This window comes from Sebastes fasciatus, chromosome 16 (genome assembly GCF_043250625.1).
Source record: "Sebastes fasciatus isolate fSebFas1 chromosome 16, fSebFas1.pri, whole genome shotgun sequence".
NCBI classification, from domain to species: Eukaryota; Metazoa; Chordata; class Actinopteri; order Perciformes; family Sebastidae; genus Sebastes; species Sebastes fasciatus.
Window position 1 is genome coordinate 17,812,894 of NC_133810.1, and position 282,633 is coordinate 18,095,526.

At 39.6% G+C, this 282,633-nt stretch overlaps 22 protein-coding genes, 3 long non-coding RNA genes and 1 other non-coding gene across 37 annotated transcripts in view; 13 read left to right on the forward strand and 13 right to left on the reverse strand.

Annotated features, from left to right (window-relative positions):
- Positions 1–3,385, forward strand: part of pitpnab (phosphatidylinositol transfer protein, alpha b) — a 26,445-nt gene extending 23,060 nt beyond the window's left edge. The window contains exon 11 of one of the 2 annotated variants that reach the window (XM_074610680.1): positions 1–3,385. This exon is cut by the window's left edge and continues 547 nt beyond it. The gene's annotated coding sequence lies outside the window, so the exon portion shown is untranslated. The other variant, XM_074610681.1, reaches the window with a different exon arrangement.
- A 6,021-nt stretch (positions 3,386–9,406) lies between these two features.
- Positions 9,407–11,299, forward strand: LOC141752924 (uncharacterized). Its single transcript, XM_074611195.1, has 4 exons — positions 9,407–9,547; positions 10,228–10,285; positions 10,418–10,744; positions 10,859–11,299. Exons 2-4 carry the CDS (start codon positions 10,228–10,230, stop codon positions 10,954–10,956), a joined length of 483 nt encoding a protein of 160 aa, XP_074467296.1. The 5' UTR covers positions 9,407–9,547; the 3' UTR covers positions 10,957–11,299.
- A 6,494-nt stretch (positions 11,300–17,793) lies between these two features.
- bud13 (BUD13 homolog) lies at positions 17,794–23,346 on the forward strand. Of its 2 annotated transcripts, none has more exons than XM_074611876.1 (10): positions 17,794–17,983; positions 18,160–18,247; positions 19,141–19,225; positions 19,312–19,584; positions 20,582–20,886; positions 21,000–21,108; positions 21,270–21,408; positions 21,862–22,043; positions 22,140–22,221; positions 22,905–23,346. In XM_074611876.1, the coding sequence occupies exons 1-10, from the start codon at positions 17,844–17,846 to the stop codon at positions 22,996–22,998; spliced, it is 1,497 nt and encodes a 498-aa protein (XP_074467977.1). In that variant the 5' UTR covers positions 17,794–17,843; the 3' UTR covers positions 22,999–23,346. The 2 variants fall into 2 exon arrangements, with proteins under 2 accessions (XP_074467977.1, XP_074467978.1); XM_074611877.1 differs by having other exon boundaries at positions 17,797–17,983; positions 19,312–19,575.
- A 1,018-nt stretch (positions 23,347–24,364) lies between these two features.
- snrnp35 (small nuclear ribonucleoprotein 35 (U11/U12)) lies at positions 24,365–25,758 on the forward strand. Its single transcript, XM_074611878.1, has one exon. It carries the CDS (start codon positions 24,896–24,898, stop codon positions 25,610–25,612), a length of 717 nt encoding a protein of 238 aa, XP_074467979.1. The 5' UTR covers positions 24,365–24,895; the 3' UTR covers positions 25,613–25,758.
- Positions 25,759–26,448: 690 nt separating this feature from the next.
- On the reverse strand, positions 26,449–32,350 carry LOC141753327 (uncharacterized). Of its 3 annotated transcripts, none has more exons than XM_074611879.1 (5): positions 31,440–32,350; positions 31,104–31,287; positions 28,943–29,038; positions 27,485–27,746; positions 26,450–27,404 (listed from the first exon to the last, which is right to left on the reverse strand). In XM_074611879.1, the coding sequence occupies exons 2-5, from the start codon at positions 31,204–31,206 to the stop codon at positions 27,290–27,292; spliced, it is 576 nt and encodes a 191-aa protein (XP_074467980.1). In that variant the 5' UTR covers positions 31,207–31,287; positions 31,440–32,350; the 3' UTR covers positions 26,450–27,289. The 3 variants fall into 3 exon arrangements, with proteins under 3 accessions (XP_074467983.1, XP_074467980.1, XP_074467981.1); XM_074611880.1 differs by having other exon boundaries at positions 26,453–27,404; positions 31,110–31,287; positions 31,440–32,341; XM_074611882.1 differs by lacking the exon at positions 31,104–31,287 and having other exon boundaries at positions 26,449–27,404; positions 31,440–32,349.
- Positions 32,351–33,944: 1,594 nt separating this feature from the next.
- Positions 33,945–56,299, forward strand: arhgap42a (Rho GTPase activating protein 42a). The gene is made up of 24 exons (XM_074611874.1): positions 33,945–34,535; positions 37,284–37,379; positions 37,484–37,545; positions 41,930–42,001; positions 44,268–44,369; positions 44,468–44,578; positions 45,851–45,955; positions 46,170–46,299; positions 46,433–46,533; positions 47,515–47,624; positions 47,751–47,829; positions 47,930–47,969; positions 48,093–48,155; positions 48,269–48,343; positions 48,469–48,553; positions 48,628–48,686; positions 48,837–48,942; positions 50,103–50,262; positions 50,345–50,495; positions 51,671–52,387; positions 52,483–52,645; positions 53,413–53,481; positions 53,632–53,711; positions 54,934–56,299. The coding sequence occupies exons 1-24, from the start codon at positions 34,382–34,384 to the stop codon at positions 55,020–55,022; spliced, it is 2,979 nt and encodes a 992-aa protein (XP_074467975.1). The 5' UTR covers positions 33,945–34,381; the 3' UTR covers positions 55,023–56,299.
- trpc6a (transient receptor potential cation channel, subfamily C, member 6a) lies at positions 56,291–69,809 on the reverse strand. Its single transcript, XM_074611875.1, has 14 exons — positions 69,411–69,809; positions 66,884–67,203; positions 64,662–64,794; positions 63,698–63,998; positions 62,914–63,099; positions 61,643–61,807; positions 61,322–61,559; positions 61,017–61,244; positions 59,468–59,732; positions 58,477–58,672; positions 57,783–57,983; positions 57,479–57,535; positions 57,115–57,190; positions 56,291–56,964 (listed from the first exon to the last, which is right to left on the reverse strand). The coding sequence occupies exons 1-14, from the start codon at positions 69,548–69,550 to the stop codon at positions 56,825–56,827; spliced, it is 2,646 nt and encodes an 881-aa protein (XP_074467976.1). The 5' UTR covers positions 69,551–69,809; the 3' UTR covers positions 56,291–56,824.
- A 3,866-nt stretch (positions 69,810–73,675) lies between these two features.
- On the reverse strand, positions 73,676–79,928 carry angptl5 (angiopoietin-like 5). Its single transcript, XM_074611280.1, has 8 exons — positions 79,619–79,928; positions 77,595–77,766; positions 77,372–77,475; positions 77,187–77,280; positions 75,728–75,831; positions 75,540–75,660; positions 74,232–74,417; positions 73,676–74,084 (listed from the first exon to the last, which is right to left on the reverse strand). The coding sequence occupies exons 1-8, from the start codon at positions 79,673–79,675 to the stop codon at positions 73,765–73,767; spliced, it is 1,158 nt and encodes a 385-aa protein (XP_074467381.1). The 5' UTR covers positions 79,676–79,928; the 3' UTR covers positions 73,676–73,764.
- A 3,685-nt stretch (positions 79,929–83,613) lies between these two features.
- LOC141752340 (transcriptional coactivator YAP1-like) lies at positions 83,614–97,144 on the forward strand. 4 transcript variants are annotated; one of them, XM_074610197.1, is made up of 10 exons: positions 83,614–83,736; positions 83,896–83,969; positions 84,275–84,514; positions 87,851–88,050; positions 88,844–88,998; positions 89,701–89,802; positions 90,033–90,133; positions 90,361–90,479; positions 90,943–91,043; positions 93,297–97,144. In XM_074610197.1, exons 1-10 carry the CDS (start codon positions 83,694–83,696, stop codon positions 93,473–93,475), a joined length of 1,314 nt encoding a protein of 437 aa, XP_074466298.1. In that variant the 5' UTR covers positions 83,614–83,693; the 3' UTR covers positions 93,476–97,144. The 4 variants fall into 4 exon arrangements, with proteins under 4 accessions (XP_074466298.1, XP_074466299.1, XP_074466301.1 ...); XM_074610199.1 differs by having other exon boundaries at positions 83,699–83,813; XM_074610198.1 differs by lacking the exon at positions 89,701–89,802 and having other exon boundaries at positions 83,617–83,736.
- Positions 97,145–98,611: 1,467 nt separating this feature from the next.
- On the forward strand, positions 98,612–110,101 carry birc2 (baculoviral IAP repeat containing 2). Its single transcript, XM_074610164.1, has 13 exons — positions 98,612–98,691; positions 100,202–101,189; positions 101,302–101,582; positions 101,818–102,120; positions 102,731–103,013; positions 103,965–104,064; positions 104,182–104,260; positions 104,359–104,407; positions 104,554–104,796; positions 104,945–105,043; positions 105,278–105,433; positions 105,991–106,032; positions 108,621–110,101. Exons 2-13 carry the CDS (start codon positions 101,096–101,098, stop codon positions 108,812–108,814), a joined length of 1,923 nt encoding a protein of 640 aa, XP_074466265.1. The 5' UTR covers positions 98,612–98,691; positions 100,202–101,095; the 3' UTR covers positions 108,815–110,101.
- A 4,040-nt stretch (positions 110,102–114,141) lies between these two features.
- rpl23a (ribosomal protein L23a) lies at positions 114,142–117,775 on the reverse strand. Its single transcript, XM_074611692.1, has 5 exons — positions 117,630–117,775; positions 115,819–115,999; positions 115,364–115,540; positions 114,431–114,500; positions 114,142–114,204 (listed from the first exon to the last, which is right to left on the reverse strand). The coding sequence occupies exons 1-5, from the start codon at positions 117,697–117,699 to the stop codon at positions 114,190–114,192; spliced, it is 513 nt and encodes a 170-aa protein (XP_074467793.1). The 5' UTR covers positions 117,700–117,775; the 3' UTR covers positions 114,142–114,189.
- LOC141753537 (small nucleolar RNA Z17) lies at positions 115,699–115,770 on the reverse strand. The gene has a single exon (XR_012590498.1). It is a non-coding gene; the product is annotated as a small nucleolar RNA Z17 (small nucleolar RNA).
- A 988-nt stretch (positions 117,776–118,763) lies between the features above and the next one.
- ddx52 (DEAD (Asp-Glu-Ala-Asp) box polypeptide 52) lies at positions 118,764–125,914 on the reverse strand. Its single transcript, XM_074610927.1, has 15 exons — positions 125,729–125,914; positions 125,205–125,463; positions 124,312–124,430; positions 123,979–124,164; positions 123,745–123,888; positions 123,392–123,503; positions 123,233–123,305; positions 121,951–122,154; positions 121,774–121,864; positions 121,527–121,649; positions 121,278–121,428; positions 120,177–120,252; positions 119,924–119,995; positions 119,187–119,492; positions 118,764–118,957 (listed from the first exon to the last, which is right to left on the reverse strand). The coding sequence occupies exons 1-15, from the start codon at positions 125,813–125,815 to the stop codon at positions 118,921–118,923; spliced, it is 2,040 nt and encodes a 679-aa protein (XP_074467028.1). The 5' UTR covers positions 125,816–125,914; the 3' UTR covers positions 118,764–118,920.
- A 396-nt stretch (positions 125,915–126,310) lies between these two features.
- LOC141753173 (uncharacterized) lies at positions 126,311–127,105 on the reverse strand. The gene is made up of 3 exons (XR_012590406.1): positions 127,002–127,105; positions 126,872–126,947; positions 126,311–126,570 (listed from the first exon to the last, which is right to left on the reverse strand). It is a non-coding gene; the product is annotated as an uncharacterized LOC141753173 (long non-coding RNA).
- LOC141753172 (uncharacterized) lies at positions 126,873–128,226 on the forward strand. Its single transcript, XR_012590405.1, has 3 exons — positions 126,873–126,955; positions 127,010–127,513; positions 127,622–128,226. It is a non-coding gene; the product is annotated as an uncharacterized LOC141753172 (long non-coding RNA).
- A 3,660-nt stretch (positions 128,227–131,886) lies between these two features.
- On the reverse strand, positions 131,887–143,355 carry heatr6 (HEAT repeat containing 6). Its single transcript, XM_074610911.1, has 20 exons — positions 142,981–143,355; positions 141,418–141,525; positions 141,145–141,285; positions 140,937–141,052; positions 140,055–140,169; positions 139,860–139,958; positions 139,588–139,752; positions 138,698–138,945; positions 137,719–137,893; positions 137,428–137,634; positions 136,922–137,021; positions 136,426–136,820; positions 136,220–136,342; positions 135,943–136,029; positions 135,269–135,403; positions 135,063–135,185; positions 134,848–134,972; positions 134,451–134,547; positions 134,005–134,209; positions 131,887–132,897 (listed from the first exon to the last, which is right to left on the reverse strand). Exons 1-20 carry the CDS (start codon positions 143,266–143,268, stop codon positions 132,323–132,325), a joined length of 3,627 nt encoding a protein of 1,208 aa, XP_074467012.1. The 5' UTR covers positions 143,269–143,355; the 3' UTR covers positions 131,887–132,322.
- A 1,978-nt stretch (positions 143,356–145,333) lies between these two features.
- On the reverse strand, positions 145,334–148,674 carry LOC141753234 (dynein light chain 2, cytoplasmic-like). Its single transcript, XM_074611693.1, has 3 exons — positions 148,517–148,674; positions 146,193–146,337; positions 145,334–146,117 (listed from the first exon to the last, which is right to left on the reverse strand). The coding sequence occupies exons 2-3, from the start codon at positions 146,322–146,324 to the stop codon at positions 145,980–145,982; spliced, it is 270 nt and encodes an 89-aa protein (XP_074467794.1). The 5' UTR covers positions 146,325–146,337; positions 148,517–148,674; the 3' UTR covers positions 145,334–145,979.
- A 4,585-nt stretch (positions 148,675–153,259) lies between these two features.
- On the reverse strand, positions 153,260–157,607 carry LOC141753379 (serine/arginine-rich splicing factor 1A-like). 2 transcript variants are annotated; one of them, XR_012590440.1, is made up of 5 exons: positions 157,097–157,597; positions 155,809–156,005; positions 155,536–155,708; positions 154,215–154,835; positions 153,260–153,855 (listed from the first exon to the last, which is right to left on the reverse strand). XR_012590440.1 is itself a non-coding variant. In XM_074611967.1 (4 exons), the coding sequence occupies exons 1-4, from the start codon at positions 157,312–157,314 to the stop codon at positions 154,668–154,670; spliced, it is 756 nt and encodes a 251-aa protein (XP_074468068.1). In that variant the 5' UTR covers positions 157,315–157,607; the 3' UTR covers positions 153,260–154,667. The 2 variants fall into 2 exon arrangements, 1 of the variants encoding a protein (XP_074468068.1); XM_074611967.1 differs by having other exon boundaries at positions 153,260–154,835; positions 157,097–157,607.
- Positions 157,608–158,906: 1,299 nt separating this feature from the next.
- Positions 158,907–167,460, reverse strand: pigs (phosphatidylinositol glycan anchor biosynthesis, class S). Its single transcript, XM_074610922.1, has 12 exons — positions 167,301–167,460; positions 165,706–165,845; positions 165,317–165,428; positions 165,143–165,232; positions 164,926–165,017; positions 163,170–163,410; positions 162,922–163,064; positions 162,126–162,240; positions 161,871–162,016; positions 161,581–161,681; positions 161,291–161,501; positions 158,907–159,485 (listed from the first exon to the last, which is right to left on the reverse strand). Exons 1-12 carry the CDS (start codon positions 167,317–167,319, stop codon positions 159,207–159,209), a joined length of 1,689 nt encoding a protein of 562 aa, XP_074467023.1. The 5' UTR covers positions 167,320–167,460; the 3' UTR covers positions 158,907–159,206.
- A 3,240-nt stretch (positions 167,461–170,700) lies between these two features.
- wdr44 (WD repeat domain 44) lies at positions 170,701–180,615 on the forward strand. Its single transcript, XM_074612274.1, has 20 exons — positions 170,701–171,264; positions 172,412–172,445; positions 173,297–173,380; positions 173,763–174,378; positions 174,753–174,892; positions 175,009–175,101; positions 175,230–175,366; positions 175,777–175,860; positions 175,975–176,081; positions 176,698–176,849; positions 176,957–177,095; positions 177,207–177,268; positions 177,427–177,543; positions 177,659–177,781; positions 177,886–178,077; positions 178,200–178,301; positions 178,397–178,512; positions 178,620–178,747; positions 179,429–179,566; positions 179,651–180,615. The coding sequence occupies exons 1-20, from the start codon at positions 171,188–171,190 to the stop codon at positions 179,737–179,739; spliced, it is 2,730 nt and encodes a 909-aa protein (XP_074468375.1). The 5' UTR covers positions 170,701–171,187; the 3' UTR covers positions 179,740–180,615.
- A 117-nt stretch (positions 180,616–180,732) lies between these two features.
- Positions 180,733–194,474, reverse strand: LOC141753526 (U2 snRNP-associated SURP motif-containing protein). The gene is made up of 24 exons (XM_074612275.1): positions 194,321–194,474; positions 192,345–192,429; positions 191,112–191,223; positions 190,477–190,586; positions 190,274–190,341; positions 190,064–190,170; positions 189,909–189,973; positions 189,661–189,826; positions 189,368–189,567; positions 188,608–188,651; positions 187,230–187,334; positions 187,072–187,138; positions 186,697–186,866; positions 185,498–185,660; positions 185,315–185,394; positions 185,127–185,214; positions 184,918–185,046; positions 184,552–184,741; positions 182,983–183,063; positions 182,836–182,899; positions 182,572–182,722; positions 182,225–182,335; positions 181,209–181,387; positions 180,733–181,119 (listed from the first exon to the last, which is right to left on the reverse strand). The coding sequence occupies exons 1-24, from the start codon at positions 194,332–194,334 to the stop codon at positions 180,999–181,001; spliced, it is 2,670 nt and encodes an 889-aa protein (XP_074468376.1). The 5' UTR covers positions 194,335–194,474; the 3' UTR covers positions 180,733–180,998.
- Positions 194,475–201,824: 7,350 nt separating this feature from the next.
- lrch2 (leucine-rich repeats and calponin homology (CH) domain containing 2) lies at positions 201,825–234,168 on the forward strand. The gene is made up of 21 exons (XM_074611703.1): positions 201,825–202,249; positions 215,709–215,853; positions 216,108–216,234; positions 216,323–216,428; positions 218,168–218,304; positions 218,504–218,634; positions 218,862–218,949; positions 219,787–219,883; positions 220,008–220,105; positions 221,374–221,441; positions 222,394–222,498; positions 222,776–222,844; positions 223,280–223,342; positions 224,748–224,796; positions 224,951–225,091; positions 225,337–225,387; positions 225,488–225,551; positions 226,987–227,099; positions 231,012–231,149; positions 231,334–231,411; positions 232,541–234,168. The coding sequence occupies exons 1-21, from the start codon at positions 202,009–202,011 to the stop codon at positions 232,658–232,660; spliced, it is 2,229 nt and encodes a 742-aa protein (XP_074467804.1). The 5' UTR covers positions 201,825–202,008; the 3' UTR covers positions 232,661–234,168.
- Positions 234,169–239,402: 5,234 nt separating this feature from the next.
- On the forward strand, positions 239,403–250,597 carry il13ra2 (interleukin 13 receptor, alpha 2). 4 transcript variants are annotated; one of them, XM_074611300.1, is made up of 10 exons: positions 239,403–239,564; positions 239,871–239,976; positions 240,897–241,054; positions 243,168–243,324; positions 243,423–243,543; positions 243,818–244,002; positions 244,120–244,274; positions 246,035–246,182; positions 248,999–249,116; positions 249,200–250,597. In XM_074611300.1, exons 2-10 carry the CDS (start codon positions 239,898–239,900, stop codon positions 249,285–249,287), a joined length of 1,209 nt encoding a protein of 402 aa, XP_074467401.1. In that variant the 5' UTR covers positions 239,403–239,564; positions 239,871–239,897; the 3' UTR covers positions 249,288–250,597. The 4 variants fall into 4 exon arrangements, with proteins under 4 accessions (XP_074467401.1, XP_074467402.1, XP_074467405.1 ...); XM_074611301.1 differs by having other exon boundaries at positions 240,903–241,054; XM_074611304.1 differs by lacking the exons at positions 248,999–249,116; positions 249,200–250,597 and adding an exon at positions 246,381–246,929.
- Positions 250,598–252,657: 2,060 nt separating this feature from the next.
- Positions 252,658–253,904, forward strand: LOC141752768 (uncharacterized). The gene is made up of 2 exons (XR_012590334.1): positions 252,658–252,719; positions 252,807–253,904. It is a non-coding gene; the product is annotated as an uncharacterized LOC141752768 (long non-coding RNA).
- A 1,039-nt stretch (positions 253,905–254,943) lies between these two features.
- On the reverse strand, positions 254,944–264,346 carry LOC141752767 (transmembrane protein 47-like). Its single transcript, XM_074610928.1, has 3 exons — positions 263,962–264,346; positions 258,845–258,985; positions 254,944–255,878 (listed from the first exon to the last, which is right to left on the reverse strand). The coding sequence occupies exons 1-3, from the start codon at positions 264,176–264,178 to the stop codon at positions 255,697–255,699; spliced, it is 540 nt and encodes a 179-aa protein (XP_074467029.1). The 5' UTR covers positions 264,179–264,346; the 3' UTR covers positions 254,944–255,696.
- Positions 264,347–277,517: 13,171 nt separating this feature from the next.
- LOC141752448 (neuronal migration protein doublecortin-like) lies at positions 277,518–282,387 on the forward strand. The gene is made up of 2 exons (XM_074610418.1): positions 277,518–277,707; positions 281,934–282,387. Exon 2 carries the CDS (start codon positions 281,995–281,997, stop codon positions 282,370–282,372), a length of 378 nt encoding a protein of 125 aa, XP_074466519.1. The 5' UTR covers positions 277,518–277,707; positions 281,934–281,994; the 3' UTR covers positions 282,373–282,387.
- Positions 282,388–282,633: the final 246 nt, after the last annotated feature.

Below are 282,633 nucleotides of genomic sequence, written 5' to 3' on the forward strand. Positions count from 1 at the left end.
TTTTTTAATTTGTCACAATACCTCCTACTCTCCGTTTGTGTCAGGCTTTATGCAGTGTTTCCTTTTGTTGTTCGAATCAATCTGCAAGTCTACAAACCGCAGCTGCGAGGTTGGGATTGTGCTGAGAGTGTACTCCCGACCTACCAGATAGGATTTCTTCCCAGTATCTCCCGTAATATGTTGAGGCATCTGTTGGCTTTTCCGTTGCTTTGTGAGTTTGTGTGTGTGAATATGTGTATGTGTGTGTGTGTGTGTGTGAGTGTGTGTGTGTTTGTAGCGTTGTAAGGTCATCAAGGTTTCCAGCCATGTTTTTAATTTTTCTCTCTCCAGATCATTTTTAGCTCTTCAGTTTCATCAGGCAGAAAGTCATTTAAACACACACATACACACACACAGAGATAGTATACAAGGATAGAAGTGTTCAAAGGGAAATGCACAGTAGATGAGCCATAAATGGGTGTTTCTCTCCACAGACTTCACATCATTTTAACTGCAAAACTCTGTGATTCCAACATGAGCAGCCACGAATACACAGCTCCTCCCGCTCGCTGTAGATAGATAAATGGTTCTCTGAAACTTAATGTGATCTGCGTCAGCTCTTGCCCTGTCACCCATTCTGTCACCTTCAGTGGATAAATGGTCTTATCCAGCGATAGCAATAACTACCATGACACGTTGGTCTCTCCTTTTTATCATCGCTAATCTTACCGTTTGGTCCTTACCCTGAAAAGAGTTTTAGTAAAGCAGAGCCCGAGCTGAAAGTCAAGGACGGCTCAGTTGTTGATTCATTATTTATTTATTTAAATGCTGGTTTTATTGTGTTTGTCTTTGGATGAGGCGGATTTCTCTCCTGCTGGAATCTGGAGCCTGTTACTCGTAATAGTGTGGTTTTTCGGTGTATGCATGAGTGATGTACAGTAGCGTGTCTTTGAAGAGATCTGATGCTAGCTGGGTAAAGACGGAGGAAGTAATGGAGCTATAGAGGAGTGATAACAGCAGGCACTAACCCTCTTCCTCTTGTTGACGTCTGTTTGGCCTCCTTTGTTACTTTTATTATCCTCTCTTCCATCCTCTGTTTACCTTCACTAGACACATCTTATAGCAGTGAAACTTTAAAGAGCAAGCAACAGATGATGTCAAAACCAAAAGACTGATTTTGGTCAATTAATACATTTGGATCATAAAGAAGAATGTAAGGTCCAAAAAGCTGCCATCAGAACATGTATACAATCATACACACTTGTGTGGAATCCGATTAAATGTTAAAAATATATATATATATATATATATATATATATATATATATATATAAATAAAAGGTCTTTATTAGCCTAATATTTTATTTAGTTTTTTTAGCCTAATATTTTATTTTGTTAAATTCAGTCTAACTTATGACTATGAAGGGTGGAAGTAACAGATAAAAATGGAAGTAATGAATATGCATGTGAAATGAAAAATGGAGTGATACATTATCAAGGGATTTGATTCATTTAAAGCTGATTTGACTAAAACAGTCGTGATATGATGAAAACAGAGCCATGTTTCAGCATTTTCACCATCTTACATTCATCGATCACAACACAAAATTGACATTTATCATTTAAGGAAAGTGGCATCAATGGTGGACATAACAAAAAATAATTGAAGAAAAGGGAAGTGATGAAAATGCGTATGAGTTAATAATGGAAGTGATGAAAATGTGAATGTGAAAATAGAGTGATTGTCAAATGATTTGATAAACTTGATTGATATTTTATTTGAAACATTGACCATTCATCATTTAAGTTTATCAAATCAATTCACAATTTATCACTATTTTTCAATTCACATACATTTTCATCACTTCCATTATTAGTTCATTCACATTTTCATCACTTCCCTTTTCTTCAAATTATTTGTTGTTACTCCCACCCTTGAGGCCACTTTCCTTAAATGATAAATGACAATTTTGTGTCAAATGATGAATGTAAGATGGTGAAAATGATGAAACATGGCTCTGTTTTCATCATATCACGACAGTTTTAGTCAAATCGGCTTTAATTTAATCAAATGCCTTGATAATTTATCACTCCATTTTTCATTTCACATACATTTTCATCACCTCCATTTTTATCAATTAATTTTTGTAACCTCCACCTCTCTCGTGCATGACATGACAGAGCAGAGTAAATTATTATAGTTAAATAAATTGCTATTATATCTTTATATATTTGCTGTATAAACCCTGACGTGCTCATAGAATCGGGGTGTATTTTCTTTAGAGAGCAGCAGTCTTCCAGGGCCTCTTTGATTATTTTGTAATTATGATTACAAACAGAAATGGAGAATTTTAATGACTTCATGCATCATTTTCCAGGATAATATTGGAGTGGTGTTATTGTGCGACCATTAGCTTATATATTTATGTGATCTGTCTTGAGCCCAAGCACAATAATAGCCAATAAATCCAAATTTCTTTTATTTGCCATAAGGATAGAAAAGTTAAAAGGCCATTAAAAACTGCTCAGGGCGTTATTGGCAACCATTCGAGCGTATTAGTTTAGACTTGCTTCATTTTGTGACACTTATATGTCCCTTTGTGTGTCAGATTATTAACCCGTCCCTGCGTAACATTTTCTGTTGCCTCCCCTTTAAAAGAAAACACTGGACCTGGATGTCCAACCCTTCCACCTCTCTCTCTCTCTGTGTCCATCGAGCATCTCACTCGCTGTCTGTGACGGGGCTACCAACTGAGTCATGGAGATTTGTGGATGTACTGTATGTATTGACTTTGTAAATAGTAAATAAATTAATGTAGATGAACACATATATATAGATCAGACTGTCCTGCCAGACCTACAGCACACCCTCTTGACACTCCATCGCTGTCACACAGACAGAGGTATTAATGTGAGGGAATGTAGAGTCATAGTTGCTGAACTTTAGTGCTGATAAGACATTTTGAGATTAAAAAACGCCTTCTCACATATTATAGATGATTTTGCTGCAGATTTTAGGAAAGCAGTGCTGCAGTGTGGTTTGTAGTTGGAGGGGAAAAAAAAACCCTGTTCACTATTTCCTCTCCTCCTCACGTTGTTCTTCCCTCACAGGGACCACGTCTCATTGGCAGGACAGTGTATAGATATATATTTTTGTTCTGAGTGTTGTTGTACCTCTGTTGTCAGTCTCTGAACTACAATCGCTTCTCTCACTGAAAAAGGAACGTATAACGGCAGCTTGGGTCAGTTCATTGATCCACATAATTAGCTGATGGTGTCTGCCCTAAGTGGAGCCAAGTTAGATTTTCCCCTCCTGTGGTTTTTGATGGGGATCGAGGGGAAATTATTCTGCGTAGGAGCACTGCGAGCTGGAGGATTGGAGTTATAGCTACGTAGGAAAAAAAAGACGATTACATGTGGTTGTTTGAAAACAGATACTGACAGTAGGTCCATTTCAAGAGCCTGAAGACACCATACAAACTTGTGAGAGAACATGGTTCAACAGAGACAATCTCATAGATATCTGTTGTTAGATTCCTCGATTTATAATTAGAATATGAAACCAAATGAGTCCACAATCCCAATCTGTTTTTAAATCTCTCTCTCTTACTCTCTCTTTCTCTCTCTTAATCTCTCTCTCACTCCTGTTAACTTGTCTCCTGTTTTTCTTTCTTTTATTGTGAATTTGTGCCTTTTTGTCATCTTATCTTCCAATAACACTACTGTACATTGGAGACGTAAAGAAATGAATAAAAAGAAGCAAAGCAACTGTACACACGTTTTGATGTGAATGTTTTTTTACTGTAATATACTGTATGTATTGTTACACATTAAGCGCAATGATCTCCTCACTTAGACCTGCAGAAGGCAGAATGTTTTTGGCATCATTGGGCAAAAATTTCATAATAATCTTTCAGCATATTGTAATTCAAGTGTTCTGAGAGATCATTAGACTTCCGCACCTCCTCATGACTCTGTTTTCAGTCTTTAAAAAATCAAAAGCCTGTGACGGGAGACCTTGGCCAATCACAGGTCATTTCAGAGAGAGAGAGCGTTCCTGTTGGCTGTTCATTCAACAGAGGCAGCTGTCAATCACTCGCGAACTACGATCAAACGGTCAAACTAGGCAGCGCTGATCAAATATGAATTCATATTCTGTTACTGTAATGCCTACTTCTCGCCTCAAATGTTTTCAGAAACATCTTGTAGTGTACCGTTTAGCTGTAAAATGAGAAAGTTTGCTGACGGGCGGTGCTTGGTATTTCGTCAACTGATCTCAACATGGCTGAATGTCAGTAATGTCAAGAGGCCTTGACATACAGTATACTGGACATTAAATGTTACTATACTATTTTATTTTCTCTTTATGCTTTGGTTTTGGATGGATAAGCTTTACTGTAGACTAGAGCCTTGCAAATAATTAGAAAGCAATTCATTCATTGATTTGATGCTAAAAAGAGCGATTGAAAAAAGGTTTTACGATTAATCCATAGACATATAAATTGATTTATTATGTGATTTGACATAAATTGAATAGAGCAAAGATGTATTAACAAAATACATATACATTAAATGAATAAATCAGTTCATTGATTAATAGATCCAAATAAAAATGGGTTTAGAAACAAACTGAAATGAACAATGGTTAATTATAGCCACTTTGTGTAGAATATGGATAATCGTCTTTGGCGCCCCCAGTGTAAGTATGAAGAAATACACACTGGCAGGCAGCAGCCACACACACACACACACGTACAAACACTGTGGCAGGTTAAAATAAATCAGTTTTGGATGGCAAAGATTACTTTAAATCCTGATTATGAGGCAGAGTATGGGCCGGGACAGAGGGCTGCTACACATTTTGTGAGATGAGACTCTACACAGTGTGTGGGGCTGTCTGAGAGGACATCTTTTAAAACTGCAAACATTTAGGTTATATGAGTAATAACACTTTAAAGAAGTTCAAACTTTCTATCTCTTTCAAATCTTCAAAAACAGAGTAAATCCTGGTTTTAAGCTGTGATTTTCCTCCTCCTCTTTTTCATGTATTTGTTTCTTGACCGTCTACAATCTACTTTATGATAATTGATTTGTAACAAAAATGTCATTGAAAGCAGAGATTTTACATAACTATTTAAACTGTCCACACTGAAAAAAATCACACTAATAAACAAAAGATAAATATAAAAAAGAAAAACAGCACTGGCCACTAGGCCAATTAATCTTAGTCAAGCATCACACTCAATAATAGGCCAGTGTTGGCTTACAGACGTAGGCAAAGTTGTTGGTAACGTTCCGTTAAAGAGAGAAAAACCCACAATGGTCACTGAAATAACTTGAAACTGACAAAAGTAATAATAAATAAAAAATTAACTAATGAAAATCAGATATTGCTTTTGAATTGTGGTTCAACAGAATCATTTTAAAAAACAAACTAATGAAACTGGCCTGAACAAAAATGATGGTACCCCTAGAAACGATTGAAAATAATTTGACCATAGGGACATATTATTCTAAGGTGTGTCCTGTAAATAGCATCACAGGTGTCTTCAAACTTGTAATCAGTCAGTCTGCCTATTTAAAGGGTGAAAAGTAATCACTGTGCTGTTTGGTATCATGGTGTGTACCACACTGAACATGGACCACAGAAAGCTAAGGAGAGAGTTGTCTCAAGAGATTAGAAAGAAAATTATAGACAAGCATGTTAAAGGTAAAGGCTATAAAACCATCTCCAAGCAGCTTGATGTTCCTGTGACTACAGTTGCACATATTATTCAGAAGTTTAAGGTCTACGGGACTGTAGCCAACCTCCCTGGACGTGGCCGCAAGAGGAAAATTGATGACATATTGAAGAGACGGATAATACGAATGGTAACCAAAGAGCCCAGAACAACTTCCAAAGAGATTAGAGGTGAACTCCAAGGTCAAGGTACATCAGTGTCAGATCGCACCATCTGTCGCTGTTTGAGCCAAAGTGGACTTAATGGAAGACGACCGAGGAGGACACCAAATCATAAAAAAGCGAGACTGGAATTTGCCAAAATGCATATTGACAAGCCACAAAGCTTCTGGGAGAATGTCCTTTGGACAGATGAGACAAAACTGGAGCTTTTTGGCAAGTCAAATTAGCTCTATGTTCACAGACGCAAAAATGAAGCATACAAAGAAAAGAACACTGTAACTAATGTGAAACATGGAGGAGGCTAGGTTATGTTATGGGGCTGCTTTGCTGCATCTGGAACAGGGTGTCTTGAATCTGTGCAGGGTACAATGAAATCTCAAGACTATCAAGGCATTCTGGAGCGAAATGTGCTGCCCAGTGTCAGAAAGCTTGGTCTCAGTTGCAGGTCATGGGTCCTCCAACAGGATAATGACCCAAAACACAGCTAAAAACACCCAAGAATGGCTAAGAACAAAATAATGGACTATTCTGAAGTGGCCTTCTATGAACCCTGATCTAAATCCTATTGAACATCTGTGGAAGGAGCTGAAACATGCATTCGGAGAAGGCACCCTTCAAACCTGAGACAGCTGGAGCAGTTTGCTCACAAGGAGTGGGCCAAAATACCTGTCAACAGGTGCAGAAGTCTCATTGAGAGTTACAGAAATCGCTTGATTGCAGTGAGTGCCTCAAAAGGTTGTGCAACAAAATATTAAGTTAAGGGTACCATCATTTTTGTCCAGGCCAGTTACATTATTTATTTATTTTTTAAATGATTCTGTTGAACCACAATTCAAAAGCAATATCTGATTTTCATTAGTTAATTTTCAGTAAATTTTTATTTATTATTACTTTTGTCAGTTTCAAGTTATTTCATTGACCATTGTGGGTTTTTCTTTCTTTAACGGAAGGGTACCAACAATTTTGTCCAGGTGTATATGTTTGAATCTTACTAACTGATAAACAACCAACCACTATTTACCATTTGCAACATCTAGCGGTGTTTTTTTCTGTTTTTCTGTTTCTGCGCGCATGCCACAGCACTGTAGCTGTATATACAGTGTATATTATGCATTTTTGTTTTGTCCATCAACTCATAAGAGTTTGATGTGCACTAGTGAAAGGACATAATTGCAAACCAGTCAGGCCAAGCCAGCATGTCCAGCGGTTAGGTGATCTGATAAGGAGCTGACCACTGTAGGCAGGCAAGAAATGACAGAGACTGAAACTGGAAAATTGCAGAACACACTGGGAGAGTTTGGGGGAAGAGTCTGAGGCTGTCTGAATGTGCCTGAAGATGAAAGAGAGAAAGATGATGTAGGTGGCACCATGACACATCCGTCTGATAAGCTGAAGAGAAACGTGTTCCAGGCGGCATTCATTTTCCACACTAACATGTTGCTAATGCAAAATAGTTGCATGTATATGAAATAGCGCTGTCAAACGATTTAAATATTTAAACACAATTAATAGCATTATTGTCCATAGTTAATCGCATTAAATCGCACATTTTTTAATCTGTTCAAAATGCACTTTAAAGGGAGATTTTCAAGTATTTAATACTCTTTATTATTATTATTACTCTAAACAATGACAAATATTGTCCAGAAACCCTCGCAGGTATTGCATTTAGCATAAAGAAATATGCTCAAATCATAACATGACAAACTCAAGCCCAACAGGCAACAGCAGCAGTCAGTTTGCTGATTTGACTATGACTTGCCCCAAACTGCATGTGATTATCTTGAACTTAAAGGCAGATTTGTCAAGTATTTAATACTCTTATCAACATGGGAGTGGACAGATATACTTGCTTTATGCAAATGTACGTATATATTTATTATTGGACATCAAAACTAACATAAAACAATGACAAATATTGTCCAGAAACCCTCACAGGTACTGCATTTAACATAAAACAAATACGCTCAAATTGCAAACTGCATGTGATTATCATAAAGTGGGCATGTCTGTAAAAGAGAGACTCTTGGGTACCCATAGACCCCATCTTCATTCACATATCTTGAGGTCAGAGGTCAAGGGATCCCTTTGAAAATGGCCATGCCGTTTTTCATTTAGCGTAAGTTTGTAGCGTTATTTAACCTCCTTCCTGGATCTTCACTAGCTTTAAAACTGAGCCCACTACAACCTCCGAAAGATCAATTGCGTTAATGCATTAAAGAAATTAGTGGCGTAAAAAATAATTTGTGTCAATGCATTATTATCGTGTTAACTTTGACAGCCCTCATATGAACATAACTCATATGAAACATGGTTGTGATATCAGGATCAGGGGAAACAATGCCATTATAAGAAGCCACACAAAATCCCTTATATTAATCAATAATTGATAATAATAATAATTAAAAATGGAACAATTTAGCTGTATTTTGTTTGTCCTATATTTGTCAAAGGGAATTGATTACTTTTATTAGACCTTTTGACAATATTTAATAACACAAGCCAACTGTGCTGCAACTCCTTGTCCTTGTAGTTCTTTACATATGTCTCAGACAAAATGATAACTCTTCAAATGTACTATGTAATGTAGTACTTTCAGCTCATGCAGTACAAAATGGAGTTTACATGTTCTCCCTTTTTGTGTAGGTTCACCAGGTTACTCATTCAGTCCAAATACAGTCAGGCAGATTGGAGACTCTGATGGTATGAATGTGAGCAATCTACCTGAACAAGTAACCTGTCCAGATGTTTTCTGAGCATCTGGACATCAGAGCATGCAGTACTGTGTGACTATGAAGTGGGTGAATAACTATTCCTAAGTTTACCTAAGAAAATGTTCCACTTTATTTAGACAACTTATTACTTTTTTCCCACACATATTTTCATCTATGTTGCTGCAGCATTTAGCGCTCTCACTCCAAAAAAGTGGACTTTCACTGAATGATCCATCCACTGAACTTCCCATGGCCTACCACTTTGAGGCAGACTGTGAATCTGCATCCAACCTTACTTTGTGAAATTCCTTTTATTGGCCTTATGGTGGCGACACTGAGCCATTTTACATGAGTTGGTATGACAGTGCTAGAATTTTCCAGGGGGTCACAAATTCACCCGTTGGTGATAAATACCGTGCAAACAGGATGTCAATAACATGACATATCTCTTTATTTTCTATTCAAATATGATGTAAGTTTTTACCATAGTATGTGTACAGTGCTTGTTAGACAGAGTGCATAACCAGAAAACACTCTAATCTCTGTGTGAAAGTCATTTATAATGTATAAGAGCAGCTTTAAAAGTGGGGAGACTCTAGAGAAGGGAAAATCAGGACAGTGGAGTGGAGCGCCAGAAATTAGACAAAAGGCGAGGAGAGGACCAGAGAGGAAAGGGAACAAGGTCATAACATAGTTACTAGAGAAATTGATGATGCTGACAGGGTTTTGCCGCCCTCCTAGTGTCCTCCGTCAGGCACTGCAGAGGAGAAAGACGAATCAGCGCTCTCTGGTCCACCCTCATCCCTCCCACTCTCTTTCTCCTCTCTGTATCGCTCCCACCTCGTCTCAGACGTGTGATGCTCTGCAGTGCTACACATTGAAGCTGTTTATCTCTCCCAGCCGGACAAGAGCACGCAAGCAGGAGCTGCTACATCATCCAGCCCTGACAGGAGGTAAGATTCCTCACAGATGTTCAGCTACAGCTCGGGGGGAATAGATATGAGCGCTATAAAGTCATATCAGGGAGACAAGGAATGTGCTAGAACATGGAGGTACCCAGGGCATGATAACAGAAAATACTTACGTGCAGAGATGTGTAAACATTAGTCTATAACTTAACATTCAAAATTCATCATGTAATATTAGACTTTGGATACTGATAAATGCAAAACTGTGACAAAGGCATTGGAAAAATGTGAGGAATAGTATAACAAACAGGAAGGAGAAAACATCTTTCACTCTGAATCATGTCCAGTCATTGGGTTGGGCCACAGGTGGGCTTGGATCAAGTTCTGGAGGCAACTAGAGGACATTTACAGCCGTTTAGATCCGAGCATCTCAACCTTGTTGTGACCCAAAAGTCATGTTTGCTGTACCAACAGATTTTGTATTTCTTAATTAGTTTCCCTTGGTATGTTTTTGTTGTTTTTTGTTTCCGTATATGAGTTTACAATATCATGACCTCACCCAGAATGACCTCACAACCGCCTGGAGAGCGCAGCCTGCTGGTTGAGAAGCTCTGACTTAAATGGATCATAACTCAATTGGGTGTGTCACTGCAAAACAAGTGCGTGTTTACGTACGTTTATTTGCGCTCTTTCTAATTTGCTTTTCTCTTCTTTTTTTTCCAAAGATGGACGGGTGCTTTTCCATCATGCTCAACTCTCTGTTTGTTTTTGGAGTGCTGGGAGGTGAGAATACTAAATATTTCTTCTCTGGTATCTGGATATTCTGTAAAAAAGGCTTATAATAAGGTTTCAGATATATATATATATATATATGCTCTCATCCCCTCTGCGTTTCTCCTCTGTGTTTTGCTCCAGTGTTGCTGATCCCAGCAAAGTGCGATCGGATATTGGTGTGCCTTGAAGATGACAACGACCTGAGAGTGGACTGTCTGATCGAGCCCAAGCTCAACAAGATCAACAGCTATGAGTTCTCTTGGTCCAATGGGACCAGAGAGTCCGTCATTAACACTAATGTGTCTGGTTCAGTAGCAGAAGGCCAGTTCAAACACAAAAGCTATGTGGTGGAGCTGGAGCCTCACGGCTACAGGATGACCCTGGATGACTTCACAGACAAACTCCCACACAACACCACCTACATGTGCAAAATATCTAAGGACCTTGCCAGCGTCAATGTGGAGAAAGGTAGGTGGATTGACTGTGTGTATGTGGATCTGAGGGAGTGAGAATAAGTGAGTTGGAGACACATTCGAGAGGATTTTTTTCAACTGTTTGCATCCCACTTTTCTTCCTCTGCAGAACATCTGGTCCCGTGTTCAGCCGTGAGCATGTTCCTGAAGAGCTCCTGCTCCTGGATTGTTTGTCTGCTGCTCTTCTTCTATCAAACACGCAGCTAAAAAAAACATGCAAGCTTTGTGCTGGCACACCCACATGTAATCACGCCTGTATGCATCTGTCCACATCAATAACCACAATCCACATGCTGATAAGATGTTGTCAATAGCTTGCAACTATGTCTCTCTTTCTCTTGTTTCCCACCCAAGAGCACGGAAATAGCATTAAAATGTTTCCATAACCCTCTTTGACCAGAAAGAATGAAGATGACTCAACAGAAACGTTAAGAGCTTTTTGCTGGAGAGGCACAGACAGCCGTATGTGTACACTGAGTAGCTTGTCATGTAAATATTACTTTGGAAGCGGCAGCATTTGTTTTCAATAAAGGGACACTATTTAAAGTGAGACATTGGTTTGTTTTGAATTCAGTATTCTTAATAGTGGGACAGAACTGGTACACCGAAGGAAATAATTACGTCCGACAGGAGATTCCACTGCTTTTTAAAGCTGATTCGTGCAAACAAGCTCCATCATGTTGGAGAAAAGTGTTTCTAATGTTAATGATGACAGCATCATTAGAAGTACAACTAGGGCTGTCCATCAATTAAAATATTTAATCGAGATTAATCGCACATCTCACATTTTGTATCTGTTCAAAATGTACCTTAAAGTGAGATTTGTCAAGTATTTACACTCTTATCAACATGGGAGTGGGCATACGTTGATTTCGTCCCCTTGCATTTCCTCTGGCTCAGGGAAGCTTCAGATCTACACATGTTGCTGCTTCTCATTAACTGTGTGTTTTTGAAGCCCTGATCTTGATCATGTCTCTACTAGGGCTGTCAATTGATTAAAATATTTAATCGCAATTAATCGCATGATTGTCCATAGTTAATTTCGATTAATCACAAATTATTTGCACATGTTTTTATCTGTTCAAAATGTACCCTAAAGGAAGAATTTTGAAGTATTTAATACTCTTCTCAACATGGGAGTGGGCAAATATGCTTGCTTTATGCAAATGTATGTATATATTTATTATTGGAAATCAATTAACAACACAAAACAATGACAAATATTTTCCAGAAACCCTCACAGGTACTGCATTTAGCATAAATGTGTGCTGTCTTGACTAAGACTTGCCCCAAACTGCATGTGATTATCGTAAAGTAGGCATGTCTGTAAAGGGGAGACTTGTGGGTACCCATAGCATTTTTGAATTTCCCTTGGGATCAATAAAGTTACTATCTATCTATCTATCTAGAAACCATTTTCATTCACATATCTTGAGGTCAGAGGTCAAGGGACCCCTTTGAAAATGGCCATGACAGTTTTTCCTCACCAAAATTTAGCGTAAGTTTGGAGCGTTATTTAACCTCTTAAGCTAGTATGACATGGTTGACCAATGGATTCCTTAGGTTTTTCTACGTTCATATGATACCAGTATCTTCACTCTAGCTTTAAAACTGAGCCCGCTACAACCTAAAAATCGCAAGTTGCGTTAATGCGTTAAAGAAATTTGTGGCGTTAAAACTAATTTACTTTGACAGCTCTAATTGCAACATATGCATTTGAGGTTTTCTGGTAAGCGTACAGGTTACAGAGTTCTTAAGCTTTTCTACAGTGCATGTAAAAAGTATACACCACTTCACATGGTTTTGTTCAACAACTTTGAATCAAAGTAGATTCAATGTTGTTGTTTTTTACACTGATCAACTGAGAAAGACCCTTAAAATGTCAGAGTGAAAACAGATCTCTACAAAGTGATCTGAATTAATTCCATATATAAAATACAGAATACTTGTTTGCATAAGTATTCACCAACTTCAATAAGACACACCTAAATCATCACTGGTGTTGCCAATTGATTTTCACTAGTTAAGTTGAGATCACCTGTGTGTAGGCAGGGGAGGTTAATTGATTGCAGTAGAAACACAGTATTGTGGCAAAACCTCAACTGTGAAGACAAAGTATCACTTCAAGCAACTCTATGAAAAGGTGATTGAAAAGCACAAGTTTGGGGACTGATTTCAAGTCACTGAACTCATCAAATTACTGGAAAGAGTATGACACAGCCCCTTTTATCACATAAATCAGGCTAAAGTGTTCAATTTCAAAGGAGTGGTCTGGTCATGACATTTGCTGCTCACGGTTACGATCCAAAGAGGCAAAAACTATTCATTTGAGACCTTGTGATCTTGTACAAAATGTATTTTTTTTTTACTATAAACTCTTATATATAATATTTACACAAATTCCATCCCCACGGCCAACAATTTGTCTGTTAAAGTGACATTATTAGCCCTTAGCTGAGCTTCTCTCATCCACTCAAGCTATCAAGCGACATAAAGCGAGAGATTGGAGATGTCCGACATGTCAAATCTTTGGCAAACGGAATGCTAATGGTGATCTGTAAATCACCTGATCAGCAAAATAAAGCATGTAAGGTGAAGAGATTATGTGGCAAGAATGTAGAGGGTTTTATACCCGGAGCCTGTGGTGCTAAAGGAGTCATTTACAATGTGTCTTCAGAGATCTCGGAGGAAGAGTTGAAGGCAAATTTGAAGGGAGGGACAGTGATCAAGGCTACTCGCATGGGAAAGAACCATAGTGGAGAGAGAAGAGAAAGCTCAGCTGTGTTACTGACATTTGAAGGAGAGTAGCTCCCAGAGAAAGTTATTCTTGGATATATGTGTTTCCGCTTGAAGGAGTATCAAAGACCACCGTTAAAATGCTTTAAGTGCCAGAGATTTGGCCATATAGCAGCAGTATGTAACGGACAGCGGCAATGTGGGAAATGCGGGGAAGATCATGAGATTAAAGAGTGTAATGGAGGGGGAAATCATGTGGCGGCATTTCGAGGATACCCCTATCATGTCAAGGCTGAGCTCGTACAGAAGGTAAGGAATGAGAATAAGGTGTCATATGCAGAAGCACTGAAAAGAATTGAGGGAGGTAACAAGAATAATCACACAGCAGGGCCTGTGAGGTAGCAGCCCATGCACTTGACAGTACCGGATGACTCAATCTTGGTTAAAAAGAAGCCATTTCTTGCCTTTGTATCTGAGGCAATGTGGAGAATTAAGTTAGTGGCAAAAAATAAGTCAGATGTCGCAAGGTAGTTAGTTGCAGTGGCAGATAAATATTTTGGCATTAAAGACGTTCTCCCTGAAACATTATATAAGTATATCCAAGCAGGAGTAGCTGGGAGGCAGCAAGGAGCCAGGACAAGGATGAATCAGATGAGCAGTTCCAAGTTACTGATGAAGATAAAATGGATAGCTAAATTCCTAATTATGTTTTATGTCCTGCAGTGGAATGCTGGGAGTCTAGCCAATGGTCAGGAATTAAAGAGATTTGTGGGAGCATTTACTGAGAAACCAGATCTAATATGTGTACAGGAGACTTGGCTTAAACCACAATTAGATTTTGTAATTCCAGGATATGAATGCTTAAGGGCAGACAGAGCAAATAGAACTGGGGGAGGGTGTGCCACATTTCTTAAGAGAGGATTGCAATATAAACTGGGAAAAAAAAGTTTGGAAACTTGTATTTGGTCGATTATTTTTCTGTTGTTACAATGCTAATTGGCATTGTAGCCTGCAATGACTGCCCTTCACCGTCAGGCCTGTTTGCGCTGGTGTCGACAACACAGACAATGGAACCTGAACATGTCGGGGAAAGTCATGTTCAGTGATGAGTCCAGGTTCTGTCTGCAAAAGTTGGATGGCAGGGTCAAAGTATGGAGACGACGCGGAGAACGCTATGCTGATTGTTGCACCGATGGAGTAACAGCTTTTGGTGGGGGCAGTGTCATGGTGTGGGGAGGCATATCCCTCACTGGCAAAACAAGGCTTGTCATCATTGAAGGCCATCTCAATGCTGTGAGATATCGGGATGAGATTCTGCAGCCAGTGGCGATCCCATATCTCCACAATCTGGGAACTAACTTCATCCTCCAAGATGACAATGCTCGCCCCCACAGAGCCAGGGTTATCACAGACTACCTCCACAATGTGGGAGTAGAGAGAATTGAACGGCCTGCCAAGAGTCCAGACCTCAACCCAATTGAAGACTTGTGGGATCAGCTTGGGCGTGCTGTACGTGTTAGAGTGACCAACACAACCACGCTGGTTGACCTGCAACTAATCCTGGTTGAGGAATGGAACGCCATCCCACAGCAACGTGTGACCAGGTTGGTGACCAGTATGAGGAGGATGTGCCATGCTGTTGTGGCTGCGTATGGATCTTCCACCGCTACTGAGGCTCCTGACGGTGTATTAAATGAATAAAGTGTAAAATAGTCGATATGTCTTGTTTGTTCCTTGTTACTGATAGAGAGTTCAATCATCCAATCCACCAAACAACTCTAAACAAGAGTCAATAACAACAGGAGTATACACTGTTTACTATTGGCAGAGCATTTTGGCAATTTTTTCTTGGGCGCTACCCACATAATCAGTTGTGCTACTCATCCCACAAATGCATGATCCTTACAAGTTGGACATCATTGTGAAGGTAAATAAACAGGCTTTCGAACGATGTAAAATCCAATGCCAATTAGCATTGTAACAACAGAGAAATAATCCACCAAACATAAGTTTCCAAACTTTTTTTTACCAGTTTACCAGAGTTGAGATTAACACCGAGTTGGAGTGTGTGGTTGTAAAATGATGGTCTGCGCAGGGCAAGATATCTGTTGTTAACCTCTACAACCCTGGATTACAGCTGGAGGAAGAAAAACTGGAAAGTATAATGGATAAAGTCGAGCTACCTGTAATATGGGCTGGGGATTTGAATGCATATAGTGCAGTTTGGGGGAGTAAAACACAAGACAGAAATGGAATTGTGATGGAGGATTTTATAGATAGACATGGACTTGTAGTATTAAATGATGGTAGACCAACATGGTTCCAGGTTAATAGAGCAGCAACATCATGCATAGATTTAACAGTCATGTCAACAGAACTTGCGTCAGTGGAGTAATGGGATATAATGGACGGGTACACATTGGGAAGCAATCATGTTCCAATATTGAGCAGGTTTGGGAGGACGCTAGTAAGGGAACAGGATAGCAGACCAAAAACAAAAAGATTGAATTACTCAAGGGCAAAGTGGGAAGAATTTAAAGAGAAAACTCAGGCAGAGGTTGGAAACATAAGTAGCGAGGATGTAGATAGATGGAATAGTTCACTCTGTGAAATGCTAACAGTAGCTGCAGGCGAGTTCATACCAAAAGCACATGGTCCAAAAGAACGTCCTATCGTTCCATGGTGGAATGATGCATGCAATAATGCTGTACGTGATCGAGACAAAGCATACAGGCGACTGAGAAACAGCCCTCTGGAGAGACATGCAATTGAGTATAAAAAACTCAGGGCAAGGGCCAGGAGGATTATAAAGAAAGCAAAGAGGGAAAGCTGGGGCAAATTTTGCAGTACGTTAGGGCCACAAACGGAGGTTAGGAAGTTGTGGGCGTTGGTGCGTCGAATGGCAGGGGTATACAGGACAGCCGAAGTGCCAATACTACAATTTGAGGCGCAGGAAGCAGTTGACAGCAAAGCTACGGCAGACATGCTGGCTAAAGCATTTAAAACAGCACACAGTTCAGAGAATATAAATTCAGAAAGTAAAAAGAAGAGGGAGGAAAAGATGAAAAATTAAAAGTTAGGAGTAAGAGTTTAATACAGCAAGGAATAGCTAAACTGGCAAAAGGAAGGGAGGGAGGAAACAAAGGCAGGTTTTACTTCTCAATACAGCCAAAACTGAGGTAGGCTACACATTATTTACAAAGATGGGCAGAAGGGATAGCACAGCAATACCCAGGTTGAGGCTGGGTCACTGCGAACTAAATCATGGGCTGGCACTGGTTGGTAAGCACCCAGATGGAAAGTGCATCTAAGGAGAGGCAGAGACTGTGAGTCATGCTCTGATGGACTGTACCAGATATCCTGCAGAAAGAAGCCTCATGCAGACAGAACTGTCTAAAACTGGCGTCACAGACCACTCGTTAAAATCAATACTCAGCACGGAGAACAGCGAAACAACAAAGGCTGTAATCGACTATCTTAGTCGCACAGGACTCTACATGAGGATTTAATCCAACCGATGCCGATCTACAAATGACCTGTGGACGGCAACAATACGCCTCTGGTGCATCTAGTCTGCCGCAAATTCCAAAAGAAGAAGAAGAAGAGCTTCTCTCATATGGTATTTGACCCATGGATGTAGATTTGACCGACTTTACTGAATTGGCGTTCTTTTTTTCTTTTTTTTTATATTTTATTTTCCAATTTTTTAGTTAACCAAATATACAAAACATACAAAACAAAAACATGGCTCCAAATTCCCTCCCTATCCCACCCATATACAAACTGAAAAAGAACCATACTCAAAAGGAGTAGGTTAGTTAGCGATCAATTGAATTAAAAAGGATATAGAAAAAACTAATTAAATACACAAATGAAGAAGTAAATCATAAATAATGCAGTGTTCTGACTTATTCAATGACTATTAATGTATCAAGTCTAATAATTTTGTTATATCAAATCCGATATAGGTGTTGGTAAGGAGTCTATATAGGTTAAATAGGGTTGCCAAATCTTCAGAAAGGTGTTGTATTTACAGAAGCCATCTAGATATGAGGAGATGGGAATCAGACTTCCATGTAATTGCTGTACACTTCCTGGCGATGCATAGAGCTATTTCTAAAAACTTTTTTTGAAAGTTTCTTAAAGGTGTATTTAATGACTGTGAAATTCCCTAATAAGCAAATTTGAGGATCCAATGGGAAGGTAAATCCTGTATGTCTTGTCATAATGTCAGAGGAGTCCTGCCAAAAGATGTTAAGTTTTGTACATGACCAGGTGCAATGCAAAAACGAGCCCTCCTCTGAATTGGCGTTCTTGACCCTCGGTGCTCTCCGTAGTTTCCGACAACACAAGCAAAGATGGCCGCTTCAACTGGCAGCAGTAAAGGATCAGAGCTTTCTAAAGCTGAGTATCTAAAACGTTATTTATCCGCTGACGAAGACGCCAAGAAGTCAAAGGGGAAGCTTAAAAAGAAACGTCGTAAGGTTCCTGAGAAAGGGTGAGTCGGCGGGAACGTTTTAATCCAGCTGTTGTCGGGCAGGTAGTGTGTGTTTGTGTTAGCTGTGAAGCTACCTGAGGTCGCTGTTGCTTAGCACCGCGTTGCCGTAAAGTCTTTATTATTGAATGACAAGTGTCATCTATGTACTTAACTCACCTTTACTTCTCTTATCAAAGACTTACGATAGTAGACGATGACATAGACTGGAAACAGATGGCCGTAGAGGAAAACGAGGATGAAGAGGACGAAGAGGAAGCTCCAGTGGTAAGTGCAGTTTAACGTTAGCTAACGTTGGCTAGCCTGTGTCAAGGCCTGTAGAAGGAGGCTGGGACACGCGTCATCAACGCGTCATAACCTGGGGGTACCACACATGCGCAGTAGAATCTGGTCTGCACTCGCCGAAATTGAGCCAATCAAAACGCAGCTTCAGTTACACTGCGCATGCGTTATACCCCACTTCACAAGACCAGTGACCCAGCCTTCTTCTATAGGCCTTGGCCTGTGTCCATTCATTCACACGAAGTTATTAGCATCTTCATGTCACTTTAGCTGTACACCTTATGAAACATGCCGTGTACTCTCAGTGTAAACATGTATTTCTGTCATTTTCTTCGGGGAATTACGGGTTTATAATATGGTTTGTGATAAAAAATTCAAATAAAAGCAGTGTTTTGGTTAGTTTGGCTAAATGTAGAAAAATTCAAGATCACTTCAATAATGCATCACTTTGGTAAAAGACAAGTAACATTATCTTGAGATAGAAGTGGGCGATGTGAATAGAAACCCCTATCATGACATATGTACTTTTAAATGTTAATATAAATTGCGATCAAGACTGAAAACAACCATTATTTTCTCCATAAATCAATCAGTCTAAAATAAAATTGCTTATTTAGTCTGACCAACAGTCCAAAACACAAAGATATTTAATTCTGGAAAATCAAGATATGTCATCACATTGATGCAAAAATCATACAAATATTGCCTGAGGCAGTCCTAATCATTGATTTACAACACTGACTATAATGATCTAATACAAGCAGAGGTGTGAAAGAGATAGCTAGAAGACATGGCAAAATCTATGATGGTTATCAAATGTTTTGTCATATTGCCGAACCCTCCTCTTGAAACTTAATTTCTTGTGTTTGTCTACTGAGATTGCTGAGATGATTGATGATCGACCAGACGAAGTGAAACAGCTGGAAGCTTTCAGAACCAGCAATAGATGGAAAGTGATCGGAGGTAACTGGTATTTGTGAACGCAGCAAAGAGAATATTTGTCTGTACGCTGCACAAGCTTATTTACTTTGAGTCTCCTTTCCCAATAGCTGATGAAAATGAAGACGAAGAAGAAGGGGAAGGAGGAGAGTCTCAACATCCAGAGTCTGTGGCATCAAGCAGGAGTCGCCATGACTCTCCAGACACATCCCCCCAAAGAAGAGAACGTCATGACTCCCCAGACATATCCCCTCCCAGAAGAGGTCACCATGACTCCCAAGACATATCCCCTCCTCGAAGAGGTCGCCATGACTCTCCAGACTTGTCACCTTCTAGGCAACGGTCGGGGAAATCGGGGAAGGCACAAAGTAAAGGTGAGAAAGGTGATGAGAACACAACAACCAGAACACCCTCCAACATTTCTATACAGTATATTACCATATTAATTTATGGAAATATATTGGAAAGATACCTGTACTGTTGTGTAGAGTTTTCCAGGGATGACGTATCTTTGTAGGCCAACCAGGAAGTTAGCATCGCCCTGGTTCCCTCGGCAAAAAGCCAATGGGATTTTTCCATTGGGTTTTGGATTATTGCAGAAAATAAGCTCTGTGGCAAACACACATTCATGATACTTACATGTTTTCTTCATCAAGATAATCTTCACAAATGAACACCACCTTTAGGATTTTTGAAGTATAAATGCAATCGCCAGAAGTAAAAAGCTAACGTTAGGCTATAAACGAACTACTCCACAGTTGCATGAGCGCGATTATACACAACGAGGCTGTAAAGGCGGGCAAGTCAGTGTGATGACGTTTAGTAGTCTCATTTAGCCACTTGTTAGTAATCGGCTTTTTTAAGACACATTAAGGCTTCAAAATTCACGAGTAGGATATTAACTGACGTATTTTATATCGTAGAACAAAGCGTTAAAATGTCTTAAGCTGGTGTTAACCACAGACCTTATTTCAGGCATCTAACTAAAAACCCATTAAAAAAAACCATTGAATTCCAAACGAGGGAACCGGAAGTGCTAAAATGCTAACTCATTTCCGTGTTTTAGGACTCATGAAGCACTCTATTAAGTTGTCTATTTGATGTCCATCATATTTGATTGCTTGATATTGGAAGGTCTAAATGAAACATCTTTTATTTATTATCTTATAATATTGTATATCATGATTCATAGTGTAGAAAATTAAATTATATAGTTACAGTGAACTGTGATAAATCATAAATCATCCATATACTGGCCAGTGTTTTTACTGTCATCCCCTCACAGTCCCTAACAACTTCTTTCACAGGAGAAAAGTACTTTTGGTTTAAGTGTTTACTTATATCAACACTTCACTAAACAATTTATTATTTATTTGTCAGATTCTTCCCCCGTCAGAAGAAAGCCCGCCTCATCGTCATCAAGTAAAAAACGTTCACCTGATCCTCATCGGTCACCACTGGCAAAGAGGGCTCCGAACAGGCACGATTCAGATTCCAACCAGTCACCTCCCCGAAAAAAGCCACTAAAGGGAGAAGCTTCAGACTCTGACCAATCTCCTCCAAGGAGGCACTCAAAAACAAAACGAGGCTCTGATTCTGACCAGTCGCCACCCAGGAGGCGGCCGCGGAGTGGAAGGGTCTCAGATGAAGATCTGTCACCACCTCGTAGGCCTGGCCAGTCACAGGTGAGCAAAGAGAAGTTCAAAGAGTGATATGAAATCGTATTTGTCTGACATTGCTGCGTGTACGCAATGTCCAATTGATCAGGTCCGTGCCGTTCTTCCTGTTTTGTTCTCAGGATCCAAGGATGCTGTCTGGTGGGACGGCAGGTCTGGTTTCTGTAGATGTTTTAAGGAAGGAGCATGAGGAGAACCGACGCAGAGAAAGAAGGAACCAGCCACTGGAAGGTTGGCACAGCTTTTCTTTTTTAAGATGCTTTTCCTTTGTTTTTGCTATGATCCATGCATATTCCAAATGTCTTTGGTCATAGTTGATTAGTTCTTGTACAGTTCAATGATGCAGTCCTCATTCAGATGACATTTTATACCTATTTTCCTGCTATTACTAGATGAATCCCGCAATGCCCAGACGGTGTTCCGAGACAAAAGTGGTAAAAGAAGGGATTTGGATACGGAAAGAGAAGAAAAGAAGAGGAAAGCTGGAGAAAAAGCAGCAAAAGATGAGAAATACGCTCAGTGGGGGAAAGGGTAAGTGTGCATAACATTTTCACACATTAAAAAAGGCTACAGAGTGTGATTGGGACAACATAAAGACTTGAAATGCGTGCGCTGCCTGCAGCCAGCACACCGCGGAGAAATGTTGGTGTTTGTGGCCTGGGGGTATGTGTGTGCGCTGCCCACCGTCAGTGACGGCTACTCCGTCACATCGTTGTACCGTAGTTCTGCCCCTCTCAACTGCGACCAAAAAGTTTAACAAAGTCAATGTAATAAATAGTACTTGATAATATTTGTGTGATGGTAGTTATTACTAAAACCAATAATAATCGAATGCAGAGGCAATTATGTAATATGATAAAGAGTAGATATATTTATATAGTCTTACAGTTACAACCGGCCCTTTGAGGGCAACCATAATGCTGATGTGGCCAGGGATGAAATTGAGTTTGACATGCCTGATTTAAACCCAACGTGTGTTTATAGGTTGGCCCAGGGCCAGATGCATCAGCAGAAACTTGAGGATGCAGTGCATGAAGCCCAGAAGCCACTAGCACGTCAACGTGATGACGAGGATCTTGACCGCATGCTGAGAGAGCAGGAAAGGGAGGGAGATCCGATGGCTGCGATGCTCAGACGGAAAAAGGACCGCAATCCGAAGACACAAGGTAACACATGTTTACCTTGTTTCCCTGAGTTTATTGATGCAAAATGGTTGTTACCACTTATATTAAACTGAATGTCATCTTCTTTTTGTTTTGCAGACAAACCTCGATATAAAGGCCCACCACCACCTCCAAACCGCTTCAATCTTCTACCAGGTTATCGCTGGGATGGATGTGACAGGTACTGTGTGTGTGTGAGTCTGTGAAAGAGGGACTAAAAGGGATGCGTTTGTAATGTGATGTAAGAATTTGACCGTATGTAATTCTTTTTAACACTTATAGCACATTTGTAGTTTATACAATTCTCTTAAAACTCATGCGGTTGCATAAGTATGTGCACAATGATCATGAACCTGATAGGGAGCTTTACCGAAGGTTTGCTCTGATGCATCAAATCAAAGGAGTTGAAGCTGTGATTGCAGAATTAAAGATACTGTGAGGGACTTTTAACTGGTTATGAAACAGTATCAGTTTAATACTGATACCTGTATATGACCTACATAAGTAAACGTGACCATCAGCAAGAAGATTGGCTATTTCTATATAATTATTATTAATTCTTCTCGTCGGTGCCACCGGGTTGGATTCCACGCAAAATCTGACGAAATCATGCGGGTTCACCAGATACCCCTTCAGCTCAGACTCCAGCGGGGCCTTCGGCGGCGACTAGCCCACCGAGTATAGACCTAGATCCGGCTTCACTGCCGCCCTGTCAGACCCTGCTGCAGTAAAATGAGAGGTTTTCTAAAGGGACTTGGCAACACTACCGCTTTTGTCCACAGGGACCACCAGAATCAACAAAAAAAAGAATGTTCCCCGTAGTAGCTTTAACAGTGGAATTTGATGTGTGTGTGTGTCTCATAGGTCGAATGGTTTTGAACAGAAACGCTACACGCGAATTGCTGATAAAAAGGCCGGCCAAGAGGCAGCCTATAAATGGAGTGTGGAGGACATGTAATGGCAATCGGAAACTGATGAATCGGGAGCGGATTGAAAAGCAGGATGGCTAATCCATAGAATTAGACAGAAGACGGAATATCTAATCCATGCTGTTAAAACAACTGCAGAGAAGACACATCTACTCAACAGAACTGACTTTTTGAAATTACATTTTGAGAACGATTTTGTTCACTTTTCAAAGCTGTCTGATACTGTACAATGGATGTCAGATTTTAACAAAGTGATAGACCACAAAAATAAGTGTACATAGCAGTGAAGTGACAGCATCTGTATTATTTTGTAATAATTGAGTCAATGTGAAGCCAAAACAGATGTTTTTCACTGTTTTATTAAATAATGTTTTTGTAATGTGTTGTGCCCTGTGTCAAGTGTTCACATACAGCAATGAAATTTGGAATTTACATGAACCGAGTTCAGCCATTCCATATTATGGAGCTTTTGTGTACTGAACAAAATATAGAATAGTTTTGGAAGTATTTAGTTATTGGATAGGATTATTCAGTAGACATTGAGGGCATTTAAACAGGTTTATATAGTAAGTGGACCTTTTGGGTTTATTATTTTGTCTTTTTTTTCAAGGACAAGAATGAATTTCCATGCTTAACTTTTAAGCCAATATGGACATGTCCTTAACCCTCATCCTACCAATTTATTTAACTTACAAGGATTACAGACTGGGGTCCCAAGAATAAACTACTGTAAGAAACAACCATCACAGCAAAATGGTAACTTATTTCTTCTCAAAACGTATAAGTTATGTAATTACTGTCATCTGAAGAAAAAAAAAATCAAACTGAAATTGTTAATAACTGTACATCTGTCTTTATTTACGCACAATTATCAAGGACAAGTATCTTGAAACCGCGTGTCTCCATTGACTAGCCTATTTAAAAGGTATATCAAACTTAATTAAGTTCACACACTTTAATGTGCTTACTTTTTGATAGAGTAGCCTAACTACAAGCCAAGTATACCTTTCTGTAGGAATATAAGGCAAGAATACTTAATTATACTATTCTTAAGTACATCTCGATTAAAACATTAAGTACAAGTAGGCCTATAAGCCAAGTATACTTAGACTTTTCTTTATACTTGTCAGTATGAGCGAAGTATACTTAGACCTTTCTGTATACTTGTCAGTATAAGCCAAGTATACTTACACTTTTCTGTAGACTTGTTAGTATGAGCCAAGTATACTTACACTTTTCTGTAGACTTGTCAGTATGAGCCAAGTATACTTAGACCTTTCTGTATACTTGTCAGTATGAGCCAAGTATACTTTGACTTTTCTGTATACTTGTCAGTATGAGCCAAGTATACTTATACTTTAGTGTATACTTGTCAGTACTCATACTGAGCCAAGTATACTTAGACCTTTCTGTATACTTGTCAGTATGAGCCAAGTATACTTAGACTTTTCTGTATACTTGTCAGTACTCATACTGAGCCAAGTATACTTATTTATACTTTTGTTAAGTATATCTCTGATAAGTACATAAAAAGTAAACTGAAAGTATACTTTCTTATTTTAAGTTTAAAATAAGCATACTAATAGCACACATGAATACACTTTTGGTCTGAAAGTATACTTTCTTATTGTATGTTTAAAATAAGTATACTAATAGCACACTTGAATATTTTTTTTGGTGAAGGGTAAGTAGGAACCTTTTAAAACATGACAGACTAGTTTCACTACGGAATGTTTTTGTTGATGCACGCCTGACTACACGCTACTTCCCGTTTGGGTTCCTATCGAAGGAGTAAACATTCAACAGCATCTATATGTGGGTTTGTAGCTAATTATCGATTCATGTAGCGAAACAACCGCCCGGAAACTCACAGAAGAAGCTCCGGTGTTGCAGAAGGAGACATCTGTAACTGAATTTTGGGTAACGATGGCTGAGTGGAGCCCGATAGCGAAGGTGTATGACCCGCTGAAAGCTGGCAGCATCGACGGCACGGACCTGGAGCCCCATGACCGCGCGGTCTGGAGGGCTATGGGTGCCCGCTACAAGCCCAACAAAGGCGTCGTCGGAGACCCGCTGCTCACCCTGTTTGTGTACCGTCTGAACCCGCAGACAACAGAGGACAAACTGCACCAAGTGTTCTCCAAGTACGGAGACATCCAGCGGCTCCGGCTGGTCCGGGACATCGTCACGGGCTTCTCCAAAGGATACGCCTTCATCGAGTACAAGGAGGAGCGGTCTGTGGTCCGGGCCCGCCGGGACGCCAACAAGCTGGTGGTGGACCAGCACGAAGTGGTTGTGGACTTTGAACAAGAGAGGACCCTGAATGGATGGGTCCCCCGGCGGCTCGGCGGAGGACAGGGAGGGAAGAAAGAGTCTGGGCAGCTGCGGTTCGGCGGCAGGGACAGGCCTTTCCGTAAACCCATCAACCTCGGGGTCGGTCCGGTGCAGGACTGGGGAGGCAGTGGTGGTGGTGGAGGAGGGAGGGAGTGGGAAAGACAAGGGACGAGAGACAGAGAGGACCGAGACCGACACAGAGAGGCCGAGTGGGGCAGCAGAGGCCGGAGAGATGACCGGGACAGAGGAGGCAGAGAGAGGGAGGACCGCAGATACGGAGACAGGAGCAGGCACCGGGACAGGAGATGATGAAGAACCTTAAACTGGGGCGGCCCGGGTTCGAATCCGGCCTGTGGCCCTTTCCGCATCCACTCTCTCTCTCCCCCCTTTCCAAGACTCTATCCACTGTCCTGTCAATAAAAACGAAAAAATGCCCCCAAAAAAAGAACCTTAAACTGGGAAAAAGAAGTTGGGAAACGTGTGTTTTGGTGAATTATTTCTCTGTTGTTACAATGCTAAATTGGCATTGTATTTGACATCGTTGGAAAAGCCTGTTTATTTACCTTCACAATGATGTCCTTTACCTTTGCAATGTTGTTTTTACAATAGAGATGTTGTCCAGCTTAAGTAAATAACTCAAGCTTGAAAGGCAGGATCTGCAACTTAATTGACAAAATGCCATTGTTTTTATTCTACATCTAAGTGCCTGTAAATCAGATTGAATCTGTTACACATTTTTTTTCTTTTCATAAGTATGACGATTCAGTGTCTGTTTTGAAATCTGAGGTATGTGTATTACAGTGTTGAAACTGTGTAAGATTTCCTACGGTGTAGCCTCTCTATGACGTGCATGTTTTTACAGATGAAGGTTTTTGGAGCATCTTACTTGGTTAAACACCACCGATGAGGGTTTGTGCAACAATGACTTTAGGGAAAAAAACAAATAAACAAAAAATAATTCTTTAAAAAATTGCGTAACTCTCCTTGTTCCTAGTCTAATAATTGCTAAGATTTCTTCTATTGTTAATTTCAGTAGCATTTTGCTCTGTGAAAGAAGCCATTAAATACATATTTTTTTTCTATTCTATATATAACTTTGCTACTAGCAAGTTTGCTGTGTAACTGTAATGCAAGAAATATAGCTTCAACCAAAGGTAAACGTCACCAATTTGAATTCTAAACGCAACTCCGTTAGTTCCCATTAAAACTAGCCAATGGGGCGGCTTTTTCTGTTTTTTTCAGACATTTCAAAAGCACAAATTTGTGATTGAACTTTCATGCTGTGTTTGCAAGCAAAATATTACAAAAATGCATGAAATCATGCCCAGACAAGCATATCTTTGAGTCTCAGCTCAGATGTTTGACCCCTGCTCCTGCACATTGAAGCAGATCATGTTTCAGTTATGAGTCACTGGGTGGAGTGTTTTTCTCTCAAGCTGACCGCAAGTCGGTCTGAAGTCATCAATATGAGATATTGAATGTCTGGTGTTAGCATTAGTTCATTCATTCTTATCCAGTGACTCCATGCACCGGACACATCATCAGTCCATTAGCTCATCAGCTTGACTTGCTGCTGGGAAATTCATCACTTGTTGCCTGAGAGGAAGCTAAGTCTGAGAAGAGAGTTTGTCCTTAGTAACACTAATGGACAAAAGCAATTTAAGAATCTGATTAGAATTGAGTGCATTGCAATTCAGCTATCTGAGTCAGTATCAGCCCGAAATCTGATTCTGTATCGGTGCATCCCTAATTTCTAAACTGATGAGTAAGATTAAAAGTGATGCGTTATAATGTTATTTATAAGATAAGACTGTGGAATTGATGCAAAGACACTCACAAAACTGGCATATTTATCACTGGTTTAGAAAATCATGTTTATTACTGTGCACTATGATTATAACAAGACAGGATCGATAGCCATTCGATGGAATTAGACATTTGCTGCAGTTGGAAAAAACTGAGCATTATAATGACGTTGTTTGACATTTATTTATTCATGTTTGGTTGTCTGGACGAGGCCACTCTCAGCCTCCCAGCAGATCTGGGATCCATGACGGGCCAGCCAGGGTAATTCTCTCTTTGCACTGTGCTAAAGTCGATCCTGTGAACCACAAACAAACAGACACTGATGAGCTGCTCTCTACATTCAGCTGCGGTTGGCTGGGATGTTGACAAACTCACCTGAAGGCAGGGTTGATGCCGATGTTGTCCGGCTGTGGGAAGGCAGGTGTTCGCCTCCTGCGGCAGGAGGACGGAGGAGGGAAATCCTTCTGATACTGAGACTGCATCTCAGTCGTATCTTGTTCATTTGTCACTGCTGTTTGAACACGGTTGCCCTCCTGCTCGTCCTCCCCTGGTTTACAGCTTCCTCTTCCTGTTTGTCTCGAGGATGTGGGATGAGAACGTTGGAACTCCTGCTGTGTGTTTGAGGTGATGTGGTCTCCTGAAGGGTAATCATAACGTTGGTGAGGGTTTCATTTCATACACAGTAATGAAATATCCCATCTTTCTGTCTATGGAGGCAACATCTGGCATTGGTAAAACCCCTTTTAACTTTTTAACTCTTCTACTTTCTTAATCAAAGGCTTATAATTCAGGCTAAAAGTGTGTTCTTATAATATGGTATCTGCTGTCCTAAATATGTTATTATAAGTAAATTAAGCCTGGAGAGAACCATCTTCTCCCAGCGTCATTCAGTGGCACCATATACTAGTCTTCCTTCATTTCGATTCAGTTTTTGAATATTAAATTGCCATACCATTTTATGACCCTATAATGCAGGGGTGTCAAACATACAGGCCGCCAAAGGGTCCAATCCGGCCCACTGGTTGACTTTGCACAGTGTAAAAATTGCAGAGAAGTCATTAATTCCAATTTTTCGTTGGCACCACTATCAGACTCATTATGTCGGAAAATACAAGAGCATGGCAGGAAAACTGAGACAGCAGTCAGTTTTTAGTTGTAGCTGAGATATCAGCGAGACATCTCAGGTGGTTCATCATCTCTTTTGTAAATGGATTATTCGTTCATTGTTTTCAGAATGTACTTGTAATTCTTTACACTAACAGGAAGAGGGAATTTGGAGGTGTTATTTATAGGTTACTATGCAATGGTTTTACTGGTCCGGCCCACTTGAGATCAAATTTTGCTGTACATGGCCCATGAACTAAAATTAACGTGACACCCCTGCTATAATGTCACATCTTAATATCAATTTTAGACTCAGATTTACATTTACATTCAGAATGAAGGCTACACCCTCATTAAATCAGCCAGGACTTTGCTGGCAATGTTTAGCAGTTAATAAAAATGTATTTAGATCCGTAAAATCTAAATTTGTTTTCCTTCTTTTAACCTTATATGGATGTTTTTCTTTTATATTGGAGGTATTCATTATTGTATTATTATTGTTTCATTATAATGGCGGTGTTTAAATGAAAGAACTCAAAATCTCACTTTCCTAATCTTTGCCCTCATACACACAGCCAAAACCTTCTCCAAAACACACACATAATATATCCACTGAACACAACACTCTACCTGGCATGCCTATTTACAGCTCTGAAACTCTCATTATATCCACACGTACACAACTCACGGCTTATCTTAAAACAGATAAAATGAGTGTAGACTGCAGACCTTTGTCTCTGTCTTGCTGTGAGTCGGGTCTAAAGCAGAAAGCTTCTCGTGATGTGGTCTCCATCTTGGCGGGAGTGTCCGGGTAGAGGAGAAATCCTGGGGATTACCAGAGAGGGTTAAAAGTGTGCTTTAAAAGTGCCTGACTACAGGAAATAATGAGGCACTTTTAGAAGTTAAATTTAGTTCTTGTTTTCAAATTCCTTTCTTTTTAACAAACTACTTTGGAGTAATTCCCTTTAACACATCACAGCTGGATTAACATCACTTAACAATCAAGTATTTTTATTTTAGTGTGTGAGCTGGAAAAATCCCTCAGGCCAATAGACTATCCTCGTTAAATATGGTGATGTCAGTCGTGGCTCCTTTAGGCTCATTTAATTTGAATGCTGTAAAAATAACTGCAATGACAATGATGCTCTATCATCCACACTGAACCGATATCTGTGATGATAATTAGGGCTGTCAAAATTAACGCAATAATAACGTGTTAACGCAAATTCGTTTTAACGCCACTAATTTCTTTAACACATTAAAGGGACTATTTGTAACTTTCAGAAATGCTTCTTAACAGCGACACCTGTGGCCGTGAAATCAACGAAAGTCAGCGTCGGGCTCGCGCTTGCTCACTCTCAATATACCTGAACGAGCATCACTCAAAACAGTGAGGCGACACAAGTCAGCTAAAACCACAATATCACTCTATATTTCAGCTGCTTGGCAGTAATGGTAGCTGATCTGACGAAGGTCTCTCCATGAACATGATTTAGATCTGATCCTAGTGTTGGCTTTTCCTGCCTAAGTGCAGGCTGAAGCAGCGGCGCTCTGCAGCGTGTCTCCCTGCTCTCTCCTCCCGCAGCCGGAGAGAGCAGAGGAGACACTGGCACCCGGTCGGTAACGAGAGGGTAACGTTACTATCTAAGGAGCTCCGTCACTTCACAAGACACGGGAAACCTCTGTTGGTCTGGAGGAGCTGCAGCATTTTTTTTCTGAACAAACGTCCACTGTGCATTCACTAGATATTCTCAGAGCTAAACTAACTCTTCTGCAGTGAGGAGTGAGCACGCGTTCACGTCTAGAGGTGGAGCGAGCTGAGAACGCGCGCGCTCTCTGAGCGAAGGCAGGCAGGCAGAGTTGGAGAGGCAGCGGCCACACGCGAACGCGCATATGTGAGCGCGCATGTGGGACGACCCGCTACATTTATGCGCGTACAAAGTTACAAATAGTCCCTTTAATGCAACTTCTGGTTTTTAGGTTGTAGCGGGCTCAGTTTTAAATTTAGAGTGAAGATACTGGTATCATATGAAACTAGAAAACCTTATACTAGCTTACTAGTTCTGAAGGAGGCTAAATAAACTAAATTTATGCTAAATATTGGCAAGGAAAAACTGTCATGGCCATTTTGAAAGGGGCCCCTTAACCTCTGACCTCGGGATATGTGAATGAAAATGGGTTCTATGGGTACCCACGAGTCTCCCCTTTACAGACATGCCAACTTTATGATAATAACATGCAGTCTGGGGCAGGTCATAGTCAAGTCAGCATACTGACACACTGACAGCTGTTGTTGTCTGTTGGGCTGCAGTTTGCCATTGTTATGATCTGAGCATATTTCTTTATGTTAAATGCAGTACCTGTGTGGGTTTCTGGACAATATTTGTCATTGTTTTGTGTTGATAATTGACAAATCTCCCTTTAAGGTACATTTTGAACTGATAAAAAAATGTGATTAATTTGTGATTAAATTTTGATTAATTGCGATTAACTATGGACAATCATGCGATTAATTGCTTTTAAATATTTTAATCGATTGACAGACTTAATGATAATAATACAATGTTTTATTTTTGTCTATATGTCTTCAGAGAATTGCTCTGAGATTGAAGCAAAACTACATAAATAGTGATAAATTTGGATATTTATAATGGGAACCTACATACTACTGTATATCTACTTATAATCTATTTACTCAAACCTTTCATTGTTCCAGTTGTCTTTTATTTCTTGTCATTGAGGCCACATTTATTTGCAAAACACCATGAAGAGCACTTATCCTGTCTTGAACCACAATATATTTGAGCAACAAAATAATTAGGGTCCATTCAATTTGAGAATCTCAGAACATAACTCTCATGTCTGATGCTGGCACAGAGGAGCAGCAAACCTTTACCTGCCACTGCCGGCGGTTCCCCCCTGTAGGGTCGACTACGCAGAAAGAATTCATGGTGGCGACGGGGGTTGCGCAGGTTGGCATTTTTGATAAACATTTGGTCTTTTGGTTCCTGGCTGTGCTCTGCTCTTGGCACCACCAGCTGCTCTGAATCTTTTGCTGTCTGGTGCAACAAATGCTGTAAAAAATAACCACCGGTTTGGTGAAGTCAGTAGTAGAAAGTAGACACAATTATTGCAAGCCTTAAAAATATCACAATTTGTATGTATTTCAAATAACAACCAGTATAACACCTTAACACCGAGGAAAGTTATTTACCGTGTTGCTTACCTTTCATGTAGAAAAAACACAAGTTGTGGCACAATTCAGCAGTGTTTCCCTATTTACTGTCTACATTTCTCTGTACTGTGTGTATGTGTGTAAGGCTACATACAGAGCTACTTAAAGCTTGTTTACTGCAGTAGTCATGGTGTTCAATTCTTCTCCAGTGAGTGACAGATACAGTAGTTACCAACTGAGACAATAAAAGCAGCCTGGGCCACCAACAGAGAGCTGAAACATGCAGTATGAAAGGTTTCGACGCAGGGTTGATTTAACTTCTCAGCGAGCTACAAGTGGTGTCTAAAATGTCATGTCTTGCATCAGAGACTCACATAATGTACAGTAGAGAGTATAATAATGATTAAAGAGTTGTGTATAGTCACTCACACCACGCTGTCAAAAAGAGAAAACATGTTGTCTATTCAGTGGTTGCCCTGGAGCATTTGTCCAGCACTCAGCAATGCACTGAGCCTCCCAGTGTTCAGCTGGCATGAATCCCAACTGTTTTTCTTTCACATTAGAGGGCCTGTTTTAGCCTGTAACTTTTCACGATAGGGAACTTTATACTTGCATATAAATCATTTTAACCTAATGTATTCCAACATATTCTGTGATGAGAATATTCCTGCAGTCACTTTCATTCATAATATAATACTGAATAGATTACTAGTTTATGTGTGTTGATTGAAGGAGGCAAGCCATAGTTTATATTCTGCAACAGCTCATAATTAGGTAAAGGGTAAGATCTTATCTTTAAAAAAGCAAATCTCATTCATGATTGATGTATCCACTTAAATCACGTACAAAAGACCCTGCACAAAAACAATAGATACCAATTTAAAAACCTAAACTTGCAGTTAGATGTTTTCTTTGTCTACATTTTTATGAAACTTACTATTATCACTCAAGGGAATCACACCATCTCCTATTTACCGTATATCTTAATTTTTTTGTCTCCTGGACATTTTTTGATACACTGCAACAATAAGAAACACAATTTAAACTTCAAAATGTTCAGCTTCTTAAGGTGATGTATGCTTCCATTCAAAATGTTGGTATCTTTTATAGCTTTTAAAACTTTCCATTTGGTTCCCATTGAAATTAATTGGTTGAATGGTCAATTGGTCATAATTCAAACTCCTATAACAGTTACACTTCAAGAGATACAACAATTGTTTACAGTGGCTTACAAGTCAACACTTCAACTGACATCATCTTTCAGTTTCTACTCTGAACTGAGACTTGAACTGAATGACTTTAAGGACTTACCACTTGACTGACACACCCTGCGTCTTTTATCACTCAACATTCAGCTGACATTTCAGTTCTTGCACTACAGCTTCAACGACAACTCTTCAATTCCTTTCAGCACTTGCACTTTGCCTGACACTTAGCTCTTCTCAGGACTTTCATTTTAGCTGCTTTTAATATCTTCAACTTCAACTGTTACTGCCATATATAGACATTTCAAAAGCTCCAACATTTAATAAGTTAAAGACATTCAATAATAATAATAAGTATTATTATTACTGTCATTGTTATTGTTATATACATATCACAGATGCAGTCCAGATTATTATTATTGTTATTATTATTGTTGTTGTTATTGTTATTGTTATTGTTATTGTTATATACAGATCAAAGATACAGTCCAGATTATCATTAATATTATTGTTATTATTATTATTATTATTAATATTAATAATTTTTCGTAAACTGGACTACATTTGTGACTTGTATATAACTGCCTCTGTGATCTGTATAACAATAAGATAGATAGATAGATAGATAGATAGATAGATAGATAGATAGATAGATAGATAGATAGATAGATAGATAGATAGATAGATAGATAGATAGATAGGTAGATAGATAGATAGATAGATAGATAGATAGATAGATAGATAGATAGATAGATAGATAGATAGATAGTAACTTTATTGATCCCAAGGGAAATTCCAGTTTCCAGCATCACAGTTCCATAGTGCAAAACATGTTAGTAAAAAGGCAGTAAAAAAGTTAGTAGTGCAAAGTACAAAGTCCAAAAAAATATACCAGATATAAAAATACAAGGAGATGAAGAAAACTGTTAAAAGTGAATATAGTGCAGGGTAACAGCTGTGATACACGACTATTAAAAATGTGAATATAGTGCAGAAGAGACTGTTAAAAATTAGTATTGTGCAGGATAACTCCAGTAGCTTAGTCTATGAAAGTGCACTGTGTGCATTATTATCTGATAACAACATTATAATAACAAAATCAACATATATAATAACAACATTATAATAATAATTATTATTATTATTATAATTATGTAATAACAACAACAATAATCATAATTATTATTAGTAGTAGAAGTAGTAGTAGTATTGTTATTATTATTATATACAGAACACAGATGCAGTCCAGATGATGTTATTCTCATTCTTATTATTCTTATTATAAGCTTTACACTGATTTCAGCACGCGCCAGCAGGAGTCTCCCGTTCCCATAGTAACAGGACTTGGGTAGAGCCGTATGTAGAGGGAGTAGCAGCAACACAGTCTTTTTACCGACCGCTCTGATACGTCCAACATTAAGCCCTTTCTGCTTTCTTTCCGCGACTGGAGGGTGTTTTCTGCATAAACTAAAATGCCACTAAGAAGTTAAAGCGACGTTATATTTGAACATTGGCTGTTAAAAGGTGAGAGAAGCAGCGTTAGAGATCGTTTGTATACCCTAACTCAACTCTCTGTGTCAGACAGTCTGCTGTGTCTCAGTGTCCGGAAGTTCTGAGAAGAAAAAAACGTGAAGAAAGGCATGAAAAAAAGGAGCTGGAAGAAACTTCTGACCAATTTCCCCCGAGCCGATTGAACCATTGTTTTCCTCTCTTAAATCTCACCGAGGGGCCAGTTAACTTGCTTTGCTTTAGCTCTCTAATAACTAGCTGTGTTGCATTAATTGAGCGATGGGTCTACCGACGCTGGAGTTTAGTGATTCTTTCCTGGACAGTCCGGAGTTCAGAGAGAGACTGCAGTGCCATGAGATCGAGCTGGAGCGCACCAACAGGTTTATAAAAGACCTCATCAAAGATGGAAACATGCTCGTATCTTCCCTCAGAAGTAAGTGCACGATGATTCATAATTGTTTTCATGGTAAAAGTGTGTGTGTGTGTGTTACAGTAAGTTACTCAACCAGTTGTCTGCTGCCTGATAACAGGGCAACCAACCCAAGGCCATCAACTCCAACAGAGCCATAGCCTAATATTTAATATACCCACCCCTTTTACCCCCATTTCATGCTTGGAACACGTCATACATTTCTTAATATAGATTACTGACCATACCTGCTACAGTCACACATCATATGTTGCTGGATTCAGCACAGCCATACCATTCCAGCAAACCCTCATTGGTGTTTCTGGGACAATCCCAGCCAAAGCTACGTAAAAGTAAATTAATACATTCATCATAGACCTACCAAATTTGATATTTTTCGCTTATTGTACTTATGTGTTTGTAGTACTGTATTTTTACTCAATGCATCAATATATTCACATTCTGTTTCTTTACACATGTAGAGGAACCCCCCTGGTCATCATCACATCAAATTTGGGATCAATCAGAGCTAGTATTAGGAAATTACATGAGTTTTGTTGTACCATCTCCAATTCGGCCTGGCTTCATTTGGGGCTTTTTTTATTTATGGGGTTATGTCACAATATCTGTCAATTTAACCACTTTCGCAATAAAATATTTGTATACAAGAATCTATTTCATATATGGGAGACCTAAGAGAATATGAAAATCATTGTTGTGCTTTGTTCTATAGGGGTATCTCGAAAACTAAAGCACTTTTGGGGGTCTTCCCTCAGGCCTATAAAGTTACATTAGGCTTTTATAGCCTAATACTTTGTGTTTGGGTGGTATGAGCAGCACAATTTAGGAAGGTAATTACAGTGTTATGTATATGGCTATAGTGTCGAAATACAAGAATAACTTAGATGTTTACCATGATAGGTTAGACCGTACATGCTCTTGTCAGTCTTATATGCTATTTTGCAACCTAGAGATGAGTAAAATGAAAAATTTAAATTTCTATTTCCTTGGCCATCATCATATCTATAATGATTTTGTTATTCTTGTTCTCTGCCACTTGATTATTATTAATATTATTTCATCAAAACTGTTCTGCAACTATAACAATCATTTTCATTAACAATTCATCTGTAGGTTATTTTGAGAAAAATCATCTAAAATCAGATAATAGTGAACAAATGGCCATCACAATTTCTCAGAGGCCAAGGTGACATCTTTGCATCTCACTTAAAGTACAAAACTCTAATATAGTCGTCAATGCAATCATATAAAAAGGACAAAAGTGGCAAATCCTCACATTTTGAGAGGCAGGAAACAGCGAATGTTTAGTATTTTTCCTTTATAAATGACTTAAGACTGTCATTACCATGTTTGGTACCTTCTTTTGACAAAAAAGATCAAATAGACACACAACAAACCAGCATTTGGTTGACAGGAATTCTATTATAGTATGCACAAATGCAGTTTTGCTGGAAAGTTGTATGTATATTGGTTGCACAGTTTAATGGTGGCTGCCATATTCATATATCATCAGCTAATGAAGACTTTTAAAAAAGTAGGCACCTCCCATTGGATTGTAGTTTCTTTTGATCACCTCCAGTTTAAGCTCAGATACACCTATGCTTTGTAGCTGCCTGCGGTTTCTTTGGCTCACCTGCTGGTTGAGGTCATTGATGTGAACACGGCTGCTGCCAGCCGTACTCACACACACACACACGATGCTGGGTGTGTTTGACTGTTCTGTGACCACCCGGGGTGAAATAACCTGTTCACTGCATTGTTTATATTAAACCTGTGTATTTTTGGCATCATTGGGCAAAAATGTCATAATAACCTTTCAGCATATTGTAATTCAAGTGTTCTGAGAGATAACTAAACTTCTGCACCCCAGATCAAATCTATATAAATAACTTTTTAAATAATTTTTCCTCCAATGCTACCAGCTGCTTCTTTAACAGAAACATGCAATAGGTAGACTGCTATATGTAAGATATCTAAACACATTTTAGATATTGAGAATTAAGGGTCCATATTTTTGACCCTATAAATGACAGGTGTGTAAACATTAATAATTGAGTGTTGATGGCAAATAAACTTTTCTGTCTTCCAGCTGATGATAATCAAAATGACAGCCCTGCTTGTCCCCCATGTCTACAAACAGTGCTGATGTAAACAGAACTTTTAAAGCACCAGAAAACATTAATACTTGGGTCCATATCTTGTGCTTTTAAATTACAATATGGAAACAACTTAATGCATTGAACTTGACCACAGTTCTTTTTTTCAGTTCCCCAGACAGTAATCTGCTATAAACTGCTACTAAATGACATTTTAATGGTTTTATTATCAGTGTAAAATGCGGTGATGTGATTGAAATAGTGCCATAGAGCGGCTAGCGTGTAATGGGGTGTGTGAGTGAGAGAATGCAGCCCTGTGGTGCCAAGTGTTCATGCACCTCAGAGAATAAATTAAACTCAATTATTGGAGTGTTGTTTGGACACGTAAACAGTTTTCTGAGACTATTAAGGCTGTCAAGTGGAGTTTGTTGCGGGGTGTGGCTGTTTGTTTACGTCTGATACCTCATGTCTTGGCAATGGATGATGTGCAAGAGGTTCGTAGGAAAATATATTAATAGTTTATTACAGGAGGAACGCATGCCTAGAGCATTCTTGTACATAATGTGGAAATAATGAAACTATGTTAGTTATGGCCATAAAATTGTCGTACCTACTTTAAATGACCAAATGAATTCTTTCTGGGGGTTTTTCTCAGGTCTTTCTCTTGCTGTTCAGCGGTTCTCTCAGTCTCTGCAGGACTTTCAGTTTGAATGTATCGGAGACGCTGAGACTGATGATGAGATCAGTATAGGTAAGATGAAAATGTCCCCAATGATCTAGAAAACAAGAAGTTAAAACGGCAAATATATATCAAATATGATCCACATTTTTTGATGTGTAAAATTTCTTTTGCAGCTCAGTCCTTAAAGGAGTTCTCTCAGCTCTTGAGCACCATGGAAGAGGAGAGGAAACGCCTGGTAAGAAAACATGTTTGTCTGTGAAAGAGAGAGAGAGAATAGAAAGAGAAAACCATGAATGAAATGCAGGTTTGCACTGTACATTCTTTTAAAAATGAGTAACGTAAGGGATGTTTCAAAATTGAGGACATTCTGTTGGCTGTGACCTTGAAAAGAGGCCATTTTAAATTAAAGGCTGGTGGTGTAACATAAGTAGGTCAGCTAACTCTATGTATGTGTTGCATTGTATTTTTAACAATGTAAAGCTTTGTCCTTGTTAATTAATGAGATTTAGGAATGTAAACTATTTTTTCTGTAGAGATATTTATGTCTATTTAAAAAACAGTCCAACAAAACTTTGAATGGATATTACCTAGGGCTGTCAATCAATTAAAATAACTGATTAATCACATGATTGTCCATAGTTAATTGCGATTAATCGCACATTAGTCACACATTTTTTTTATAGGGAGATTTGTCAAGTATTTAATACTCTCATCAACATGGGAGTGGGCAAATATGCTTGCTTTATGCAAATGTATATATATATATTATTGGAAATCAATTAACAACACAAAAGAATGACAAATATTGTCCAGAAACCCTCACAGGTACTGCATTTAGCATAAAAAAATACACTCAAATCATAACATGGAAAACTCAAGCCCAACAGGCAACAACAGCTGTCAGTGTGTCAGTGTTATGGCGTCAACTTTGACAGCCCTAATATTACCAAAAGATTTTCTTTCTATTAATTGTTGACATTTTCAGACTTTTCTTTGCCTCTGTAAACCATCCATCTCTGCATAAATCAATAAAATTACTGTGATTCATATATATGTATTGTATCAGGAATAGAACCCAGAGACTTCTGAAGGGCTTAAAGAAATTATACAGAAAGGATTCGCCTTGTTCAAGACATGTTGCTCTGAATGACCGTGCTGATCTGAATATAGCATTAGACCAAAAGCCCCTCCTAAACCAAATTGTTATCACCAAAGTATGAATCAGTAGTTTCCACAATTTCAGTTTTACAGTCTCAGTCAGACACTTTTACTTGATGCACCGCTCTGCTTCTTCTTGTCCTAATCTGGTTTTCCCACAAGTCTGATTGACACATTTGTTGTGAACATTGTGCCGGTGGCAGTGTATGCTCCATGGCGATTCGTAAAAAAACGTCTTTGACTTTACAGACCCTCCATCAACCAGAGGGCTTTGTGTGGGAGTGTTTGGAGTCTGGCACAGTCTGTGTGCAGGCAAAACCTCTGCGTATGTGCAATATATGTGCATAGTACGCTACCTTATGCTGCATAGCGCTCTGTCTGTCTGTGTGTGTGTGTGTGTGTGTGTGTGTGTGTGTGTGTGTGTGTGTGTGTGTGTGTGTGTGTGTGTGTGTGTGTGTGTGTGTGTGTGTGTGTGTGTGTGTGTGTGTGTTGTGTGGCTTTGTGGCTGTGTGCATGGTCTGGTTACAGAAGAACCATGTGGAACCTATTCTGCCAATTCCCCCGTGAGACTGTGAGCAGAGGCCCGACTGCCTGGGAAAGTCCATAAAAGGGTTCTGTGTGTGTCTGTGTGTGTGTGTGTGTGTGTGTGTGTGTGTGTGTGTGTGTGTGTGTGTCTGCTCTCTCTCTCTTTCTTTCTCTGTGTGTATTTTAATTGTGTGCTTTTCCACTGCAACGCTGCAGATAAGTCTGAACCTCTACTAATACCATCATTATTGAGTTAAAGGGCAATTCCAGCGAATGGGTTCCTCTGAAATACCTACCTGTTCAACCAGAAAGGACTATTATTACGATTTGACAATGCCCTTCAGTCTCTTAGTGTTCAGTTTCATCCTGCATATTGTAATGTGGTGAAAAAAAGGAGCATACAAAGAAAGGAGACCTTTCTCTTTGGTACTGGCGTGGTACTAAACTGAAGTGAAACTAAAGTCATGATGCAGCCGGTCTGGAAAGCTATTTAGAGTCTAATGCTTAAATCAACTAGACAGATCAAAGCAAGACACGACAGAGAGTTGCATTATTTAGACTCATGACTAAAGAGGGCCGAGACCTTGTATAAACACCAGGGCTCTGATAACTGCTCATAACCTTCCTTATTGCTTGACTCAAGTCTCAACATCAACCACAAGTTTCTCATACATACTGTACGGCCAGTTGCAAAAATATTACCAAAATTGTGTCATAATTATTTTAGGTTTCTAAGGTAGTCTTAAAAATTCACGAGTGGGGTATTTATAGATGTATTTTATGTCGTGGAACAAAACGTAAAAATGTCTTAAGCTTGTTAACCACAGACCTTATTTCAGGCCTCTAACTAAAATCTCTTTAAAAAAAAACATTGACTTTGGGACAAGGGAACCAGAAGTGCTAAAATGCTAACTCATTTCCAGGTTTTAGGACTCATTCCTGTAGCACTCTATTAGCTAGCATGCTAAAGATGGTGAACATGGTAAACATCATACCTACTGCGCCACACTGTGCCTAAATGCAGCCTCACTGAGCTGTTAGTATTGGCTGTAAACTTGTAGCCTTGTTTTCTGTGACTTGGATAACAACCATGAGCAAAGTCCATAAAATGCTCAATGATCATGCACATAATGTTCGATAAGCAGTCATAACTTGCTCATAAACTGACTGTAACTGAGGTTTGTGCAGGGCGTTGCTGTGATATTTTAAACAGGAACTAAAGAAAGCACAGGTGCAATATATCCATTGAGAGATATTTGATTCCTGTTGTTTCAGTTTGACCCCCTATCCCCAGCACAAGTAAACTGGAAAAACAAAGTTCGGAAACTTGTGTTTGGTCGATTATTTCCCTGTTGTACCATTGCTAATTGGCATTGTATTTTACATCGTTGGAAAGCCTGTTTATTTACCTTCGCAATGATGTCCAACTTGTAAGGATCATGCATTTGTGGGATGAGCAGCACAGCTGATTATGTGGGTAGCGCCCAAGAAAAATTTGCCAAAATGCTCCGTCAATGGTAAACAGTGTATTCTCCTGTTGGTGTTGACTCTTGTTTTGAGTTGTTTGGTGGATTGGATGATTGAACTCTCTATCAGTAACAAGGAACAAACAAGACATATTGGCTATTTTACACTTTATTCATTTAATACAACGTCAGGAGCCTCAGTAGCGGTGGAAGATCCATACACAGCCACAACAGCCTGGCACCTCCTCCTCATGCTGGTCACTACCCTGGTCACACGTTGCTGTGGGATGGCATTCCATTCCTCAACCAGGATTCACTGCAGGTCAGCCAGCGTGGTTGTGTTGGTCACTCTAACACGTACAGCACGCCCAAGCTGATCCTACAAGTGTTGAATTGGGTTGAGGTCTGGACTCTTGGCCGATCCATTCTCTCTACTCCCACATTGTGGAGGTAGTCTGTGATAACCCTGGCTCTGTGGGGGCGAGCGTTGTCATCTTGGAGGATGAAGTTAGGTCCCAGATTGTGGAGATATGGGATCGCCACTGGCTGCAGAATCTCACCCGATATCTCCCTGCATTGAGATGGCCTTCAATGATGACAAGCCTTGTTTTGCCAGTGAGGGAGATGCCGCCCCACACCACTACACTGCCCCCACCAAAAGCTGTTACTCGATTGGTTCAACAATCAGCATAGCGTTCTCCACGTCGTCTCCAGACTTTGACCCTGCCATCCAACTTTCGCAGACAGAACCTGGACTCATCACTGAACATGATATTCCCCCACATGTTCAGGTTCCATTGTCTGTATTGTCGACACCAGCGCAAACGGGCCTGACAGTGAAGGGCAGTCATTGCAGGCTTCCTGGTAGCCTTATGAGAATACACTGTTTACCATTGGCAGAGCATTTTGGCAAATTGTTCTTGGGCGCTACCCACATAATCAGCTGTGCTGCTCATCCCACAAATGCATGATCCTTACAAGTTGGACATCATTGCGAAGGTAAATAAACCGGCTTTCCAACGATGTAGAATACAATGCCAATTAGCATTGTAACAACAGAGAAATAATCGACCAAACACAAGTTTCCGAACTTTGTTTTTCCAGTATATTTAGATACAACAAATTGGTGAAGTTGGCGATAGATTAACATCATATTTGCGTCTTGATTTGAAATATTTTGAAATCCTCTGAATGCAACACAGGGAGATTCTAGTTATAGGATTGAATTTGACCTTTTTGTTTTTGTTTAATGTCAACATCTACTATCAAATCAAGTAAAAATGTCAAGAATTGTGCCTCTTGTGGGCACAAAATTGTCACAAAAATAAAAGACAAGCATCTATTTAGCAATCAGATTCAACAAAATCACTGAATTCACCACTTACAGCCCGCATGGAACAGTTATTAGTTGTTGCCGATCCTATTTACTGGACACACTGAGCTGACTGTTCTGTGTTTTTCCTCTCTCAGATCCAGAACGCAGACGATGTGTTGATCTCACCACTCGAGAGGTTTCGTAAGGAGCAGATTGGAGCTGTTAAGGTACAGCTGCAATTGTTAAAATCAAAGGGTAACGAAAGCTTAACACAAAATAACTGAACCAGTTAACTTTTGCTTTGACTCACAGGTTATATTCAAGACTTCACACAGTCTCTATTGAGGTTTTAACAAGGCCAATATGTGAAGTTCAGTTCAGTTCATTAAAGCTGGAGTAGGCAGATTGGAGCAAATATGATTTAAAAAAAGTTTTTTTTTTAATAAAATGGACACTATGTCCTGACAGTAGTGCATGAGACAGGTAATCTGAAAAAAATAATATGCCTCTGTGTCCTCCGGTGAAAACAACTAATCAGAGCCGAGCTGGAGCCTGTGGTCTCTGAGCAGCTGTCAATCACTTGCAAACTCCGAACAAACGGTCAAACTAGGCAGCGCTGATCAAATATGAATCAATATTCTGTTACTGTAATGCCTATTTCTCACATAAAATGTCTTCAGAAACATCTTGTAGTGTACTGTTTAGCTGTAAAATGAGAAAGTTTGTGTCCCGACAGCCATGTTGAGATCAGTTGAGGAAAATCAAGGAACGGAGCAAACTTTGAATGAACAGCGAATAGGAACGGTCTCTCTGAAATGACCTGTGATTGGCCAAAGTCCCCCGTCAGCCTGAAAACAGAGCCATGAGGAGGTGCAGAAGTCTAGTTTCCTCACAGAAAACTTACTATATATATATACATATATACTAATACTGAATTACACTTGAATTACAATATGCTGAAAGGTTATTATGGAATTTTTACCCAATGATACCAGAAATATTCGGCCTACTGCCGCTTTAAGCATGCTGTGTGCGTTAGTTATCTAACACTGTAGGTGGTGATCAGACAGATTGTCCTGCTCTGGTCTGGTCCCAGTCAGGGGTCAGAGAATCTAATTCGTTCAGATAAACGATGCATCACAATCCAGAGTCAGTAACGAGGTCATGGGAACGAACGCTGGGAGGGAAGACGGGGAGCGCGTCACAGACAGAGAGATAGTTGAACTCAGTTAGGCAGTATAAACACAAAGTGAGTCTGGTGTCTGGTTTCAGCAGCTGTCTCAAGTCTTATAATTCAGTTTATCTCGGTTTTTTTTCTCTTCGCTCACTCTCAGACCAAAATAAAAGATAGCAGTGGTATGCAGTAGCCAAAAAATAGAACTGGTCACTGCTCTGACTAACCCTGAAAGTAAAACCACAGCTCATTTCTCAATGTTGATCGAAGCGACTCTTCAGCCTGTAGAATGTAGCAGGAGTGTGTGAGTAGCACATACTCAAACTGATGTTGTTGAGCAACAAAGAGCGGTTGGACATGTGGAGTTCGGGGCTGCAGCTGTTTTTGGAAAATGGCTGTTGTCCTAAATATTTTGGCAGTGTCTCTTCATTTAGATTATTAACGGTCCCTCTGTAGCAACCTCACTGTGGCCTCACTGCTTTGTGGCATTTTCAGCCCTGCTAGCAGCAGGGCTCTGGGTAGGGCAATGCTGGTCTTAGGGTCAGTTAGTCGGACCATAAAATCTATTTTCATGTGATATTTCAAAATGAAGTCATTATTTATATGAGTAATTCAAATTTCTCATTCTTTTGTGGTTACACCACTTGACTTTTCTGGAGCATTCAGTCTTACCTTTTGTAAAAAGAAATGGTGCAAATGTCATTTCTAATTACATGAAACCAACATAAATTCAGAATGTACATTTTAACAAACATGATACATGTTTTTAAAACAGGTTTTTAAAAGATTTTTGAAATGCTCATCTAGTACCACTGTATGGCTATAGACTGTTAGTCTTGTTTTTATTAATTTATTTATGTTACTTACCTATTTTCTTGATCAGTTATTTACTAATTTAAATAATACATTTGCTAGTTTTACACCATTCTGTCTATTTGATTTAATTATTAAGTTCTTGTATGGCTGCTTGTGCAATAACAATATATACTAATGGATTTGAGAAGTTTTTGAACAAAAAATTGTTTTGTAGAAAAACATGTTTATATTCCTCAAAATAAAGTATCATAAAACATATCATTTTGACATTAGTATCTCAACTAAGGTATAGTATTTGCACTGGTATTGAAAAATGTCCCAGTGAAAGACATTTAAGGGACTGGGGAAAGGGACATATATTCAAGTGTGACATTCTCTCTGTTTTATGTTAAAAAAAAAAAAAAAAAAAAGTGAATTTAAAGACCTTTATTAGCAGATGTAAGAATTCACAGGTTTGCTTTTGTTTGTTGCTAATGTCCTCTCTACATCCCCGTCTTCCTAAGGAGGGAAAGAAGCAGTTTGACAAGGAGACGGAAAGGTACTACTCTGTTATGGAGAAACACCTCAGCCTGTCCTCCAAAAAGAAGGAGTCACAGCTACACGAGGTAAATCGTTGCACTCCTAAAAATGTACACCAAGTTCCTCCCACGTGTGTTAGGTAACAAAAAGCACTATATGGGTGTTGTGTCTGTTTTTGTTGCAGGCTGATTCGCAGATGAGTAAGGACAGGCAGGTTTTTTATGATGCATCGCTGCAGTATGTCTTCAAGATCCAAGAAGTGCAGGAGAGAAAGAAGTTTGAATTTGTGGAGCCGGTGAGTTCACATACATACATTATGATAATTTATATATAAGGGCTGTCAAAGTTAACGCTATAATAACACGTTAACGCGGATTTGTTTTAACGCCACTAATTTCTTTAATGCATTTATGTAATCAATCTTTTGGAGGTTGTAGTGGGCTTAATTTTAAAGTTAGAGTGAAGATACTGGCATCATATGAAACTACAAAACCTAAGAAATCCATTGGTACCATGTCATACTAGCAAAAGAAGGCTAAATAGCATTCCAAACTGCTGCTAAATTCTCGCAAGGAAACACTGCCATGGCGATTTCCAGTGGGGTCCCTTGACCTCTGACCTCAAGCTATGTGAATGAAAATGGGTTCTATGGGTACCCACGAGTCTCCCCTTTACAGACATGCCCACTTTATGATAATCATATGCAGTTTGGGGCAAGTCATAGTCAGCACACTGACACACTGACAGCTGTTGTTGCCTGTTGGGCTTGAGTTTGCCATGTTATGATTTGGGTATATTTTATGCTAAATGCAGTACCTGTGAGGGTTTCTGGACAATATTTGTCATTGTTTTGTGTTGTGTGTTGATGAGAGTATTAAATACTTGACAAATCTCCCTTTAAGGTACATTTTGAACAGATAAAAAATGTGTGATTAATTTGCGATTAATCACGATTAACTATGGACAATCATGCAATTTTAATCGATTGAGAGCTCTAGTTTATATGCATCTTTAGCACAATTTAACTGAGCTGCTGGGCCTTCACAGCTCAGTAGAAGGAAAACACAATCACCGATACACAACGTTTCATCACAGGAAAATATGACTAATGAGTCTATTTTGTGCTGCATGTAAACAATGAAGTAAACATTAAGTCATGATTGCAGCCAAGCCAGTAATGATCATGTGTGTGTGTGCATACAGACACGGTCATGGAGGGACAACTAAGCCAGGTTCTGAAAAACACACATTACACACACTGTTTGGTCGCTGATAAAAACCTTTCTAATGATAGATATCAGTAAAGCCCACTTCCTGTTGCTGTAGGAGCACTTCCTGCATGGAGATCTCTTCCGCCTGACAGGGAGGGAAACTCTTTGTTGTAGAGTAAATAAGGGCAGCAAACCAAACAACAGGCAGAGTTAGTTTTTTTTTTTCTCCTATAGAGGCCATTTCGATTGAATGAGCAGATGACAGACATCACTCTTTTGTAATCCTCTCATTATACTCTACACTCCCAAGCCCCCAGCTAACATGTTTCCTGCGGATTTTTCCCTCTGATCTCCAGCTATTAGCCTTCCTGCAGGGTTTGTTTACGTTCTACCATGAGGGCTACGAGCTGGCCAGTGAGTTTGAACCCTACAAGCAGCAGCTTCAGTTCAACCTGCAGAATGTAAGTGTGTACAGTATGTTTACTACAAACCTCTAGACCAAACATGGACCAGATATCACTTGTTTTATCTGGTCTACCTGTCTATCAAGCCATTAAGATGCATCTGGCATTACCTCTCCCAAAGTGGAAACCTCTGAAGATTGTTTATGTTTCATATACTGTAAATATGTATGCAAGCCTCCTGTCAGTTCAGTTTCTTATGTATGTTGATAAGGCTCGCAATAACTTTGAAAGTACGCGTGCTGAGGTTGAGAGGTTGATGAAGAGGATCCGGTCCGCAGAAGAAGACTTCAAAGCCCCCAGTTGCTTTACCATGGAGGGATATCTGTATATACAGGAGAAACGTGAGCTACACAAAAAAAACATATTTTCTCCTCTGTCAGTCTCTCTCTCACTTTTGCCTCTAGTCTTTCTTTTGTTAAAACACATACACTCATACACAAGTGCACCTGCGTGAATGTGTGTTGTGCATTATAGGTCCATTGGGCAGTGTGTGGACCAGATACTACTGTACTTATGAAAAAAGCTCCAAGATGTTCACCATGAGCAACACAGAGGCCAGACCAGCCAGCAGACAGGTGAGCTGCTAGCACAGATGAATAACCATAAATGTTTTAGCCCATTTACTAAAAATCATTAAGCATTAAAATATATACTACGGAAATCAACTTATACAACCCTAAGTTACATTTTTGTCATATGGTAATGTAGTTTTAAGCAGAAAACACAATTTTGTTTTGGAACTTCCCAAAGGACTTGAAGGCAACAGCAATAAAGCTTTCAAAACAGTCTCTACTAATGGCAATATCATGTTATTGATAACATTCGGCCACTAGGTGTTGCATTCTCCCTCCCCCATTCCATTGCATTCACTTCACAACAAATGGTTGCTAGTTTGTTGCACAGCCTGCATATTTATGGTAGAGTGGAGTGACTCAGACACACAAGTGATGTCTGTGTCAAGTGATGAATTTTTCGTGGGAGAGTAAAAGTCATTTTGCAACATTTTGCTACAGGCCTACATTGTTTAATATTTCTCAGTCGGCCACCCACTTCTAAATCCCTTCTGATGCGCATCTTCGTTATACATTGTTTGAGGGAACTATAACGTTAGGTTACTGGACACAACCGTCACTAATACTAAGATGCTGACATAGCTCCTCAGGGATTGAAGCTGTTAATTTTTTCATTTTGACAATCTAACCGGTGACAACACGTTAGTTAAAGGACCAGTGTGTAACAATTAGGGGGATCTATTGTCAGAAAGGGAATATTATATTAATAATTATAGTTTCTTAAGTGTATAATCACCTGATAATAAGAATCATTATGTTTTCGTTACCTTAGGATGAGCCGTTCATATCTACATAGGGAGCAGGTCCCCTCTCCAAGGAGTCCGCCATGTTTCACTGCCATGTTTCTACAGTAGCCCAGAACGGACAAACCAAACTCTGTTAACTTTTCCTGCTTGGGCCGGAGTCTATATCGTTACTCGCTCCTTACGAGACCTTAATGCCACATGTCAAGTGCATATTGCAAACACATCTCTCTGTTAACAGAACGGCGTGGTGAATGGTACACCCGAGATGTTCAAGCTGCGCTCGTGCGTCAGAAGGAAGACGGATTCAATCGACAAACGTTTCTGCTTTGACATCGAGGTGGTGGAGAGGTGAGAGGGGAAAGATAACTGAGAGACTGTGTGTCCGTAAAACATCATGAAAACTTGTGGAATAAATAAATTGAGATATGGCTGCTGTTGGATTGTGCTCGGATGAAATAATCTCTTTCTCCGCAGACATGGCGTCATCACCCTGCAAGCGCTCTCTGAGGCAAACAGGCGGCTGTGGATGGAGGCAATGGATGGAAAAGAACCTGTATGAATAAATCCACCATTAAATAAGGCTAATATAGTTACATAATCGTTTGTAATGTCATACTAACACATACTTGCACATTTTTTCTCTCTTTGTTCAGATTTACACTCTGCCGTCTTTGCTCAGTAAAAAGGAGGAGAGTAAGTATCCTAATTTATGCTGTTCTTGATTTAATTCAGTAGATTCTATTTATTTATTATCTATTAATATGTCTTGCAACATATCAGATGTTTAGGTAAAAATGTGTTGTTGTTTTTTTACAGCATTTCTCAACGAGGCAGGCTCCAACTTTGTTAAGAAGTGTATTGAGCTGGTTGAAACAAGAGGTATTCCTCCTCCTTAAAATGTTAATATGAGAAAAACAATTCTAATGAGTGTTTATTTTGCACATTGTTGATTTATCACGTATGTTAAAACATGTCTGTATGTGTGTGTGTAGGCATCACAACCCTGGGACTGTACAGGACTGGAGGAGTCAACTCCAAAGTGCAACGATTGATGACGAGTGTATTTGGTAAGAAGCGCCCCGCTTTCTTCTGTACTATGTTATTTTCCTGTATGGGGGAGATTTATTTCAGCACTACTGTATTTAAATATCCATCACTACAGATAAATCATTTCTTATCTTCTTTCCTGTAGCATCCACAGCTCCCTCTGACATGCAGCTGGACGCAGACGCCTGGGACAACAAGACCATCACCAGCGGCCTAAAGAATTACTTCAGGTAACATACAGTACAAGGTTTTTGAATAACACTTCACGTGAAATATGAATTGATGATTTCTAATGTGCGTGCAGGTGTCTGGCAGAACCAGTACTGACCTACAGGCTGCATAAAGAATTCATCAAGGCTGCAAGTAAGGTCCCTTACTGCCTCTGTTAAGACACAATCTGTGGTTATTTCAAGTGTTTTGATTGATTTCACGACCTTACACATTGTATATCATGTAAACAGAAGCACATTATTGATCATATCCCTCCCTCTGTGCTCTTTCCTTGTTTCACAGAGTATGATGACCAGAAGTATAGAGTGAGAGCGATTCATGCTCTTGTACACAAACTACCAGAAAAAAACAGAGCAATGTTGGACATCTTAACCAACCACCTCCACAAGTACGTACATATTAACGTTACCGTGCTATTATTGTTCAATACCTTGAAAATGTCCCTTATCTTATCTTATTTTCCTAAAAACATATTTGAAAATGCTTTACTCAGTGATTTTTTTTCTAGATTTATGGAAATACTCTTAGGAAATGTTGGCCCAAAACTGTGATTTATTTTTACTTCAATTTCGTTTCCAGAGCAGAACTCGAAAAATATTTAACTTAGGAACTTCAAATTTGGTATGATGGTAGACAGTGTGGTTAGTTGTGGCTTTTGGGCGTTAGAAGTCCAGGGTGCCCAAAATTTCTGAAATTTTTCCAAAAGGGCAAAACCTTTAGCCCTACCTTAGCAGGGGTCAAGTAGTGCGTGGGAGTATGTGAGCCATGCTCACTTTTGCCTTGTTATGACTGTACTTTACTCTACTTAGCTTTTACTGACCCCTTATCGTCGTTGCAAAGGAACTCTGTACTTTCCTTCAATGACTCTGCGTGGTGTTATCTATTATGTAGTTGACGTAGTGTGTTGTGTCTATGTGTTTTTTTGTGCATGTCTTTGTTTATGGTGGCAAACCAGTTTTCCCTTTGGGGATTAATAAAGTTAATCCTATCCTATCCTATCGTATATTTCCAATATTCTGTCAAACAATTAGACAAAAACGTCAGCCTCACACCATAAATCCTTTTTTGGTTTCATTAGAGACGTCTGTCGATTGATTTGACTGGAAGGAAGGCAAAATGTATAACATTGATTGGTTACAACATTCTATGAAATGTTGAAGAGTAATATCCATATATGAAATTTATGGCTAGCAGGATAAGTCATTCCAAACTGCAAAGCTTACTAAGAATACCTTTACGGATCACAGTTAAAATTGATACCTTTTAAGGAATGTTTATTTGCTTTAGCTGCTTTAAGTAGAGGCACAGATCTCAAAGAAAAATATCACAAATAACTACGATGGGAAATATATTAACATTGACATATGCTGGTAGCCAAACTAGCAGGAGTACATGTACTGAAACTTGGGTTGCGATTGCTTTTTGAAATCTTTAGCTTATTTGTATTTCTGTTGCATTTTACAGTTTATTTAAGCTCCTGTTCACTTATTTCTTTGATATATGATAAAAATGCATTCTCATCATTTGCGTGTGTGTGTGTGTACGCAGGGTATCCTCTCACAGTGAACAGAACATGATGACTGTGTCCAACCTGGGAATGATCTTCGGTCCCACGTTGATGAGGTCGCAGGAGGAGACGGTGGCCGCCATGATGAACATCAAGTTTCAGAACATTGTGGTGGAGATCATCATTGAAAACCACCACAAGGTACGCTCAAAAACACACACACATACACACTCACACATACATAAACATACACACACCTAACAGACATTTATGTTCCTGACAGATCTTTGGTGAGGCCCCAGACCTGTCGGTGCCGTTACCTCAAGCTCCGTCCTCTCGGTCGACTCCTCGGAGGAACAAGGCCATCTGTCTTTCGTCTGGAAAGAGGAAGGCCCGTCTCATCCCTCCGGCTCTCTGCCTGGCAGACAACGACAGTGAGTCTCTCTGTAACCTACAGCTCCTTTATGTTGTCACTCATGAATACCTTTTCTTTCTTAACATTTATTTGATTGTTATTGCTGTTAGTATAGCTAATGAACAATCCATTATTATTATTATTATTAGGATCAAACCAGCAGTTCTTAAGCAAAAAAGTTGTGTTTAAAAAAAGATAAAAGTTTGTAGCCGTTTCTCCAAAGAGTGATGTCATTTAGATAACTGTTCAAGGCCCAAAGAGGTCAAATTAACCATTATAAAACGGATGACTCAAATCAAGCAATCTGATTGGTTCATAACCGTGATATAATAACCACATACCACGGCTATGACGTCTAATTCCTTTGCACTTTCAGTATTACTCTGCGTTTGAGAAAAAAACGTTAGACTATGTGTTGTCATGGTTGCATAGCGACAGGGTCTCGGGGGGATCAGTTCTGTCAACACAGAACAGGTTACAGATACAAATGAACAAATTTAGCTGTTAAAACCTGCTATAAAAATGGAAACATTTAAGGTTAACGTCTATGGAGGAATGGATCGAGCAGTGCCCATCTCCAGAAGAAACATCCACCGGCTAAACGACATGTAGCCCTACGTAAAGAGGTAGTTCCACAATGTTGCCCAGAATATGCAAGCAAGCAGTGAATGAATATAACACTAGCCTGTGATGAAACAAGAAATAGACTAGCCACTACTGTACATTCCATAGAAACCACTGTTTCATAGCAACTGCCTTAGTATGTGCAGGCGGCCCAGGAGGGACTATTTTATTGTGAACTTTATCATTTATTCCTAAAAAAAAAAACTATTTAAATTGGAATGTATCTACCGTTTTATAAAAGCAATAGCTCATTTCAGGCCATGATATATTGTGATTATATCACAGCTATTGGACGTTGTTTGGCCTGACGCAAAGTATGTGTCACAACATACCACGGCCTGTCATGAGCGATTGCTTAAATATTTCATAAAAAAGCAAAGATTAAAGAATAATCCAATACAATTTTGTGTAGAGTAATTCTGTTAATAATCTCAAATTTGATTGCTTGACTGTAACATATACACAAATAGGTTAATGGGCTAATAAAATAGCAGTGGGACAGACTAACCTTGATGTTATCATTCAGTCTCTTAATTTCTTAATGTGACTTGTTTCCATTCCTCTCTCCAGGTGACACCTTCAGTAGCAGCCCCAGCACAACTCCGATGGGCAGCCAGGAGTCTCTGTCCTCACACTCCTCTGAGAAGAACGCATTGTCTCAGACTTCTCCTCCGTCCTCTCCTGCTGCAGAGCCCGGCTCGTCCTCCACAGCGCCGGTGTCTCCTCCTGTGGCTTCCTCCTGCGCCCCGTCCCACAACTCCTCCAACGGGAAGGATCAGAAACACCCGACGGACAGCACCGCCTCCCCTCACCTTACGCCTTCCTCTTCCTGGACTTCCTCCCAGCTCAATGCGGCCCAGCAGACTTCCTCTGTGTCCTCCTCCATGTCCTCTTTGCTCTCCACAGAGAGGAGTCTGTCTGTCAAAGGAAACTCCACTGCCTCCTTGTCATCTGTAAAAGAGTCAAGATCTCCTTCCATAGCCTCCTCGTCCACTGCCTCCATCCAGCACTCTTCGGTGGAGCACGCCTCCTCTCTCGGGGAGGGTCGACCTGTTCAGAGAGTGTCGTCCGTCTCCTCTATTAAGAGCACTCATTCAGTCGATCAAAGAGATGCATCCAGCGCCTCCTCCGCTGTCACAGAAACCAGAGTGACAGACTCTACCTCTCCTTCTCGGCAGCACAGAAAACCTTACAGGACTGCGTCCTCCTCCTCTTCCTCCTCCTCTTCATTATTCCCCTACCGCCTTTCCACATCTTCCTCTCTCACCTCCCTACACATCTCTGAGGGTGCGTACGTCTCTGTAGGAGAAAGAGTGATGACAGTGAGATCTGCCACTTCCCTGTTTATGTTCGGTTCTGATTTCGTTGTGTTTCTATCGCAGATTATAAAAGCTGTCATGGATCGGTACAGAGTCTCATGTCGCTGGACCAACAGGAGGCAACAATCAAGCGTAAACCTGCACACGTCCGCTGTGGCTCCGATCTGACCCTGATACGCTCTGCAGCCGCCTCATCCAGCAACGGTTACCAGAAGCCTGCATCAGTGTAAGTGTCTGGAAAATCTATTTTATTTCTCAGACAGTATGGTGCTCTAGTCATATAACACTTAAAGGACCAGTGTGTAACATTTAGTGGGATCTATTGGCAGAAATGGAATATAATATTCACACACATAATATAATATAAGTATGTTTTCTTTAGTGTATAATCACCTGATAATGAGAATAGTTGAGTTAGTTTCAGCTTTTGATCCATGCTCTCAGAGAAGGAAAATACATACAGATCTTATTGGATAGTTTATCCCAGGAGAAAACAAGAGCACATGGCTGACTAAAGAAACAGCTCCATTGGTTCGGTTTTGCTGAAACCTAGTGTTATGACAAATGCTGGCAGTATAAATGGCTTTTAAAGAGAAAATATTTTGATGAAGAGTGGCAAAGTAAGGAAAGGTCACATTTTTAAACTTTAAAACGTCAAAACATTTTACAAAATAAGTTCAATTGACATGAAAATGGAAACACAAATCAGGCATTCCTGTGAATCAAGCTGGCTGGCTTAACATCAAAGGGATACAAATGTTTTTCCACGATTTTTAACTGTGATTTGTGATTTTCGACTTCATTGGTCTGATTCCAGGAATAATTACTTGTTTTTGATTGGCTCAAGATCTGCCTGCATTATTTAAGAAGAAAACTGTTCAGCTGTTTTGTTTTTAGATGCTGAGAGTGACACACTCACTCACTCTGTTGGTAACAACTGGAAATGATCTCAGGGAATGTATTCAGAGCTAATTTTGTGTTTGTGTGTTACAGATTATCAGTCAGACTGCCGCAGCGTGAGAGTTCAGTGTTCTCCTCAGCATTAGACATATGTTCCGGAAGGTATGTTGATGAGCTTGTTTGTGGAACAACTTTTTTAGTCTTGAAGCTATCAATTGTCAGTAGTAAGTCATTGAAACCTGCACAAGCAAAGTAATACATATTAATAAATTAAATCCTCCTTCACTCACTTCGTAAATCTCTTTTTCCTAGGGATGCAAAAGCTCTTTACTCCTGTGAGGCAGAGCACAGCCATGAGCTCAGTTTTCCACAGGGGGCGCTGTTCTCAAATGGTAAGAAAACCACTCAATCTGTATCTGGAGACATTATCTGGATAGTGACATCCGGTAAATGTGTCTCTACATTTACACCTGGTATTTAAATAGAATGTGGTATTCAGGAGCCACATTTGTGAAAGTGTGTTTTTGATTTATTCTTAAATGTAATCTGAAGATCATTCTCATTATTATGTATATGTTTTGCTGATTTATTCTTTTATAAATATGCTCTCTTGTTTCCTAACTGTCAGTGTTTCTCTCAAAATCTTAAAATACTTAAAAGTTAGAAAAATTTTACCCACTTTAATTTCCTGTAATTCATTGTGAAGTAACTTTTTTTCTTATTAGGGCTGTTCAAAATATACCTTAAAGGGAGATTTGTCAAGTATTTAATACTCTTATCAGCATGGGAATGAGCATGTATGTACTGTATATAGTTATGACTGGAAATCAATTATCAACACAAAACAATGACACAAATATTGTCCAGAAACCATCACAGGAACTGCATTTAGCATAAAAATATGCTCAAATCATAACATGGCAAACTCAAGCCCAACAGACAACAACAGCTGTCAGTGTGTCAGTGTGCTGACTTGACTATGATTTGCACCAAACTGCATGTGATTATCATAAAGTGGGCATGTCTGTAAAGGGGAGACTCGTGGGTACCCGTAGAACCCATTTACATTCACACATCTTGAGGTCAGAGGTCAAGGGACCCCTTTGAAAATGGCCATGCCAGTTTTTCCTCGCCAAAATTTAGCGTAAGTTTGGAGCGTTATTTAGCCTCCTTCACGAAAAACTAGTATGACATGGTTGGTACCAATGAATTCCTTAGGTTTTCTAAAAATCGCAAGTTGCATTAATGCGTTAAAGAAATTAGTGGCATTAAAACAAATTTGCGTTAACGCGTTATCTAACGTTGACAGCCCTAAATTTAATATGAAGTTTAAATATTGCTTGGCTTTGGCATTTATATCAATGATCCAGCATTGGGACAGTTGCAGTTTATTGTTAATGTCGCTTGTTCAGGGAGTTTTGAGGGATTGTACAGATCACTGTAAATCTGTGTTATCCTAACACAACCAGCAGGAAACTACATTAACTAGTCTAACATTTGCTTAGAAGTTGTGTATGGGTTTCAGATTTATGGGTGTCGGTGTGAGTCATTATAGAAGATGAAAATTGTTTTATTGTTTTATGACTTGCTGACGTGAGTTGTTTGTGTGTGCAGTGTACCCGTCTGTGGAACCAGGTTGGCTTCAGGCGACGTACAACGGCAGAACAGGCCTCATACCCGATAACTACATCACGTACATGTGACAGACCCGATGATGTCATCACCACATCACTGAATAACACAAAGATCTAACTTAGACTTTAGGGATCTAACAGTGCATGCAGTAAAACTCTGCTGATCAAAGATATAATATATTCATCATGTAACTGTGACTGATATTACTGAACTACTGGGCCTGGATATGAATGACGCGTGTACTGTATGTATATCTGACTACTATATGTGAACCATGTTAGGTGTTATTAACTAGCTTATAATACAGTAGATGTTACAATCTGACTTGTTGTCTGCCTTAATCAACGTTATCATGCAGCTCCTCTTTTATGTTTGTGTTCAACTTCATGAAATGTGTCTGTAAGGTACATGGAAACAGTATTTTTCTATCATTCCTTGTAATTTATGTGTTAATTATCATATTAATGTTATAGCTGTGTGTCCAGAGATAAAGTGTTCACACCTCTGTGCCTGAAACAGTATGAACTGGTGATCTAAGACTGAATCCTGCCGCTGCACCCCATTCGACTGTTATCAGGCCATTAAATAGGCGTCATCAGTCGCTATAAGCACCATAGATGTGGGTCATTAGGGGCCTACTATGCCTACGTTGTAAAAGTGAAACTTAAAAGAAACACGTTCTAACATGTTGTAAAACTGAATGAAACGTCATGTTTTAAACACAAACAAAAAGGGATCTTTAGGTTTAGGAAAAAAAACTACAACTTATTTAGGTTCAGGCCACAAAACTACAACTTATTTAGGTTTAGGCAACAAAACTACAACTCCTTTAGGTTTAGGCAATAAAACTACAACTCCTTTAGGTTTCGCAAAAAAAAAAAGTTAATTTTAGGGAAAAACATTGTGTTTTGAGTTTAAATAACTACGAACACAAAGACACACATTGTTGGTTTCACACAGGATACAAACTCCTGTCTCCTGGGGGAAAACCCTGTGTTTTGTGTCCCATCCACTGTCCCTGACCTCCAGCTCTTATGGCGTTTCACACTGTCTGTACTACAGCGCCTGACTCCCGCTTCTGCTCCTGTCATAATTACTACGGTCGCTAGAGGTTGCTGTCGTTTTCTTTTATACTTTCTTTCAGTGATCTACCATGTGAAGGTGTAGTAGGCCCCTATTGACCCAGATCTATGGGGCTTATAGCAACTGATAACGCCTATTTAATAGCCTGACAACAATCTAATCGGCTGGCCATAACGCCTTCCTTCTACTGTCTGTCAGTTTTCATGCTGTCTAAATAATGTAAATCTCTAAATACTGTAATTAAAAACACCAGTTTGTAGTAGATTCAGTTTGTTTATTAATATTTTGTGTCTATTATGCATTTTCCTAAACAATTTATGATTTTTCAGTTCACCACAGTTTTCACTACAGATATCCTTGTTATACCATACGCCACTTTGCAAAACAAATCATGCTATATATTCCAAATATGAGGGTAAGCACTGTATGTTAGTTTTGGCAAGGTACAGGCTTTTTTGTACTTTTAATTGCAGGAAAAAGAAATGTAATCTACAAATTACATGTCCTCCTATCACAACATTTTCTAACATCTGCATCCATGTGTTTGAATGATGACCAAATGGTCCCAAAATCATCTCTTTAAAAGATGTGCTCCCTACAACTGTACTTTGTGTGCATTATAAACATATAAATGACACATAATCCTGCAATCCACAGGCTGCATTTTTATTATATATTCACATACATACATTATTATTTTTATCATATCAATGTTTTGTCACTATCCTACTGTATCGACATTCAGTGATGGAGAACAGGCACTTAAAACTCTCTGAGCTGTGCAGTTTTATGGCAGCGCTGCTGAAGGTGTGCTGATCTCTCCCAGCCTCCTCAGCAATCCGTCCAGCGTCTCCAAGTTCTGTGATTTCTCCTCCAACAGCTCGTATCGCAGACTGGAGATGTCCTGCTTGATCTCTTTCAGCTCACCTGATGAAAAACACACAAAAGGGCATAAACGAAACGTTTGATTTCAAAATGGAAATTCTAACATTCAGAGGAAACATAATGCGACAAGAGTAGCTTTATTTCCAAGTTGGATATAACAACCAAGTTTCAGTATCATTGTGTAGATTTTACCTTCAGTGATCTCGTCACTCTCTTTGTCTGCTCGGGCTCTGATGATGTAACGCTTTATCAGACGCTTCATGATCTTCTGCAACCAGAGATGGAAATTAACAATACTATAATGGGAAAAAAGTTAGATGTCAAATAGTCAAATTAAAATGTTTATATAGATAAAAGCTTTAAGATCCTGAAGTACTAATTCTTTCAGAAAATTATTGTATTACTGTATAAACTTGAGAAATACTTGCAAAAGCAATAGTGTAGTGTACTCCTGGTTAGTTATAATGTAGCAATGTATCATATTTTTTTGAGCTTTTAATTTCTTTTGTATATCAAATTTGATTCTGTAGAGTAGAAACTACTCAGAAGTACATACCTGATATCTGGATGGGCTGGTAGAAGCACCAAATACTGAAGTTTTGCCTTCACCGAGCTGGAAAATTAAACTGAAATTAACTTCATTGAACATAAGTGTGACATTTCTCAGGTTAAACTCGTCTTCAGGTCTGAGTTGGAGCCTGTGGTGCAGCAGTAAACAGTAAAACCACTGGGAGGTGCTCAGGCTCTGCCTTTAAAGCTCCTCTAAGTATCATGGTTTAATGATTACTACTGTACAAGCTGAGAAAAACTAAATGCTGTGTACAGTTTTTTTTTTCTTACACGTCCATATTGTGTGGTACCTGGTTGAGCTGTGTTTCACTTTTCTCCTCACTGTGTCCTGTCACATAATGCAGGAGCAGGGACTTGATGGCCGTACCTAGTCCCAGCATAGATTTTGGACTGGGGACCAGGTTGAAGGGCACAGGGAGCGTCCTTCCCTCCTCAAAGTAGGAGAACCAGAGTTTGGCCCGGGCAAACTTCCACTCAACATCAGCATCATCCTAAAGAGAAGTGGGAAACAAAAAGAAGAAAGGAAAAACAAACATGTTGGAAGGAGAACACAGCGTCACCACCACTACATGAGTCTGAAAGGAATAGATTGACATTTTAAGAAATGAAAGTGAAAAAGCATATTTCCCAAAATGTCAAACTATTTCTTCAACAGAGGCTGTAAAAAGAAAGTCCACACCTCAACATTGTGCACATTTGATTTGCAACACTAACATTTTGTAAAATAAACCATCAAATGTGATTCATATTAGAGCACAGCAAACCTTAATCTGTCTTTAAATCAGTCTTAAATCTTAATGTACAGAATGGGCCTAAACTAGAGTATTGTGGTTTACCAAAATTTATATTCCTGGTCTAAATTACATTATTCCTCTCCTGCCAAAAACTGCAAAAATATTTGAATCGCATAAGGATATGTGCTACATGTGAAGGCAGGAAATGCTTTCTTGAAGCACATGATGATTTAGTATTTTGATGACCAACCTCAATCTCCTGGAAGGAACTGTTAATCATGGCGATGAGCATATTGAGCAGCACTATCACCATGGTGACATTGTAAACCCCGTACAGCACGTAACCAATGTTCTCGATGAATTTGTGGCCGTTATTGATCACGACAGACCTGACCTCAGACAGTCCAAATATAGCCCAGAACAACGTCTTGAAGCTTTCCTCCAAGCTGGATGCAAGCAAATATAGAGGGAAATGGGGGGAGATGAGAGAAAAGTTATTTTTGAATTCAAACAAACCATTAATCTTACGACTGGAGATGTTAAAGATGCTCTGTGAGAAAAGCAACGGAAGAAGAAAAATGGTTTTACTGTGTGTACAAGAATAAAAGTTTGTTTAAGATAGGCAATCCATCATATCATATTTAAATTCCTTTATTATAACTGTGTGAAAATGCAGTGGCAAGCATTTGTAAAGAAGTGGTTCCCAATCAGGGGGTCAGGACCCCCACAATAGGTCCCAAGATAAATCTGAGGGGTCACAATCTGATTAAAGGGACAAGAAAGATTCAAATCTGACAGACAATCTCTATTTGATTATCCTGTAATTTTGCTTTTATTTTGAAATACAGGATATATTTCTACCTCTTCCAGCCTCTAAAAATCCCTCAAATAAAATAATCATCAATAAAAAAAAAAATTGTTGGTTGCACTGCTGACAGCTTGTGTCCACACTAATGTTATAACCTGTGATACGAAGTCCCAAATAGATATTTTAAAGGGTGACAAGTCAAAAAGTGTTGGAAAGCTCTCTTATTAAAGATGCTCTTTTATCCATGATTTCAATACTGAAGAGCAACTTTGACTTCAACAAAATGTTCAAATAATAGATGTGTTTTCTGAATCTTTTAGTCTATGCAAGCTGATTTTAATAGTTGAAACAAAAACAAGATGTTAAATGCACAGCTGCTGGAAAGTAGGAAACTCTAAAAGAGCATGTGCGAATAGATGCAGGTGTCTCTCACGTGGTGAAGGCGTCGTTCTCCTTCGCCCCCAGGTAATACGAGTACAGGTTGAACATGCCGATCATGAACGCCAGAAAGACCAAGAGGAAGATGACCATGAACTTGAAGATGTCCTTGACAGTCCTCCCTAGAGAGATCTGCAGTGGGCCGAAGCTCTCATTGGCTGGGAGGATGTAAGCGATCCGAGAGAAGCTCAGCACCACCGCCACCGCGTACAGGCCCTCCGATACCAGCTGGGGATCTGACGGCAACCAGTAGATACGTGCTGCAAAAACACAGCGTGAATCAGTCAGTGAACTTCATTAATTCTACTCTGACTGACTTTTGTACAGTACTTTTTGAAAAGCAAGTTCATCAAATTGGTTACATTAGGACACCACATTAGCCATTTCACCACAAGGGTCATACGGAAGTGGACGTGGTTTCATCCAAAGTGGGCCAGGTGATAGCCAATCAGAGAGAGCTTGATACACCTTTAACATGAATTTGCATTGTTTTACCTTGTTTTACCAGCGCAAAGCCCAAAGTGCCACGGAAAGGCTAAATGGAGATGCTACAAGGAGAAGCGAAATGATTCAGCAAATGGAATAGCTAATAGGAAAAGGTAAAGCAGCAGGGAAATGTAAATGGAAAAGGAAATTGCCCTTTCAGATGCCTAATTAAAATTAAATCTGTATCTTAATTCAATTAGTGAATTCAGTTATTTATTTCTCTTTTTAAACTGTATTTTCAAATTCCATTATTTATTTATTAATGTATTAATGTAACACTTATTAAGTGTTTTAAGTCCTTTTTGTAAATCCCCTTTTAATTTGAACTGTTTATCAATAGATTTTAATTAATTTGTTCTTTTTATAATTCCTCTTTTTATTGCCCATTAAAATATAAAATAATGAATTACTTTGTAATTTAGTCTATATATTTATGGATTTATAAATTAGTTGGTAAACAAATTTATTAATGCCTATTTTTTATTGTTCGATAAATTAATGAAATGTTTGATTACTATTTCTGTGACACTTGTGGTCCTCCATATTTCACAAAGAATGTATGTAATAAAGCACCTGGATCTCAATTTATTATGATTATAGGGATAGAAAAACTTTTTTGGGGAACATTACTGTAATCTTTGCTTTTCTTGTGAAGTGTTGGAGAGTTTAACCTCTTCTGGCCTCCAACTATTAGCAAATACACATGTGCAAACTGTGACTGAGGGATTACAAGTAGACTGTGCGTATTTTAAGGGGTCACAAGCCAAAAATGCTGGGAACCACTGAACTAAGCAACTGTTACTCTGATTTGCCTTCAAGAAAGCTATTTCTGTAAATTTCATTAGTCTAAAATGGGTCTGTTTTATCCTTTTCCCAATAAAAAACAGGGAAATTAAGGCAGACTACTGGTGTTCAAAGTCCAAAGCCAACAGACGTCATCTCTGCTCCTATATGTACCGCCTCATGCAAACTCACTAGAACTTTTTATACATTAAGTAAATGATGGTATTTAAAGTGTGGCGGTCTGGTAGTCTGTGCGGGTGTGTGAGCATGCTCACCAAGTGTAAAGTAGTGTATCTCGGGGGGCAGTGTGACATTAATCAGTGTTGTGTAGTGTGTGTGTACATAGGTCTGGGCTAAGTCAGCGTGTCTCAGTGTGGAGAAGCGGCAGCTGAAGGAGGCGAGGAAGATAGCCAGCATCCCAAAGTCCAGGAAGTTCCACGGTTCGACCAGGTACTCCCCCGGCCCCTGACTCCAGATCTCCTTCACCTCAGCCCAGATCATACCTGCAGCGGCACAAGTCACATGATGTGATACACAGGAGGACACGTCTTTTCCTCCATCGTGATCGTCTAATGCTCACCCATGACCCATGAAATGATGAGGATCTCCATCCACGTGAAGGGCGTCGTGGTCATGCGGTAGAGCAGCAGCGGGTCAGAGTTAAGTCCTCCTGGGAGATGATGGTGGGTCATGTTTGGCAGCAGGGTGGTGCCTGCGAAACGATCAGCAGCATTCAGGATCAGAAGACCCAGGAAAATTGTGAAAGATGAGGCATGGGCCACAAACTTCATGAAGGGGCTCCGCATCACTTTCCCCACCTGAGCAAGAGAGAGATAAAATGATAGGAAGATGAGAGAAAACATCCTGCAAGGAATTAAATGTCTAGTATTTAGTTACATACTCTGCTGCACGGAGCGATCCAGTAAGCCACAGCCAGTCCAGGCAGTCCTATAGCCACCGCCAACACCACCAGCAGTTTGATAGCAGTGGTTTGTTGTCTCAGGCCGGGCAGATTCTCATACCAGATACTCAGCAGCTGCTGCTGGCAGTTAGGATGAGCCACAAACTGAAGGGCATAGACATTACAGAGTGGGAAAGGATTTCAAGTGTGAACATACAGTAAATAGTCTGCCGCCTGAACTCCAACTTGATTCAATAAGACAGTGATTCTCAAAGTGGGGTCCGGGGACCCTCAAGGGTCCGTGGCACTCTGTCAGGGGTCCACGAAATAAGTTGCTATAAAATCATCATTAAAAAGTACATATCTACAGATGGGCACATTTGCACCAATAAAACAGCATATTGTGTCCATTAATACCACCCACGTTACCAGGAGAGACGGAGGAGTAAAAGTTTGGAGCCTTCTAGAGAAATTTACCACATTTAGCTCTGTTTTATGGTGATACCTCAACTGAGTGAAGACAGCAGGGAAACCAGTGTTTACTGAGGAGCATAAAGATTGAGCAGCAAACCAAGCCAAGGCCAGATTATTTATTTTCCAACCAGGCATCCGGTGTGTTTGATTCCCTTTTTGAGGTTTTGTATTATGTTTTGGGGTCATTATTTTTTCGGGTTGTACGCCGTATGACGTCTGTGATTCGATTTTTGTGGTCAAAGTTCAAAGGTCACTGTGACCTCATAAAACACGTTTTTGGCCATAACTCAACAATTCATTATAATAATGACATTTTAGACAGACATGGATGGTAACTGTAACTTCACTGGTTGGCGAAGGCATACAACCGTGAAGAGGTATTTCTAGTTTTGCAATATTGCTTTTATATTTCTGTATTTTGAAGGGAGGACACTGAACCTTTTTGTTGTTGGATTATTTGGTTGCATTGAGAAAGACTGTTTTTGAGTTGGACAAATCCAGTGGACATTCCTCCAGTTAATTTTCTTGTGCTCTTATTTCGTCCGGGGATTTTTTATTAATAAATTGTGTTTAAGCTAACAATCAAGTTTCCTAATAAGTGTATTCTCTTGGTGGGGTCAAGTGATTAAATGTTCACTGTGATTCTTTAGAAGTTTGAATGAAAGGATGTGAAATAGGTGGCTGGCCAGAAGGTTGGAAATCAATCTTAAAACATGATGGTTAATATTTCTTATTATGACCAAAAACACTGGCTTTTTCTTGCCTCTGTGTCATTGCCTGGTTGTGAGCATACTAACCTTTTTGAGTTCGTATTTGATGGCTAATTTGAGCCGTGTGAGGGAGGGGCGACCTGGTAGGTCATAGATGTCCTCGGAGTCAGTTTCTCCGCTCAGTATGGCCTCCACCTCCTCCGTGCTGCGACACAGATCCAGGAGGCCCACCACGTAGTCCTTACACTGGCTCGACAGACAGCAGTAGTCATTCTACGAACAGAGTGAAAGTGCGTCAGAGAGTGAAACGTATGAGATGTACAGGAGATATGGACTGGTACTGGGGTTACTGATGTAGCCCAGTACAAAACAATACATAAGCCAAGATTTTATGGAAAATATGCTTCTAGATTTTAAGGGAAATATGGTCAAGAATAGAGGTTGCCATTTATTTTGGCTTTAGCCACATTTGTTTAAGGTAACTCTTGCCTATATACCAAGAAAAGTGGGCTGCATCATGATTCATTTGTGTGAGCAGTGGATTGGATTGGACTGTGACATTTATTTATTGTACACTACCTGTAGTATACTGTCCTGCTGTAAGGCCAATAATAATCATAGTTGTTATGTGTGTGTCAGACCAACGATGTCAACAGTGACTACAAGATGTAGACCCCCGTCTGTTTCTGCTTCCTCTCTTAGGGCTCATAAAATGTTCTTATGTTTACTGGCAGCTTTTACTGGCAGCGACATGGCAAATAGGGTTTTTGTGTACTTGACGATGAGCTGGTTTTCAGGGCATGTTTACAGCGGCACTAACAGGATGTGCAACAGTGATTACAGAAAGTCTTGTGGTGATTCGGATTTGTACCTTAAATTCTTTCTCAATATTAGCCAGCATGGCCAGTTCGTTGCTGAGCTCGAGAGCTGCCAGCACCGGGTCCTCATTGGACAGGGAGAGGTAAGCGGGACTGGCGAGTCCTCTGTAGGCATTGATCCTTGACCGCGAGTGGCTGAAGGAGTCAAACTGCTGCTGGTAGTTGCAGGAGTCACAGCCGCAGAAGTAATCGTGAGGAGGGTCAATGCGAGCCCCTTTACTCAGCAGGGTGTGAACGATCTCGTACTCCTGGCAGTGCGCTGCAAGGATCACTGGAGTAACGTCATGAGAGAACCTGTGGGGATGTACACACACAAGACCATATACATTTACATTGTTCATGTTGCATCAGCTAATTAGCTGTTTTTATTCATGCTTCACCATCACTGGGTCATTCGCCAGCTGTTTGGCTACCAGCTGACTAGTAATGTCCAATCATATTCATACAGGTGTACCTTATGACAATGCTGTTCCACTTCTAACCTCTTCCTTACGTGTTAAGTTTTTGGTATTGTCAACTTTCTAAGATAGAATATTCTTGTATGTGTTCGACATTTTGGAAAAATACAATAAATTGCATTCTTATCAAGAATTTAATACCACTCTCATGAAGCATCAGCTTGCAAACTTAGCTTAGCAGAGACTGGAAATAGGCCTTACAGGAGCTAATTGGTCCATGATATTGTTGGCTTAAAAGTGCGGCGCTGGCTGTGCCATTATTTTCCTATGTGGAGAGCCGTGCCACCCAACTAGACGAAAGCGCTCTCCTTGGCGTGGCACATCGCTTGAAATTGCCACAGAGCGCTGTGCATGCAGCAAGCAAAGCCCTCTAAACAGTCAGGGGCATCCAGGAGGCCCAACATGTCAGGACATTTAGATATTTATTACAACAGCGCTGCTGTTACACTGCTGTCAGAGGGCACAACATTTTTAGTGATGCTCCTCGTTACTGCCTTACCTCGTCCCGTCCTCATCGTAAGCGTAGAAGTCGTCCAACATGTCTGCTTGAGCAGGGCTCGCTGTCAGACGATGGGCATCTCTGAACGCCGGGTGACACAAGAGGGCCTCTGTGATACGAACATAACCTTTACCTACAACACACACAAACACAGAGCAAAGCTGTTGGTGTATGGTTGGCACCTTTGATAGCCTTAGTACTCAGTTCTGTTGTAGTTTTGAATTTTTAAGATATAGTAGTATTTTTTGTATTTTCCTTGAAGCTTTTATCCAAACTCACTCAATAGCAACCTCATGTTGCTCACCATCCCACTTACAGCCAATTAAAGGAGGTTTACGTTTCTGATGGTTAACCCTGGTGTTCATTTCTGTGCTGTTTCAACTAGCCTATAGGAACTATGTTTTACAACTGGCCAAGCTGACTGATTTTATCTGTACATGTTGTATAGGCTATGTGTTGTTAGCTAGCTAACCTGCATATGGTCAGCCCTATCTTTATGTACACAGTTAAAAGTAAGTTGTCATTTAAATTGTATTCATTTTAAAGACTTTCTTCTGAGGTACAAAGTTGTCAATGTTTGTACTCGTGTGATCTGACTTTTGCCTTGCTGGTCTGGGAGCAGATTTTGAAGTTGATCTTGTTTATAATGGATTTATTTAGCCTCATACAAATGGTATTAAAACTGACCGTCTCTCAAAGGAGTGTGGAGAAGGTTCGCTTGGATCACAAAAAACATCTAATGCTATAAGTCCATTTGAAATCTTTTGATAATTAGAAGCCTACAGGACTAGTGGTCTAGTATTTGGTAGTTTTGCTACATTAGCATGTTGGCTATTTAGTTAGCAAACAAAGCAAAAGTCCATCATTTTGTTCAGGGTACATAAACTGACTGTATTAAAATAAGGACTGTGTCACAGTACCCTACATTTTGAGTTAAAGCTCCTATTATCAGGCTAGTAGGAGAGTTGCTGCTTTGTACATGTTGTGGAAGTCCCTGATATGTCAGACAACCGCCGTTGTGTCTGGGTTCATAACGTCACCCGGCGGCGAACTGTATTTACATACTGTATATGTATCTAGCAAGCCACACGTCGCTACTGCGGTATGAACCCAAAATAAACAGACTGTGATTTAATTGCAATAAACGGATCAAAATGATGCCGAAATAACGACATTATGATGTCGATTTGTAAAAAAGACCGAAATCATGCTTTGTCAAGTCTGTCCGCAACACAACAAGCAAACAACCTTTAAAATGCTTGTTTTCTGAACGGAGTTTGGATCGATCAATGCCAGGCTATGCTAACATTGTAGCTACTCCATCAACACTCAACATAACGTCATCTGCATAAATACGGCAGTGACGTTGTTGTTATCTGATCAAAAGTGTGCCGAAATAACTACATAATGATGCTGATTAGTAAAAAAGTCTGAATTCATGCTTTGTCTGTTCTGTCTGCAAGACGACAAGCAAAAAACTTTTAAAATGCTTGTTTTCTGAATAGAGTTCAGATCGATCTGTGCCAGGATATGCTAACATTGTAGCTACTCCATTAACACTCCATCTAGGAATAAATACGGCAGCAACAGCGTCAGTGATGACATAAACTTTCGCGAAGTATGTTGTTACACACCACTTACAGTATATGATGAATGCTTTTGATACACATGCTTTAATAAAAAAAATTAAATACTTTTAACCTTGCAGACTGTATGTCATGCTAATACCTTTTCGCCTTGTATAAAATGTATAATACACTGACCTGATATACCATTTACAATTACTGAATGTCATTTGCTTCATTATAAGTTGTCTTTCAATCAAACATTAAGATATAAGTGGAAAAAAAACTGTTCACAAAGCATTAAAGACATGACCACTGACTATTTTTCTAACAATTTAGCCACAAATTCACATACTGACCATATACGGTCCAGCCATATGCTCGGTTTTGACCGAGTCTTGTTATTTTTGTCTTTTAGCCTACCACTAACTACCATGATTCTCTAGTTTGTCATCTGTAGGCTTTATGGGATTTGGTGGAAGCCGATGATCATCAAATGATAAATTGAACTGAAATTTTAAAGCATGATGCACAGTCAGCGATGACCTCTTTGACAGTTTTGACCCCTGGAGAGCACTGCAGTATCAGCTTCCTGCCATGTGTGATTAACCTTTTAAATGTACTTTCGGCCTTTGTATACACACAAATGCATCTTACTGATGGCTAACAGGAGGGCGTCACCCACTCTGGCCATATCCGCCCTCCCCAGCAGCAGCTCCGTCACCTCCAGATGTTCGTTGGATACAGCCAGCTGCAATGCGTTCTGGCCCATGTAGTCCACAGCATTGACGTTCAAGTTGGATAGTTGGAGCAGCATGCGCCGCACCTCTGGTATGTTGCCGTATTCAGCTGCCTCCAGGAAACGCTGCTCAACCTCTGACGGGCTGATTGAGGGAGCAGAGAACATGTAGGCTGGACCACGGAGAGCCTGGCGTCGTTTAACAACACTGACGGGAGCCATGAGCTGTCTCTCAGAGCTGCCGGGGCCGCCAAAGAGGAAACACAGTATATATCATCCACATTATCAGTTATATATACACACATAAAGCCTTTTGGAAACCACACTTCAGATTCTTGTTCCCAGTTCCATCTCAATTTAACATTCTACAACTAAAATATTAGCTTTTTAGTGGCTTAAAGGTGCAGTGTGAAGGATCTGGTGGCATCTAGCGGTGAGGTTGCAGATTGCAACCAACTGAAACTTCTATGTGCCAAACGTGTGTGAGAACTACGGTGGCTGACACAAAACGCGAATGGCTCTTTCCATAGGCGCAGTTTGACTTTAAGGTTGGGGGTTCTGTGTACAAAACAGAGAGGTCTTGTGTATTGGGATGCTGTGTGTTGCCTATATATTATGTGTATAACTGAATGTGCTGCGAGTGAGTGTCAGCGGAAAAAGAATGATGAAGTTGAAATGAGGGGTTAATATTTATACGATACCTCCTCATTTTACTACAAAAACCTAGAAGGAGGCAGCTGGCTCAAGGGCGATCACCTGAAAGTTTCCTACTTGCTGTTGGAAATATCGTATTGTATCGTAATTTCCAGTAAATAACACATTATAAAACATGTGTTTTCATTTTAAAAGGTACAAACATAGGAAGATATCAAGTCTTTTAAGTGGTGACATCTACAGTCTGAGTGTGGTTTGTTTACATGATGTAACAGAAAGTGCATATTTAATTGATTCAGTGCGGACAGAGATCATCTGATGTTATTATAAGTAAATAATAATCTTTTTTATCTTGTTGGTTTCTTATTTTGTCATTAAGAAGACACAACAAGGTTGATATTATTCATCATTACAATAAATTATTAGTTCTGTGTTAATATAAAAAATATAGATAATATTTAAATCCCTACATGCATTTTTGGCTACGGCCACTAGGGGGTTCAGTGAGCCCCCTGAACCACCACAAACTGCGCCTGTGGCCCTATCGGAGCCAGTGTTTGGTTTGTCTGTTCTGGGCTACTGTAGAAACATGGCGGTGGGCTCCGTAAAGAGGACCCGCTCCTTATGTAGATATAAAAGACTCATTCTAAGGTAACGAAAACACGATTCTTATTTTCAGGTGATTATATACTAAAGAAAACATACTTATTAATATTATATTCCGTTTCTGCCAATAGATCCCCCTAAATGTTATACACTGTTCCTTTAAAATACTGTTAATATGATTTAATCATTAATTCTACTTATGTGATGGTAATACCAAAACAAATACAGCATTCACCTTTCTTTAAAGCAATCCTAGTGATCTGCTGCAAGCTTTTATTTGGTATAGTTTGGGAATATTTAATACCTGACAAGGAAACCTTTTGAAAAGACATAAAAATAACATAAAGGTGAAATGTTGAATAGTCTGATTTCTGACAGAAAGAGAGTATAGTGCCTGTATTATTTTAGTTTTAAACATTACTCTATAAACTGCCATCTTCCCTATAATGAACCATGTTTGGATACAAATCTAAAAAAGAATACCAATAGAGATAAGTGTAAAATAAAAGTTGTAATGTTATTGCCTGATTTCACATTAATGCCCACATCAGATCTGACATTATGCTGATGGACCATTTATTGATTGACAGAAACTATTATCTCCTTTTTCCAGGTAACTACTTTGGAAAGTAAAGTATAGTAATGTAAAGTATTGCTCCATTTCAATTAAATATTTTTCATATAAATAATTATCTGGTAATGGCTCATTTTATTGTCCAGTTTCAGAGATCAAACTGTGAAAGCTGCTGCTGTCTCATACGGTGAATCATGCAGTGAATATGCTGTATAAGATCATCTTTGAAGAATTTGAGGGACTATTAAAGGACACTACCTAACATCACAAACATTAAAAATGGTATTGTATGTTGAAAAAAACTATCACTATCAAAATAGCTACAGACATGTTGAAGTTATTGTAGCTTTAACTGGATTAATTAAAGCAATTATTTTACTGCCTTATGTTATGTGTCTTTATCAGTATAACAACATCCTGTATAATTCTTAATTCATCCATTTATAATGTGCAACATGAAAATCACAACCATATACAGTTAAATAAAATCCCCAAAAGTCCAAATTGTTATCCATAGTTCTACTATTATTTTATGAAGATGAACACACAAACACACCTGCCCGCTACATGCACATCTGGCTGAATAGAGGGGACATAAATGAAAGGCTCACCCGAGGCATCGTCCAGAGCAACAGTTTTCCTCTCCAAAGTCATCGTACATCAGCAGGTTATCACGACTCCGAGTCCTGGGGCTGTCGCTGTAACCCGCAGGTCGGCTGTTGTGATGAACCGCTGGCGGTCTGTGGTTCATCCCGGAGGTGGTCAACAACAGAGGGTCCTAGTTCATGTGAAGGAGTAATAAAGTGTCTGTGGCATGACTCTCTCTCCCTCTCTGTGTCGCCCTCCCCCCTCTGTCTCTTTATCCTTGAGAAAGAATGCATCCTTCTGGGTCCCACTATACTTTTATTTACATGACTCGTTGAACTATACAGATGTGCAGAGCAGCTCAGTGTTATGACTGAACACACTGGTGATATATGGCTATATTTGTCTTAATTGTTTCAGCTGAATCTTCCTGGTTTTCCCTGAAATAACTCCCTGAATTAGTTTAGAGAATACAGGCTTAATTTACAAAGATTAAGTAGATAAACAAGAACAGAATATTCTCAAAATATTGTGCTTTGCCAGCAGTTTTAATGCTCAGGCTGTAAAATGCTATTTTAAACCGCAGTGTTTAGAGTACATGTTGAGTTGTGTGCGTGTGTGTGTGTGTGTGTGTGTGTGTGTTTGTCTGTGTGTGTACGTACATGCGTGCAGGAGTAACTGATGGCTGATGAACAGCAGATGAGATTCCTCAGGGTTTAAATTCCCAGTAGACTTTGCTTCCTGTGTGCTCCCACACTCCACTGATCCCCGTCCAGTGTGGGAAAACGACTTCCCACCCTGCACGCACACACACACACACAAACACACACACGCACACACACACACACACACACACACACACACACACACACACATACAGGTATACATACATATACAGTTTACGTGTGTGTGTTTATGTCTGATTTGAAGCATGCAAACCAGTATTTCCTCACAAGCAGGTCAAAGGTCACAGCATTCAGTGTTTGCATTACACACACACATGCACTTAAGTGCATTATTTCTGAATGGTACAGCGTGTTCCTCTTCATTGTCCTCTGTCTGTCTGATTTCGTTACCTCTCCTTCTCTGTTTTCAAGCTGACTTTCACACAACACACCCCGTTACATCACACCAACATGTCGACATTGAAAGATCTGATAAAGCCGAGTCTCTGATGTACGATTGTAGCGGCGAAAATCGCCTTTTAAGGCCCTGATTGCTGAAGATTAGTCACTTTGGACGGTTCATGACGTACATGTAACGGCGTCACATTTCGCGGGGAGGATGGAAGGATGAAAGGGGGTAAACTCTGACAAATGTCACCAGCGTGAGTTTTTGTTAAGACGTCCTCCTCAGGACAGAACAGATATGGATGTAAACAATGTCAACGCAAACATATACACTCTTATTTGGGGGGCAATGAGTGGGCAAACACCTGGATAGTCAGTTTCTGTGTGTTTGTGTTTCTGATTCTGGTGATAACACTGTAGGAGCTCTGGCTCTTTGTGTGGTCTGGTGTGTATATTTAGCGATAATGAACCCCCCGACCCCACACACACACACACACATACACACACACACAGTAATCTGTGTGTGCTACTGTGCAGAAATAAGGAGATGGAGGATTTAGGGGGATAATGTTGGTGCTACAGATGAGCATCCTGGTCTCTGGAGGAAACTTTGGCAGTAATGGGACTCATGTAATGTACTTCATCACTGTTTTAAGGTGCTTTTACTTTATTTGTGTATTTCCATGTTGTCTGACAGCCGTAGATGCTGGATAATTCGCAGAATAGAACAAACAACATAATGGTGATTTAGCTGTTCTTAGAGCCTTACCAGTAGTGGAGCTAGAGATTACATTTTTATGGCAAGTTTGATAACTGTAGTGTACAAAGAGGGCATTCTAGTATGACAGTGAAGTTAGTTTTAGTGATTTACAGGTAAAAATGAAATAGGGGTGGGCGAATCGATACCAAAACATCTACAGATATTGCATCTTGTTTTGAAGATCGGTTCTAGCATCAATAAGATCGATACAAAAAAGCTATCAGTTTCTCTCTTCTAAATTGTAACCATTTGTATTTCTTTAAAATTATAACTGTCACTTAGTTCATGTACTCTTTGCTTCTCCACTGCTGTGGTCATGTTGTGTGCATTCAAACAACATGCAGGTATAACATAGTCGGGGTGTGCGCCATAATTGCAGTGGTGGCTGAACAAAAGAGGAGCATAGTTAATAAATCATAAATCATGCCACACTGCTCTCCCCTAAATTGAAGTACATAAGCCACTTTTAACAATAAAAACTATCGGTATTGGTACAATTGGTTTGTTGGACACCTCTAGGGTGAACTGGAACATGACTTTCTAGTCTGAAGCTACAACTCTGTGGAACCGCATCAAATGGTTGTGTCTAGAAGGGAACCAGCAAATTGTAAAATCTGATCTGAGGTCTGCAAAAAAACTCTAGACTCGCTGCCCGACGACCTATCCTAACCTTAACAATTAAAGGTCAATGCCTAACCTTAACAATCTCGTGAGAGTTTCCCCAGTTTTCTGGTTCCCTTCTAGACAAAACCCAATCAAACCTGTGAACATATCATAAGTCAATTATGACTCCCAAGGTGCATTTCCGTAAGAAACCGCCAATCACAGAACTTCATATTCTGTTGTGTGCTGTGCTAATGGTGAGATGAAGTGGAATATTACACTTTGTAGAAACCTGTTAAAACATTAATCAGCTCCAATTAGTTCACTTTCGAAGGATAATTCCTGTTTAATACAACTTGGGTGTGATTTTTGTTGATTTGTCCACAGTTTCTAATGTGAAATTGCAATATCACAAATTTCTGCATGGATTATAATGCCTAGAACTGCTGCAGACAAAATATCACACACATATTTGTGAACAGTACAGTGAGCTATGTGTAGGTCTCAACTAACACACTATGTTGAGAGAGATTCACAGCACCACCTGCTGGAACGGGTCGATAATTCAGGAGCGTCAGCTTCACCTGCTGCTGTCAGTCACATTGTAACTTAGACTCAGTACAGATTTACTCAGCTTGAGATGCATTCAGAGTTATACTTCTATGATCTGTATTACAAGAACATGAGGAGGAGCAAGAGTTTGTTCCTTCTTATCTTGCATATTTCTGACACTCGTCCAAGGCAAAAGTCAGCACAGGCTTGGACCACCTGTCCTGATCTTTCTGACAGCAGCACAATATATTGCCAGAACATATTTAGTGTAATTGTTTCTAGGAATAGAAAACTAAAATAAAACTTTCAGCTGTGGGATTTCTCCTGCTTGGCTAAAAGCGATGCAGCCTTCCCACTCTACAGAGGTTCAGATGAGACCAGAGGATAAGGCCTTTAGCATAGGGGTGTGGTGGCATCAAAATAATCACTTCTTCAGGGTTTTCAGATGGGTAACAGCCACAGCCTTGTTTTAGCAAAATTTAATCTTAAACCTGCAGTAGGCAGTATCTTTTTGGCATCATTGGGCAAATATTATTATTATTATCATATGATTATATTCCATAATAACCTTTCAGCATATTGTAATTCAAGTGTTCTGAGAGAAAACTAGACTTCTGCACCTCCTCATGGCTGTTTTCAGGCTTTAACAAATCTAGCCCGTGATGGTAAACTTTGGCTAATCACAGGTCATTTCAGAGAGAGAGTGTTCTGTACTGTGATGCCTATTTCTCACCTCAGATGTTTTCAGAAACATCTTGTAGTGTACTGTTTAGCTGTAAAATGAGAAAGTTTGTGACCCGGCAGCCATGTTGAGATCAGTTGAGGAAATACCAAGCACCACCCACCAGCCGGAGCAAACTTTCTCATTTTACAGCTAAACAGTACACTACAAGATGTTTCTAAAACCATTTGATGTGAGAAATAGGCATTACAGTTACAGAATATTGATTCATATTTGATCAGCGCTGCCTAGTTTGACCGTTTGATTGGAGTTTACAATTGATTGACAGCTGCTCAGAGACGGTAGGCTCCAGCTCGGCTCTGATCAGTTGTTTTCTTCTGGTCTGTGAAATCTTGCAGATGGGAGCACTGGAGGATACATGCTCCAATTCTACCTACTGCAGCTTTAATTGACTGTTAATTTAATTGAATTTTTTGCTACTTTTCTGATGATGTTGGAGTTGTTGTGTTGATTGCATTATAATTTCAGGCATATTAGTCCTCAAAAGTCAAAGCAAAATCACCTGAAAGGAATATTTTCAGTACAGGTGATTGGTTACAATGAGGTGAAAGAATGAAAATGACACACATTCTATCCTGTTTTATTAACACTGCAGGTTGTACAAAGATGCAGTGCAACTTATGATTCCTCCCTTTTTATCCTCCTCCTCTCTGTCAGTTATTGGTTGCAATCCTCCTGATCTTCATCGTGACAGATTTGATGTTGTGAGGGACTCCGTTCTGTCTCCAGGTGTCCCACAGGATGTGCGTCCTCTGCGCCCGGTTCTGCTCTGCGTCTTCAGGAGAGCCGTTGAGGTTTGCCAGGCCGCACTGGTTGAACCACCATCCTGTCTGGTTGTGCTGAGTGCTGCAGCTCTCCACTGTTCGCTCTTCGATGGAGCAGGAAGGATTACAGCCGTCGTTGTCCACGTCTGAGGCGCTGAATGGAGCCGTGTCCTGGTTCTGATCCTGGTCGTAGCCGCGAAATGCATCACCTGTGCAGAAATACACACAGAAATGCAGATATGCACATGCAGAGTGTGAGTATATACACAGTACATTTATCATTATTTTTGCATGCGTGGAAAGAAAAAGCACAGCATTTGTCACTTAATTTTTTGTCTTGAATCATTAAGTCTTACCTGCGCTGCCTGCATATCTGCCCAGGTGTATAGTGAAGAACTGGGTTTCACTGTCCAGGTTGAAATCATCATATGACGCGTAAGAGGTGACGTCATTTTGGGACACTAGGGCGACATGAAGTTGGAACCGAGTATCTTTCTGGTTTACTATATGAAATACCTTCTTCAGACCCAACCAGTGTTCACCTACACACACACACAAACACACGTACACACACACACACACACATACATACACACACACACACACACACACACATTGAAAGAGAGATTGTGACTTTACTATTATCACTGGCAAGTGCAAAATTAATTTCCAACATTTGTAAGGTTTGTTCAAAGTGAGACCGCTGCAAAGTGCACCTATTAAAATGTTCACTTAAAGCAGCAGTGGGTAGAGTTGGAGCAAATATGATTAAAAAAAGTTATTTTTATAAAACGGTCATTATATATTGACAGTAGTGAATAAAACGGGTAATCTGAAAAAAGAAAAGAAATAAGCATAAAGGTAACAGAATATTGATTCATATTTAATCAGCGCTGCATAGTTTAACCATTTGATCGGAGTTCCCGAGTGATTGACAGCTGCTCAGAGACGGCAGGCTCCAGCTCGGCTCTGATTGGTCTGTGACCGTTTTATAAAAATAACTTTTTGCTCCAATCTGCCTACTCCAGCTTTAATTGATGTTCTTGAGCAGTCAGCTGGCACACCTGGTGTACATTAGCTGTTGTTCCTAACACGTCAACCTCTTCCTCATGTTGGTTTTAAAGCTTCAAACAGGAAGTCTAACAGATGGAAAAATATAGCTACATGGGTTAACACGGATGCACATACACATGCTTGGAGGTGACCTGACGTGAAGGAGGATGCATATGTGTGCCCATGTAAATGATATTACTATATATTTGCACTCCCCCCCCTTTTATTTTCTATTAACTTATTTGTTTATTTAATTTATTATTATTACTCTCTTATTTTTGTATTATTATTGTGTGTTTTCTTGTTTTGTGGTTTTTATTTATTTATTTATTTTTAATTATATTTCTTTTTATTATCATTATCATTATCATTATTATTATTATTATTATTTCTTTTCTTAATTTTATTTCAATTTTGAAGTTGTTTTCTCTAGTGTACTTAATGAGTTTGTCTATAAGCTCAACTACTTTAAAAAATTGGTATATAAACTATTGTAATTACGAACTGTAAATTGCATTTATGAAAACAACCTCGAAAAAAGGGAAAAAATAAAGTATAAAAAAAAAAAAAAAAAAAAACAGGAAACATGCTTCTGTCACTGTCTAAAGTACCTGCAAGGTTTCCAAAGCCATCAACATAATCAGCCCATGGTCGTTTGAAGTCAGTTAATCCATCGGTCCTCCGCTGCATCACCGTCCATCCGCCATCCATGTAGTCCATCTCACAGAAAACCTGCAGCACAAGTTGTGTTTTGAGCGTGACTGCCGATTGAGTGACAGACTGTGAATGATTAGCGTACCTCAAATGAAGAGTCTGTATTCTCCGGATGGACGATGTAAATACCACTGGGGATCTTGGGGACGACTGACAAAAGATTGTCCTTGATGTCGCTGCAGTCTCGCCCTAATCAAAGCAAACACACTGTCTGTTGCCATCAGGAGGAAAATTAACGTTCACTAAAGGATGCATACCTAAGAATGTATAAGGTTGAGAATTTTCTCCTATTCTTAGGCTAGTAAAACCCTTTAAAATCCAACCAGATTATCTCAAAAACACCTTGTCATGTTGTCATGAGAAGAGGCCACTTTGGAGATACAGATGGGTGAAAAATTAAAAGGGTGTTCCAGCAATTTAGTATTGCAGTTTACTCATCTTGAGGATGTGTTACAAAACTGGAGGTGTGGAATTTAACAAATCTAGCCCATGACGGGAAACTTTGGCCAATCACAGGTCATTTCAGAGAGAGAGCGTTCCTATTGGCTGTTCATTCAACAGAGGCAGCTGTCAATCACTCGTGAACTCCGATCAAACGATCAATGTAAGCGCTGATCAAATATGAATCAATATTATGTTACGTTAATGCCTATTTCTTGCCTCAAATGTTTTCAGAATCATCTTGTAGTGCACGGTTTACCTGTAAAATGAGTTTGTGACGCCGCCGCCATTGTGAAATCTGGTGAAGGAACACCAAGTTCTGGTCACATGACCGGAGCACAGCCAATAGGAACGCTCTCTCAATGAAATGACCTGTGATTGGTCAAAGTTTCCCATCACGGGCTACATTTTTTTAAAGTCGGAAAACAGAGCCATGATGAGGTGCAGAAGTCTAGTTAATTCTCAGAACACTTGAATTACAATATGCTGAAAGGTTATAATGGAATTTTGGCCCAATGATACCAAAAATATACTGCCTACTGCCACTTTAAAACAACCAAAAAGCTAATAGAACAATGGCCAAGTGTCAAGGAGAAGGAACCACTGAATATGTCCAAATAGAAGCCTATTAAGTGTGATAAAGAAAACAAACACAATACAGACAGAGATTTGTATTAAAAGTTCCTAAAAATAACAGGAAAACTCATCTCTGATGGTAATTGAACAGTTTATCAGTTGTTCTGTATCATCATTGTTATGCATTGAATATAATATGAAATATCCATAAAATAAGTCACTTAGTCAGGGGTCATCTGTTTACTCAATGATAGAAAAGGGGTCCCTTAAGGAAAAAGGTTGGGAACCACTGGGCTAGACTATGCAGAGAGGTCAAGACTTCTTTAATCCGTATTATGAGTGTCAGGGTCTTAAAGTCTGACTGCCAATCAGAGATAACCTGAATGACATCATCTGCATTATTTTGTCTGACATCAAAAAGCTCCTCCAGAGTCACTCCTCGTGACTAGTAGATGATATTCATGTGTAAAATTGGTGGAATTTGTATGTATGAATATTGTGTCATTGCATGTGTTTGTGTGAGTTACCGTGGGATTGCACGGGTTTGATGGAGTACATCTCAGTGTTGCTTCTCTGAACCTCGGAGCTGAGCATCTGCACTTTGGTCATCAGCTCTGTGACCTGGAAATGTGACACTACTGTACATACAGCCAGCCAATCAGACGCTTAGAAACTGTGTTAGTAAAGAGAGGAAAAGAATACTCCACTTTACCTGACTGCTGAGGATGTCCAGGGCTCTCTGCTGCTCCTCCATCACATCCCTCATCAGCTTCCGGGTGCTACGTCCAAACGCCAACAGAGACTGCTGTAACTGGCCTACACACACACACACACACACACACACACGCACACACACACACGCGCGCTCTTAACAACAGATGATGATGATAGACATAACAATACCAGAAAAGAGAAAATGTTTTTGTTTTTTTTACCACAGATTGAATGTTTCTCATCTCTAAGCAGCTTGACAGTGATGTCACACGGGATGGAGCACGTGTCCCGACCTTTGACCCCTCCGGGAAGTTTCTGGACTTTGACTGGAGCATCATAGAAGTCCTCAATGACTGTTTCTGATTGGTTCAAATTGGTGCTGTCTCCTGTGTCCTGACAATCAAGAGAGAACTAAAGTGAGAGTTTATCTCATCTGGGGATCAACAATATCAGACATCCTGGTTGGCTACACACACACAAACACACACACACACACAAACACACAGACACTAACTGCATTATCCTGTCTTAACATCCTGCAAAAAACATTTGTAAGTACTGTACTTAAGCACAGTTTTGAGGTACTTTACTCGGCCGGATTCCATTTGATGCTACTTTACACTTCTACTCCACTACTGTACATTTCAGAGGGAAATATTGTATATTTTACTTATTAGTTACTAATTGTTTTGTATATTTTACAGATTATATTTAATACAACACATATGATGAGCTTCTGAAATGTATACCTAGAAAAAAATTGCCATCTTATCAAATCTTTTTAGTCTGGAATTAAGTCTTCAACGATTTAGTTATCAAAGTTACCGCAATAATAATGCCTTAGCGCAAATTCATTTGAACTCCACTAATTTCTTTAACGCATTAACGCAATTAATCTTTGGAAGGTGGTAGTGGGCTCAGTTTGAAAGCTAGAGTGAAGATACTGGTATCATATGAAACTAAAAAACCTAAGGAATCCATTGTCATATGACCCATGTCATACTATCTTGACGCGAAGGAGGCTAAATAATGCTCCAAAGTTACACTAAATTTTAGCGAGGAAAAATTGGCGTGGCCATTTTTGACCTCTGACCTCACAATGTGTGGAGGTTCTATGGGTACCCACTAGTCTCCCCTTTACAGACATGCCCACTTTATGATAATACACATGCAGTTTGGGGCAAATCATAGTCAAGTCAGCACACTGACACACTGACAGCTGTTGTTGCCTGTTGGGCTTGAGTTTGCCATGTTATGATTTGAGCATATCTTTTATGCTAAATGCAGTACCTGTGAGGGTTTCTGGACAATATTTGTCCTTGTTTTGTGTTGTTAATTGATTTCCAATAATAAAAATATACATACATTTGCGAGCATTTGCCCATTCTCATGTTGATAAGAGTATTAAAGTCTTGAAAAATCTCCCTTTATGGTGCATTTTGAACAGATAAAAAATTTGCAATTAATTTGCAATTAATCACAATTAATCATGCAAATAATCACAATTACATATTTTAATCGATTGACAGCCCTATCATTTATGTATTAAACATTTTCATTATTCTAGTGCAGCAACTTTTCTTTTTTGTTTGAAGATACAGACACTCAGAACAAGGTTTTAGGACTCAGATATTATTATTCAGGTTCACATTTTATAAGCGTAGCGGTAGTGGTATGGTTACAATCACGTCCAGACCAGACGTGGCAACTGTGAATCTCGCTGTGTTTAATACGATCAACTTCTATTCTATTCTGTTCTATTCCACCTCAACCTGCCACAAGTAAAATGCTGCTCACACATTAATGCATCAGTCATAATAATCCATATAATAGGCTATATGTAACACTATTTGGCATAACAATTACTCTTACTTTTGTTACTTTAAGTACATTTTGGTGATTATACTTAATTGCTTTTACTTCAGTATGATTTTGAGTGCTGGACTTTTACTTATAATGGAATATTTTAACATTGAGGTATTGATCTGAATCTAACCCTTCTTCTAACCTTGTTTCTAATCCTTATTTACACACACACGCGCACACACATTATTTTGATGACTATTTTAACGTGAAATAACTAATAAAAGAAAAGAAAGATTCACGATTCATGATCCATCCATGTTGCCTAACTCTAAATCCTTGGATCTCCTTGATTGCATCAGCATTTCTTGAAGCAATTTATTGTACTCAGCAAAACAAATGATAATGACGAAAGTTGAAATGACATGCAGATCATACATACTGTAGAGGAAAGCAGATGAGGCACAAGCAGCAGGATGACAGTTGTTGTCCACATCATGTCAGTGCCGCCTGACTATGATTATTTCCTGAACTCCACTCCGTCACCAGCAGCCACTCCTTCATTTATGCTTTATTTTTCCACAGTCTGCTCTTTTCTCCTCACATGTCCACCCTTCTACCAAGTCTTGTCTGCATCTGCTCCTTCCTCGCAGTTGTCAAACTTCTCCTCCGACTACCTCCCTCTCTCCACCTCCATCAGTCACTCCCACTTTTTTCTGGTAATTCCCATGACAACATCGCCTGTTAGAGCAGGTCAAATTTGTAAACGGGTTGGTGATAAAAGTCTGGATATGTTTCTGACAAGTAGCTGAATGTGCTTACCTTCCCCCTCAGTGTGTCTTTTACCAGGCATTTACAGGTTATATCCTGCCACCAGCATGAGAAACAGATGTGGGGTAAGGGAAACGGGCAGCTTGTTTTAATGTAGGAACACTTTCTCTCTGCTCTTTGCGTGGGAGCTAAAGGTAGGGTGCAGTGAAGGCAGGGCTGCTCTTGTGCTCATATTTCCCCCCTCTTGTCTCTCTGACCACTGACTCATATATCTGAAAACAGCCTCCCAGAGGGTCAGACCAATTACTTCTGTTAACTGGGCAGTTAAGCAGTGAGGAAAGTGAAAAGAGCAGCAGCACATTCCTGTCAGGGTCCAGCTGGAGCCGGCCGGCCTGTCGCTTCCCTGGAAAACTTTGCAGTGAGAGCCAAAGAAAAGCTTCGCTGTTGTTCTGAACTGAACCTGTGTGCGTTTACAGCCATGGTCAGCGATAGGAATGTGAAAAGCCTGGTGCCCCAGCCTCGGGGGCCCCCACATCTGTCCTATGTTACATGCTCTTGTAAAGCGGCCTATGCATGTGAATGACACATTATATCTGCCAGGCCAGATAATGAGAACATTCAGACAAGACTGTGTGTTGTCTCTTTATCATCTTGCCAGCAGCTGCATTGTTTTTGTGAATCATTATTTAAGTAATGAAAAAATCTGTTACACAGGTGTTAAGGTATGACAGTGCCATCTGCTGCACTTTGGTTTGTATTACAATAATGCTTATGTTGACCTTTTTTCCTGCAGTGCATCAGAATTTTACACACACAGAAATAACTGATATTTTCGGTACAAATATTACATATTGTATTCTCAATGATAATTGGACCTCACACATAAAAGAACTGAGTCTGTCAATTGATTAAAATATTTAATCACGATTAATCCCAAATTAATCCCACATTTATTTTTCTGTTCAAAATGTACCTTAAAGGGAGATTTGTCAAGTATTTTCTTATCAACATGGCAGTGGGCAAATATGCTTGCTTTATGCAAATGTATGTATATATGTATTACTTGAAATCAATTAACAATGACAAATATTGTCCAGAAACCCTCACAGGTACTGCATTTAGCATAAAAAATATGCTCAAATCATAACATGGCAAACTCAAGCCCAACAGACAACAACAGCTGTCAGTGTGTCAGTGTGCTGACTTGACTATGACTCACCCCAAACTGCATGTGATTATCATAAAGTGGGCATGTCTGTAAAGGGGAGACTCGTGAGTACCCATAGAACCCTTTTTCATTCACATATCTTGAGGTCATAGGTCAAGGGACCCCTTTGAAAGTTTGGAGCATTATTTAGCCTCCGTCGCATCAAGCTAGTATGACATGGTTGGTAACAATGGATTCCTCAGGAATGATACCAGTATCTTACTGTAGCTTTAAAACTAACGTGTTATTATCGTATTAACTTTGGCAGCCCTAAAAAAAACATATCTTACTGTGTAAAATGTTTAATCATAATGTCCCCATCCATTTATTTAGCTATAGTCGATACTATATTGGTATATTAAAACAACCTGCAAATAGCACTCTTGTAGTGAGTGTAGTGCAATTGCTAATGCAGTTTTTTTATACAGAATAAAACAAATAGTTTTAATGAAAATGAGAGTTCAGACTCAAAATCACATTGTTTTCCTCTTATAAGTTAAATAAATTGGAATCCGAATGCACAAAAATACACAGATGCAGCTAATGAAAGGGCTCAAGTTACCACAGACACACGCATGCTGTATATTGTGTATTTATCACGAGGAAAAACAACAGATTAAGTCTGAAAATGGCACACACTTGAGGGCCTTAGAGGGGGTAAGTGCAGACCGAAAATGCAAAACTAAACAGTGAATTCAGACGGATAAGAAAAAATGTAGCTCTAGATGCCATGTGCATCTCTTTTTATACACATTTTTATTAATATTTAAGGTAGGATACGTACAAATTCACAATAATGGTAGACCCTCAGAAGGGAACGGATTCTTGTTTTTGAAAATCTTTTTATTTTATTTTTTATTTATTTTCTATATATTTATTTTCTTCATTTTGTTAGAGGTGCCATTTAACTGTTTAATTGTCGGATTGATACTGTGAAGATGTGTATTGATTTTCGCCCTGTAAGAAAGGGAAAAGTGAACAGAGAACGGGTGGGTGGGTGTGTGGGGGATGTGATGTTTGCTAAAGTAAATCCTGTATTGAATAAATTGCTTAACAATGCTGATGTTTGTATAACAAAAAGAACCATAAAGACATTGTTAAAAAAAAAAAAATTACAAATTCCAATTATTTAGAGGAATAAATTATGTAGAATTTATTTTTGAGTTAATCTCTTTATCCATTGAGTAAATTGTATTGTATATATGTATAACACGTGTATATAATATATTTTTACACTTATAAATCTACAGGGTCGGGATCCCATGTGCGCTCGCATATGCACGCTCACGTGTGGCCGGAGTCTCTGCTCCTCTGCCTGCTTGCCTTCACTCACACACCGCGCGCGTTCTCGCTGTCTCGCTCCACCTCTACACGTGCATACGCGCTCACTACACACTGCAGAAGAGTTAGTTTAGCTCTGAGAATATCTAGTGAATGTACAGAGAACGTTTGTGCAGAAATAAAAGTTGCAGCTCCTCCAGACCAACAGAGGTTTTCCGTGTCTTGTGAAGTGACGGGGCTCCGCAGCAAGAAACGTTATCGTCTACGACCGGGTGCCGGTGTCTCCCTGCGGGCGCAGTCGGGAGACGATAATGTTTCTCTTCCTGCTTCAGCCCCGGCACCGACCAGCTTTTAAAAGCCAACACTAGGATCAGCATTGATTTATGGAGAGACCTTCGTCTAGTCAGCTAACATTACTGCCAAGCAGGTGAAATATAGAGTGATATTGTGGTTTTAGCTGACGTGTGTCACCTCACTGTTTTGAGCGATGCTTGTTCATGTCTATGTAGAGCGAGCAAGTGCGAACCCGACGCTGACTTTCGTTGACTTAACGGCCACAGGTGTCGCTGTTAACAAGCATTTCTGAAAGTTACAAACAGTCCCTTTAAATATGCATTAATAATTTCTATAACCATTTCATTTAACCAGACTATCTATGTCCACTATATCTTATATTAACTTGGTGGATTATAAAGGCTCAATAATTGGATGACTTATTGGATGCAGAGTGGATAATAACAGAACAGCAGTTCAGTCCAGGCACACAGTTTTTTCTTGAATTCAATGTGTTGGCCAGCTGAGCTCCGGCTCACTGTGCGCATGTTTTCCACTAGAGGGCAGGACGCTGCGGCTTCATGGACAAACAGGCTCCGGCTGGGTTGGCCTCATCAGGGGCGGATGTTTTCTCAGTGCAACTTCCCAAACTCCCCTCCCCAACCAACCCCCCAAAACCAGACCAGACCCAGACCCGAAAAAAGTCTAATTTCTCCTCTTTTTGGTTGCCACCTCTGTCTCCACTTGGCCCTCTTTGCCTCTTTCCAAACCGCACAAAGTTGACTCTAATAGCACTGATTTCCATGCATTTTTCAGGACTTTAAGTATTTGATACAATTGGAACTGTAAATAAAACAATAACTTTGTGTTCCAAGTCTTGTGTTGATGTTTTATGTATGCTCAGACAGAGTGAAATATTTCCCCCTGCAACTGCCGCAACTTTAAACAACCAGGCTGCAACAACCCCGCCCCTCAGCACTATCACATGAATCTGGACTCAACAGTGGATGTGAAAAAAAGTTTTGGAGGTCTCAGCTGAAATCACTTTTCTCCAACTTAGTTTCTCATATATGTTTTTGTTTTTTTCACTTGAGGAAGCTTCTAGGTGAAAGTTTGCATCGGATAGAAGTGTCCGTCTGAGTGTTTTCCCGGCTGTGATTTCTCCAATTTATTGTTTTTCCCTGCAGGATCAGGAATACGGAGAGAGAGAGCGAGAGAGAGAGAGAGAGAGAGAGGGGGGAAACGGTCTGGCTGCTTGAAGGTATGTGGGAGGCATGTATGTAACGTGTTGCTCACATTGATTTTTTTTGTCGTTAAAACGCGCTCCTTCGACTTCTTTACGCGCTGGTTTGGTTTCTTTTCGCAGCTGATTAACTTTCGAGATGTTCCAGCTTGAGACAGCAAAGACAAGGACACTAAAGTTCATATGGGGGTGGGGGTGGGGGGGTTTAAAAGTGTAAACAAATCCGGATCAGAACTCCTCCAGCACTCTTCTGGTGTTTTTACGCGCCTTGGTGGCTAATTTCTCTGTTTTGTTTTGTTTGTGCGTCTGAAACTTTTCGACAGATTTTTAGTTTCGACACCAAAAACTTTGGCGACATGGACGCGCACCGCGGCGGCGCGCCTCCGGTCGGGCAGCAGATCGTGCACGTCCGCGGGGACTCGCAGACGGAGCTGGAGGCCCTCTTCAGCGCCGTCATGAACCCCAGCAAGACGGCCAGACAGCCGCCCTCAGTGCCCATGAGGATGAGGAAGCTGCCGGACTCCTTCTTCAGGCAGCCGGATTCCAGAGGACACTCCAGACAAGTAGGCTGCTAAGAACTGCTAATGACATCAGGCTTCACTTCATCATTGCATTGCTTATCCTAACTTAGTTTTTTCCTAACCTTGTTTTTTAATAAAATATTCATCCTTCCTGATAGCATCCCACAAAATGTCCATTATGAAGCTCAAATTTCATATTTTCAAATCAGTTACACAGACAACCTTAAAACCCCCTGGTGAATAGACTCAAAAACTTTCAAACAAATGCGTTATCAAATGTGTAGTACAACATTTGTCTGTAACACACTTGACAAAATAATGAATCAAATGTTTATTTTAATAAAATATTTAAAAAGTCATTAGAGCTTAAGCTTGGCAATTTATGAATTTAGCACATTTAGGGGGTATATTCTGGTAACAACTAAATTATTTATCAAAAAAGAAAACTGATTTCTTCACTTTTTGGTTGACATGAAATGTACCCCTAATTATAGAATAACTCTATTATATTTATTGTTTTTTTTGTTCATTTTGAAACAACAGAACAAACATTCACAAACGTCCCCAATAATAACATTCTCGGTACAGAGAAACTTAACAAACCTAATATTAATATAAAATAAGCCAGTATAGATGCAGGAAAAACATTATATACAAAAAATAGATATATAAGTAAAAACAATATACACAAGTAAAAAAATAAAAAATGGAAAACAATAAAATAAAATAAAATATATTTATATATATACATATATATATACTGTATACATATATACATACATACACATATACGCACACGCAGTATATACATATACAAAAACACATATACATATAATCGCTTTCCTAACCTTGTAATACCAAATATGACCAATAAATACATAGACATAAATGTATTTAATTGTTCTTTATTATTAAAATAATCAATCATAACAGCAGCTTCTTAAAAAATCTTCAAAATGAATTACAATTCAAGTGTAAACCTTTTTAATGCAGCAACAAATTGGTCAAAACTTAAAAATTTCAATTAAAATTCTAGTATATCATTTGTATAGTATATAAACATCAAATGTAATTCAATAGATCAGCCCCATTGTCATAGATGTCCAATCCAGCTATGTGAGTCAGTATAAGCCCAATAATCGGTACATCCTTAATTTTGTCCACCTCCTTTCTCATAGACAGACAACATATTAATAACCATCTAATAAACTCCTGAAGTTGATCAATTAATTAAAGTGGCAGTAAGCAGAATATTTTTTGCATCACTGGGCAAAAATTCCATAATAACCTTCCAGCATATTATAATTGAAGTACTCTGAGAGTAAACTAGACTTCTGCACATCCTCATGGCTTTGTTTACAGGCTTTAAAAAAATCGACTTTGGCCAATCACAGGTCATTTCAGAGAGAGAGCGTTCCCTATTGTCAGTTCATCCAACGGAGGCAGCTGTCAATCACTCGCAAACTCCAATCAAACGGTCAAAATAGGCAGCGCTGATCAAATATGAATCAATATTCTGTTACTGTAATGCTTTTTTCTCTCTTCAAATGTTTTCAGAAACATCTTGTAGTGTACTGTTTAGCTGTAAAATGAGAAAGTTTGGCTGCCGGGTCACAAACTTTCTCATTTTACAGCTAAACAGTACACTACAAGATGTTTCTGAAAATATTGCTCCAATCTGCCTACTGCTGCTTTAATCAAAATAATGAATAGATAACCGTTTAGATTAGGGCTGAAACTAACAATTCTTTTTATTGATTGATTAGATTTATTGCTAAAATCTACACATTATTTTCTTGATTACTATTTGATTGTTTGTTTGACTTATAAAATAGTTGAAAAATATAGTGCCCATTACAATTTCCTACCACAGCCCAAGGTGAGGTCTTCAAATGTCTTGTTTTTTTATTCGACCAACAAGTCCAAGTATTTTCAATTTACTATCATGTATGACAATGAAACGTATCAGATCCACACATTTGAGAAGCTGGAACCAGCACATTTTTACTATTGAAAATTTGCATTGAAAATACTAAAACGATAATCTGATTATGAAAATAGTTGCAGATGATCTTGATTTAGACAGTTTTGGTTCTAGCTCCTTAAATATTCCCTGCTTTACATCATAGTGGACTAAATGTCTTTGGGTTTTGACTGTTATGTCAGATAAAACAAGCACTTTGAAGACGTCACCTTGGGAAAATATATTGTGGCAGACTTTTCTTAAAATTAAAATGAACTGAAAATAATCAAGAGAATAACTGAGAATGTAAGTAATCAATAGTTGCATCCCTAATCTGTCTGTCCTCTGTGAACATTAAGCTACACAAAGGAAGCATTGACTGGATAGTTTTATATTTCTGTCAGTGTGTCAGTGTGCTGACTTGACTATGACTTGCCCCAAACTGCATGTGATTATCATAAAGTGGGCATGTCTGTAAAGGGGAGACTCGTGGGTACCCATAGAACCCATTTCCATTCACATATCTTGAGGTCAGAGGTCAAGGTACCCCTTTGAAAATGGCCATGCCAGTTTTTCATCGCCAAAATTTAGCGCAAGTTTGCAGCGTTATTTTTCCTCCTTCAAGACAAGCTAGTATCTTCACTCTAGCTTTAAAACTGAGCCCGCTACAAACTAAAAATCGTAAGTTGCGTTAATACATTTAAGAAATTAGTGGCGTTAAAATTAATTTACGTTAACGCGTTATTATCACGTTAATTTTGACAGCCCTAATCGATACATATCGATACTGAATATTTGATCCTGTTTCAATACTTATTTTCCGTAGTTTCAATACACAGCTACCAGCTTAGCTTTCTGCTCTCTTCTCTCCGAAAGCGAGTTGACACACACACTGCTGTTTATCTTTTATTACAATTTTATGCCCTCAATGATGTGTAAATTTTTCCCTGTGGTATCAAAAAACGTATTAAATATTCATGTTAAATGGCGTTATTTGTTTCAAGACCAGCAAACACACCTTGAGTCTGTCTCTAAGATTTGTAGATGTGGCTCAAACATTATAATTTCTTAAATTTGTTCAACTCAATCAGCATTTGTGGCTCAAACATTATCATTTCTTAAATTTGTTCAACTCAATCAGCATTTGTGACTGATCTGTTCACCACATTTCACAGAGAGCTACGTAAAGGACGTTCAGATAATCGTAGCCAAACAGTGCAAACTTCTTAGTACAAGTAATTAAACCATATTTTAAAGTGAAGCAGCCAGTTTCACTGTTCATCCTCTAAGCGTTTGTGTTTGCACCTTGGCTCTCTCCGGTTACCATCCAAACCTTTTCTTCCTGCTGGCTTATGTTTCCGAATGCTGTTTGTGGCTTGTCGTGGGAGTTGTTAACCCTGCTTGTTTCTCGTCAGGCCAGTTCGGATGGAGGTGTGTGCGGCTCCCTCACTCCGCATCACGTCCGCGCCCATTCCTCCCCTGCCTCCCTCCCAGTCAACTCCCTCTCCACTCAAGCAGCAGATGTAGCGGCGGCACCGATCATACCTGACGACGTGCCACTCCCCCACGGTTGGGAAATGGCCAAAACGCCTACTGGCCAACGTTACTTCCTCAAGTAAGGTTTATCAATGTGTTTGATCTGTCGCACTGCGGGGTTACTTGAAGGGTTTCCATTTAGGAAGACCCAAAGAGTCACCTTATTCTAACATCTGCATTTCTACATCTGCACTGTTTATGGCTGCAACTGATGATTATTTTAGGTCTGTAAATTGTCAGAAAATAGTGAAAATACCCCTCACAGTTTCCCAGAGCTCAAGATGATGTCTTCAAAATACTTGCTGAGTGTCCAGAAATCAAAGAGTTTCAATTAATAATCAAATAAAACTGAGAAAAGCTGCAACTCTTCACATTTGAGAAGCTGAGAGCAGCAGATTTTCTTAATTTTTGCTTGATAAATTACTGATTGAAATTATCAAAGTATTATCTAGATCATCAAATCAATCATTACTGCACTAATCCTATTTTAAATGCACCAGCGGGAGTTTCTTTAGATTTTTCCCTGGAATCCTGTCCTGTTACATAAAATATCATTCTTGAATATTTTCCTTAAGAAAGAATATAATTCAAAGTAAAGGGAAACGATGACAACAGCAGTGCAGATATGACCGGGACTCAAGCTAATCAGTAGCATGCTTCCAGAAAATGTTCCAACTAGTTCTGCAACCCGTGTGGTTTCAGCCAGTTTCATTCATGAGAGCGCATAACCTGACAGCTCACACTCCTGTCAAAGGCTACTGGTAGTACAGGTAAAGCAGGTCCGAGGTTAAAAGACTCCTGCTCCGTCTTATCCATCAGGCTGCAGTGGTTTAACAGATGCAGATACGTTTAGACTTGTTGTGTGTTTGCAGTCACCTGGATAAGACAACCACTTGGCACGACCCCCGACTTTCGCAGCTCCAGTCAGCTGTGGCTCAGCATCCCATCTCTGGCACTCCGATCCACGGCCACTCCCTCAGCAACCCAGCACCCACTACACAACCACAAAACATCAATCCAGAGACAGGTATCACTCTGCTTTTTACTCCTCCCCCCCCACCCCTCTCACCATCCAGTTTCTTATAAAAGCAAAGACCTGTTTTTCATAACTGCCTCAACAGCGGAACAGGTCTTTGCTGGGTGTGATTTCTTTGGGATTTCTCTTTTGGTCTGTACATCCATGGCTCTGGTGATTTTGGTGGGAATTATCACATTCATACTGTGTTGAAATCAATCCAAGCAGTTCATTCATACAGGTTTTATAGCATGTTGGACCATTGTTGTCTTTTGAATAAATTTCATTCATGTCAAAATTTTAAAGGGTTGAATAACAATAATCATTGGATTATCCAGAAGAATGGAAACAGTGGTTCTGTAAAAAGATGTTGCTGTTGAATTTGTGCATTGTAATTTGGCTGAGCAGACCCTTCATAAGTAAAACCCCTCTTTTTTCACCAAGAGCAGTATTGCATACTTTATACTGATTTACTGTAGTTTATTTACAATCTCCCACTCAGGGTACATAGGTTAGTACATTCTTACTCTACAGAACATACTATACTGTCACTATTTACCCACTAACCTTCACTTCTGTTCATAAAACCTCTGCAAACTAGAAGCTACACAGACATTAAAGGACATGGGAAGGGTTTTTACTTTCCTACTCTCAACACTCCATGCACTCCATCCACCGTTTGCCTTCTCACTGTGTACTTTCACTGCTGTTCAGGTCCACTGCCTGAATGCTGGGAGAAGGCTGTGACTGCAGATGGAGAGGTGTACTACATCGATCACATAAATAAGTCCACCGCATGGGTCGACCCGCGTCTAGGTAGCCCACTATCAAACTCCTGAATTGACAATTCTTGTTTGTCAATGAGAAGCATTTTTGTTCCAATGTCCACCATCACAAAGTTGCTGTTTGGCAACGGAAATAAGAAAGATCGCAAAGTTTTGACAAGTTTTTTTGTCATATACTTTATGTCATTGCTGAAATGTTAAAACTTGAAATATTTACTTTAATTGTCCAAATTTTCTTTTCCTATGAATTTTATGTTCCAGCCCAGAAGATGAACCCTGGCATCCTTGGCTTGGCACTGCAGCAAAGGCAGGAAAAGGAAAGGCTCAGATGCAAACAAGGCCTCCCTCCGCAAATCACACAGGTCAGAGGTTAAATAAAGCTCTACTTGGATGTGCCGCCCAAAAACTCTAGCATTTCATTTTAAATCACACTACACAAGCTGCCTTTACGATTGTAAAAAAGTTTATTTAAGTTATTACTGTTATCTGGTTGTATTAGGCTGTATATTCAGTTAACAGTAATTAAATTGTTTCATGTAAACACAGTTTGAGTTTTACATGACATTATACAAGCGTGTGTGTGTTGTAGGAGGCAGGAGGAAGGAACCAGATGCCCGGTGGGATGGACCATGACAGGAACGCACAGACACTTGTCCCTTCTCTGGATGTTAGGATCAGAGCCTCCAACCACGAACCCACACTTAATGGGTGAGTTCATGTTTATTATTACACAGCTTTGTTGAATACTCGATTCTGATTGGTCAATCACGATGTTCTACTGTCTGTTATTTATTTATAGCAGACTGTTGCTATGTATAATAGACCGTTGCTATGTATAACACAACGTTGTTATGGGCACAGTTCTGATGTCGGACTCTGGCGGAGCATTTTATGTCAAATGATTGATTTCTTAAGTAAGTAGCCGTGTAATAAGTGGGATAATGTACAGCGAGCCGGTCATTGTTGTGAAATAAACCCCTTCGGGGCGATGCAAGACCATCGCCCTGTCGGGGTTTATTTCACAACAATGATCGCTGTAGATTATCCCTTATATATTATTGTCATCTGCTGTAGATCTTTTTTTTTGAGCAGAGTTTCTACTGGTCATTCCAGTTTTTGAACAGATGATGATCAGATATAAAGGAATGTTTACGTGTGTTTGTTTGTGCAGTGCTCACTCTCGCAACGAGAGCACTGACAGCGGTCTGAGCGTCAGCAGCTTACCCCGCACGTCAGACCACATGTTGAGCTCTGTGGATCACATGGACACTGGTAATACACCCACACACACACACACACACACACATATACACACACACACGCACACACACACACACCAAAGTCAGAAAGATAGTACTGGGATTCCCACAATGGAAAAGTGGTAAATCAACCTTCCAAACCCCATTTATAAATATGTGTATTTTTACCTAAACCAAAGTAATGGTGAACACAGTGTCCAGATGTGACATCTGTTGATCTAAATCTATATTGCAACTAATGGGAAGAAGTTTATTTTATGATCGAGTAAATGCGTCCCAAATTTTGCCAGTGATAATGCCACAATATTGGCTTATTTAGCTGTAATTTCTTTTAATTATTTATATTAGAACTAAGAACTATGGCATGCTTAAGAAATTGGTTGTAAAATCTGACTTCTGTACTGGCCTACCAGTAGTCACTGCTATAACTCATAGTGAAAAAATGATCACCTATGACAGCAACCTTTCCAAAGAAAAAACGCACCCAAACGGGTCAGTAATAATACAAAGAAAAAAAAGTGGAGAGCCGCTGAATGTAGAGAAGTGAGAACATTTAATATGCCAATTACATGCACAAATGCACATATTTAATGTCATAAAGAACACAGAAAAAGACTTTAACTGGCAGCTACTTTGGATTGCAACACGTTTCGAGCTTTGCGCTCTTTCTCAAGTAGCATCCAAATGATGTCACGATGATTCCTGTTTATTTCCTATTTATTTATCTGTATTTGTTTCGTTTTTGCACATATTTAGCTTATTCATTTTTGTGCATTCAGTGGCTCCCTTTCTTATTTCTTTGTGTTTATTTTTTTGCATATTAAACAGAGTTGGGAGATGGAAAACATGAATTATGCATTTTTATTTATGTAGATACACACTTTCTATTTACACATACTGGTCCAGCTACATTAACCCCCTAGAGCAAAGATATCATATGAAACCAGAAAACCTAAGGAATCTATTGGTACCAACCATGTCATGCTAGCTTGTCTGGAAGAAAGCTAAATAACACTCCAAAGTTGGGCTAAATTTTAGCGAGGAAAAACTGGCATGGCCATTTTCAAAGGGGTCCCTTGACCTCTGACCTCAAGATATGTGACTGGAAATGGGTACCCACGAGTCTCCCCTTTACAGACACTTTATGATAATCGCATACTGTTTTTGGCAAAAAAAACATGCAGTTTGTTGAATGCAGTATAAATGTGTTATTTTTGCCAATTCTAAAATGGTGTATTTGAATATTTCTGCATACTGGGGTCCATAAACAGTCTTGGGATTGAATAAATTGGGTAGATAGATAGATAGAGAGATAGATAGATAGATAGATAGATAGTAACTTTATTGATCCCGAGGGAAATTCAAGTATCACCGGAAAGCTGAGACTCTTGTGGATCCAATGATCCCAATTGTATTCATGTGTGATGATGTTAGTCCCCATAGTAGCCATTTCATTGTAGTGAGAATATTTTGGAAACTTGACCTCACTGTATAAAATGACCTGTGGTGACCTCTAGGATAATCAAAGCCTCATGAAACTTTACAGCCACAAACTACAGACCCAGACCATTCAGAGGATGGATGGCTTTCCTAGGTAGATTGAAAATAAGTTTCTGAGCAATTTCCAGAACTGAAGTGCTTGCCATCTAATCACCAAATGTTTTTGCAGAAATCTCCAAATGTCAAAGGTTTTTGATACCAAATCACAGCATGGCTCCTCAAGGTCTTGGTTTCTTAATGTGGCATTTTGGAGGGATTGATCATTTTTTCTCAATTCTCGAGTGTTACATTTTTTTTAAATTTAACATCAAATCTTTATAACAAATGGTATCACCCCAAAAAGTGCTGCAACAACTTATGAGACATAATAGAGCATTGGAATGACCACCACATACTTTTATCATAATGTTCTAAGCCCTTATACAATTTTACAATTTATTTTAATCACTCAATTAATTAATTAATTTGTATTTCTTATTTATGACTAGAATAACTTGACACACAGTTCTGAGCTGCATTCCAAATTAATCTTCAGGTTCCCAGTTTTCAAATGATATACACCACTTCTATGTGACATCTACTGCTGACCTGCTATCTCCCCCTAAAGACCTGCTGTACCCCCCTAAAAAGACAAACACAGGTCTATTCTGGGTCTCAGAGGGTTAGAGACAGTCCCTGATGTCCCAAATTCCTCCCAGCTTTCTGTTGATAACGACATCCTCAGCACACTTCAATCATTTCTGTCTTCTTCTCTCAATACTTTCAGGTGACTCCGGCGACTCCTCGATGACCTTACAGGAGTCGATGCCTGTGCTCCCGATGTCTGAGAGCGAGGAGCTAATGCCTTGCATCCCCGAGGGTCTCAGTTCAGACCTTCTGATGGACATGGAGACCGTACTCTCTGGGTCGCACATGGACAGAGACAGCCTGCTCACCTGGCTATAGACACACCCAGCAACCGCCCCCAAAATATGGATTGACATCAAATCTTCGTGACACAACTGAGAAATCTGGAGAAACTTTGGCTTCAAAAGTGGTAGAGGGAAAATGCTACTGTTGTGTGATGGATCCTAACACTACTCGCCCCCCCCCCCCCCCCCCCCCCCGAGGAATGAAAAAAACTCACTCTCGCAGAAGGTGGTAAGCTGCTGGTGTTCTCCTCTTTTTGGGTCTGGTTTTACAGAGATGCATGACGGAGCATCCATATTTTTACAACGCTCCTTTCCTTTTAGTCATCGACCCCAGATGATGCTCCCCACGTCTCTGGTAAAGTGCGTCACAGCTAATTTTAGAGTACAGATTTGTTTTATTATCCCCACATGGGTAATAGTGTTTGCAACAAAACTTTTAAAAACACAGTGTCAAGTCAATGAAGTCTGCATGTAGCAGTTGCGTAAATGCAAAAAAAAAAGACATGTTCAACTAACATAAAAGTTGCTGAAAAAATCTCCACATTGCCCTCGGTTACCTCATATAGGCTTGTGGGATAAAAGGGCAACATCTAGTGCTACTACCTCTAAGCAGACTGTAATTTGTGATTTTAATGCTCCTAGTTGTCCAAAACGTGTTCTTAACAAGCGTCAGGACTGAGAGCAAGAGATGAATCAAAGAAATGATCTGCATTAACACTACATTGATTCAAGAAAATCAAAAATAATGCTCAAAATAATCAAATCAGGGGGAGAGGACGCCCTCTTGTGGTGAGCCAGTAGAAGATTAAGAACACTAATAAGAGGTTTTACTCTCAAACTTTCAGCTAAGATGCTCACAAGCCAAAAAAAAAGTATTAAAACCCTCATCAGAGTCACTTATAAGTCTGTGTGGTATATCTTTGAAGTTTTTCATAATTAATTTAAGGAGGATAAGCTTTATCTTTGGTCACAGTGGAGACTTCTTTCCGAACAAATCAAAGCCTTCACATTTAGATTAATAAAGGCTACAGGATATGGAATCAATAAAGTGTGTTTTAGGACTTCTCTTTACAGAAAGGAAAGCTGGGTTATAAAGAGGATGTCTACAGTAAATGGACACATGTTCAGTATAATGCAATACAACACAACACAGGGTTTCCCCCAGGAAACTGTAATCCTGACGCATCTGGTCTTCTGACAAATTTAGTCCCATTAGGTATTAGGGATGCACCAATCCGACTTTTTCAGTCCCGATACCGATAGCGATACCTGGGCTTCGGTCAATACCGAGTACTGATCAGATACCAGTGTTAATTAATAAGCTGTATGCCTCACTGTGTGGAAGTGAATGGATCATTCTGTTATGTGTAAGGCAACATCAGGCTTGACTTGAACATTACCTTCCTAACTTTATAAAACTAAATATGACAAATAAATACATAGATGTACATTTACTGAATTGTTTATTTTATTATTAAAATAATATATCGTATACCATCAACTTGGTAAAAATCTTCAAAACGATCAGGAATTACAATTCAAGTGTAAAAATGTTTAATGCAGCAACAAATTGATCAAACTCAGACAGGAATTAAAATGTCAGTATATAATGTATATAGTAAATAAACACAGTATTGAATTTATCCGATCCATCTATTTGAGTCAGTCGGTATCGGTGCATCCCTACAGAAAACCCTGCAACAGCCTTGCTATAAAATCCCCTTTTTTGAAGTTACTAATATTCAGGTTTCGTTAATACTGTTTTAGTTTTTGTTGTTGTATTGGATTGCATTTTATTGTAAAAATGTCCAGTTATTTTGTCCACTCCAGCATTGAATATAAGCTTCACAATGGTAGTATTTATTGGAGATTTGTTTTATGGGATGATGCATGATATTGTACAGTTGTGATATTATTATGTCCACCCCTTGTTTAAGAAATGATGCCACATAGTCGCCATCAGGGCCAGAGCAGCTTCTACACTGGCCCTGAAACATAAATTAAAGATATTCAATTAATCATTTTTCTCACATTTCCCACTATTGGCTTAATACATTCCTAATAATTTACTTTTTCACATCTTAAACATTTATTCATTCAGTGGCATCATAGGTTTGTTTTTAGTCTATGGTAATGAATTACACAACAGAAGCAAGTTTCAACATCTTATAATAAATGATCATATTTTATGGACGCTTATGGATTAGATGCCTGGACAGACGATTAGACTGTTGTCAGGCTATTAATTAGGCGTTATCAGTCGCTATAAGCCCCATAGATGTGGGTCAATAGGGGACTACTACACCCACTAGTAGGCTTTATCACATGGTAGATCATCAAAAGAAGGTATAAAGGAACACGTCAGCAACCTCTAGTGACTGTAGTGATTATGTCAGGAGCAGAAATGGAAGTTAGGCGCTGAACCCAAATCAGGATGTTTTTCGCTAAACTTCAGTGATTTTTGTTGCCTAAACCTAAAGAAGCCTTTTTGTTTGTGTTCAAAAAGTGACGTTTAATTCAGTTTTACAATATGTTAGAACGTGTTGCTTTTACCTTTCACTTTTACAACATAGTAGGCTTAGTAGGCCTCTAGTGACCCACATCTATGGTGCTTACAGCGACTGATAACACCTATTTAATGGCCTGATAATTGTCGAATCGCGTGCACCGGAACAGTAGAAAAAAAAACACATTCAATCTTCTAAAGCAGAGCAGCATGGTTTGCTAAATACTTGGCAGTGATGTAAAATGTATGTCATTTGTTGTAAATACACTAAAAATGCAAAATCACTGGTAGAGTCCTTTTTAAAATAATCCTGTAATAATCAGTGCCATTAAGATATTAGTTTGCTACCACTCTATAGGGTTATAATTATCTCTGTTTTCCACTATTAAAGAGCCATTTTGTAAGTGGGAATGAGGAAATATTGTGCTTTAAAAATGGACTTAATTTGGAGAGTCAAGGACCCTGTTGTGCCTCCTCAGAAAAGCAACATACTAATTGCGGATGCTGTGTTCTTGATATATTTTGTTCTAACTGCAAGTGCTATCTGGTGCTGTAATACAGAAGGCAATCGTCAATAAGGGGAGCTCTTTAATTCTCCCTTTTAGTTAAACTATATAATAAGTATATAATCTGTTTTTTATCTGCTGGGTTGTTTCTGCAGTGTGTTTTTATATTTTATCTGAATTTGAAGCTGTTAATTATTGGTGAGCGTTTCTTCTAACCAGCTTCCTTTATTTATATATATATATTTAGAGAGAGAGAGAGATCTATAGATATAGATCTATCCATAGATAGATCTATAGATATAGATCTATCTATACCTATAGATAGATCTATATTTATAGATAGATCTATCTATAGATATATACAGTATTTAGAGGCAAAGACTACATTCACAACATCCACAAATAAAGAGCCAAGTCACCTTATCTTTTCTAAATCAAAGTACCATGGGCCTGGAGCGACTTACTGTTCATACACGTAATGCAACACACTACCTAGCCTTTTATTTATCTCAGCATGCATGACACTTGCTATGTATGTTACATATAATTATCTTTACTATCCTATTTACAGAGAGTTTGGAGGCAATCAGACTTGTTTTGTACCTATGCATGTGCTTTATATAAATATATTTCTTCTTACTCTCACTGTAATCATTTTAAAGGAGTTTCTGTTTAATAAACTTTTAAATACACCTGGCAAGTAGTAGTTTCTAGTGTGGCTTGTCCAATGGTTGTAAAACTACACCTTGATGTCTTTATTTGATTACTGGCTTTTATTGTGTTTGTATTTCTATTTACACAATATGTTCATTTAACTTCATTGACGTCAGTTTGGTATGGTAGGAAGTGGCAGCTGGTGCAGATTGTGTTTTATTATTTATAGCTTGCCCCAGTATGAATTGAACACTTGATATGAAAAATGTTTTTGAATATGCAAATACTTTAATAATATAAACTTTATTGTAAACAGTACTTTTCACAACAAGCCTTTTGATCAATCAGTCAGTTACTTTATTTCATCATATGATCCACTCAGTGTCAGTATTGCTTCCCAGAGAGCCCTGGATTTATACATTTTTATATAATTTATTTATAATTATCCATTTGAAAGCTTGTAGATTCTGCTCTTGAACGCAACATAGGCTGTAGGGATTTCCAAGAGAAGTTGATATTATTTGAGCTTCCCCCTAGAGGGGACAGGGGTAGAACATTTTTTAATAAATTACAGGTACATCCCAAAACACACATTTTTGAAAAGTAAATCATGAAGTATGACTAAGGCCAGTAAAATGAACAGCACTGAGGCCTGTTAGGGGGAGTGGTTATGGTAGAGGAAGTTAGGGAAATACCAGACACAGAACTAACCCATTCAAATGATTTACGTGACTCGTAACATCTGACTCGTCTTCAACAAGGCTTCTATGTAAGTATCTTATGAGAATATTCTTTGTACCATTATTTTAACTTTAGATAACCTAGATAATAGATTTTTTTTAAACTTTCGACAGAATATCATTATTGTTGCTATAGTTAAGACAATTTCATATGCAGTTTTTATGAATATTATCATAGCTCCGTTTGTACTGTAATATATAGAAATATCTAAATTTGTTTATTGTACATTTTTCTTTTTCTTTTCATTTAATACATAGTAGGTATTAACATATGTACAGTGGTGGAAAGTAACTAAGTACATTTACTCAAGTACTGTATTGAAATACATTTTTGAGGTACTTTAATTAGCTTTATTTGAGTTGTTCAGTTTTATGCTATTTTATACTTCTACTCCACTACATGTCGGAGGTAAATATTGTACTTTTTACTCCACTTAATTGACAACTGGAGTTACTAGTAACTTCACAGATTAAGATATTACAAACAAAACATATGATCAGTATATAAAATATGATGATGTGCTATAAATTCAATTATCCAATGGTATGTAAAGTAGTTAAAATGTGCTCCAACTCCTCACTACATATATAGAGAGAGATTTATATCGATATATAAATCTATATACATATTTTTAAATACAGGATATATACAGTATATATGTGTGTGTATATATATACTGTATATATATAGATATATACAGTATATTATGTGTATATATATGTATACATATAAATACGTATACACGTATACACGTATATACGACCGGAAGTAGAAAGGCGGCGGTGTTATTTGTGACGCTTCTCGTCTGTCTGGGACTTTCCGTACCGACTGAATTACGAAAGGGTGAGTATGTCACACGACTGGAAAAGACTCGTTACCGAGCCGTCTTATGTCTTGTCTCCTGTGTCTGTGTCACTCAAACCAGACAGTTTTATTTTCCTTCCTCCGTGCTGCTTCACAGATGAACGAGCAGCTAGTTAACTGCTATCAGCAGACGAGGCTAGCTCCAGCAAGCTAACGTCCGTTGATCTGGTCTAACTGGTTTCTGTGGGCGTTGAATGTCAAAGCACTCGACAACTTCTAGCTAACTCTGTGTTTTAGCTAATTTGATCATGTTTTACAGCCGAAACCAATGTCAAATCAGGCCAATTAGCCCTCCTAAATATTAAACGCTAACGTTAGCTAAAGCAATTGAACCACAACATAACCAAAGCTAAAACAGGAAGTGGTGAATAAGCCTGTAACCTAGTTACCTAGTTAGCATCACATGTTGAGGAAAGTACCCAGCAAACCCTGTGGGGAAACAAAATACCAGTAAATTAAAACAAATATTAGTTTCCTTTCCCATGAAAGACTTAAGTTGAATGTTGCTGAATACTCATTTTGTCGTTCAACAGGAAATTGACACTAAAGGGGCACTCCACTGATTTTCTGACGACATAATAGTCCGTTTATTTGTCCTGGGGAGTAATACTTGGCCTGTGGAAATAACTGTACTAGTTTCATGACTCATCTGTGGCTCTGGAAAAGCTTTATAAAGTCTGAGAAAATAACCCCGACTGTCATTGGGGTTATCTCTGCTTGGGTTTAGAGACTAAACATTTATAACAAAGTCTGCATAACAAACAGGTGGCATGAAGTTTGAAAGACGTGGGTATTTACCAGGCACATGGACTCAAACAAAAATGATGCTATCTATTGCATTATGGGAAATGTAGGATCCAGTGATTAGGATCAAGATATCTCGGCCTCTGTCTCTTTGATTTTGACCATTATCTATCTAGTCTCTTTTGACTTCACCAGCTTTATGGAAATGCAATACTAAATCACCGAAGTACCCCTGTAATGTGTGATACATCATTTATTTGGGAAATTGTGATGCATATTTTTCATTATTTTCTGATATTTTACAGAGTAAATACACGATTGAAAATAATTGAAATAATTGCAAGATTTATTGGTAAAATAATTGTTGAAGCCTACCCACGTTGTAATTATTCAACAGTGAATGAATGCGCACAATCTTATGCATCTTCCTTACCAATATTTCATAGAATTGAATTTAATAGATCGGCCCCATTGTCACAGATATCCGATCCAGTATTGATATCGCTGAATCCCTAATATGAAAGTGGCCATCAATGGTCTTTACATATTGATCTTCCTTAGAAATCTTGGAATTTTGAGTAGAATTGAAAATAAAGTTATATTGATGTGAACTTTGCAAATTGTAATGATAAACCTGGCAAAGGGTTTATGAGTTTGTGAAGTATACAGACTGTGGCTTTAAGTGGTTAAAATCCTCTACATGAACACAACTCAATGTTTTTCTGATTTTTCTTTATTTCTACAGGTCCTGCTATCATTAAACTAAAGAGGAACGTTACCAAAGGAGGATTACATTTTTCTCATTGTTTTTTTATTACTCAATTATGGTGGCTTAAACACCTACAAAAGGGATGTCCGAGATGGGGGGAGGGGTTTGAGAGCACATATCCCTTGGTCTGTGTGTGTGTGTGTGTGTGTGTGTGTGTTTGTGTTTGTGTGTGGGCTTGAGACATGTATTTAATTTCTAATGTTCGTACACGTAATCACAAACCGCATGTTTAAGTTTGAATGGTTAGATAATTTATTAAACATGACTGTGCTAAATATACAAGATGACAAAGTGTATACTGATCCTGGGTGATCTGACCAGCATGTAATATTCTGATTATTGATTTGAGGATGTATTTTAATTAGGCTTTTTAAAATAGTTCATCCTTTTTTTACTGCACGGGATGTGTTTTGTTGGCCGTACATCACCTAGACCTGTAACCGCAGCAGAAATATTGAAGTTTCAGCAGTTAAATGTTCAGAGGTAGTATTCTCTACTAGGTACAGGTAAAATGGATCCAGGTGTTAAGTATAGGCTTAGGTGATTGGGATGTGGCACATGGCTCCTCATGGAGTTTGCATCCAATACTGTGTGGCGATGGTGATTGCTGGACTGGTAGTTTTGTTTCTTCTGCACTAAGTTTCACACTTAGCTTCACTTTCTTTTTCACTGTCTCTTCACTGTTTCTGTCTTTCGATTTGAGTTAACCACCTCCACCTCCTCTGCCCCCTGATCTATTTTTACTATTTTCCGTTGCAGTGTGAGTGAGTGTGTCGGTGTGAGAAAGCAAGACCTTGGGTTTTCTCAAACCCCTCTCCCTTTTGAAGGACATCTCTTTTTCCTTTTATATTTCTAAACTTAAATACAAAAATGGAAACTCTTGTTCAACTCAAAAACAACCCGTTCTTGATGGGTTTGTGTCGCAACGGGCCTCCACCTGACCTGCAATATGATAACTCCTCAGGTACCAGTCTCTTTTATTCTTTCACTTTATCAGATATCAGATATTTTTTGTTTCCAACCTTCTGATATGTTCTTAAGGACATGTGTCTTTATGATGTTGTTTTCATCCCCAGAGCTCTTCCGCATCTCTACCTTTGCTCGATTCCCAGCTTCGGGAGTCACAGAACGGAGTCTGGCGAGGGCAGGTTGGTTCTACACCGGTGTGGGCGACCAGGTGCAGTGTTTCAGGTGTAACGTGACGGCAGAGGGCTGGCAGGCTGGAGACTGTCCAACAGAGAAACACAGACAGCTCTCTCCTGCCTGCTCCTTCATCCAGAGCCTCCCGTCTACAGCCAACCTGCTCTCCTCCTCTCACTCAGCCTTCTCCCCACTCCGCATTGCCCCAGCCATACCAGTAAGATCACCAGAAGTTTCTTAAAAATAAGAGATATACTTTATAAAAGAATGTTGCCCCTATATCTTGGACAATCTTAGCTGAAGAATAGTTAATGACAGTTTTGTTTTTGAGGACAGAATCTGTTTGTGACATATCAGAGAGTATACTCCATATAGTGGTGCACCATATTGTTGAGTACTGTAGTTGCCCTTCCCAGAGTAAAATCTTAATATTTTGCATCTTTTTCTTCTAGCCTTCTGGTCCTGGCCCAGCTGCTCCTAACCCGACAGTAAGCCAAGGTGAAGAGGCAGTCGGCTACCTAAATATGGGCTTCTCTAATCCACTACCCTCCAGCCCACTCAGCTCTCGTGGTGTAGAGGACATGTCCCACCAGAGACCAACATGCCACAACCCCAGCATGCGCAGAGAGCAGGACCGCCTGGACTCCTTCCACCCCTGGGCGCTCTCCATCATAACTCCTGCTGAGCTCGCCAAGGCAGGCTTCTACTACCTGGGCCAGGGCGACCGAGTGGCCTGCTTCAGCTGTGGAGGACAGGTGTGTATCATCACAGTAGCATGAACCCAGCTTCAAATTAGCAAATAGACGACTAGTTTAGCTAAAGAGTTATTATATCAAAAGCACACATTTTAGATTTACTATCCATTTTGTTTGGATTATCTTCTTTTCAATCTGTACATGTTGTTTTTGTGGCCCTGCTCTTCTTGTATGTTGTATCACTTGTATTACTTAACTTTTTCCACTCAACCCCTCTTTACCCTAGAAGTATTTTTGTCTTTTTTAGGGGGGGACAGGGGTTCTTTAGGGGGAGCTAGCAGGTCACCAATATGTCACATGGAAGCGGTGTACATTGTCTTAAAGCTGGGAACCTGAAGATTAATTTGAGATGTAGCTCACCACTGTGTGTCAAGTCTTCTTGCAGACTAGGGGAAAGAAAACATCCAAAATAGTTTTTTCAAAAAGCAAGAAAGATAAATAGAAAATAGAGAGAAAGTAAACACAAAAAAGAAAATCAAGCGATAATCATAATAGGCCTTCGGACTTGAATGATAAAGAAAAATATTGGTTGGATCCAGCTTATATAGGAAGTCTATATGATAATTTCTTGAACAGTGTACATGACAGAAGTTTTTGTTTGTATTTTCAGTTGAGTAACTGGGAGCCAGGTGACAGAGCCGTATCCGAGCACCAGAGGCATTATCCAAACTGTCGTTTTGTGCGGGGGGACAGAGCTGACAACGTGTCGCTGGCCGGAGCTGTGTCTGGAGGAGGAGTACCATCTCAACTGTCTTCAGGAGCCCCAGCCCTCAGTAATGTGTCCAACCCTGCCATGCAGCAGAGCGACGAGAGGCTGCTCACTTTTGTCAACTGGCCATCTCGTATCCCTGTCAGGCCTGACCAGCTGGCTAAAGCTGGCTTCTACTATGTAGGTAAGGACAATATTAAAGAGACAAGCTTATCAGAGCTTCTCCTTATCAGACAGAAACTTGATAAGGAGAAGCATGTAGCAGCTAGATGGAGGGTGAATATTGGACTTGCATTCATCAGGTGGCTCCAAATGAAAGCTAATGTGGGTCCATGTCTGCAATATCACAGATCATATATGCTTTGTATGGTGATGATGTTAGTGTTGTGTTTATAGCTTGTTGCGATCTCCCCAAGTGGCCAAAAAAGTAAATTATTGCAGGTTTAAGGAGACTGAAAAAATATAAAATTAATTCAGCTTTGATTTTATTAAAAACTGAATGTTTTTCCACATATATTAATTCAGAAAAACTATAAACTAACTAAAAAAGCACAAATTGTACAAAGTTTGAATGAATTTTAGGACCAAAACATAAGCTGTAACCCCCCAAAAGTACAATTTTATTTATCTTATTTTATAGCAAATACTTTTAGAGGATAGAGGTGTTATTTTTATTTTTTCTAAGACAAAAAGATCCTAAAAGTCTTACACATAACTTACTGATGATGTGCAGATGAAACGTTGGAATGAAATTATCTATTTTCCCTTCCTTGCAACAGTTTTAATACCAGTAAGAGCTTTTTCCCCTGTTTGGGGGGTGTCCACTGCAGACAAGTACATATATTTGTCCAGTTTCTTTTTACTTGAACTGGAAAGTCCTGACAAATCTCTTTAGGGACATAGATGAACATAAATTATTATAAATGTGATCACATGTTAATACTAAATATAGAATTTAAATGTGATCAGTTTACTACTAAAGGTTTCAAGCAAAAGAGGAAATGAAAGATGAAAGAAACCCAACTCAAATTGGTTTCAAACAGTCGTCTTTATCAGAATCACCACGTTTTTTTTCTCTTTCTATGAAACCCCCCTAAAACCACGTCACACTGAAAGCACTTTGTTTGCCCCCAAGGTCGTAACGATGACGTCAAGTGTTTCTGCTGCGATGGAGGCCTGCGATGCTGGGAGTCCGGGGATGATCCTTGGGTGGAACATGCTAAATGGTTCCCTCGGTAAATGCTGTTTAATTTTTTTGTGTTAATTTGATGTTAAAATGTGTTGTCCAGAGCACTTAGTACTGTAGTAAAAGACAAATATTCTGATTATCTATTTCATTGTGTTAATTGCAGGTGTGAATATTTGCTCCAGGAGAAGGGACAAGAGTTTGTTCACCAGATCCAGGCTCGCTTCCCTCGGCTGTTTGAGCAGGTCAGTAGAGAGCAGCATAAAAATCTGTTATTGGTTCAAACATTTGGCATAGAACAAATCATTTAAAGAAGCTTATTTTTCTGTTTTTGCCCCAAAAGCTTTTAACAAATGGAGACAGCAGCTCCAGAGAGTTTGTGGATCCACCTGGTGAGTTTGAGACAATGTAAAATCAAGAGAAGTGAATTTTTTGGAAAGTGGATCTCTAGACTCGATACAGTCAGACCTTTTTCCTAATGGGATGAAAAATTAGGAAGTCCACCCATCCTGACGCGTCTACACTCTCCTCCTCTCAGTGGTTCACCTCGGTCCAGGAGAGGAGCGATCCGAGGACGCTGTCATGATGAACACCCCTGTGATCAAGTCTGCTTTAGAGATGGGCTTTGAGCGAAGTCTAGTCAAGCAAACAGTCCAGAGCAAGATCCTGACCAGCGGAGAGAACTACAGAACAGTCCAGGAGCTGGTTTTAGACCTGCTGAGTGCCGAGGACCAGAAAAGGGAGGAGGAGCGAGAGATGCTGGCGGAGGCGATGGCATCAGGTACAGTGAAAATATATAGATGTCTCTGCGATGTGTTGTCCATGAAAATGAACAACCATGAATTCCAGTGTTAGTCGTGCGATCAGCTGCTCTCAGGCCAGCAAAAACATTTGAATAAATTCCTTTTATTTTCTTCCTTTTGTTTCAGATGGCTTCACCTTTGTGAAGAGACACCAGGCAGCGTTGATCCAGCGTCTAAAGAGTGTGGAGCCAGTGCTGGAGCATTTAAGAGAGCAAAATGTGTTATGTAAGTTTCTCTTTTTTCCTGGGTTTTAATCTGAAATTTGAATTTATTTAATTTTTATTCAAAAGGTTCACTGTAGTTCAGTGGTTAAAAATCAGATAATACAGATGCTCATCAAAATTAATAATCACGACTGACAAGCGATTATTCAGCAAAATCATATTTTTTACAGAATAATTGGAGTGATGACACAGAAGCCTCTCGATTTATTAGTAACTCTCCCCTGTTAACCTGCAGCTACCGAGGAGTACAGCGGTCTTAAGGCTCAGACGTCGGCTCAGCAGCAAACTGCAAGGCTAATAGAGCTCGTCCTCACCAAGGGAAACGCTACGGCCGAGGTCTTCCGCAACTGGATCCAGAAAAACGACGTCCACTTGCTCAGAGATCTCATGGGTACGTCTTTCCCACAGCACCACAGATTTTCTGCACTTGTCAAGGAGAAAACATACAGTACGAGTTCAAATTGCATACACTGAAGTAAAAAAACATTTGATATAGTTGTTGAAGTTGTTCTGTCCTAAAAGCAAAGCTTAGGCTCGGTATGATTATCTTGTACCAAAACTTAAGTAATAAAGCATAAAATGGCTCTTAATAAGTACATAGTATAGTATGACATTTTTATGACTTTTTGTGACATTTTTGTCATATTATACTTTGACCTGAGGGAATTTGACCCACTTGGACTCAAGGATGAACCGATTACATTTTGGCGGTCAAGGTCACTGTAACCCTCACAAAAAACAAGTTTTGGCCATAACTCAAATGGATAAAACAGAAACAGAACAGGATAAAATGATGACAGTTACAGACATGAGGATGTAAACTTTAACTTGACTGATTGGCGGAGGTATACAACTGCGAGGTGGTAATCATAGTTTCTAGAGTATCTTGTTCCCATTTTGCATTAACCAAAGCCTGAGCTAACGACATGTTGTCTTTCACATTTTCAGCCCAATCAAACGAAGCTGCATCACCAAGCCAAGATCTTTCAGGTATTAAGACACACCTTACGGGTAGAAAGAAATATGTGTTACTAGTAACTGAATTTGAATTGTTTATATTTGAATTGTTTAACTTGAATAATGGCACTGAAAAACTGAATCTGAATAGCATAATTTGAAACTAAATTGGCTTACTATTTCTATTCTAACTATTCAGTTCCCAACTAATAGTTTGGAACTGAATTCCAATTAACTTGGATCTTAATGTTTCAGTTGTTCATTTTTCACAATTCAAATTCAGTTCTTGTAATTCATTTCAGTCAACCTAGACACACATCTGGTTGTTGAGGAAGAGAAGAGAAATCGAGTGCAGAATCATAGAACTCCCGGTTCGTGTAGCCTGCATTTTGATAGTTTGTTTATTGGATTAAATCCAAAGTGGCAGAAAGGAAGGTCCGTCTCCATGAAATAAGACATGTATAGTAGCTTGGAAAATAACGATATGAGGCTCTGAATTTTATGAATTTACTGTTTATCAGACCAGAAATGAGAGAAGAATTAGCGAGCTAGAGCACCACGCACTCCCTCTGTCTAACATTACCTCACTCCCCGCCTCTGGAGACCGGGCGGAGAGCAGGCTGCAGCTCTGGATACGGACCTTCAGTAAGCAGCTGTAGCAACTCTAATTAAGCCAGTTCAAAACCCAGCGACGGGTATCACAGTGGGCTGGTGGCTGGCTAACCTGTGGCAGCAACACAGAGTTTGCTGATCCGGCGGGTAGTCAGGGTGGTCTGGGATCCGATCCCTGGCGCTAGGTTTGGTGCTGGCTGAATTCGAGTTGCTACGTTAACTGAAGGTTTGTCTCCAGAGCTGTCCGCTCTCCTTACAGCAAAGTAGTCTCCGGGGAGTGATGTAGACAGAGAGTTGTGCTCTAGCTTTCTATTTCTTGTCTCATTTGTGGTCTGATAGACAGTAAATCATATCGCTATTTTCCAAGTTACTGTAGCTGTCATATTTCACAGAGACAAACCTTTCTTTCTGCCACTTTAGATTCAGGATTTAATCAATAAACAAACCATCAAAACATAGGCTACACGGACGAGAGGCCTGTACTACGAAGCGAGTTCAACATACCCAGGGTATCTTCTCGTTATCTGGCTTCACTAACCCTAACAAACGAGATCCCGCTAAACTGTACTACGAAGCTGGTTATCAACTCGGTAAATCAACCCATGGTTTTCCAATCTCATTATGAGCACGTTCACATAAATGGGGCGGTGTTTGCAGTATCTGAACAATTACAGACATGGACAAGTCTACTGACAGACAGGCAGAGAGGCACATTATACAAAGGAAGAGCAAACTATATTAGACAAATACGAAGAAGTTAAACACTTAATCCAGACTAAAAGTAACACAGTAGAAGCTGCTAGATGCAGGAAGGACAGCTGGAAAAAGAAAAAACTCCCGATGTGTGAATGCATAAATTAACAGACTTATTAATTTAAAGGAACACTCAAAGTCAGTTTTACTCGTCTAAATATAAATAGCATTTAAGAATGTAATAGATGAATGGATTACTCATGTTTTTACCCTGTGAGTATCATCTGGCGTCTATCATTATTTAAACCTTCTTTCAGCTGCGTCTCCCTCTCTGGCGGTGTGAAACGGACTCAAGAGGAAGTTAAAAAAATATAAATAGAAAAATATAAATAAAAAGCGGTAAACACCCACAGCATAAATCCAGCTGTCCTTCCTGCATTTGTCAGTTTAAAATGTGTTAATTTCAGCCTGGATTATGACTTAAACTTCTTTCATATATGTGTGATATTAACATACAATCACTGCACAGAGCTATGATTGGTCAGTAGGAGGTGCTTTCATACGAGTTGATCTCTTATCTGGAACATAACCTGCTCCGGAGCAGGTTAGCTGTTCAGCATAAGTTATCATGGTGATCTACCCCGGTAAGAAGTGAACCAGCTTCGTAGTACGGAAAACCCAGAGTTAACCCTGAAGTTACCTCGATAACGCCAAATCCTGCTTCGTAGTACAGGCCTCTGAAGTTGTGTGAATCTGCACTCGATTGCGTTTCCTCAACGACCGGATGTGTGTCTCAATAAACTGAAATTTATTTACAAGAAGAGTTGAGTATCACTTTCATAATATACATTCAGTTTTTAATACAATTATTCAAGTTGAGCAATTCAAATTCAAATACAAATGATTCAAATTCAGTTTCTAGTGACATATAACACTTGAACATCAGGCAGAATCTACTATCCTGCTATTTTAATGTTTTTTTGCTAAATTGTCTTAATTGTTTTAATTGTGAAATACTTTGTAACTTCTATTTTAGTCCTTGATCTTAACTTAAAATCAACCCCATGACGTGAAATTAGAAAAAAAATGTGTCAGGTGTGTAATCTAGTATTGTCTGTGTGACCTCCAGCTATAGCCATTAATACTAAGTGGAGCTATTTTATTTTATTTTTAATGTAGAGTTTAACAGTGATGTAACCTGTTTGAATACTGTGGGTCATTTGACACCATCTAAAGAGCGATAAACTATAAATAAGACGAACAGGAATGTACCACTATGTTGGATTTTAGGGACAAATGATTCTCTGTCTTTGCAGACCTCCCCATGGAGGAGCAGCTGCGGCGTCTACAGGAGGAGCGTACCTGCAAGGTGTGTATGGACAAAGAAGTCAACATCGTCTTCATCCCATGTGGACACCTGGTGGTGTGCAAAGAGTGTGCGCCATCACTGCGAAAGTGCCCTATCTGCAGAGGCCTGGTTAAAGGCACGGTCCGAACCTTCCTCTCATAACCGGGAGGCTGCAATTGAATGTAATATTATATAAATTTATATACAGCTGACAGATATAACCTTATCTGATAGCTATGTAAGAATACAGTCAGTTGAAATGTTCACATTAATACCTGATTTGATCTCAGATTATTCAACATTATTTAATCATTATTATATAACATTTTATTATTAGGACTGGGTGATGTTTGAAACCAGTATCATACTATTAATGGGTATATTTTCATGTTATCAGTAAATAGGACAATATGAATAATTTCATCAATATTCAATGCAATGAACTGTGTTCCACTTATTCATTACATTACAGGGTTTCCGCCAGAATAGTTGTTATGACCAGCCGGCAGCCGGGGGGGGGGGGGGCTGGTGAGCAAAACTTGTCACGGCTTGTCACTAATGACAATAGCACTGGTCCACCTTAACGGTCAGCCCACCTTAAGCGAGCCTGAGCCGAAGTTGTGGCTAAATTCGGGTTTAACCCCCTTCAGTATATAGACTGGCAAAAAGGACATGGGAACTTTGGTCTCAAGGAGTTGTAGCGTTTATTCACCGACAGCCTAGACTGTTCTGCCACATTCACAGCCAACGAATTAAAATGCTATTAACTATAAATATATAATTCCCCGATGCTTAGGCCTGGCGTGAAGTCAACTTAGGCCCGGCGAGCCGCTGGGCTGTCAATACACTGGCAGAAACCCTTGCATTATACTTATCTCTCAACCCATTTAACAAGAGCTTCAATTAAAATGACATAAGATTGTATTACAATAACATGATTTTTCAAAAGCATAATAGCAACCCTGCAGTAAATATCAGTTTTTATGAAGGTTTAAATCTTTTTTTAAATTGTCAGACGTATCAATGAGACGGTCATTAAGCCTTTAATGTGTCAAGTACAGGCAACACCTACATAACCTACAGATGTGATTCATGTTCGGTTATACTGTAGTCCTCAATCTCAAAGCAAGTGTAGATAAGAGTTCACAAGTAGACCCAGCGCTGACTGAATCCAAAAAAAATAAGCAGGTTACGTCAGGATTATCTATAAAAAACTAAACTTTATGAACTTTACAAACTTAAATTTACTGCAGGGCTTCTGTCTTGTTTACTTTTGAAATTCTAATCACACTTTAACTACCAAGTAATAAACTATAAACGTAAGGCATATTCTCATTTTCTGTATGAAAAACAAGATATGATACCACCTAACTATCAAATTAAACTGACTTTTGTGAATTACTGTATACCCTATTGTATTTATTTTAATTAAAAAATGGATATAAGCAATCTGTTCTTTAGTAAAAGTTAACATGTAATAGTTCCTTATCTTGGTCTCATCAGCAATATCTGGTGATACTAGTCATTGTAACATTCAGCTAAGTGGTCTGCAATTGCTGTTATGTAATTTTTTCGACATTCTTTATGACTTTTTAAAATGTTTTCGACATACTATACGATGACTTTTTTTCGAGATACTAAACTGATGACTATTTTTTCGATGTACTATACTATGGCTTTTTATTTTTTTTCGTCAAACTATACTAGGATTTTTTTTTCAACATACTATGCTATGAATTATTTTATTTTTTTGACATAATATACTATGACCGTTTTTCGAGATACCATACTATGACTTTTATCCAACATACAAAACCATGAATTTTTTTTTGACATACTATAATTCTTTTTTTGACATACTATGCTGACTCTTTCCGACATACTATACCATCACTTTTTCATGACTTTTTTCAACATACTATCAGAATCTTTTAGGAAATTGTTTCACCTGAGAAGATTCAGACAAATCTAACATCTGCTGCGGAGTGTCTTACAGAGGCTGTAGCTACTGGTATCAGTATCTGCCTCATTAAAAGAAGTATAAAGGACAAAGGATGGGTCACCTTTGCAACTGTAACTACAATACATTGGTTACCAGCTAAATGATGGACAAACTTGTACTGAAACACGTTTGTAAAGACAGTTGGAAATGCTGAGCGTTTGTTTCAGAGGACTGCTGCAAGAATGTCTTGAACTGAGCTGTAAGGCTCTGCAGGAGTGGCTTCACAACAAGGGAGCAGGATGACCAGAGCAGCATCACAGGAGACGTGAGGGAAAAGATGGGTTTTAATTCAACAGATCTTACATAACTAAGCTGCTGGTGGAGCATCTACACAGAAACATTTAGACTTGTAAGGTTATAGAACAAATTCCTCCTGACTCACAGTATGCATTTGCCTTCTAGCTAATCAACTTTACAGTGATAGTCTGACCTTTTTTTTTCTTCAATATTCTATGCTATGATTTGATTTTTTTCAACTTTTTTCGACGAACATACTATGACTTTTTACATAGTATACTATGACTTTTTATAACTTTTTCTAGCATAGTATACAATTCTTTCGACGTACCATACTATGACTTTTATGACTTTTTAATAACATACTATACTATGACTTTTTTGACATACTATACAATGACTTTTTAGACATGGTATACATGGTAACTTTTTTCGGCATAAGTCATGAAAAAGTCATAGTATTTCGAAAAAGTCATAGCATAGTGTGTTGAAAAAAAAGTCTTAGTATGTCGAAAAGTCGTAGTATAGTAGGTTGAAAAAAAGTCATAAAAAAGTCATTGTATAGTGAGTCGAAAAAAAGTCATAGTATAGTAGAAGGCTGAGATAATCTTATTCCCATTTTAACTCAATGGTCTAGGATCATTTTTTCCTGAAGATGATTCGGGGAAATGAATACCAGTCTAGTAGGAATTCATATGGCAAATCATTTTGTGTCACACACAAAGGGCATGTCTTGTAAGTAAACTTGTTTAATTCTGAACATTTGCTTACACCCAATATGCAGTAGTTGACCGTATGTTCAACAGCATATTCAAGTAATGAACAACTGCAACAGCTTGCAGTAAGGGTTATCATTCAACAGTGGACCAAGTGACAAGAAAGTTCAATAAAAAAAAGAGCTCAACATTTTCTGGGATTAGATTTCATTCAATTTCATAATAATAGAACAAAATCTTACAATAATCAAACAAATACATTTGTTGAAAGTGAATAAAAGTAATGTGAAACCAAAAAGAATTACCTCAAAGGCAAACTTGACACAAACTATACAAGACATTCAATTATAATTTGACTCTTTGCTTTCACTGTTCCAAGATCTAATTTTTTTCAGCTTCACTGCTGAATTTTTCAGTTCAGTGGTCTGGATGAGCAACAAGTGGATTCAGTAAAACTGAAAAATTCAGCAATAAAATTGAAAAAAAATGGGCAGCAGAAGATCAATCATGATCTGGTAAAGACAAATTGATTTGATCAAGTGTTGAATAGTTGTATCCTAAGTTTTGCCTTTGGGCTCATTATTTTGGTTTTAAGTTATTTTCATTCACTTTCAATCAAATGTATTTTTATTTGTTTTAATAAAACAAATCTAATCCCATAAAATTTTTCCTCAACCTCGTCTTCTCGAATAGTTGATTCAGCCCACTTAACTTTCAGACTCTCGTCAACACTGTTCCTCATCCATCATGAGGAGAGAAAAATGTCAATTTACTAAACATACACACAAATGTCTATAGCCACACTTATGAGCATGTTTTATAGTTAAAATGTTTAAATGCAAACCACCATATTTACATAGACACGGTCTTCCCCGTGAGTTGGCGCCTCTAACAAATGTGCGTTTAGAAGAAAAACCGATGAGACTCACCTGCAGCAGTGGCACCTGCGCGCGGCCATGACCGGATGTAATCGTTGAGGCGCGGCCAGCCAATCAGACATAAGTTGAGTCGGGCCGCCCTCTGCGGTAGCCCAACACCAATAGAAATAAAAAATATTTTCTAGTATATTATTATTATATGAAAATATTTATTAGAAAAAACACTCAAAATTCTTAATTATCCATGATCTGATGAACAAAAAAAAACAATTTATATTTTTCATTTTTTTAGATGGAAAATTGAACCCTTGAATTTTTAATACTAAGTTTTTTATGACATTTTTATAGCATAGTTATGCGAGTTTTTATATTTTTCACATTTATATGACAAACTATACTAGGAATTATTTTCATGGCATACAATACAATCACTTTACATCACACTTTATTTAATATTCATGACATTTTTATGTCATACGACTTTTTTATAATTTGACATTTTATGGCATACAGTATAGTATGCCATAAAATGTCAAATTATAAAAAAGTCTTTTATTTAGGAAAGAACTGTCTTGCCAATTTAATGTTTTTTGCTTAATTGTTTAACTTATATTTTCACCTTAACTTAACATCGACCCCATGATGTGAAATTCATGTAAATGTTACATGAAACAATTATTTTTCTCAAGTGTGTAAAGCAGTATTTTCTGCATGAATTGCAGGTTTAGCCAATAATACTGTGAGGAGCCATTTTAATTATTAATGTAGAGATTAACAATGATATAAATGTATATACAGCTGACTATTACTTTCCCCAATAGAGATGCAATACAGTCAGTTGTAGTGTTCAGTACAAGGCTCTCAGTTTATTATCCGATTTAATCATTATTCAACACTTCGGCTAGATATTATAACGACTGGGTGTTTGGAGAGTATCATACTATTAATGGGTATATTTTCATGTTATCAGTAAATATCACAATATGAATAATCTCATCAATATTTAAGGCAAGGAACTGTGTTCCACAATTCCAGCGTTGATTGAATCCAAAAAAATAACCAAATAACACCAGGATTATCTATAATAAAACTAAACTTTATGAACTCCTGCATTTCCTCCAGGCTTTCACACCAGATATTTGCAACATTCAGCTAAGTGGTCTGCACTTGCCATTATTCATCCTGTGAATGTAGGAATTAATAAACTTGGTATCGACATGTGTTCCATATCGATCAATCTAAGCATGCTTTTCTAGTAAGTCTAATGTACCAGTTAGTTACCTGTTAGCATTAGCAGTACTTGTACTATAGTTAAAGATTCCAGTTAAACAAACAAGCCCCAATAACGGTATTAAGGAAAAAAGGAAGGATGCTTTCAGACACTTCTGCCAAACATACACTCCTCTGAATTAACTGTGCTTTGTTAATGAAAAGGTTCTTAAAGAAAATGTCACACAATTCACTCGAGACCAAATAGGCTTCTCTACTCCTTTAAAAAATATCAAACTGAATTCCCAGCTGACAAATCTTACATGTCCTGAAAAACATAAACTGTAAATAACTCTGTGGTGGTGATAAAAGCAAAAGCATTTACAGTATGTATGTATGTATATCCATGTGCGAAGACAACTCAATAACACACCGACACTGAATCAGTTGTAGTTTATACAAATATTTATTCTTCCACAAGTCTCTTAAACCAGTTTAGATGATGCCAATCTGTAGAGAAGAAACAGACGTGAATTACACAATGTTCATCAACAGAGTTAATACATCTGTACCTGAGCAATCTGGCATCAGTGGTTCCTTTGAATGCATCATTGACATTCAGACATAAAAAAGTTTACATCACTTGCACAAGATTGACAACTTCTGAAAGCAGCTTTCAAATCTCAAAACACCCCTTTTACCATGTTGAATGATGACTTGATGATTGAAGACTTACCTTGTTTGCAACATCCAACGCATCGTAATCTGGTGCGAGACGAACGTACGCCTTCTTCTCACCGTCAGGCCTGAACAATGAAAGGAAGATTTAAGTAAAATCTATACTATCAAGTTTATATTTACAATGGGAAACCAGCTGTTTGAGAACCTATGTAGACCACATTTTGAACTAAAATGCTAACTAATATTATGTTCAATGTAATGTCACCACAAGACCACATGTAATGTCGTAGATATGATTACAGTGAGCCAATATAACACTTGGAAATTTTACTGTGGTTTATTGTGAAACTGGTAACCATTGCATCCATGACTGTTAGTATTACCATTTCAAATTTTAATTATCATTAAAACCGCGGTTGATTACCGCCTGTGTATTGCAAGCCCAGTGGAACGTTAGAGAGAGCGACTGTGTGTGTGACTGAGTATGAAGTTCTAAAATTAACAGCAATAACATTATAGCTGTGAACGTTGCAGTGTATGTACAGTTTAGGCTATTTGTCGGTGAATAAATGCTACAACTCCTCAAGACCCGAGCTCCCATGTCTTGCTTGCCAGCTGCTGATTAAAAGTGGTTCGCCCCGAAGTTAGCAACAACAACGCCCAGGCTCCCTCTGTATTTAAATGCAACACAGAATCTAGACTGTGTGCGAGAGAGAAATGTTAAATAATAAAACTGCATCAGTGTTTTTTGAACATTTCAGCACATTGTAACAATACCGCCATAACACTGATAACCGGGATCATTTTGGTCACTATAATTGCGATATGCAATTTTCATACCGTCTCATCTGTAATACCACTGTTCTGGCTTGAATTATGAACTTTATATTAAAAAGAAGTGCACAATTGTGTCATCAGTCCAGTAATGCAGTTTCCAGCCAGACAACATGAAACAGGCATGCATCTCGGCCTGGCTTATGACTCCTACCTGATGAGTGTGTTGACTTTGGCGACGTCGATGTCGTACAGCTTCTTGACCGCGTGTTTAATCTGGTGTTTATTTGCCTTGACATCCACAATGAACACAAGTGTGTTGTTGTCCTCAATCTTCTTCATGGCGGACTCTGTTGTCAAGGGGAACTTGATGATGGCATAGTGATCCAACCTGCAGGAGATACACACATTAGGCCATTAAACCCCAAAGCCATCACACTTTTCTGGTCCACAGTCTACAAAACAGAGCTGTTAATATCTACAAGTATATTACATAACATACACACATGTGCCTTTGCTTATTGATCTCATATAAAAATGTTTTAGTTGGGTGCATCAGTAGTTTATAAAGCTGGAATCATGTTTTTTCATACTTTGATCGCATTTACCATCATATGCACCAAGTTTAATTGCTCCATTTTTCAGCAGCAAGCAGTCACTGTAACTCACTTGTTCCTGCGAGGAGCACTCTTGCGGGGATACTTGGGCTGCCTGCGCAGACGGAGGGTTTTAGGGCGACGGAAGGTGGGAGAAGTCCTGATTTTCTTCTTCCTCTGGCTGTGGACGCCCTTGAGCACAGCCTTTTTGGCCTTCAAAGCCTTTGACTTGGCCTCAGTCTTGGCCGGGACAGCTTAAATAGGGAAATAACATTTTATTAGTCTTTTGGACAGCTGTTCATGCTCATTCAGTTTGTAATTTCATAAATAAACCACAAGACATGTGGTCAATTCGGGAGACCTCAAGTCTCATACCATTTCAACAGTCTATTCCATTAAAACGAGTCCTACGGTTTATAGCTGATCAGAGTTTGCTAATCCATTTCAGTGTCATCAGGTAAAGCTACATTTACAAGCCAAGAAATTAAAGATTATTTTTATATTTTTCAGTTCAGTGATTCAGTGTCCTGTTGTACTGCAGTACAGCCTGGCTCAGTAGTATATTTGTAAAACTTAAAACTAAACTTTATAGCCAAATCAAAATCTGCGCGAAGATCATTGGCCAACCTGTGACACCCTCCTTTCAAGCAGCTCACAACAAGAGTATGCTCAGGCTTGCCAACAGCATCTCTTCTGATCCCTTACACGTTTTAAATAGGGAATATCAACTTCTGCCCTCCAAGAGGCGATTTAGAGTCCCTCTATTTAACCGCATCAGGCTAAAGAACACTTTTGTCCATCGGTCCATCTTGTCGCTAAATAGTTAATGTGCTGCTAAAGATATGTAAATCCAGAAGACAGATGGTAATTTTTGTAATTGGGATGTTTTGTTTTTTGTCTGATGGGTCTTACTTGTCTGTCTGTCTATGGTAACAGTGTGTATTGTATGTGTACTTTTTCTCAAACTGAGCTGCCTATGGATGCAAAATGAATTTCAGTGCAAACTGACAAAGTATCATAAAACAATCTTCACTTCAGTATGAAGCTACAGATGACATCCTGTCTGCCTTAAATGGATGAGTGGTGTCATTAAACCACTAAAGCACACTTTCCAGGAGAAGTGGCATAGTTTTAAAATTAACTCCGTCACCAATTTATTACAGATTCGTTTCCATATATAGTGACAGTCTGATCTCACTGTTACCTGTTACCTCACCTGTTATCTACACATATGGCCATTTCAACCCTCCTTCAGCGCTTGAACATACCCAACCTGCATGTATTCTACCAAAGATCACATATTACACTCTTCCTCCACTGACATACATGATTAGGGAAACGTCAAACACCCTGCAGGATTTTACGTTACAAAACAACTATGATCTACAAAAGTTTAAGACATTATATATGAAGTTTTCTTGTAACACAACAGCTTCTTAAACTGCTAACTATCACGTGTAGCTAATGATCAACGTTACAGTCACCACTAAGGTGCAGCAAGTGCTAACATCACTAAACACACAAGCATATCCAGTAACAACTGTGGGTACTGAGCCATATTAACGTTAACTAGCTAACACGTGTCCATAATATAGACTGTAAAGAGTACCCAGGACAGAGTAATGGCTGTAAATAGACAACGTGTGTGAGCGGCGTCAGGGCTACCATGCTAATATTAGCTTAGCATCACGTTCTGGGATACATGCCGGGGAGATACAGTATCTACGTTATCTACATAGTTACACAGTTGACAGCAATATCCTGACATTATTTAAACCACTACCAGTTCATCCTTCCATTTCGGACACACCTGACGGACCAAATGTGCGATATAAAGTGTAAAATTGTACAAATTATTCACTGAAAATCATTAGATTGACGAACCTTCCTTCTTCACCTTCGGTGCCATGTTGAGAAAGGAAGAAAGATTGGGGTTTCCTGCAGTATAATGCATGGGCGAGATCTCACAGCAGAAGTATCGCGATAGTTTGGAAAGCTGAACTCCTATGTATCCACCCTAACCCAGAATGAGGCCCAGTTTTAGTTTATTGTCATATGTATTAAAGATAGATAAATATATTAACTATTTGTAGATCAATCAAATTTGGAGTGATAATCTTTTGTTTTCGGTGGTGGGGTGACCATTTTATAAATACATTTTCCTTTGTTTTAAAGGTAATGATAAAAAGGTACTTTCTTTGAACAAACAGTTTTTTTTGGAAACTGTTTTGGTTGGAAATTGCTTTGAATACTTTTTCCAAGAGCCAATTGAATATTTGTTATGGTACAACAAGAAGGCTGTGAAAGCTTATACTGTATTTGTTAGATATGGCACTGTAGTACATTATATGCACACAATGTATTGTTTTTACCCTTTTAAAAGAGTGAACCATCATGAGCTTTAAACAGGATTATATGGCTATACTATAATGATTAACATTAAATATAAGTAGTTTAAAATTGAGTCCTGCTTCTGCTGCTGAGTTAAAACTTGTTTTACTTTCCCCACACCCAAGTTAGACATAACAAGGTAACATTTTGCAATAAGAAAAAAGCTAAAAAAAACAAAACTAAAAAGAAATCATTACGGGCATTTTCTTAATCCATGACAGATATAATGTAGGTATGAATAAACTGTATCAGTTAGCTGCAAAATCATCCAAGTAACTTTCATTCCGCCAACATATGAAGTAGAATTGACCTTTCAATAGTCTGAATATTACTCTTATCAGGTCAATTGGGGTGTGGAAGGTGATATTGTGGTTAAGTAATTGAGTATTAAAAATCTTACGGGAAATTGTTTCTGCATCTCTCTTACAACTACATTTTTATTTAAATTACAAAAAAAATAAATTTGAAATGTATTGCCCTTGAACAAGAGTAGCTTTGTAGTTGAATGTAATCATTCAATCACTTATTTAAGCCTTTATTTCTCTTGACGAATGTTAAAATATTCAGTCAATGTCACAAGTAGCAGGTGAGCAAATGTAACCGAAATGGAAACAAAAAAAACACAAATATATATACAAGCTGTTTATTTTATACTCTGATAATACAAATCACAAATGTGAAAATTAGCAGAAATCAGAAAGCAAGATGTAAAAATATATATATATATATATATATATATATATATTCCACGTCCATCTTCATATCAGTCTTGTAACGCTCTCCTCTATTCCTCTTGTGGCTTATTTTTCTTCCCCTTTTTCCTGGTGGACAGAGTTGAAAAAAATAAAGAAAATTGTGTCATGTCATATCTCATAAAAAGTCAGCTGTTATGGCATAAAACTGATCTAGTTAGACAATGAGACCTTATGTATTAGCAACATTTGTTTGGTTTTGGTTTACAGACCGTTTATTGCATTATCATATATGAATACATGAGTTTTTGGATATTAACTGTACAGGAAAGTCTCCCCACAAACACACCGTCCTTACTTTTTTAACTTAGCTCCAGAGGAGTTTGATCCTGTCGTCTGAGACGTCTTCTTGGGCTTTTCTCTTCCCCCTTCTTTCCGTGTTTTATTTCTTTTCAGCTCCTGTCCTTTCGTCTTCTTTTCCCTTTTCTGCTGCTGCACTGCTGTTTGAGATCCGCTTTCTCCTTTCTGCTCTCCGCCCGTTGCCTGCTTCTCTCCTTCCTGTCCGTTATTTGGTGCTTTGCCTTTTTTCTTCATTAAGAAGCGAGGAGTTGTGCAAATGGTGCTTCTCTTAGGAGGTCTCTTCTCAAGTCTCCGCTTCACTTTGCTAAACACAGACAAATACAGATGAACTACTACAACCATATTACCAAAACTGATCCATTTAGCAGGAAATACAGTGAAAATTACTACATTTACATGCACACTAATATTCCACTATTATTCCTAATAAATATGACAATATTCTGAATTTGATATGATACAGAATATCCAAACGGAATATGCTGTATTAGGCTTTTTTCTGAAAGGAGAATTTTCCGATTAAGACGTGGGTTAATCGGAGTATGCACGGCTACATGCGAACAGGAATATTAGTGTAATATTCTTTTTCATTAACCATGTAAACAGCTTAGCAGCAATATTGTCTTTTTCGGAATAAGGGAAAAAAACAGAATATTTAGTTCATGTAATCGTAGTTACTGTCTTTAAATGTATTGGTTATTGTGGAACTTCATTATCATCATCCATCTCCTTTACCTGTGTATCTTCTTGAAGCCAATCATGTAGTCGGGTACAGGACAGCCAGCTTGTTTGATGACATTAGCGATGCTGTTAGAAATAGATGCAGAAGATAAATATATTGAGAGAAATGTGTAAATTGTAGAACACTTCAAATTGGGGAAGCTTGCAATACTGTCTGTTTTTCCTTTGTATGCTGCTATTGTCCTGCACCTGTTCCCTACTGGGGTTGGAAGCAAAGGAAGTCAGTTTACAATGCGTATCCACGTACCTGCGCAGCAGTGGCTTGTCATTTTCTGTGAAGAAGGTGATGGCCTTCCCTTGATGTCCAGCTCTACCAGTCCGACCTGAGGAGCAGCAAACAGAACGATATATGAGGGAACCGATGAGCAGGCAAGGAGACAAAGAGGAGAAATGCGTGAGAAGAGACAACACAGGTTTAAGGCTGCAAACCAACAAGTTGCAAGAGTCCGGCAAATTTAGTCAAAACCCAAAAGGTATTTAATTTACAATTATATAAAATGAACAAAACAAGCAAATCTTCAGGTTTGTGAAGCTGAGACAAGCAAATGTTTGGTCTTTTTACATAATAAATAATGATTAATCGACATCAAAATATTTTTTGTCCACTAACTAATCAGTTTCAGTCCAATATATGATGATCTTATTGTGAAATGATTGATTATTAGGACTGTCAAAGTTAATATGATAATAACGTGTTAACGCAACTTACTATTTTTTAGGTTGTAGCACACTCAGTTTTAAAGCTAGTGAAGATACTGGTATCATATGAAACTGGAAAACCTAAGGAATCAATTGGTACCAACCATGTCATACTAGCGTGTTGCTAAATAATGCTCCAAACTTAGACTAGATGTTGGCGAGGAAAAACTGCCATGGCCATTTTCAAAGGGGTCCCTTGACCTCTAACCTCAAGATATGTGAATGAAAATGGGTTCTATGAGTACCCACAAGTCTCCCCTTTACAGACATGCCCACTTATTGATAATCACATGCAGTTTTGGGGCAAGTCATAGTCAAGTCAGCACACTGACAGCTGTTGTTGCCTGTTGGGTTTGACTTTGCCATAATTTGAGCATATTTGTTATGCTAAATGCAGTACATGTGAGTTTCTGGACAGTATTGTCATTGTTTTGATTTTCAATAATAAACATATACATTTATTTGCATAAAGCAGCATATTTTTCCACTCCAATGTTGATAAGAGTATTAAATACTTGACAAATCTCACTTTATGGTACATATTGAACAATAAAAAAATAATCGTGATGAATTATGGACAATCATAAGATTAATCGCACTAAATATCTTAATCAATTGACGGCCCTATTGATTATACATAAAAGCTAACCAATTCGGTGGATGTACTCCACAGAGCTGGTGGGGAAGTCGTAGTTCAGCACGAGGTTGACTCCTTTGAAGTCCATTCCTCTGGCGAGCAGAGCTGTGCAGATCAACACCCAAATTTTACCAGACCGGAAACTGTTCACAACGTTGTCTCTCTGAAACAGAAAAGACACAGAGGAGGAGGGTCAATACAGTTGCACTATAGTGACAGAGAAAGGACCCATAACACAGTGTATCAAGTGTTTGTGTGTACCTGCTGCTGTGTGCGGTCTGCGTGGATCACGTCTACATTGATGCCTTCGTACACCAACTCATGGAAAAGCTCCCGTGCTCGGTCTATAGACTGCACAAACACCAGCATGGGAGGCAGGAAACCCTGAAAATGGCAAGGAGGACATCTTTTCATTTAATCCCAGATTGGACAGAAATACAACCTGTATAAATTAAACAAACTCAATTATTTACAAGCTTGAAAAGAAACCTCTCTGGAGTGTCCTTACCTTTTTGATGATGTCCCTCATGGCCACCAGTTTGCCGTTCTCCGTCCCAACAAACAGCAGCTGCTGTTCCACCGTCTCAACTGCCGTATTTCTGAGAAGATGATAAATGAATTTTTCTAATGTAAGAAAAAGATTATATAACTCCATTAAATGTAAGGCATTCAAGTAGATTATTACCTGTGTCCAATGTTGACAGACACCAGGTTGTCGAGGTTCAGACGGCACCACTGCTCTACATCTGGTGTGCAGGTGGCGCTGAAGAAAGCCCTGCGTACCTTTGAACCCGAGCAGGCCAGAAACACTGCGGCGAGCTGCTCCCTGAAGCCTGTCTTACCGCCCTCAAACAGCTTATCGGACTCGTCAACAACCAGCCACTCCACACTGAACACCAACAAAATACAACAATCAATCTCCCATTTTATTCAATATTTTTTTGACAGTTGACAGTGGAGACAGAGACAGGAAACAAGCCAGACTAAAGCATTGCTTCCTTCCATCACTGTAGCTAAGAGTAACATGAGGTAGCTTTGTGATGAATAAAAAGTATTGTTGTCTCTCTGTTGTTGTATGAGGAAAAAATAATCCACACAATCAATTAGAGAGACTTACTAAATTGAATTTGGCTTCAGGACTCTACCATTAAAGGAACAGTGTATTTACGAGTGGGTCCACCTGTATTATTTCTCTCGTGCACGGGCATGCAGGTGGCGATACGCATTCCTGCCAACAGTTTCACACTATTCCACTGATCTACAGGTACCAGCATTGCGCCAAAATATGCTGCAGTGCGCCACAAAAGGCAGTGAAGGAGAAGACTGCAAGCTCGTAACCATGAATTACAATGTAGGATTTCAAATGTAGGTTTTGCAATATCTTTGGTGAGCAAGGAAATGCATCCAACATGTTTGTTAGACATTAAAGTGGAAATGAAAGCCAAGTTAAGCTGGTTTACTTAATGGATTTCTACTCTAATGAACAATTATATAACAAACATGAAAAAATGTCAGCATTTAAATAAAAAAAAAGAAGATCCGTTTTATCTTTCGTGGCAAGAGTGCCACCATGTTGCAGTACTCTAGACTGTGACGTCACGAGATACAACGGTAGAGACCGTGAAAGACGGAGATTGAGGAGACACAAGACAGAAGAAAACAAAAGAGGGGACACTGTTGTATTGCTCCTGGAAGTAAAGATGAGTTTTACAATGTTAAAACCAAGGACAAAACAGTCCATTTCATAAACTACCGCAGTACTACTGGCTAGTGGCACTGAAGGAAATCCATGTCGTAAACCAGCTTAACTCGGTTGACCATTTCATTTCCATTTTAAGGATTCACAAAATTAGTTTTGGTGAGTAACACTGAATATAAGTGTGACTTTTGTTAGATTACAAGAAACCATCACGAGGCCCCTTTAAGAAAAAACAAACAATTTCAGAGAGAAACAAATTCAGTGTTACCTGCTGAGGTCGAGAGCTGGAGGATCCTGCTTGAGAAGGAAGACGAGTCTGTTTGGAGTACTGACGAGTATATCTACACAGAAATGTAGGAGGTAAACAGTGAGCTAAAGGGGCAATTCATATTCTACCTCTTCTGTGAACATTTTTTTTATTTCTTACCGTATTTTTTGCTTGACTGTGGTCCATATTTCTTGGCTGCCAGAGAGGCTTTGTCTATGATGTGAACTCTAAATCCTGCTCCCTCTGACAAGCGGAGCAGCTCTCTGTGGGTCTAAACAATACAGCAAAACTGTAAATGCGATCATTTAACAAAAAACAACGTCAGCAGTAGCTGAAACTCCAACTGTATTCAACAGGGATTAAAACCTGGAAGCTAATGTCTTCACATCTCCTTCCTTGATATCAATAAATATGCTGTATATCATGATATGAAAAACTGGACTGGACAGCTTGATAATGGGAAGTGAAACAACGAGCATAATAGCAAACAGGCCGGTGTGTGTGTTGTGTACCTGGCTGGCCAGTTCTCTGGTCGGAGCGATGACAACAGCTCTGAAGCCCAGGTTGGCCGGCTGCTGCAGGTGGGCGAGTAGCGGGAGACAGAACGCCAAAGTCTTTCCTGATCCTGTGGGAGCGCAGGCCAGGAGCTCCCGACCCTGACCGAGAAACCAGACACACGGAAATCCTCACACTCTGTACGCTATTCACCAACCACTGAATGTGTGTGTGTGTGTGTGTGCACTCACATGCATCATGAGCGGTATCGCCTGCATCTGTACTGGCGTCGGGGAGTTCAGCCCTGCGTCTTTGAGGTTCTGAAGGACATGTGGGTTGAGACGATACTCAGACTGGAGCTCCTCAAATGTGCACACAGGGTCGGGTATGTCGCAGCCGTGCACATTTATACGGTGTTGAGAGCGAATGCGATTCACCTAAAACCCAATAACGATTAAATTATTTTACAGAGGATAAAGTCAGAGTACAAATATAATTTTTACATTTGTTAGAATCACATAAAATCTCATCATCTTTTTCTTGTGCTGTGAGTTGTGCCGTGAGTTGTGCCTGTGGATGAGGACCTTTTCCTGATGAAGATGCTTCAGCCTCTTCAGCGAGGATTTCTCTTTCCCCTCACGCGGCAGGTTTTGGATCTTTCTGTCCGATGAGGAGGTCCAGGTGATGCCGCTTCCGCCACCAGCTTCAGACAGGCAGAAAACAGCAAACAGCAGTGAGTCTCTGACATGAACAGCAACATCAAGTTGGTTTTAAATGTCATCACATAGCACTGTTGATTTGCAAAATTGGACTAATAACAAACAGAGATGTTACAGCTACCTCTGTATAAACAAAATCTCTGAGAGTTGACAAATTTATATCATTTCATATTGTAAAAAAAATGTCATACGACATATCGTCATGTGATTCCAAACCTAGAATCGTAATATTACCAACACAAATATTGAAAAAGTGAAAGAAAAGTTTTTTCAGATACACATTCACACTGTAGTCATTTCAAATCATGTTTAGCAGCCAACTTTCTATTTCTCCAACACTTACTTTGTGGTTTAATATAGCACATCACAGGGCTGCAAGTAATTATCATTTTCATTATTGATTAATCAACCAATTATTTTTAGATTAATCAATTAATCGTTAATATTTTTTTTTAAGTGAAACCCATCATCCTCACAAGCTGGGCCCAGGGGGCATTTTCGCTAACTAAACGACATAACTGATTAATAGTCTATTTTTTTCAGTAGTACAATGCAGATACATTTATGTTTTTGAACTGCTTTACCGGGCTAACTCTCTGTCTCTCTACACCACACTATACAAACATTACACACAATTGGCATGACATTCTTGAACTGTTTTTGTATATCTATCACACAGGTCATGCATATAAAAAATATCTGGAAATTTCAAAATAACCACTAATGTGATCAGCAGCACACAAGCCTCATCCTTTTACCTTCCACCTCCATCTGGTTGCTTTTTTTCTTTTTCTTTTTTGTCCTCACATCTTTCTCTTCATCCATTTGCTTCCTTTTGCCTCCTGCACCAGAATCTCCACTTTCAGATCCCACCTCACATTCCTCTCCATCATCATCATCATCATCATCATCAAGTCTTATAGAACTGCTCTGGGATCCATTGGATGGTCCTGTTCCAAAGTAATCGATCGCGGAGAGAGCATCTGAGTGCGCTTCCCCTTCGTGAGATCTGGCAACCTGTAAAATACGAGTACAATCACTAACAGTGTATAATAATAATCACTTGTGTGACATATTGGCCCACCATTCATCCAATTAAATGCAACATTAAAGCACAAAACCTCCCGAAAATGTAAAAAAAAGACCTGAAAGACCAACACTGACGCACACGTTGACGTTAGAACAAACCGGGTTGAGCCCAAATATATTAAATCGTGGCTCCAGCTGTTACCAGTCACTATTTTTCGGACAGTATATCATCAGCTACACATGTTCAGTTTACCTTAAACCGAGCGGCGTCTTGACCAAACCTCTTCAGGTCAAATTTAGCTCCAGCTCCGAGTTTCCGAAACAAGTCGAAGGCGTCCATTCCTGCAGCAGCAGCGTGGTGTGTCCTAGTGAGGTGTCGGTCACGAACGAGCCGGCTCAAAGAGCCGACTCTTTTAAGTGAACGATAAGAGCCGGCAACGTCCGAGAGATGTTTTTTTTTCTTTTTCTTTTTTCTTTAATTAATTCAAGGCAGAATAATGGGACCATCTTTTCCGCGCCAAGGGCACTCCATGCACTGACTGTGATTGAATGTTGTGTTCATGACGTCTGTGCGACCAATCAGGTGATGACAGACAAGGATCATACCATCAAGCAAGGAGGGGCGGGCGTGCGTGCCGCGCTGGCGGTCTACAGGTACACAGCAGGAGGGAGAGGAGGAGAGAAAGTGTGATGAGAGTGGGTGCGCGAATAGCAGACAAGATGAGTGACAGTCGGAAACATAGCAGCATGTAAAATTACGGTATTCTGGAAATTATAAGGTTTAGTATAATTATATTGAATAATTTAAATGATATATGTCCACACATACTAATCATGGGTCAAAACAGCGCTAAATTTGGCTGAATTATAATAGGCAGAAGTGGTCAAATGAAGAGCCGTATGGGAGCCGAAAGAGCCGGCTCTTCTTGGTGAGCTGAACCAAATGATCTGGCTCACTAAAAAGAGCCATAATTCCCATCACTAGTCTGTCCTCATCCAGGCATCACTAGTCAACATCCGGTTCATCCACCAGCAGCTTCTCCCCTCCGCTCTGAATCCTGGCGCCCCCTGCTGGCTGCTGGCTGCGGGTAACACCTACAATATTGAGTGGGTGAAAAATGACATGCCAGTAATGTCTTGTATTTTCCAAATAAACAGTGTTAGTGGAGCGGATAGTGGGGAAATTATGCAAATAGTGATACAAGCACCAAATTTGGCATGATGATTCCAGAGGGGTCACTGAGCAAATGTGAATGAGTATTTAGATTAGATCCTGATGGCAAAAGTTGGCACCTTAGCAGCCTCTGCCATCAGTGTGTGAATGCTGACATGTAGTGTAAAGCGCTTTGAGTGTCAGACGACTAGAAAAGGGCTATATAAATGCAAGTCCATTTACCGTTTAGTGTCTGCTTCCTCATGAGAGCATGGGGTCACAGCATCCAGGGACTTCCTATTGTTGCTGATGGCTTTGTCTCCCTGTGTGTCACAATGACCGTGCACAATATTGTGCACGGTCATTGTGACACACAGGCAGGAAAATTAAACAGCTGGGTCTTGATGCTTGATTCCCTGGCCGCCATATTGCAGTTAAAAATGATTAAAACTATCAAAATTAGATCCAGCATGCTAGAAAACATAATTTGATACCAAGATCACTCAAATCGTCCAACTGGATGAATTTCTATGAGAGAAACCATTATCAGCAGGTCAATTTGGTGGCCATTGTGAGAGAAAATACCATGTCCCTTTGTATTAGCATTTGTGTACTCAGATTTATCTGAATGTTTTGGGAAAGCAGAGACTGTCCTAGTTTAGATACATTTCTTATCATATTCGCATCTGCACTCTTCCAAAACTTTCTTATCACCAGTAACTCTTTTAATGAATCTTCCACTCAGAAGCAGGGCGGAAGGTGGGGGTCACAAAGGGGAGGGAAGGCTAAATCAAGATTATAAAGAATGATGTAGTGAGGGAGCTCTCTGTCTTAGTACACTGACTTGTCTGCTGTATCGACCCAAATACATTTGCGTAATAAATTGTAATTGCTTCTCAATTGAATGACCAGAGACTGTTTATTAAATCATTTCTCCAACTTTCTGGGGGCTTGTCCGGGATCCTAAATACCCCTGTTTCTCCTCACCAACAGAGACTCATCTGATACCGTGCACGGGGGAGTCTGGGACTCCTGACTGAAAGACCTCTGCCCCGGTGAAGTAAATTCGACGGTTTGGAATATTGAGAGGCCAGTGAGAGTTGGTGGAGACACAGGGTGACAGGATCTCGACTCAATACGGTTATAGGAGAAGAATCCAAAATATTTCCTCCTAGACAACTGAATCAGGTTGGTCAATTTCAGTTCTGAAACAATACTCTGAAGTCCTGGGGGCTTATAATAACTGTTCTGGGGACAGTTTAACTTAACCAGGGGTTAAGTAAAATAGATCTGCGTGAAGTCCTGGGGGCTTGTGATAACTGTTCTGGGGACAGGGTAATTTTAACCAGGGGTTAAAAGTAAAACAGATCTTGTGAAGTCCTGGGGGCTTATAATAACTGTTCTGGGAATAGTTTAATTTTAACCAGGGGTTAAAATGGGAAAGAGTGGAAGCAAGATCCCCGCAAAGGGACCTGCTTCTCAGATGGAAAATGTTTATGGGCCCAGGGTCCTAAAACATTTAAAGCAATGGAAACAATGGGGATTTCCTGTTAATGGAAGTCTTAAGAAACAAGACTTAACTGATCTTAAAGAAAAAATTTAAGCTTATGGACCAGCAGCCGAAGCCTTGGACGTCCTCACCCAAGTCCACTACCCTCAGATTTCCCCTCCCAGGAAAACAACTTACCATTTTGCCACTGAACTGATCAACAGTCCTACTGTATTGAATCTGAAGGAAGCTATCCTCACTCCCGAAGTGGTGCACAAGTCAGTGCGCCTCCCTCCACCTGAACCTGTTCCCTCTAGCATGACCTGCCAGGTCATGCCCATGATTGAAGTGCCTAACCCAAATGTAGGGAAGATCAACCTGCTACCATGTATGTCTATAGGCCATGGACATTCAGGGACATTAAAGAAGTAATGGCCGGTGTAAAACATCCAAGAAACATTGGGGGACCCGAATTTGTCAGAGATGTGACATATTTGGTCCAACAGTACCGACCAAACGGCCCTGAGCTTCTTCGACTTCTCCAGTACAAACTGGGACTGGAAATGGGAGATGTCCAGGGTGACTGTAACCCCTTAACTGCCAAAGGGACACATCGTATGTTTGACTGGACTAATGGCAGTGAATACAGAGTGGCAGTGGAGGCCCTGTTGGGCCGTTTTTCAACACACTACACCCGGCGAATGGACTGGGCCGTCATTACAAACTGCACCCAAGGAAAAGACGAAACATGTGAGGTCATGCCATGACTGAAGTGCCTAACCCAAATGTAGGGGAAGGTCAACCTGCTACCATGTATGTCTATAGGCTTTGGACATTCAGGGACATTAAAGAAGTAATGGCCGGTATAAAACATCTAAGAGACATTGGGGGATCTGAATTTGTCAGAGATTTGACATCATTGGTCCAACAGTACCGACCAACCGGCCCCGAGCTTCTTCGACTTCTCCAGTACAAACTGGTCCAGGAAATGGGAGAGGTCCAGGGTAACTTTAACCCCTTAACTGCCGAAGGGACACATCGTATGTTTGACTGGACTAATGGCAGTGAATACAGAGTGGAAGCCGAGGCCCTGTTGGGCCGTGTTTCAACACACTACACCCGGCGAATGGACTGGGCCGCCATCACAGACTGCACCTAAGGAAAAGACGAAACATGTGAGCAATACCACCGCAGACTGTTCCCCATTTTTCAGCACAACTCAGGCATGAATTTGCCTGCAGGACAGGCCTTTGGTGGGGCCAGTGATACACCTTTTGAACAACAATATAAGCATGTGTACATCAAAGGACTGAGATCAAATGTGCACAGACTGCTGAAAACCATCTGCATCACATGGGACAACTGCAGGTTTTCTGTAGTAAAAGAACATATGGTGCACGCCGAAAGGACATTGAAAGACAGAGAAGAGGAGAGGGCCAGGAGGATGGACAAGGACAAAAAGAAGAACATCGGAAAACCCTTGATGTATCAGGGGGATGGTGGCAGAGGACGTGGCAGAGGCCGGGGAAGAGGAAGGGGAAGAGGCCGAGGTGGATATTACAACGACAGAGACATTTGCTATGTCTGTGGAAAGACAGGACATTGGGCAAGAAATTGCCCTGATCGAAAAGGCCGGAAAGACAGAGACCAGCAGGATCAAGCATGACTAGGGGAGGCCAGACATCCAAGGGAGGGTAATTGCACCACAGACACACACAAAACATTACATGACACTGAAATGGAGCCTGAAGTAAACTATGCGTTGTTAATGGCAGTAATGCATCCCAGCCAATTACCCACTGTTGAACTATCTATAGGACCCTTTAAAGTAAACATGGTTGTAGACTCTGGTGCCTCTAGGTCAGTAAAAAGTGTCCTCCAAACGACCGAAGGAGGGAAGCTACATTCCAGTGAACCAAGAGACTGGGTGCTGGTGAAAGACTTCCGGAGAAAATCCTAGAAAAAAAACCTTGTTTCCTGGGCCCATTCCAGGTTCTCCTGATGTCACCTACAGCAGTTCGGGTGGCCGAGAGAGAGACGTGGATACACGCCACACACTGCAAAAAGGCTCCATCCAACTGGCCTGGGGAAGAGGACACCACACAGTAAGCTGAGAACGAGAGTGGGAGAGCTAAGGACAAGGCTGAGACACAAACAACGACATTGTTGTGCAGAACCTGAGGAGAAGGCTGAGAGAATCACCGAGAGTGTCGTGACTAGCTTTGTATGATTAGCTCACAGCCAGCTCATGAGCGCCCAAAACTTTTAGATTAGGGGGCGTACGCAGGTACACTGCTCTCAATACTACACTACAATAGCAAGAAGACAGAAAGTGGCGTGCAGACGAGTCTCTGTGTCACCAACAAGGGATACATGCACATAAAATGGAGAGGGGACGACTATGGCACCCCTTTCAGACACACTGGTGTCTGTGGTCTGAGTGGCACCATGTTCTCCCTCCTCTTGCTCACTCTCCTTATAGTCCTCCCACTCTTATGGTTCTTGAGACCTCTACATCCAGACAAAAACGTGACTTGTCAAATGTAAATCATCACACATTCATATACACACATGAAACACACGCTTCGCTATATCTGTTGGGAGACTTTCCTCCACAAAAACAATGCATTACTGATCCTTAACCACTGTATCGCAATGACGTGTTAATTTAAACCCTTACAAGGTGTATTATCGCTGACGACCATGATACATGTGCTGTACAACCTATCTTAATGCAATTTCTCATTTATTTTTAATGTTTTCAGTTTCATTTCAGTTATTCATGATAAAAGGAGGGAATGTGAGAAAAAAATTAAAGCACAGACTATCCTAGTTTAGATACATTTCTTATCATCCTCGCACCTGCACTCTGCCAAAACATTCTAATTACAAGTAACTCTTTTTATGAATAGACAATGCTTTCACTCAGAAGCAGGGCGGAAGGTGTGGGGAAGGCTAAATCAAGATTATAAAGAATGATGTAGTGAGGGAGCTCTCTGTCTTTTACACTGACTTGTCTGCTGTATGCACCCAAATGCATTTGCTTAATAAATTGTAATTGCTTCTTAACTGAATGACCAGAGACTGTTTATTAAATAATTTCTCCAACAGGATCCATTGCTTCGAGACAAAAAACCTAACATATCGGGCCCTTATAATAATTTACCCACTAAAATGTTTAAAGAAATAACATGAAAATGTGACTAGAGCCCAAAGTGTTTACTTTGTTTAACAGCGAACACTCAAAGTACTAAGTGAATACAGTTAGACTTTATCATTATGTCTCTTTCACTTCATTGTCACCTTAAGTGACTTGCACTTAAAAGTCATATATTCAGTAACTGGTGGTGTGTAATTAGGGTTGCAACTAACAATTATTTTCATTGACAAATAATCTGTGGATTATTTTCTCAAATAATAAATTAGTTGTTTGGTCTATAAAATGTAAGAAAATGGTGAAAAATGTCCATCATTGTTTCCCAAAGCCCAAGATGACGTCCTCAAATGTTTTGTTTTGTCTACAACTCAAAGATATTCAGTTTACTGTCATAGCGGTGTAAAGAAACTAGAAAATATTTACATTTAAGAAGCTGTAATCAGAAAACTTTAATCAATAGAACTGTATTAAGAATATTTTTCATATATCAAAATATATTTTGATATGGTCGAATGACAAATAAAACAATCAAATTGATGTTCAATGGAATCCACCATGTTCCACTGTTATGCATTAAATCAGACAAAACTCTCCAAACATGAAAACAATAAATATTTTTTCTCATCTTTATTAAGTTGGACAACATAATTTTGTCAACAGGTTCATCACAATAGGATTCCCGACGAAAGTCGACAAAAAATAAATTTCCATAATTTCACTACAAGTCTTTGTATATCAGGTGTTAATTCATAAGAGTGCAAGTGCAATTAGATAAATATAAAGATCGAAAAGCCACTGTAAAATATCTTTAAATGTACATAATAAGAAAAAAAAAACATTCCTAAATGGCCTTGAGTTTTTCCAAACAGTCTTGTGGTTCCTTGACTATGACAAAGCTGGTTATATAATCTTTGCAATCACCAGTTAGTTTGTGGCTGTATGTTTCTCCTCCGACTGGCCTGCTCTGATCTGTCCAGCCTGAGAGAGCAGTCTTGGTGATCCTAGATAGTTTTCTTAAACCTGGCACTGAAGCTGGAAATGAGACTCTTTACAGCTCTTCACAGGTCTTTAGCAAATCCTCCAGGAAATCAACCACCACGTCTTTACCTCTCTCCTCCTCTCCCCGTCCCTCCCCTTCAGCCTCCAACTCCTTCAGTCGGTTCAACGTCTGCTGCAGACCTCCAATTCTCTGTTGAGGGGTAAAACTGTCCCCTCCCGCATCTTTCTCTCCCTCTGCCCCCTCTCCTGCTCCTTCCTCCGCTCTGAGATATTTGATCAAATGCTCTTTGATGCCTCTCCCCTCCTCCCCATCCAGCGATGCCCCGAGGGTGGGCATGTCCTGCGACTGGCTCACGCTGAGCAGGTGTAGGAGAGCTTGTGAGAGCGTGTGTCGCAGGCTGGCGCAGTAGCGATACTCTAAGAAGTTGTTTGTGTCTTCGCTGTTCTCGAGTGCTATGGCCAGAGAACGCCACACACGGCTGAACCGCTCCGAGTCCCCATAGCAGCTGCGTTTGGCGGGAACTGCCAGGGCAGCGGCAGACTTGATCCGCACTTTGAAGTTCTTACAGGAAGTAACAACATGGCAGAGGGAGGAGAACGCGTCACAAGACCACGAGGCTGAGTCTAAGAGGAAGAGAGAAACAGAAATCACATCATCAGATCAATCACTGTAGACAAACATGCTTATTTCCTGTCTTTCAAAGAGTTAGATGAGAAAATTAATACCATTCTAAAGTCTTTACACAACATATGACGCTAGCGCCAGCAGCCAGTTAGCTTAGCTTAGCATAAGGGCTGGAAACAGCTACCCTGGCTCTGTCCAAACGTGAACCTACCAGCACATCTAAAGCTCACTAATCAGGCTGTTCTTATACACCGTTTGTAGCTATACCTACAAAAAGTAAATGCATTGCAATTTGTATATATATTCCACAAAATCAATTGGTATGTAATCACGTAATTGCGAATGAGGACGTATAAAGAGCGATAAAAGCAGCTTAGGGAGGAGGTCGGGGTGGATTGGTGGGTCAAAAAACATTGGACTTTCACCCAGCAGACCGCTGTTCGTACACCGCGTGAAACCAGAAGTCAACGTTGATTTATTTGTCACGTAACTTCCGTACTTAAGTTATGCCACCTCCGGTGTGGCGTAACTTAACTACGATCTTTCTTAAACCTTACTAAGTCATTTTCTTGCCTAAACCTAACGAAATTGTATACTGCGAAGACGGAAGTTTATTTTGAAAAGACTGGAGCGGAAATTGATGCTGGACAGTCATAGGAAAACACGCGAAAAAGTAGGAATAACTTTTTTTGAAGATATCATACGTATCTCTCCAGTTTGGCGTTTAATCCGCACAAAAAACTAAATGTAAAAACAACAGTTTGTGGTTTTACGAGGGAGTTGCGTGCTGCTGGAACTATTTCTTGGCCGAGCGCAATGACTTATTGACTTAATGACATGTTGTCACTGTGAGGTTGCTAGGCAACTAGTAGAGATTCCAGGAAGTCATTGCTAGTTGTCTTCTGGCTTTAGCTTCATTATTATCATCATCTTCTCCAACTTTTGACAAGCAAGCAAGTAAATTAGCATTTTCTGTTGCCAAAATATGGAACTATTCCTTTAAATCCTGTTTGGAAGCATGGTCACAGAGCCAGGTTGATGACCCGAGTTGAACAATTCATACCAAGGTCAAACACAGGTGAACAAGCAAATGAATAAACACTTACCGAGCGGCAGGGCTGGGTTTCTGAATGCATTTCCCAAGGCGTAACATGCATTCCATCTGACCTTCATAGTGGCCTCTGATTGGACAGTTTTAACCAGAGCACAGACTGCGTCTTCCAGCGGGCGTTGGAACGCAGACCGGGTCAGCTGACTCTGACGCAGGAAATGAAGCAGATTCCCGAGTGCTCGCACAGCATTAGACTTCACCTGGGGGGTGGGGGGGGAATCAAGTTCAGTCATACTAATGAGGTTATACTGAGCAAGTTGGCATTAATTTACATGATTAGGTTGTTTCCTGTTTGACTGAACAGCATTCTTTGTGTCCCAAACATGGACCCCATTTTCAAACCACTTCATCATAACTATCTTCTTCATAGCAGAACAAAATATGGCAAGACTTGATAAATCTGAATGTTGCTCTTGTGTGTAAAAGAGTGAGTGCTCTCACCCGGTCTTTGTCGGCTGATGCTCGGGTGGCTGCCTGCAACATCTTGAGCAGCAGCATGTCTGATAACTCTTCTTGGAAGTCCACACCTACACTCTCCCTGATAGAGACAGGAGATAAACAGATCAAAACAATTCAATTGCTAAAGACAGACTATATGCACTGACTATACACTATATTATACTGATTTTATCCAAATCAGTTAGCTAAAAAATGTTTTTCTTATTCTTAAAGCCTATTCTTTGTTAATACATAACAAAAGTCTTATATTTCGTAAGTTCAATAAGTGATCCATGCTTAAACTTTTTTAAATATCAGATTTATTTACTTCAGTCATAAAGATGAATTCAGTGTGTTTTCTAAAGCATTCACTCAACACTTTGTGTCCACGTTTTCTTACATATTAACAATAAGTGTGTCTGTGAGGTTGCCTAGGGACCAGGCAGCTTTGGCGCGGACATTTGGAGATCGATCATCTAAGGCAGCGAGGATTGTGTTTGCTGTATCCGCCACGAACATCACATCCTGAAAAAAGAAATCACAACCTGTATAACAGATCCTTGTGGGTCAGACACATGTTGCAGGGTGCTCATAGTTGCTGGTCAGTGTACATACCTCTCTCAGACAGGGGAACATAATGTAGACTCCCAAAGCCCTGACGGCTGCGGTCTTCACCAGATAGCTTTCACTGTAGGTCAGCCCTAGCAGCACAGTGATGCACATCAGCTGGGTCTTGTCCTTAAAAACAACATCCCACGTCACACCTACAGCTCCGTGAAGCTCAGTATTAGCTGTGTAGAAACACTCAAAGGGGAACTCACAGGCAGCTGTGCGAAGGCCTGCGGCAGGATGGAGGCGAGCGTGTCGCAGGCGCTCGTCTGTAGTGTGGGATGTTGTTCGCTCTGCAGCGCTCCGTTCAGAGGACCACTCAAGACTTCTGACCAAAACAGCACCACCTATATCACACAATATATGTATGAAAAGAAAACACTATTTTACTATACATTACTATATCACAGTTAATTGAACTTAAAACTTTCTAGTCACAGTTGAAATATAGATATTAACCAACATTTTGAGGGATTTGGCTGTAAAAAGGGACATCAAATCAACGTTCTTCTCCTTTCTTTAGTTAATGTTTTCAGAAAACTGACACACTGACAGCTGTTGTTGCCTGTTGGGCTGCAGTTTGCCATGTTATGATTTGAGCATATTTTTTATGCTAAATGCAGTAACTGTGAGGGTTTCTGGACAATATTTGTCATTGTTTTGTGTTGTTAATTGATTTCCAACAATAAACATAAACATACATTTGCATAAAACAAGCATATTTGTCTTTCCCATGTTGATAAGAGTATGAAATGCGTGAAAAATCTCCCTTTAACGTACATTTTGAACAGATAAATAATGTTTGATTAATTTGTGATTAATCGCAGTCATGCGATTAATAGCGATTCAATATTTTAATCAATTGACAGCCCTAGTTTATACTTACTTGGCTTGTGGGGACCCTCAAACTCTCAGCCACGTTGTTCTCTGCTCTGTACTGCTGGATTATTCCTGTCCCCAACTCCTCTAGTAACTAAATAAAAGACAATGACGGATAGATATCAGAGCACAGATCTCATTCTGTCTCGATCTGTCATTTCATATCAATTTTCAAAATTCATATATACACGATCTGTATTGCTGGCACTTGAACATAGGTGCAGAGAAGAGAGAAAGTGTGGAAGTCATTTACAGACGGAGTAAAAGACACTAGGAGGTGTTACCTTTGTTCCGTGCAGTTGTATAGAGGGGTCTGTCTCCCCAAGGCACCGAGCGCTCACCTGCCCGATCTCACACAGACATGATTGGGCTAGAGAGAAGTAGCCACGCACCAGGTGGGACATGACCTGAAACATACAGGACACACTTCAGATTTTAGAAATGTCTGTCTGGGGCTTTTCTTTTGTCACTCTCACCCGTTATCTCTCACCTGTAGAGCTTCTAGTCGGACAGGGGAGGGCTCTAAAGCAGCACCTCCTCCTGTTCCCGCTCCCTCGCTGTCTGATTGGTCCTCTCTAGGCTGAGTCACTAGCGACACACACAGCTGCAACAGCCACGGTGGGGAGCTGTCCTTTTCCTCCGGTGTGCGAGGAACGTGAGGGGAGTGTGTGCGCGAGCTCCGCAGGAAGGGTTTGACTGGTGTGCGAGAGGGTGAGGACACTCCGTCTCTTTGTCTCCAGCTGAGAGCCGAGTCCTGCGGCGTGAGTGAGCCGGTGCTGCTGCTGCCCTCCGGCTGTCGGAGAAGGAGCTGGACCTCAGGGAGAGGAGCCTGAGTCGTCACCAGAGCCCCATAAAGGGTCAGGACTGACACACGAACATTCACGTCTAAAGACAGAGAGCAGGTGTATTAAAAGAAGCCTGTGTCACTGACCTGTTCTCTTAAATCCTTGTATGTGGCTATCTGAATGCACTGATGGAATACAGACCTCTGTGGCGCACATAGGTATGCATCTGCTTCCAGAGCGGACTGAGCAGACCAGGTCTGAGACGGTGGTAGGGAACGTTCGCCACCAGGTAGGCCAGACACTAACAGACAGGAAAGGTGGAGATGAGCTGTTAGAAGCAGTTCCATGTTGGTCCAATCACAGTGAAACCAGATATCTCTCCCCAACTACATGTGTGCACATTGTCAGAATATGACCCAGGGTGTACTTTACTTTTACACAAGCTGTACATGTAAGCTCAACATCTTTGGTTAAGCCCTTAAAACTCCAACGGCCTGCCGGCGGACATGGCCGCAATTCTGTCTTTCAGAGGTTGTTGCGGGCTGAGTTTTCAAGATAAAGCTGAAGATACTGGTATCATATGAAACTAAAAAGCCTAAGGAATCCATTGGTACCAACCATTTCATGCTGGCTTGACAGGAAGAATGCTAAACACGCTACGAAGTTCCGCTAAATTTTGGTGAGGAAAAACTGGCATGCTATCGTACCTTTATGACCTGTGTGAGCGTCTGAGGGGAGGTCTCGGCCAGCAGAGCCAGACTGAGAGTGCGGTGCAGTTCTCTGACGCCAGTGGCCAGTGAGAAGGAGAAAGGGGTGTAAGATGTACGAGGAGACGCCGTATCTTCAGCCACAGCCAGGAACTGACGTGAGCCATCCAGCATGGCCGACAACACCTGAAGCGCACACGCACGCACCTGTAATGGAGAGGAAAGATACGGATGCTACAGCCATACATGCCGAGGATAATTGTAACAAGAGTGAGGGTGTGTTGCACCTACCTTTGGCGAGGGGTCTTTCAGGATAATTGTGAGGAGATTGAGAGGTGGCGGCCCCCCAATAGGAGCGTCAGGGATGAAGGAGGACCAGTAACCGTACAGAGTCCTCTTCTCCACACCTTTCACAACCGTTACCAGACAGTGCAGTGCTCCCTGGCGCACACGACCGTGGTAGAGCCTTAAAAAGAAAAATACTGCAGGATGATTTCTCACTTGACGCATTAAAGCAACTTGTGATTTTTAGGTTGTAGCAGGCTCAGTTTTAAAGCTAGAGTGAAGATACTGACATCATATGAAACTAGAAAACCTAAATTCATGGGTACCAACCATGTCATACCAGCTTGTCCCGAAGGAGGCTAAATAAAGCTCCAAACTTACGCTATATTTTGGCGAGGAAAAACTGGCGTTGACATTTTCAAAGGGGTCCCTTGACCCCTGACCTCAAGATAAGTGAATGAAAATGTGTTCTATGGGTACCCACGAGTCTCCCCTTTACAGACATGCCCAGTTATTGATAATAACATGCAATTTTGGGCAAGTCATAGTCAAGTCAGCACACTGACACACTGACAGCTGTTGTTGCCATTAAGATTTGAGCATATTTATTATGCCAAATGCAGCACCTGTGAGAGTTTCGGGACAATATTTGTCATTGTTTTGTGACATACATTTGCATAAAGCAAGCAGATTTGCCCACTGCCATGTTGATTAGAGTATTAAATATGAAATATATCTCCCTTTAAGGTACATTTTGAACAGATAAAAAATATGTGATTCATTTGCAATTAACTATGGCCAATGATGCGATTAATTGCAATTAAATATTTCAATCGATTGACAGCCCTAAAAAACGAACCCTTCCTTCCACTTTATAAACATGTCAAACTTTTAGAAAGCATAAAGGTAATTTTGTTTCTCAAATATAACTTGTGAGTTGATAGTGGTGACATGGGTGGACATGGGCGTGGGTGTTTTTCTGTACCTCAATTTGCTCTGTGCACTGCCTTCTGGGTCGGAAAACTCTGAGTCAGAACTGGCTCTTTTCCAGGACGGGTAGAGAGAAGGGCCAGAGGGTTTAGATAAGGACTCTCCCTCGCTTCTGCCTCCCTCTCTGCCCCCTCCTTTCTGAAGTGCAGGCACTGCCTCTCGATCATCTTCCTCTCCATCATCCCCTCTGCTCTCTTCAGTGCTCGTCTTCTTCCCCTTTCCTCTGGGTTTCCTCTTTTTATTCTGAGGGGAGATATTAACAATATTTCAACCAACAATATGTGTTTCATCACTGATTTTGAAGTAGCCCTTACTAGAACTTATACAAACAAAAGTGAAGACTTGTCTACATGAAATTTCCATCTATGCAAACAGCATCTCTTGATGCACTGAGAGAGGCGTGGCAGGCCAATCTGAATTTACAATTTACAGGTGTTGAGTGGTGAAGATATATTTTCAAGAATACACTCCTATTCAATATGTGCAGGGCACGGCCTGATACAATTCAAGGTGGCACACATACTTCATCTGTCTAAAGTCAGAATCTCAAATATATATCCATCGGTTGATGGTTCATGTAAAATATGTAAAAATTCACCTGCAACACTAGCTCATGCATTCTGGTTTTGCCTCCCAGGTTACTCTAAACCGCCACACACACATACAAACACTCACACACACCTTGTCTATTATTGTTTTTTTAATTATTATTTTGTTTTATCGTTATCATTATTTTAATATGGGGATTATCGTATTATACTTTTTTCCTTGTTTCCTTAACAAAAAAAAAAGATGAAAAATATTTTCCTGTACTTTTACTGTGTTTGTTTTTTTGTTAAATGTGAAAACTAATAAACAAAGTGGGGGGGAAAAATGAAGTCTTACCCCTGAGGTTTTGCCTGGCACAGCGGCATCCTTTGGCGGCTCGGAAGGTTTTGGTGGTTCGGCGACTTTTGGTGCAGAGACACCCTCGTATTGAGGAAGAGGTGTTGGGTAAAGCACAGTCGGCCACTCGATACTCACACCTGGAGTTCCCTGGAACATGAGTCTCTTCAAAAACATCAAATTATTACTCAGTATAGACTGTCATATAGCGTTGTGTTCAGTAAAAAGGACCAAAAAATGATAAAGCAATAGATAAATCTGCAATTTGGTACCTTAAGTGCAGCCAGTACAGACCCAAGCTCCTCTCCACCATATTTCCACTTCCCACCTGAGAGACAACACTGAAGTCCCTTCAGTGCTGCCTGGATCTCCTGCACACAGGACACAAGGGCAGGCATGGGTCAACTGTGATTAAATGTAATATTCCCCCATTGAAATTTTCATTACAACAAACAAATTATCCGTACGGTGCAGTGGAAGAGCTCATCAGTGTCAGGAGGTTTGGGTGACTGCAGTGTTGTCAGGAAGACTCTGAAAGATACACTTCTGTATTGTTCATCCAAAAGTGGCTGACCGGGGATCCTGAAGAGAAAAAAATCCGACCACAGAAACAATTACAACCAAGAATTTACACCTGCAATTACTGATATTTTTTCTCCCACATTGGTGCAGCGGAAACAAGTTGTGCACGCCACATTGGAATTATCTTTTAAAGTTTATGTGGCAAACTTGTTTGCTCATTTACACATCCAGTAGTTACGGAACAACATTACTCTTTGTTAAAAAAACATATTTGCAACTTAAACATAGAATTACATTATGTAATCACAGAGAAGGATAAACAAACAAATAAACTAATAAATAAATAGATAAAAGAGGCGCGTGGCAGACAGGCAGCAAAACCCACGCTCAACGCAGGTAGGTAACAATATTCTTTTGGATTTGTGTTTCTGGTCTTGGACTTGATGAATGTATGTCAAATATTCACTCTCTTTTAGCTCTATCTTTGATCTCCATCATCTCTTAAGGGTAATATCTGGCTCTTTCACTGCTAAATGCTTCACTACGTTTACCGGCTAGTCTCAAACTGTGTCTGTCTGCAGTTTGATGCTGAGCAAACAGCTACCCATGAAAACAGCTGCCTGCTGCATCAAAAAAAAAAAGCTAAGAGAGCAGTGAGAGCAAAACAGCACGGTTGGGGACTGGACAGCGAGTATTTAGCTATAAAAACTACAATACTGATGCCAATTTGTGACCTAGAAGTATTCTACAAACTGGGCACACGGTACACACAGACAAAAATGCACAATATGGCTACTGGCTAAATGTATAAGCATGCTAGAGCCTACCTGAGACAGATGTTGGCCATACAGGTAAGAGCAACATGGCGTAACTCCATATTTGGCTGAGATGGAGAACTATACAGCAGGAGGACTCCCTCTTCACCCAGCAAGTCACTGAGGTGCTATGAATGAGAAGCATTATATTAAATATTCAGCAGTTAGCTATCATACACTGTCTACAATACACTTTCACAAAGCGGGTACAAATATCTACCTGGTGGCACTGTGGTCCATTCCTATATACTACTGTGGAGAGTGCCAGGAGAACATCTGAGTGCGTCCACGTACTGCACTCTTTCAGTGCACTGACGGTATAGTTCACCAATACATCCAATGTCCGCTCATCCATTATTACCTTACAAAACAGTGAGAAGATAAAGTAAGAAAATATGTATTTTTTCAGGCGATTACATACTGTTCATGGTCGGTACATGAGTAGATGTGCACAGTAGTATAAGATCTACTGTTACTAAAGGATAGTTTTTACCTTTAGCTGATTGAGTAGATGATGTATTAGCTGGCAGAGTTTGATGACTAAATGTTCTTGACTCAGCGGCACAAGACAGCTGACATGTTTCAGCAGACTGCACACCTCCTGAAATGGAAATTATGAGACTCAGCACGGCCAAAACATCTTTCACAGCAAAAAAAACAAATAATCCTGGATATCACATATGTTTATTTAGTTGATTAAGTAGACGCTTGATACAAACAGAAAAGGCAAACTTTTAAGTGCCAGAGCAGAACTCATTTTCACTTTGTTTTTGCTGGGGTGTTGTTAAATAGTTGGTAGGACACTACCACATGACTGCTAGGGTGTTGGATAGGTTGCTAACAAGGTGGCAGCTAGTTGCTAGAGCTGTATGATTTTGAAAAAATATCTAATTGCGATTATTGTGACTGATATTGCAATTGCGATATGATTTGCAATAGTAGAGGAATGATAATTATTAGATAATTCTCATTGAAAAACATATTTAAATGATTATGGTTTTAGCGAGGATCTGTACCAAACAAAGATGTTTTCATAAGTCTGTAGAATATGATGTGTAGGCTAGGACATCTCTGCAGCACGACAATATTTAATTTAAAATGCTATTTTGACACACATTTCATCTTTAACATATGTTATGATATGATTGATGATGATGTTGATTTCTTCCTCATCGTGCAATTTGAAAATCGCAGTAGGCCATATTGCGATTTCGATAAAATGTTGATTAATTGTGCAGCCCTACTAGTTTCTATGATGTAATAGGTGGTTGTTTCCAAGTGGTTGATATGATGTTCTCTGTGGTTGCTAGGGCGTTGGGTTGCTGCTAGGTGGTCGTATCTAGAGGGAAGCCCACAAACCGCGTAATTTGATCCGAGATCTGTAAAAACTCTCGCGAGACTCGCCGACCGACGACACATCCATCCATCATCTGCAACCGCTTATCCCGTTAGGAGTCACGTAGGGGCTGGAGCCAATCCCAGCTGACATCGGGCGAAGGCAGGGTACACCCTATCGCAGGTCTGACACATAGAGACAGACAACCATTCACACTCACAGTCATCAATTAACAGTCTTTGGACTGTGGGAGGAAGCCGGGGAACACAGAGAAAACCCACGCTAACACAGGGAGAATATGCAAACTCCACACAGAAGGGCCCCAAGACGGATTCGAACCTACGACCCTCTCTCTGTGAGGCGCCAGTGCTGACCACCGTGACCACCATGCAGCCCTCCAACACACATCCTAACCTTAACTATTCGAGGTCATTGCCTAACCGTAGCAATCTCGCGAGAGTTTCCCGGTTTGGGGGCTCCCTTGTAGCCACTCCGCTGCTAGGTGGTTGCTAGGGTGTATGACGTTGTTATGGTGATACTGGTCTGTTGCTAGGACTGCATGGTTGGCAGGATGCTTTCAGTAAAGACACAAAAAATGACTACCTGCATTTTGATCACACAGCCTGATTTAATAGGATTTCTTTAGTTTTTTGCTTTTTCAGTATCACAAGTTAAGTTGAACACAGTTGTCACTACAAGACCAGAGCGAGTGTGAGTTACCTCAGGTCGGATGTTGATGTCAGGCTCGAAGGCTTTGTTGTAGTTCTCTGACAGGAGCTGGTCTAGCAGCAGGTTGAGCTCCTCTCTCAGCTGGACTGAGTCAGCTCGTAGGGCTCGGAGCTTCGCGGCGCAGCGGGAAAACTGTTTCTCCACGTCCGACGGGGAGCCAAGCCGCCACCCGTCCGTCCCGAGAGGGGTGAACGGGGCGGCGTCCGCGGACAAAGCCACCGGAGGGAAAGCAGGGCCATCACTAACGGCCGCTGTTAACAACTCAGTTTGAGCCGCCATAGTTTTGAAGGCGGAAGTATTTCATTTGCTCGGTGGTTCCCACTCCTACTTTCAAGCTTGACATCCAAATGTGAGGCTCATTACTGCCCCCTACAGACAATGTAAACCAAACACACACCATCTCCCTCAGAAACAGCTGAAGAACTACCATCAACTACATTTAATGAAGCAATATCAGTATGTAAAAAATAACTAAATTTAAAGAAAAAAGTTCTGCATTCAACATTTTGTCTAAACAGGGTACAGAGATTTAAATGAAGTATCAACAGATTAAATCATTTTCACAACTGCCCCTTTGACATATTTATGAAATATTTGATTATTTTGTATACATTTTCTTATTGAGTTTTGTGTGATTGTATAAAGGCACATAGGACTGGGGATTGGTCCATGTTGTATATTTCTATATCTATAAAAATCCTCATAGAAACTTAAAATGATTTATGCATTCATGTGTACATAACATGTTTATGTTGCAGCTGGTCAAGGTGGAGCCAATTCTGATTCCTTAGTATAAAGTGGGGTCCAGGGACCCCCAGGGGTCCGTGGCACTCTGTCAGGGGATTCGCAAAACAATTTGCTATAAATTATAGAATTGTGCTGTATTATTAGAAAGTTTATATCTACAGATGGGGACCACATTGTATTTTTTTATTTGTATTCTGTATTTTTATTTAGTGAATTCAAATAATTTTTATCCAGATATTTGATAAGCTTAAATCAATTTCAACCAGATAATTAGTAAAAAAAATAAAAAATTTCATCCAGATATTCAGTAAAAATATATGAATCCCACCCAGATATCTAGTAAATATAAATCAATTTAACCCAGATAATTAGTAAATATAAATCAATTTCACTCATATTTATTTTGCTCAGTTTCTTAATAAATATAAATCAGTTTTCCTTGTAAAACTAATTTGGATTAACACATTTTTTTTTGTTTAAATTTAGTTAATTTATTCAATACTCTTTAATCAAAATTGCAGTACTTCAAATCTATTCAATTATATTACCTGTCACTTTGTTGCCATTTTTTAGGGTGCATTTACACCAATTAAACAAGCATATTGTTTCCATGTCTCCCACCCACGTTAGCTTTGGGCCAATAGAAACTATATGATTGTGACACACAGCAATATGTTCATTATTTTTTATTTATTTTTAAGTTGAAGTAAGTTTAAATATCTGGATTTATTAGGACAGTGTTGCTACTGATCATCTTTTGAAAACTTGAAATGTAGGCTATAAATGCTGTCAAGTTGAGTGCAAATGCAATTTGAATAAAATCCCCCTCTGTTTAGAGGTAAATAAATGGTATTAACATTCAATAACATTGCTAATTTCCCCACTGTGGGACTAACAATGGATGATCTCATCTTATTCAAATTGAAATGCATTTCTGTTTATCACTATGAAACAAGTCTATGGTAGTAAGCATTGTGCTTAATCAGTGTAACCATTATGAGGGGGTCCTTGGAAAATGTTCTGCCCTGTAAGGGGTCCCTGCCCCCAAACAGTTTGAGAACCACTACAACCTATAAAAGTTCAGTTTTTGGACTAAACTTCTGAGAGAAGTGATTTCCAACTGAGGATGTCAGGAAGACATAGGAGAAAGAGCACAATACTTGCTTTAAAATGTAGGGGAGTATAGTATACAGTATTTGGAAATTATACAGTTGCGTTATTATAATTCCTTCTGCTGGATGTCCCCACACTGTTTCCTTTAACACTTTCCCCAATGCTGGTTAATACAACAATTTTAGAGACTACACTTAATTTCCAAAGCCTTCCACCAGTGGTGAAAGTGTAAATTTTAAATTTTATTTTGTGGACACAAGCAGAGAGACAGACATCTGTATCCCCCGTCTGCCTGTTCAGATAGAGCAGAACGTCCCCTACATCTGGAAACTAACACTGGAGTATGTGAGAACCAATTCTGAAGAAAATCTGACTCGTTTGTTGCCTCAAAGAACAAAAGTGTATATCATGTATCATCATTCACAATATTGTGATCTTAGTACATGCAAAGTGAAACAAATTCAAGGCACGCATACACAAAATACACATTTTGGACCAATTTACTGTGTCAAAGTTGTTTTGTGCTCAACATGTTGAAAATATCACAATACCAAACAGCACACTTAATTACATTCCAGAGATATACAGCACTAACATTGTAAAGATTCACAACTGAAGTGGAAACAGGAATGTTCAAGCATGTACAAAAGCTTAAATCTCTGTAATTTTCTTTATTAAGTGTAAGCAACAGTCTTGGAATTTATATCCAAACTCAGTCAACATTGAAAATTAAAGGCGTTTCAACAAAAACACTGTTGCTCGTTTTAATTCCATGAAAAATAAGTTATCATACAACATATCCATATGAAACAATGTACAAAGTCCGTGCATCAATGCACAGCAAAAATAATATCCGGAAATTATGAGTCTGTCAGGTGTGAACATGCTGACTGAGTGCTGGAATGAGGAGTGGTTTCAAATTGGCATTATCTATGAACGGCACATCATCAGTCCAGGCATGATTAAAGCGCCATCCACCCATGGTGGTAATGTTGTAGATGGCAAACAATAACAGACTGAAGCAAGCAGGAAACCAGGAGGTAGGCATGTCCGCAAATGTACAGCGCAGCGTGGCACAGAAGTATTAAGGGCTGAATTAAAAGTAGTTTTCGATAGGGCGTGTTTGGATTTCAGCCCGACTTGAACAGTAGAATGGCCACTTGACCCAGGTAGAAGTAGATGAAATGCTTCGTCTCGTGCGTCACGTAGCTGCCAAAGTTCCTCCCAACAATGCAATGCCAGGTGGGATTGTACTTCTTGTCAAACTCCTGCAGGGGAGACAATGACGGGTATCAATAAATGTTACACCTTTGCACTACTCATTTGATATTGATCTAATGTACCTTTTTGACATAAGCAGCGATATCCTTCTCAATGTTGTACTTTTCCATAGCCTGCATGGCACAGTCTACCGCATCCTGCTGCATCTCATCAGACATGTCTGCATTCTTTATAACGGCCTTCTTGTCCGACATTTTGGCTTTTTGACTGCGAAGGAGGAAAAAAAGTAATAATCAGAGACATTTCTTACTAGTTCCAGTTCAAACAGTGAGCCTCGTCTTTCCATTTCCGCTGCGAACAGTTATTAGCTGCTGTAGTTAGGGGTCTACTTGTTTGCATGTTGAATTTACCATTGAGAGTTAAATAAGACTGGCACCCATCAAATCCAATTAACTGGATAGGAGGTCTTATGAAGCAGGATTACCAAGTCACCTGGATAACTTGCAGGAAAAACCTCACGTGGGCTTCACGGACAATTGTTCTGGGTCATACTTAGTGCAGTTATATAGACAACTCAGTAATGTGGGTTTGCGAGACATGTGTACAGCAGTAAGCCCTAAAAGAAGGCTGCTGCCATGATGTACATATTGGCTGGGGTGGATTAATGCACAGGCAGGCCTAGGCTGCAGCCTAGGGGCCCCATGTTTGCAAGGGTCCCAGATTGGACAATTATTCCTAATTATTTAAATGTACTTCAGAGAAAAAAAACAAAAACTTTACCCCTATTGGCCCATAAGAAACATTAAAAAATTAAGCAGCCGATTGGGTAGATGTGGGCTGACCTTATGAACCACGCCCCATGATGTGACAAGGTTCATAAGGTCAATTTGGTTTTCAAATAATACATCACTACTGGACAGAATAGCGGTAAAATGAAAATATGACCACGGCGCACAAAAACGAAAAGCAGAACGGCTGAAAGAACACCGTGATCTACTAAAGAAAATCCCTAAATTGACTAGATATTTCAAGGTTTAGATTAAAAGGCTGGCTCAATGTGTGTCTGTGGATATGCCAGTGATCCCCGAGTGTGTACTTGTGGGCTGTGTAATATTCCTAGCATGCTCGCTTTTATTTACCAAAATATAACCCATTTAGTTCATTTTGGCGTATCAGCGCCGTGTTATCAATACATAGCCAGACGACTGACGCTACAAGGAGTCTCAGCACAGAGTAGCAGGAGTCAGATTTCACACACACGGGACGAGTGTTGACAGACAAGACGATGGCGGGGGATTTGGTGTCGAAGCGAATAGCAAAAGCGCGGTGTAATCGGTGAAACCAGTGTTGTCACAAGTTTATCAACCGTGGGAAAATGTCCTCAACGTCACAACCCTAATTCCTAGCATGCTTTTACTAGTGATGTTACGTGCTGTGCCGAGGCTTCAGAGCGTGTGTCGAGTAATCCAGGTTTTCCGCGATGCACGTTTCGAGGCCTGTATCGTTTTAGACCAATGACGTCATTGATGACGTCCGAAGCCTCGCCATAGCGCGTGACTGGTTCAGGAAGTGGTTGAAATCTTCACTGGTTGAACCAATGCCACTTTCCAGAAGTGACACAGAACACTAATATTACCCCTCCTGCCATTATTATATTACATTACAATACAATTATTGACCAAAGGATCGGTTTACACACATAAGCTGCATTACTCACAAAACAATTACAGTTTATTATACATGAATATTATATACTCATAATATACTTACTTATTATATATTATATAGAAATAAATGGATTACATGGTAATAGATTTTTTTTCATTGTTTATAGTCATTCCCAACAGCCTTTACTGGGGCAAAATACAGTATATCACAGATCACATGGTTAAGATCATATCTGCCTGTTTGACACTCTTTGGACACCAGGTGGTTTCGTGTGCAACATATGAAGCCTCGAGAAATGAACCCTTTTCCGAACCAATTTAATGGAAAGCTTCAAAGCTTCATGAAGCTTCAGCTCGCCATCACTAGCTTTTACATTAAATAACTTTTTTTTCTGGCAATGTTAAAGCATGATGAGTGAGAGGGGGGGATACAAAGAGTAGCCTAGGGGCCCCTGACCACCTTCATCCGCCACTGCATATCTGCACCTGCAAGCTCGCAGCATCACAACTCGGATTTACTGCTGCTTGTGAAGCAACACTTTCACTAGTTCTGCCCTAATGCCACCACAAGTTCTATAATTCAACTGAATGTGTAAGGTTTACAAACAACAATGAACAGAAAGTGTTATTAATGCAGCTCCTCAGGACAAATACAACAGGCGAGATTAGCATAGCAGCAGCAGCAGCTTCAGTAATCCCGTTCACCTGCTGACAATGCACGGGTTGGATTAGCAAGAAACACGGCAAAACACGTTATCACACATGCAGTCAACTCTTACCGTCTCTCAGCGGAGTTAAATAGTTTACAGTTGTACGTTACGGGCAGCTGCACAGTTGTTCGTTCATTTATGAAAAGAAAGCGTGCGTCTCTGCCCCGCCCCTCCACATCACATCTGGTATGTGATTGGCTGGAGAGGAGCCTACACCCCGGTGACGGCGTTTTTCACTTGCGGACAGTGCCTGCATCTTATTTCCACCCAGAATGCACTGCTTTCAACCCCCTCCCCTCCTCTCAGAGGAAGTGATTGATCCAGCTGATTAGGCTGGTCAAGCCCATTCTCTGGCCCATTCTATTTAAGATTGTAGGTAGGTAGGTAGACAGAAATAAGAAAAATAACACAATTTGAAAAAAAAATAATAATAATAAAAATAATATATATATATAAATTTGTATATAAACACACGTGGACAAAATTGTTGGTACCCTTCCGTTAAAGAAAGAAAAACCCACAATGGTCACTGAAATAACTTGAAACTGACAAAAGTAATAATAAATAAAAATTTACTGAAAACGAACTAATGAAAATCAGATATTGCTTTTGAATTGTGGTTCAACAGAATCATTTTAAAAAAACAAACTAATGAAACTGGCCTGGACAAAAATGATGGTACCCTTGACTTAATATTTTGTTGCACAACCTTTTGAGGCAATGACTGCAATCAAGCGATTTCTGTAACTCTCAATGAGACTTCTGCACCTGTCGACAGGTATTTTGGCCCACTCCTTGTGAGCAAACTGCTCCAGCTGTCTCAGGCTTGAAGGGTGCCTTCTCCGAATGCATGTTTCAGCTCCTTCCACAGATGTTCAATAGGATTTAGATCAGGGCTCATAGAAGGCCACTTCAGAATAGTCCAATGTTTTGTTCTTAGCCATTCTTGGGTGTTTTTAGCTGTGTTTTGGGTCATTATCCTGTTTGAGGACCCATGACCTGCAACTGAGACCAAGCTTTCTGACACTGGGCAGCACATTTCGCTCCAGAATGCCTTGATAGTCTTGAGATTTCATTGTACCCTGCACAGATTCAAGTAACCCTGTGCCAGATGCAGCAAAGCAGCCCCATAACATAACTGAGCCTCCTCCATGTTTCACATTAGGTACAGTGTTCTTTTCTTTGTATGCTTCCTTTTTGCGTCTGTGAACATAGAGCTAATGTGACTTGCCAAAAAGCTCCAGTTTTGTCTCATCTGTCCAAAGGACATTCTCCCAGAAGCTTTGTGGCTTGTCAATATGCATTTTGGCAAATTCCAGTCTTGCTTTTTTATGATTTGCGTCCTCCTCGGTTGTCTTCCATTAAGTCCACTTTGGCTCAAACAGCGACGGATGGTGCGATCTGACACTGATGTACCTTGACCTTGGAGTTCACCTATAATCTCTTTGGAAGTTGTTCTGGGCTCTTTGGTTACCATTCGTATTATCCGTCTCTTCAATATGTCATCAATTTTCCTCTTGCGGCCACGTCCAGGGAGGTTGGCTACAGTCCCGTGGACCTTAAACTTCTGAATAATATGTGCAACTGTAGTCACAGGAACATCAAGCTGCTTGGAGATGGTCTTATAGCCTTTACCTTTAACATGCTTGTCTATAATTTTCTTTCTAATCTCCTGAGACAACTCTCTCCTTAGCTTTCTGTGGTCCATGTTCAGTGTGGTACACACCATGATACCAAACAGCACAGTAACTACTTTTCACCCTTTAAATAGGCAGACTGTCCCTATGGTCAAATTATTTTCAATCTTTTCTAGGGGTACCATCATTTTTGTTCAGGCCAGTTTCATTAGTTTGTTTTTTAAAATGATTCTGTTGAACCACAATTCAAAAGCAATGTCTGATTTTCATTAGTTAATTTTCAGTAAATTTTTATTTATTATTACTTTTGTCCGTTTCAAGTTATTTCAGTGACCATTGTGGGTTTTTCTTTCTTTAATGGAAGGGTACCAACAATTTTGTCCACGTGTGTATATATAAATATTTTTTATTTCAAAATGACAGTATACAAAGTAACAGCAGAAAACATTGAAATAATTTACATACAGTAGAAGCGTAGCGAAAAACATAAACAAAGAGCTTTGCCAAACACAAAAAGGACAACAGAAATGAAACAAAACCAACATAAAATTTAAAAAAAAAAGACCATGCGAGTATGACAATAATTCCATTAAAAAAGATATTGTATACATTTATTGTTTTCATTGCTTTTTGGTTTTGTGAGGAAGAAATTGTTGACAGATATAGATCCATTTCCTTCATAAATACAAAGAATTTTTTTCCCGTAAATTTACACTTGTGAATGTGGAACTTCGCGAGCATTAAAATGCATTACTGTCTTTGTCACTGTAACCATAGCAACAAAATATAATATTTCTATAGTACAGTGCAAAATTTGAGAAAATGTTAACAAGTATAAAATTGTTGACATCTTTACACAATTCATATGTAAATTTACAGGACCAAAATAAATGAGACCAATTTTCAGGATGTGATTCGCAGAAGGAACAATTTACATCTATGTCACTCTCACTAACTTTTGTAAGAAATGTTTCACTGGATAGAATCTATGGATCAATTTAAATGACACCTCTTTAACCTTATTTGCTAGAAGGAACTTTTGCGGTAAGGACCATAAACTTTCTTCCAGTCTACACTAACAAAATTGCTCCAATAAAATGTTGCTGCCGGAATAGAAACCATGCTGTCCTGAAACAAGGCCCTTATCCTGGAGTTCATACCTCTATTAACAGAAAAACTGAATTTACCTAACGGAGATGGAATGGGGTCAGGGGGTCGACACTGACAAGGGTGGAGAGTGGTCAGCATTCTTCAATAACATGTACATTCCAGATGGGATAGCGTCAAAAACTATAGAAAACTCTTTTGGGGTTATTGGTATATTGTACCTGGCGAGAAATTCTGAGTAATTGTAAAGTAGTCCTTCTCTATTAAACAACTGACTCACGAGTATAATACCATTGTTAAACCATTTATCATGAAATAGAGACATGTTTTTATATAAAATATTACAGTTGTTCCAAATATAACATCTCTGGGGAGAGAAATTGTGCTTGTAAATCAGCGCCTGAGCCAAAAGAACCTGTTGATGAAAATTGGAAAGCTTAAGCGGGATTTTCTGAATACTATAGTTACAAAGCAGAATGAATTTTAGACATGAGAGATGAAGTTCCAAATAGAGGTAGGATTTTTTAGATATTGTTTGATCCAATTTATTTTGAATGTATTGTTTAGAGAGCTGAAGTCTATAAAATTTAGCCCACCATTGTTTTTGCATATAGTGGGTTTTGTTTTTCCATAAGAAATTGCTTATTGTCCTATCAATAGATTTGCATATTGAATTATCAGCATATATTGACTGAGCAGCATAGGTTAGACGAGATATACCTTCTGCCTTAGTGAGCAGAACTCTGCCCTTCAGAGACAAGTCTCTGGTTGAGAACCTTTTGGGTCTTTTCTATAATGGGGTTAAAGTTTAAAGCACCTCTGGATTTCCTATCTTTAGTATTTGGATCACAAGATATGTGAAAGAGTTTCTCACAGGAATATTAGAGATTGAGGTCACTGTGCATTCTTTCACTGGCAATAGTTCACATTTATTAAGACTAAAGGAGAGCCCAGATGCCTTGGACATGTAGTCCATCCAATCATTTCATTTGGCTCGAGTCATATTGCAAGTTGATTTCTTCATTAGTAAAACTAGATCTATGAAGTGACGTCATGGCAAGACCAATGGTCACAAAAATAAAACAAGCTTCCCCAAAAATTTACATTTTTAAAGATACTGATTTTAAAACATATTTGACTGATTGAAAACTTAAAACTTAAAAAATCTAAATTGGCTAAAACTATTAAATTGTTTAGACATTTCAAATTATACCAATTGTTTAACAGACCCCAATTGTTTTTTTAAACAATTTTTTCCTTTCCTTACATTTTATTTTTAATAATCAAAAACCTGAACATGTATATGAATCTACTGTATACTATAATATCAGATCATATTATAGGTATATGCTGTGTCTTGGTTTAACTCCTGTTAAAGACATATAGTCTTATAATAGAAATCAGATCAGTTTTATCTTCATACTTTGAATAACACAAATCAAATACAATGATTGCACATACTGAATGCAAAGGTGTCAGCATGGACACTGTACGGAAATACTGTATGTACAGCAGATACAAAAATGATTTCATTGCCCATCCCTTTTCTAAAAAGGTGGTAGAAACCTTCAAAGGTCCAACACAAAATGTTATTGCCTCCTTAAACCTGCCGGATTGATTTTTGCCACATGGGGACAGCACATGAAGCTGTAAACACAACACTCACCTATCATCACAGCAACAGTTTATAGGAGATGATGAACATTTCAACCTTTTCGCTGCTATTTATGGCAGATAATTAATGTTTGTCTCATTTTTGCACACAACACAGAGTTGTCTTGGCATGTTTTAAATTCAGTTTGAATTCATATTTACATATTTTTATGTAAACGTATCTTCACATAAGTCACTCTCAAATTTGCTCTCCAAAAGCAGCTTGTAGGAGCATTGATGTCAAATTTATACAGTAAACATACTGTAACCAGTATTGTAATTACAAAATGATCGTTGTAATGTAATTGTTTTTACTTTTATAAAAGAAAACAAATGTAAATAGCTTAAAAGTGAACAAAAATAGAACAATGAAACCATTATCATTATATAAGTAATAAAAACACAAACACTTCACTTATGTTATTGAAAGTTTTATTAAAAGAGAATAAAGCTTTAGGGTACTGGAGATTATACTTAAGAAAATCAGAAATCATCCTCTGCAGCAAAAGACTGACCTAAGAAAAAGATACAAACCACATTAAGGTCACATTCCCTTGTCGCGTCCCAGTCCTCCCCTTTCCCCCTTCCTCCGCTGTTAATGGTCGCCCACTATTTACCACTCTCCTTAAGCGTGTGGATCCATCCTGCACCTCCCAGCCCTCCTCCTGGTTTTGAGCTGAGCTTTGCTCTTCTTTTTTAGAATTTTGAAAAACAAAAATCTGAAAAATAATCGCTTGTCACAGTGCCGTCAGTAATTGTGTCTCTGAGGTCCCACACAATATGGAAAAAAAAAATTAATTTGGATCATTTGAAAGCCAATTTAGTTTGAATATTTCCCTATTTCCAGTTTGATGGGGTTATGTGACAGGGCCGGGGGTCAGGATCCTCTCCTGGTAAAATGCTCCCATGCTCCTGATCCATGTATCCATCCTGAAGCCTAATCCTAATCCTGATCTGATCCTGAATCCTGATCCAGCTCCGGAATGGGGGGACAATGAGCCCAGTCCAAACCTTCAGAATACCAGCAGAACCAAAGAGAAGGAGGCAAGTTAGAATCACACCTTCAGAAAATACTAAAATAATGTCAATAAATGCATCTACGAGGGAGTTTACTTTGAGAAAAAACAGGGAACACCCTCTAGAATCAGTCCCAAACAACTAAACAACTAAGATTTACTTTGGAGATTAAAAGACAAGCAAATGCAAAAAAGAACAAAAACAAGCTTTGGGTCTCCAAATACAAAGTGGTATACAGAACTTGTTACAACTTAAAACATTCAACAACGGCACTCTATTGTCATGTGTATGGAAAACAAACTGAACAGCCTTATAATGCAGATTTCACAGTTGACAAGGCACAGCCATCATACCATTGGTGCCATATTTGACTCCTCCTCCTGTTTATCTTAATATGAACTGTTTCCTCTGTTCCCATCCTATCCTGTTCCTCTGAACTCTACAGAGAGACACACAAGAGGGTCAAAGCACAGTAGTATATGCTTAAAAAGAAGTTAAATCTTTCCAAACGAAACAAAGCGTACGAGGACAAGCAGAAGAAAAAGTATAGGAAGGGGTGAGAGATGGTTTGCAGAAATTGATGGCGAGAAGGGGAAAAGGAAGACAGAGTGAGACGGGGCTGTGTACAAAAATGAAAACTAAAAAAAGAAAACTGCAACAAAAAGTGGGGGAATAGGGAACACACAAGAAGACAGTGTAAACAGGTAACATGAGATGATCCGTGGTGAGTATACGAGATTTTGATGAGCGATGTGAAGATTCCCTCTCTGGCTCTGAGGCACACCATTGCTTTCGTTAGGGTGGATCTAGGTGCGGGAGTGGGAACGGCGGGGAGAGTAACGTGGAGAACCTCTGCTGCGACGTGACCCACTCTTGCTGCGGCTTCGGCTACGAGAACGAGAGCGAGAGCGAGAACGACCATAGCTGGGGCTGCGAGGACCGTCCACCTTCACACGAATGTAGGCCGTCTCTCCCTAAAACACACACACATACATGCACACATGTAACTAAGCATCCATTATCATGGGCAACTTTCTACATGACTCAGGTAGACAGAGGAAGGAAATGCCTGCAGTCACAATAATTGTTTTGAGGTTCATATAAGCGCTCAAAACTGCATTTGCACATTTAGTGTGCTTATAGATCCAGTTGCGGAAGTAACACATGGACCAGTGTCTCGATCCATACCCTTGAATTTCTAATTGGCCGTGCATAAATGCAAAAATGCTCATCAGCCACATCAATTCCCCAAATTGGACGTCATCTGAAAGCCCCCCTGCAGCCAGTTTTACTTCCTGTTTTTTGGTAAATGTTCTTTCTCAAACAGAGAATGGGGGTGTGGTTAATAGTCAGACGTAATTCATTACCATGGCAACCAGACTTCATCGTTTTTCAACCCAGATTAGATGAATTTGCTGTTTATCAGACCACAAAAGCTTATTCTTAACATACCACCATCACTGTCGTCATCATCACTCCACGAATGACATTATTACGAATAATGATGCAAAGCAACATCACATAACCATTCAAAGTTAACATGGCCTTTACTTACTACCCGCTCATTTTCACCTTCAATCCTGCTTTCTTCATTTGAGAAAACTTTCAATTCCAAAATGCAGTCCTACAGCCATTCCTCATTAAGTTAGCTTGAGGCTGTAACCCTTTACGTACCTCATGAGAGCGAAACTTGGTGTTGTCCAATTCACGGACAGCGTAGGACATGTCTTCTTTGCGTACAAACTCAACTACCCCGGTGCCATCACGGTACACATCAGCATAACATACATCACCTGCCTCCCGCATGTGATCCTTCAGGTCCTGCCAGCTTCCACTGGATGGAAGACCTGACAGGAAAAGATGTTATAAGACTCATTCAATCATCTGTACACGTAGGTCAAGAGATGAGCAAAACCTGCAGAGGGGGGGAGGGGAAACATCACCCACCTGACACAAGAACCCTGTACTCTGAGCGTCGGGAAGGGGGGCCATGCCTTCCCCTCTGTTGTCCCATTGGTCCACCACCTCCACCACCACCTCCTCCTCCTCCTCCTCCTCCCCGTCCACTTCTAGGAAACTCAACACGCAGGCGGTAGCCATCGTAGTCATAGCCATCACGGCCGGAGACAGCATCCTCAGAATCCCTGTGAAATTCAACAGATACCAAACATCAAACTTCCACCAGCTAGATAAACATACACAGCTTTACTAGTTTCTGTCCATCAACTAGCAGCTTTCAGTGCTAACATTACACTTGGGGTTTAACAAACAAACTGGTTAGCCAGGTTGCAGGTAGCACAGCAAACATCTATGAGAACAGGTTTGAGTGCAACCAACCCAACCTGCTACGACATGCCGGTTTATTTGACACATCGTACTAAAACTAATGCAGTCTACAACCGCTCTCGATTAGGGTAGATTAAATATTAGGGCTGGGACGATACACCTATAAATCACAATTTGATATTATCACGATACTTGGGTGCCGATTCGAGATGTATTGCAAATTTTAAATATTGCAATTCTACAAGTCTTGCGATTCAATATTATGATTTTGATTGTTGGAAAATAACTAAATAATTACAGTAAAAAATTTTGCGATTTGTTAACTTTTTTAACACTAGACCATTGGAAAAAAGTGGAATCATACACTTCTAGGGACTTTTACTTTGGAAAATATCTAAATTAATACAGTAAAATTTTTTGATTTTCAGCATGTATGTAGTCAGAGATGTCCTGAAGTCAAATATATCAGTCATTGTCGGACATTATTTATTATTTTTTTCCCCAGCAAACCAAAAAATAATAATCAAAGAATAAAGACATTTCCCTCACAAATTAGTGGTACTTTATTTTTAATTAAATTAAATAAAGAACATGTAATGTTTTATACTTCTGGTGAATATAATCCAATCAATCTTATTTCCACTTATGTAAGTTGTATTTCCAGTTCCCTTTGTTAACACCTTATTTTGAAAACCGGACGTAGTGATCCGATAAATCCCTCTCAATATAATGCAGTACTACTCCACACCACAAAATACTCCCTCCAAAAATATCTAGCACATGAATCAATAACGTTAACCTTCATATGAGGTATGCATTAATGCAGGTTATACCTAATAAACTGGCAAACTGAGTCGTTGTGCCTGTTTATGAGCGTGTAACAGTGAAAACACGTGTGCGCTAACTACGGGGACCTCGCGTTGAGACGTGGCGGGAGGATGAAGCTCACCTCGGGTCCTCGAACTGCACGAAGGCAAACGGCGGTCCACCTCTTCGGTTTTTCAGATCAATGTCGCGGATGGCTCCATATTTGTAAAATAAGTCTTCGACATCCTTTGAGCGAATATCAGGCGGGAGATTTCCCACGTATATCCGACAGTCGTTATTCCCTGCTGGTCCTCGAACAACACCTCCACCTCCACCTCCACCTCCGCAACTGCTAGACATGTTAGCACACAACTAGCTAACAATAAACAGTGAGCTAGCTAAGGAAGTTAGCACGCTGGCTAAACTGGTCTCCCACCGGCCGAAAAAACGATAAAAATGACGCTTAGGTGGTTCACTGAGTAAAAGATATCGTCGGTGAGTTACTCGTTAACTATTTGGCAAACGTTACAGCTGAAATCCGTCGGGCTGGATGTCGCCACAATTAAAATGAACGAGGACTAAAAGTAGTAAAGCCGCGACTCAAGAAGCCGTCCTCCAACAAAGCGCTCTTCTTCAGTGGTGCGACTTCTTCTACTTCTTCTGTTTCTGCTTCGTTGGAGTTTTATGGCGGTTTGCAAACAACAACTTTATAGTGCATTACCGCCACCACCTGGTTTGGAGTGTGGATCAGGATTCCAACTACTCACTAGTTTTACTACTAAGGAAAATTAAAATAATAATAATAATAATAATATATATATATATATATATTCATACTTGTGTTGAAAATGAGATTGACGACTTTCAACCTTGCACAGATTATTTATATCTTTATTGTGCAACATATAGCAGATTTAGTTTGATCTATCTGTTAATAATTTGGATTTTCATGGATAATTACATAAGACGTTGTGACACATTTCTGAATGTTAGTTGTACATGTTTTATAATGTGTATTATGTTTATTACCTTAATTTCCTTAATTTATGTACAATATAATTGTGGTTATGAGGTTTAAGAGCTCTGTCTCCCTCATGTCCTTGTGTGTCTCATACAAAGTGCCTTAAGAAATCTGTATTTATTTCATACATATACATATATATGTATATATATATATATATGGCCTGGCAGCTATGTTTAGATCCGTTGAGGAAATACCAAGCACCGCCCACCAGCCGGAGCAAACTTTCTCATTTTACAGCCAAACAGTACACTACAAGATCTTTCTGAAAACATTTGAAGCGAGAAATAGACATTACAGTAACAGAATATGAATTCTTATTCGACAGCGTTCCCTAGTTCGACCGTATGATTGGAGTTCGCGAGTTATTGAGAGCTGCCTCCGTTGAATGAGCAGCTAATAGGAACGCTCTCTCTTTAAAATGACCTGTGATTGGCCAAAGTCTCCCGTCATGGGCTAGATTTTTTTAAAGCCTGAAAACAGAGCCATGTGGTGGTGCAGAACTAGTTTTCTCTCACAACACTTTTAATTACAATATGCTGAAAGGTTATCATGGGATTTTTGCCCAATGATGACAAAAATGTTCTACCTACTGCCACTTAAAGCCACATTCAGGATCAGTCAGTGACCACGGTGTAGTTTAAACACAAATGCATCCTGACCGCATCAAAAGATAAGTCTGTGCTTTAGTTTGTCCAGTAAGACAAATTTAAAAAACACTGAATTACAAACGATGCTACTGATGAAGACAGTGAGATGAAATTGAACACTCCAGAAAAAAATTCTACATATATATATAATATTTAGCTTTAATGAACAAAATTTGTGTCAATTGCTTTAGGAGTGCCTGCCAAATTAATGTAATAATTATATAAAATCAGGTATTCTTATTGTCTTGCCAACCAGAGAGCGAAAACATGAGTTAAAAGAGTTGAGTTTATTTGTTTATTAATAACTTAGAATAGAAAGCGGAATCCAAATATAAAACTTGTACACATTTACAACAATTCAAGCTTTCCAGTATACAGTGTCAGACAGCCACAGCAGCCATTCATTAAAATCTTTCACAATCCCTCACATGAAACAATAAAAATCATATATGACTGTTTTGTAAATTCCCCATGCTGCGAATGATTCTTTCTTCATGCATACCTTTGTACCTAAATATCAAGATCATAACATGTTATTTGTTCAGACCACATGTTCATCGGGTCTTCTCTTCAAGTGTTTCTTAGTCCTTCTTTGCTTGCCTCTCTCTGCGTTTCTGTCTAGCGTCAGACACTATTTTGAGCATTGACAGCAGAATAGGCACACACATGGGCAGGAAGAGTGGTATGTAGATAGCAAACTTCTGGTCATCAGGAAAGTAGAGGAGATGGAGGAGTGAAGGGTCAAAGAATGCCCTCTCTGATGCCAGGATGGCCTCTTTGCTGTACTGCAGAGCAAAGCCGAGGTTCCCGGACTCCAACTCAGCAACAGCCAGCTGCAGAGACGTGACAGCACTAGACACCTGTGGGATAACAATCACAGGTTGGATACAACTGATGCAATTCTAGGAAGGAGAATAGTATAATTAACAACTTCTTTTAGAGTCTTAATACCAAATTAGGCACTATAATTTGTTTATTCATTCAGCCTGACATTGTGTTCGTATTAGCAGATTTTTTGTTGAGAAGGGGAGTAAGTTTTTTTGGTTTTCCCCCCATCAAACAGTATCATGTTTCATATCCGTCCCCTTGATGTCCTTTGCAATAAACATGGAAGCTGCTGAAGTAGTTTGTAGCAGCAGTTAAATTAATGTTTAACATTGATCAAAGAAATCTGTTGGGGATTAAAGATGCTGACCATGAACTGCAATGTCCCTCTAATAATCTCTGATAAAAAGGGATAAAGTGCTCAAAAGTAGTTTAAAAAAATGTTGAATTAAGCGTTACTACGATAAGGCAATTTACGTGTATCTCTACCATGCCTTTTGGTTGATATTTTTCATGGATGTAGCTAGGTTCGTAGCGAGCTAGCTATGTAAATCAATTATGTCCCTCCTCTTACTAACCACCTACTAAGCTCTGACTGGTCAATTGTTTCTCTAACTGGGGGAAACGGCTGTCAATGAGCACAACACCAAGCTGTTTGAATTGCTTAAAAAATCTGAGATGTGGACAGCGATTCAGAGGTCTGGAACCAGGCTAGACAAAAACTATTTTAGTGATCAGATGCCCCAGAACAGGGCCCGACATGGCCACATATGTACATCCAAACACATATGTGCACACTAGGACTGCATGATTATGGCCAAAATGATAATCACGATTATTTTGTATCAATATTGAGATCACGATATCATGATTATTAATAGATTTTAGGTACAAAATATTTTTATTGCAATTTCACATTTAAATAAACAGAGCGCTGCTTTCACTTCCATGTTGTGTTACATTCATGCTGTCCAAAACTCTAAATGTTGTCCTTTTACTTTGTTATTGTCATCTATAATGGCTATTTGCATAAAAAACACACATATTTAAATGATTAAGAAATAAAAAAACTGTATTTTTATTTAAGTATTTGTTTTGATTAAAAAAATCTTGGCATTAGTAGTTCTACTTTTATATTGAGAGCTGCTTAGAGGTAGTGATAGGAAGTTAAACAGGTCATATTTCTCTCTCTGTTATCTATTTTATGTCGCTGTTGCACCATAATGTATCTCAATGGAACCTCCGTTAACGGAGCCCTCTAGCTCCGTGCTGTCGGCAGACTAGCCGGTCATTGTGATTACTCTGAAGCAGCATCATGGGAATGAATTACAATATAATAAGAGTCTGATTAAGTTAGTTGTTCCAAATATGTTAATGTTGTTCCTCCACGGCTTATTTTGGACTTGCAGTTGTGACAAATTGCAGCTTTATGCCTTCTTCACTCACACTGAATTTCTTCCACACTGCTGACATGTTGTGCATGTGTGACGTTATTGACTGTGCCGACGTGTGCTGACGTAAAACCATCATGTGGCGGCTGCACACGTGTGTGTGTGGCCAGCAAAAACAATATATGGGACTGCTGAAAAGCGGCCGGCTTTTATCGGCTGCTGATTTACGGTGCATCTATAGCTGTTAGTTTAGGAAGTGCTTGATTTAAGCAGCAGAGTTTTCTATGAGCAGAGCATTTTAAACATCAATCACAGTCGATCATGTTCATTTAGTTGTGGGAAGCCAAAATCGTGATCCCGATTAATATTTGATTAATTGTGCAGCCCTAATGCACACAAATAGGCAACATAGAAACCTACTGATTAATACAGGTGTGTATGCATCTTACCTGTTCAGCAATGTTGTCATTGATAACAATGTTGCCTATCTGGTCCAGGAGCTGTGCCAGTGATGTGATGGTGGTGGTTGCTGTCGCAACATTTTCCACACTGCGACTCCACAGGAGACGGTCCAGCTCCCAATCAGCTAGTCCTGTACTGTCACACGGTGCCACCAGGAAGCCAGGGGGAGCAGTAGATGACTGTACACCCAGCAACAGTCTGACAGGACATGGTACAGGAAAGTTACCTTGTGTCTACAGGAAAAGCAATACCTGTTGTATTGTAGGTGTCCACTTACCGAAGCTGTGCAAGGAAGACTCCCATGACTTTGGCCATGTTGATGTTGATGTCAACAGGGAACACAGCCTCTGGTCCATAGAAACCATTAACATTATAGACCTACAAAAGCATGGATAAGACATTTTTTGTTGATCAGTACCCAAAACAACAAATTAAGAGTGCAAAATCAATGCATAGCTAACAAATTATGATTATTATATACCTACAAATATATTCACTTATAATAAGCTATAACCATTCATAATATTTAGACTACTGTCACCCAGTGTTGCTTTTAGATTATCTTACCATAATGCCACCCCAACGTGGAGAGTGAAACGCATTAGAAGGCACTTCCTGTTTCTTGCGGTCATTAATGTAAAGGGGTGAATGGTGGGCATCCGGGACATACAGAAGAAAATTCAACACCGGGTTGGAAGATGCAGCATTTGAGCCTTGAAATCAAATGCAAAAAGAAAAAGCTATACGTAAATACACCAGAACAAACTACACCACATCTTTTGGCAAACATTTGAAAAACATCCAGTGTGTGTTTTCTTTTACCCAGTCTAGCCTCCACAGGGTTGATGACATGTGCAAGGCTGTCAGAGTTGAGCATGTAGGCGCTGCGGCTGCTGTCAAAGCGTGGGTTGACACCGAGCATGGTATAGTATAAGGTCTGTGAGGAGAATATGTTCGTTAACACACAGTAGCTGAGCATACTGTCATTATGCACATTCTAGGGTTGTCAAAGTTAACACGATAATAACGCAAATTTCGTTTTAATGACACTAATTTCTTAAAGCTAGCAGGAAGATACAGACATCATATGAAACTATAAAACCTAAGGAATCCATTGGCATCAACCATGTCATACTTAATAAAGCTCCAAACTTAGGCTAAATTATGGCGAGGTTCTCTGGGTACCCAGGAGTCTGCCCACTTTATGATAATCACATGCAGTTTGGGGCAAGTCAAAGTCAAGTCAGCACACTGACACACTGACAGCTGTTGTTGCCTGTTGGGCTTGAGTTTGCCATGTTATGATTTGAGCATATTATTTAATGCTAAATGCAGTACCTGTGAGGGTTTCTGGACAATATCTGTCATTGTTTTGTGTTGTTAATTGATTTCCAATAATAAATATATACATACAATTGCATAAAGCAAGCATATTTGCCCACTCCCATGTTGATAAGAGTATTGAATACTTGACAAATCTCCCTTTAAGGTACATTTTGAACAGACACAAATGTCTGATTAATCGCGATTAACTATGAACCATCATAAGATTAATCGCGATTAAATAATTTAATCGATTGACAGCCCTAGCACATTCACAAACGCGCGCACGCAGTACCTGAGAATCAATGCTAAAGTTGGCCACAGGGGCCAGTTTTGTAAGCAAAGGTTGGATGTACGTCTGCACGGCGCCCTCTATGTCCCAGTTTAGCCGGTGTGCCTTTGGGTCTGGGTTCAACAAACTGAATGTTATCTCGTAACCTAAAGAGAAGTAAGAATAAGCAGAGAACAGTGTTCACATAGTTGAAATATATACTGCCTGGAACAGAAACTAAGTTAGTCCACTTTGATGAAACAAAGACTAACCTGGGCTGGATTTAAAGGCTCTCATACTGTCAGCGATGCTCTCTTTGCTGCCAGGGCTGAGACGGACTCTGTCGCTGAGGGCAGCGGTGATGTCGGTGTGGCTAAAAGACATCACCTGCAGCACATCTTTCAGCCGAGGCTCCAGATGAGCCAGCAACTGATCTAGTGTCCTGCCCACTCTCATCTGGGCACCAATACGCAGCAGGGCTGTCCGTCGTTGACCGATATACACGTCCACATCCTGAGAGGCATGAAGGTACACATTGGTATTTGGTATTACATTATCTTCTGTTTATCCAGAGTGACACAAAGTTCTCATAATACTATTTAAAATGCTGCAGAAAGGTACTGTATTTAGACAGTTAGGAGTTAGACTCTAAGCAGTAATGACAGAATATATTTGATAGATTATAGTGAAAATTGACTCAGTGTCACAGAGATGCAAGAGCTAAAAAAACAAACTAATTTTACCATTCATCAAAGCATAAAACTATACACAGACTTTAATTAACTCTTTTAACATATGAACTAGGGCTGGCCTGGGTCGATACACCTATCTCCCGATTTGATACTATCACGATACTTGGGGGCCGATTTGATATGTATTGCGATTCGATATTACAATTTATTGCGATTTTTGTTAACTATTTTAACACTAGACCATGGGAAAACGTTGAATCATACACTTCAAGGGACTTTTACTTTTGAAAATATCTAAATGAATACAGTAAAAATGTTTGATTTTCAGCATGTATGTAGTCAGAGATGTCCTGAAGTAAAAAATATCAGTCATTGTGAGGCATTATTTATTAATTTTTTCCAGCAATCCGAAAATCAAAGAATAAAGACATTTCCTTCACAAATTAGTGGTATTCTCTTTACTTTATAAAGGGGCATGTAATGTTTTACACTTCTGGTTAATATAATCCAATCAATCTTATTTCCATATATGTATGTTGTATTGTATATACAGTTCTCTTTGTTAACACCTTATTTTGAAAACACACGTAGTCACGCGTATATACTTCCACTAACTTCGCCAAGTCCGTCGCTAGCTCTCTCGTCAGCTCCGTTCTCTTTATACATCCATGGTCAGCTCCATCGGGGTCGTTTGAATGCATTTAATATAAATGTCAGTATATGGGTGCTCTACAGTTGTAGCGTTGGCCAATTTGACCACGGAAATGAGAGTGATGGCTGGCTTGACCGCACGTTACCGCAATACAATTACGTTTCCTGTCCGTGACAGAGTTAGCAAGCAGCTTTAGCCATCAGGTCCAGCTCTGCTTTTCCTGCCAATGTGGGAAACCCAAAGTGTTTCCATACTTTACTACTGTATGTGCAGTGTTTACCACTTTGGATTTAAAATGTGAGGGTTCAGGTCGTATCCACACCGACCCTCTGCCGTTTCTTACTTTCTCGTTTCGGCTCACTGCAGCCGGCTGCGGTTTGTTTTGGTTGACGGATACGGAACGGATATGATGTTACGTTATTCAGACTACAACAATAAAAGCGGTAACCGCCTTCTACCTCTGTATAGACTCAAATGAAGCAAATATATCGATCCTGGCATTAAAAAATCCATTTCAAAATCGTGAAAAAAAGGAAGAAAAAAAAGTGATACATAGATTTTTTTCCACCCCTAATATGAACACATATGTCATATGATGACAGGAAAAACTAACTTAATACAGAATAGGAAAGTGCCAACAGTAGCAAAACAACACTTTTAAAAGTAAATAAAAGAAGTTTTAACCTCAGGCAGCAGTGAAGATGATTCTGGGATCACATACACAACCAAAGAGCCACACGGACTCTCACTGAGCGTGTGCAGAGATAGATCTGCCTCTACAGCAGAAGAGAGAGAGAGAGAGAGAGAGAGATTACTTCCTGTGGTCTCACTGAGAGAACAAAATGTTAGCATCTGAAGAGCTGGAAACTAAACTGGATTTGACAGGCAGACAACATCTCACCTGCAGCAGTGGGCTGGTTTAGGGCGTCCTCCTCCATGATTGTAGCTGTGCGGTACTTTGTCTCATACCTATACCTCAAAGCTGTGTCCTCTGGAAACAAAAGAATTTGAGGTAAAAATTACCTTGCAGTCTTCATATTTTGTGAGATCACAGACAGCATTAATAAGTAATCACCATCTACTGTGTGTTCCTCATCCTGTGTCTGTGTCAGCGGGACCTTCTTTTGCTGTTCTGGCGTCACCGTTCCACGTGCAAACACAACCTCCACATCAGCACTCAACTGTAGCTACAAAAACAGAGAAAGAGAGGATGAGACATGCAAGATAAAATGGATCACAAGATGGGGACATGTAATTAAAGTGGTATCGGATCGGTACTCTGTATCGGCCGATACCCAAAGCCCGGGTATCGCTATTGATATTGGGACTGAAAAACTCGGATCGGTGCATCCCTGCCATTGTACCACTTGAATTACAACATGCTGAAAGATTATTATGGATTTGCCAAATAACGCCAAAATAAACGGCCTCCCCCAGCTTTAATAGCAAGAAGCATGAACAAACCTGCAGATTAGCCAACTCATTTATCTGACTGACAGGCAACCAGGCGCGGTACGTTTCAGTTGTTCGCCACCACAGAGGAACTCCCACGATGATGACCACTGCTGCTATGGACAGAGCAGCCAGCTGGCCACGTCTACGCTCTGAAAGACATGAGACAGATAATCAAGGCATTACTGTATATATCTATATATAGATATATAGATATACTGTACATACAGACATTCTGTCAGAGTTTGCCATGCCCTTTATACTGTAGTTTCTGTCCCTGTACTACTTTTGGTTGTGTTAGGGCCACTCTGAGCAATTAAGCAAATCAATGCACAGGACTGTCTTATAGCAATAATGGATTTTGATTATTGTTTTAATCAATGAGACAAATACCTTGATTTGTCAACAGATTAACCAAAAACAGAGATAGACAGAGACAGTCTGTAAATCGAGTTTACAGAAAAATTCCTGTATCATGATACAGTGAAAAAAAAGAAGAAACCGTGAGGGATAAATAAGAATGGTTGTGATTGTCAAAAAGAAATCCTACAAACTGACAATACAGTTGCCATCCAGGTGATAATTTTAGGCTGTTTTGGCTGTAGGCATCAAAGAAAACAGTGGAATGCACTTCCTATAGAGATACGATCATCTAATTCTGTATCCACTTTTAAAAAACTTTTGAAAACACATTTTTTTAGGATAGCATTCCTATAGGTAGAAGGGTATAAATATATGTATGTATACATCCGTTTCTGGATACACATTTATGTATATATATACTGTATATTTGTTTTATCAACGTGTCCTACCATTTTACCACTTCTATTATTATTGATATGTTCTGTGATGTTCTGTTTTAGCAGTTACCATATTTGTTTTACTCTATCTGCTTTTATTGTCTGATGTTCTGTTTTAACAGTAACCATATATTTTACTTTATTTATCTGCTTTTATTGTCTTGTGAAGCACTTTGTAACATCTGTTTTGAGAAGTGCTATATAAACACATTTATTATTATTATAGTATATTGATATCTCAAAAGTACAATTACAGTACTGTACACATACCATGGCAGAGGAATGACCATTGATTAAATGATGTTCACATATATGTTATTCCATAAGAGACTGAGCTACATGCTAGATGGCATACCTACCCTTAAGATGTTCTTAAAGTATGAAGATGCAAAGAGACAACATCAACTGGTCAACATACAGTCAAATGGCTGCTAGTCTAGTTTTAAAACTAGACAAAATACAATATAAGGGGAAATAAGGCGTTTTACTCGATTTGAGAGGAATGTAGGGACTCCAATGGTGTAGTAAATTATGAAATAAAACTTAAATAATGATTACTAAAGACACAAGGTGGCAAAAAGCAGTGATAGATTGGGGAGAGTATTATTGCTGCTGCTGCGGCTAGCTGGCTAGCTGTTAGCTTCAGAGGGTTTTCCCATGGAGGGAAACAGCGTCGTGCTGGGGCCGCTTAGACGACTGTACGTGTAAAATACGCTCTAACAAACAGTTGTAAACTGGTGTAAATGCTGCCTTTATGTAGGAATAATAATAATAATTTAAACAGAATGCAGTTCTGAAGCTACTCACCCACTTCCGTGGTAGCCATTTCTGTCAATGAACTGAATGGGTGCGTTTGTTATTCGGATACACGCAGTCAAACGTCACCTGACCGACAGAGCTTAAACGGGTGGTTCATGTGGCTGTTAACAACATATACGGTTAAAAAATAAATCGTGATCCAGATACACTGCTACAATTTGATTAAATTTAACCAAATATTGTATTACAGACAACTCTCTGTCGGTCCCAAAAAAATAAGTTGGTTTGAGACGCAGTGAGCAACAGAAACCGTCGGCCCAACCTGGTGACAATATGAAACGCACAAACACAAAGTGAGAAATTAACCAGCGCCCCCATGTGGTGGTTTAAATGTTGGCCGACAAAAATTAACCCAAAATGAGAGCCCAAATTAGCACTCCTTTAAATAAACACACATTTTGAGGCTTACTGATGATTATGATATGACATTGAGCAGTGTTTTCATTATTTTGTCCACTTTGTGTATACAAATGTGAAGGAGCAAAAATATTAGAAGCACCTTACAATACATTGCAAAATACAAAATATTATAGGCCTATTTGGTAACCTGTTCTGTTATTTGTAAGTCAATGTCGTTATTTACACGATTTTACTTTTGCTGTTGTTGTAGTGGATTGCATTGTATTGTAAGATGCTTCTAATATTTTTGCTCCTTCACATGTGTGTACACAAATTGGACAAAATAATGAAAACACTGCTCAATGTCATATCATCATCAGTAAGCCTCAAAATGTGTGTTTATTTGAACTAATTTGGGCTCTAAGACTGCATTTATTTAGTTCCAATGATGCAGTCACACCAAATGTCACCTTGAAGTATAGGCTACTGTGTAAATCAACATAAATTGAGTATAACTGAAAATGTATTATTTATTTCTTCCTTTATCTTCTGGTAAATCAACATTTTCCCCTAGCTTGCAATAATGACATAGCATGACAAGAAGAGTTTTCTCCTGAAGTCTTGGCTCATTAAACTGTCTGTTCATTGGAGCTAAATAAATGCAGTACTGCCTTTGGTACTGTATTCTTTCTCATTATCCAATTCAATCTGTAGGCCAACAGATATATGGTCAGTTGTTTATATATATATGCAATATCATATTTGTTCACAATTTGATTTGTATAAATGTCTACATAAACACGTTTTTATTAAACAAATATAGACTACATGTATATACAAACTGTGGAAATGTATGTTGTATGTAGCATAATTAAATGCATACAAAAATAAATTTGAAGTAGGATATATTACAAAGATGTGCCTATAGCCAAGATACGTGCTCAGATATTTACTTTTCATGCAATAGTTTTAAGTAATAATTTGCTATGTTTTCATATGAATCACTGCATTAACTTCTGATTGCTATGCAACACAAATGCTATTAAAGTTCCTCTTGTGCACAGATATTGAGGGTTTTTACAGCAACAGTCACTGCGTATTTCTTATTTGTAGCATGTATTTCCTTATTAGAAAAACTGTGAAGAGAGGGTAAAAAACAGAAATCTACAGAAACACAAACTTCATCAACAGAAGATCTCACAGGGCAGGTCACACTCAGGGTAAATAAGCTCATTGGTGTTGCGGGACAAGCAGCCAGACATAAATGTCCTGTTTGACAGGAGAAACGATGAGACAGAAGCGTTTTACTGTTGTTAGACAGGTCGCTCTCTCTTAATCCCTTAAATAAATAATAGTAAGTAAAAACATTAAAATGGTAGCACAAACTCACCGTTTTACTGGCCTTTTTTTTTTTTTTTTGCAAAAGCTATTGTCTTAATATATAGTTTATTTCTTATAAAACATTAAAGTGAGGTTTAACACTCGCAAATTTGCATTTATGAATGTAATACTCTCTTCTCAGCATCCCATTACATGTCACATGACCCATCCCTGGTTTCTCCACTCTGTCGCTTGCTGTTCTTCAATGAGTCCAGTAGAGGGCGGTAATGAGTCCAGTAGAGGGCGGTAATGAGTCCAGTTGGGGGCGGTAATGAGTCCAGTAGAGGGCAGTAATAAGTCCAGTAGAGGGCACTAATGAGTCCAGCAGAGGGCAGTAATGAGTCCAGTAGAGGGCACTAATGAGTCCAGTAGGGGGCGGTAATGAGTCCAGTAGGGGGCAGTAATGAGTCCAGTAGGGTGCAGTAATGAGTCCAGTAGAGGGCAGTAATGAGTCCAAATCACGGATGTATAAAAATAACTGGATGCAGCGTTGGAGGCGGGGCCCCGTTCATACCTATGAGAGTTGCTCTTTGGCGCATGAAGCCCATGGATGTAGATGAAGCCTAAATGGCTCGTTTTCCGTCTGTATAAGTGCTATTAGAGTGTTCGTACTGGGAAGTTGATTCACCTAAAAAATGATCCGCGGAGTTACAGACATTTACAGACATTTCTTTCCAAATGTAGGTCTATGGGGAAAAGTCTGTTGAATGGTCAAAACCTCATTAACTTAAAATTACCTAACATCACAATTCGGCAAACCTTTACTAAAGAATTATAACCGTTCTCTTCAAACAGAAATTCAATTCTAAAATGTTTCTCTAAAAAAGATGCGGAGAGTCTAAGATCAAAATTCTTCAAATTTCCTATTGCACCAAAAGCGAAGGACGTTCACTTTAAGGTTCTCAATGCAATATACCCCTCAGCTGAATTCTTAAGAAACTGTTTTGGTTTTGATCACAATAATTGCTCATTCTGTGATGAACACATTGAAACTACAGAACATATATTTTATGAATGTATTTTTGATAATGCTTTCTGTGATGATTTGCATTATTGGTTGTCCACTAAATTTGTAAATTTTTCTAATCTAACAAAGGAAAATGTTATATTTGGTATGATTGTGAAAGATCCCGTACATGACCTGGCAATCAATTCCATAATCATTCTTGGAAAGTTTTTTATACATAAAAATAGAACCCTGAAATCAAGGAGCTGTGTCTTTACTTTTCATCTCTGAAACATATGAAGAAAAAGAATGAAGCTATGAAGCTTTCAATGTTAGTTGAGGACCTTAACCTTGCAGAGAACCCCTAGCACTATTCCCACATTCCCTTACTTTTTTTTTTTTTTTCTCTCTCTTCATCCACACTCTTATGCACTGTACGCCAATTTCCAGGCTTGTCTGTTCCCTTGTAGTTGTGGACTGTTCTGTACGATGCCATATTGTAATGTAAATTTCTCAATAAAAAAAAAAGCTAACAAAAAATAAAAAAGTCTATGGGAAAAAGTATTTTTGGGCACAACGGCATCACGTGACTGACACGGAAGCTGCAGTACCGCCGTTTGACCACTACGAAAGTCCGGATCGTCGACTGGCGCACTTCCTGGAGGCTTGGTCCAAACCAGCCCGACTGTCATCACAGTGACGTAGCAGAAGAAGAGAGCGCCCATCCATGGCCCCGCCCTTTGACTCACCTCCTTCATGTCTTTTTTTGTGTGACTGTCTGGTTTGTTTATGAAGCGGATCACTGGCTCTCCGTTAGCTGGACAGCTGAACAAGTGAATGCTGTTGTCAAAAAACGCGCTTTTTGGTGTCTGACTTCATAGAAGACACTGTGCTGTGAACGAGACAGATATTTATAAAGGAGGGTAACTTAGAGAGCTAGTCAGCAGCAGTAGGCGTTGGTCAGCGGTACGAGCAGATTGCATTTGTTAGCTTAGCATTTGGCTCATTTGTAACTGTTATGGCGTGACGTTGGACAGGATTGACGACGCCTGGGCCAAGCCCTTTTAATGAAAACATCAATCTAGAGAAGGCAGTATATAGAGAGACAGGTGCATGTGTGTAACTCTTCCATTCTGCAGGTTAGCTCGGCTTTCAGACAGCTGCCTGGCTATTGAATGTGACTAGCTTAGTGAGCTACATTCATGTTAGCATGGCGTCAGACACTAGTGACACCGAGGAATTCTATGATGCTCCTGAGGACGTTAACTTTACTCCATCTCCCAAAGTGTAAGGAAACACATTTTGATAATGTTACTTCAGATAAGACTTTACTAATGCACACGTTTAAAGCTAACGTTGTAAGTAACTATCCAACTTAGCAATGACAGCTAACTAACAACGTTGCAAAATGCTAATTTTACAGTGTTAACTGAGCTGCTTCAGAGTCTCCAGTCTAATACTTATTACTATCCAGTCAATGTTGTATTGATCTATTAAACTGTGTTGTGTATAGTGTCATACAGTAACATGACCTCAGTTCACCAGCTGTTTGATGTTAAGTCAACTCCAACATTCAAGTCACATGATGTTATTCCTGAGATCAAATCCATTCATTGTTTATTGTAACACCACAGATATACTCCTGTCTGTTATTGTGGGAGCTTTGGGTTTAAGTCAAGATCAACCAGGAAACATGGCCATGTTTTTAAAATAGTGTAAGGAAATGCTATTGATTTTTGATGAATTGACAAAACTACACCATGATTAAATTGTTACTCTGCCTCTTGGACTTTATGTAAATTTTACATTATAGCAGGTGGCTAGTTTTTCATAGTAAATATAAGTTGTGGAGGCAGGGTCTGAAATTAAGCTTTTTCCTCTCCTGCCACAGTGTCAGGTCACTGAACATTTCTACAGGCCACTCAGGTGACCTGAATTTTTTACCTGCCACTGCCAACATTTACCCTGTATTTGGCAGGTGGCAGATGCTAATTTCATTCCCTGTGTGGAGGCCACCATGTCAATATCCATGCAGTATTATTAACCATGTTTGAACGTTTTTAGAAACCACAACCTTTTTTTTTTAGTACTGATAAAGGTTAGAAACCCAATTTTTGTTGGACATTTTGGCAGAATCTGTCTGCTTTAGTTGCACGTTATGTTTACCAAAGACCATTCTTGTCTGTCTTTCTTGCGGACTTTTCAAGACAACATTGATTTGTGAGCAAGCGTGTCCAGAAAGTTGTTTAAAGATAGAAGAGGTCTGAAAATCTGTACTTAATTTTGGGATAAAAGAGATATAATTCATACACATTAATTGAACTGCTCAAGGGGACAGGAAAATCAATAACACATTTTAGATTAGCTTAGGAAGTTGTATTTTAGATTAGACTTTCATTGCCTTTTTGAACTGTATCCCTTTGTGTTTTTTCAGGTCACCGGCAAAGTTTTTCATTCCTTCGCCTCAGGTATGTTTATCTAAGCCCAGCCACTGTTGAAACAAGGCAGTATCTGCATAGTCGCTATTGAAATGATTGTTGAGTTTCAGTGTTACCAAGGCTTTAAAATTAAGTGGAGGTAGCTAATACATAGAGTTGGAGTTCAATTCAATGTTATTATATTCCTTAATGAATCTGGGTATTTTTACCAGACACCTATGGCTGTTGGAAGTGAACCCTCATAAAACAGTACGCTGCTCTAACATGAAGTGTTTAACTATCTAGAGGTGACTGCAGTGTTTATAGTAGTTCTCCTTGAAATTGCACCTACCTTTTGGTACCCTGTGTGAAAACATTGACACAGCCTGTTTAGTAATGAATCATTGACTGCAAATACTCAACCCTTAGCCGGTGTCTCCTAACTGACAGTTAGGAAAATGTAAATGAAATGTAAATTAATCATCTGGCCTTGTTGCTTTGCCTGCCCTTCCCACACAGACAGTTACAACTGAAATTCAAATGACGTAAATTTAAATACATTGTGCTGTGTCTTTTACTCTTTTTGTGAAGTTAAAATTTGAATGCAGGACTTTTTCCGTGAGGTATTAATCGTTATTATTAATAGTTAATAGTTTTACTTCAGAAAAGTACTTCAGTTTTGAGTAGACCTACTTCTACCACTGCCAATACCAAACATTGGAACTTTTAAAGAAATGTGCTCATTAAACAGGCATTTCTTTAGTTAGGTACCCAATACTCTACAAATAGGTTTTTCTCTGGAAGTGCTTGATAAGCCTCGATAGAAATCAAAGCTGGCACGAGACTGTTGTTATTTCCAATGCGTATCTATTGTTGGTAATTTTTTATTGTTTTCTGAACAGCTGTCACAGAGATCAGTAAGCGCTGCACAAGACGTGAGCTGCGGAGTGGCTGCATCTGAGACTCAGCAAGATGATTCCCTACTGGTATGTTTTTTTCTATTGTTGCACAGGGTCCCACACGATGACTTTGATAAAATGGAAAGAGCTTTATCAAAATATCTCACCATGTTCTCATATTTTTATTTTGTATATGAAAAGTGTAAGTTAATGTGAATTTCATAGATATCTATGATGGTAAGTTTTAGAAATGGCACACCTGCAGTGCGTCCTTTGCTATACCTTCCAGGTTTTTATGTGGATATCACTCTAGCTGGGAGTTTTTGTTACTGTGAAAAGAAAGATCGAAAAGGCACATTTACAGCCAATAACATATTTCTGTTGTATTTGAGCTGGACATGGGAACTTGCATCATAAGTGCTGTAAAGTATTGTAAAATTAACTTACGGTTATTTTCTCTTCCTCATAGATCATTGATAGCATCATTGAGGAGAGTCAGAAGGGAAGTGTTGGTGATGGTGGTGAGGTGGCTCAGCTATTAGATCAGCTACATGTTGATGTAAGAGAAGAACCGGAGCCAAAGGTTGAGAATAATGCTCAGGAAGTTCCTGTGGAGCCAGCAGCGCCAGCTGTTGAACCTCATCTTTTCGAGCGGCCAGAGGAACAACAGGAAAATGCAGCAACAAACGGAGCATGCTCTATACCTGCCGCTGAACCCACAGATCTCCCAGGGCCATCAGTTGGGTCACAAGAAGGTTTTCAGCCCCCAGACATCACCAGAACCGTAGGACTGAGTCAGCCTGATGGGGCTGCTGTGGTTGCAGGAGGGGAGCAGGAGCAGAGACCTGCAGATATCTTGGACCAGGTCCCATACACAGACAGGTCGGCTGACTCGGACTCTGGGCCTACAAAACCTCCACGGCAATTCACAGCGGAACCGGACATTGTAGCAAGCACCAAGAAGCCTCCTCCCTCACGCCCACCCCCTCCCATCGGAGGTCCTCCACCAAGACCGCCTCCGCCGTCTTGGCAGACTCTACCTTCCAAGAAGTCTCAGGAGTGTCTGAGGCCAATTGGACTGGAAGGTAGAGAAACCAGTTCACAGTTAATATCACTAAAGTTGATAAATGTTACATTGATCCACAAAGTGTGTGAATTCAATCTTCGCCATCACTGGATTAGTAACTTTCTCAAAGACATAGCTGTAAAGTACAGCCTTTAGAGCAACAGTGTGTGTGTGTGTGTGTGTGAAGAACACTGAAAAACACCACTGATCTCATACTAGAAAGTCAAGTATTTTAGGGTTATGCTGTTATCTCACATCCCATGTAATAGCCTATATTTGATAGCGGTTCTAACAAAACTACAATGTCAAACCACTGCATACATATGCAAAGCAGACAGAATAGTTGACCTGTTTTTGTGATGAACTGTTGTGTTCTGTTGTATGATTGTCCAGTGTCTGCAGTCAGCGGCGATGCTCTGGAGCCCTCCGGCCTGGTGTCTCCTAGCAGCACAGTGAGGAGTCTAACCAAAGAGCTGCAGCATTCCTTGGATCTGGCCAGTGCCACCAGTGGGGACAAAGTGGTGACAGCACAGGTCAGTGAGGCTGTGCACCTGACCTCTTTTTCATCCAGAGATGCTCAAAAGTTAAACTATATATGGTTTAGCAGTTTGCTTATCTATTGGGCCATTGCATGTATTTTGTTTATCAGGAAAATGAGGATGAACAGGCGTCTCAGAGTGGAGGACAAACTCCAGGCCCTCAGCGTCCACGTTCCAACTCTGGTAGAGAACTGACAGATGAAGTAAGAGTCACTCTGTTTGTTATTATTGCCTTTAGTCAGCTTGAATCCAAGCCATAACCCAACCTCTTGCACATTCCGTCCACAAAACTTCTGTGCACAAAATGTGTACTCGTGTTATCTTAAAACAGGAAATCCTGGCCAGTGTGATGATCAAGAATTTGGACACTGGGGAAGAAATCCCTTTAATCCAGGCAGAAGAGAAACTTCCTGCAGGGATTAACCCCCTCACTCTGCACATCATGAGGAGGACCAAAGAGTACATTACGTAAGCAGAAAAGTATTTTCTGTATAAGCTGCAGTATTGTTAAATTTGATTGCCGTGGGGAGCCAGTATCATATATGTATCTTTCTCAATACTGTCCTATATATTAACTATTTTGATAGAAACCCAGTGAAGAATAAGTGGTGCTTTATCCAGTATTGCAATATATGTACAAACAAAAAGTGGAAAGATTATACTGAATCCAGACGCTTCGCTATCAAAACATGCTCCTAGTATAAAGCTTTTTTTTTTCTAACAAGGGAATAAGCTTATTGCTGTGTGAAGCATCAGCAGTGTTCTTTTTCCTTTTAACATTTTCCCACTGGGAAAAGTTTCTTTTAAAGGCTAATTGTGTAAAAACAAATGGTACATTTTCTAGAGGAAGTTGACCTGTTATATTTTTTCCCTCACAGTAATGATGCAGCGCAGTCAGATGACGATGACAAGGCTCAGGCTCCACTGGCAGACACAGATGGAGGAAAACTAAAACAGAAAACGTAAGGATTGGTGGCCTGTTAGTGGCCTGTTGCAGGGATTTATTTTCTTACCCTTCTCACCACATGATCAAATATAGAATATCATATTTTGTTGTCCCTTATTTTTCTAACCAGAACCCAGTTTAAAAAGTTCCTGGGCAAGTCTGTGAAGAAGGCCAAGCATCTTGCTGAGGAATATGGAGAGAAGGCAGTCAACAAAGTGAAAAGTGTGCGTGATGAAGGTAAAAGAACACAGCATTTTGAAGCATGTGTGGAGATGGTTTGATTTGAGGAAAACACTTCAAATGTAACCATGTATTTTTTTTTTTATGTGGGAAAAGTGCCTAAATTGTTCATATACTACTTTAAACTACATTTTACAGTACATTGTGGGTTTTTTTCATTACAACATTTTTTTTTTAAGAAATGAAAGCACAACAAGATGCATATCGAGATTGACATTTATGGATGTGGGCGCTGAGGATATTACAGGACAAATAACTAACTAACAAAGTCACTTCTCGCTGTCATAACCATAAATGGCAGCAGTTACATAAATGCACTACTGAATAATTAAAACCCACAAGTCAATAACATCAACAAACTGTTCCTTTGCTTCGTAAATTATCTGCATGTATTCACTGTGTGGGTATTTATCAAACTGTTTTCCAATAAGTTAACAAGATTTGACTTAGTTCTGTGACAAATGTTTTACTGTTAAAAGTGTGGCTTATTAGATCTGGAACAAGCTCTACAGGAATTGCCAATGCCAGCACATGCTTAGGAAATATTAATGCTCCAGCTGCTGCAAAAGGTTTTGTTAACCTCAGTTATGCTTTTTGTTTGGGCCGGGCTCAGTGTTCCATACAGATCCAGATGATCCATCATCAAGTGACGATGAGGGCATGCCTTACACCAGGCCTGCCAAGTTCAAGGCGGCACACAGCTTCAAGGGTCCCTTTGACTTTGATCAGATTAAGGTTGTGCAGGACCTGAGTGGAGAGCACATGGTAAGAGGATCTTAGTTTTTTTTTACATATTTTTTTGTTATGAATGTTAAAGAGAAGATGTGCACCAAATGAATGCTTGTCTTACAGCATCTTTGTCTTTCCCTCAGGGGGCTGTTTGGACGATGAAGTTCTCTCACTGTGGGAGGCTGCTGGCAAGCGCGGGCCAAGATAATGTGGTTCGCATCTGGGTCTTGAAGACCGCCTTTGACTACTTCAACAACATGAGATTAAAGTACAACACTGAAGGTAACCTCATCAGCATCTCGGGTTTTGTTTTTTGTTGTATGATGATTGATTATTTTAATTTAGATGCTCAGCTTTGGTTGCAATGCGATCCTTTTTGTTTGGCTTCTCCAGGTCGAGTTTCACCTTCTCCTTCTCAGGAAAGTTTATGCTCCTCTAAATCTGAAGATCACGGGGTGAGTGAAATCAATAATTGATTTGTGGGTCGTCTGGTTATTCCAGAAAATATTATAAGAACTGGATATTTTTAAGCTATTTTAGTCATGGTGCGAGTATTGCAATGCTGTATATTTTACAGTTTTGAGACTCCTAACAGATTGTACTCTCGTCATAGGCAAGTTGTGCTCCAGAGGACCCAGACACAGAAGATGGGAAAGCCCCTTTCCGTCCAGTCCCCTTCTGCAAGTATAAAGGTCATACAGCAGATCTATTGGACTTGTCCTGGTCAAAGGTGATGTCTTACTGCCCTCTCTTTATCCTTTTATCCCTCCTCATCACACATGTTAGACAGTCTCAGTACTGGTTTTATCTCTCCTCTTACTTTTTTCATTGTTGTGTCAATCTAGAACTTCTTCCTCCTCTCCTCTTCCATGGATAAAACCGTCAGATTGTGGCACATATCCAGGAGAGAGTGCCTCTGCTGCTTTCAGCACATTGATTTTGTCACAGCCATTGCTTTCCATCCCAGAGTAAGTCGAATCACCTCGCGTTACTTATCTCAGCACAAATCACACATCTATTCATTTTGGCTTCCAGACTGTATTTATAGTAACACCTGCTTCTTGTTTCCCAGGATGACAGATACTTTTTAAGCGGCTCTCTGGATGGAAAGCTACGGCTCTGGAACATTCCTGACAAGAAGGTGGCGCTGTGGAATGAGGTGGATGGCCAAACGCGCCTCATCACGGCAGCTAACTTCTGTCAAAATGGGAAGTATGCGGTCATCGGCACCTACGATGGTCGATGCATCTTCTATGACACAGAGGTACCCAGCCACAATCCTTTTTTTTTTTCTGCTAATGCACGCTTTCATTATGTCCTTATTATTCATTTTTGTCATGACAGTTCATTCATTCCAGGTTAAATGTATTTTTGTCCATTCCTTAGCGCCTGAAATACCACACTCAAATTCATGTGAGGTCCACAAGAGGCAGGAACAAAGTTGGACGCAAAATCACTGGCATTGAACCTCTACCTGGAGAGAATAAGGTAACATCTGATAACACATCTACAGTATGCTTGATGCCCCTATAATGAGACATGTCAGTCAGACTTGTTAAATTCCCTCTCCCTCCCCTCAATAGATTTTGGTGACCTCAAATGATTCCCGCATTCGCCTTTATGACCTGAGGGACTTGTCTTTATCCATGAAATACAAAGGTTATGTGAACAGCAGCAGCCAGATCAAGGCGAGCTTCAGGTGAGGATAGTTTTGACTTGACCATTTTTTAACTAGTAGCAGTAACAATTTGGTTGTTTATATGTTGCATTGCACCTTGACTTACCGTGGGATTATCTTCCCTACAGTCATGACTATTCCTTCATAGTCAGTGGCTCAGAGGATAAGTACGTGTACATCTGGAGCACATACCACGACCTGAGCAAATTCACATCCGTACGACGGGACCGCAATGACTTCTGGGAAGGAATTAAAGGTAACTGTGCTGTTACATGAGAAGCATGATTTTAATGCAACTACCTTCGTCAATTAGGCTTGTTGGTAGTTACACGGTAGTCGGGCACACACCAATTACATTACATATCCACCACCGTTTTGCTTTTTTTTACAGAAATAAAACCCATTTAGTTCATTTTGGTGAATTGGCACCGTGTTATCAATACAAAGTCGGACGACGGACGCCACAAACTGACAGTGAATGCATCTGCTCCATACAGAGTCTCAACTCAGAGAAGCAGGTGTCATATTTAACACTCACGGGACGAACGATGCGAAGCGAAAAGCAAAAGCTCCTATTTGGCAATATTTCAGATTTAAACCCGACGCTATAAGGGAACCATAACATTAATGAGGCCATCGCCGTGCGGAGGACGGAGCGGTCACAGCCGGTGTGCGCTGAGGAGCAGCACCGGGTGACAACCTGCGGCCCTGCAGCGAAAGCTGGACCGGAGAGGCCAGCCACACAGCCACCCGATGTTAAAGATCAAAGTAAGCGCGCTAACCGCCATCTTTTCTAGTAAAATGTCCGGTGTAATCAGTAACACCGGTGTTACGAGTTTATTATCCGGTGGGAAAATTTCCTCAACGTCACATCCCTTGTGTCAATTCAATTGTTCCCCTTGATTGAACTGACATTAAAGCTTTACTTATCTTTCAGCACACAATGCAGTGGTCACCTCGGCAATTTTTGCACCGCACCCAGGCCTTATTGTTCCACAAGAAGCTGGAGCAGCAGACAAACCAGAAGCAGAGTGTAAGAGCCTGGACTCCACAGACTCTGAAACGATACCCTCAGGTGTGTTGGCTCGAATTAATTCATTGACAGGTTTAATGACATCAAGACTGCCATTTGAGTGCTAAAAAACAGTGTCCTTTGCAGGAGCACTAAAGACGGATCACACAGAGGTTCTACTCTCTGCTGACTTCACTGGAGCCATCAAGGTTTTCATCAACGTAAAAAAGTACTGAGCACTTCAGAGGTTGTCAGCTCCCCCACACTCAGGCCTGTCTGACGGAGATCAGTCCTACTGACGAAGGACAGCCCGCCAGGGGCCACCTAACATCGCCCAACTACCTAATGGTTATTGCTCTGATACAAAGAGCCGTCTGTAGCGTTTTCGGGAGACCAGGGACCCTAAAATGGAACATGAGGGAATAGGTGGAAGAACTGGACTGTACGATACAGACATGGTGTGATTCCCTGTCACATTTCTATTTTTTATCTTTAATACCAAGCAACTGTGAATGGTTTGGCATTAAGAAAAAAAGAGCCGGAAATGCCAAGTGTGTGTGGTCTTTTCAGATATGTGTGTGTTAATTTACAGCTGTATGTTCAAGACTGAGTGTAGGTAGATGGCTATTTGTAACAGTATGGGCACCTTACTAATTTCTTTTGCTTCCACATTTCAGATAGATAAGTTAAGTGCAAGACACTGTCCTAATGTCAGTCACAAATTTTAATGTGTCTTATGTAAAGAGATGTAACCATTTGTTTTGAAAGCAAGGTGGTTTGAAATGATTTGTGCCTACGAAATCTAGTCAGCTTTTCTAAATTCAACTTCGAGCTTTCCTCTAAAATATATCAAACATTTCAGCGGATGACAGCAAATCTACGGTACAGGAAATCTGTATATGGTTACTAACGATTAGGGCTGGGTATCTTACATTTTTTCAGAAACAATACTGGCTCTTATGTACTTTTGATAAATTGTTTTGTTCAATGAAAGCACATTTCATTATAAAATAGTACTGTAAATTCAGTGTGTAACATTGCTGCTTTTGTAAACAGAACCAAATGATGCTCTATTAATTTCCTCAATAAAAGTCCACACAAAACTAGAAGAATGCTTGTAGATAAACTTTTTTTTAACCTTGAAAAATCAAATCAAAGCCAACAATTTAGTAACAGTAAAAATATTTGTGATACCTGGCCCTACCAAAAATGTCCTCCACACACACACATTCATCACCAACACAGTGATTTATTTAGTGTCGGAACTTTGCAGCAACATTTCTGGTTATCATTTTAGAAACAAACATTAAAACAAAAATATATATAATTAGTTACAGTGTTCAAACTTCATCATACAAAAAGAGTGCTTCATCTTGCATGGATAGTGTAAGTTGGGACCAAGAGAGCAGACGTGTCGGTCTGTTTAAAGAGCACTGCGTTGTGTAACCCGCGGCACACCAGCAGGCTAATGAATGACCAGGTCCAGAGTTGAGAGTCAATGTTTGCTCTTCTTTACCTTCTTGTGAGAGCGATGTGGTGACCGTGACCTGGACTTCCCTACCTTCCGGTCTGGAGATGGTGATCGGGAACGCTTGGACCATTTGGGAGACCTTGTCCTGTAAAACATGTAACGGAATGACTTCAAGAATAACAATCAGGATTAATACATTGACCCTCTACAAAAAAAAAATCTCATTGCACTTGCTTTAAAGGAGAGATGCTCCTCGATTTTCGGGTCTGGTCGTCGGGATCTCTACTCCATCCTCGTCTTCTGACCCCGTCTTCACTTCTTTTGCTCTTGTCTTTGTCCCTTCTGTCATCCTTTGACTTGTCTTTAGACTTTGATGTCAATCTCTCATTCTTTTCTTCATCTTTTTCAAACTCCTATAGTAGTAAAACATCCCAATGAAGTTAGATACAGGCTTCTATGTCTTTGTCTTTGTTAAGACGCAAAACACGATATGGAACTGGCATGCAACTCACAAACCCACTCATTTGCACATAATAGCCTGTGGGTTCAGCATAAGGGGGAGCTGCTTTGTCGATGTCAGACCAGTTCAACACATGCTAAACTGTTCCACGGACACATCATTCTTTCAGACCTGCAGATGTATACCAGTACATATCGACACTGACACCTACAGGCAGAGAGAGTTTTTTTACAGATGCTGTTTTCTTTGTGGCCAACAATATTACTGTGTCAAATATGCACAAAATACTTGGAGCAGTATAAACTCTTAAGTACTGTATTCAACAGAGACTCCAGTAAACAAACAATCAATTGTGCATTTTTAACTTGTAAAATAAAAAACGCAACTGTAGCTAGACTTTCCTTCCCTGTAGATGGTGCATATTGGACTAAATTTGCAGATCTGAAACTGCTCGCCCTGTGGCTCTGCAGTTTCACATTGACTGTCTGCTTTTGAGTGCTTAACATCAGTAACACTGTTTTTTTTTTTACTGTGTCAATTGACTAATTTCAGTCTAATTTTCATGTACTAATAGCAAGCACTTTTGTAAATTTTGCCCCATACTGTTCTTGATTAAAGAAATATTTCTATTCTATCAGCGATGGTTGCTTTTTTGCTTTGGAGACACTTTACTGCAGAATAAACACTGGGTGTAAACAATAACTGTGTATTTCACTGCTTTAATTATTCAGGACACCTATTTATCTAAGGGTAAAATCAAACATGAAATAAGAAATGTCCAGTAGCCTACCTTCTGTAACAGTTTGTTCCTGTAGTGCTCCACTTGTTGTTGTATGCTCATTCCAGACTTCCTCGGCCTCTTGCCAGATTCCAACTCATCTTGGATCTTCATAACCTTTACCTGTGCCAAGATACATCTAATCAGTTGTGCATATTTGTTAACTATAATTTGCCATATTTTCAAACGGATGGAAGATGCTACCCAAGGGAGTTAACTATGGAATAATTTGGTGTAAGGGAATTAGAATAAAGCTAATGGCTCCAACTGTTCTATCCAGCAAGTTATGATAAAATAAAAATCACAAGAAAAAACTACATTTCAATAGCATCATCTTTCCTAAATGAACGTGGACTTGCCTCCAGCTCTCTCAACCTTTTCCTTTTGCTCTCAGACATTTGAAAACTTCTGAGGGAGCTCTGGAAGTCGGCACTGTTGTATTTGGACGAACTGCCGGAGTCGTCGCTACTGTCACTCCCCGAGTCTTCATCTCTGTCCTGTGAGTTGACGCTGTCACCAGGAGGGAGAGGAGAACAATACATTTCCATACCATTTGACAGTTTATGTATACGGTGTATGATGTAGACAGATGATGCATTGATACCAACCCACAGAGGCCTTACCTTACATTCACTTCATCTTCATTGTTTGGCTCCAACACCATGTCCCACTTAGACTCAGTCTTGTCTTGGAGAGAAAGGAGAAAGATGAGCAGGATCATAGGGGGGGATGATTGATATGATACATGAGTGCATCTTGACCTGTGTTACCTTGAGAAAATGTCCCAGTATCGCCCGTCTTCTCCCACTTTGACAAAGGCACTCCGGAGAGAGGAACATTGCTCTCCTCCACTAAGAAAAAAAAAAAAGACAGCTGGGTCAGGACAAGGACAGGTATTTAACCCCCTGAGACCCGCGATCCCGACTGACTTTACTGTCTTTCAGAGGCTCTAGTATGTTCAGTTTTAGGGCTAGAGTGTAGATGCAGATATCATGTGAAACTAAAAAACCTAAGGAAACCATACATAATAATACCAACCATGACATGCTACCATATCGGGAAGGAGGCTAAATAACGCTTCAAAGTTCGGCTAAATTTTAGCGAGGAAAAACTGGCAAGGCCATTTTCACAGGGGTCCCTTGACCTCTGACCTCAAGATATGTGAATGAAAAGGGTTTCTATGGGTACCCATGAGTCTCCCCTTCACAGACATGCCCACTTTATGATAATCACGTGCAGATTGGGGCAAAAAACATGCAGTTTTTTTCATGCAGTATAAATGTGTTATTTTCACCTATTCTAAAAATGGTGTATTTGAATATTTCTGCTTACTGGGGTCCCTAAACAGTCTTGGAATAAATTGGGCATCACTATAAAACTGAGACTCTGTCTGTGGATCCAATGAGCCCAACTGTATTCATGTGTGATGATGTTATTCCCCATAGTAGCCATTTCATTGTAGTAAGGTCATTTTTTTTTACTTGACCTCACTCTATAAAATGACCTGTGGTGACCTCTAGGATAATCACAGCCTCATTAAACTTTACAACTACAAACTAGAGCATTCATAGGATGGATGGCTTTCCTAGGTAGATTGACAATAAAGTTTCCAGAACAGAATTCCTCGCCATCCAAATCGCCGAAAAAGCAATTCTTGCAGAAATCTTCAATGTTAAAAGTTTTTGATACCAAATCACAGCATGGCTTTTTCTGTGGTGTTCCTCAAGGTCTTGGTGTCTTAATGTGGTATTTTTAAGGGATTATTGATCATTTTTGATCAATTCTCATGTGGTAAAAAATTGTTAAATTTAGCACCAAATCTGTGTAACAAATGGTATCAACTCAAAAATTGCTGCAACAACTTCTGAGACATTAGTGAACATGGGAATGGACATCATATACTTCCATCATAATAATCTTAGCCCTTAATGTTTATTTCTGATTTATGACTATAACAACTTACACAATGCTGAGCTGCATCTCAAATTAATCTTCAGGTTCTCAACTTTCAGATGATGGACACCACTTTTATGTAACATCTACTGTTGCCCTGCTATCTCCCCCTAAACACCTCATGTATCCCCCTAAAAAAGACAAAAACAGGTCTATTGTGGATCTCAGAGGGTTAAAGAAGTTGATGACTTTATTAATCCCTGTACTTGCATGCCCTTTTCTCTTGGAGATCAGAGTGAACACTCAGCTACAGACCCATGAGAGGATGGATTGATTGGGTATTGATCTAAGACACTTGAGTTGGGCAGATACCGTAATTGACAACAGGAACGGGAAACGGTGGACTTCTGGTTGAAAGATGTGCTTTTGATATGTGGTGGACTCACAAGGCATTCCATCAATGTCATCAATGGCAACTCCTAAGGGAACACCGTCTATGTCATCAACAGGGACTCCATCCAGAGGGTCCCAGCCCAAGGGGCAGCCGTCAAGGTCATCCACAGGAGCTGCGTGCAGAGGTAACCCATCTATGGGTGCCCTGTCCATTGGCGCACCATCGAGATAGGAGGACACTTCCTGCAATGAGACAGACAAGTGCACATACGTTCGGATTACTCATGTCCAAATACGTTTTAACATCATCTTCTTCGCGTTCAAATATTTTACAACACAAATAGCTGGCTAATTTGTTGAAATGCCATTAGACAAGAAAGTAATAATGTCTGCAATGAGCACATAATTATTCAGCTCACCTCTGCCGCCTCTGTCAACTCCTCCACTGCTTTGGCGAAGCCCAGAAAGATGTTTTGAAGGTGGATTAGATAAGGCTCCGGGTATATGGCCCAGTCCTCCCATGCTCTAAAACAACTTGTGACCTTTTGCTGTGGAGATAGAAGAAATGTTTTTGTTGTTGTTGTTCTATTTTTGGTCCTTGTGCGATGCAAATGAAACACATGATTACCTTAAACTGTTCTGCCTGCAGCCTGGCTTGTATGTTTTTATGCGCTGCATTAAGATCTCCAAATATCTGTGCTAGCTTTGTTTCAAAACTGAAAAAGACAAGAGACAGAAACACTTTAAGACTGTCACACGGAGAAGAGATAAAAGATGATAAAAGTGTTAAAGCTGAATTGGGGGGAAATCTCTTACAATTTACGATAATATGATGCACCGGCTACTTTGGCACACGAGTTGTGCAAGATGTCTGACACGAGATACAATCTGGCAATCTGTGGGAATGAGGACAAAACATGGGGAGTGAAATCACCTATAGTTTACATAAACAATCTGTGTAACGTTGTTTATATAAATACTTAAAGGAAGCAAACTAACCTTCTTCTGAAGGGGCGTCTGAAGCAAGGAAAAAGATTCTGTGATGTGTCCCACTACTTCCTCTGCTGCATCTGCTCGCTCAAGACAGAACAGCATGGCATTGGCGATATCTTCTCGGCTTGGAGTGAGCTCTTTAAGCAATGCCTCCAGCCTCTGTCTGTGCCTGAATGGTATAGAACAACAGAGGTCTATATTTAGATTTGTTTTGTTTGAGTTGATATTACATAAACAACAACAAATGTGATAGAGAGGTGCAAAAAAAAAACTCTTGATCAGGGCACTCTCCAGTGCATACCTTAATCAATTTTAAAAAGAGAATAAATTATTAAAAAGGTGGTACAGGACAGTACAGAGAGAGAGAAGAAAAAAAAGAAAAAGATAAGATTACACACACTAGCAGACATCCATATATGTAAATAAAAAATATAGTTGTGAAATATAATTAACATTCACATTATTATATCATCAATAAAAAAATCATTATTAGTAAGCAATTTACAAAAACGTTGGGGAGATAAAAACAAACCTTTAACGGCTTTCTTAAATTGTTCTGGTGCCAATGGTAAAATATGAGATGGCAGAGCATTCCATATCACTGAACCTCGGTGAGTTTAACCAAACTGACGTTCGACACATAGGAGGTCAACGTTTGGAGTTATTTTAAGTCAAATAATTTTGGAATTGTTGATTATAGGAATACAGTTCATGGAAATATGAGGAAAGGGTCCTGTTCAAAGAGCTGTACAAAAATAAAGTGATCTGAAGTTGGTTAACTTGATCAACACTGAGGATGCCGGACTGGAAAAACAAAGGTTCAGATGAATGAACATAGTTAAAAATTGTTAATGCTCGTTTCTGAGGATGAAAAATAGGGACGAGTTTAGTGGGATGAGTACTTGCCCAGACTGAGTTACAGTAATATATATATGTATAAACCAAAGAATAGTATAAGAGAGTGGCAACCTCAGTGTTCATCATATGACGGATTTTTCCAAAGATACCAACACTTTTTGCAATTTTAGTAGTAACTGTGCGGATCTGTTTTTTTCCAAGATAGAGACTCATTGAGCTGTTAATAATAGTATCATTCATTTTTATATTTAAAGACTGACTTATTTAATTCAACTATTCAACTATTTACCATTTAACTAAAGTTACAAGCATACATAAATGTCATTATGCCTGCTAGACATACTTACTCAGCTCTGAGCTGCCCTTTCTTCACCTCTTCGTCAGGGGGAGCATCCTCCTCCACCTCTGCCCTATCTTCACCTCTCTGAGAGTAATTGTTTAGGATAGGGGGTCTCCACATGGAGCCTCCCCGGAACATCCGAAAATCTGTCGTCCTCCACTCTGTCGGGGACTGTCCCTGTGGTAAGGATGGAGGTCAGCTCACATACAGATACACCACAGTTTCATTTCCATGGAGTAAAAGCTAGAAAGAATTGACTCCAACAGCTATTCCCCATGAAATGAGATTAACAAGTAAATGATTAGTATAGAACAATTTTAGTTCTTCCAGATTAAAATCCTATACAGGTTTTTAGAAACAAGGCTTTGCAGTAAAAACATACCTGTAGGATGGAGAACAGTTTCCAGCGATAGTACACATGATCTTGGCTTTTATTGTCAAAAAGGAACCTGAGACAATAAAGAATGAGCTAATTAAATATGTACCCTTCAACAAGGTCACTTATGAGGCCCACACAGGACCAAGTGCAGCAATACTTACCTGTAATCTGGATTGCTTTTCTCCTTGTTCATAATTACGGCTTCGAACACGGGGCCTTCACGCACCACAAACTCTATCATCCTGTGAATGAGGAATAATAGATTCCTGTTGGGAAAGAAGAGGGTATCAGACCAGGGTTTGCACTATGTCCGTCAGTTACAGTACGAGATCTCTAATACCTCTTAACACCGAAACTAGTGGCCCATGCAAACTGCAGGCTGACTGTAAGCTTGAACGCTGTTGACCGCTAACAGTGTCGTTCCATGTCATAGCTTTCGCCTTTATTAAAAATGTTGACCATAATTAGGTGTCAACCTGTGGGACATTCGACTGTGCAAAACTGCATAGTCACTGCCCTCTGGACAGACACTGTGTCAGCATACTTTAATATTCCTGGGTCACTCTGTCTATGAAAGGGGTAAAAGAAATCACAATATCTATTCATGAACACTGACTTGTCATTTCTAAGATATGAATGCCCCAATCCAAAATTTAAGTTTAGCCATTTTATCTTGATTGTTTAGAGGACTCCAACAAAAATCATGTGAGAATTTAGAGGCCAGTTTTTTATTGTATGTAAGAAAAAGGATGCAATAGATGGTCTCAAAATGTATACTTTCAATCAATAACTGGAACAAAACATATTCCACACATGATAAGTCAACATCAGGGTGACAACATTTCCGCAGGCAGCTACATAGAGAAGTTAGTGTAGATTGGGGCTTCAAGCCTGAAACCTCTCTGAACTGGATTATCAATGTACAGTATGTTCATGCAGTATTACCTGTCAGTTCTACCACTGCAGTTAGACCTTCATATTACTCACTACTCTAACCTTAATTTATGGCACTAGCAAGAATCCACATCGTCTGACTTGGGTTAATATTAAATCTATCTGCCTTCTAGCTGTATCGGTCTGCAGTGTCTCAGCCTAACCATGGGAAAACCCACGGCTGAAAGATGTTGGTATAAATCAATCGCTCTAACAGTCATTTAACAAGTCTACTGCTTTTCACTTTTCACAATAACACACATTAATATCATGATGGGAACAACATCAGTTACCTGAGGTATTTGAGCAAACTAAGAAAAGAAAATACTACAAAAAATACTAATTGCATTCACTGTATGTAAATCTGAGGCCTTGGGGACCTTTGACAACTACAATAAGAGCCATCAGTCTGGTTGTAGATGTCAAAATGTCCACTAATGTGTTGCAAGCAACACTCCAAAGAGTAGGGGTTGTTTACCATGTCCTATATGTCAGATGCATTAACAGCTCTTAGGACCGGAACCTCCTGCCTGAAAGAATCTGTATGAGTCCTATAACACTTGTGTTACAACAGCTGGTCAGTCGTAGCAAGAAGAGTGTGTGTACCTTTCGGTTGGGATAACCACTTTGACTACGGCTTCGGACAGAGTCTGTTTGTGAAGTCAAATCAAATAGTGAAAATATTAAAAAGTGAGTACGTGTACAGATGAAACACTGCAGGATACATACAGCATAGAAAACGACGATAGCATTCATAGTCAGTGAAATGAAGGGAGGGTGACACAGCTTTAGGAAATTATTCTAAAATGTTAAGCCATATACTGTATACTAGCCATGCTAATTTATCTAAAATTGTATATTAACATTTTGTATACACATGTTATGTTACTTGTGCATTTCTATACCCCTGCATCCTGTGATATGGCACTGCACGGACAGGTGATCAATTAAATGAATGAAACATGCAACATAAGAATATGATTCCAAACTTTTTTACAAAGATTGATTAATTACAGTTTTGTTTCTCAGACAATGATTTATTCTGAAACAGTTGCAGAACGCACTGCAGTTTAAAATGCTTGTATTTTAAATTTTTTATTAAGGCCAAATGATACATATTCAGGGTGTGCACTTTTCTAAAAAAGTGGCAGAAAGAGTGGAGCGCTACTTCATATACAGGAAACCCTTCTCTAAAAAGGTTCATCTTCCCTTAATTTTCACATTTTTGTAAAGACTGTAATTCCTGTTCTAGTACACCCATTACTTGTCACTTAAATATGAGAGTGCCTAGTGAAACCCACATTACTCCACATTACAGAGAAAAAAATGGTCATGTAGACACCCGAGAGAACAGAGACAATTTTACCTTGTCAAGCTCTCCTTTGGACATGCCCAGCGGCTTGGTGAAGTCATTGCGGAAGCGATCCCTTGGCTGAGCATTGAAAGGCAGACCAGATGGGGGTGGTGGTGTGACCCTCACCCCCACCGGTGTGTAGAGAGGCTGTGGTGGAATGCGAGCTGGTTTACCCCATCCCAGCTTCATTTCAAACCCCATAATCACTTTACCTACAATACAAAACATAATCACAGTCAGAGCAATGCGGGAATGGTTATTAGACGAACGTGTAAATCTAACCTAGTTTTAAGAGTCAACTGTACCATCAAGTGAAGCCAAGGCTCTCTCTGCATCTTTCCGTGTCATGAAAGCCACAAAGGCTCTGTTGGAGGTCCTGCAGCGCTCCTCGTCTGTTCGGGGCCACATAATCTTCACACTGGCCAGGGGACCATACTTACCAAACTCTTTGCAGAGGATCTCCTCATTCATCTGGAAAAGGAGAAAAATGAGCGGTGAGAAATGTACATCCATGCTGTGCTAAACAAATCAAAGTCAGTGTACTCAAAGTTACCTTTGGGCTAATGCAGCTAATGTAGAGGTTAGTGGTGGTTGGGACTGTTAGGTCATCATATAATGCTGTAGGGAAAAAGCAGGATTGAGGTAAGCAAGATTTAGAGGTTAGAAATTTTCAACTAATAAGCTCTTATCTTAAAGAGGGAGTCTTACATGATCGTCCTGATAATGGTGTTTCCAGGTCCCCATATCCTCCTCCACCACCACCACCACTGTCATTTTTCTTCCTTTTATATCTTTCTTCACGCTCTTCTTGTATTCTGTATTTTTTCAAACGCAAAATTAGGCTTCCAAAAAGATATCAACTTATTGAACTGAAAGTTTCTGAAACATGATATCAGGCACATTTGCAAAAAGACGTACAGCTTAAGTTCTTCTTTGAAGAGTTCGAGATTACTCTTCTTCTTTTCTTCTGCCTTTCTTTTAAATGTCTGTTAATCAAACAGGTAGCCGTTATTACAATCACACTGACCAAAGTAAGAGGTCATGAGCAACATTTAAAGATACATGTCTGCATTCATACTTAATTCAGTAAATTATGCCATTACAAAAAACATCAAACTTACAGACTTTTTGCTTTCAGCAGATGATACTGGTGAGACATGCTGGGACACGGGGACAAACTTCGTAGCAGGTCGATACAGCTTACTTTTCTTGACCTCTGCTGCTTCCTCCTCTGCAGAAAGTAATCAAAGCAATCGCTGAACACTGACTATCCAACAATTCATTAGGTGTGCAAACTATAGTCTAGGTAATAATACATTAGGTCTGTAAACACAGGGGGAGGCTCTATTGTTGGTCAGCAGGATATCTGAGCGGCTCAGTCTTGCTGCTGTTTGCAGTTAAGATCTAAATTAAAGGGATGTCTTTCATGTGTAACAGTAAGTTGAAGAACTGTTCAGTATTGGAAGAGCTTTATGTTATAAATTAAAGCGATAATGGACTGCTGACTACGGGTTCCCAAAGTGGATGAATTTTATTAAACCATTCAAAAGCTATGGGCCCTGAAAAATGAAGATGGTGAACTATTTCACTGCTGAGTCAGCCTGATATTCTTTAATAACTATTCTCAGTTCTCTTAAGCTGTCCAGGTTAACATGATTCATCTTTTGTTAAGACATACCATGCAGAAAAAGTGGAACAGAATTGCGATGTAGCTGCGTCCTATCATAATGCTAGATTGAAAGTCCTAGCCGCTGACCTTTAGTTGCATTCACGATACCCCCACGGACAAAGGTTTTCACTCCGCTTTTCTCGCTGGTCTCGAATGATGCCAAAAATTCTTCAAAAACCTCTGCTGCTTTTTCTTCCTCCTAGAAAGTCACACAGAAACATGTACAATATACAGTATGTGAAGATATTGCTTCTACTGAGTAGAAGCACTGCTGGGTCTTTGTGGTAATCACATACAGGTGCTCTTTGGATCCTTCAGGTATACAGTGTTTATTCAATCTGGAGAAGGGCTCATTACATGGGTGGAATATCTTCACAAAAAAGTGCAAAATGCAAGTCCCCTTCAAAAATAATCGAAGGCAATTTAAACCTTCTAATGGCTGTTTTTGGTGTTATACTGTAGATCCCAAGGTGGATAAAACTAGTCCAGAGTGCAATATGATAATATTTGTTAGTCTACTGGTACGCAGATTAATACTTAACTGGAAGCAAGCAGAAGCCCCTACTCTTGTAAATTGGATGACAGAAGTGATGACGCATTTAGATTTAGAGAAAATAAGGTTCTCATTAAAAAGACAGGAGGGTAAGTTCTACAAAATATGGTTGCCTTTAACAAATTACTTGAATCAGACTTATTTTTATTTTTTATCTTTTAAATGTTTTTAATAGTATTATTTATTTTATTTAATAATTTACTTTTTTTCTGTTGATAAGACTGTTGGTAAGGCAATACACTTCTGTGAACTGTAAATTTGTATTATATAACAGATTTTTTATCACCAATGTATAATTATAATTCTTATATTTTGTATGACTTCTCATGTGGAGAGATGTGTTTTGCAAGGTTCAATTGTTAAAAGCACAAAAAAAAAATAAAAAAAATCCAAGGCACACTGTAGATATTGAACAAAATTAAAAGGCCTTTATTTTACATGGCAATAATTGTGCGACTGACGTAGGTTTTCATCAGGGTCATTGTAACTTGTCTATGACCCTGATGAAGACCTAGGTCGGTCGCAACGTGTTCAACCTCTACAGTGTGCCTTGGATCATTTTTGCACTTGGATTTGGCACTTTTTTGAGAACATATTCCACCCATGCAATGAGCCCTTCACAAGATTGAATATGTCAGTATATGTTTCTTATCCATCCCTTAGTTCACTGTTGATCAAACTGAAAATTCTAAAATTGGTGATCAGTTTTCTAAAATCCAAAAAGCACTTAATCATATCCAATATTGTAACGTCCCCAACCTCCATACCTTTTTCTTGAGCTCTTCTTGTTCTTTCTTTGTGAGCGTTTTGATCGGAGTGACAGGTTTTCCCTTTCTATCTGCCATGCTCGAACTGCAAAAATAACAACAATAATAAATAAATAAAAATGGAAAGATGCTAAACCTGCACCACGTGTGACATCTCTTAAATCTATGACACGGATCCCCTTACTTTTATTTATTTTTTTACACATTTTTAAAACCATTTGGTTTTCAAATGACTCTAATCCTGTTATAAGTATCCTTGTCCTTCATGTTGTGTGCACACAACTGTACATCACTTTCAGTGTCAGTGGAGGACAATAAATAGTAAGACACCTCCCCTGGTCCTCTGAGGGACACAGGGCATGACCCCCCCCCCCCAGCAGTCTGCACTGGAGGGCAAAAACAGCATAAATGAACACACATGCTATTAGTGATTTTTTTGCTTGCAGTGAAAACAATGAAATTCATCTAATCAAGTTAAAGGTAGCCCTGCAATAGTTTGGCAAAAACATTATAAATCTGTGTTTCTGTTCAGTTCATTTGAATTATTTATGGCTTTTCCTTCTTTTGGTCAGATAATAGATACAGACAATGTGTGAGGGGAAACAACCAGAAGGAGTTGCCCAAACTGAACACATTTGCACACAAAGCAAAATATAGTACTATCCATACCCCATATACACTTTCTGGTCTTGACACCCTTAACATTTTTCATATTTAGCTGACATTAGGTGCATAGTTGAATTGACTTTATATCCTTCAAATTACCCTCATCATCAATCATTTGACTGATGACAGAAACAATCTGGTGGAAATACATAAGATCACACAATACAATATGATATCAATCATAGCAAATCTGATCTAATCATTTTTTTGCATGAATATAACATGTCTCGTTATAGGCACAAAAACCAAAAAGTAGAGACCACAGTATATTTGTGACACATTCTTCCTTTGTGCCATGAAATGCATTGTTGCTATTCGCAAATAATGATATTAAAACTATCAATATCTAACTTCCAATATCTTTTTCAACATACGATTTGTGGTGGTGAAACAATCTGGTACAGAGAATTGTTAGTAAGTAAAAATGTAGACTAGTCTATATTCATTCCCAGTACATAACCACCACAGAAAAATGAACACACATGCTATTAGTGATTTTTTTGCTTGCAGTGAAAACAATGAAATTCATCTAATCAAGTTAAAGGTAGCCCTGCAATAGTTTGGCAAAAACATTATACATCTGTGTTTCTGTTCAGTTCATTTGAATAATGTATGGCTTTTCCTTCTTTGGGTCAGATAATAGATACAATGTGTGAGGGGAAACAACCAGAAGGAGTTGCCCAAACTGAACACATTTGCACACAAAATATAGTACTATCCATACCCCAATATACACTACTACATCCCATATAGATTGTAAATTGCTCAAACATCTGGCCAGAGGGGATGTTTAACACTAATTAGCTACAGCCAATCAGATTAACTCTATTATATTATAAGCAGCCAGCTGTTTCAACTTGATAACATCATTCAACAAATGTCTGCAGAAGTAACACAGAACAAGTTGTTTTGTAGTCAGTTTGTCGCACAAACGGTGTTTAAAAGGCCTGGCACTAAATATGAGCTATCACTACACTTTAGCTACACCGTTAGCTAACATGAATGTGTGAACTCCAGTGACATGGTTAAGCTAACCCAGCAGCGTTAACCTCTTTACATGCTGAATACATGCGTGTATTTCTTCTTTTAGCCATTCTCCTGATAATCTCATAACCTGTAAAGATGCAACAATTCCTGTCTGACTGCTATCATCTGCTAGCTGTGGATGTCACACAGTGATTCTCTGAGCTAACGCTAGCTAACAGAACAAGTCTAATATTGTCTTCTGTATAACGCCACGAAGCACCGACTATAAACCACACTGCATGCACACATATAGCCTCGTATCTGAGCTTAAAACTGTAACTTACAAGGTGTGTGTCATGCTATTGCTTCACCATGTTTTGCTTGCGACAAGGGTTGATTTCCATCACAACATGAAGCTATGAAGAGGAGAGGTCTCCGTCTGGAGGGAGGAGGACGCCTGCTGCTCGGTCTGAGTCTGAGTCTCTGTTGCTCGGTCTGTGTCTGAGTCTCTGCTGCTCGTACATATTCATGAAGGACACATTCCCTCTTTCTCATGGACAATTTGTCTTTCTTAGGTATGTAGTCAATATTATCATGTGCTGCTGCTGCTCCCACTTTATATTCCCATGTGTGTGTTGTGGTCACCTGCAGTAGTAGGCTATATATCAGGAGGATTTGTAGGGTGAATGAAGATAGGTAAAATGGGCCACTTTTTTGGTAAATGATTTATAAGACCATCAAATAAGCTATGCATGAGATGTAATATTTTTTATAAATTGGCATGGGTCTCTTAAATAGTTATTTGTTAAAAAATGTTAAAAAAGTATAGGGGAGAGTGGGGTAAGATGAGCCAATTTTTACTTATGCTGTCCTCGAGGTTAGGAAAAATGAGACAGAAGCAGAATGAAAACTTGAACCTTAAATTCAGAATCTCTCCTATCAAATGAAATGATCAGCATGCATCCATCACAAAGCTGTCTGGAAAAAATGACCTTCCCAAAAAAAGTGCTCCTGTGGCTCAACTTGCCCCAGGTAAGGGGTAAGTTGATCCGAGTCAGTGGGTAAGTTGAGCCATCGTGGGGTAAACTGAACATCTGAGTTTTTAAGTTTAAACCTCAGCATAAGTGTGTTAACAAACAGTTTCACAGTTATGAACTTGTGAGAACAAACCACCTGTGAGTTTCAAGACCATTGAACAATCAAAATATCATTCAATATTCGACAATATTCCAGTCGTCAAGGTTGCAGTGAAATATGAACTGTTGCTCCCTCCTTACAGTTCCTCCAGCCTTTTGAGGTTGAGGTAGCTCTTTCAGCACATCACTCAGTGGAAAAGATGCCTCATCCTTTTCCTTGAATACAAAGGTGGGCTTCTCACGTCAAGTGTTCCCCCGGATTCTTCTGAGAAATCTTGCACTCACTTCGTTGCCCTCCAGGCTCTCAACCAAGCCAATGTAATGGTAGCTTCTGCCTTTGGATACAAAGTTTACTATGACAAAGTCACCAACTGACAGATATGAGATGTCTGATTCACTTCTCTCATCATTAGAACTCTCATGCTCAGAAGTGTCATCAAATGGGATGGCATCACACTCTCCTCAGAACTGCTGTACGCTGTGATTTTCGTCTTGGTCTTTGGTTTGACCTAGGCCTACCTGCTAAACCCTGCTCTTTCCAGTTGTTGGGGACAGGAAGGTTGTTCTTTCTGCCAATTCCAATGCCAGTTCACAGCATTTCTTTGGAGTAAGGCCGTGGAACTGTTCAGCAAGCTTCTTGATATGGTCTGCAAGCTCCTTCTCTACCTCCTCTGTGAGGACCCTCTTTGCCTCTGCTGTTCCACTATAACCAACTGTTTTAACTTCCTTTATCTCCCTCTTCTATAAAGGTTAACACATAAAAAAATCAAACCAAGTTGTGTAACACTCAACAGTAATACCATTTTATACATCAGAGAATTAATTTGGTTAATTTATGGTGGGGTAAGTTGAGTCAGTGGCTCGGAATAATAGTAGAATATTAGTGAGCCAGTGGCTCACTTTGCCCCATAGCTACCATTTTGGAAAAAATGGCCCAGTTTAGCAATTCAGGCTAATCTTTAGCGAAGGGATTAACATGGTGTTATACCTTAGTAAATCACCAACATGTATAATATATTTTTTTAGACCTGGATAAATTTGCTTTGACCCAACAGTCATTATTCCTGACATGCAGAAAATTTACTTTGATAGGGAAAAAACTGTTTTTGGTGTAAAAAAGTACTTACTACTTCTCCCATGTGCTTGACTCCATCACAGCAAGATAGAAATGATGGGTACTTCCTGAATTTATGGTCACATGACAAAACATAATCACAGTTGCCAAGATACAGGGGGTGGGTCAACTTACCCACTGGCTCATTTTACCCCACTCTCCCCTAATTGTTTTGGAATTATGAGAGTTAGAGTATCAGCCGATTCCCTCTTGAGCTAAGACACAATGTTCAGGTAAAATGGGCCAGCTGTTAGGTAAAATGGGCCAATATAAAAAGATGGCATGCAACACCTCCACCTGCTAATACCAAACTCCCAGCAGGGGCCCCAGTGCAGCACACTGGGGGGTATGCAATCCAACATTCAGATTTTCTTAAATTTGACTCCCAATGCCTGGAGGGCAGTGGATGCTGACAAATTGTGATGAATGACTATGATAACAACAATATCAGATAAAGATATTTAAACAATGCTGAGTGTCATGTGGTGCCATATCTGGTAACACTTCATTTTACAGGTCTGCAAATTTCATGGCAATATTTATCTCAAAATTGATCAAAAACTACTTCATTATAAACATTATTTGATAATTATATTCCGCTATTTCCCAATAGCTGGTCATTTATTTCATAAATGTCCAGGAAAAGGATACAAAGTTAATTGATATGCATGTCTGCTGGTAAATAGATAATAATTAGCAAATAACTTATTTGAAATTTCTTAAAAAAACTCCCTGAATCATTACATTAGCTACCGGGTTACATTTGTGTAGACAATAAGTCACACAATGGTGAGATTTGTGCCTGATCAGATGTGTCTTCTATTAGTTTTGGTTTTCTACCTCCGATGAAGAGCAGCGCACAGCCGCTTCTCAAGCCTGAGGGCCCTATTTTAAAGATTATATGCTATTTTAGCATATAATTATGAAATAATGTTTATAATTAAGTAATTTTTGATCAATTTTGAGGTAAATATTGGGGTAATTTGGCAGTAATTCCAAAGAAATTTCAAATAGGTTACTTGCTAATTATCAAAATTAAAATAATTTCAGCTGAAATCATTTTAATTTTAACAGTAAATCAACACTCTTTGATTACTTTGGTGTGCCATAGTAACGACACCATAAATACATTTCATGCAATTAAAAGTTGAACAAGTAGGCTATTTCATTGAGTAATGCAAAAAAAAACAAAAAACCTGATCATGTTGTATGGGTGTGTGTTTCTGCATATTGGTGAATGCTTGTGTCAAACATTTGTCGTAAACCTTCATCATCATATACATACAGGTACATACAGGAAGTTTGACCTCTGCATTTAACCCATCCTAAGCATTTGGGAGTAGTGGGCTGTTGTGAATCGCCCGGAGAAAATTAGAACATCTTTGACAAAAAAAACAAAAAAAACCCACCAAAATGCATTAACATTTCCTGTAGCTATACATCTCATCTACTAAGGTCTTGTTAGGTCTTGTCCTGCGTTCCCTTCAAACACTATCTGCAACGCATAATTTAAAAAAAGATTAAGGTTTTGCTTGGATACATCTCTAGACCTATGAACCTGTTTTGCACCCTCAATTTCTGTGTAAAAGTGTATGTGTATGTGGCCCATTTTAGCTGAAAATCGTGGCCCAATTTAGCTGACATGGTTACGCTAAAATGGGCCAGTACCTAAAATGACTATTTTCACAAAAAAAAAAAATTATTTAATTTTTTTATTTCAACTTTTTTATTTGAAAGGGCCTGTCAAAACATTGTTCATAAACATTTTGCTTTGTTTGTAAGCTTACTTGAAATTTGCTTTATCGTCCTTATTAGTGATGAGTGACATTTTCTATGTCAGGCTCACTTACCATACAATTTCTCTGATATGCTACATGTAACACTATGCCCTGCCCATATTAGCAACCTCAGACCAATCAAAACTATTGTTACATGTCAGCTAGTGTTGTAGCAACAATGCAAGATCAGTTATTGTGATTAGCTGTAAAATGTTGAAGAGCTATGATGCTCCACCCTTATCTGGCCCATTTTCCCTGACTCCACCCTACAGTTCATAAAATGCATTGTTGCCATTCACAAATGATAATTATCAATATCTAACTTCCAAAATATGTTTCAACATAAACTTTGTGGTGGTGAAATAATCTGATAGAGAGAAACACAGAAGCTTCTTTCTGGGCTTTACACCCTTAACATTTTTCCTATTTAGCTGACATTAGGTGCATAGGTGAATTGACTTTATATCCTTCAAATTACCCTCATCATCAATCATTTGACTGATGACAGAAACAATCTGGTGGAAATACATAAGATCACACAATACAATATGATATCAATCATAGCAAATCTGATCTAATCATTTCTTTGCATGAATATAACATGTCTCATTATAGGCACAAAACAAAAAAAGTAGAGATGACAGTATATTTGTGACACATTCTTCCTTTGTGCCATGAAATGCATTATTGCTATTCACAAATAATGATATTAAAACTATCAATATCTAACTTCGAATATCTTTTTCAACATAAGATTTGTGGTGGTGAAATAATCTGGTACAGAGAATTGTTAGTAAGTAAAAATGTTATATTCATTCCCAGTACATAACCACCACAGAAAAATTAACACACATGCTGTTAGGGATTTTTTACTTGCAGAGAAAACAATTAAATTCATCTAATCAAGTTAGAGGTAGCCCCGCAATAGTTTGGCGACCTGTCCAGGGTGTACGCCCAATATCAGCTGGGATGGGCTCCAGCCCCCCCCCCCCCCCCCCCCCCCCCCCCCGCGACCCTGAACAGGATAAGCAGTTACAGATGCCATCATGTCATCACACATGTTCAATGCTAGAGTAAAAGGTATCGTCATATTTTATATTATCTTTTAATTATCATAGGGCTGACCAGAGGAGCAATTGGGTCGACCAGAGGGTCAAATTTACAGGACATTTGGTCCTGGCCAGAGGGACACAGGAGCCTATATGGGCCAAGCAGCACCTGAGTTGAAGGTGTGTTTAGGCCAACCAGAGGACAATCCGGGGCTGACCTGAGGACATGGCAGATGAGGGGCCTTTGGGCTACTTTAGTGCTCCTCTGGTGTGACATTAGAGGAGAAAATGAAATGCCCCATTAGGACCCAGACATATCCTGCTTAAATAAAGCTGCTGTGGAAGTTATCACAGCAACGAACTATGTAAGGATAATTATTTTTGCTCAGTTTCCACTCTTCAGTCTGCCAGTAGATGTTTCCTAACCAGGAGTAGAAGAAGATGATAAATAGGGTGACCAGGTGTCCCACTTTACGAGGGACTGCACAGTGTTTTGAGACGACGTCCCACATTTTCATTGGCTTTAGTTTTCAAAAGTCAAACCACTGCAGGACAGACGCTTTTTTAAAATCTGGCTTTTATCCAATGGCTGTGAAGAAAGCAGGGAAGGCTGTCATCACAGCACTGTGTTTGCTATCAAACTGTGTACACGAGGGTCAAGTGCAGGTTAACATTTCACCGTCTCTGCTACGCTATGCCCAACGGAGAAAATTGCGAGTCACCGCAAGGTCTCAAGCTATGCACATTTAGGCGTAATATGATGGAAACAAAGAGAAGGAAGAGCAGCTATACAACAAAGACTGTGAAACTACTTATAAGTATTATTATTATAAGCCAGTGGAGGGCAATTCTCTGAGCTTTTATGTGAAATTTGCCAGTTATTTTTCAATTTCACACAGCGGGAATACTACATGAGGCGACACAGTTCATGTGAGTCTCACAAGAAACGTGCAGCTCAAAAAGTGATGTGCCGATCTATGGATGCATTCAGGAAAAGCATAGAGATGAAGATATGGGGCAGAATAGTAATGTTTTTTATTTAAGTTAGAGAGACATTATATCAAAATTGTAGACTACCTCTCAGCCTTGGTAACATGTCCCACATTGTCCCACACAAACATACTCTTTGTCCCACATTTGGTTTGTTGGGATCTGGTCACCCTAATGATAAATTGGTAAGCAGTGAAAAAAAGCAGGCCAGTAATGACCCTTTATGGGTGCTGTACTCCCTGCTGTAATCTCATATAGACTAATTTAATGCATCATGTTATGTTATAGTATTAGTAGCCTAGTCATAAGGATATATATGAGTAACACTTCATTTTACAGGTCGCAAATTAATTAGGTGATAATTAGCAAGTAACCTATTTGAAATTTCTTAAGAATTACTGCCAAATTACCCCAATATTTACCTCAAATTGAATCCAAAGATACTTTATTATAAACATTATTTAATAATTATATTATAAAATAGCATATAAGCTTTAAAATAGGGCCCTCAGGCTTGAGAAGCGGCTGTGCGCTGCTCTTCATCGGAGGTAGAAAACCAAAACTAATAGAAGACACATCTGATCAGGCACAAATCTCACCATTGTGTGTGATTTATTGTCTACACAAATGTAACCTGGTAGCTAATTTAAGGATTCAGGGAGTTTTTTTAAGAAATTTCAAATAAGTTATTTGCTAATTATTATCTATTTACCAGCAGACATGCATATCAATTAACTTTGTATCCTTTTCCTGGAAATGTATGCAAATGTCACGTGGCCCGTAAATGCACAGGAAGCGATCTGCAAATGTGCAAATATCATTCCACATGTAGAAATAGATGCCCAAATGTGTAGATATCACAAAATATCCTTAAATCCTTAAAATATGTATTTACAGAGTAAGTTAGGCGTATTTGCAAATCGCCCTTTATTTTTGTGGATGTGACTTTACACAACACAAATAAAAAAATACATGTTCGTGGATAGTGAAATATTTGGATATCATGGTACACATTTGTGTATTTGTCTTCTGTGGATTACAACTAATAAAGTCCAATAAAAACTTCAATAAATTACCAGCTATTGGGAAATAATGGAATATAATTATCAAATAAAAATTATTAAACATGCACTATCTACCTTTAAACATGCACAATCTGCAACCATCTTGTACTCTAACCACTGGCACACTTTACACTTACTTTACACTATACATCATATATACCACTTTATAGACTGCACATATGCACATATTATATTCATTTATTGCACATACTACATTTATTTATTGACGGACTGCACACACTATGTTCACCCATTCACTCTGTATATTTTATATCTCTATTATTGTTCTTATAACTTTTGTATACCTTTACCTCTCCTGTGTTTCACTCTGTTTGCTGATGTTGCTGCTTTGACACCTGAATTTCCCTCCAGGGATTAATAAAGGTTCATCTTATCTTATCTTATCTTATCTTATCTTATCTTATCTTAAATAATGTTTATAATAAAGTAGTTTTTGATAAATTTTGAGGTAAATATTGCCATGAAATTTGCAGACCTGTAAAATGAAGTGTTGCCAGATATGGCACCACATGACACTCAGCATTGTTTAAATATCTGATATAGTTGTTATAGTGATTCATCATAATTTGTCAGCATCCACTGCCCCCCAGGCATTGAGAGTCAAATTTAAGAACATGCATGCCCATGTGTGTGCTGCACTGGGGCCCCTGCTGAGAGTTTGGTATTAGCAGGTGGAGGAAGGGTAAAAAAGCCTAAAATGGCCACCATACATACACTGCTCCCCATCATCACCACCATCCCCATCATCATCAGCAGCAGCACCGCCTCAGAAGCCCATCCCCTAGCGTCCGTCCAAGGGATGTAGCCCGTACGCGCATGGGCGGAGAAACTGCCGCTGTGCGCTGTTATTATTGTAAGAGTAATTCCTTTTTTTACGAAAATGGCGTCTAGTCAGGGAGGTGTGGGAGCTGTCACGGCTCTACAAAGCCATCACTACTCCAGCGGACCTCCGTGGAGCCCGGGCATCAGCCAGTACCAGCACCAGCAGCAGCATCACACGGCCCGCAGCCTGGACCGGGCTCTGGAGGATGCCGTGTGCTCCGGGCTCCTCAACCTGAGCGGCAGGAAGCTGAGGGAGTACCCGGGGATGAGCTACGATCTGACCGATACAACACAAGCAGGTGGGGTTGCTGCTGTGCGTGTGCGTGCATGGACTATATAGGAAAAAGTCAGTCCCAATGTGCTTCATATAACAATTGTGCTTTTACGCGTTTGTGGATGCAGCGTGGCCGCATTGTGCACGGATTTGTGTCTGTTTTTTCTGGATAGAGGCGCATTAACGTGACAATATTTAAAGGGATATGCCGTCCACTGAGCTGGCTTCTGTAAATGCACATATCATACTACACACCCTGGTATATGTTACACTAGTTTACTGCACAAACATGTTGTTTTGATCGACGCCAACAGCTTCCATTAGCCCCCCCCTGAGACACATGAATGAGACGTGTGGAGGCGCACCCTCAGTCAGCCTGCTGTGCGCTGGTCTGTGCACCGAGCTGCAGTCCATTTGGCACCAGGACTGATGGAGCAGAATATGAATGAACCGACAGGGCAGTTGTAAAATTCTTGCTCACTGAATATCATTTGTGGTGAGCATGTGATACACAGCAGCCTATACATGCTTCTTCTTCTTTTTTTCTTTCATTTTCAGCAGACAAAAGATTCAGTGTACTTGCAGCCTCACCCCCCTGCCATGCCTACCTGGTAGACTACATATAGCCCATAATCTGTCAGAGAGGAGGAGGACACATGATGTGCTTTTTGTTTCATATGTAGATGGAGAGATATCGATCTGTTCTTTGGTCTTGTATTTTATTGGGTGAACATGCAAGAGGGAATTAGAATTGCCTAATGTAATCATTAGGGCTGTGTGTTCCTGGCAAGGATCTGGCGATACAATATGTATCATGATACTGGTGTTACAATTCAATATATTGCGATATATTGCAATATTGTAAGCATAGTTGCCAACCCTCCCGATTTTCCTGGGAGACTCCCTTCATTGCCCTCTCCCGTTTCCTCCCGGGATCACACTTCTCCCATTTTTCTCCCGATTTTCACAATTCTTTTCCTTTTCTTTTATCTCAACTTGTTTCCAGAACTGTACAGCGTGTATAAGCCCTACTGTTTCCACTCGGACGACAATCCAGCCACACTTAATGTCGTTTCCCGGTGGAAGAGAGCTGCTCGCAACCATATACGTAAGGGATAAATGTACAGCGAGTTGGTCATTGTTGTGAAAGAAACCCAGACATGGCGATGTCGCACCTCGATGCGCAGCGGAGTGGTCTCTCATCGCCCTGAAGGGGTTTATTTCACAATAATGACCTGCTAGCTGTACATTATTCTGCTTATTACACGTGTACTTACTCAAGAAATCAGTAATTTGACATAAAATTGGTCCGCCAGAGTTTGACATCAGAACTGCGACCATAGCAACGGTCTGCTATTTATAGCAACCGTGTGCTATAGAGAAATAACAGTCCGCAGAACACCATGATTGACCATCAGAATCGAGTATTTAACACAGCCATGTAATAAATATATATATACGCTCGCGACCGACGCAACGCAGTTTGAGCTCCTCTCGCTGCACATCACATCATGCAGCGCCCAAGTTGGGCTTCGCTCGACGCAGCGAAAAGTGTGTCGTGGCGTGGCTTAAACCATTGGAAATAATATGTTTCAGAGCTCAGTGATGCTGTTTGTTGTGTTTCAAAGGGCTTTCAGTGAGAGGCGGAGAGAGAAATAGAGAGTACTAAGAGAATGAAAAATTCAAGCCGGGGCAAAAAATTAATGACTGGATAAAGACGGACGAATATTAGTTAGATTCACACAAGTTCACGCCAAAGGGGCAAGTTAGTCTGTTTTCTTTCCTGAGAGGCCTATTTAACATTAAAATGCTGTTATTTTCATTCTTTAAATGTCACCAGAATGCACGAAACGAAGTCTCTGAAACTCAAATTTTTCTACTACTAATTAAAAATCAATACAGTGTTTTTGAGAATCATTACAGTATCCCAAAATGTAATATTGCGATATTCGATTTTGTCGATATTTTCTTACACTCATTGTAATCATATAGCCAGGTCAGTATTAGGCTGTTGTTTTCTGAAGGCTGTGTTATGGGAGTGAGGCCATACATACAGTACTGTATTAGACATGGTGGTTTAGGAAAGGGCTTGTCTAACTTTAGGATGATGGACTATAGGCTAAAACTGAAGATTTTGTTACAAGGAACCCTGTGAAAGGAATATTTGTATCAGATGGTCTATACTTTTTATACTTAGACTGAACAGATAGTGAAATTGAATTATTATTATTAAACATTCTGAGTTATTATCTTGGACATCTACATTATGTTGGATCTCAGGATGATAGTTTCCTCCTCAGAAAGAGATGTCTACGTACCAGATGGTGTCACTCCGTCATGTGCAGCTCATGGCAAGCCTCTGATTTGTTGGAGAGCCCCTACCCCAAGGGATTTAAATTTTCTGCTTAAAGATTTTGTTACGTCTTCATACCCAGGCAGTTTTTTAACCTTTTTTGAAAACTGACAGGTTTAAACATGTATGGAAAAGTAAAAAAATACACTATAATTGACTTGGCACCAGCGTCTGGAGACAAATCATGGATACAGGTTTGGTTAACATTAAGTAGACATGTTGGACATTAATGCAGATTGTTGCTTTTCTGTATCTAAATGTATAATGATCCCATTTTAGTGTGAAAAACCTATACCTGTGAAAAGCTGAAGCCAGTAATATTATGCACAAGCTGTCTTCAGGAGGGAGGCAGACACAACAGGAAGTTAGTATGCACTATTTCTGGACTGCACACTTGTTATGATATACTGTAATAACAATCAGCTTGTCTATCTAAAGCAAGACTGTCCAAATATATCAAGATTGTTGCATATAGGATTTTGAAATAACTGCTGTTATCGTGAGTGCACATTATAGAACACTGATCAAAACAGATATGAGAGTGTACATTTCTGTCACACCTCTCTTGCTTACACTGTGAATAATCCCGTCACTGTGAATGCTGTGCAGTCCTTTATTTCGATGCCTTGAATGAAAGGTGTGCCAAAAGGAAGTCTCACTTTGAAATGTGCAAAGCGAGATCAAAACCTCACAGCACCATCAACTACATCAACTCCAATCTCTGCTGCTGAAAAGAAACAGCTTTGCAATGCTGCATACATTACAGCCTTTACATTTGACTGGATCGATCACATCAGAAGCCTTTCAATCTGAATGGAAAACAAGCTCATTTTAAATTGACCTGTAAGAAGAAATGACTGATTCCTCTGAACATTATAGTGATAGTATATTTCTTTGCACTTTGCACCTCGTATAATATAAAGCTGAATGTCTGGAATATCTTTTAGATCTGGACCCAGCAACAGCATTGTATCCCACCATTACTTGGGTGTTATTCTAATTTTAATCGACCCCATTGCTCTTTTTAGAAGTTAAATGTTTTTTTATACAGAACGGGGTGTAACTGAGTGGCCTCCATCTGACTAATGAGCAACAGAAGGCCTCAGTGTGTGTAGACACAGAAAGAGAGAGGCCTGCTCACACAAGGGTGTGTGTTTGCAGTGAACTCCTGGCAGTTTGTCTCCAGTCAGTTGGTTTTCCCATGGGAAAGTGCACGAGCTCTGAGCTGCCGCCCTGACCTTGGAAAGGGGCTGGGGAGCAGTGCATCAACCTGGGTAGATGTTCAGCTTCATATCCCAGCATGCCCCTTGCCTGCCATTACCCTGCTCCCGAGGGTACAAACACACACGCGTTAGCTGCAGCACCATGTTTACAGAGTGTGTTCTCAGACATACAACAAAGTATGGTAGCTTAGGGGGGATCCTAATAAACAACACATTTTTAAACCCACAATTTTGTTGGGTTTAGAGAGAGCATAATGACTTAATTACGCTATACTTGAGAATATGGGTCTCGCAGGACAATGTGTTGTCCTTGTTTTATGATTCTGCCACAAAATTGAAGACAGAATCTGTCATCACACTACAAATCTGTCACCTTCTTGTACCCTCTATGAAGGGTTTGGTGTAATATTTAACAGCCAAATAAAACTCCAAATGAAAAGAACGCAAGGTCAAAGAAAAGATAAGGAAGTGTGATTTTTGTCGCCAACTGTGAGTGCATGCGATGGAGATTTGACAGCCAAGAACAAACCAAAGGCTGGAAGATTCATAGTGCGTCATGTCCAGATTTCTAAAGTGTACTGTCGAGAGCTGGCTGAAACAGGTGGCAAAATGAATATCCCATATTTGATTTGATTGTAGCACACAGTAAGTCTCACACTGTACAATTGTTGCTACATTCCTGAGAAGTTTAGTTAGCTTGTGAAGGACAATCTCCACAAGGAAACAAGTGTCACACTGGCATTCTTGGATTTAATAATCTACCATACTGTTAAGTGTCACTGCTCGTTGAAGTACAAGCACATTGCAGGCTGATTCATTCAAAAGGCTTCCAGAGGCTTAGCAATTAAAAACACGTCACAGCACTACACTGTGTGTAGTGAAATGAAATATTCTGGGTGTCTTATGAAAGCATGTCCTGTCTTTCCTCTCGTCATGGCTGGTCTGTGAAGAATAGCAGGCATTGACGGGAAGCTACTCAAAAGAACCGCCGCCCAAAAACTGCTGGTTCTCTTTACTTCTAAACTAGTTTTTGAGCGATCATAGTAATATGAGTGTAACGTGAAAAGAAATCCACATTCCCAACTGGTGCGTCTTCCCTCAGGGCTCCTTCTAGATGTGCTTTTACATGTCTAGACAAGACAAATACATACCTGTCAGCAGGAACACAATGACTTATCACATCAATGACAACTCTGTTAAATATTTTGCATAATAAAACTAAACTGCCAAAAGTGAAATGATGATTGCGAATAGCAAAATTATCCTCATGATGCTTATTATGTTACACATTAAAGGTCACATATTATGCTCATTTCCAGGTTCATAGATGTATTTTAATGTTGCACTAGAACATGTTTACATGCTGCAATGTTCAAAAAACCCTTTATTCTTCTCATACTGCCGCCTGAGTCTGCCTGCCTCAGAGCCTAATTCAGCCTCTGTCTGAAAACCACTGATTCACAGCCTGTCTCCTCCCACTCTGCTCTGATTGGTCAGCGTTTTCTGTCAATCAAACTTCCTCAACAACAACAGCGTCACCCTCCCCCTCCCTCCCGGAGAAGCTCTGGAGAGAGGAGTGGAGGGAGAGGCAGCTAGAATAGAGCTTATAAACCACTTTAAAGTTTATAAACCAGAAACTTCACCCAGCGCACGTTACCGGAGGAATCTGATCAGAAATCGGCGACACATGATGAACATCTGCGGTCCAGATTCCAGGTTTTCCTGACGGTTTCTCTCAGGTAAATAATGCTGTTTATATCTCTGTTAGTTAGCTCAGTGTTTACATTATGCATCAACTCTGTAAACCGTAAACATACACTCTGTTTTACGTCTGTCTTTACAGATCCATCTGTGAGAAATGACCGACAGAATCATCCCAGAGGAGAGCAGATAGCTGAAAGCAGATGGGAGATACAGAGCTAACGGGTTAGCTACATGCTACCGCTATGAGACGGTGTGTAAACACAGCGACCATCAGGGTGGAAAATAGAAGATGTGAAACAGTAGTCAGTTCATTATTTCTGCTAAAAGATAAATGTATGGAAGATCAGAGTAATGGTATATTATTTACAGTAGTAGCTGTCTCTGTGTTACCATGACTACAGACCACCGGAGCTTAGCTTACTGTAGTTTACCAGAGCTGAAAGACTTTCTCCTGTACCATGTTAACATAACTAACTAACAGGTGAGATGATTACAAATGCTGTGAATAATTAATATTGTCATCTGTCAACTCAAATAAAGTTTGACTGTGAAACAGAAATGTGTTGTTGCTTACAAGTCACTATTTACTACCTGTACTCTGCTACATGCATGACATCAAATATATATAATATATAAATATCATCTGTTTAAACAGTGTAATTACATAAAGCCTTTGTGAATGAACATGTTATATTTAGATGATGGGAGTACATGAAGCCTGTTCTGCTGGTTCTTGCAGACTTTGCTCAAGTTAGGTTGAGGAGGAGAGACAGTGACGCGCTGTGGGGCGGGGTCAGCTACTGAAGGTTCTCTCTGGTTCGACCAGGAAACCCTTACATGGCTTGCATTTCTCTAATGACGTCAGAAGAGAAGGAAAAAAAGCGATTTTTTTTTCTGCACCCATTTCCGGACAAACGGAGGAGGAGAAAAAGAGAGAGGATGGTCTTTTATGATACTATGGTGGCCTGTAGACACACTGGGGACAGATATTGATGTTCAAAAGACATGGAAAAGTGCATTTTGCATAATAGGTGACCTTTAATAAAACCAAAGAAGTAGTTCCTCAGGACTATTTCAAGTATGTTGGTTTTTTATTAATCAAGGAATGTATTAGTCTATATAATGTCAAAAAATAATGACAATTGCTCATTACACGGTCATGTTATATCTATAATTGTTTATTTTTATGAAAAACTGTAACCCCCCCAACAAAAAACAGAGATAACACATTAGAGAAGTATGAACCACCCAGTGTTTGGCGTTTGTACTCGACATAATTCAATTCAAACTTTATTGCAGACTCAAGGTCCAGATAAGAAAAAAGAAAAAACAACAACAATAGATTACATATAATACATTACAATACAGGAAGCACTATAAAAAGTCATGATTAAAAGATATTACAAATAGAAATATATACATACATCAATGCTTTACATATAAAGAACCATACCAGTGCCTCCACAGCTGTGATTGGTACAGTGTACTGCTAAATCTTATGTTAGACAACCGCAAGATTATGTCATTCTCAGAGTGATTTAGCCGGCATATCAATTTGTACATGAGGTTTCTTAATACAGTTTGAAAAGTATTTATGCCTGCAGACACAAACATTTCACTTGCACTGGAACATTTTGGTCTTTTTAGTAATATTCTCATTGCATCAGCGTATGCAACCTGAAATCTCTGTAAGCTCGCTTTTTTATAGTTTGACCACAAATGGGCTGTATACAGCGGTGTACTATATGCTCTGAACAGAGACATCTTCACTCTATCTGAACACATACTAAACTTCCGTGAGAGAATGTTTGCTTGTGCGTACATCTTGCGGCATTGCCTATAAATATCATCATCATCTGTCATGTCTTCAGTAATGAAATGTCCAAGATAGCTTAGCCTATTACAGACACAAAGATTGTTATCAGACAATTTGAAGTCTGGAAATTTTAGACATTTGTCCTCCTTTGTTCATCAAGACTAAACTCTTACTGGCATTGTATTGGATATCATATTCCACACCATACACAGAGCATACATTGAGGAGCTGCTGAAGACCAGCGCTACTTGGACTAAAGACCACAAGATCATCAGCATACATAATATGGTTCACTAAAGTATTACCAACCATGCACCCAGTATTACAGGCTTTCAATTGCTTGGAGAAATCATCAATATATAAATTAAAAAATAACTGGGAGCTTTAAAACCAAACTGGTTGTCTGTGGAGTTAATAAACTCATTTAATTTATCCAGCAGGATTCTTTCTAAGAGTTTTGACAGTACGCTGGCTAAAGCAATGGGCCTGTAGTTATCTAGGCTGCCTACTTTACCAGCCTTATCCTTAATTACTGGAACTAACAGGACAGACAACATGGAGTCAGGTAACACACCATGGATCATAAAACCAGTCAAACATATAGCAAGGAGAGGAGCTCTCCTCGGACTGGCATATGTAAGGTGCTCAGCCGTAATATGGTCTATGCCACTTGCTTTATTAACAGACAGCTTCTTTATAGCTTTGTATACCTCATGTGACATAATCACCATGGAAGAGATGTTTTACTGCTGTTAAGAGCTCTCTTTTCTTTCCAAAAATCAATGACATTATTATTCAATAGCTTCTTAGCCATGGAATCAGCCCTCATGACTTGCTCATTTTTACAAATGAAGCGGATGGCATACTTATATCTTGCATCAGTGAGCTTCTTGTACTCGAACTCAGGACCTTGTCTGGTTCTCCTATACCATAGCCCATGATTTGAAAGCTTCAGGGGCTTCCGCATGATACTCAGCTACATACTTGCTCCAGCCGGGCCGGTTATAGTGTGTCTTATTTTTTTGCTTATAGTAGGGCTCACTGCCTTCGTACACAGCACCTATAATATCATTACACATGGAGCAAAGATCCTTCCCATGCTCCACATTTTTACAATTAACATCACTACACAAAATTGCATCTCTAGATAAATTAATATTACTTAAGAATTTGTCTGTCTGAGCATAGTAGTCCAAGATGTCCTCCTTTGTAAGGGCTGACCAGTCCAGTTTTTCTTTATTGCCACTATTTGTCTTACTAGACAGTACAGGTAGATGTTCAACATTTATTTGCATAGCAAAAGGTATTTGATCAGCTGTTGCTGCCCCATACAGAATGTTCATACACCCCGATGAAGCATGTGCACTAGCTGTACTAATGCAATGGTCCAGCCATGAGGTAGAATGCCAGGCCTCACTTATGTATGTGTAACTGTCTGCAGGTAAAATCACTTTGCTAGACAATATAAAATTGTTATCCTGACAGAACTGAACCATGTGATTGGCAAATGATGAGTTACTGTCTGAAATATCAGCATTCATATCCCCAATGACATTATACATTAGAAGAATAATTATCTTGAATAAAGGAATTCATGAAGGCGAGCCTATTTAAATATTCATCCTCATTCTTGTGGCATTCATAAGGTGTATACACATTCAGAATAATGAATTCCTTATCATTATGAGTAAACTGTATTGCGATACACCAGTTAACACCAAGTCTGACCACATTGATCGATGAGTCAAGCTTCTTATTCCATAAAATAGCCACGCCCCCTGGTATCCTGCCTCTAACTATTCCCTTTCTATACTAGATAAACTTAAACAACTCACAGGTATACCTTCAAGTTCGAATCTAGCCTGCAGATAAAATGAGAAACCCTTGTGTCACATAATGACGGCTGTGCTAATTTGAATATAATCATATTTCAAAGCAGCAGCAGTGGCATCTCTTACATGTGAATCAGCAGCTATAGTGTCAAGCGAGGTCAAGTGTACAGTACAGTCAGGACTTGTGCTTCTTCATTTACAATGCAGAATATGGGTCCAACTTTTGCTTTAATTCCATTCAGTCAGCAGAATCAAACAAACTGTACTATATACTTTGGAGGAGAACTTTATTTTCATGATTATTTGTATTTAGTGACTGTGGGAGAGGAGTATAAACACAAGACTGGGACCCATAAATGGAAAATGCAATGTATGTATGTGTCAAAAGCACAAGAACAAAATCAAGCATTACAGTAGGTGACATTAATATTTTATATCTAAAGTGCTTATAATAATGTTCCTGTGTATGGATAAATCTGTCTGCATATGCCCGTATATGTGTGTTGTCAGTGCTGCTGAACATGCACTGATGAAGCGTCTAGAAGAACATATCTAGTAGGAAAAGTGTAGATGGTGTGACTGTAATGCATGGACTACATATGGGCCAATTTGGTGTCTGAGTCAGAGTAAAATGAAATGCCTCATGAAAGCACCCACAGACAACCCCCCATGAGCAAATACAGCTGATCCAGAGACTGCCCCAGGCCAAAACTCACACACAACAGTCTGCCCGGCCCAACCACTCCATCACCATGGTCGCAGGACACACACCCCTTGACTGACCCTCTCTCAAAAACTGCCAGTGATTCGGTGACGCCCAAAATAACTCACAAGTCCTGAGCCGACCTGTCCTGTACACCAGCCTCAGTTGTAAAAAAATTACTCATTGGCCCCCCCACTCATCTTAACATTGCTGAAATGGCTCCTAATGAATCCCATTAGAGTATCTCCAGTAGCAGATTGATGGCAGGAGCACCGAGCTGACTGACCATCAAACACCACCACCACAGGCATATGCCCACAGAAGGTACCTGCTCACCCTGAACACCCATGCAGCGCTCCAGACCACACCCACAAACTGACAGCCAGACACTATGGTCTCGTCTGCGGCAGGTCGCACATAATTAACCCCAATTAATCATGTTGTTGTCATGTCCCTTCTTGGTTTTCATTAAATTGAACCTTGTAGTGAAGTGCTGCAGTAAAGACCTTTGGTCTGTTTTTCTGTAGTTTCTGCACTTGATGGGATTTCTTTAAGACTTTAAGTGATATTTTTGTTATATCGAGATGATCACTGGTTGAACTTTTTAAATTGCAATCTTAACACAAATATTTCCTGCTCAGAATCCCTCTTGGGCAGTAGAGAAAGCGAGAGAGAGAGAGACTGTAGTCTGTTATTTGCTCCCACACTCAGCAGGATGTCTATTAGTATAGAGTTTGCTGTGTCATGGGAAGACTTAGCCAGACATCACTACCAACATAAATGAATAGATTGGTGATTTGTCGTGAGTGTGCAGCACAGTGGAGCCCTGGGTGGAGGACTCGTCTGCCTGGCGGGCCTTGTCCTGCGGGAGCTCAGGAGCGACCAGCAGGTGGATAAAAGGCCCGCTGTGGGCTGCAGATGGTGCATGGCCTGGGTTGGAGGAGGGAGAAGGGGATGGAGATGGACAGGCTCACAAAGACTGCCTCCACCCACCCCCATCGCCCATCGACCCACATGATTCCACCGCTACAGAAGAATCCCCAGTTGTTTGGCTGGAGGGAGGGATTGTCTATGTACAGCTGGGTTACAGCATCAAGGTCTAAGCCTCAGGGAGAGGCAGAATTTACTCTTAATGGAAAACGAGTATACCCTGTGACCTCAGCTTTGGTCTTTCCCCATGTGGTAATTTATGTTTCCCTTCACCTCTCGGCTTCTTTTTGCCTTTGTGCTGCTGACTGTCTCACGGTCTGCTTCTCACTTCTGCTCATACTGGCTGCTGTCAGAGCTCAGACCACAGCTACAGAGTGAGGCCTGTCGGGTCTATTGTTGGTCATTGAAGTCTTGTCAGAAATGACAGTCTATCTAAAGGCAACTCACAAACAGTTTCGCTCATGACATCTTGTAGCCTCATGGAGTAGGGAAGGTTGCAACGTTTGCATGAATATGTTGAAATGCTATTTGAATAAAAGCTACTGATATGACGTTGCTAATCCATCCACAGTACACAGAAACCTCTTAACAGTAGGTCAGTGAGTGTTTGCTTTCAGTAAAGCCCATATGGCTTAATTGTTTAATAAATGGTGGTAGCCATATGTAATTGCATGCATTAAGGGGATGGAGGTGCAGTATGTGTGTTTGCTTTCAGTAGTATGGTTGTGGCACATCAGTGAGGTGGGACAGAATAATTGAAAGCTGTTTTTATCTGTGGCTGTGCAGCTCCATCACATAGGTCTCTAATTATGGTGTCACCCAGAGATAATTCAGAAGACAAGATCGTTCACACACACACACACACACACACACACACACACATACAGGCACACACAGCAATTTGCAGCTGCGGAATCAATATGCGTCTGAAGGTGAGGTCTTATCAATAAGGTAGCCTTTACATGTATTGTTCTCATAGCTCCCCATGTATCCTCACATTTCCTGTGTAAATGGACACAAAGAGAGAGAGATAGTGTGGATTTGTGTGTGTGCACGTGTGTGTGCGTGCATGGAAATGTCTTTGGCCGTGTGAGTGATTCAGCAAACCTTGAGGGACAATGTGCCTTAACTCAGGATTTGTGCGTGAACCAAAGACATGCATAAGATGTAGACCCCTAAAGGGAGCATGAGTCTAGTTGATGATTTATACTGTGATTTAGTACATGATGTATGTGTATGGGAAAGTGCTGACTGAGTGTACTCCTCTACTTCGATGTTCTTGGGCAGGAGAGCCACTATCTAAATATTTTATTATAAGAGGCTGATGCAGAAGGGAGGCTGTGCTCATATTCATTGACGGGAGCAAGGATTACATTCATATTCTTATCGCAGAATAGTAGCACCAACTCCTGGCTGATTAATGCAGGGTTGTGATTTTGCAGCAAATTGCCTTCAGTAGTAAAGCAGAGCGCGTGAGTTATAGTCAGGTCTGTGCTAACTGTGTCACACACTTTTAATTACAGCTCGTCCTTTATTGATTCAGCATCAGCATGTACCAATTTTACCTTTCTCGTGGAACTAACGTAATTAAAGGAGCAGTGTGTATCATTTCGGGGATCTATTAGCAGAAATGAAAAATAATATTCAGAACTATGTTTTCCCAAGTGTATAATCACCTGACACAAAGATCGTTCATCATGAGCATAGAAAGAGCCCTTCATATCTACATAGGGTCCTCCTCACGGAGTCTGCCATGTTTCTACAGTAGCCCAGAACACACAAACCAAACGCTGGCTCCACCGTAGTTCTTCGACACGCTTGTGGAACTAACGTGATCTGCAGAGTGCAAAACCGCCAGTCAGCCGCTGTCTGACTTCCGTTGCTCCTAAAGTAGTGTTACTATGGTATGGATGGCCTCTGAACGAGGTAAACAGTGTTACCACGGTTTTGTACTTGGCGGCTCACGTTACCGCAGTCTTGGAAAGGGAGGAATGAGCGGAGGGGGTTGGTTGCAATCTGCAACCACACCACTAGATGCCGCCAAATCCTACACACTGTACCTTTAATGTCCCCCTCTGGATGAATTTGAATAAATTTGTTGATCTCTTAATTTGAAATACCTGCAAAACCCAAATACATTCCCTTGAGCCTCAGCTGTACTTTTAGCTGTTTAGTGCAAATTAGTATACATAGTAAATAAACAGGTGTCGGCATTACCATTGTGAGTATGTTGCCGTGCTAGCATCAGCATTTAGCTTAGAGCACCACCTGTACGGCCTTGCAGAGCCATTAGCATGGCTGTAGACTACAATATATGAAAAAATGGATGGATTCTGCCATAGAGCACTTGTTATATCACATTACATTGGAAATTTGTTAAATTTATGTCAACATATTAGATTTCCATGTGTATAAAATGCATATTTAAGTTACATAAGTGCAGTTATATAACACGTCATATATACAATTCAATATAAATTATTCCAATCTGTCCAGTGGCATGGATAACCTACTACCCTTCTGTACAAAAAGCAGCCCAAAACTCCCTTTTTCCCCCCTTGCAACTGATCTTTCAACAAAAACAAAAGAGTGAGTTCTAACACTTTCTACCCATTCATACAAATCTATAGCCATTACTGTGCCACTCCCAGTGAGATCGATATTGCAAATACTGAGATATTACACTGCCAGTAGCACTCAAACCTTCAAGGCCCAAGACTCTGGTGTAATCTTAGACCAGTGTTCGATGAAGAGGCGCGCCGCCCATCGCTCCGTCACGGAGACGTATTGATTAGTCTTTCAAGCCTATGGCCTCATGCCTAAAGCAAACATAATGTGCCCAGATCTTGAAAAGATTATATGTGTGTCATCTGTGTGTTCAAAGTGTACATATTTCATCAGCTGCTGTTCCTCCACCTTGCAGATTTGTCCAAGAATCGACTGACAGAAATCCCCCCAGAAGTGTGTCTGTTCGCCCCACTCGAGTCGCTCAACCTCTACCACAACTGCATCAAGTGCATCCCAGAAGCCATTATCAATCTGCAGATACTGACTTATCTTGACATCAGGTGGGTCATTGCCAACAGTATACTTTCAGTTTGGTTCCTGTGTCTCATTATATACATTCAACAGAAGTGAATGTGTCAGGTTTATATCTCTGAAGAAGTGCTTGTTCCCCCTTTCAGTACACTAACATGGTAAAAATGCTTTCATGAAAGAGAGGCATTTCCTCTTTTGCTGAAACTCAATTCTAGATGCTCATTTGTGACATGCTTCTGTGTATTGTTTGAAATGTAGGTCAATGTTTTATCTTTCTCTACAGCCGAAATCTTCTGTCAGTTTTGCCAAAATACTTGTTCAGCCTCCCCCTCAAAGTTCTGCTTGTGAGCAACAACAAGCTCGTGTCCATCCCCGAGGAGATCGGCAAGGCCAAAGAGTTGATGGAACTGGTGAGCAGAGTGTAATATGCTTCAGTGCATATAAACTTGTGTATACTGTACTGCCACACCATTTCCTACACTTTGTCTCCCCTTGCAGGATGTGAGCTGTAATGAGATCCAGGTGCTGCCAGCTCAGGTGGGGAGGCTTCATGCCTTGCGAGAACTCAACATCAGGAAGAATTGTCTTCACATGCTGCCTGAGGGTCAGTCCATCACACCTGATGTTATCCATTTTGTTCTCACTGTGTTCTTTAAAGGTGTCCCATCATGTATTTAAGTTGACACTTTTGGCAAGCATACCAGTCCTCTCACAGCCAAGATTAACAGTGATTTAGCTGTTAGCTGTCATGTTGCCATTGGTGCAGCCAAAATCCCCTTGATGAATGACATGGAGCAAGCAATGCTCTCATACAACAGGAGTGAAGGATCGTTTAAACAATTCTTAACCGTAACCATGCAGCCTCTGATTTTGTTTAAAAAGTTTAAAGGCTTAAAGCTGAAGTAGGCGAGATTGGAGCAAATATGATGATGAAAAAGTTATTTTTATACAACGGTCGCTATATCCTGACAGTAGTACATGAAACAGTTAATCTGAAAAAATCATGTGCCTCTGTGTCCTCTGTTGTCCTCCGGTGCTCCTAACGGCATCTGCAAGATTTCACATACTCAGGAGCTCATCTATAGTATCACTTGTTATGCGCACACGCACTCCCACACATGTTATACGTCCACAAAACCAGAGGTTATAAACTCAGATACACAGTGGGGAATCTGTTAAATGTTTTGTATTAATAAACCTGCAACATTGGGCCGCTTTCACCGGTTACACAACTAATTAAAGGATAAACAACATCTTCAAACCACATCAAGAACCAGTATGCAATTACAACCATATGCGCGCTCATCCAGAAACATAGCCACATTACAAATGTGCAAATAATACCGCTCACAGTGTAGCCTACTACAAAGCAGGAGAAACATTTTATCAAGGTGCATGAGTGGATTTATGAACTCACCACCAGAACAGCTGGAATCTCCGACTGTGAGTGCAGAATCTCCTCAACAAACTTCTTTCAATTTGTTTCGCAATTTGAGTGCGATCATGCCCATTGGCTTGTCATACAGTGTGGATGCGGTAGTTGTTGTTGTGTTTTGTAGGCTAGTACAATAAGAAATTGTTTCCTAAATGCAAGCCATCACTGTTTTGTGCATTATTTTACATTGCAGTGTAAAGTCCTTCCATTACCAAACTGTATGATATAAATATTACTCATAGCTGTAAAAGTATTTCAGTTTGGGTTTTTTTTCAGGAGAGAATTCAGCTGAGGGGGCACAGTGGACTCCCAAAGATCTGACGCTGGTTCAGATCATATGAATTCACAGAGGTTAAACTCTGTTACGAAGCGGACATAGAGGCAGTTGCAAATACCTTCTCATTCTCTGCACGCATGTGAAATAGAGTGAATTAAATTAAAATATATTACACGAACACACCCTTAAGTTGGATAGTGGAGCTTGGAGACCACACATGTTTTATGGAAAATCTGCATTACAAAGAGTTTGGAAGATGTGGGTGTTTACCAGACAAGGAGGGTGTAACGTAAAGATGCTATCAAGTTGCATTATGGGAATTGTGGGATCTAGCATCTTTGGAGCTTACTAGGGACGAAAAAAAGCCAAGTGTATCAATTTTGATTTATTCCTCAAATTTATAGAACAGCAAATACTAAATCACTGGAGTACTTTAATGTGTCGTACTAGAGTATTCAGATCAGCTCAGAAATAAGACTTGATGTGGACTTGACTCCGTTTTTAGGGTGATGCCCTACTCTGATTAGGTCTAATCCACCAGGATAACAAAGCATACACTTTGTTCCCCATTGCATGTTGGAAGCAGTTTATCACATTCAACAAAAGCTGTCTCTCTGGTCTGTACTTGCAGAGTTGGCTGACCTTCCTCTCATCCGACTTGACTTTTCCTGCAATAAGATCACAGAGATTCCTCCAACATATAGGAAACTCAGGCAGCTGCAGCACATCATCCTAGATAACAATCCTATGCAGTCTCCACCAGCACAGGTGAGTGCATTCATTTCACAATTCTGTTTATTTGGACGTCAAGTATGGTGTCAACATGCAGCACAAATGGTTGTTAAGGGTTTCCTCTATGAATATTGTACAATTGCACCATCTAGTGGATGAAGGAACATGTTTATCTTCCTAATGGTTAAAACCACTCAGACTCTAGAGACACCTTGTGTGCATTTGTATGTTTCAGATTTGTCTCAAGGGCAAAGTGCACATATTCAAGTACCTGAACATCCAGGCGTGTAGGACGGACAAGAAACCGGACACCCTGGACCTCCCCTCCCTCGGCAAACGTTGCCTTCCCCAGCCACTTACAGATAGGTATGGACACATTTATTGTTTTGTTTCATCATGTCATGATGCACAGTGCACTTACTTTTGTATCATTGCTGTTGTTTTAAACCTATTATTTGCATCTACACATGCTCCCTTGATGATAGCTAATGCATTATGTTATACTATTCATTATTCTGTGCTTGCAAATTTGATTTTATGGTTGCCTGTTACAGATACGGCCCTAATGAGCTGTTTGTTTTGCATATTTCCAGCATGGAAGATTTTTATCCCAGTAAGAACCACGGGCCTGACTCTGGAATTGGTAGTGACAATGGTGACAAGAGGCTGTCTACAACTGAGGTCAGAGTTCAAACACTCGAGATCAACTGTTGGCATTGCTAGCTAATGCATGATGAACACGTTGTCGTGTTTTACTACTTACCAGATTGCAACATTTTGAGATGCATAAATGTCAAAGCACCTTGTGAAATTCTTTCTGATACACTCATAAATCTAACAAATGGGAAAAAAATGGGTTCAGGTTCGTCTGAACCTGAACCCATTTTTTTAGCACTCACAAGCAGACTCTCCAGACAAAGCAGTAGAGGACGAGACAGTCCTTATTAGGTCTTAATTCAGCCTCACAATTGGCAATAGAAAAGTACAAAACAAACCCAAAGAGGCCATAGCAGGCGGGCAGTGATAAAAAACTGGCTGAGGATCATAAGAAAAGGTGGGCAGACTAGACAAAACAATGGCGAGATAGGTATGGCAACTATGGAGCAGAATATGTGAAAGCTAACTGGGCACTGGGTGGACTGGCTAATGGGAGGCAGGTGGGTGATCAGGGGTAACTGCCTGAGGTGGGAAGTTCTCTGAGGGTGACTTGTGGACAGATGGGGAATAAGACATGACTAGACATGACAGCAGAGGTTGTTATGGAAATGAACAACTTGGAAACGTGTGTGTGTGGGAGTCCAGACACAAGAAAACTCCCCGCAGCTGCTGAGCCAAAGTATTGCACAAGAAGCAGGCATGCTATATATCTTCTTCAGAATATCATTAGATATTTCATCCAGTCAAAGATGTATAAAGTCAAATTTATGAAATAGGAATACTAAAATACTATACTAGGAATTAGGAGTACTAAAATACTAAAAAATACGAGAGTTCACTCGTTCTTTCCTTCTCCTGCAGCCTTCAGATGACGACACCGTCAGCCTGCACTCTCAGGTCTCAGAGACAGCCCGTGCCGATGCCCTCTCACTCCTCTCCAAAATGGATTCGTGCAAAGGTTACCGAAAATAAGTATCACATATTCGCTTTGAAAGCAATAGCAGAGACACGGGGTGGTTGAATGAAGTGCCTAAAATGTGATAGTTTATTTGATGAACGCGGATGCTTCCTCCCTCTATCAGATCAGGATCTCTATGACTTTATAGACCCCAACCCGGACGAGGATCCTGCTCTGTCAGAGTGTGACGGGCAGCAGAGCACTCATGTGTCTTGTATAAAGGTATTAATCTATCTATCTATCTATCTATCTATCTATCTATCTATCTATCTATCTATCTAGCTATCTAGCTATCTATCTATCTATCTATCTATCGGATGATTACGAACATAACGAAAAGTTATTGAAACCAATGACAAAAATCAGGAGTAATCAGGAGATAAAATCAATGGTAACACTTAATTTTACAGGTCTGCAAATTTCATGGTAATTAGGTGAGAATTAGCAAGTAACCTATTTGAAATTTTTGGGGAATTACTGCCAAATTACCCCAATATTTACCTCAAAATTGATCAAAAATGACTTTATTATAAACATTATTTAACTGCTCTTCATCGAAGGTGGAAAACAAAAACTAATAGGAGACACATCTGATCAGGCAAAAATCTCACCATTGTGTGACTTATTGTCTACACAAATGTAACCTGGTAGCTAATGTAATGATTTTTAGAAGTTATTTGATAATTATTATCTTTTTTCCAGCAGACATGGAAATAAAGCATATCAATTAACTTTGTATTCTTTTCCCGGAAATGTATTAAATAAATTACCAGGTATTTATTACTGCCTATTGGGAAATAGCGTAATATAATTATAAAATTATGTTTATAATAGATATAAAATAATAATAATAAAAGTCCAGAGTCAAGTCCCAAGTCAAGACAGCCAAACAAAGTAATTTTTTGATACATTTTGAGGTAAATATTGGGGTAATTTGATACAGATACAGATAGCTTTATTTATCCCCAAAGGGCAATTCAGTTTCTACAGTCCACCGAGACATATACACATTCATACTGCACAGTCATCAATAACAGAGGGAACACAGTAGGCGGCATATGGGGAGGTGCAAGATCAATAAAAGTACGAGAATACAAATATTTGAAATAAAAAAGATAAATACAAGAATAAAAACAAGACGAGATAAAAGAATAAAGGAATAAATAGAATAAAGTGCCAAGAGTATTGCACATTACAAATTACATTCCACGAATGTACCTAATTGCAAACACGGGCAACCATTATATGGTTTGTGCAAAATAACTTTACATTTAAATTAAATAAAAAAATGTTTTTTCATTCATTCAAGATAATTACTCTGCGTTCAGCAACTTGGCAGTAATTCCAAAGAAATTTCAAATAGGTTACTTGCTAGTTATCACTTAATTACCATGAAATTTATAGACCTGTAAAATGTTACCACATCAATTTCTGGCTTCTGTTTCCTGACATGGTATGTGTGTTTTTGTGTGTGTGTTTGTGTGTTTCAGGAACTGGAGAAAGTTCTTAACATGTCTCACCAAAGCAAAGATAAAGACGTCTGGAAAGAGGAGTCAGGGTGATTTATTATTCAATACATCTTGTACCTCTGATGCTTGAACAGACAGGTTTTGTCTTAGTCATTATATTAAGTTCAAGCAACTAATTCTTGTGCCGACACTGCAAAACGAGTTCTGCAGAAGAAAGGAGTTTCCCGATGACAGATTTTTTACAGTAATAGGTCACTAGTCGAACCTGAAAATAAGTTTACAGTAAAAACAAAGGTCATGCACAGAGGCAGCTGCTGTCTTGGAGTGGAAATCTAACATTTTGTGAATGATGTCTCTTTATACATTGTAATTCACCTTAATTGCGAGAATATTGCAGCACAAAGCAGAAAAAGATGTTTGTAGATATATGAGCAAAGGTTTTCCACAAATCAACTATTGCAAATCAGGAGATTACAGGATAAAAATGTATGATCCATAAGCACTGACTTGTGGTTTCAGTAGCTGACCGCTCGAACAATCAACTCTCCATTCATTGCCAGCTGCGTATATACAACGCGTGCCTCAGCTTGAATACTAATCTACTGTGGCACCAACTGGTCCGTTTGATGGGCAGGTCTGGACCGTGTATGTCAACACAAGACAATCTGCTAGCAGCTATTATGAATACTATTTGTGCAGGTCATCTGTCAGTTTAAAACATCTGCAAATATTTTGGGAGGTTTACACTGCAAAATGTTAGACAATCTTGCGCAGTCGTGATTTACTATACATGGCCTCAACAAGGAATAAATACCATGTGGTCAAAAAGTTTAGATTACAGAATTTAGTTTATATACACATGGCTACGTCAAAGAGGCTTTAGTGTTTTGACAGCTGTATCTGAATTTGTTGAATTGGTGCTCTCTTCTCTTTGCAGACCTTTTGTGAATTTGGGCAAGATGATGATGTTACCAAATGTTTAAACTCGCGAGTTGCGTACAGTTTCTGATGATAACAACTTCGATCTTGAACTTTTCCCAGTTCTGATAAGGAGCAGCTAGTTGAGGAAGAGGATGACGAGCTGAAGGAAGTGCTGGATCTGAGGAAGATTGCTGTTCAGCTTTTGCAGCAGGAGCAGCAGAATAGGTGTGTGGTTCTCACTTTTCTTCTAGTAACAAAAGCCATCCCATATTTACTGAAGCACTCACACCTGCTCTTTCATTGGTTGAGATCTCCATTTGCTGAACTGCTAAAAATCCACCTCCTTGTTCTTCCATCAATCCATCATCACCATTTTATGTCTTTCACCTCAGCAAATCATGACTTTACTTAATCTCTGACCATTCTTGTCCTCCCCGATCATCTCTTGTTCGCTGCTTTCTCCCTCAACTCGGCTACTTCGTATTTGATGTGTGGCTTCTAGACGACGGTCATTAATTTGCAGAGCGGAGAGTCTTATCCACCGACGGAGAGTGACTGGCCGGGCACACAGGTAGATGGACTTTCTTTATCATCGATTACAGATTGTTTGTACATCACACTGACACAGTATGATGAAAACTAAGCTGTTTCTTTGCTTGAATGCATGAAAATGTTTTCATTTTAGAAGTGGAATTAGCTCACTTTTCCTGTGACGTGGTTTATGCCAACTTTGTAAATCAGTGCTGTTGTTAAAATGAAGACTAGCCTAGACGCTCTTACAAACTATTCCATTCATTGTGCAGATGAATTGCCCTTTGTTGCTCAACTGGTGAAATTTCCACAGAATTTGACTCGGCCCATTTGTTTTACTTTTTTTTAGTTGCAAACAAAGCAGCATGGTTGACGCAGGGCAAACATGTATCATGTAACATGAGTCATTTCTGTTGTAATATTTCCTGTTGCTGGGCAGCACTGTAACTGCACCCACATCTGTTTCTGTCTGTAGATTCCTAAGTCACTCTGGAAGCTCAGGCAGCAAACCGAGGCCCCCGCCTCAGACCGCTCGCAGGTACGCACCGTACCACATGTTCACTCTGACTGCTGACTAGAAGCACACATTTACAGTGGAGCCCTCATGACTGTGAAACCTAGCAATGTAGCTGCAATAATTGTTGTATGCTGTAATTTATTTCTGATGTTTTAAAACTTATTAGATTTTTTTCCAACTGGTGTATGAAAAAGAGAAAAAAAAAGTACAAAAAAGGAAAACATCAAATTCAGAGGCAAATATTTCATTTTACTATGATAAAATAGCATTACATCCTAATACTGTATTATGGCCAAATGCAGCCAGTAAGCTGAAATGTTTTAAAGGGTTGCAAATAATTATTTTCCGTACTAATTAATTTTTTTCCCCAATCAAATGATTTATGTTATAGTCTATAAAATGCGAAAAAACAGTAAGAAACACCAATCACAATTTCCAGGAGCTAAAGTTTTCATCCGTCAAATAGTCTAAAACACAAAGCTGTTACATTTAGAATTATATAAAACAGAGATAACAACAGATTCTCACATTTTAGCTTAAGTGTTTCTGCTTGATAAATGACAAAAAGGGATAGTTCGGATGTTTTGATGTGGGGTTATAGGAGCTACTCATCCATAGTCAGTGTTTTGCCCACAGTAGGTGACATTCGGCGCGTCCCAGCTTGGAGAAACAGACAGGAGTACGGGCAAGGGAGCAAAGCAATATAGTGCTATAGATGGGGCCAGCAGCAAAACACATGTTAGCCACCTAAATAAATCGATATCCGTTTAAGTGTATGCTATATTTAGAATATTTTCACCACTTTATCTTGCCGTCAGACAAGCCGTCCTGACGGGGAACTGAACTGCAAGTGAACCATATTTATACTCTCTTCAAAGCCAGCAGACTCAGATGACAAAAACAGTATAGATACGTTTCACTCTCAGTTCCCCGTTAGAAAATATTCTAAATATAGCGTACACTTAAAAGAACGCACTTTTAAATTTTTTTCGGTGGGCCTTTCTTTTAGGTGGCTAAAATATGTTTTGCCGCTGCCTCCGTCCACAGCAGTACATTGCTTTGCTCCTGCGTCGTTACTCTTGTCTGTTTCTCCAAACTGGGGGTGTGCCGACCATCATCTACTGTAGGTAATACACCGACTATGGATAGGTACCTCATACAACCCCTCTTCAAAACACCCGAACTATCCCTATTAAAGGCATTAATGGTTTACATGTTCAGGTTAATTTCAGGCCAGTTCTGCAGTGTTTAACTTCTGATTCTAATCAGACATGATGACATTGAGCCTCATGCAAGAACCACTCATACAAACAGTTCTCAAAAAGTGTAACCAGAGAGAGACATTTAGGCCCACAGTGTCTTTAATCTTATCTGAACGTAAAACAGCATATTTAGTCACCTGATGCTACTCGTGTCTTTATTCTAGTGCTTCTCTGGATGAAGGGAGTAGTGGAGCATCAGTGCTGAGTGGACAGGTACACACTTTTTGACTTCAAAGCAAACATACCATGAGTGATATTTCAGATTTCTCATGTGTATCAGTTTGGTTGCGTCTCCCATTACAGATGTGATGTTTTCTCTCTAAAGGATGCAGTGAATGACTTTAATTGCATCTTTTTGCTTTCACAGCCTTCTTCCTCCTGCTCCTTTGATGGCAGCCTGAAGACAGATCAGTCAGATTCAGAGCCAAAGTGGCCCGAAGTCCCACCTGTCCTCAATCAGAACGAAGATCGCAGGAGGAACAAGTACCTGAGAAAAGATTATCTGAAGGTATGAGCATGCACACGTCGTCTCCCCATAACCACAGAAAGTGGATCTTCCTCAGAACTAGCGTCATTAGTTGCCTGAGGATAAATTCTCACTCTTACACACCTCTAATGGTATCAAGTCACGCAGAAAGTTTAGGCCTCACTTTCATTTCTTTTGTCTTGTGTGATGGTACAGTTACTTTGATTAAAGATAACAGTGAAAGATTGAATGATAATCATTCATTTTGATCATCATTTTCCCAACAGTACAAGTGTCAGAGTGCTCGGAAAAACTCCAGTGGGAACGACGACTGTGAGGTGGGTGTGGGACAAAAATCTAGATATATTATCATCTCAAAATATCCTTTAGTGTTAAGACAATCTCTTGTTCGGATTTTCATGAATGTTTTGTCTCCAGGAGGGTCTGCGCAACGCCGATTTCAGCACCACTCTGACTGTGTTTGGACTGAAGCCGAGATCAGGTAATAGACAATGCTTGTGGTACGACCGTATTAATGACAGCGGTACGTGCTCATTTGTATGACCTCGTCTGAATAGATTTCTGAAGATTATAAGGAAATAGATACTAGCAAGGATGCAACCATAAAGAACTGATAAAGATACCTTCAAATCAATGGGATTAGCTAAGTGGGAAGGTGCAGTTAGCTTCCACTATTATAAAATATCACAGTGAAGCTTGTATAAACACTGAGGCAGTGCTCCATTTTGGCTCGTATCTGAAGCCAAAATATTTTTTAGGTGGAGTCCCAGTGCCTTTCTCTGGAAGTGGGAGAGGGTTTCTGTGGAACTGTTGATCTGTTCAACAGGACTGATGCCTCCTCCTGCTTTATTTGGGTGCACCAATAAATCATGGACATTTCTTTTTATCATGATTGATTTATTGCTATCTGTAAAAACACCCTAACACACTAACAAAATACTCAGATGCTTTACTTAAGAAAAAATATGAATAATTATGGCTTCCCTCTTTGATTCCTTTAAGCAGGGTAGCATTAGGAACAGATGGACAATCAACTTTGACAGGGAGGGCATTTTTTTTACCTCACATAGCCTTTATTAAGTGTATAATTACCATTATCATGTTTCATGAAAGAAATAAACTATGACAGAGAGGCGTATACATACTGTCACTTCTGCGCGCAAGCAGTCATACACACTCCCACGCATGTTATACATCCACAAAACCAGAGGTTATAAACTTAGATACACAGTGGGGAATCAAATGTTTTGCATTAATAAACCTATAACATTGAGCCACTTTCAGCGGTTACACAACTAATTAAAGGATAAACAACATATTTAAGCCACATCAAGAACCGATATGCAAATACAACCATATCTCATCCAGAAACGTAGCCACAATTACAAATGTGCACATAATACTGAGTGCAGAATCTCCTCAACAAACGTCTTTCCATTTGTTTGTGTGAGTGAGATCGCATATGCGAGCGCGCGCATGGGACACCGACCCGGGTGATTTATACGTGTAAGAAGTTACAAACAGTCCCTTCAAGAGAAGAACATTTTCATGAAGAGTTGTGGGAAATGAGAACTAAAGATAAAAGGAGATGCCAGAAGTGTGAACAGAAAACCATGAAAGTATATATGAAATGATATTTGTTTTCTACACAATGTAGCTTGGTTTCATAGTTGCGTCACCTTTTTCCTGCTAACACAGATAATATCCAGATTTCTCGCTTAGATATCATCAGACGTAGGGCTGTGTTTTATGGCCCTGTAAGAGTACAGGCTTTCCTGGAAAGCAGGAGTGGAATGTGTGTATTTGTTTTCACACTGACATTAGGTGGCGTGACCTGCTAGTCAGTAGTAGCTGTATCTAGGATTTTAGCTTCCTCTTTGTATCTCACTGTGTGTTATCTGGAACTCCTTTTACAGCCTTCACCAGAGGAAGCCGCCAGGAGTACACCTCGACAGACCCCAGCTTCACTATGAGGAGGAAGATGGAGCACTTGAGAGAGGAGATCGAACAGATAGGACTCTTACGGCAGGTCAGAAGCTCCGCAGCTTGTTTATGCCTTTGCGTTTTGCACAAAGCATTGAGTCATTCACGGGCCAAAGCCTGCCAGATCCTGCTTTTGTTCCAGTGTTTATAACTATTTAAGTGAATACGTGGCATCTAAATCCAGAAGAGTGTGTGTGTCCTTACTGAGTGTCACAGCTGCACTTGGTTTCTAAGAAGTTGAGCCACACTGTACTCTGTACCAGCCCGATGATTTGCTCATCTCAGTTTGCCTCTGCAGTATAGCACATTGTGTGTTAAGTTAAATCTTTCTCAGCTTTCACTTGCTGCCCGACCATGACACCTCATCCCCACATTGCTGTCGCTACGTTCTCCTCAAGTAGAGAGGAAACTGACAACTTCCTGTCACAGTTTTTGTAGTAGTGCTGCTTTGTAGTAGTGCTACATTTTAGTAATAGGAGTAGTTTTTTAGCACAGCACTAATCAAACTGAAGATCAGATGGGTCACCCCATAAAAAAAATAAAAGGGAAGGCAAGAGGAAAAACAGAGGTGACAGAAGCTGAGTACTGTATGTGCTTGCAAGATGTCTGTACAGAAATGAAAGGAGAATGAAACTCTCAGCAGCAAGTTAGAGACTGTCAGACACACCTAAACTGTTATAATAATACCGTAGTGTTCTTGGCTTCAAACCAAAAGTAAGCAAAGAAGACATGGGAATGAAAACAGCTTGAAGATAAGATTCTAAGGTGGCCCAGATTGTCTCAAAGAACAAGGAAAGAGATGTGAGGTCGTGTGCAGAGAGACCAAAGGACGCTTTTGAGCACTTTGTTAAATGAGGCAGAGACAGCTCCAACCTCGGTGCCACGTATGAGATCACAGAGTTAATGACAGGTACTTCAACCTCTTACCACTTCATGACCTTTGAAATGTGTGTACGGATATGCTCAACCCACCTGATTCTGAACAACCAGATGATATCACACCATGCTCTGGACTTCATGTCTACAGACCATTTCAAAGGTTAAGATGACCTGCTATCCATGAAGCAAGCAAATATTATTTTGAAATTCGTAAGACTTTCCTAAAGAGTAGTTACGAAGTGTTTTACAGATGCAAGAAAAGACAAATAGGGGATAGGGGATAGAGACGGTTGAGACCTTGTAAAAGGACACACAGTGGGAGGCTGTTTCAAAGCTGAGAAGAAACAAACAGCAGGAAAAGGAACGCAAGGCGTACACAGACATAATAGAACAGATATTCACGTTACTGGGAAACCCGCCACTGACTTCTTTCACAATATAAGGAGTTGGGGCACCTATTTTGACATTTTTCAAGGCCTTCTTGTCCACATTGGCTTAACAGTCTTGACCCTTGACTGAGAAGTCCTGACTGAATGAACTTTCCATCTCAATAAAATCATTTTCATAGCTGGTGAGAGATTGCACTACTTTCTATTCCCAGGAAAGTGTTCTGGATGGAAACTACAATTGAGGTCAGATTTCAGAAAAGAAACAGTATTCATGGACCAGAGTTTCACGTTTAGCAATGCTGAGAGCAGAACAACCCCTTTATGGAGAAAGCAAAAAAGCGATTGATAGTGTGCACAAAAACACTACATAGAAGACCATTAACTTTAATAAAATCCCTTCCAAAGTCATTACCATCAATGCCAAGATCTACGACTGCTTTGAATTAGTTGTATAATCAACTATAGTTGTTCCCTGTTACGCCAGAACGCATCATGCCTCACATCCTTTTCCTGCTCTTCATCGACTGATGACACAGAGCATTTGTTGGACTGTGCCCAACTAGCTGTAGGACCTGGACTTTGCTGACGATAGTGCCCTCCTCGTGCACAAGAACAAACAGGCTTTCTATTGGTGACAGATAATATATAATATCCAATCTTTCAACACCTACTGTGATGACTTCCTGTGGGATATCCCTTCTGCTAATCCGGGAACTCAATCGGCATCACTAAAAGATGTTGAGACACATTCAGCTGAATTCAGTTTTGCCTTTGGCTACTGTGAAACGAATGCAAAAGAATTTACTAAAGGGTCACATCAAGGTCAGGGGACAAAAGCATCACAGCTTTTTTTGGGATCATGCGATATGTATTTGCATGCATTCCCAAAATACAAAATATGGGAGGAGGGAAGGGAAATTTATACAAAAAGCCACAGACACTATAGCCAGGTTGAAGAGAGAGAGTGAAAAAATTAGTGACTTTTGTCAGCAGTCTTCAGTAATAGTTAAAACAATGGAAACAGTTAAAGGCACAATGAGTAGGATTTTCCTAAAAAGTGTGTAGACTCGTACAAAAATAATCACTCTCAATCATCCCTTGTGACCCACTAGAAGTGTGTGGGGGGTGTCTGCATCTACAGAGACCCTGCCTTCTTCCTTTATTTTCTTAATTTGCTGTGTTCGGGACATTTCCTGGCGCCAACCTGTATAAGGAAGAGGAAGCTACGAAAATTGCAGACACAGTGCCAAAAAAACTCAAATATAGGGTGGCGAGACACCAAACCGACAAAGCTTGTTCCAAAACGAGAGTGAATCTGGGGTTTGTTTTCACCTGCTGGCGAGCACCCTAACCCTCGTCGAGCTGGGGAGTAGGGGACAACTTTGAATGTTTTTGAATCGACAAATCCTACTCATTGTGCCTTTATGTTGTACCAGTAAAGAGTATTGCATATGAAGTAACTTTACAGGAGCTCTCATTCTTGTGTTGTTATGGTGATGAATGTGTTTGCTGACTCTTAATGATGAAGTTCAGTCTGCGATATGTTGAGTATAAACGTAACTTATTTCAAGATCCATTTCTGAGCTTTTTTTCCCAGAGCTTTCAGCCACATCTCACAGTCCTCCAGTTTTTATCAGTTGTCATAGAGATGGCTCAGTTGTCATCACATGGCCTAAGACCCCCTAAGAGCTAAGTACAGCACAGGAAGACTGGAGAGGTGTATGACGTCACATGTTACAGCTGTGGAGCCCACTACCTCGGTGAAAGGACTCTGGATAAGAGACTGAATGAGCACCGGAACAATAGACAACATGTCTGTGAACACCAGACCGAAACAGGTCACAGCATCAACTGTGAAGGGGTCAAAGGTCACCAACCAGGAGTCAGTGAACGGCTGGAGAAAGACGGCTGGAGACATCCAGACTCTCAGATTTACCATCTCCCCCCATATACCTACATTTCCATATTCAGATCACATGACTGAGCCACAGTATCATCCAATTAAAAAGTCAATGAATAGGCCAGAGTTTTCTGGTAAAAGGAGTTTTAAAGTTCTAAGAACCACACAAAAATCTCCCATGTTGATTCAGTCACTGGTCTTTTTGTTGAGCTGACAACATCAGGCTATTTAACTAATACTTCCTCACATAGTATAGCCTTCCTCTTGTAGGAAGAGTGCATGAATATTGTTTCAAAACTGTCTTCTATTAAACTCACATTCCACTTTCAGCAGCAGAAAACACCTGTCTTGCACTTCATTTACGTCCCAGACATGCACACAACACGTCTTTTAAAAACCCTGCAACAGATCCTGTTTTACGGCAGTTCTTACAAATCAGATGATCTGCAGCTGGTATCATTTACATGTTCAGTCTTAGAAAGAACCAACCAGGTAATAAATACCAGAACTGCAAGCCAAAAACAGCAAATCCTCAGGTGTATTGGAAGCACCTTAGACTCCATGAAATGCCTTAGGACACTTTTTGCTGTGGAAAACCAAAAATCCAGTCGTGTAAACCAGATTATTATCAGGAGCAGGTTATATGATCACATCGCAACCACATGCACTTTTTTCTGTGTTTCAGCGGGACTTTCCTGGTAAATAGTATAGCAGAATATGTATTCATTGTATATAATGTATACAGTATGAATACAGTGATGTCATGAGGTCATTGTTAATGTGTTTACAGAACATTGAGTGCAGACTGAAGGTGTTGCTCCCAGACGATGTTGGAGCTGCTCTGATGGACGGGGTTGTCCTTTGCCATTTAGCCAATCACATTTGTCCTCGGTCTGTCGCCAGCATCCATGTGCCGTCTCCTGCAGTGGTAAGCACGCTGAAAATCCTAAAAGGGTTCTTTTTTTATTTTAAATCACAAATGCCACTTTGTGATAATACACCTTATGTAGTAAACAGTTAGGAGTAACTATATGCATAGTTGTCTACATTCATCAAATGTATTTGTGTGTTGTGATTTTGATTTCTAACATGATTGATATTCTGGCCTCCAGCCAAAGCTTAGCATGGCTAAATGCCGTAGGAATGTGGAGAACTTCTTGGATGCCTGTAAGAAGCTGGGTGTCACACAGGTAACAATATTATAATATTATATACAACATATTCAAAACAAACACAGGTTTACCCTGTATTAGCTTTACTTTTTTTCTTGTTAAGATTTATGATGATGATTTACTGATGATAACTCTCTGGAACATTAATTACAGATGCACCGTTATATTAACTGACTGTATTAAATCTCTGCAAGTTCTGTCATGGACAAAAGGAACATTTATTATCATTTCATTTGGCAAGATCTGCCTGACATATAAATAATCAAATTCTTACTACACGGCAGTTATATATATAGTATATTATACTGCAGTAAATGTTGATACAAATATAAATATGAGCCATTCTTAAACTTCAACACATACTGAAACTAGTACTGGAAAAGCAGAAAATGCAGGGCTTGACCAAAATTACCCCTGCACAAATTAAATTTAAGGGCATAGTTGGTATAGAAACAAAAAAAATGCCATAATAATTACATTTTTTTATAAGCAACTGAATACCTGAGTCTATATTTGTGAACCCTGAAACCCCTGTTAGAATATATATATATATATTGATTTTCAGCCTAGTAAATTGTGATTTAATTTCACAATCAGGTATTCAGTTACATGGAATATTCAAGTCCGTACCTCCTTTCTTTGCTCCCATAGTTTGATGTAATTTGCCCAGGTATTGAGATAGCTGTGATTTCTGCCTTTACACAATACAATGGAGGTCAGTGGTATTTCATTTATGGTGCTGGTGCACAAGTCTCGCAGACAAATATCTCAAAAACACTGCACCAAAATTATCTAAAAGAAATTATGCTCTTTGTTTGTTTTGAGTGAACTGAAAAAAATGATATGTAACATCAGTGTTATAAAGACTGAAGCTGTTACTGTGAAAATGTTTTCACAAATGTGCTTTAGTCAGCCACAAAGATCCTTGGGAAAGTCCCAGGATATTCCAAGGAGATCTTGCAATAGTTTTAATAACTCATTTATTTAATTATACAGAACACAGCGAGAGAATATATTCTATGATAATAATAATAGATCATAGAAATCTCACAGATGAGTATCTTAAAACCAACCCTGAGGGAGAAGAGAAGCTCTGTAAGCCACACCTGTCTTTATTGCTGATTAAAACGTCTCTCTGCTAACCCAGGACAAGCTGTGCTTGCCCCATCACATCCTAGAGGAGCGCGGCCTGGTGAAGGTTAGTGCGACTGTCCAGGCTCTGCTGGATCTGCCTGCATCGAGGCCCACTCAACTGTCAGCTGTTTGACACATGCCTGAATGCTGCGTCCAACCCGCGGTCATCCAGCCAACCCCTCTCCCCAGCCCGAACCCACACCCCATCGCCAGGGACCAGAGAGCCCCTCGGGGCGAGGACCCGGTGGCTCGTGGGTCTTTGGGAGTCTGCTTCTGTCTGACTGAAACAGGAGACGGCAGGGAGAAATAACCTCTGTCTCTTTATATGATGTCAGCCGCCACCCCACTTCCTGTCCATCACATTTTCACTTGTATCCTGTTCCTAGTTACTGGGGTCCTCCTGTATGTGTGTGGACTAGCAATGTGACTGCGTGTTTCCTTGCTGAGGAGAGACAGAACCTGTACGTCCCTCTCAACATGCTCAGTGATTATTGAGCCTGCAAAGTGACAGTACTGACAACATTTCCATGCTGGTGTTGGAGACATTGGCAGTGAGGAGATGACAGACATGTGACTCACTCTTTCACTAAAGAGACATAAGCTGCACGCTGGCCTCGCAGCCACAAACCACTGACTAACCTCAAGAGGATCTTACACTCTTGAGTTTCTCTTCCTTTTGTGGAATTTATTTTTCCCATGAAGATTTATTTTTAAATTTATTAGTGTTGTTTTTTTTTTTTTTTTGCATCAGGTTCCTACTGTATCTGCTTTTCAGAAGCCAAACCTGATTCATAAGTTGTGTTGACTTATTTGAGCAATCACATCTCCAGTGCTTTTTGAGGTGGAACTCAAGGCGTGCCTCTGGAAGTCATGCTCTAGTAGACATTCTGCCCGTTTCCCCTCAAACTCTGGTGTGGTTTTGACATATTTAAACTACTGTACAAATCAATACTTTCAAAAAACAATACTTTTCTCAATACAAACCTGCATGCCATGACATTTGACCACTGTGAGAACATGTGCTTGGCTCTGGCCAAAAGCACGACGGTCCCGTTTTGTAGCGTTTTTTTCATTGTACATGCAAAGTTTCTGTTTATGAAAATATTCTGTATTCCAACTTTTCTAAAGCTTTTATACTTTCTTCCCAGTCATTGCCAATTATCACTTGCCAATTTAGTGGAGTTCAGAGGGTCAGTTAAGATTTGATTGCTTTGCATAACCTCAGATGAAACCTGTTGATACTGTATGTGTTTGTGAGCGGAGGGGTCTGAGTGAAGGGCCTCTGGGTCAGAAAGGACCAGTCACTCCTGCAACCCTTCCACCTCTTATCTGCTGTATGTGGTTTTTGATACAATTAATTTTATTTCAGGGATATGGAATTATTTATGTATTTATTCATTTGTTTTATATTTATATGTTGTTGCTTTGTGCGTCTTAACCCTGACCACCACTTCAGGTGCGGTGCAGCTGAACAGTAATCATCTCACGTAACTGAAATGACTGAAAGTGTAGCTATACTGGTCCTCTGTGATTTATTAGCATTGGTGACAGCTGTCACACTTTTATTATTGTACAATGAGAATCACTCAGTGGGTGTGAGTTAAAAACAAATATGTTCACACCATTTGTTGGTGGAGCTGATAGCAGTGTTGACAGCATAAGAGGTACCTGCATAATATGCAAGAGCTGATCATGTTCACCAAGGACTTTAGAGGTATTCTAAACTAAAAATTAATTACAGTATTTGTCATCTCTTCATAAAGTTGTTGTATTAAATCTAAGTTATTAGTTCCTTATTTAAGGATTATTATTTCTGCAGGGCAATGTCAATCTTGTTGTCAAGTGATCGGCATGTTAGTACAGGCAGCTGTGAAGCACCATTCATTTTAAAATTAGGTCTCCAACATGCGAAAAAAAAAAAAAAAAGAATTCTAGTGGAAAGTAAAGTAAAGCTAAGTTTGACTATGAATTAATTATACCTTGAAAGTCTACAAATATCATCATGTTAAACAGCATCTAATACATGACATATTGTGCCTTAAAGGAGGGGTATTCTTTGGTTTTTCTGCAGTTTATGAAACGCACTTACGATTATTTTCTTTTGTAAAAAATCCATGATTTGTAATTTTCTGTCTGCGCACTTCTTTTTTCGGAGAATGCTTTAGATTGTGTGTAACATAAGCAGATTTTCTGCTGATGAGCTATGGCTCTGATTGGCTGCCACACTGGAGGAGAAACAAGTTAGAGCTCAATGTTAAATGGTCTACAGTGCATAGACAAACAAAATCTTAGAGGGAGTAGTTGAGGTTTAATTCACCGACCCTGGCATGACAAGTAAGAGACAGCTTGTCCCTGTTATTACTTTGCACCTCACTGAAGAAATTCTATTTCTGGCTTTGAATGCTGTTCCTGAGAACCTCTGCCGTCTCTGAATGGGCTCTATTGATTGACTTTGTGCTGTCATTTTCCAAGGAAGAGATGCCACAAACAATACAGGGCTTCAAGTTTATCAGGCTTCGAGTGTTAATCATGTTCACTGTACTGTATGTTATCAGGTGTTATTTCCTGATATGGCTACATGCAATCGGTCAAAAACAGTCTGCCTCCGGAAATACCCTCGTCAATTAATTTTTTTCCTGCTGCTGCAGACAGGTCATCATACATTTAGCAAACAAGCAGCTTTTTAAAGGATGGACACATATCTGTAAAGTGTGCTGCATCTTCGAACAGCAATCTACTGAACATATTGACCATATTTATCACAACGTAAATTGTTCACTTACTTAATATGAAACACAAGCAATTCAGCAATTGTAGCACACGGCGCTATGTTATCATTACAGAATCTGGCTGGCTATACCTGAACAAGTGTCACACAGCAAAGGCATTAAAGGTAGCATTGTAACTTCTTACAAACTTATAATACAGGTTAAGAGACAATGAAGAAATAGAACTGTTGTGTAAACTACCTCAGGTTTGTCAAATATTGGCGGTTTCAGATAATTTTCTGATCAAAACTTAAAAATTCTGCCTAAAAACTATGTTTTAAGACTTTATCTAACAATGTCTGGCCATAACTTACTGAATGTGTTTACTGACATGTTACTGCACATATTCAATTGTTTTCCAAATGACTCATGGTTACTTTATGTTTTGGAGTAAGGGGACTGCAAAGGTGAAAAGTAATGACTTTTGGATTGAATTTTCTTTCATGATACTGGCACTGAGTGGGCAGAAATACTGTAGAAACCAACTGGTTATGTTGTGATTTAATCATCATGTGTGGTTACTGCTGTAGTTTATAAGTGGACTATTCACTTACTTTATAATCTTCATAAAACACTTACACTGGTGACACTGCTTGACATGACCCACCCTTTGTGTGGATTTTTTTTGTTTATGTCCATGGTAACACGCACTACATGCCCAGGCATGATATATCGCCCTACATAGAATTCAAATGAATGTCGTGCAGCTTCGTTTCATTTTTTTTAACCTTGTTTTTATTCTTTATAATTGCCTTTAGCGCTGATCCCTTCGTTAATTCACACACATGCTGGTACATGCATGCTGGGTTTGATTGAAATTCAAATTAATCTGTAATAATTTAGCTATGCACACTTACATATAACTCCAACGCAATGCCATGTAAGTGTGAGGCTTCCCCCCTCCTTCCTTTGATGTATTATGTCTGTTTCACACCCTAAAAGGTGAGATGACTCATTCATCTGTCAGCTAAGGAGAGCAAAACAATGCCACACCGATGCCTTACTCTTGTTTTTACATGCATACCCTACTGTATGTCACGCTGCCCTTTCATCGTTTCACTGTAAATTAACCAAGTGCCAAATCATGAAGGTAATCTGTCATCGTAGCCATCAGCATTTGAGCAAAAGCAGGAGGAACGTATTCAGATGTGATCTGTTATGATTTTCAAACTGAATATGAAATACTACACACAGTGTGAGGGTACGTTTAGTCTTTGTTCGAAGGATATGTTCACATTATTTCATCTTAATGACCATATGTGCATTGACACAGTTTGTGGTGGCTGTTATCATTCATCACTTGATTTGTCTAACTCCGACTGCTGAAGCCTGATATTAGCTGTGGCTGAACTTAAGGAGGTATTTTTACACAGAATCAGGACCGGGGATTTTGTCCCCCATTATGCTAGAATCCCGTCAAAAAAGGGAATTCTGCAGGGCCAGTACGGACTGGAGGAATGATTGTAGGGACTGATATCTCTCTCAATGAACATAAGGGAGTAAGACAGACTTGAAAATATTCCTTTAATATGTTTGCCCTATTTGAAGGAGTCATACACATGTGAAATCTCTACTGATCAAGAGTAATAGCTGATTATAATTATAATTTTAAACATTAATGTGTGTGTTATCATCTGTTTCACCTTAAGAACTGTTCTAACCTGTTCTTTATTATTTGGTTATTCTGTTGTACAGATCCGACTAATAATTCATGGCGGGTATTTTATGAAGCGTGGATGCAAGTTAGCGTGTTTCTGAGGAAGAGCAATTGACAGCATATTCTTCATTTTATATTCTGTAGAGGTGCTGATCTTTATTTCCTAATGGGTTCGTGATAAATCCACCGGATTTGTTTTCTGTGTTATTGCACTAATTATATCTGTGGATTTTTTTTACTTGTTATTATTTAACAGTTGTCATCTCATCCAAAGAAAACAGTTAAACGGTGAGTCATGTCTAAATACTACACTGCCAAGAAAATTCAAATGTGTGTATATAAGCTTTTTGTATTTTAAAACGAGTCAAACGCATGCAAGAATACAGAGTGGCTGAAGCTGAACCTCTGTACATATCATCTGTATAAATTCCAGGGATTTCTTAAAAAACAAACAAAAAAAACCCAAACGCGTTCAATATAAAATAAAGTAAACTTCTTTGCAGCTCAGTCTGTCTTGTCTTTGCATGTGCCTCAGGCTCTGCCCAGAAGAACACCTTTCTTGATGTTGCACCTAATGTATGCCGATAATAGAGTAATTTATTGTGCTACTGCACCAGCTCATTGTGTGCATAAGTGTAATTAGTGACTGTCCCAGAAATGATTGCTTAACAAGTGTGGTCAGGTCCACGTCAATAAACATTTTATTGTAATTATATAGTGATATGATTACACATCACAGATGAATGAATCAGTGGCGGGAATTGGAGAGGAAAGGAGGAAAAAACCCAGGGTGTCATGTTATTTACTCATTGGCTACTCATCTCTACTATCTTTCTTTATGAAACAAAAGAACATAACTCACATGCAGTATAACAATAATTAGTTTGAAGAAATCAACCACATTTTCCCATAATAATATCTTTAAAGATATGATCAATGACAAATCTGCAAAGGTCTTAATGTCTTTTTTCGGCCATACTGGGAACCAGTCCGGGGTGCGCGAAGAACAGAAGCACACATCGGACCGGGACACGGGCCGTCGTCCCGTAGTCCCGCCGTAGTTCTGCCGTCAGTCCAACCCGGACAGCTGAGGCAGCGAGGCCCGAGCCCCGTGCCAGCAGAGTGTAGCACTCCATCCTCTCGTCGGCGCCGTCCTGCTGCTGTTGTCGCCCTCCCCCCGTCCAAATCCATTCTCGCTGCTAGTTTACAGTCCTTCAGGGCTGCTACAACAAGCTAACTGTTGCGTTAGCTAACATGCTACTGTATTCATCTATCATGTTACTGCTGGTTCGTCCCACTCACATACATACAGCGGTAGAGATTGAAGATGATATTTGGACATCATCATTGGACCAACCCGATGTCAGTCTTGTATTCTGCTGGTTGTTGATTGGTAAGAAGCCAAGGGAGGTTATCCTCCCTTGGAGCGTCATTTTTGACATGTATTGGTCAATCACAATAAGCATGAACAAAATTAAATGCATTGAATTGATAGGAGAGGTCCCGCCCGAAGGGAGGACGGAGGGTGCTTGTCCTCCTCTACTCCAAGCCCCCAGGAAGTGCGCCGGTCGTCGATCCGGACTTTCTTAGTGGCCAAACAGCAGTACAGCAACTTCTGTGTCAGTCACGTGATGCATTGGGCCCCTTCTCATTGGGAAAGAGACGTCTGTAACTCAGCAGAGGTGAATCAACTTCCCAGTACGAACACTCTAATAGCCCTTATTTAAAAAATGTAGTTTTTAAAGTTGTAAAACGCACTAATAACTGAATCCAGAGTTATTTCCCTTCCTTCTTTCATGTGAGTGAGACCCAGACCGAGGCTGGAGCTCAAGCCGTGATGACGGCGTGACGTTTGGACCCCATGACCAAGTCATGTGACTGAGTGGACGTTACTCCGCCAATCATCTCGGACGCTACTCCGCCAAGATCCGGGTACTTTTCCAGACGGAAGTTGAGCAATTGAGGCTTCATGCGCCAATGAGCAACTCTCATAGGAATAAACGGGACCCCGCCTCCAACGCTGTATTCAGTTCTTTTAATACATCCATGCTTTACCCCCCACGATGCGCACAACCACTTCACACACAGGCTGCCCTTTCCCCTTGGTCCTGCAGGTGTCGCTGTTGAATCATTTTAATAAGAATGTATTAAATAATAGATTTTTTCCAAAGAGGAGAGAAAAATATTCTATAAATGATAATGAAATTTTGTAATGGTTTATTTCAACCATTACTCTTTTTGATATTTTTATCTCCCTCTTGCCTCTCAAAAAATAGAGGAGGTGCAACCTCCTCTGCCTCTATGGACTGATGGGAATCAACTATTTAAATCCAAGTAAAAATGTTGCAACCGTCCCCAGTCTCCCCTACTGCACAATAGGCTATATGTCACCGACTACAGAGAAGTATTACTGTGGCCAAGGAGAATTGCGATGGAATCTATATTCATCCACAACAGGAACAGGGAGCAACAGGAAGAGCTAACATGAAATGATATGTATGCAAATATGAGCAGCAGCTACAGTCTGACAGTCCACCCACGCAGTGTGTGTGTGTCAGTCTCCTAAACTCTGCCTGAACCTGCCTCAGAGGGAAACGCTCTCTAACATTCATGTAAGTACATTCATCTCTTAAGTCTGACAGCTCTATTTAAGCAATATTTTATGTAATATCATGTAATATTATATATTTTATGTAATATTATATAGGTTTTGCAGCCTATCGAAAGCCATTCTGATAATCTTTATCTTTAAAGTCTTTCTTGTGATGTTTTTCTTTTCTTTTCATGCTTTTTAAAAAACAATTACTAGGTTATTAAGTGTTAAATAAATGAGATAGTAGAATTTAAAGTGAGCTCACTCAGTGATATCATATAGCCTACAATTTGATTGTATTTTGCCACTTCTTTGTTGTTTTCAGTCTTGGTTATAAACGTGTACACATCTGATGGCGAGTAAATCCTGGCTCATACTAATGCTGCTCTTAATAACCTGGAGGGAGAGCATGCGCTGCGATGGACTTACAGGTTGGTCCACATTTGTTTACATCAATTATTCACTTACCAGTCGCATGCCATTCTTCATGTGTATATCCTATATAATTTTTTTTTTTAAAAAGACAAATCCTCAATGTAACACAAAATAAAATGTACGCACAATTCTGAAGAGACAGGGAGTTATGGGTGCGTCTTTTGCGCAATCGTTTCCAAGACACGGTGCACTGTTAAGAATTTCCCAGTAAAATAACAGTAAAGAACTGGCAGCAGGGTTGCCTTTATGTTACTGTAAAATTAACATTATTATACTGTCGCTGAAATTTACAGCTTTGTACTGTTAATGAAAAATACAGTTTGAACTGTTTTTTTTTAATTAATTTCACAGTATTTTACAGTTCATTTCCTGTTTAAAGATACATTATATAGCTGTTTTTAACCTTTCTTTTACATTATCTTACTGATTTGTTTTAATGCACTTTCTAGGTTCTATTTTTTACATACATTTTAATAAACATTATTTTTTTTAGGTTACAGAGATAGGAATAGTCACACTAAATACAATTAAAGGCACTTGTTAGGAAAAAGGCTATAATAGACTTGTTGACACTTTTCCCAAAATGTCTGTCTATAGCTGGCTACAAGCACAGAATGCAAACCATAACAACATGTGAGTGAAGAACAGAGTTAATTCACTGATTTTCCAATCATGTACAATGTACAAGCCTCACATGTGCAGATCAGTTACTGATGATACTTTAGACAGTTGATAAGCAGTAAAGTGCTGTTTTTTAAGAATGCATTATAGTTCAGTTAAAAAACGGTCTATGAGCCTAATTTAACAGGTTTTCTTGTGTATTAACAGTAAAGCACTGTTTTTAGCAATAACAGGTTAATACTGTTGAAATCCTGCTGTAAATTAACAGCAATTGTTTACAGTGATATGTTTTCACTTGCAGTGGATCCTCCTGAGGACCTTGTGATATCAGACCCTGGTCTTCTTGGACGTCTCCAGATCACATGGAGCCCCCCAGCCAGCTTGATTAATATGACAGATTGCTCAGAACTGTATCAGTTGGAGTACTTCGACACATACAGGGACAGCTGGAATGTAAGTGTTGAACATTTTATTCAAATCTTACATGGAGGCACCTAACTTGCCTTACCTCCTGCCAAAAAGATATATTATAGCATTAACATGATCAGCTAATGAGGCAATTCATGAAGGCAATTCATCATCTACATGGAATGAGATCCAGACATACAAATACAGATTTAACAGCTGTTTTTTGATGTCACTGTGGAAGCTGCTCAACTTCATGCAACCATGATAAGTGAAACAACGACATACTGTATGTGAGTTTTCATATCTTGAAAGAACGGATCGTATCCGAAATCTTCACTCTAGATGATCTGCTGCATCCCTTTTATTATGGATCTTTCTGCAGAAACTGTACCAGATTTATTCGTTGGTCTGTTTGGAATTATTCAAATATCAGCATAGTACTTTACCCAGTACATTAATTCCAGAGTGGAAACAGCTTGATTTTGCTCTGTATCCTCAGGTAATGTGGTGAGCTACAAGCATACATCATGTTAAAGCTGAAGTAGGCGAGATCGGAGCAAATATGATAAAAAAAGTTATTTTTATAACACGGTCGCTATATCGTGACAGTAGTACATGAAACAGGTAACCTGAAAAAAATCATTTGCCTCTGTGTCCTCCGGTGTCCTTCGGTGCTCCTAACAGCATCTGCAAAATTTCACATACCAGAGGAAAACAAGCAGTAAGAGCTGACCTGAGATCTGCTGTCCAGCTGCCGTTGAGAGCCGGCTGTCAATCACTCGCGAACTCCGACCAAATGGTCAAACTAGGCAGCGCTGATCAAATATGAATCAATATTGTGTTACGTTAATGTCTATTTCTCGCCTCAAATGTTTTCAGAATCATCTTGTAGTACACGGTTTAGCTGTAAAATGAGAAAGTTTGTGACGCCACCGGTTGTTTTTAAAAAGCCAAATGCCTTATCCTAACAAAACTTCTGTCATTGCACCATGATACGCTTAACCAAGGTTGGGTAAACCATAAAATCCCCAGGTTGGTTTTATTTCTACCTGCAGGGCGTTGATTGAGCAACAGAAAGCCGATAACTTTCAATGGATGCTGGTGTCTGAGTCAGGTTACAATGACAATGACAGATAGGCCTATGACTAATTGTTATTGCTAAGACAATGATCATATCTGTGCCCATGGTGACAATGACCGTGGTTATGATTGTGGTGATGATTATGACGCATTATGATGCATAAATGGAGCTCTTTCACAATCTCATACAGACCAATTTTAATGTAGATGATCCCTCTGAGACCCACAATAGTCTTGTTTTTGTCTTTTTTAGGGAGGTACAGGAGGTCTTTAGGGGGAGATAGCAGGTCAGCAGTAGATGTCACATAGAAGCGGTGTACATCATCTGAAAGCTGGAAACCAGAAGATTAATCTGAGATGCAGCTCAGCACTGTGTGTTAAGTTGTTCTAGTCATAAATCAGAAATAAACATGAATTAATTGGATGGCGAGCACTTCTGTTCTGGAAACTGCTCAGGAACCCCCTTATTGTCAATCTACCTAGGAAAGCCATCCATCCCCTGAATGCTCTAGGTCTCTAGTTTGCGGCTGTAAAGTTTCATGAGGCTGTGATTATCCTGGAGGTCACCACGGGTCATTTAATACAGTGAGGGCAAGTTTAAAAAAATAGTCTCACTACAATAAAATGGCTACTATGGGCATTAAAATCATCACACATGAATACAATTGGGCTCATTGGATCCACAAGAGTCTCAGCTTTACAGTGATACCCAATTTATTCAATTCCAAGACTGTTCAGGGCATTAAAGTATGAAATACAGCAGCTATCAAACCTTGAGCTTGACTTACTGAAAATTTGTATATTTCTTGCACAGCCCATGTGCATTTATTGTCTCCAGGATATTAAATGTGTCTCACAATACTTGAATGATTCAGGACAGGATATTTTCGAGTGAACGCCTGAGGTATCCATTTAGTTTCAGGCAGGACTGACAACAATAATCAGCTTTGAATACACAACCTCGGGTTTCCCAGAACAACATCTCTCAGGGAAATTTGAGATTGTGAAGCAAACTTTTTGTTGAAAGTTAGAGCACAGTAAACATAAATATAAACTATAATCTGAATATTATTGGCAGCTCATCAGGATGATTAAGAGGACACACAGTGCCCAGTTTGATCTGATGAAAGACGTGCAAGTGAGAGTGTACACCTTGCTGAGTGGACCCTGCACCGACGGCACTATGATCAAGAGCACGAGCTACACTGAGGTGGTACAGAAACCTCCCAGCACAGGTCAGTCCTCGAGGTTTCATAGATGGTGGTAAAAACGTCTAAATGAGGAAAATGTATGAATTGACATCAAGTTGTTTTACTCACCTTTCTACCCCTAGGTATTGTGGGTACTGCAGTCCAGGATTTTGTCTGTGTATACCATAACAGGAAGTACATGGAGTGCAAATGGGGAAGAAGCCAAAAGATGCCGGTCTACTCACAGCAAACTCTATTTTTCTGGTATGTCATGTGATCCTCAGAAGATCCAAATATTGTCTGGGCTATGCTGAGAATTGTTGATGATCCTAAAAATTTTTTTTCAGGATTTCTTTAAGAGTTTTGTTGAATATTTCTTGTCAAGTTTAAATACCACAAAACAAAGGCCATTGACCCTTGAAGAATTGAGAAGATGATACGGCAAACATCTTCAAACCTCATTAACTTACAATAAAGCTGTCTGGATGAATAGATAGCACCCATGTCAACTGTGTTATCGGATCTGTCTCTCTCCCAGGCATAAGGAGCTGGAACAGGCAGAGGAATGCCCAAAATATGTTATTTCAAGCGGAACCAGGAGCGGCTGCAACTTCACGGGGAAATCTCTCCCTGAATTCACAGATATCAACTTCTGTGTGAATGGCTCCTCTCCTGAAGGGCCCCTGAAAGCATCATTCATCTCCCTGCAAATCCAAAACCACGGTACATGCATGTTCACTCAACCAGTAAACTCAGTGAAAGTATATTGATTCATTACTTCATTACTTCACTGTGATCTCACTAAAATCATCAGCTTATTTTATTTGATGTTTTATGCAGTGAAGCCTGAGACCATAGAGAAGCTGCTTCTGCAAACAGGTCCAGACGCGCAGCTGCAGCTAAACTGGGATGGTCCTGTTGGGAGGGTTCCTGTAAGCTGCCTAGACTGGGAGGTGGAACACAATCAAGAGGGACCTGATGGAAAAATTACTTCGGTATGGTTCACCTAATATGAACATTTGTTTTTGTAAACAAACTCTAAGGCACTCACTGTACTAACTAGAGCGCTTTCCCCAGGAATCCTATAGTGCAGAAGGCGTATAGCTTAGTTACCTCCGTCAAGGCCGAAGGCCTAGCAAGGAGGTTATGTTTTCACCAGCGTTGGTTTGTTGGTTTATTGGTTTGTTGGTTTGTTGGTTTGTTGGTTTATTGGTTTGTTGGTTTGTTGGTTTGTCCATTTGGAGGATTACTCCAAAAGTCAATGAACAATCCATTAGATTTTGGTGGCGATCCGGATTACGATCCGGTTTAAGGAATTTCTTTAAATCACTCCACTCAGCCTGTGCATTAACACCACAGGCTTTAAGACATGCGCAGTGTAACTGATGACGCATTCATGACGCGTCACCCTGCCTCTTTCCTTCTGCCTGCAGAGAGAGGGACAGAGAGAGAGCGGGGGGTGGAGGGAGTGGGGGGGACACCTGTAGATTCTGCGTTTTTTCACATTAAACTCTGTGAAATTACAGTTGAGTTCGACCAAAGCACACTTGGTGATTGTTGGAAAGAGTAACAATGATGGTTTAGGTGAGTTTTACTTTGTTTCTGTCCAGTTTGAATGAAGTGTTTTATGCTGCTCCGCTGCGTACAGCTGATCTCAACATAAACAAAAATACACGTGGATGAGGGCCATTCTAGTTTCCACATGCCTTGTTTGTTTTGAATGGGCTTAAATAGATTCCAGAGTGATAAAAGCATTGCAGAGCCATGCACCTGCAGAAAACAGCTGCTGTGAGAGTGGTAGAAGCATACAGAGAAGTGTCAAGATATCCCTTAACTGCAAGAGCATCTTCTTTAAAAATGTGCATCTTATACTTTTGCATTTTCATTTAATTTCTTCATATATCTAAGAATGTTCCCAGAGTTTCTGGAGATTAGTTTCCTTGCCTAACCTCCTTGGCAGTTATGTGGTTTTTCATTTCACTTTTCAAAGTATAGTGCAATTATTGGACATATTGCGTGTCAACCGCAAACTTGTCAGTGCTGATAACAACAGACTTTTGAAGAGTCTAGACATTGCTGACATTTAGAATATGTTGGCAAGTCAGAATATTTAATTGCCAGTCACATGAATATCATCCCACGCTTCCAGTGTGACAGACCCAACCATTCAAAAGCAATGAATTATATTCTGGATATGACTTGGCATGCAAAGACCACAACACATGTATAACAGAAGTGCAGCATTAAAATGCCTTGACACCACCTTCGTCAAAGAACCTACTACTTCTTCACTGCACTTTTTAAAGTTTTAAAGTTTAAATAGACATGGAGGAACATGGTTGTTGTGTTTGTGGTCACCAGGCAGTATTCAATGGCCTTTTAGCTCTGATTTGGACTCCACTGACTTGAGACAATGATCTGGGTCTTTGGCTGCTACAGTAGATGTCAGTCTTTATTTCCCCATTTGCTAACTTTGGGTGTGTGTGTGCAGTTTAGTGCTGCGCAGGTAGTGTATCGATCTATCAGAGCTGAAAAAGGCTGCCGAATGCTGTTAAAAACTGGGTTGATGATGATGTGGTGGGACTGAACCAAATGTGTTATAAAACCAAACCAGCGATCTAAATAAGACTAAAGAAAAAAAAGTTGATTCATGTAGCTTTAAGCCAGTTTAGGCACTGGGATATGTATGTTAAGTCTCTTACTCTAACTTTTATTGTAATTAAATCATTTCTCCATTTATTTTTGTTATTTACAGGAGCGGATTTCAACCAAACAGACGAGCCTAACGCTGCCCTCCACCCACGACAATGAGAGAAACTGCTTCAGGGTTCGGTCCAAGTTGTCCAAATATTGTGCAGACAAGGGTTTTTGGAGCGAGTGGAGTCAACCGACATGCCGCCCAGGTAATGATGTTTCATTTTAATACAACAGTGCAGTAAAAGCTGTATTTTCTTGTAGTCATTACAAAGAAAACTAGTATGAAATTAGTTCACCAGAGTTTGATAATGCTTTGCAAATGCTCAATCAATCACTACAATACACTTTCTCATATCAATCACCAACTAATTTGTTACATGTATTGTTATTATTATGTTTTGAAGTGATAAATGCACCATGAATGTATCTTTTGAGCTTCAAACAAGAGACATCCAGCGGCCCGAAGGACCTCAATTGCACTTTGTGTCCATTTATTTGGGGAAATTGAATTAATCTGTACCACTTAAAGACAACAAGCACAAGCACCATCAAGCACCTTAAGGTGGGTCCTGCATCATCTTAAGGACATCTTGTAGATGGGCTCTTGTAAATCTAATCAATTATTATCTGAGTCTATGTTGTAACTTTTGATGGCACAGAAGAAAATGACCTTTGTTACACCGCTAGTGACTCATTCTGTTTGTCTGCTTAGTGTCTACACCTTCCAGGTAAAGAGTGGGAGTTGATCACAACAAGGACTGCAGTGCACACATAGTGATTTTTTTCTCCATTGCCTAATATGATGTTGTTTTGTTAATCACTTGAGGTTAATAACTGTACTTTTGGAGGTACTGACTTGACAGGTATGATCTAGTTTTTTACCAATGTATCTAATCTGAGGGCTGGTTGATTTCTGAGGCTCTAAGCAAAATAGGATGTATTCTGCTGAGTGTGCTGAACTGTATGGGTATTTGAAGGCAACAACATTGCACAAAGAGTGGCTCCACAACTTCCGCATCCGTCACGTGAATCCAGAGTTATTTCCCTTCCTCCGTTCACACCGTCAACAACGTGTCATATATTTGGGGTACTACATATGCGCACTAAAATCTGGTCTGCACTCGCCAAAATTGAGCCAATCGCAATGCACGACCGCAGCTTCAGTTACACTGCACATGTGTTGTACCCTATACTCCAAGACCCGTGTCCGCCCTTGTCCCAGCCTCCTTCAATAGGCCTCGGTTACTGAGCCATGTGACTGAACAGACGCTACTGTGCCTGCTCCATGGGCCCAATGGATGCGGAAGATCGCCGGAAGATCTGGGTACTCTTCCATTCGGAAGTCAAGCCATTTTGGCATCATGCGCCTCTGAGCAACTTTCATAGGAATGAACGGGGCCCCGCCTTCTATGCTGTATCCAGTTTCCTTAATACATCCATGGTCAATAGGGGTCAAGGAGTTCATTTTTGCCTTCAGAAGGTAAATGGCTGTAGGCCACAGACTGCCTTTTCACCTAATTTACAAGTGTTGAAATTGGCCTCAGACATTCCTGTCTCCACTCTTGTTAAAATCTCCTTATAATGAAATAACTTATTGAGTGTTTTATTTTGATGTCTAATAGTTGACTACTTTCCTCTCTTGCCAGTTTAAATTACCATTTCTACCAATACTGAGAAAAATTTACCTAAAATATCTGTAGCTTCAGGTTGTTAAATAAAACTCATTGTCATTCTGCTTTGAAGCATCACAATGTTGTCACAGAATAAATATTTTGATGTGCAGGTGTGAGTCTCCTTCATTGCACACCACGTGGTTGATACACAAGGGTCAGTATTAGGCCCCCTGTTGTTTTCTGTACATTAATAATATTTATTTTCCTTACTGAACATTGCAATGTCTATTTTTATGCTGACGATACCATCTTGTATTCCATCGCCTCTACTGCAAACCAGGCCTTTCCTCAAGTTACAATCTGCTATTGATGTTCTCCGGACCTCTTTTATCAATTTAAAACTTTCTAAACTCCAAATAATATGCATTTCACAAGAGCATGGAGCTTTGATGTCCCTGCTATGTGGAAATATAGTACAGCATTATGAATACTTAGGTATTTGGTTAGATAGCAAATCTTACATAAACTCAAAAACTTAAAATTTAACTAGATTCTTATACAGGAACAGAGCTTACCTCGCCATACAAAACTATACAACTACTACTTGGCAGTGGCATTTGTTCTCAGTATGTTCAGCAGCGTTGGTGGGTGCATGAGAGGAAAAGTGCAATATTGTACAGTGCAGCAACACAAGTCAAAATGTCTCCCAAAAAAACAAATGGGTGTCTCAGAGAGGAGAGAGCCAGCAACTGAGCTCCAAGAGGGTCTTCAAAGAAGCCCTGGCACACAGGGCCCAGGTGTTGCCAGTGTTGCTGATGAGCCCAGGTGTTGCCAGGTGTTGCCATTTTGGTGATGACCCTCTGCCACACCCATTGGCAGACAGGGCGGAGACGGACGTCACACACCTTTTCATGAGTTACTTTAATTGTAATTTAAAGATTATGCTATCTAAACTGTGGAGTTCAAAGTGGACAACCACAGTTTAGGTTCACTTTAAAAGTTTAACTTACTATTTCTGAACTGGGGAAAACTGGTTTCTGGTATTATGCACCGTGCAACACTGGAATGAACTGCTAAATAAACAAAAAAAGTTAGAAACTTTCCTCTGAGTGACTTTAATGTTCGTCTTGCTGAACATTTTAATGATATTTGTGACTGTTTCAATTGTCTTATTGTGATGTAATATACATTTAATTTGTTCTCAGGTCTACAAAATGCTGTAATGAAACTCTAACACAACAAAAATGTGTCCAAATTACTTGTGGATCTATAAAATGTCCAAATATGAATATTCAGTTTTTTTTGACATTGTGTTCATTCCTGTAAGCTTCATTGTTAGGGATGCTTTTTTAAATGTAAATAAACTGTAAAAAAAACTTGATCTCATGTGTGTGTTTGCTTTGTTTTAGAAAAGAATGAAGTGGCACCTGAGCCAGGACGGGACACGGTACCTGTCTATGTATACATCGCTGTTGCCATCATCGCCACACTGGTGCTGTCACTGTGTGTGGGGGCAGTGATTATAATGTGAGTAAACACACATATACAGTATATAATAATGCACACACAATGACATGAGAGGCTCACTGCGAACTGTGTTTCCATTGTAGGAGGAGGTTGAGACAAGTGAAGAAGCCGAACTCTCTGCTCACCACATTGTTTGCCAGAAATTCAGTTCTTACAGTGATGGTGGCCTAAAAAAACGAGAACATCTGCACCATCATTGCACACAAACAGCACATCTGCAAGATGTTTTATTGTAGTATTACAACTTTCTAATTTTTCTGGGTCTCTGATTGAAAGATACTACACAGTCATCACCAGCACAGATTGTAACCCCTGTCAACACATTACTGAACATATTCTACATTAGGCTGAAGGTTACAGTAGGTCACTTAATACATGTTACAAACAGTATTCTATTAATCCTAACATACTGTACCGCAACTGCCTTTTTGGATTACATTTTTATACAAAATGCTTGAATTTATATGCTAACTGGAAATGTTATGTTTTGGTGAAACGTATCACTCTTTATGATTGTTTTTTTTTGCCATCACACTTGCCAGCTGATTTAATCAGCAGAGATGTTGTGTTCAGGACCAATTAGGTATTCTTTGGGAATTTGTTTTTGATATTTTACTATTTGTCGGATCTCGGTGCACTTCATGTTGTGGAGAAATTGTATTGAATTATGTTGTCTTTTTTAATCTAAAATTGTTTACTTTTTGCCTCAACTCTTGCCAATTAGTTCAGATAACACATATTTTATTATGATGTCTAAATCCAGTATACAAGGATAATATGTGTGACATTTGTTCTACATCTTTATTGCACACAAGCCAATGAAGTTACTCATCACCTACAGAATTTATAACGCAACTGACTGAGTGGATCTTTATCTTTAAACGGGTAAATACAGAAGAAGTTAGTGTGTCAAGTTTTGAAGCCAAGTTCTTGCCAGTTTTGTCTTGAAGAGTTTAAATTATAACTCAACATGACTGCAATGTGTCTGTAACTGTAAACCGTTTTTGTTGTTGAAATGGAGAAAATTAATGTATCACATGCAGCGTTCACGCTCTCATATCCTGGGGGACTATTTTGAGCTCTTACTGTGTGTGTGTTTATGGGGTCAAAAGAATTTCAACCTCTGCTGTTACTTTAAGTTATTTCTTAGTAAGAGTTTTGAATCATGACCTCCTTTTTAATATGTACTGTTATACTGCCTTTAATGAAAAGATAATGCAAGAATGTATTTTACACAAAACACTGTTAAATGGGATTTTTGGGTGTGTGTACTTCATATGTGTTCATAGGTTGTAGAAAAATGGCTACGGCTATGATAAAAACAGTTTACTTTTTTACAAGGAAGCATAGCTTGGGTTTTTTGTTATTAAGGGTACAACATTTGTTTTAACAAGATGTCTTAACAAGCCACTGGATATCAGCAGTGTTTTTTTCTGTTTCATTTTATGGCCTATTTCAAATAAAGCATACTGTGGAAGGCACTATGAGCTGTAATACTGCAAATCTTTTAAACAAACATAAAGTGAATGACTTAATGAAAGTGTCAACCTCAACTAACTGTGTGTTATTCAGGGATTGATAATATCAACTGAAACTGGTGAAATCCTCGCCTTGTTGAAACCTGTCTCTTCTCATAACTCCAAAAGACAAAACATTCAAGTGAACGTTAGTCACTAACATAATAAAGTTGGTATGGTCCATTGGATTGACTGCCAGAAGTAAAGGGTTTAGGTGTAATTTACTTCTTAAAATGAAAACAATTCAGTTACATCTGCATAACCTTGTCTGTCATAACTGAAACAGCTGGAAATACCTTAAAATCTATTTGGTTTCTCTGTTGTGTATGCATCATGATATATTTGCATAAACAGCAGCAATGATAACAATCACAGCTGCATTTTTTTCGTATGATGTTTCTGTAGAAGCCTAGTTGTGTTTCACAGAATCCGAATAGTTTTACAACTTTTCCCATAAGTCAACATCAATATCAGTTATGGAATGACAATCTGAATGGTGCTGTACTGATTTTCATATGTATCTATCACAGTTGCATTTGTATGATATTAAAAAATGTGTCTTATGTACAGCAGGACATTAGGTTGGTGAAATCCCTATAGGCCAGTTGCTCTCGTATAAACTACATACTCTACAGCGTTCTGTCATTTCAAACAGTGAAGAGACACATTTGCCTTTTGGTTTCCACATGCAACACCAGGTCGGATGTGAATATTCTGCTCAGAATTTGGGATTATGTTTTAAAATATTACGAATTTAAAATATTGTTCATATGCAAATAACAGTATTTTTCAACTGTGACATGCTTGCAAGTAGACATAAATAGCTGTATAAGTGAGGAATCATCTTTATTTATGATACATGGCACAGTACCACTATGCATGGTCAAATAATCTGTTATGATGTTTACCTAATTTACTTATGAAGATAACCTGCTTTTGAGTGTATATATAGTTAGGAAGACTATTTTGTTATGGCTCTTGTTGCCCTCTAGTGTCCAGATAATCTATAGCACCCAACACGTTCATAAACGAAATGAGTGTTATTTATATTTTCAGTGGATTCTCTTGTGACCTACAGAAAATACTTGAATTAAATGCATACACTTGTTCATATTCACATTTTTCATTTAACATTTGAAGAGGATTTTCTGGCACATGTGAATGTGATTAAGTGTGATCGTCTTGTGGTGTTCAAGATCTCTCATAACCTTTATTTGAGGATGTTTGCCTGAGGAAACCCAGAGTTGGATTTAAACATTGCCAATAATGCCCACTGATTCAGTGTGCACACACTAAACTCTTCAGTTCCTATAGATCTCACCAAACTAATCAATCTGCAGTGGAAGCGTTATTGAAATATATAATTTCCACTGCATGATATCTTCTTTCATGTTGGGAAAGTAACCATCTGGCTCCAGGCTGACTGCTGTTTTTTAGTGTTTGATCCAACATTCATTGACATCCACAAGGTCAGCTAAGCAGCTGACAGCTTCTCACACCAGGTCGCCTTGTTCACAACTGACCTTCCATGTGCATGTATATGTTTATGGGTAATTGTGTCTCTTGTTTGCTTCATTTGGCTCATTGGCAACCAAACATGATTAATCAGTAGGGAAATAATAAGGGGAACTCTAATAAAGCATGCACACACACTGATATTCTTTATTTTTACATCCTGGGTGAATAGGAACTGCTCAGATTATTTGGATGCAACCTCTGACTGCTGTTTCTCATCAAAATGAAGCACGCTTGCTGAATGACAAAACAGAAGATAAAGGATGCTCACTGAATGATGAGTTGAGAATGCAAATGATCTGATTGTTGTATTTTCCATGCACAGTGTTCAGTACAGCAGCAGTATGAGGGTATAGTGGGACCCGGGGGACTGCAGGGCAGCACAAGCGTGATAGTGGAGGAGAAGTGAGTAACTTTTTTCAGGTTAATATGTAATTTTGGTGGAGCCAAACTTGATAGAGGATTGGTTGGAGGGTAATGTATACCCCAGGTGTTACTCTTTCAGTCCATTTATCTGTCTCACTAGACTGCTGAGGACGTCCACTGCCGAGGAGGAGCTGAACAACTTCAGGTTTGCACTTATAATTGAATATGTTGGATTTTTTTTTAGTACATCTCTGCATAATTCTATCACTAAAACAATAATTTCACTTCTCAGGCACCAAGATGTCCCATCTTTGTCTCTGTCCCCCAGGCTCAGTAACTGGAATCTGTCCCTGCAGAGTGAAAGAGTGCAGGGCCTGGCTGGTTACTGCACCCAGGGGCCAGGCTACTCTCCAAAGGACACATTATCTTCATTGCTGTGAGATTTACAATCGAATATGACTGGATGTGTTGTCTGTCTCCAAACAGCTGGAGTTAAGGATTTTTCATGCTTTAGTTTGTTTCCTCTGCTGGCATACAGAAAGACTTGTGCTGATCCTCTGCAGCGGTGGGAAATGCTGTGGTTATGTCCAAAGTATTCGGAGATGAGAGCATGTTGCTGCAGCTGCAGAGATGCAGAATTATTCTAAAAAAAAAAAAAATCTGTTTTAAAAATGTAATTTATTTAAAAATGAGTAATTACTTTATGATATACATTTTGGGATGGTGTTTCAGGTCAGTATTACTGTCTGGTAATTTCTTTTGTATCAGAACAACCTTAAAAGTGACATATTTGAATGCAGGCAAAAACAACAAACAAAAACTAAATGATTCATATGAAACATATATCTTTTTCTCCCTCTGCTCCACTTCTTCATTTTCATAGAGCATAGAGTAAGAGTCACCTAAAAAAACCAAACTGATTTTGATGGCTCTCACAACACCAGAGATACATCACATTTGACCACTAGGTGAAAGAAGACGTTGGAGTTAATGGTGTGGGTGTGGTCAAACATGGTGCTCATGGTGGAGGCTAGTAAACAGAACAAGATCACAGAGGAAATGAGCAGCTGGCACATAGATTTACTGCCTTTGAACGATGCCTTTGGTGAGATATTTTGTTAAAATTCATATTCCTCTTTAATATGCAGTGGCATGTAATGCAAGAATAGCAGTAACTGTGCGGGTGGAGTGCTGAGACCTTTGACCTTTACAACACACCAAAACTTGTGAATGAATTATATAAAACCCTCTTCTGCCAAATAAGAGCAAAGAAAACCTGCTCTGGGAAAGACATTGGCATATTATGTGAATATACTGTGGCTGTTAGTGTGTCCTTAAAGGTTTAAAATATTCTTCTACAGACAAATAAATGTTTTTTTTAATATCCTGAGTCAATGTTATACTTGTTCAAAGTGTCCCCTCACTGTCAAATCATCTTTGTTTTTCTCCAATAATGTTTAACTAACATGCTTTACATGTGTGTGAGGGACCGGAAAGTAACGCGATCACGTCAGTGTCACGCTTTAGAAACTGTATGATGGGTGCCCTCTCCGCCAGCAGGTCATGTAACCACGTCACCTTTAACACGTGAGTCACATTTGAGAGATTCCCGAGAGGTCACCGCTATTATAAGACAACCACTGTCACCTCTCACTCTCAACACACCACATTACACCATTCACAGGAGTCGAGTATCAGGTTCACATGGCACAGTAATTCGGGTATTTTCTCCCCTTGGAGCTGTTGATTCGGTTGGGAATATTGTCCACAGCTGGGGAGTTTTCACACTGCTGCAGCTGGGTAAATTGTTTATTTACGGACGTCCCCCTTTCCAGGGATTATTTATTCAGCTGTTGTATTTTTAACTCTGGAGGGGGGGGGAAGAAAGTGAGAACAGGGAAACTTCACACCAGGCTGCTCAGATGTGGCAGTGCCTTCTGTTTCACACAAAAATAAAAGAGATCTTGGACAAAAACATGAATAAACTACCTACAGTTATGATGTGCAAACTAAAAGGTAGCTTCAATTTGAATTCCAGCCTATGATCTATCCATGACAAGCAAATAATGTGGCAGCACTGTAAAAAATGTCCCAGATAATTACATGAAATGCACACATCATCTCCTAGGAAGTTGTAAAGTTTAACTGCAAAAAACATGTCTTGAGGTCTGCAATAAATTGTTTTATGTTGCTCATTATGCAATGTGTTGTGTTTTCACACATCAACTAGCTGCGAACTTGCAACCTGGGGATACCTCTTTAAATAGCCTGGGTTGGCTTCCTCTGAGGAATGTGTGCTCTGGATAATGAAAGTGTTTCACATTTTTGTCTCATTGCTGTTTGGTTAAAAAAAGACACCCCTGATGCTCACCCTCTCTTAATATTCAGTCAGGGGTCACTTTGTGAACAACATAAATTCACACTCCTAATACTCCCAAAACTACAATTGTTTATTCTGGATTTCCCTTCATGTAGAAATACTTTGTACACATTTACATTTGAAACAAACTAGTGTGAGTTTGCAAACAACCTATAAACACTCGAAAGCTCAAGCATATATCAGAGCGGTTTAATTTACACTTCTAATATCAGAAGGCTTAGCGTTACTAGATATGTTTCAGATAGAACACAAGGAGGGGGAAGTTTCCAATATTTATAAAGTGGATGCCATAAATACATTAACAAAAAGCTTCATGAAATGCTACAAAAAGAATAAAAAAGGAAATGTAGAGATACGTCAGTCCCTTTAAAATGTTCAGTCACTGCACATTCAGGTCTGTGCTTATAGGATCTACTGTGCCGCTTCTCTAACAATAGAGATCCAGGTCAACGTGCGGTGGAAACGTCCAGCATCGGAGGCTCGTGCCTGTCCAGAAAGCTCTCTGTGCTTTAGCGCTGCCACCTCATCCCTGATACCGGCAGGGCTGAGGGACCTGCGTGGGAGGAGGGGAGGCGGGGGTCCTGTTCATTCGTTCAGTCCTGGCCTAAATTAGGCCTTTACAACCTGTCTAAAAATACCAGAGAGAGCAAGAGAAAGAGAGAGACGGGGTCTGTGCTCACATTAGCTGTGTGCAGAGTGGAGAAAAGTAGCACACCTCCTGTATGGGAACTCTGTGTGTGTGTGTTTATGTGTGTGTTTCCAGTGGCGGGTGGGAGGGGGGGGGGGGGTTTGATAAAAGGACTCAGTACATGGTGTCCTCGTATACATCCGTCCGCAGGCAGAAGAGGATCCCTCCGCCCAACATGAAGATGGTGGCGCCCCAGCCGAGCCCGTAGCCCCAGTTGAACTCATGATAGGTCTGAAGAACCGTTCCGTCGATGAACTTGATCGGGTAGAGAACCAGAGCGCAGGCCTGCAGAACCACTAGAACCACAAAAAGAGATTCAAACATTAGATTTTACAGCATGTCTATAACAGAAAACACTGCAGGATCTACTTTTACCTGATGTTTTATTGCACTTGTGTGTGCTCTGCACCTCTCATAATTTTAACATTTATTTAACCTGTTTTACTCCTCATCCTGGTGCTGCTACTGCAAATATTTCCTCTTTTCAAGATTATTCCCTCTTTCAATCTATCTATTGGATTTCTTCAGACATTCCTCATTTCACACCTTAACAAGGCGTAAGTTTGTGCTTTCAGCAATTCCATTTAGTCCATAAAAATGCACCATTCATGTAAAAACTATACGTTAGTGGCCTTGCTTGTGTAAAAACACAGATCTGACGCAGCCGCAAAGGCAGAAATGTGACTGCAGCTGGTTTTAAAAAGAGGCTGAAGGATAAAGGGTAGAAGGAAGGTGTTTTTCAGTGTCTGCAAAGACAACCAAGGTTCACTGAAGGTAACCAGAGAATGGTTATATAAAGTGATTATGATCCTCAAGTCGGTGTATCTGCTGCTTCAGATGATCTCATCAAAATGACCCTCTCTAAAGATTTTCTATTACAGGAATAACAATGAAAATTTTGAGTGTTTTTAAGAGCCTATGAATTAAAACAGGAATATGTCAAAACAGGCTTAACATAATTTGAGCCTTGTGCTATTTACATTTAGTGTGACGCCTCAGTACCAAACCTTTATTACTTTACTACACCTCTAAATAAATGGTATGATGAAAAACACTAATCAGAGCTATTTAATTACATAACAGTATAGAGAGATTTGAGGAGTAAATTGATTGATTTATTACTCTTGATTCATGTAATGCTAATAAAACAACTAGTTGTCTGACAAACAATAGTAAAATATATTTAGCTATGATGAGCATTTAATAATCATTTAATTGTAATAGCCCTTTTCAAACAAGGACTATGAAATGTAATAAATAGATTTACTGTAAGATCTATTTCTCATCCAGTCTGACATCTCCATAAAAGAAACATCAAGAGAAACATCTTTATATGACACTCCTCCTTGTGGGTTTCTTGCTCTTCTGAAGTGGCCTGTCTTTTTCCCCTGACTGATTTAAACAGCACATTTTGGCACCCCAAATGCCTGTGCATTTCCTAACAATCGTCATTATTCTTTTGGCCTTGACATCACTGAAGGAAAATGACTTTAATGCCTCCATCATTGTGAGACATTTTCCCTTTAATTCATTCAGGACCATGAATGCGTCATTGTGGGGGTACCGGCATGTGTGCGATCAAAGGCGTACTGTGGTCTATGCTCACACCAGCTACCTCAGTTCCCTTTCGGGCATGCCAGGTGACTCTTGAGGAAGGGACTCGACTATGACTCCGCCTTTCCTTCCTACAGGACGGAGCAGTGGGGCGTGCGGGAGGCACAACGGCAGCTAAGGAATGTGGCGGTGTTGATGGAGCCCAGACTGACCTCGCAGCCCGCTGAGGTCATATTTCTGGACAGAAAATAAATACCACACAGCCACAGTCCTGCCAAGGGGCATTTAACAGAGTCCAACCCCTCTGCTGCTGCTGTTGCTCTGCTGTAAGGAGACCTTTCTCGCAAGGCTCTTAAAGCAATTACACACAGGAAAGGATAACACCGCCTTCCCACGCTTTTCAGTAAATGGCTCACAGTCAAAGGAACAGCCATTAAGTCAACTGCACACACTAGTCCTTTGTGACTGATGGTTTCAGAGACAGAACAAGACAAAAATCCCCATTCAAACTTAGATTAAACATTTTTCCGCACCGTTTGTCAACATTATGTTCCAGTCATTCAGTCTAATCTATGAAATGGGCCACACCGACACATCAAATGGAAAATAATAGGTGTTTTATGCATTATTTTATGCAGATTTTTGCAGAAATATATACTCTTCATATTGACATATTTGGTACCGACAGAAACCTTAGCGGATTTTGAAATAAACTTAATATCTTTGCACACCCCATGGGTTTTAAACAATGAACACAACGCAGGGAATCTGGGGTTGAGGCAGATATTATTACATATCAGACAAATGTTAAAGAAATAGTTTGACATTTGGGGAAACACACTTGTTGACTTTCTTGCAGAGAGTTAGACGAGAAGATTGGTACCACAGATATGAGAGTGGTAGCAATCTTCTCATCTACAGAAACTCTCACAAAGAAAGCAAATTGAAGTGTTTGGATTTCCCAAAATGTCAAACTATTTCTTTAAGTTTGTAAATAATTTAACTGCAAGAAAAGTGGCGTTATTTGTGATGCATGGACAGGATGTCTGTTTCTTATATAATCCAGTTTTATTTTTCAAAACTGGAACTGGGCCTGCGATAAGTAGCGGTAAGTGGTCAGTCTTTAATCGCTGTTGTTAAAGTAATGTAAGCACAGGCTATGAGTCACTTATTGCAACGCCTGCACAGTACACGGAACAATGTGACTGCTTTGGTTTTAATTATATGTCTCATAAATAGATCCTCCCTCAACAGTGTCAAAATGTGGCTTCACCCAAAGGACCTTCTCACAAAGCATGCAGGAGAAGTGCAGCCCAACTATGAGGCCGTGCTGGGTGAGGAGTCTGTGGTGGCTTTTTTTTTTTCCTCAGTGACTTCACTTCGTTGGTAAGTCTGCAAATTCTGCGGCTGCTTTTTCTTGGCTCATGATCCGGCAGCTCCCCAGACTCCACACCACAGAAAGAATGAGCTCAACCAAACAAGCTTCATTCAGCTGCTTCTTTCCTTCTGCGCCCTTCTATTTAAAAACAAAAAAACCCTGTCTATATGGAAATTACTGTGGTCGCGGTGAACGTATATGTGCCGTCTTTCTGTTTCCAAATGTGCATGATGTGTTGGAACATTGGATAAACATTCATGTAAGGGAAAAAAAGTGCAAATGATTTAAGAAGTTTGGTGGTAGTAATAGAAAAGAAGAGGAAAGACGTACCTGCAGTGAAGAGGAACACAGCCACGGTGCGGTAGTGCCGTCTCTGTGTCCCCCGGCAGAGGGAAATCAGGGCCACCAGAAAGGCCAGGAGAGTTGCCACGGCACCGGCCACCAGAAGCACCAGAGTGGCAATCTGCCAGTCTGCGGGACGAGATGCACGCAGGTTAGAGTGCAGCGACAAAAGCTCGATTCAATGAATTGAACCGCTGTGTTGACAAACACAAAACAAGAGCTAATCCCACAGAGTGAAGCGAGTGGCGCAGAACAGACCTGCACGAGAGACAGGAACCTGACTAACTCAGTCGGTAGTCAGATTAAACACACTAAATCAGCATGTTATTACAAGTAATTATATGAGATGCATGTTTGTATTTCAAACTTGAAGAAATTATTCTTATCAACAGCTGATAACATGTAGATGAAGATAATACTCTCACTCATACATTGCTGCGTTTCAGTGCAAGTTGGTATTTACTCTCTCACAGTAATTTGTAGTACATTGTCTAATGCTCGTCTATCTCCATCATCCATAATATTTCTACTGATTTTTATATGAAAATTAAAGGAGGACCTATTATGTTTTTTTGTTTTTTACTTTCCTTTAGCATGTTATATTGTTTTTTTGTGCATGTTAAAGATCTGCAAAGTTACAAAGCCCAAAGTCCACGCCAAAGGGAGTTACTCTCCCCCACTCTGCTCCTCAACTGCCTGAAACACCTTGAAGTCCCGCCTTTTCTTCCGTAACGCGGTGATGTCACCAAGTAACACATTTGCATAATACCTGCCTAGCGGCTAGTTTGGAACGCTCTAAAAAAAAGTTAGTTAGAGTGGAGCAGGAGTGGAGTCCAAGGAGTTTGGTTCGGTTGACCAATCACAACAGAGTGGGCCAGCTGACCAATCAGAGCAGACTGGGCTCTGATAGGGAGGGGGGAGCAAGAGCTCAAAAAGAGTGTTTCAGACAGAGGGTGAAAAGAGGTGCTGCAGCACAGCCGGTATGAGAAAAATAAAGTGTTTTTTAAGCATTAATGCATGTAAACATATTCTAGTAGAAACCCAAAATACAAGTATGCACCTGTTAGGAAGTTAGGAAGATTTCTTTTTGTCTATTTTGGCGAAATTCTCTCGGCTAAGTAATCATGACTGTGGTGTTTTTGCACTGCAGTGTGTTCAATCTCCTTGGAGTTTGTGCTCGTGGCTGCCAGCCTTTTCCATGTCGGGTCAGCCATGGTGGCCCTTTTAACAGCACATTTATTCTGTTTATTCCAAACAAACTCCAGTCGTCCCTGGTGGAAAAGTAAAGCTCATCGCTTCCTCTGCGTCAAAAGATTCTTCCCCGGAAAGACCTACAAACTCTACGTTGTTAAAACGGCACATTTTATAAGCTTTTCTGAACTGAGCTTAACTCTCTAGTCAGTAAAGCATTGATGCGGAGTCTGAAACCAGAAATGTATTCAGACATTTTTCTTTTCCATTCCTGTCTGCATTGTACATTCCGTCTTTGATGTCCCTGAATGTTCCTTGAAGGCCTAACCTCAGAAGACTCGACTCAAAAGGAGAATTTGCATTTGATGAACAATCTTCGCTGGGTGTATCTCTCTCTCTCTCTCTCTCTCTCTCTCTCTCTCTCTCTCTCTCTCTCTCTCTCTCACAAAGCTCCAGATTGACTTCAGGATGGTAAAAAGGAACTTTCCCCCCAATAACACATCTGAACTCGATTTGATTCAACCTTCAGGAAACATTTTTTTCCTAACATCTTTGGTCCATTATGTGGTTAAAATTCTGGTTTAGTCTAAAAATAAACACCTTCTCTTCAAAGAATATTAAACAGTGCACTCAAAACACTCACTGATGCTGCAAGTCATAACACTGTTTTCATTTGCATTGTTTTAGTCGCTTGAAATTGATTCTGCACTGAATCGCGTCCGCCCGATTGCGTCACTCCAAAGATAGACTGAAATTCAAGAATCTTGGGATGAGAATGTGTGCCTAATAAATCTGCTTTGCCTTTTGGGTGAACTGCCACTTTAACCTCAACACGCCCCTCCACTGTTGCTTTAATGAGCCCTGCACACACTCAAAGCAACAAACCCGCCTCCTATTCACCCCGACACATTCCACAACATCAGAGAGCGGTCAGTCACCCTGAAGCTGTTCACCCTCTTCAGAGCTGTGCATGTTTGTGTCACTCAGGCCTCTTAAAATGAATGAAATCTAAAATATTTTTCAGTCAGCTACTGTATGTTTAATAGAGACAATGCTACTAACTACAAGCCAGCCTATTGTACCAGCCACCAGATGATAAATGCTGGTAAATCTGGTACATTTAATGAGGATTTCCTCCCCTGGTGGGGAAAGGAAGGGGGTTGGAGGCATAAACACTCCTGTCATGTGGCTTCTTTGCGTGACAAAAGGCAACCTGGTGGGTCCAGGCCTGGTGAGGTGGATGATGATGATGATGGGGAAGATGCTGAATGTGTCTCTTCAAACCCACTCAAAGCCTTCTGTTGGATGGAGTGGCTTAACTCTTTAATGTTTCAACATGCGTGTGTTCAGTTTTCTGTAATGTCTTATCCTAAACATGGACACTGAATTGACCTAGAAATAGTGTTAAAGCATCAATGTCACTCATATCTGATTCACCAGCTTTGTTAATTGATTTACTATTAATAATATCACGGAAAACACAGTGATAACAAACAAGTAAAGTGCAAAATCTGAGAAAATGTTGTCAAGTATAAAATTGTTAACATCTTTCCACAGCTCATATTTAAATTTACAGGACAATTTACATCTATGTCTTTTCTTGTGTGAGAAATGTTTCACTGGATAGAATCTATGGATCAATTTAAAGTGGCAGTAGGCAGTATATTTTTGGCATCATTGGGCAAAAATTCCATAATAACCTTTCAGCATAATTGTAATTCAAGTGTTCTGAGAGAAAACTAGACTTCTGCACCTCATCATGGCTCTGTTTTCAGGCTTTAAAAAAATCTAGCCCGTGACGGGAGACTTTGACCAATCACAGGTCATTTCATTGAGAGACCATTCCTATTGGCTGTGTATTAACGTAACATAATATTGATTCATATTTGATCAGCGCTGCCTAGTTTGACCGTTTGGTTGGTGTTCACGAGTGATTGACAGCCGGCTCTCATAGACAGCAGATGGATAGCGGACCTCAAATCAGCTCTTACTGCTTGTTTTCCTCTGGTCTGTGAAATCTTGCAGATGTTGTTAGGAGCACCGGAGGACACAGAGGCATATGATTTTTTTCTGGTTACCTGTTTCATGTACTACTGTCACGATATAGCGACCGTTTTATAGAAATAACTTTTTTTAATCATATTTGCTCCAATCTCGCCTATACTTCAGCTTTAAATGACACCTCTTTTACCTTATTTGTTAGATAAGGACCAAACTTTCTTCCAGTCACTAACAAAATTACTCCAGTAAAATCATGCTGCTGGAATAGAAACCATGTTGTCCTGAAACAAGGCCCTGATTCTGGAGTTCAAACAATTCAAACAAACTTTACCTAATGGAGATTGAATTGGGTCAGAGTGGTCAACATTCTTATATAACATGTACATACCAAATGGGATAGCATCAAAAACTATAGAAAATTATTTTGGGGTTATTGATATATTGTACCTGGCGAGAAATTCGGAGTAATTGTATAGTAGTCCTTCTCTATTAAACAACTGACTCACGAGCATAATACCATATATGGTATAATATAAAATATTATAGTTGTTCCAAATACAACATCTGCTTGCTCATGGATTAGTCAAACCTTTCTGGCAGTGCTGAGCATCACAATGTGTGTTGACACCACGTCACTGCTCTGGTATGAACAGAGAAAATAAGCGTTCCAACAGCACAAGAGACCCTGAATGCCTCATCTGCTGCACAGAGAACAACAAGCCAACTAAAACAAAGTCTTCCTGGGAGATGGTGGCCGGAGCTGCCAGTCTGCTCGTACAGTTCAACAAACATTCCTCTTTGTTATTGTCAAACATAGGATGTGCAGCCTTAGTGTAGCAATAATAACAGGCCACTGAGTTTAAAACCATCCAGAGTCACTACATATGGCACAATTACCAGTCCATGATAATGTTTTTTGTATTGTTTTTTCATGTTTTGACATAGCCTATAACATTTGTTTACAAAAAGACACAGCAACAGGTGAATTAAACTGCACTGAGATAGCCTATTAAAGTAGGGATATGTATAGGTTGTGAATAGTTAAATATATATTGTTGTCCATAAATATGTTTTTGCTGAATTTTTGGACACATATAATGTATTAATTCTGTATTAAAAAAGACAGCAATAACAGCCGAATAAAGCTGTATTGAACAAAAATTGGATGCCTCTGTGTGGTGTTTTTAAACTTGATTGTCAGATAATTAGCAACATTAAAGGAACTGTATGTACGTTTTTAAACTTATAAACGTGTTTTAATCCTTTTTATTGACAATTAGTGAACAGGTTGTAACTTAACCTAAAAAATGCAACTTTCTGGGTTTCCTCTATCAGCCTGTTGATTGCTTTTAATGTGAAGAATGCGGGACATTTTTTTCTGTAAAATTCAACGAATGTGACGCCATGCACGCTCGCGAGTGCCTAACGTTTGGTTAGAAATGGATTCCGCTAACACCAACAAACGACCAGCCTCCACCACAACTCAGACTCCAACACAAACTCCACGGATATACGTGGAGAAAAACGTACATACATCCCCTTTAACTGTAATATAAGAAAGTATATCAGTATGCGATTCCTTAACTCTCATATTGACTTTCAATACTGTACAACAGCATAATAGAATTTCTGAAATTCAGTTATGACTTTTGGCTTTGGTGTGCCCCCCCAAGATTTCCATTGGCCCCATCTGGCCACCCCTAGGACACATTTCTGGGGGCGCCACTGTGCGCATTACGCATTGTACATTATACTGTATAAATGGCAAAAAAAAAGTACTTTACAGTACTACAACCTTGAGATCGCAGCTTTTCCCACAATATCTGGTTATTCCAACAACATAACAGCATCCCAACTCCAAGGACAGGAAGTTATAAACAACCAAAAAGGTGCAGCCACAAAGTGATTCCTACCAGATGTGAGGATGGAGAAGCAGCTCCACTGAGCCTCCTCTGTCGGATCGCGAGCCTCGGACTGGGAGCAGGACTCCCACAGAGACAGAGAGAAGTGGTCCGCGGTGACCCAGGATGGACTCAGCAGAGCCACCACGTCCAAGCACAGCGCCAGGAAGACGCACAGCAGCGCGATGAGCTTGAAGGGCCGGAACACGTATACCTCGTTCACAGACATCCTCTGTGAACTACCAGAGACTTACACACACAGTCACACACACCCAGCTGCAGGTCAGTCAGTCACTGTGGGAGAACGAGCTCACTGGAGGTCCGCGTGCGTCCTCACCAACCATAGCCTTCACTGCTTTGTGTGTGTGTGTGTCATGGATGTGAGTGTGTGTGTCCAGCTGGAAAAGTTTAACGGGAGACATCCGGTTGGATCGGGTTTTCAAAATAATTGCAATTCTGTTTGGGCCACGTGATAAATGAATTCTGAGATTATCCGAGAAATATATTCTTGTGGCAATCCTCCTCCATAATATTATTGTCAAGTACCAGCTTGACTCTTTTGCATTATAGAATGTTTTAGAGACTCAATCAATTTAGTATTTTTTTTTTTTTATTATTGCTGTTCTTATGCTAATTAATCTATTATTCTACAATATGGTAATGTAAATCTATCTTATCTGACTGCCCCCCCCTCCCAAAAAATATATATATAGTAATAATAATAATAATAATAATAATAATAACATTACTACTACTACTACTAATAATAATAATAATAATAATGATAATAATAACACTAGTACTACTACTACTGATAATAATAATATTGATAATAATAATAATAACATTACTACTACTACTACTACTACCACTACAACTACTACTTTTACTACTACTACTAATAATATTAATAATAATAACACTACTACTACTACTACTACTACTACTACTACTACCACTACTACTACTAGTACTACTACCACTACTACTACTACTACTACTACTAATAATAATAATAATAATAATAACACTACTACTACTACCACTACTACTACTACTACTACTACTACTACTACTAATAATAATAATAATAATAATAATAACACTACTACTACTACCACTACTACTTATAATAATAATAATAATAATAATAATAATAATAATAATAGTAATAATAATATGAATAATAACAACAACAATAATAAAAAGAATGCACAAAAATCAAGTTAATTTTACTTTGTTTGTTGCAGTCACTTTCTGTTTCTAAATATTATAAAATTCAAAACAAGAGTAACAAAAGAATGGGTCAAATGAATAAGCCACTAAACATTATACAAATCAATAATTATTCAAAACTAATCACAAATTTACTTGGCGGCCATGATTTGTGTGGTACTATGAGGGGATATTGGCTGAACCTTAGAGGACTACAAAACATCTGGGAAGAAAGTCACATGATAATACATACACTTACAATTCATATAATTTTATATATTTGTTATTTGAGACTCAGTAATTGGCTCAGTGCTTAGTGCTCAGTACAGAACAGCAGTCCTGCTCAACCACACCTCAGTTTCTGTGCTTTTATTTTGAAAGCCAGACTTGGTTTATTTAGGAAACCAGACTTGTTTACTCTCTTTGGAGGCAGCAGCATCTTTTCAGAGGGTCAGGAAGTTAAAGGCAGTCAGAAGAAAGTGCGGCAGAGAGGTATAAATTCATCAGCGTTGTCCACACATACACACAGGTTTGCAAGAAGGGCAGGTGACTTAATGCAGAGAGGAAAGACATTAGTAAACATCAACACTGCAGCAACAGCAAGGATAAGGACATTAAATCAATAGTTGAATTGATTAAATTAATATATGTTTTCCTTCCTTGTATCAGACTCAAAGGTAACAAAAACATATCTGCTGTATTTGCAGTTATTCACACACCTCCAGAAGAGGAGTGATGCTGATACATGCAACCAAAATATTATGCATATGTATCAACATTCATAAGAAACCCGACTTAATATGTACAGATTGTTTTCCACTATCTCAGTTTAGACAATAATGTAGTCTGGGATTAAAGGGGCATTAAAGTGGAAGCAGACAACTTTTCAACTAGCCAACAGGCTAGCTGATCAGCTTATGATCATAACATAATATAATAATTTTCACCACTGCTCATTTGCTCAGTCCACTACTGCCCCCTACTGGCCTGGACAGGCTCCAACACTGATCTACATAAAATGGACAAACAGAATACTAATCCCAAAAATACAATTTATTTTATATCAAAATAAAATAAATACATAAACAACAATGTGACTACATTCTGTGTGGGTCACATTCTTCCAAAGACAAAAACATAAACTTCCCTAAATATTAGTATACAGCACTGCAAATATGAATATAAAGCACCCCACATTTATTATACAGCATCCCAAATACTGAATTGATTTGGATTATCCAGAGAATGAGTCTTGAGATGTTTGATGGTGTGCAAGACACATCTTGAGGACGGCCCCTATACTCCAAATGATCTGACTGTATCAACCTGGACTGTTTATGGCTCAACTCTATGACATACTTTATGACACTACTACACTATGACACATCACACAGCATTTAAGTGACGACTGAATACTATATGAAATGGTGTTTCATATAGTAGCAGTAGTCAACATAAGGAAAGCGATATCAAACTCTAAAAAGTAATTCAAATTAATTGCATTAAAAGCTGTAATAGTGTTTTTTTTAATTAAAAGCAAATTACATTTAGTCCTTTCTTTATTTGCTCTTGTTCTGTATTCAAAATCTTACTTGAGTAAACATGTGTGAGTATTATCAGCAAAATGTACTACTCAGTCTACAGAAAAATGGCTTTTTACTATAAAAAAGTTTATCTTACAAAGTACAAGAATTTTCTCAACCCATAAAAGAACTTGATCCTTCAGTTTATCAGATAAATTTACATTCAAAATCACCAATGCTGTATAATAAATGTGGGGTGCTTTATATTTATATTTGTGGTGCTGTATACTAATATTTAGGGAAGTTTATATTTTTTGTCTTTAGAAGAATTTGACCCACACAGAATACAATCACATTGTTGTTTATGCAATTATTTTATTTTGATATATAATGAACTGTATTTCTGGGATTCTGTTTGCCCATTTGAAGTGGATCAGTGTTGGATGCTGTCCAGGCCAGAAGGGGACAGTAGTGGAGCATTAGTAACTCAGGGAATGCCTTTACCCACAGACAGCTAGCTTGTCCTCATTCATTCAGAGCAGCATGTACAGCAAATGCTTCTTTATCATCATTTCTCCTATTAAACAGGACATTTACTGTATGTCTGGCTGCAAGCTTATTTACCCTGAGTGTGGCCTTTCCTGTGAGATTTTCTGTTAATGAAGTTTGTGTTTCTCTAGGCTACCTGTCCTTTACTCTTTCTTCACAGTTTTCTAAGTAGAAAATAAGAAATAGACAGTTATTACAGCTGTAAAAACCCTCAATTTCTGTGCACGAGGAACTTTCTTTGTTGAGTATTTGTATTTTTGAGCATTTGTGTTGCATATAGCAATCAGAGGTTAATGCAGTAAGTGCTTTATATGATAACATAATGGATTATTACTTAAAGCTATTGAATATTCTGAGCAGTTAAAGCACAAGTTAAAGCACAAATAAAACTGATTTGTGTGGTTTGGATTGCACCTCTGCTGCCTTCTTGCCCAATTTGGTTTAATTCTACCCCTCTCATTTGGTGTCTAGATTAGAGGTTTTCAGTGTGTCTGACATAATGAGAGTTTCAGACTAATGCCACCCTTCTCAGTCCTAATGGTGCTGCCAAGCTGCCAGCAGGGCATCTGAGTAGGGGGAATCTAGTATTAGGCGTATCCATGGAAGGACCGAGCATTGCTCATTTCCTTTAAACGCCCCTCCTCCCCGACAGAACAGGCAGAGCGCCCTGTCATCCTCCTCCAAAAGCCCCTCATTAGAAAATCTGCCGAGCAGACAAAGCTACTTGAGACGGCACAATGGTGACTCCCCACATGGCGATTTGAAAGAGTATAAAAGGAATCCAGGTCATGTTTTACTTTTTTGGATCCTCTCTCCCTGATTCTGACTTATCCGTTGAGCCACCCATCCACCATGCTTTAAGGTGATATTACTCAGACTCCAACATGCCAACATAGCGACTCACACGGCTGGTTGATACATTTTCTCTATGACAAATTAAGTAACAAGAAGAATAAGATGATGGAGGAAAGCAGACAAGAGGCAGAGCATTTAAATAAGTAAACACACATGATGACACACACAGCTGTGATTCAGCATACTTTATGATGATGATGATGATGAAGGTTCTATTGTGTGTCCGAGAAAGAAAATGCTTCTTCACAAACTACTCATTAGATGACGTCATCGTCTGTTGCTCCTCGTGGTCTTCCTGGAGGGGCTGCAGCTGATTAGGCTCAGAATAAGCCTCTCAAGGTTTTTCCGGCTCTGAATAAGCTTCCATGGTAACCGATGAGGCCTTGTTTAATGATGCTGTCATTGTTACAGAGGTCTGTCCTGCTCATCTCTCTCTCTCTTTACCGTAACAAGAACATCACACCACCGCGAGTCATGCTGTGGTCAGACTGTTCAGTTTACATGTAAAAACCCTCATGGATCAGGAATGTGAACACATTTACTCTCATTAATTCATTTATACTTGCATGGTGGAATTTCACCCCCCAAAATACTTTTTTTGATCACTTTCTGTATTCTTTTTTAATAAATCACAGAGTTACTTTTTATTTAAAGTAACTAGGGCTGTCAAAGTTAACGCGATAATAATGCGTCAATGCAAATTTGTTTTAATGACACTCATTTCTTTAACATATTAACACAATCTATCTTTTCCTGAGGTCGTAGCAGGCTCAGTTTTAAAGCTAAAGTAAGGATACCGGCATCATATGAAACTAGAAAACCTAAGAAATCCATAGGTAGGCCTATCAACTGCTGAAGGAGGTTAAATAACACCCCAAACTTACGCTACATTTTGGCAAGGAAAAACTGGCATAGTCATTTTCAAAGGGGTCCCTTGACCTCTGACCTCAAGATATGTGAATGAAAATGGGTTCTATGGGTACCTACGAGTCTCTCCTTTTCAGACATGCCCACTTTATGATAATCACATGCAGTTTGGGGCAAGTCATAGTCAAGTCAGCACACTGACACATTGACAGCTGTTGTTGCCTGTTGGGCTTGAGTTTGCCATGTTATGATTTGAGCATATATTTGTATGCTAAATGCAGTACCTGTGAGGGTTTCTGGAAAATATTTATTGTTGTTTTGTGTTGTTAATTGATTTCCAATAATAAACATATACATGTGTTTGCATAAAGCAGCATATTTGTCCACTCCCATGTTGATAAGAGTATTAAATACTTGACAAATCTCCTTTTAAGGTACATTTTGAACAGATAAAAAATGTATGATTCATTTGCGATTAATCACGATTAACTATGGACAATCATTTGATTAATCACGATTAAATATTTTAATCCATTGACAGCCCTTAAAGTAACCCATTACTGTACTTTTTCTTGCCCCTAGTGGCCCATTAAGCAGCTGCATTCATTTTCTCTGGACTGCTTGTTTAGCTCATCACTGTCCCTCCTTGTTTAACCTAATGACACATCCCTAATGACAAGGTGGCAGCACATTTATCGTTGTCTCCTGAACATCACAGTCATCAGAGCACATGCTCAAAGGCGCCGTGAAACCTCAACCTGTTCACTTAAATGCATTTCTCCCCCTTGAGTGAGTATTTCCAAGTCAGTCCAGCACACAAGTGCATCTCAGAGCAGCTGGGTTTGAAGTGCCTTGCTCAAGGTCATGTTGACGGTTAGTTTTTAAGGAGACGACAGCGTGTCTCCTTCGTTTCCTGCTCTCTGATTTAGCAGCCTGCCAGGGGAGTTGAACTTTCCAGTTTCCAGTTTATTCTCAAGACTATACTGCTGCTGCGGTGACTGCAAAATGCTGAGGTGGGTTATAAGAAGGACAGCGAGTGATTCATTTGGACTGTTGAGATGAAGGCTCTCTCACTGCATCATCATCATCATCACTGTCTCATCATTTCAATTTACAACAAATTGGAAGAGACAGCAATTAGGGTCATGAAGATGCTGTATTTGGCCACATATATTTTGGGAGTCTTCATCAGTTTGGCTTAAAAATTTGAAGAGAGAACCTCTCAATACTTTGGTGTGGTGGATGACACCAGATGGAGTCACATTGTGTGTCAGTACAACAATGAACAAAGACAATTCTTCACACTGGGATAAAGAACAGTCAAAAATGAGTGTGTTAAGTTCACTAAATCATACAATGACAGATTTATTTATGACTCCAGTCAGTGTTTGCGTTCTATATGCAAAGCCCAGCTTGGCTTCACAGTCCCTCTGCAGTCCCACTGTGTTCCTGGATGTCCACCTGTCTCTCAGTGGCTCGACCACTCTGGGCCTGTCTGCCAGCTTGTGGACATCTGTTTACTTCCTCCTCCATCAGTCGTCATGGCTGCAACCGCCCCCACTATCGCCACCAGACCCCTCCCCTCCCGTCCCCTCGCCAGTCGGCCGTCCGGCCTTCTCCGCCCCTCTCTCGTGTTTCCCCCAGACACCAGCTGTGAACCACTTATGCTTATCCTGCAGTCCACGTCGTCCAGCACTCTTTCTGTCCTTTGCTGTTTGTACTGACACACAAACACATTATTCAAATATGCACTATAATACTGGAACTGGCTTTATAAAAAACAAATTATGTATGGAAATTGTACAAATAGTTAAATGGAAGAGAGATATATTAATTCATCTATTATATCTGTTTACTATACAGCAGGCAATGCCTGCCAAACCACAAAACATGTGATCCTACCAGCTTGTAACATTGAAGATGTACTATGTTCTCGTTGCACAGGAAACTCTGGCTGACCTGATCTGCATGATACAAGCTGCAGGCTATAAATCTGTTGTTAAATTCACATTCAATCTAAAGAGTTGGCATTGAAAGCTAGTGATTATTAACAGGAAGGACAAGCTTCATCAGAATGCATCAAGTCCTAACATCACTTCAAATAGTCTGTTATTATGGGGCTCTTTACGTGACAGTAATGATGTATGAAAGCATGTTAAGGTCATTTCGATTTCAGCATCTTGAATAATTTCAGCACTTCAGAACTTTTATTCATTGCTGTGTGTCTTTAAAGTGCCAGAAGGAACATCTCACTCTTTTTATATTATGCCTCATTAAAAGATGTCCAAAAATACAGGAAATATTATGTTGCTTACAATTGGAAAAATGAAGATTCTCTCTGAAAGGATCTCTGGAGTCCTTTACTGGTCTATATCAATGACCTCACTATTACTGCTGACACTGACTGTGTTTCCTGAGCATAAAGAGGGAGAGAGGGATCTTTACCACACCTTTCCTATACGACCCTCTTTATTTCCCTATTTTTTTATTTGTATTTTTATTTATTTTTGCTAAGTCCATTATCTGATTTCATATACTTTTTCTCTCTCTTATTGTTTTATTTTGTTTTTGTAGTTATTTACTTTTCTTAATTAGTTTAATTTATTACTATTTCTTTTTCTTTTTCTTTTTTTTCTTCCATGTGACCAAGACCAACATGAGGTGGGGTGGGGGTGGAAGGGGTGGTCCCTTTTTCTGTTTTTATGTCATGTTAAATAACAATTTGTTACATACATTTGATAAGATGACCTTTGCCATGTCTACAAAAAAAAACAATAAAAAAAGATTTGAAAGAAAATATGTCCAAAAGGTTTGAAAGGCAAAAAATGTGTATAAAGTGTACTGTGCATCTGATAACTCAGGATATATGGATGGCATTTTTAGCACTGTTATACAGTATGATGTATACTCTATCATGTTTTATTGTGTTATTAGGATGTTTCCATTATTCCAGGCAAAACATCAGTGAAATATATGAGCTATCAAATGTATTAAATGTGAAATACTTCCTCTTAGCAACAGATTTAAGGGTGTCACATTATTCTTGTTGGGAAGGGACATTTAAACAACATCTTTAAATCAAATCCAAATCAGACAGTCAGAGAAATGCCTCCAACTCGAACAAAGCATTTTATGATGATTTCACAGGGAATTATGTGACTAGATTTGGAAAGTCGCTGAGTACATGTTCACATTTGGCATGAAACGCAGTGTGACACAGCACCCGACTGAGAACCAAATATCCAAATCTGCTCCCCCTATTCCCCCAACCTGCTAAACTACCTCCTGCATTGACACTTTCTCCCCTCTGTCAGACTGCAGTGGACAGACAGACAGCCCTTGGGAGGTGCGGAGCAGCCAGTGATCAGAGTGAATTAGAGTTATGCGTGACATGCAAAGGAGAGGCTCCAGAATGTGACAACAGCTGAGTTTTAAAGTGAAGCTTTTCCGCCTGAGGGGAGAGGAATAGACAACAAAGGGAGCGCGGTGCTGTGAAAAGAGTCAACTCCTTTTGTTGGCTCTTTAAAAACAGAGACCTGTTATCCATTGGTCTTCTCATTTAAAGCAGTGGGCTACTGACTGATGTGTTTGGCATCAAAGCAGAGCAGTTAATGAACACGGTTGCGACGGTATAAATCATCTTTGCTGTCCTTGTTAATATCCTCACACCTTTATTAGTTGAAATCCCATGTGCAGCGATGTAAATAATGGATAGAAAACAGACCTACATCCTAAATTTATTTTTATGTTTTTGTGTTATTATATTGTGACCAATCCACCAAGCCAGATTCCAAGAATAAACTCAAATTTCTTGTCCAAAAATCATTTAAATTTAATTCTAAATCTGCAAGATCTGATTATATTTGTATAAAACAGATTCTGATTTAAATCCACAAGATCCACTGGGAGTTAAAACACTAGTACGATAGTTAAAATGAGTTTAATTGTAGCTCTGAATCCTCAAAATGTAATGTGGATTATGATGCAAAAAAAGATTTGAGAGACTAAATCACCAAAAAAGGGTACTTTTCAAGCCAAGAAAACCTTTGTCTTTCTGAACTAATAGAACCAAAAGAATGAATATACATTTCAGTATATTGAAAACCTTTTCCTGTCCAGCTTGCTGGGACTCATATGCTTAATCAAACATATCAGTGTTACAAAGATGGGTCATTTTATGAGGGAAACACACACTTTCATATTTTGTTTGCCCTAAAGTCAGTGCTGTTCAAGCGTTAGACCGAAGACGAACTTTATGGAACCTTATACATTTGTATTGTGGCCCAGTTTTGAGGCCCAGAAGTCATTACTGTTCAAGGAATATTATAACAATGGAGTTCATTTATCCGGTGATGTTACGTTTGTGTTTTTCTTGCCATACTTTAGCCTGTTGGGAGTATCATGTGACACCTCTGAAGCTCTACATCTCACCTTTCCTCTGTGTATTACACTGCCCATGGAGTTTCCACTATCCTTACAGAGCTGTCAGTGACATTGATACTGCACTACAATAACTAGCACAAAGCCTTCTTACTCAAAGGTTACATAGCCAAGGAGAAAAGTTTGCATCCCCAAGCTTGCAATTTAATATGAAATAATGACCAATGTGGGCTTTATAGTGACAAGGTGTTTTGGTTTCTTCAGTTTGACAGTTTCTGTCTGCGTAATATCTTTAAAATGAACCTGACAGCCTTGTCCATACAGTAACATATGCATCTATCATACAAACTGTGCATAAGTTCATGGAAAATCAACCACAAACATTTGTTCCCTTGGCCCTCGGGGATCGGTTCTCATTCCCATCGTCAGATATTTCATTATTCCTGTCATAATTAAAGAGGACCTATTATGCTTTTGTGCTTTTTCCCTTTCTTTTAGTGTGTTATATAGTTTTTTGTGCATGTAAAAGGTCTGCAAAGTTACAATGCGCAAAGTCCACATCAAAGGGAAAAGAAACACTGCTCCTGAACTGCCTGAAACGCCTTGCTTTAAGCCCCGCCTTTCCTTCTGTAACGTGGTGATGTCACAAAGTAACACATACTAACTGCCTAGCGGCTAGTTTGGAACGCCCTCAAACAAAGCTACTAGAGCGAGCTGGAGTGGAGTCTGAAGAGTTTGGTTCGGTTGACCAATCATAACAGAGTGGGCCAGCTGACCAATCAGAGCACACTGGGCTTTTCGAGAGGGCGGGGCAGGAGCGTTTCAGGACAGAGGGTGAAAAGAGGTGCAGCAGCACAGCCGGTATGAGAGAAATAAAGCATTTTTTGAACATTAAAGCATTTAAACATGTTTTTGTAGAAACCCCAAATACAAGTATGCACCTAAAAATAAGCATAATAGGTCCTCTTTAAAATTAACCTGACAGCCTTATCCATACGGTAATATATGACACATACAGTGGAGGAAATAAGTATTTGATCCCTTGCCGATTTTGTAAGTTTGCCCACTTACAAAGAAAAGAACGGTCTATAATTTTAATGGTAGGTTTATTTTAACAGTGAGAGACAGAATATTAAAAAAAAAATCCAGAAAATCACATCATATAAAAGTTATAAATTGATTTGCATTTGATTGTGGGAAATAAGTATTTGATCCCCTAGCAAAACATGACTCAGTACTTGGTGGAGAAACGTTGTTGGCAAGCACAGAGGTCAGACGTTTCTTGTAGATGGTCACCAGGTTTGTGCACATCTCAGGATGGATTTTGGTCCACTCCTCTTTGCAGATCATCTCCAAATCCTTAAGGTTTTGAGGCTGTCGCATGGCAACTTGAAGCTTCAGCTCCCTCCACAGATTTTCTATGGAATTAAGGTCCGGAGACTGGCTAGGTCACTCCATGACCTTAATGTGCTTCTTCTTGAGCCACTCCTTTGTTGCCTTGGCCGAATGTTTTTGGTCATTGTCGTGCTGGAAGACCCATCCACGTCCCATTTTCAGTGTCCTGGCTGAGGGAAGGAGGTTGTCGCCCAACATTTCACGGTACATGGCCCCGTCCATCCTCCCTTTGATGCGGTGAAGTCGTCCTGTCCCCTTAGCAGAGAAACACCCCCAAAACATAATGTTTCCACCTCCATGCTTGACGGTGTGGATGGTGTTCTTGGGGTTATAGTCAGCATTTCTCTTCCTCCAAACACGGCGAGTCGAGTTGATGCCAAAGAGCTTGATTTTGGTCTCATCTGACCACATCACCTTCTCCCAAGCCTTTTCTGAATCATTCAGGTGTTCATTGGCAAACAGACGGGCCTGTACATGTGCCTTCTTGAGCAGGGGGACCTTGTGGGCGCTGCAGGATTTTAAACCATTACGGTGTAGTGTGTTACCAATGGTTTTCTTGGTGATTGTGGTCCCAGCTGTCTTGCGATTAATTAAGAAGTTCCTCCCGTGTATTTCTGGGCTGATCCCTCACCTTTCTCATGATCATCGATACCCCGAGAGACGAGATCTTGCGTGGAGCCCCAGACCGAGGGCGATTGATGGTCATTTTGTGTTTCTTCCATTTCCGAATAATGGCACCAACAGTTGTCCCCTTCTCACCAAGCTGCTTGCTGATGGTCTTTCATTCCAGTCTTGTGCAGGTCTACAATCTTGTCCCTGACGTCCTTTATACAGCCCTTTGGTCTTGCCCATGGTGGAGAGGTTGGAATCTGATTGTGGACAGGTGTCTTTTATACAGGTAATGAGTTGAGACAGTTGTCTTTTATACAGGTCACGAGTTGAGATTCGGAGCACTTTCTTAAAGCGAGAGGACTAATTTAACCGGTCTGTGGGGGCCAGAATTCTTGTTGGTTGCTAGGGGATCAAATACTTATTTCCCACAATAAAATGAAAATCAATTTATAACTTTTATATGCTGTGATTTTCTGGATTTTTAAAAAAATATTCTGTCTCTCACTGTTAAAATAAACCTAACATTAAAATTATAGACCGTTCTTTTCTTTGTAAGTGGGCAAACTTACAAAATCGGCAAGGGATCAAATACTAATTTTCCTCCATTTCCTATCATGCAAGCTGTGCATAAGTTCATACAAAATCAACCACAAACATTTGTTCCCTTGGCCCTCGGGGATCGGTTGTCATTCCCATCATCAGATTTTTCATTATTCCCGTCACCATTAAGTGCAAACATGTAAAACCACTTCCTGAAAAGTACAATACAATGACTTTTCTTTGATGCACTTTTCTCTTGAAGCCGTGTTTCACATTTTCAGACTACAGTGCAGGTGTTCTGTGAAAAGCAAACGTAAAAAAGTAGGCCAAATGTGTCACATATTATGTGAAGATGAGCAATCTTGTTTGTTGAGTTAAAGTGGGGGTAGGCAGTATATTTTTGGCATCATTGGGCAAAAATTCCATAATTACCTTTCAGCATATTGTAATTCAAGTGTTCTGAGAGAAAACTAGACTTCTGCACCTCCTCATGGCTCTGTTTTCAGGCTTTAAATAATCGAGCCCGTGACGGGAGACTATGGCCAATCACAGGTCCTTTCAGAGAGAGAGCGTTCATATTTTGCGTTCCTTTTGGCTGTGCTCCGGCTGGTAGGCGGTGCTTGGTATTTCCTCAACTGATCTCAACATGGCTGCCGGGTCACAAACTTTCTCATTTTACAGCTACAGTAAACAGTACACTACAAGATGTTTCTGAAAACATTTGAGGAGATAAATAGGCATTACAGTAACAGAATATTGATTCATATTTGATCAACGCTGCCTAGTTTGACTGTTTGATCGAAGTTTGCGAGTGATTGACAGCTGCTCAGAGACGGCAATGCTCCAGCTTGGCTCTGATTGGTTGTTTTCCTCCGGTCTGTGAAATCTTGCAGATGCCATTAGGAGCACCGGAGGACACAGAGGCACATGATTTTTTCAGATTACCTGTCTCATGCACTAGTCAGGATATAGTGACCGTTTTATAAAAATAACTTTTTTTAATCATATTTGCCCCAATTCTACCTACTGCTGATTTAATGTTTTATGATACAGGATAAAATTGGTGCATTTATTATATTAACTTTCATAGAGGTGATAGTGAAACGTCTCACATCTGAGGTAATTCCTGGACTTTTTCAGTTTTGTCATTAAACACCACAGGGAGGAACTATAGCAGTTACACTAACTTATGGCCCTCTCTTTTTAAAAAAATTTTTTAATCCTATTTGCTCCATTTCTACCTACTGCTGATTGAAGAGTTAAAACACTAAATATATGGCTGACAATGAAATAGGCCTTCCGAGATAACCCAGAAATGGAAGTCAAACACAAGCATGGTGGCATTCAAGCTTTTATCTTTTAGCTTTTATCCACCAAACAAAGAGCTGCACCAGACCCAGAGCATCAAAACTGTGGTTTTTGGTCAGCTGATTGAACTGGACACACACACACACAGACAGACAGAAAGCCACAACCTTTCACCCAGAACTGTAAATAATAGCTTCCTTTAATTCACAGCATGTTACCTTTTTGGTAAAGGCTGATGAAGCTTCAGCAGCCCAGCCCACTCTGACTGACTGACTGCTGCTATACCTCTAGCAGTTCCACAGTGGGCGGGTCCAGCTAGTGCTCGTTGGCTTTAGGACCCAGTTGGCTCCTCCAGCGAGGCAGCGGCTCGGCTCTCAGACTGAAGCAGACAAAGGCGAGAGGAGAGACGGCGTGCCGCTATCCTGCAGCATCGACTCACTCACTCACACACTCACTCTCACACACTCACACTCCCCCCGCACACACTCCCTTCTCTCCGCAAGCAGCGACGCAGGTGAGTCCGCTCTACCGGGTGGTGGGATCATCCACACACTTCACTTCACACAATTAAACTGGTTTGGATTAGGAGTGGAGCTAAATTGAGATGTCAGGTTATTTTATATATGTGTGTGAAAGAAATGGTTTTTCAGATGTGAGCAGGTGGGTTGTGAGTAGGTGTGCGCACACACCCCACCTTTTTTTTCTTTCCTAAAGAGAAACTTGCATTTTGTGCCTCTTGCTCTCTCAGCCATGTGGCCACACTCATCCCTCATAAATGAGAAGAAGTGTGGCATCAGGAAACTTTTTTTTCCTTCCTTTTGCGACTGTGATTTAAGACTATGTGTGGTGTGGTGTTTCTAGATGGTGTAGATCAGCTAATGGAGAGAGTCATAATGGTTTTGTTGTGTGTGTGTGTGGGTGGCTCAGCCAGGATCCAGCCCAAAAAATGCCAATGATACCACACAAATGATAGCACACAATGTTGCTGCAGTGCTGCTTAATGCTCAGCTTCACTTAAGGGGGAGAATGCATTCATTCAGCTGTGGTGGTGATTTCTATGTAAGAATCAAACCATGCAGAGAGATAATCATGATGTAAAAGCTATAGATGTCATAAAAGATAGTGTATTGCTTCCATTGATGCACTTTATCTGGACTCCTGCTGCAGGAGACTGAGCCGGCAGCAGTGATGGTGATGTCACTGTGAAGGCAAGGCACCCTGTTTGAGACAATGGACTGTCCTAGTTGATGCTCCACTGGGGAAGGGTCACTGTTGGCTCTGCCCATTAGTGCGGCAGATGGGCTCGAAACCTGGCCTTTGTCAGTTGAGGAGCCTCCCAGAAGAAGTCCCACCCCTATAGCTATCAGGGTGCCTGTCATATAACCCCAGTCAGCAGCACAGCCAGGGGTTAGCAGGGGAGTGGAGGGCCCTGCCACATGGATGTGGTGGGTGGGTGGGCGGGTGGCGGCAGCATGTTTCCTTCTATTCTGGTTTAATGGCTTCTGTTTGTCAATGTGGTCCTCTATACAGTATCTTTATATGCACCATGGAAGATGATGAATTATTATTACATATTGTTAAAGACTGTGAGCAAATGAGCATTAATAGACATTGTCTCATTCATTGGTTTACATGCATGGTATGATAAGAGTGAAATAAGCACTAGAGGCTTCAGATAATATGTGCTTTTTACTTTTTAGTATGTTGAATGTTCATTAGAAGTAGAACTTTGTGATATGTTTAAGATAAATATCACGATGTGATACTGTGTCGTTCAAAGCTAAGGCTGCAACCGGTGATTCATTTCCTCTGTCAATTGACTGGTCAATAAAATATCAGAAAATGGTGGTCCAAAGTGACATCTTCAAATGTCTTGTTTTGTCTGACCAACAGTCCAAAACGTAAAGATATTCAAGTTCACATTGATATAAAACAGGAAAAAGCAACAAAACCCTCACATTGGAGAAGCTGGAAACAGAGAAGGGTTGATATTTTTCCCTGGAAAAATGACTGAAAGGATTATTTGATTATCAAAATAGTTGCTGATCAGCTAATTGATTTATCTGCTAATAATTCCAGTTATTCAAAGCAACATGAAGTTTTCTGGTGTTATTTGTGTGACAAAACTGTTCAGACGTGCAAGAAGAAGTGAAAAAACTTCAACTACTACTAGTGCAATATTTCCCACCTCTAACTAGAAGCCTTTCTCACTGGGGGTTTGGTTGAAAATTGCTACAAAATGGTGCAAGATTGAACAATTCTTTCCATGACAGAAGAAGCCAAACTGTGATGTTGTGTCTTAAATGTCATGAAGGAGGAAAACGTGACTTAAAACATCTTAAAAGACATAACAGCGTATGTGTTGTTAACAAGCCACTCAGAGAGGAGATGAGTTCAAAGACCAGTGATCTCTTAGTCAATATGTCAAGCTACTTATGACCTGGAAGAGAAACAAGTGGCATCCAAGACATCTTTGCCAAACATACAATATTTAAAAGGATGTGATCACTCTTGAGAAGGCTTTTTTTTTTTTAAAGAATATTTTATTGAAAATGAGATGTCAGTGGAGCTGAGCTTTAAACTGATAACTTCCTCTTTTATGTGGGTGGGTGTGAGGGTTTTATGGGTGTGTATCAGAGTTCACTTTGATGGTTCAATCAGCATTTTTGTGGCTTTTGAGGACTGAGTTGTGGTCATCGGGTGCAGGTGGGAGGTTAACCGGAAGAGTCCAGTCTTCCTTTGGCCAGACCGTCCCACATGTAGTATAAGTGGTTTATTGTATGTTGGCTGAACAGATGCAGCTTTTGCATAATTTCTAAGGAAGCAGGAAGAGCTGGACCTCCTGTAACATTCAAATCCCCACTATTTTGGGATGAATAACAAGTTACTATATTCCTTCAAATGATGGAAAATTCTAATTCAGTCTTAATGTGGTGAAACTTGACCCAATAACACTTATACTTTCTTACTGTAACATGTAATCCACTCAAATATTAAACACTGCTCTGAGAATCCATTATTCCTACAATGAATGCTTTCACAAGACCTTACATATCTGATATTGTACATATAGCTTTGCCACACATGCTCCACTAAATGCGTTTTTATTAAACTAGACAACAATGGCAGCATATTAACAGCTGGACATATTAACAACAGCAAAGAAATAGAAAAATTCCTCCTCTAATGTGTCATAAACACATTGTGGCATGAGTTTTCTAAGCAGAAAGGCCTGGTCATCTGTTGGTTCCTGGGAATTTTGGGCCTTAATTGATTTCACATGTCTTATCAGCAAGCTCCCAAGTGATCTATCAAAGACTTATTTTAGAACGGTACCCTTGAACTTCATTAACTGGCCGTGTGCCAGTTACTGATTCATCTGGCCAAGTGAGACGACTGCTCACAGGTGTATGTAGGCGGAGAAGACTAGAGAAGAAGAGACGTATCGTATGTGCGACATGCTTCACGCAGCAGTTTAGCCAAAGCAGATGTTGGATTGTAATCTTACTCTAAGCAAAAATATCATGAGTTTGCAACACTAAATCCCCCTTTATCATACAATTTCTTGTCAGTTTAATAAATTGTAGTCTTACAGTATTTTGTGATTTAATTTAAATCTTTTCCAATGGGAAACCTTAATTAATTAAAAAAATTACATCCATAGAGCTTTTAGAAAGGTGCCGAATAAAAGTATGTCTTTTCCTCAAAAAAAAAAGGATTGTGAATGAATCATTTAAAACATTGACAGGTCCAAAATGAATGTTTCGTTTGTCTCTGTGGAAGATATCTGACGTTCAGTTCCCACTCCTAACAAGGCTTGTGAGCCAATAGTAAAACAACGTTGGTATCACTCTGTGTCGACAGTGATCAAGTTGCTAGTTAATGTGGAAAAAACTGATAAATGGATGAGTTTGACCCTGGTGTCTCCATCAGGCTGTTATCAATTGCACCTTTTAATGTGTGCTATGTAGTCAGTCAGCCATCTTAATCTCCATCTGTGTGTAATCCTGTTTTCATATCTGCCAACATACATTATTTAAATCCCATATTGAGTGAAAAAAACTGATTTAAACATGATATTAAAAGGATTTATCTTAATTGACATCAGCACCGGTGCCACAGGTTATCAACTGTGCAGAAGGTTTAAGGCCCATTGGATCATCTGTAAAGATGAACTTTTAGTGTAAACTTTAATAACTAAAGGATTGACTGAGGTGCCATAATATTCTGCACATAGTAGTAATGACTCAAACCTTGTACTGAAGGTGATTTTCACAAGCTAAAGCTGTTGTTTGAAGTGGTCAGGGGGAAGACTATCAATCACTGCTTTCAATACAGACACATTTGGCTGCAGCCTGAAGTATTCAGAACCAGTCCTTTAGTCTCACTAGTGGTTTCATTCATTGTCCACCTGTATGCAGATGAAACCATTACATCATTGCAGATTTATAGAATTCAGTTCCTAATGTTCAAAGTTATATGAAAATGCATGTCTCTGTGTTTGAACTAGAAACGTATAGTGATTAATAACAGGAGAGGTTAGTATAACATTCAGATTGTGTTTACTTGAGGGTAAAAATGGATCGTAGAGTTTAGCTAACCTTGTGTTATAGTGAAGTCATCCAGTATGGGAAATAATTTTTTTTGGTGACTGAAATTATTCTAATATACTAGAGGATATTGTACAATTTTGTATTATTGCAGTAGTTTACTTTCCATGGATTGTTTTTTTCCCCCCAGACTCTCCGGAGCTGGTCACCACCACCAACATCTGTCACAACCATCTCAACTTTCAGCCATCATGGAGCTAGACTTTGGACATTTTGACGAGCGAGACAAGTCAACCCGCACCGCGCGGGGCGGGCGCCTGAATGGACTTCCCAGCCCTACCCACAGCGCCCACTGCAGCTTCTACCGCACGCGCACCCTGCAGGCCCTCACCAATGAGAAGAAAGCCAAAAAGGTGCGCTTCTACCGCAACGGAGACCGCTACTTCAAGGGCATCGTGTACGCCGTGGCCAATGACCGGTTCCGCACCTTTGACTCGCTCCTGGCTGACCTCACGCGCTCGCTCTCTGACCACATCAACTTGCCTCAAGGTGTCCGCTTCATCTTCTCTATTGATGGGATGCGCAAGATCGGCTCAATGGATGAGCTAGAGGAAGGTGAGCATGTGTAGATGGACATACCAAGCACTTTATGAGATGAGGGATCATTTGGATTGTCAATGTCGTCAGTCTAGCTGCAGTAGTGAGATCAAATTGAGACATTTTACGCCTCCATGTTAAAGATGATCTGCAGTTTCAAGTCAGTGAGAAGATTTAGAAGCATAACGTTTCCAGTTCTGAGATTAGAAGTCTTATCTTTTCAGTCTAGACTCCAGTAATCTCTTCATATGATGCATCAACTTCTAATCTGAGGAGTTACTTTGGGGCAGTCG

What these genes read in the sequence shown, in the direction of transcription:
- LOC141752924 (XM_074611195.1), top strand. Translation starts at nt 10,228, where the DNA reads ATGGACGGGTGCTTTTCCATCATGCTCAACTCTCTGTTTGTTTTTGGA. An exon ending in TGTTTTTGGAGTGCTGGGAG is followed by an intron (nt 10,286 to 10,417) that starts GTGAGAATACTA and finishes GTTTTGCTCCAG; the next exon opens with TGTTGCTGATCCCAGCAAAG. An exon ending in CAGCGTCAATGTGGAGAAAG is followed by an intron (nt 10,745 to 10,858) that starts GTAGGTGGATTG and finishes CTTCCTCTGCAG; the next exon opens with AACATCTGGTCCCGTGTTCA.
- bud13 (XM_074611876.1), top strand. Translation starts at nt 17,844, where the DNA reads ATGGCCGCTTCAACTGGCAGCAGTAAAGGATCAGAGCTTTCTAAAGCT. An exon ending in CGTAAGGTTCCTGAGAAAGG is followed by an intron (nt 17,984 to 18,159) that starts GTGAGTCGGCGG and finishes CTCTTATCAAAG; the next exon opens with ACTTACGATAGTAGACGATG. An exon ending in AAGGAACCAGCCACTGGAAG is followed by an intron (nt 21,109 to 21,269) that starts GTTGGCACAGCT and finishes TGCTATTACTAG; the next exon opens with ATGAATCCCGCAATGCCCAG.
- snrnp35 (XM_074611878.1), top strand. Translation starts at nt 24,896, where the DNA reads ATGGCTGAGTGGAGCCCGATAGCGAAGGTGTATGACCCGCTGAAAGCT.
- LOC141753327 (XM_074611879.1), bottom strand. Translation starts at nt 31,206, where the DNA reads ATGTTTATCAAAAATGCCAACCTGCGCAACCCCCGTCGCCACCATGAA. An exon ending in GCCGGCAGTGGCAGGTAAAG is followed by an intron (nt 29,039 to 31,103) that starts GTTTGCTGCTCC and finishes GGTAATCCCCAG; the next exon opens with GATTTCTCCTCTACCCGGAC. An exon ending in GGCATCAACCCTGCCTTCAG is followed by an intron (nt 27,405 to 27,484) that starts GTGAGTTTGTCA and finishes TGTGGTTCACAG; the next exon opens with GATCGACTTTAGCACAGTGC.
- arhgap42a (XM_074611874.1), top strand. Translation starts at nt 34,382, where the DNA reads ATGGGTCTACCGACGCTGGAGTTTAGTGATTCTTTCCTGGACAGTCCG. An exon ending in GCTCAGTAAAAAGGAGGAGA is followed by an intron (nt 47,970 to 48,092) that starts GTAAGTATCCTA and finishes GTTTTTTTACAG; the next exon opens with CATTTCTCAACGAGGCAGGC. An exon ending in TACCAGAAGCCTGCATCAGT is followed by an intron (nt 52,646 to 53,412) that starts GTAAGTGTCTGG and finishes TGTGTGTTACAG; the next exon opens with ATTATCAGTCAGACTGCCGC.
- trpc6a (XM_074611875.1), bottom strand. Translation starts at nt 69,550, where the DNA reads ATGAACCACAGACCGCCAGCGGTTCATCACAACAGCCGACCTGCGGGT. An exon ending in TACGATGAGGACGGGACGAG is followed by an intron (nt 63,999 to 64,661) that starts GTAAGGCAGTAA and finishes ACATCCCCACAG; the next exon opens with GTTCTCTCATGACGTTACTC. An exon ending in CCAGCCCATCCAGATATCAG is followed by an intron (nt 57,191 to 57,478) that starts GTATGTACTTCT and finishes CTCTGGTTGCAG; the next exon opens with AAGATCATGAAGCGTCTGAT.
- angptl5 (XM_074611280.1), bottom strand. Translation starts at nt 79,675, where the DNA reads ATGATGTGGACAACAACTGTCATCCTGCTGCTTGTGCCTCATCTGCTT. An exon ending in CTCATCTGCTTTCCTCTACA is followed by an intron (nt 77,767 to 79,618) that starts GTATGTATGATC and finishes CTTGATTGTCAG; the next exon opens with GACACAGGAGACAGCACCAA. An exon ending in TGGCTTTGGAAACCTTGCAG is followed by an intron (nt 74,418 to 75,539) that starts GTACTTTAGACA and finishes GTGTGTGTGTAG; the next exon opens with GTGAACACTGGTTGGGTCTG.
- LOC141752340 (XM_074610197.1), top strand. Translation starts at nt 83,694, where the DNA reads ATGAATCTGGACTCAACAGTGGATGTGAAAAAAAGTTTTGGAG. An exon ending in AACGGTCTGGCTGCTTGAAG is followed by an intron (nt 83,970 to 84,274) that starts GTATGTGGGAGG and finishes ACTTTTCGACAG; the next exon opens with ATTTTTAGTTTCGACACCAA. An exon ending in ATGGGTCGACCCGCGTCTAG is followed by an intron (nt 89,803 to 90,032) that starts GTAGCCCACTAT and finishes TTTATGTTCCAG; the next exon opens with CCCAGAAGATGAACCCTGGC.
- birc2 (XM_074610164.1), top strand. Translation starts at nt 101,096, where the DNA reads ATGGAAACTCTTGTTCAACTCAAAAACAACCCGTTCTTGATGGGTTTG. An exon ending in CATGCTAAATGGTTCCCTCG is followed by an intron (nt 104,065 to 104,181) that starts GTAAATGCTGTT and finishes TGTTAATTGCAG; the next exon opens with GTGTGAATATTTGCTCCAGG. An exon ending in ACCAAGCCAAGATCTTTCAG is followed by an intron (nt 106,033 to 108,620) that starts GTATTAAGACAC and finishes CTGTCTTTGCAG; the next exon opens with ACCTCCCCATGGAGGAGCAG.
- rpl23a (XM_074611692.1), bottom strand. Translation starts at nt 117,699, where the DNA reads ATGCATTATACTGCAGGAAACCCCAATCTTTCTTCCTTTCTCAACATG. An exon ending in AGTGCTCCTCGCAGGAACAA is followed by an intron (nt 115,541 to 115,818) that starts GTGAGTTACAGT and finishes TATCTCCTGCAG; the next exon opens with GTTGGATCACTATGCCATCA. An exon ending in AAAGTCAACACACTCATCAG is followed by an intron (nt 114,501 to 115,363) that starts GTAGGAGTCATA and finishes TTCATTGTTCAG; the next exon opens with GCCTGACGGTGAGAAGAAGG.
- ddx52 (XM_074610927.1), bottom strand. Translation starts at nt 125,815, where the DNA reads ATGGACGCCTTCGACTTGTTTCGGAAACTCGGAGCTGGAGCTAAATTT. An exon ending in CAACCAGATGGAGGTGGAAG is followed by an intron (nt 124,431 to 125,204) that starts GTAAAAGGATGA and finishes GCCTGTCTGAAG; the next exon opens with CTGGTGGCGGAAGCGGCATC. An exon ending in CCAGAGAACTGGCCAGCCAG is followed by an intron (nt 123,504 to 123,744) that starts GTACACAACACA and finishes TGTATTGTTTAG; the next exon opens with ACCCACAGAGAGCTGCTCCG.
- heatr6 (XM_074610911.1), bottom strand. Translation starts at nt 143,268, where the DNA reads ATGGCGGCTCAAACTGAGTTGTTAACAGCGGCCGTTAGTGATGGCCCT. An exon ending in ACATCAACATCCGACCTGAG is followed by an intron (nt 141,526 to 142,980) that starts GTAACTCACACT and finishes TTTCCATTTCAG; the next exon opens with GAGGTGTGCAGTCTGCTGAA. An exon ending in AGGCCTTCGCACAGCTGCCT is followed by an intron (nt 135,186 to 135,268) that starts GTGAGTTCCCCT and finishes GTTGTTTTTAAG; the next exon opens with GACAAGACCCAGCTGATGTG.
- LOC141753234 (XM_074611693.1), bottom strand. Translation starts at nt 146,324, where the DNA reads ATGTCGGACAAGAAGGCCGTTATAAAGAATGCAGACATGTCTGATGAG. An exon ending in TCGCTGCTTATGTCAAAAAG is followed by an intron (nt 146,118 to 146,192) that starts GTACATTAGATC and finishes TCTCCCCTGCAG; the next exon opens with GAGTTTGACAAGAAGTACAA.
- LOC141753379 (XM_074611967.1), bottom strand. Translation starts at nt 157,314, where the DNA reads ATGTCTAGCAGTTGCGGAGGTGGAGGTGGAGGTGGAGGTGTTGTTCGA. An exon ending in GTGCAGTTCGAGGACCCGAG is followed by an intron (nt 156,006 to 157,096) that starts GTGAGCTTCATC and finishes TGAATTTCACAG; the next exon opens with GGATTCTGAGGATGCTGTCT. An exon ending in GTACAGGGTTCTTGTGTCAG is followed by an intron (nt 155,709 to 155,808) that starts GTGGGTGATGTT and finishes TTTTCCTGTCAG; the next exon opens with GTCTTCCATCCAGTGGAAGC.
- pigs (XM_074610922.1), bottom strand. An exon ending in TGAGGAACACACAGTAGATG is followed by an intron (nt 165,233 to 165,316) that starts GTGATTACTTAT and finishes TTTTGTTTCCAG; the next exon opens with AGGACACAGCTTTGAGGTAT. An exon ending in CCCTGTGGAGGCTAGACTGG is followed by an intron (nt 162,017 to 162,125) that starts GTAAAAGAAAAC and finishes TTTGATTTCAAG; the next exon opens with GCTCAAATGCTGCATCTTCC.
- wdr44 (XM_074612274.1), top strand. Translation starts at nt 171,188, where the DNA reads ATGGCGTCAGACACTAGTGACACCGAGGAATTCTATGATGCTCCTGAG. An exon ending in ATTAAAGTACAACACTGAAG is followed by an intron (nt 177,096 to 177,206) that starts GTAACCTCATCA and finishes TGGCTTCTCCAG; the next exon opens with GTCGAGTTTCACCTTCTCCT. An exon ending in CTCTGAAACGATACCCTCAG is followed by an intron (nt 179,567 to 179,650) that starts GTGTGTTGGCTC and finishes TGTCCTTTGCAG; the next exon opens with GAGCACTAAAGACGGATCAC.
- LOC141753526 (XM_074612275.1), bottom strand. An exon ending in AGACGCCCCTTCAGAAGAAG is followed by an intron (nt 185,395 to 185,497) that starts GTTAGTTTGCTT and finishes TCATTCCCACAG; the next exon opens with ATTGCCAGATTGTATCTCGT. An exon ending in AGGAGCATCTCTCCTTTAAA is followed by an intron (nt 181,120 to 181,208) that starts GCAAGTGCAATG and finishes CATGTTTTACAG; the next exon opens with GACAAGGTCTCCCAAATGGT.
- lrch2 (XM_074611703.1), top strand. Translation starts at nt 202,009, where the DNA reads ATGGCGTCTAGTCAGGGAGGTGTGGGAGCTGTCACGGCTCTACAAAGC. An exon ending in CCGCCTCAGACCGCTCGCAG is followed by an intron (nt 223,343 to 224,747) that starts GTACGCACCGTA and finishes TCTTTATTCTAG; the next exon opens with TGCTTCTCTGGATGAAGGGA. An exon ending in ATGTGCCGTCTCCTGCAGTG is followed by an intron (nt 231,150 to 231,333) that starts GTAAGCACGCTG and finishes TCTGGCCTCCAG; the next exon opens with CCAAAGCTTAGCATGGCTAA.
- il13ra2 (XM_074611300.1), top strand. Translation starts at nt 239,898, where the DNA reads ATGGCGAGTAAATCCTGGCTCATACTAATGCTGCTCTTAATAACCTGG. An exon ending in CATACAGGGACAGCTGGAAT is followed by an intron (nt 241,055 to 243,167) that starts GTAAGTGTTGAA and finishes TATTATTGGCAG; the next exon opens with CTCATCAGGATGATTAAGAG. An exon ending in TCAACCGACATGCCGCCCAG is followed by an intron (nt 246,183 to 248,998) that starts GTAATGATGTTT and finishes GCTTTGTTTTAG; the next exon opens with AAAAGAATGAAGTGGCACCT.
- LOC141752767 (XM_074610928.1), bottom strand. Translation starts at nt 264,178, where the DNA reads ATGTCTGTGAACGAGGTATACGTGTTCCGGCCCTTCAAGCTCATCGCG. An exon ending in CTTCTCCATCCTCACATCTG is followed by an intron (nt 258,986 to 263,961) that starts GTAGGAATCACT and finishes CTCGTCCCGCAG; the next exon opens with ACTGGCAGATTGCCACTCTG. An exon ending in TGTGTTCCTCTTCACTGCAG is followed by an intron (nt 255,879 to 258,844) that starts GTACGTCTTTCC and finishes TTGTGGTTCTAG; the next exon opens with TGGTTCTGCAGGCCTGCGCT.
- LOC141752448 (XM_074610418.1), top strand. Translation starts at nt 281,995, where the DNA reads ATGGAGCTAGACTTTGGACATTTTGACGAGCGAGACAAGTCAACCCGC.